The 274661-nt window shown below is 47.0% G+C and overlaps 5 protein-coding genes, 2 long non-coding RNA genes and 1 other non-coding gene across 17 annotated transcripts; 3 read left to right on the top strand and 5 right to left on the bottom strand.

Moving 5' to 3' along the window:
- Positions 1-5446: 5446 nt before the first annotated feature.
- Positions 5447-86840, bottom strand: ANKRD27 (ankyrin repeat domain 27). Of its 8 annotated transcripts, none has more exons than XM_031659696.1 (30): positions 86712-86828; positions 77364-77524; positions 70137-70268; positions 61632-61742; positions 57952-58108; positions 55543-55697; positions 54785-54844; positions 54644-54697; positions 54500-54565; positions 54339-54415; positions 53217-53338; positions 51823-51901; positions 50871-51003; positions 42213-42305; positions 39200-39327; positions 38567-38649; positions 37254-37369; positions 36414-36506; positions 33000-33197; positions 30065-30124; positions 29832-29951; positions 27237-27281; positions 25323-25445; positions 17178-17375; positions 15466-15585; positions 13189-13350; positions 10682-10793; positions 8672-8750; positions 8405-8477; positions 5447-6772 (listed from the first exon to the last, which is right to left on the bottom strand). In XM_031659696.1, the coding sequence occupies exons 3-30, from the start codon at positions 70236-70238 to the stop codon at positions 6551-6553; spliced, it is 3141 nt and encodes a 1046-aa protein (XP_031515556.1). In that variant the 5' UTR covers positions 70239-70268; positions 77364-77524; positions 86712-86828; the 3' UTR covers positions 5447-6550. The 8 variants fall into 8 exon arrangements, with proteins under 8 accessions (XP_031515556.1, XP_031515558.1, XP_031515557.1 ...); XM_031659698.1 differs by having other exon boundaries at positions 70137-70265; XM_031659697.1 differs by lacking the exon at positions 77364-77524 and having other exon boundaries at positions 86712-86840.
- On the bottom strand, positions 17885-18017 carry LOC116271778. Its single transcript, XR_004180528.1, has one exon. It is a non-coding gene; the product is annotated as a small nucleolar RNA SNORA68 (small nucleolar RNA).
- Positions 86841-86930: 90 nt separating the features above from the next.
- RGS9BP (regulator of G protein signaling 9 binding protein) lies at positions 86931-89803 on the top strand. The gene has a single exon (XM_003915284.5). The coding sequence runs from the start codon at positions 87884-87886 to the stop codon at positions 88589-88591; it is 708 nt and encodes a 235-aa protein (XP_003915333.1). The 5' UTR covers positions 86931-87883; the 3' UTR covers positions 88592-89803.
- Positions 89804-98985: 9182 nt separating this feature from the next.
- On the bottom strand, positions 98986-107689 carry LOC110741921. Its single transcript, XR_002518955.2, has 2 exons — positions 107235-107689; positions 98986-99272 (listed from the first exon to the last, which is right to left on the bottom strand). It is a non-coding gene; the product is annotated as an uncharacterized LOC110741921 (long non-coding RNA).
- Positions 107690-107811: 122 nt separating this feature from the next.
- On the top strand, positions 107812-128410 carry NUDT19 (nudix hydrolase 19). Its single transcript, XM_003915286.5, has 3 exons — positions 107812-108556; positions 124774-124981; positions 127993-128410. The coding sequence occupies exons 1-3, from the start codon at positions 107843-107845 to the stop codon at positions 128196-128198; spliced, it is 1128 nt and encodes a 375-aa protein (XP_003915335.2). The 5' UTR covers positions 107812-107842; the 3' UTR covers positions 128199-128410.
- A 5674-nt stretch (positions 128411-134084) lies between these two features.
- On the bottom strand, positions 134085-135110 carry LOC108583264. Its single transcript, XR_001897685.2, has 2 exons — positions 135023-135110; positions 134085-134352 (listed from the first exon to the last, which is right to left on the bottom strand). It is a non-coding gene; the product is annotated as an uncharacterized LOC108583264 (long non-coding RNA).
- A 136-nt stretch (positions 135111-135246) lies between these two features.
- TDRD12 (tudor domain containing 12) lies at positions 135247-238606 on the top strand. 3 transcript variants are annotated; one of them, XM_003915285.4, is made up of 33 exons: positions 135247-135879; positions 146657-146815; positions 152106-152242; positions 155086-155205; positions 159389-159444; positions 160721-160806; positions 166465-166654; positions 167216-167308; positions 182009-182106; positions 182680-182756; positions 186695-186775; positions 199866-199926; positions 200292-200396; positions 203975-204160; positions 207103-207259; positions 207676-207803; positions 209524-209715; positions 210017-210145; positions 211101-211218; positions 211835-211968; positions 212114-212334; positions 216718-216817; positions 219271-219455; positions 220374-220584; positions 222728-222820; positions 224484-224656; positions 227120-227188; positions 230023-230132; positions 235110-235173; positions 235260-235373; positions 235457-235610; positions 235695-235761; positions 236191-238606. In XM_003915285.4, the coding sequence occupies exons 1-33, from the start codon at positions 135259-135261 to the stop codon at positions 236283-236285; spliced, it is 4584 nt and encodes a 1527-aa protein (XP_003915334.4). In that variant the 5' UTR covers positions 135247-135258; the 3' UTR covers positions 236286-238606. The 3 variants fall into 3 exon arrangements, with proteins under 3 accessions (XP_003915334.4, XP_009192354.3, XP_009192355.3); XM_009194090.3 differs by having other exon boundaries at positions 235692-235761; positions 236191-236415; XM_009194091.3 differs by lacking the exon at positions 203975-204160 and having other exon boundaries at positions 235692-235761; positions 236191-236415.
- Positions 238607-239482: 876 nt separating this feature from the next.
- Positions 239483-273855, bottom strand: SLC7A9 (solute carrier family 7 member 9). The gene is made up of 13 exons (XM_009194092.4): positions 272632-273855; positions 271377-271488; positions 267571-267718; positions 267038-267280; positions 265338-265463; positions 264996-265095; positions 263470-263514; positions 262701-262824; positions 261295-261398; positions 253570-253666; positions 251785-251934; positions 241986-242160; positions 239483-239661 (listed from the first exon to the last, which is right to left on the bottom strand). The coding sequence occupies exons 2-13, from the start codon at positions 271461-271463 to the stop codon at positions 239597-239599; spliced, it is 1464 nt and encodes a 487-aa protein (XP_009192356.1). The 5' UTR covers positions 271464-271488; positions 272632-273855; the 3' UTR covers positions 239483-239596.
- Between the last annotated feature and the right edge of the window lie 806 nt (positions 273856-274661).

Here is a 274661-nt window from a genome sequence, read left to right as displayed (position 1 = left end):
TTTTTTCCTTCATTTCAACTTTGGTGAATCTGGCAATTATGTGTCTTGGAGTTGCTCTTCTCGAGGAGTATCTTTGTGGCGTTCTCTGTATTTCCTGGATTTGAATGTTGGCCTGCCCTACTAGGTTGGGGAAGTTCTCCTGGATGATATCCTGAAGAGTGTTTTCCAACTTGGTTCCATTTTCCCCCTCACTTTCAGGCACCCCAATCAGACGTAGATTTGGTCTTTTTACATAATCCCATACTTCTTGCAGGCTTTGTTCATTTCTTTTTCTTCTTTTTTCTTTAGATTTCTCTTCTCGCTTCATTTCATTCATTTGATCCTCAATCGCTGATACTCTTTTTCCAGTTGATCGAGTCGGTTACTGAAGCTTGTGCATTTGTCACGTATTTCTCGTGTCATGGTTTTCATCTCTGTCCGTTTGTTTATGGCCTTCTCGGCATTAAGTATTCTGGTTATCAGTTCTTCCACTCTTTTTTCAAGATTTTTAGTTTCTTTGCGCTGGGTACGTAATTCCTCCTTTAGCTCTGAGAAGTCTGATGGACTGAAGCCATCTCTCATCTCGTCAAAGTCATTCTCTGTCCAGCTTTGATCCGTTGCTGGCAATGAGCTGCGTTCCTTTGGAGGGGGAGATGCACTCTTATTTTTTGAATTTCCAGCTTTTCTGCCCTGCTTTTTCCGCATCTTTGTGGTTTTATCTGCCTCTGGTCTTTGATGATGGTGACATACTGATGGAGTTTTGGTGTGGGTGTCCTTCCTGTTTGTTAGTTTTCCTTCTAACAGTCAGGACCCTCAGCTGTAGGTCTGTTGGAGATTGCCTGAGGTCCGCTCCAGACCCTGTTTGCCTGGGTGTCAGCAGCAGAGGCTGCAGAAGATAGAATACTGCTGAACAGCGAGTGTACCTGTCTGATTCTTGCTTTGGAAGCTTCCTCTCAGGGGTGTACTCCACCGTGTGAGGTGTGGGGTGTCGGTCTGCCCCTAGTGGAGGATGTCTCCCAGTTAGGCTACTCAGGGGTCAGGGACCCACTTGAGCAGGCAGTCTGTCAGTTTTCAGATCTCAACCTCCGTGTTGGGAGATCCACCGCTCTCTTCAAAGCTGTCAGACAGAGTCGCTTGTGTCTGCAGAGGTTTCTGCTGCTTTTCTTTGTTGTTGTTGTTGTTTCGCTGTGCCCTGTCCCCAGAGGTGGAGTCTACAGAGACTGGCAGGCCTCCTTGAACTGCTGTGAGCTCCACCCAGTTCGATCTTCACAGGGCTTTGTTTACCTACTTATGCCTCAGCAATGGCGGGCGCCCCTCCCCCAGCCTCGCTGCTGCCTTGCGGTTAGATGGCAGACTGCTGTGCTAGCAATGAGGGAGGCTCCGTGGGCGTGGGACCCTCCCGGCCAGGCGTGGGATATTATCTCCTGGTGTGCCCGTTTGCTTAAAGCGCACAGTATTGGGGTGGGAGTTACCCGATTTTCCAGTTGTTGTGTGTCTCAGTTCCCCTGGCTAGGAAAAGGGATTCCCTTCCCCCTTGCGCTTCCCAGGTGAGGCAATGCCTCGCCCTGCTTCAGCTCTCACTGGTCAGGCTGAAACAGCTGACCAGCACCGATTGTCCGGCACTCCCCAGTGAGATGAACCCAGTACCTCAGTTGATAATGCAGAAATCACCTGTCTTCTGTGTCGCTGGCGCTGGGAGTTGGAGACTGGAGCTGTTCCTATTTGGCCATCTTGCTCCGCCCCCTCGGGTAAGTTGTTTTAGTATCATAGCCAAGTGACCACATCTGTGTTTTGAATTTTTCCCCTTCCTACCAAAAGCTTTTAGGCACGTGTACCAGCATGAATCTATCCTTTGCAACAGTGCTGTGAATATTGGATAGGGAAAGTGTCTGCGGCAGAAACAGAAGCTGCTGCAGCACTCTTCCGGAAGAAAAACATAGCAGCCGCGGCCGCCAGTAACATGAGGGGAATTAAAACCTGTGCATCGGACTGAAGCAGGTTCAAATTTGAGCACATCTAATATTCCAAGACGTAGACTCTGAAAGCAGGTAAGCTGTTTCTCTTCCTGCCGATAGTTCTTCCACTTAATCTAAGAAAACTCCTAGCTTTGCCAGGCGCAGTGGTTCATATCTGTAATCCCAGCACTTTGGGAGGCTGAGGCTGGCAGATCTGTTGAGGTCGGGAGTCCGAGACCAGCCTGGCCAACATGGTGAAACCCCGTCTCTACTAAAAATACAAAAATTAGCCGGGCGTGGTGGCGCACACCTGTAATCCCAGCTACTTGGGAGGCTTGAACCTGGTAGGCAGAGGTTGCAGTGAGCTGAGATCAGGCCATTGCACTCCAACCTGGGTGATTCCATCTCAAAAAAAACTGCCAGTTTTGATCTCATTTATAATCTGTTTTTCCAGAGGTACTGAGATTAACAAATACCACTCCCTCCAAAATAACTAGAGTGATGACAGAAAAAAATGACCAAAATAATTAGACATGTTGGTAATACTACTACAGTAATAAACATGTTTGTAAGAGAAATGACTTCTAATGATTTCAGATCCAGTTGAGACAGTTCAGAGTTGAAACATTTTGGTAACATATCACTCATAATGTTGCAGGTGACTTAAAGCAAATGCTATCTCTTCTGTTGTGCTTGCTTTCCATTAGGTTATGAAAACCTGCACTCATAAGTTAGGGTTTTCAGAGACGGAGACTTGCTATGTTGCTGAGGCTGGCCTCAAACTCCTGAGCTCAAGTGATCTTCCCACCTCAGCCTCCCCCGTAGCTGAGACTAGGTGCAAGCCACTGCTCCTATATTTAAATCATAAACTTAACCATCAACCAGCTGTTTGGGGGTAACCGTTTAAATATCTTAGTCCTGGCCGGGCGCGGTGGCTCAAGCCTGTAATCCCAGCACTTTGGGAGGCCGAGACGGGCGGATCACGAGGTCAGGAGATCGAGACCATCCTGGCTAACACGGTGAAACCCCGTCTCTACTAAAAATACAAGAAAATTAGCCGGGCGAGGTGGCGGGCGCCTGTAGTCCCAGCTACTTGGGAGGCTGAGGCAGGAGAATGGCGTGAACCCGGGGGGGCGGAGCTTGCAGTGAGCCGAGATCGCGCCACTGCACTCCAGCCTGGGGCACAGAGCAAGACTCCGTCTCAAAAAAAAAAAAATATCTTAGTCCTGTGAGACCCAGCACAGGATTACATTCACAACATTTAACAAGGTGAATAAGATTAGTAAAGTGAAGGGAAATGTGGTTTACAAACCCCAGTCTCTGCGTTAGCCAGCATACTACTGATACATGTTCAAACTGGAGATTCTACTATATTTGAAATTTGCAACTATTGTCAGTGAAGAAAGTGTTAGAATAATACCTAACATTATAAATAAGTAGAACCGTTAAGAACATTAACATATTTTTAAAAGAACAGAATGATTTAAGATGAAATCTGGTTGGGGATTTTGTGTCAGGGTAAACTGGTAATTTAAAAAAAATGTGGTCAGGGATTTTGAAAACATCCCAGTTACAGGTAAATTTTGCTTTAGGCCTCTTTTACATACAAATGCTAGGGGAATATGAGGCACTTCACAAGTTCTGTGCTTTCTCTCACAGGATAACCACTGGCCTAATGGCAGCTGCTGTGAATGTGTTTAAAGATGGACAGATTCTTTCAGACACCTACCTGAGAGTGAAAAGTGGTTCTGTGTACAAGGAGAGAGGTTCCTGATGGCAACAAGAGGCTGGAGTACATTTTAGGGAGTGGAGAGAGGTTATTCTAAACTTTCTAATTTAAATGAGTGAACTCGCATTACTTTGAATTCAAAACTTTTCACAAAAATGTAAATTAGGGCATTAATTTCTCAACTGTCACATCAGGTTTTGAGTAGGGAAAGCAATTGGAAAAAACTGGTTGTTTTTGTTTGAGATGGAGTATTGCTCTGTTGCCAGGCTGGAGTGCAGTGGCATGATCTTGGATCACTGCAGCCTCCTCCTCCCGGGTTCAAGCAATTCTGCCTCAGCCTCCCAAGTAGCTGGGATTACAAGCGTGCGCCACCACACCCAACTAATTTTTGTATTTTTAGTACAGATGGGGTTTCACCATGTTGGCCAGAATGACAACTGTTTTTTAAAAATAATCGAGTCACTTAACGATGGAAAACATTACTGATGACCAGAACAGCTCAAAAAGAAACAGCATTTACCTATCCAGAGGAAGGGTACACCAAGCTTGCAGCTGCCACTGCCAACAAGACCTTGATCCTGGCTGTGAGATCCCTCGCAGCCCCCTTATTTTTCTGAACCTGTTTCCCCATTTGACAATTCTACCATCCACAGCAATTGTTGAAATTAAAAGGGTATATGTGAAAATGTTTTCGGCTGGGCATGGTGACTCATGCCTGCAATCGCAGCACTTTGGGAGGCCAATGTGGGCAGATCACTTGAGGTCGGGAGTTCGAGACCAGCCTGGCCAACATGGTGAGACCCTGTCTCTACCAAAAATACAAAAATTAGCCAGGCGTGGTGGCAGGCGCCTATAATCCCAGCTACTTGGGAGGCTAAGGCAGGAGAATTGCTTGAACCTGAGAGGCGGAGGCTGCAGTGAGCCAAGATCGTGCCACTGCACTCTAGCCTGGGTGACAGAGCAAGACTCCATCTCAAAAAAGAAAATGTTTTCAAAATTATATTGTACTACCCCAAAATATTAGGTGGTGTCAAATGTGCATATTTGTATCCTGAGAATACCTGTGCTGATAAACTGTATAGGATGTATTTTCTTAATTAGGATGGTATGGAACCACAGCAGCTTCAGTCTATAAGGTGGTTTTGTTTAAAAGAAGTAGGGAAGGCTGGGCGTGGTGGCTCACGCCTGTAATCCCAGCACTTGGGAGGCCGAGGCGGGCGGATCATGAGGTCAGGAGATTGAGACCATCCTGGCTAACACGGTGAAACACCATCTCTACTAAAACTAACAAAAAACTAGCCAGGCGCGGTGGCGGGCGCCTATAGTCCTAGCTACTCAGGAGGCTGCGTCAGGAGAATTGCTTGAACCTAGGAGGCGGAGGTTGCAGTGAGCCGAGATCGTGCCACTGCACTCCAGCCTGGGTGACAGAGTGAGACTCCGTCTCAAAAAAGAAAAGGAGGAAAAATCAAAACAAAGAAATTAGCAAAGCAACAGGACTCATTTCCTGTTTGGGGTAGGAAGCTGTATTCATTTTATTCTTCTGATTTCCAAAGAAAAACATTTTTGTGGGCCCTGGACACTGCCTACTGGGTTAAGTCGGCCTTGGTCAGTAGATGGATAATGAGCTAAGTGATCAAGTTCCCATGTTTCAGTCTCACATCTGTAACTGAAAAATACATATCCATTCAATGGGGACCACTTTTCCCACACACAAAGCAAATGTTTACAGCAGAGAGGCCGAGAAACATATCCACAGCCAAACAACTAAAAAAGCATACCATGACACATTCAAGAATCATAAAGTTTACTGTTTCTTTTCCATCATTTGGCACATATCCAAGGCACATTAGAAAATTAGAAATCATAAATTACTTTGTAGAAAAATAACCCCTCCCTTCTGTACATACACAAGTATTTCCAAGAACATGGACAAAACCATTTCCCTATTACAAGGTCATTTGAAAATGGACTCAGGACAAACCTATATACTTGTAGCTCTAGGCCAATAACAAAAAACCAGTATAATCTACAGAAATTTATAAAAAGGAATAAATGGCAATAAATTCTAACTGAAAGTAACTTTGACCTGGTTTGTGCTATTAAGTTTTGAATCTGAATCAAAAGACTAAAAGATGTGCCAAGTCTACTCTCTAATCCAGTAACCATCCATCGGGTGTGAGTGTGACATTCACAGGAGGTTCTCAACAAAAAGGGATGTTTCTAGAAACACTGCTACAGACACACGTGTAGTAACCGAATATCTGTACATACTTGTTAGAAGGAAAATGATAACCAACCCTTCCCACATGCATGATGTGGAAGAGGTCTGATGCATCCTTTCACTAAAATGAACATCAAAATGGGATTGAGGCATCTTTTGGTTCAAGTGTTGCTTTGCAAAGAAACATTGTCCAGCTGTTGCTTTCTTCCTTCAGATAGGACGTTTCAGCCTGGCCTCTACAGTACCATGAAACCTAAATTGCTTCTCTCCTGCTTCATCCCAGGTGGAGGAATTCTAGTTGTGGTTTGTGAATGTACACAGGTCAGAGAGGTTTAGCACCTTTTGGGAGGAGGAGGTCAGAATCTGGTGGTGAAACCTCTCCCCCTGTGACCGACAAACCCTCATACTTAAAAAGAAGCATGCACCTCTGGCTTAAGGATCTGGACTCTACTGGAATTTGTTTCAAGTGTATTCATTAGCTTTGAAGAGGAGAGAGGTGGTGGTGGTGAACTTTTTTGTTGCATTCTTAGCCACAGAAAAGCTTTCAGGAACTTGGTGCTGAAGACTTCTCAAGCCAGTTTCATGGAAGCACATTTAGTCCTCAGTCAGCATCCTCTTGTTGCATCCTTGCTTCCTGGCAGCAGGTTCAACAACTCGTCATTCCTGTTAGGACCGGGAAGCACTAACCTCTTGGGGAGCAGCAGCCTCCAGGCCCTGGGACACGACTGCATCCTCCACTGTGTGTCTCCGCAGCATCCGCCTGTGTCCAGGGCCAGTCTGTGTCAGTCCAGGCCTCTCCGGCCAGTCACTGTTGCCTTTCTCAGCAGCATGAGATCCACTCTGAGCTGGCGGGTTATTCTGTCTCAGGGTGACACTTTGCCTCCCTGGCTAAAGAAAGAGTACATATTGAACCATTCACGTCCTCACTGTACTGGAAGCCACAACTATGACAGTGACAGCTGCCCCTTAGTGCTTAGTGTCACACACTGTGCTCAGTGCTTGACAGGCATAATTTCAATTCTCACATCCCTGTGGTGCTAACATGGCATGTGCATACTACATGTGCCAGACACAGAGTAAATGTTTCACATGTTTTCACAATCTTTATGACTCTAGGAGGCATGTACTACTATTGTTATCCCCGTTTTACAGCTGAGGAGACAGGATCAGCAAAGTTAAGCCACCTGCCTAAAGTCCCACAGCTAGCAAAGGAAAAGCTAGCACTTGATGGAACTCAGGCAGATTTCAACGTTTCTGGCTTTCCCACAAAGCAGCAGGTCTACTAGCAACACCATGTAAGACTAACTATGATATCAAAATTAGTCATGTTAATTAAAATCATTTTAATTATCTAAAACAACAATTTAGAACTTTTGTGTATTTGTTCCAACAAGCCTATGCTACATACGCTATAAATTCTCATCAGCAAGAAGGAAAGTCGTGGTTCTGAGAAGAATCACTGTCTCAGATCACAGGTTTTCTTTTTTTTTTTTTTTTCTGAGACGGAGTCTCACTGTGTCGCCCAGGCTGGAGTGCAGTGGCTGGATCTCAGCTCACTGCAAGCTCCGCCTCCCGGGTTTACTCCATTCTCCTGCCTCAGCCTCCCGAGTAGCTGGGACTACAGGTGCCCGCCACCTCGCCCGGCTAGTTTTTTGTATTTTTTAGTAGAGACGGGGTTTCACTGTGTTATCCAGGATGGTCTCGATCTCCTGACCTCGTGATCCGCCCGTCTCGGCCTCCCAAAGTGCTGGGATTACAGGCTTGAGCCACTGCGCCCGGCCAGATCACAGGTTTTCAATCAAGCTTCTGAGTAATTTAAAAATGCAGTAGGGGCCGGGCGCGGTGGCTCACGCTTGTAATCCCAGCACACTGGGAGGCCGAAGCAGGCAGATCACTTCAGGTCAGGAGTTCAAGACCAGCCAATATGGTGAAACTGCGTCTCTACTAAAAATAGAAAAAAAGCCAGGTGTAGTGGCACATGCCTCTGTAATCCCAGCTACCCAGGAGGCTGAGGGGGGAGAATGCTTGAACTGGGGAGATGAGGACTGCAGTGAGCCAAGATCGCGCCACTGCACTCCAGCCTGGGCCACAGAGCAAGACTCGCTCAAATAAAATTAAAATGCAGTGGGAAGATGGTCACCTAATTGTCTGAGCAACTGTACACCATACTTGGAGACATTGTTTACCCATCTATATATATAAACTGTCGTTTTCTTTGGTGATTAAAACCATAGTGAAATTTGGGATGGTTCATCTCCTATAAGCACCAAGACCTGTGGTTCCCCACACATGTAACACTTTCCACTCCTCTGCTCAGAAATGTACTTTGAAATATAACAATCAGTGAAGCCTGTACTCTACACTGTCCCATGAAATAATTCCAGTTTTAACTGTTGCTAGCTCATACGGCGCAGGGAATAATGAAGATGATGTTCAAGGAGACGTGTGTTAACCACGGATTACTTTTGACAAAGCCAGGCTTTAGAAAATATGATTAAAAGCCAGTGTTTAATAACTTACCTGATGCAAAGAACCTTCGGTTAAATTAGGGACACTTCTATCTCTTGCCATAATCTCCCTTGAAGTCTTTCCCCTAAAACCCAAAATAAACTAAAATAAATATTTGCACAGTGGCATGAAACACTCTGGTTGGCCACAAGGTGGCAGCATTTTCGACATTATTAGGTGCAGATTTGTCCACAACCAATTACAACTGAAGCACCTTACGTGCAGCTTGGAGTAAACTAGGGGCAAAAGCACAGAAATCAACTTGATTTTCATACTTACTTAAACTGACCGGCTGAGTGGACAAAGTAAAACTGTCTTGTAAAAGGTTCATCTGGTAGATCATACAGTTTTGAGTTCCCTGTAGATAAAAAGATAAACATCTAAAAACTTCGAAAACAGTGTAAAATTATTTTAAAATTACAGCATAGACACAATCTTTCTATTCTCAGGTTTACAAAATTTAGAAAATGAAACACTGAATTTGCTTAAAGAAACACGGCTAGTACCTATTTATAACAGGCTGAGTATCTCCAATTCAAAAATCTAAAGCCTAAAACGCTACAGGCCGGGTGCAGTGGCTCATGCCTGTAATCCCAGGAGTTTGGGAGGCCGAGGTGGGCATATCACTTGAGGTCAGGAGTTCAAGACCAGCCTGGGCAACATGGAGAAACCCCATCTCTACCAAAAATACAAAAACTTAGCTAGACATGGTGGCGCACACCTATAATCCCAGCTACTGAAGAGGCTGAGGCAGGAGAATCACTTGAACCCAGGAGGCAGAGGTTGCAGTGAGCCGAGATGGCATCACTACACTCCAGCCTGGGTGACAGAGCAAGACTCCATCTCAAAAAAAAGCTACAAAATCCAAAACGTTTTGAACTTTTTGATATGATGCTCAGAAGAATCTGATTTCCTGATTTGGATCCTCAACCAATGAGTATAATGCAAATATTCCAAAACCCAAAACGCTGCTGGTCCCAAGCATTTGAGATGGGGGGTAGTCAGCCTGTATTATGAGAACCCCCATGAAACAGATAACTAAATCCTTAACTCCCTTAACTCTCCCAGCCACAGCCAATTATGGTGAGACAGTCTCAGGGCTATCCAGATATGTGAATGGGTTTATCCATATTATTGTATTGCATTACTGCATACCTCACTGGATAATATTTCATACTGTAAATTTAAAAAAAAAGAACAAGGACCCCTTCTAAACTTTTTAAAAAGAAGAAAATACGTCAGTCCCACTGCTGTTTGGCAATTGCTGTTCTAATTATAATCAACTTCTGCACATGTACAAACTTAAAAAAAAAAAACCTTGAGGCCAGGTGTGGTGGCTCATGCCTGTAACTTCAGCACCTTGGGAGGCTGAGGCGGGCAGATCACTTGAGGTCAGGAGTTCGAGACCAGCCTGGCCAACATGGTGAAATCCTGTCTCTACTAAAAATACGAAAATTAGCCAGGCATGGTGGCACATGCCTGTAATCCCAGCTACTTGGGAGGCTGAGGCAGGGGAATCGCTTGAACCCAGGAGGCAGAGGTTGCAGTGAGCCGAGACTGCACCACTGCACTCCAGCCTGGGTGACAGAGTGAGACTCTGTCTCAAAAAAACTAACTAAATAAAAAATCTTTGTGGCTCACGCCTGTAATCCCAGCACTTTGGGAGGCCGAGGTGGGCAGATCACCAGATCAGGAGATCGAGACCATACTGGCTAACACGGTGAAACTCCGTCTCTACTAAAAATACAAAAACAAAATTAGCTGGGCGAGGTGGCAGGCACCTGTAGTCCCAGCTACTCAGAAGGCTGAGGCAGGAGAATGGTGTGAACCCGGGAGGAGGAGCTTGCAGTGAGCCGAGATCACGCCACTGCACTCCAGCCTGGGCAACAGAGCGACATTCCGTCTCAAAAAAAAAAAATCTTGAAAGGTAACATTCACCCTGGATGTCCAGGAAATTCCCAGAACACCTGACTTTGGAACATGAGGCATGAAAGAAATTCCCCGGGAGACTGTTCCCCATCTCCACAGGGGGACGCCTGAACCTTCAAGGTAGCATTGACAGTTTATTTCCTCAAGAAACATCATTACCATCAACCAGAAAACTAACAGCAAAAAAAGATTACCCACAGTCTGACAAATTGGGAGGTAACCATTTCTTTGGTGCCTGTATCCCCTCCAGGCACGATTATAATTACATTTTACATACACAATTAAATGAACACCAGCAACTGCTCATGAATGTCTAAATATACCCAGGTTGAGCATGACAGAAAGAATGTAAACTCTTACATTTTTTCCTGATCTTAACAGTAACATACTCCCTGCGGTCAGTTTCGGCCACATCGTCTAATGAGGCAACGCAACTTGGTACCACCTGAAGCAATTCCATTATTTTTGAATTCTGCAATTTGAAAGGGAAAAGGAACAGTAATGTTTTTATTCTTTTTTAATAGGCTATGATTTGTTTTGGATCTAAATGTCAGTATTAGTGTGGCTGGGCAGAAAAAGCTCAGAAATAATTACAAACGGAGCTTGGAGGCCATAAAGCCCAGTGGTAAAAGGAGGCCTGCGTGGAGAGCCCGGCTCTGCCCTCTCCGTGGCCTCCATGCTGGGGATCCAACCACTCCATGCAACCAGCTCAAACACAGTAAGTTGATCTACTATCATATGCTTATCATGAGGCTGCTGAGGGCCCCCCATACAGTAAGTACTCATTGAAACACATTAATTAACGGCACGGTGGCTCATGCGTGCAATCCCACTACTTTGGGAGACCAAGGTGGGAGGATCGCTTGAGCCCAGGAGTTCAAGACTAGCCTGGGCAACACAGCAAGACCCTGTCTCTATTTAAAAATAGTAATAGGCCATGCGCGATGGCTCACACCCGTAATCTCAGCACTCTGAGAGGCCGAGGTGGGTGGATTGCTTGAGCCCAGGCAGTCGAGACCAGCCTGGCCAACATGGCAAAACCCTGTCTCTATTAAAAAAAAATTAGCTGGGCATGGTGGCACATGCCTATAGTCGCAGCTACTTGGGAGGCTGCGGTAAGCCAAGATTGCACCATTATACTCCAGCCTGGGCAACAGAGATCCTGTCTCAAAAAATAATAATAAAATTAAAAATTTTAAAAAACCAAAAAAAATCAACATAATCATTTAAGAAAGTACTAAACTGAGAGTTTAAAATATTTCAATTCTGTCACTGAAAATTAATGAAAGGAGGCCAGGCACGGTGGCTCACATCTGTAATCCCAGCACTTTGGGAGGCCAAGGGAGGTGGATCAGTTGAGGTCAGGTGTTCGAGACCAGCCTGAGCAACATGGTGAAACCCGTCTCTACAAAAAATACAAAAAAAATGTAGCCAGGCGTGGTGGCACATGCCTGTAATCCCAGCTACTCAGGAGGCCGAGGCACGAGAATTGCTTGAACCCAGGAGGCAGAGGTTGCAGTAAGCCAAGATCACGCCACAACAGAGCAAGACTCTGTCTTAAGAAACAAAAAATTACTATAAGGAGCCTATCCACGGAGTGGATTGATTGATGGTGATATTAGCTTCTCAGTTGTGTCACTTAACAGCCAACTCGCTGTCTATCTTGAGTAGAAAACAAAAGAAAGACTCAGCAGGAAAACAGGAACAGAAAGAGCTGCCGCCCGCCAGGGGAAAAGGACCCTTCCCCATTGCTCTCCACGCAAGCACCCACAGCACGGGAGAAGGCAGTACACCAATAATCACGATTCCTACAGGACTGAAGGACTTCTACTTTCATTTTTCTGAGACACAGTCTCTGTCACCCAGGCTGGAGTGCAGTGGCACAATCTCCGCTCACTACAGCCTTGACCTCCTGGGCTCAAGCGATCCTCCCACCTGAGCCTCCTGAGTAGCTGGGACCACAGGCACACCACTATGCTCGGCTAATTTTTTGATTTTTTGTAGAGATGGGGTCTCCCTATGTTGCCCAGACTGGTCATGAGCTCCTGCGCTCAAGTGATCCTCCTTCCTTGGCCTCCCAAAGTGCTGGGATTACAGGCATGAGCCATTGTGCCTGGCCTCATGGAGTTTTAAATCCACCAACTAAACAAACCTTCTCCATCGTGCTGCTAAGACAACAGCTGTGTTCACACTGCGAGGATGGTGAGACCAGAACATCATGACTTGTTCCTTCCCCTGGAGTGCCTGACTCTACGTAAGTACCGGACCACGGTCCTACTGCTGGCTGGGGGGAGCCCCTCCACTCAGGCCTTTGAAAACCACCTGTGAAGGCCGGGCGCGGTGGCTCAAGCCTGTAATCCCAGCACTTCGGGAGGCCGAGACGGGCGGATCACGAGGTCAGGAGATCGAGACCATCCTGGCTAACACGGTGAAACCCTATCTCTACTAAAAATACAAAAAACTAGCCGGGCGAGGTGGCGGGCGCCTGTAGTCCCAGCTACTCGGGAGGCTGAGGCAGGGGCAGGAGAATGGCGTAAAAACCCAGGAGGCGGAGCTTGCAGTGAGCTGAGATCCGGCCACTGCACTCCAGCCCGGGCGACACAGCGAGACTCCATCTCAAAAAAAAAAAAAAAAAGAAAACCACCTGTGAAAGAATGATTCCTGGTTCCCAGAGCGCCACCTCTGACCAGGGGGACCGAGGACCAGCCATCCACCCACGCTGCGGACTTCTGGCACACCAACTACACCCAACCCAGTGATGCCAAGGGCCGGGTGTTGCTATTTCAGATCCAGCTTAAACACAAGGGATCCAGAGGGAGCTGTGAGCAGCTCGGGATTCGCTCGGCTCTTTGACGCTCTCCGCCTACCTGTTCGGCACAGTCTACAGCCGTGCGCTGCCGCTTGTTCAGCACCTGAGCTGACGCTCCGTGGAGCAGAAGAAGCTCTACCACGAAGACGTGCTTTTCAATCACAGCCTCGTGCAGCGCTGTGTTGCCCTTATTGTTAGAAGCGTTAATGGAGGCCCCATGCTGGAAAGAGAAACCACACGATACGAAACGTCAACGTGGAATATGGCTGTGGGCATACAGCTATAAAACACATTCAACTTTTCTTTCCTTTTTTTTTTTTTTTTTTTTTGAGACCGAGTCTCGCTCTGTCGCCCAGGCTGTAGTGCAGTGGCCGGATCTCAGCTCACTACAAGCTCCGCCTCCCGGGTTTACGCCATTTTCCAGCCTCAGCCTCCTGAGTAGCTGGGACCACAGGCGCCCGCCACCTGGCCCGGCTAGTTTTTTGTATTTTTTAGTAGAGACGGGGTTTCACCGTGTTAGCCAGGATGGTCTCTATCTCCTGACCTCGTGATCCGCCCGTCTCGGCCTCCCAAAGTGTTGGGATTACAGGCTTGAGCCACCGCGCCCAGCCACAACTTTTCTTATGTCTGAAAGTTTCCTTAAAATTTGGGGGGGAAAAGTAGTACTGAGAAAAAAAGATTTATAGACAAAGAGTTCTACAGCATTTATCCTAATAGCAGAGAAAACAGAAGCTACTTAAATGTACAGAGCAGAAACAGGTTTAAAAAAAAATCACTATGGTATATCCATAGTTATGCAACCATTAAAAATCAAAGTTCGAATAAACAAGTTTCTACATTAAATAACAGTAAAACGGAAAACAATACTTGGGGCCAGGCACGGCGGCTCATGCCTGTAATCCCAGCACTTTGGGAGGCCGAGGCAGGTGGATCACCTGAGGTCAGGAGTTCAAGACCAGCCTGACCAACATAGTGAAACCTCATCTCTACAAAAAAGAAAACAAAAAAAAAAATTAGCCGGGCATTGTGGTGGGCACCTGTAGTCCCAGCTATTTGGGAGGTTGAAACAGAAGAATTGCTTGAACCTCGGAGGCAGAGGTTGCAGTGAGCCGAGATTGCGCCACTGCACTCCAGCCTGGGTAACAGAGTGAGACTCCACCTTGGCAAAAAACAAAAGAAACAATACTTGGCGAGGCGCCGTGGCTTACACCCATAATCCAGCACTTTAGGACAGCAAGGCAGGAGCATCATTTGAGCTCAGGAGTTTGAGACCAGCCTGGGCAACAAAATGAGACCCCCATCTCTACTAAAAACAAACAGCAAAAATTAGCCAGGTGCAGTGGTGCATACCTGTAGTCCCAGTTACCTGGGAGGTTGAGGAAGGAGGATCGCCTGGGCCTGGGAGACTGAGGCTTGCAGTGAGCTGTGAGGGTGCCACTGCATTCCAGCCTGGGCCACAGAGCAAGAACTTGTCTCAACAAAAAAAAAAACACTGAAGCTATACACAATTTTTTAAATTCACCAAAATGAGTTTCCCTTGAGTAGCAGAGTCATGGACAAATTGGTTTTCTTTTTTTTTTTTTGAGGCGGAGTCTCGACTCTATCACCAGGCTGGAGTGCAGTGGCGGATCTCAGCTCATTACAGCTCATGCCTCGGGTTCCGCGCCATTCTCCTGCCTCCAGCCTCCCGGTAGCTTCTCCAGAGGAATATGACTACCAGTACGCTCGCCTCAGCGCCGGCTGGTTTTGTATTTTTAGTAGAGGCGGGGTTTCACCATATTAGCCGGGATGGTCTCGATCTCCTGACCTCGGGATCCGCCCGTCTAGAGCCTCCCAAAGAATGCTGGGATTACGAGGCGAGCCGCAGCCCGGCCTTTCCCTCACCGAATATTATTAGGTGCTGTTACCTGAGCACAGGCTGAGTGGCCGCCTCTGTCCCTGCTGCTCTTTTTCCGTCTTGATAAGGGGTTAATAGATGGTTAAAATTTTCCCTACTTCTTTTGGGAAGTTTTAATCCGTGCGCCTGCTCAAACAGCAGGAGCGACCTGTGCTCAGGTAACATCACGACACATTCCCAGTCAGTGAGGTGAGACCCAAACCTTTGGCAAAAGCGGCGTTGGAGCCCATGAGACTGCATCCCGGATGCTGAGGCACCATCCGTTCCCATGGGAGAACCCCGCGTGGCAAGGCACTCGCCCCGCTCCTCTCCCCAGAGGCCTGGGGCTGATGAACGGCCCGGCCTCTCCATCCCCAGTGCACTGCAGGGGTTGCTGGGTGGAGGCACCCTGTTAACTGGTGCAGGTGTGTCGACCAGGGGGCAGGGAGGGGTCCTCACCTGTAGAAGCAGAGCAGCAACCTCATGATGGCCACCGGAGCAGGCATAAATGAGGGGTGTGTTTCCACTGAGGTCCTTCTTATTGGGTTTTGCATTCGAATCTAAGAGACACTTCACCACCTGGGCCAGAGAAGAAAAACGTGCAAACTTAATCAAAATTTCTGTCATTGCCTGCCGGAGAAAAATTACGAAAAAAAATAAAAAGAAAAAGAAAAAAAGAAAATAAGAAAACAAAATTTCTAGAGAGAAATCCTCAAATTTGATCTTCTTTTGATTTGTCTCTGAGCTTATTAAATTTTTTGTTGTTTTCTTATTTTTTTAGACAGAGTCTCGCTCTGTCGCCCAGGCTGGAGTGGAGTGGCATGATCTCAGCTCACTGCAGCCTCCACCTCCCAGGTTCAACCAATTCCCGTGCCTCAGCCTCCTGAGCAGCTGGGACTACAGGCACCTGCCGCCACACCTGGCTAATTTTCTGTATTTTCAGTAGAGATGGGGTTTCGCCATGTTGGCAGGGGCTGGCCTCGAACTCCTGACCTCAAGTGATCCACCCGCCTCGGCCTCCCAAAGTGCTGCGATTACAGGCATGAGTCACCACACCCAGCCATCTCTGAGCTTATTGAGAAGACTTTAGACCCTCCAGGAGAAAAGGGAGCAGGTGAAGAGGGGAGGGCTACCGTCTGCCATGGGGCTGCTCTGTGTGGGTGAACTGCGGGGTGACGGTGAACTCACTTCACCCGATGTGCTGGGCGGCGGTGATCTCACTTCACCTTTCTATCCTTTCTACCCCAGGGAGAGCTGCAATCGCCACTCCAGTTTTACAGATTAGGAAGGCGATGCCTGAAGCTCTATGCTAGGTGTTGGTGAGAGAGATGCAAAACCTGAAATATGGCTTCTGTCTTTAAAAAGTTAACAGTAGAACTGATACAGGAAAATGAAAAAATATAGACACAGTTTTCCTTAAAGAAAAGCAGGGCCCGGTGCTGTGGCTCATGCCTGTAATCCCAGCACTTTGGGACACCAAGGTGGGAGGATTGCTTGAGTCCAGGAGTTCAACACCAGTCGGGACAACATGGTGAAACCCCATCTCCACAAAAAAATAAAAAATCATCTGGGTGTCGTGGGCGCATGCCAGCTACTCGGGAGGCTGAGATGGGAGGATTGTTTGAGCCCAGGAGGTTGAGGCTGCAGTGTCAGCCAAGACTGCAGCACTGCACTCCAGCCTGGGAGACAGCAAGACCCTGTCTCCCAAAAAAAAAAAAAAAAAAGCAAAGAAAAACAGGACTTTCAAAAAGTTAATCACTCCAAAATTCTCCCTTGAGCCCCTCTATGGGGCCTTGATTATTCTTTATGAAGTGCTCAACTGTTGGGCCCAGAGCAAGCGCTGTCAGTATATAAAGGTGGTAAGATGACCATGGGGACAGCCCTCGGTGGCCGCCACACAAGCTCAAGAGCCAGATCCTGCTGGGAGCAGAACAGAATGACAACCTCGGTACCACCCACATGGGCGTGGCAGTGGGGCAGGGACTGGCTCCACCCCCAGGGAGCACCAGGGTTCTGTGCCCTGAGGCTGAGTGGCCTACCCTGTGTACCTCAGAATCTCCAGGCTCGGGAGAGCAGCGTCCTCTGGGGTAGCCACCAAACCCCTGCAGCATTCCCACTAAGGTGCCCAAAGCGGACACCCTGCTCCACTGCCCGCGACACAGAGCCCGAACCTGGAAGTGGCCCTGCTGGCAGGCCAGGTGGAGCGGAACAGCTTGGTCTGCATTCCTGGCACCCGCGTTGGCCCCGTGCTTCAGCAGGAGGGGGATGAGGTCCACCCGGCCGTGCAGGGCGGCGACATGCAGCGGGGAGGAGCCGTCCTGGCTGGTCACGTTCACACCAAGCCCGCTGGTAGGAACCTTTGCCAGCCTCTGGGAAGCACAGAAGATGGAAACAGAAACACCATCAGTATTGAAGAAACTGGGCCGGAGTGACTGGCGCCATGTGCCCCCCACAGCTCCCACGCACAATGTGGGATCATGGTGGGATCCAGGATGGATTCCAATTCCTTTGGAACTACGTGGCAGGCATGCCAAAGAACAACTTCCTCTTTTTTTTTTTTTTTTTTTTTTGAGACACGGTCTCACTCTGTTGCCCAGTCTGGAGTGTAGTGGCACCATCACGGCTCACTGCAGCCTCCACTTCCTGGGCTCAAGCGATCCTCCAGCCTCAGCCTCCCAAGTAGCTAGGTCCACAGGCACAAGCCATTGTGCCCAGTTCATTTTTTTTTTTTTTTTAGAGATGGGGTCTTGCGATGTGGTCCAGGCTGGTCTTGAACTCCCAGGCTCAAGTGGTCCTCCCACCTCAGCCTCCCGAAGTGCTGAGACTACAGGTGTATGCCACTGTGCCTGGCTAATTTCACTTTTTTTTTTTCCACCAGGGCTGTAGAGCCTCTAAATTCACTTTGAGGGGCATGGCCACAGCCCCGCAAAGGCGACGAGATTCACTTGCTGTTTATACCTCTGTTTAAACCACTGCTACAAGAAACAGTGATTCTTGGCTTTAGGTGAGAGTAATTTTCCTTTTTGATGATTAAAAATGTTACCTCTTTAAAAAAAACAAAACAAAAAAAACCGTATGCTAAATTAAAGGCTGAATTTTACTATATGTAAATTATATCTCAAAAATCAAAAACAAAGAAGCTAGAAAACACACACGTGCACACACACACACACATGCAAAATGAAATACCCTGCATATTTATCAGAATGGCTCAAGTTAAAAAGTCAAGGCTGGGCACGGTGGCTCACGCCGGTAATCCCAACACTTTGGGAGGCCGAGGTGGGAGGATCACCTGAGGTCAGGAGTTCTAGACCAGCCTGGCCAACATGGTAAAACCCCGTCTTTATCAAAAATACAAAAATTAGCCGGGTGTGGTGGCCCCTGCCTGTAATCCCAGCTACATTACAAGTGTGCACTGAGGCTGTAGAATCGCTTGAACCCAGAAGGAGAAGGTTGCAGTGAGCCAAGATTGCACCACTGCACTGCAGGCTGGGTAACAGAGCGAGACTCCCTCTCCAGGAGAAAAAAAAAAAAAGTCAAAATACCAAATGTTGGCAGGAATGTGGAGCAAGCGGAGTACTTACACCCTGCTGGAGGGAACAGAAACTACTTCAGCCACTCCGGAAAACTGGCAGTTTCTTATGAGGTTAAACATATCCTTACTATATAATCCAGCAATTATACTCCGGGTGTTTACCCAGCACAAAGGCCCGTACACAAATGTTCATAATGGCGTTATTTACAAACCCAGAAGCAGGAAAACTACTCAGATTGTTCATCAGCGGGTGAATGAAACAAGAAATTCTGGTGTGTCCACCCAATCAACTACTACCCAGCAATGAACTCCTGATCCATCATGGGTCTCAGAAATATCCTGAGTCAAAGAAGCCAGCCACAAAACGGACATGCGTTACGATTCCACTTACAAAAGATTCTAGGAAGTGTTAACTAATCCGTGATGATGAAAAGCAGGTCAGGGGTTGCCTGGGAGAGGCGATGGGGGCACGGGGCTTTCGGGGGGAGGACGGCAAAGTCTCACAGGAAACTCTTGCAACTGAGGGAAACGTTGTGTATCTTGCTGGTGGTGATGGTTTCGCGGGTTTATATATCTGTAAAACTTGCCAAATTGTATACTTTAAATACATATGCTTTCTGTAAATATAAATTATATAATTTATAATGTATATAATTATATTTCAATAAAAGATTTAAAAACAAATTCTAAAACACCACTGGAGGCCGGGTGTGGTGGCTCACGCCTATAATCCCAGCACTTTGGGAGGGTGAGGCACGAGGATGGCTTGGGCCCAGGAGTTCGAAACCAGCCTGGACAACACAGCCAAGACCCTGTCTCTACAAAAATAAAAAATCAGGCCGGCGAGGTAGCTTACGCCTGTAATCCCAGCACTTTTGGGAGGCCAAGGCGGGCGGATCATGAGGTCAAGAAATCAAGACCATCCTGGCCAACATGGTGATACCCGTCTCTACTAAAACTACAAAAATTAGCTGGGCATAGTAGCATGCGCCTGTAGTCCCAGCTACTCAGGAAGCTGAGGCAGGAGAATTGCTTGAATCTGGGAGGCAGATGTTGCAGTGAGCCAAGATCGCACCACTGCACTCCAGTCTCCGTCTCAAAAATAAATAAAATAAAATAGCCCGGCATGGTGGTACGTGCCTGTAGTCCCAACCATTCGGGAGGCTGAGGCAAAAGGATCCCTTGGGCCCAGGAGTTTGAGGCTTCAGTGAGCTATGACTGTACCACTGCACTCCAGCCTTGGTGACAGATCAAGACTGTCTCTCAAAAAAAAAAAAAAAAAAAAAAAAGTTTAGGCCAGGAGCAGTGGCTCATGCCTATAATCCCAGCACTTTGGGAGGCCAAGGCAGGTGGATCACTTGAGGTCAGAAGTTTGAGACCAGCCTGGCCAACATGGCAAAACCCTGTCTCTACTAAAAATACAAAAATTAGCCAAGTGTGGTGGCATGCGCCTGTAATCCCAGCTACTCGGGAGGCTGAGGCAGGAGAATTGTTTGAACCCAAGAGGCAGAGGTTGCAGTGAGCTGAGATCGCACCACTGCACTCTAGCCTGGGCGACAGAGGGAGACTCCGTCTCAAAAAAAAAAAATGTAATTTTTTACTGCAGGCCTGGTGCAGAGGCTCATGCCTGTAATCCCAGCACTTTAGGAGACTGGGGCAGGAGGATCACTTGAGCCCAGGTGTCCCAGGCTGTTAGTGAGCTATGATTGTGCCACTGCACTCCAGCCTGGGTGACAGAGTGAAACCCCATCTCTAAAAATTAAAATTAAAAAAAAAAAAAAAAAAAAAAAAAGACCACCACTGGGCTAGAAGAAGATTTTCATTTAATCACAGACATGAAGCAGTATAGTGTTGTGTCTTTTTGAGAAATTACAAAAGGAGAATAAGAGGTTTTAGAAGTGCAGGGAGCCTAAGACTTCAAGTTCCACAGTACTTTACTGTGTAATTAAAGTGGGAAAACAGGGAGGGGCAAAATAGCAAAAACAGCAGCGGCAGAGACGCAGCAAGCTCCCCTCGCCACACACAGGCACTGAGGGTCTGGGGGCTTTGTCACTTCCCACCAGATGCTAGGGAACACCATCTGCCTTTTTTTTTTTTTTTGAGACAGAGTCTTGCTCTGTTGCCCAGGCGGGGGTGCAATGGCCGGATCTCAGCTCACTGCAAGCTCCGCCTCCCGGGTTTACGCCATTCTCCTGCCCCAGCCTCCTGAGTAGCTGGGACTACAGGCGCCCGCCACCTCGCCCGGCTAGTTTTTTGTATTTTTTAGTAGAGAGAGGGTTTCACCGTGTTAGCCAGGATGGTCTCGATCTCCTGACCTCGTGATCCGCCCGTCTCGGCCTCCCAAAGTGCAGGGATTACAGGCGTGAGCCACCGCGCCCGGCCCCATCTGCCTTTCTTATCCTGCATTTTCATAGCCGCCCACGTTGGGGAAACTGTGTTCTGGATCATGTGCATCCAGAGGCAGGGGGCCAGGTCAAAAGGCACACACCCCCAATGTACATGTTACCTCACAGCTGAAAAACGTGTGAGGGAACACTTCAGTCATTTTCAATATCCTCAAAAGTCACCCATGCTGAAGTTCTTTTTAGAAATGGTAAAATTATCCTACAATATAAAGGCTAACACCGCTCTATCTATTTTGTAAAGTCAAATCCCTTTTCTTTTTTTTGAGATGGAGTTTCACTCTTGTTGCCCAGGTTGGAGTGCAATGGCACGATCTCGGCTCACCGCAACCTCCGCCTCCTGGGTTCAAATGATTCTCCTGCCCCAGCCTCCCGAGTAGCTGGGATGACAGGCATGTGCCACCACGGCCGGCTAATTTTGTATTTTTAATAGAGATGGGGTTTCTCCATGTGGGTCAGGCTGGTCTCGAACTCCTGACCTCAGGTGATCCACCTGCCTCGGCCTCCCAAAGTGCTGAGATTACAGGTGTGAGCCACCGTGCCTGGCCAAATTCATTTTCTTTTTTCTTTTATATTTTATATTTTTAGTTTTTTAGAGACAGGGTCTTACTCTGTTGGCCAGGCTGGTCTCAAACTCCAGGCTTCAAGTGATCCTCCAGGGTGGCCTCCCAAAGTGTTGGGATTACAAGAGTATGACACTGAGCCCAGCCTAATTCTCTTAGTATGGGACATACACATCTATAATTAGATAGCTAACACATGAGTGCATGCTATGTATGCAATACCATTTACAACTGCTTGAAAGAATATTAAATACTGAGATGTACACTTAACATGACACAGGCAGGATCTGTATGCTGAAAAAAAAAATCACAAAATGTTGATGAAAGAAGTCAAAGAAGGCGTAAATACTTGGAGAGATATACCACGTTCATGAAGACTCAACATACGTTGAGTCAGATGATGTTATTTCTCCCCAGTTCATCTGTAGGTTTAATGTAATTCCTATCAAAATCTGAGCAAGGTATTTTGTAGACATACAAAAGCTAATTCTAAAATTGATATGGCTCAGACCAGTCTGGGTATTACAAGAGTGAGGAAGTAAGTAAGCAGGTAAATAAATAAATAAATAAAATTTACATGGAAAGGCATAGGCCATAGAATAGCCAAAACATTCCTGGCAAAGAAGAATAAATTAGGAAGAATCATTTAATCCAGCACTGAGGCTTACTACACAGCTACAGTCATCAAGACAGCACGGTACTGGTAGGATGGGCCCATAGATCAATGTAGCAGAACAGAGAACCCAGAAATCAATCCACACAATCTATAGCCAACCGAGGTGCACAGGCAAGTCACGGGAGGAAGGAGAGGCTTTTCAACAAATGGTGCTGGAGCAAGTGGACATTTGTAGGCAAGACAAAAAAAGAAGAGGGCCGGGCACGGTGGCTCAAGCCTGTAATCCCAGCACTTTGGGAGGCCGAGACAGGCGGATCACGAGGTCAGGAGATCGAGACCATCCTGGCTAACACGGTGAAACCCCGTCTCTACCAAAAAAATACAAAAAACTAGCCGGGTGAGGTGGCCGGCGCCTGTAGTCCCAGCTACTCGGGAGGCTGAGGCAGGAGAATGGCGTAGACCCTGGAGGCGGAGCTTGCAGTGAGCTGAGATCCGGCCACTGCACTCCAGCCTGGGCGACAGAGCGAGAGTCGTCTCAAAAAAAAAAAAAGAAAAAGAAAAAAAGAGAAGAACCTCAACCTAAATCTCACAATTTGAGTAAAAATTAACACAAATTGGATCACGGACTTAACTCTAAAATATAAAAGTATAACTTAAAAAAAAACAGGAAAAAGTTGGAAATCTAGAGCAAGGCAAAGAATTATCAGACTTGATACCAAAAGTATAATCTATAAAAGGAAATATTGACAAACTAGATGTAGAAAAACCTTTTTCTCTGTGAAAGCCCACGTGAGATTATAGACAAGCCACACACTGAAAGGAAATGTCTGCATCTGACAAATATCCACACATCTAGAATAGATTAAGAACTCTCAAAATTCAACAATAAAGCCAAAAACAAACCAATGAGAAAACGGGCAAAACACATTAACAGACATTTCACTGAAGAACATATACAGATGGCAAATAAGCACACGAAAAGCTGTTCAACAGCATCAGCCATTAGAGAAATGCAAATTAAAGCCACATTGAGATAGTACTACACACCTATCTGAATGGCTGAAACAGAGAACAATGACCACGCCCAAGGCTGGGGAGGATGAAGAGAAACCGCATCACTGGTGGGCATGTAAAACCATACAGCCTGCTTGGGAAAAGACTGTCAGTTCCTTATAAAAACGAACCACGGAATTACCGTGCAATTACCACGTGACTCCGCAATTGCACTCTCAGGCATTTATCCTAGAAAAATGAAAACTTGTGTTCTTACCGAAACGTCTACTCGAATGTTTGTTCATGGCAGTTTTATTGATAACATTCCCCAAACCAGGAACAAAATACGTGTCCTTGGACATTCCACAGTGAGTATATGCCACCATTAAACAAATGGAATGCCACCCCGCGACGGAGAAACAGACCTGATTCTATGCGACAACGTGGAATCAAACGGAGCGAACAAAGTCAATCCCAAAAGGTCATACGTATACTGTGTGATTACATTCATGTAACGTTTTTGAAGTGACAGGATCAGAGAAACGGAGAACAGGTGAGTGGTTGCCAGGGGTTGGGGATGGTGGGGTGGGCGTGGCAGGTAGAGAGGTGGGTGTGGCTGTCAGAGGGCAGCTTGAGTGATTGGTCTTGTGGTGAGAGAAATGTGCTTGCAGGTGACGGAGACGTGCTGTGTCTTGATGGGGGTGATGGCTTCACAGGTTTTACATCTGTAAAAGTTCACCAAATTGTATAAATACATAGACTTTACTGTCTGTGAATTATACTTCAATAAAGGATTTAAAAACCAATTCTAAAACACTGGCTAGAAAAGAATGGCGGGTGGGTTTTAATTTAATCACAGATATAAAGCAGTTTAGTATTGTGTCTTTTTGGGACATTACAAAACAAGAAGAAGAGGCTGTAAAAGAATAAGGAGGCCGGGTGCGGTGGCTCAGACCTGTAACCCCAGTACTTTGGGAGGCTGAGGTGGGTGGATCACTTGAGGTCAGGAGTTTGAGACCAGCCTGGCCAACATGGTGAAACCCCGTCTCTACTAAAGATAAAAAAATCAGCCGGGCGTGGTGGTAGGTGCTGTAGGCCCAGCAACTTGGGAGGCTGAGGCAGGAGAATGGCTTGAACCTGGGAGGCAGAGGTTGCAGTGAGCCGAGATTGCCCCATTGCACTCCAGCCTGGGCAATAGAGCAACAGAGCGAGACTCTATCTTGAAAAAAAAAAGAGCAATGAGTATAAAAAAGTATCTTCTGCCACAGAAAATATTTTGAATGTGATGGTGGATACATAAACCTACACATGTAGCACAACTGTACAGAACTAAATACACACACACACACACACACACACACACACACACACACACAGAGAGAACAAGCAGAACTGGGGAAATCTGAACTAAGGTCCACAGATTGCATCAATGTCGATATCCTGGCTGTGATTCTGCACCATAGTTTTGCAAGGATGTTACCCCTGGGGGAAGCTGGGAGAGGGTTTGCGGATTCCTCTGCACTTGGGGGAGAGTCCCCACGAAGACTGAACTCACCCGAGTAAAAGCAGCAGCAGAACATGTGTGCAGCTTCCCTGGAGGGCTTTACGTACCTGAAAGGAGACCCTCGAGCATCTGTTCATAAGCTCCTGCCACGGGACTCAGGGGCCCAGATAGCAGCCAAAATGCTCATCGCGGGGACACATCCCTGCTCACTCACCTGCTGCGCAGGAAGCTGGCAGCCGCCCTGGGCTAATGAGTCCCACCATATCTTGGGGAATACTTATTCACAGCCACGCAGTACAGTAATTATCTGGCTGAGAAACAGAGAACTTTCCTGAGGGAAAAAGGAAGAATTTGCTGGCCAGGAGCAGTGGCTCACATCTGTAATCCCAGCACCTTGGGAGGCGGAGGCAGGAGGATGGCTTGAGCCTGGGCGGTCGAGACCAGCCTGGGCAACACAGAAAGGCTGAGTCTCTACAAAAAGAAACGAATTAGCCAAGTGTGGTGGTGCATGCCTGTGGTCCAAGCTTGTCAGGAGACTGAGGTGGGAGGATCACTTGAGCCCAGGCGACTGAGGTTGCAGTGGGCCATGACTGTACCACTGCACTCCAGCCTGGGTGACAGAACAAGACCCTGTCTCAAAAAAAAAAAAAAAAAAAAAATTGCCTACATTCCCCAACCTCCACCAACAGAAACAAAGCCGAACCTTCTGAGCTGGGGCACACTTGGGGCACTGGCACAAGGGGTGACAGAATTCGAGGTCTGCTGCACTGACAGTGTCCTCCGCATCCTCCAGGTCCTCCTCTGTCCACTCCAACAGGTAACGCACCTGGTGATGGAGAGTAAGGGAAACAGGAACACATCCTCAGCGTCGTCGCTGCACAGTATCTTAAACACACACCGTCAACCGTTCCCAATCAGGGCCCACACTTCCTTCCCCAACCCCACAGCCATTTATAACCGGCTTCTGCTCCCTCATGAAGCCTTCCTCAGTCCTTCCACTTCACAAGTTATGTCAGAGATTCTTTTCTTCTATCATAAAAACGGGCAGGCAGATCGGTGCTGCCTCAGGGTGATGGCTTTAAAACTCTATCCTAGGGCTGGGCGCAGTGGCTTATACATGTAATCCCAGCATTCTGGGAAGCAGCGGCCGGAGAATCGCCTGAGCCCAGGAGTTCAAGGCTACAGTGAGCCATGATTACACCACAGCACTCCAGCCTGGGCAACAGAGCAAGACAGTCTCAAAAAAAATAAACCCACCCTGGTCCTAGGGCATTTAGTAAGCACCTCACTCCCTCCTCCATTAAAAGTGGAAGATACAGCCAGGCATGGTGGCTCATGCCTGTAATCACAGCACTTTGGGAGGCCTAGGCGGGCAGATCACCTGAGGTCAGGAGTTCAAGCCCAGCCTGGCCAACACGGTGAAACCCTGTCTCTGCTAAAAATACAAAAATTAGCCGGGTGTGGTGGTGCGTGCCTGTAGTCCCACCTTTTCAGGAGGCTGAAGCAGGAGAATTGCTTGAACCCAGGGGGTGGAGGTTGCAGTGAGCTGAGATCATGCCACTGCACTCCTGGATGACAGAGCAAGACTCTGTCTCAAAAAAACAACAACAAAAAAAAGTGGAAGACACAGTCCTTTCAAGGGGCCAAAGGCAAGTGAGGGAAACCTGTCCCTCAGCATCTAAGGAAGGCTATCTCCACTGTCCACTCATTTCACTGTCAGATGTGCCTAATGATAGGACAGACGCCTTCCCTTCAAGCCACGACATTCTCTCCAGGTGCCAGCCCAGGGCCGGCGGCCCCATCTTACCCAGACGCCTGCTTATGACTCCTCGGAGCCCCAAGCCTCAGGCCCCCTCCCGCGGCTGAGGAGTCCCAGCCGACCACAGCTTCTGCAGAGCCTCACAAACACCACTGGGCTCTGCCCTCGCCTCTCTATTTCCTCCTCTCCCCAAAACGCTGCCCTCCTTGCACACTGGCTAGTGGGCCTGGGCTCTGAGCCCACACTCTGTGCCCCGGACATGGTCTCTGGTCTTGGCAACGTCTCACCACACTCCTGGAATACGGACGTCTGAAAGGCAGGGCCCACGTTTGCTATGTGCCTGTATGTTCATCCGCCTCATTACTTGTCGGGAAAATATAACATTGCCATTACCAAATATGCATTAAACATACCGCCCTCTGCGCAAAATCAGAGGGTCCACGTGGCCCAAAACTGAACTGGAGACAAGAAACACAGATGGGTGGCTGTTTTAAGCTACAACAAGCTTTTTATAATAAAAAGCACTTCTAAAGCTGGGCATGGTGGCTCACACGTGTAATCCAAGCACTTTGGGAGGCTAAGGCAGGAGAATCCCTTGAGGCCCAGAGTTCAAGATCAGGCTGGGCAATATAGCGAGACCCTATCTCTACAAAAAATTTGTTTATGATTAGCCAGGCATGGCCACGCACAACTGTGTATCCAGCTATTCAAGAGGCTGGGGCAAGAGGATCGCTTGAGTCCAGGAGTTGAAGGCTGCAGTGAGCCATGATCACGCCACTGCATTCCAGCCTGGGTGACAGAAGAAGACCCTGTCTCTAAAAAATAAAAATAAAAGAAAAGGCACTTCTAAAAACTCACCATTTCTAGATCTCCATCAGCAACTGCTCTTAAAAGTTTTTCTACCTTAATAAAAGGAACAAGAATGTTAGAAAAATGATTTCAGTAATAAAATAATAATAGAAATAATATAAACATTCTGAAAACCTATTGGCTTGATTTGTAGAGTTTTAATGTCTGACTTAGTATCTTTTTTTTTTTTTTTTTTTTAAAGATGGAGTTTCGCTCTTACTGCTCAGGCTGGAGTGCAACAGTGCCATCTTGGTTCACCACAACCTCTGCCTCCCAGGTTCAAGCGATTCTCCCGCCTCAGCCTCCCTAGTAGCTGGGATTACAGGTGCTCGCCACCATGCCCAGCTAATTTTTTTTTTGTATTTTTAGTAGACACAGGGTTTCTCCATGTTGGCCAGGCTGGTCTCGAACTCCCAACCTCAGGTGATCCGCCCATCTCGGCCTCCCAAAGTGCTGGGATTACAGGCGTGAGCCACCATGCCCGGCTGATTTAGTATCTTGTAAACGTGTCCCTAAAACTGCTCAGAGAGGGTATCCTAGGAAGTTGCTGGTGTGCACCGAACCCACTGCCATTTAGGGAATATAAACTGTAACTTTATCCACGTGGAAAGGTGAGGCTATGGTCGCCTTGGAGAACAAGTCCTTCCTAAGACGCCAGCCACCTCTATGATTTAGAAAAATACACTTAGCTAAGTGCAGTGGCTCAGCCTGTAATCCCAGCACTTTGGAGGCTATCCCTAGGAGTCTGAGGTTGCAGGGAGCTATGACTGTACCACTGCACTCCAGCCTGGGTGACACAGTGAGACCCTGTCTCAAAAAAAAAGAAAAAAGAAATACTGAACTCAGCTCTCAATATCTGCTAGCTGGGCACCATGAGGGTGGACACTCCTCCCAGGGACAACTTCAGGTCTCCGTTAGACTTTGGACCATGTCTCGTGGCTTTCTCTGCTGTGGTTCTGCATGGAGCTAAGCTTACTTGGTCCTCCAAGAGCATGTCACGGCTTGCGGGTAGTGGGACACTATGGTAGGGTCCATGAGGGTTCAGCACCCATGGCGGGGGCCATCAAAGGTGGTACATCCATTCAACAGTCCACTTCTCAGCTAAAGAATGAGGCAGAACTAGCCAGTGCGGTGGCTCACGCCTGTAATCCCAGCACTTTGGGAGGCTGAGGTGGGCGGATCACCTGAGGTCAGGAGTTCGTGACCAACCTGGCCAGCATGGTGAAACCCCATCTCTACTAAAAAAAAAAAATACAAAAATTAGCCAGGCATGGTGGCGGGTGCCTGTAATCCCTGCTACTCAGGACACTGAGACCCGAGAATTGCTTGAACCCAGGAGGTGGAGGGTGCAGTGAGCCAAAATCACACCACTGCACTCCAGCCTGGGTGACAGAGCAAGATTAGGTCGCAGAAAAAGAAAAGAATGAGGCAAATCTACTGTGCTGACACTGAACAAACTCTAAAGTAATTTAAGTGGAAAAAAGAAAAAGAAAAACAAAGGCCATCAATGAACTTCTGCAAACTGCAAGGTGGACATGTGTGTGAATGTCTACGTGAACTTTGCAAGAACTCAGGAACAACGACATTAGGTTCTCAACAGAGGTGCCTGTAGAGCGGGAATGGAAGGCAGAGAATGCCATGCAGACACCTTCCAAAATGATCTGAAATCAGACCGGGCACGGTGACTCATGCCTATAATCCCTGCACTTTGGGAGGCCCAGGTGGGCGGATCATTTGAGGTCAGGAGTTCAAAATCAGCCTGGCCAACGTGGTGACACCCCATCTCTACTAAAAATACAAAAAAAATAGCTGGACATGGTGGCAGGCACCTGTAATCCCAGCTACTTGGGAGGCTGCGGCAGGAGAATTGCTTGAACCCAGTAGGTGGAGGTTGCAGTGAGCCAAGATTGCGCCACTACACTCCAGCCTGGGCGACACAGCAAGACTCTGTCTCAAAAAAGTAAAAATAAAAATGAAAAATAAAAACAGGCCAGGTGCAGTGGCTTACGCCTGTAAACCCAACACTTTGGGAGACCTGAAGTCAGGAGTTTAAGATCAGCCTGGCCAACATGGTGAAACCCCATCTCTACTAAAACTACAAAAAAATCTGCTGGGTATGGTGGCACACCCCTGTAATCCCAGCTACTTGGAAGGCTGAGGCAGGAGAATTGCTTGAACCTTGGAGGTAGAGGTGGCAGTGAGCCGAGATCGCACCACTGCACTCCAGCCTGGGAGACAGAGCGAGACTCTATCTCAAAAAATTATAAATAAAAATAAAATGATCTGAAATCAGTGGACCTCTACATGGCCTGACTTGTATTTTTCTTAGCCTATCCTCTCTCTAATACACAAACACACTCTACCACACTAATTGCTGCTCAGGGAGCAGCCCACGGAAGGGCACGCCTAAGTGCACAGCACTGTGAGATGCCGCTGGGCCTAGCTCGAAGGCACCAACCTCAGCCACCACAGAGCAGCAGCGGCCCCAGCACAGGCGAGCAGGCTGAGAGGGCAGCCCTCATCAGGCCACGGCTCTTCAGCTGAACGCCACCGCCTGGGGCCGCCAAGGCCTCCCCGTCCCCGTCCTCCCTCTGGAAGCCTCACCTCTCTGTAGTCCTTCTTGGTCTCCTCCTGCCTTGAGCCGGCTGACATGGAGGAGAAGCTGGAAGTGGAGGACTCTTGGCTGATGGAGTCCACGGAGCGCTGTGGGGACTGCACGGGGGCCTGTAGCCAGGGAGCCCCAACGAGAGAGAAGACAGGGCACAGGGTCACGTGAGGACCGGAGAAGGAGCCCTTGGTCTCCGAGGTAACCAGCTCGCTCTGCCCGGCTGACTTACCTCGGATGCCTTCTGCCTCCTCTCGAAGGACAGGTGATGGGCTTCCATTATAGATAGAATCTAGGGGGACAGAGGGGATGCCAACAGTACCCAATGAGAAGGAGGTCGTCTCAGCACAGCCCCATCACCCACACGCCCCACTGCCGGCCTAGCTCCTCAGAATGTCAATGCAGTGAGCCTTAGGTCATGTGGCCCAGCCGCATCCTTGGATGGTCAGAGAAACCAAGACCCAGAGCAGATGGCAATTTACATAGGATCACACCAAAGTCGGCGCTTCCTCCCATCACGGCTCCTCCTGCCCCGTGGGAGGACTCAGGGCTTCCCATGCATGGACTCAAGGGTAAGAGAAGCCAGACCCGCATGGAGCCTGACAGGTGACTGCATCCAGCCCCCAGGCCTGTCTGTCCACAGGCAGGAGGTGTGGCCTTTCCTCCAGCACCCACAGGTCTCAAGCAGGAGCAGCTCAGAGCCAAGCCGAGAAGGCGGCCTCTCCTTTCCTCTGCAGATCTCCCTCTGGAAGGGCCTCTGGTAAACAAATACCACAGCAGTAGAACCCTCCTCCCAAGACGTCGCAGTAGCCCAGGCCGTGGTGGCACTGCTCAGCCCAGTCAGCTCTGCCTGTCAGAAAGCTGCGACCTTTGCAGAAAGGTATTCAGGGGTACAGCCGAGGCCCCTGAAGCCAGAAGCAGGGATCTAACCCTTCACAAACGGTGCTTTACTGTAGATCTTACACTGTGTCCCTACCACACACCAAAAACATAATTAAAAAAAAAAAAAAAAAGAGGGAAGCTGGGTGAGATGGCGAGATGGTCCACATCTGTCATCCCAGCACTTTGGGAGGCCGGGGCGGGCAGATCACTTGAGGTCAGCCATTCAAGACCAGCCTGGCCAACATGATGAAACTTCGTCTCTACTAAAAATACAAAAAAAAAAAAAAGTAGCTGGGCGTGGTGACGCACACCTGTACCTTCCGGTTACAAGGGTGGCTGAGGCAGAAGAATCGCTTGAACCCGGGAAGCGGAGGTTGCAGTGAGCCAAGATCATGCCACTGCACTCCAGCCTGAGTGACAGAGTGAGACTCCGTCTCAAAAAAATAAAGTAAAATAAAAATTAAAAAGAAAGATGAAGGCCCAGGGGCGGTGGCTCACACCTGTAATCCCAGCACTTTAGGAGGCCAAGGCGGGCAGATCACTTGAAGACAGGAGTTTGAGACCAGCCTTGCCAACATGGTGAAACTCCATCTGTATAAAAATCCAAAAATTAGCCAGGTGTGGTGGCGCATGCCTGTAGTCCCAGCGACTTGAGAGTTGAGGTGGGAGGATGGCTTAAGCCCAGGAGGTAGAGGTTGCAGTAAGCTGAGATCGTACCACTGTACTCCAGTTTGGGGCAATACAGCCAAACCTTGTCTCCAAAAAAAAAAAAAAAAAAGAGAACAGAAGTAAACTTTTGGAGGTGATGGATATGTTTATGGCATAGATGGTGGTGATAGTTTCACGGATGTCCACTTATCTCTAAACTTATCAAGTTGTACACACTGACTATATATAGCTTTCTGTATGCCAATCATGCCTCAATAAAGAGGTTTCGAGAAAACAAAAAAAAAAAACAAATTCAAACTGTGCTACTCCCAGAATAAGATGTGAACAAACTGAAAGAACGACCTAGAAGAGCTGGAAATTATAAAAGGGAGCCAGTCAAACATCAAAAGGCAGAAAGCTGGCCGGGCGCAGTGGCTCATGCCTGTAATGCCAGCACCTTGGGAGGTGGAGGCGAGAGGATCACTTGAGGCCAGGAATTCAAGACAAGCCTGGGCAACACACTAAGATCTCATTTCTATTACTTTTATAAAATCGTATATTTTGGGGCTGAGTGCAATGGCTCACGCCTGTAATCCCAATACTTTGGGAGGCCGAGGTGGGTGGATCACCTGAGGTCAGGAGTTCGAGATCAGCCTAGCCAACACGGTGAAACCTTGTCTCTCCTAAAAATACAAAGAATTAACCAGGCGTGGTGGCAGGCACCTATAATCCCAGCTACTTGGGAGGCTGAGGCGGGAGAATCGCTAGAACCTGGGAGGTGGAGGTTGCAGTGAGCCGAGGTTGCAGGGAGCCACTGCGCTCCAGCCTGGGCGACAGAGCGGAGACTCCATCTCAAAACAACAAAAAATTAAGTATTTTTGTAAAAAGGTAGAAAGTCAGGCCTGTACAAAGGGGGCTCCCCTAGAGACCCGGATTGGAACAGAATCCCTCAAGGGACCCCCAAGCTGTGGTCTCCATTTCACAGGGACCTGTGCTTCCCCCGGTCAGTCTGCCACATGCCTGCCTTACAACGCCATTCACCAGCTCTGCTGCCGAGAGATGAGAGTGCAGACAACTGGCCTCTGTGAGTCAATGTGAGCCACCCCCAGTCCCCGCTGACGCACAAGAGGTGAGCACTTCATAACATGCTCCCCAAACTATGTCTCCAGAAATTACTACCAGAAAAAAGTGAGTTCATTAACAAATTATGTAGGAAAGAAACCATACTCAATGATATCCAGAACTAGCCAGGTCAGAATAAAGATTCCAGGCTTTGAAGGTGAAGCACCGGGAAAACAGAGTTCCAGCACATCTTGCTCCCTCCCCAGTTCCTGCCTCTGAGGACCCTCCTTTCTACCCACTCCATTTGCCAATAAATCAATAGCACTCAGCAGCCAGAACAAACTCTGCCTGCAGCAGCTCCTGGAACAACCGTGAGAAAAGTGCCCACTCAAACCAAAAATAATATCAATCAGTAAAACCCATTAACGATGAAGTCCCACATGCAGCAGAAAGGATGCAAGCCAAGTTCTGCCCTCAGGCACTAATGCATAATTTGTCTATGAGGCCAAGACCTAAGCGACGGACATCGATCTTCTTTCAAAGTCATCTTGCCGCTCAGAGACGGGAAGAGCTACCTTTGAGTTTAACGCACACTTGAGGGGCGTCTCCTTTAGTCTGTTCTGGATCTCGGTGGATGCTCCGTTCTGCAGCAATGTCTCTATGACGCCTTGGTAGCCCCAGCGGGCAGCAATGTGTAGAGGGGTGTCTCCTTTCTCGTTGCCAATGTCAAGTCTGCACGACTCCACGTCGTAGTAGACCAGAGCCTTCACACACTGCAAAGAGATGGGGAAAGAGCATCGCTCCTGGACGTACCAAGCCTCGATAAGGTCTGTGCTCTCCTCGGCCTCCTCACCAAGCAAATGCACAGTAATAGACAGAACTCAGAGGTGTCACAGTATCTGATCAGGACACCTCATTCTTTTTTTTTGAGACAGGATCTCTCTCTGTCATCCAGGCTGCAGTGCAGTGGTGCAGTAATAGCTCACTGCAGCCCTGAACTCCTGGGCTTAAGCGATCCTCCCGCCTCAGCCTCCTGAGCAGCTGGGACTACAAGCATGCACCAGCATGCCTGGATTTTTTATTTCTTATTTTGTAGAGACAGGGTCTCGCTCTGTTGCCCAGGCAGGCCTCAAACTCGTGGGCTCAAGCAATCCTCCCATCTCGGCCTCCTGTAGTGGCTGGAATTATAGACGTGAGCCACCGCGCTCAGCCAGGACACCTCATGCTTGCAAAAGGATGAAACTGCCAATCAGTAAGAAGTGGCTGCAAAAACTGTGATGTCTCCATGTACAGAACAGAGTTACTACAGCAGGCCTGAGACTGCTAACCACTGAGAAGCCTGCTTGCAAGACTGCCTGTTGGCCTGAAACATTCTATGGGTGCCTGGATGTGGGGAGTGTTCCCAAAGTTCCCTAATTCATTAGGTGGCTCATACTGGGCCTGAATTGTTTTATACAATGCGGTTTATGCTGAGCGCTGAGTTTCTTCTGGGAGTACGGCATTTTGGAACATGCTGTCCAGAAGGTGCTTATGGGACTAGCCTTCAGTAACTCTTGGGGACTGAGTTCCTCCCCAGTGGACCACACTTCCTGTGTGGGGTTCCAACTCACTGCTGGAAGAACTGAGCCCACCCTGTGTGGCTCCATGAAAAGAGATCTTTTTTTTTTTTGAGACACAGTCTCGCTCTGTCGCCCAGGCTGGAGTACAGCGGCGCAATCTCAGCTCATTGCAACCTCTGCCTACTGAGTTCAAGTGATTCTCCCACCTCAACCTTCTGAGTAGCTGGGATTATAGGTGTGTACCACCACGCACAGCTAATTTTTGTATTTTTTTGGTAAAGATGGGGTTTCACCATGTTGGCCAGGCTTGTCTTGAACTCCTGACCTCAGGCAACTTGCCGGCCTTGGTCTCCCAAAGTGCTGGGATTACAGGTGCCAGCCACTGTTCCCGGCCGAGAGAGACTGTTTGAAGCTCACCCCTGCTCTCCTCTGGACTCCACCATGTGCCTGTTTCCTTTGCTGATGCTCTGTGTCCTGCTGTAACAAACCACAGCTGCAAGTGCAACTGTATGCTGAGTTCTGTGAGTCCTCCCAGCAAATCGCTGAGCCCAGGGGTGGTCTTGGAGACCACCGACACAACACACGATAGATCACTGCAGCTATTAAAGAATGTGCTAGATGGCCGGGCACGGTGGCTCACACCTGTAATCTCAGCACTTTGGGAGGCCAAGGCAGGCAGATCACTTGAGGTCAGGAGTTCAGGACCAGCCTGATCAACATGGTGAAACCCCGTCTCTACTAAAAATACAAAAATTAGCTGCATGTGGTGGTATGTGCCTGTAGTCCCAGCTACTCAGGAGGCTGAGGCAGGAGAATCGCCTGAACCCGGGAGGCCGAGGTTGCAGTGAGCTGAGATCGCACCACTGCACTCCAGCCTAGGCAACAGAGCAAGACTTTGTCTCAAAAAAAAAAAAAAAAGAAGAATGTGCTAGATCAGCAGGGACTGACCTAGAGGATTTCTGTAACTTAGGGCTAAGTTAGGAAAGCAAGTGGCATAAAAACGTACAGGGCATGGTGCCATCTTCATATATCAACCACCTGGCCAGGCCTGACCCCCACACACGTGTGTAAATCTATCCATATATCACTACGGAGAGAAGCCAGAGGGAGGGCGGGTAGGAAAAAATAAGCATACAGTGGTGAAACAGGGCGTGAAAATGGAAATTACACAATTCTTGGATATTATTATAAAAGTGAATCGGGCATGGTGGCTTATGCCTGTATTCCCAGAACTTTGGAAAGCTGAGGTGGGAGCATTACTTGAGTTCAGGAATTTGCGACCAGCCTGGACAACATGGTGAAACCCCTTTTCTACAAAAGATACAAAAATTCACCAGGCATGGCGGTGTGTACCTTCAGTTCCAGGGGAAGCTGAGGTGGGAGGATGGCTTGAGCCAGGAGGCTAAGGCTGCAGTGAGCCAAAATCATGCCACTGTACTCCAGCCTGGGCAACAGAACAAGACCTTGTCTCAAAAAAAAATTTTTTTTTCTAATTTTAAAAAGTAAAAAATAAAGGCCAGGTGCGGTGGCTCACTCCTGTAATCCCAGCACTTTGGGAGGCTGAGATGGGCAGATCACTCGGGGCCAGGAGATCCAGACCAGCCTGGCTAACATGGTGAAACCCTGACTTTACTAAAAATACAAAAATTAGCTGGGTGTGGTGGCGCACACCTATAATCCCAGCTACTCAGGAGGCTGAGGTTGGAGAATCGCTTGAACCCGGAAGGCAGAGGTTGCAGTGAGCCAAGATCCCATCACTGCACTCCAGCCTGGGTGACAGAGTGAGGCCCTGTCTCAAAAATAAATAAATAATAAGTAAATAATAAAAACAGAAAATGTAAAAATTGAATATGTACACAAGTAAGAACCAGACGGTAGCAAGGATAAATGAAAATGATTTGACTTCAGGATAAGAAAATGAGCAACTTCTTTTTAAATTTTTGTTACTTCAATATGGCATCTGTAATATATTAAATATTCCTTTTTTTTTTTTTGAGACGGAGTCTCGCTCTGTCACCCAGGATGGAGTATAATGGTGCGACCTTGGCTCACTGCAATCTCCGACTGCCACGTTCAACTGATTCTCACGCCTCAGACTCCCGAGTAGCTGAGATTACAGGTGCCCGCCACCATGCCCAGCTAATTTTTGTATTTTTAGTTGAGACGGGGTTTCACCATGTTGGTCAGGCTGGTCTTGAACTCCTAACCTCAGGTGAACTGCCCACCTCAGCCTCCCAAAGTGCTGGGATTACAGGCGTGAGCCACCGTGCCTGGCCTAACATTCTTTCATATTCAAAAAATTTACACACCCAGTGTTTCAATAATTATCGACACAAAATACATGAGACTAATGAGATATCCTGACTTCTCTACAAGTGAGAAAAGGTGAACGCAGCGCCCCCCGCCCCGGGAACAGCAAGGGCCACTCACGTCCTCGTGGCCGTAGGTGCAGGCCAGGTGGAGCGGGGTGTTCCCGTTGTTGTCCTGCACTTCCGCGCTGGCCTTGTAGTGCAGCAGCAGCAGCTGCGGAGATAAAGGAAAGCGATGAGCAGGGCACAGCTGGCTCCCTGGGAGGCCCGGCCTCCAGTCTTAGCAGGGGGAGGTCGTTTGTTACCATCTTCAATCTCATTTATGCTACTACTCAAACTATACCAACACCCATCCTTCCTGACAGTTTAGAGACTGAAGAAAAAAGTCTAAAGCCCCACCTTTTCTTCCCCTAGATGATCAGGAAGTTTTTCTTTTTAGAGAGAGGGTCTCATTCCGTCTCCCAGGCTGAAGTGCAATGGCACGATCATTGCTCACGACAGCCTCGACCTGCTGGGCTCTAGCAAACCTCCCGCTTCAGCCTCTCAAGTTGCTGGGACTATAGGCGCACACCACCATGCCCAGATAATTAAAAAAAAATTTTTTTGGTAGAGACAGGGTCTCCCTAGGTTGCCCAGGCTGGTCTTGAACTCCTGGGCTCAAGTGATCCTCCTGCTTTGGGCTTCCAAAGCACTGGGATTACAAGCGTGAGCTACCACGTCCGGCTAGGAAGTTTCAAATCTAAACCTAACGATCGTGTCCAGGAGACCCAGAAAGTCTTCCCAGGACACCCCGGGAATCCTTGGACTTCCTGACTACTGCTGCAGCAGAGCTGCTGTGGTACGAGGACACAGCGCCAGGAGACGGGTGCAGGGTAGCCAGCATGACCGTACGGTCACCCGCGCAGAACACGAAGCTCACAGGTGCAAAGAGACAGCCCACCACAAAGGCACCACTGCTCACCGTCACGCTCTGGTAGCCCTTCTGGCAGGCCAGGTGGAGTGGAGTGGCCCCGTGGTAGTCTGTGGCGTTTACCACGGCGCCCTTGGAAACCAGGAGGTCAATGAGGGATGCCTGCCCTGCGGAGCAGAAGGCACGATGGAGAAGGAAGGCACAGAGGACTTCCACACCTTAACTGTAAAACCACAACACTATTGTACCCTGCTAGTCCTGGGCATGAAACACACAGTAGATACTTTTGCTGCTAGAGAGGACCTACAGGTAATATCAAGTAAGGCTCTGCAGACTCCGGACACGTTGGGGTAGACCTTGGAGGGGATCCAGCCAAAGTCCACCTCTCAGCAATAAAAAATAATGGAAAAGAGCCTTACACTTCCAGAGGTTCCATGACTCATCAGTTCCTAAGATGGAATATTATGCAGCCATTAAAAAATACAAGTAAACATATTCTTGCATAGTGCTAAGAGAAAAACTGCACACAGCAGAATATTATGGGCCCTAGAGCACCACATATTTTATGCATCCACACAAGCACGCAGACACCCCAGACACTCATCAATCACAACGATCTCTGGGAGACAGGGATGGCCGGGGACTCTGGAGGACCTTATGTTTTCTATCTTGAATGTGCACTTTATTTTATTTATTTATTTATTTATTTTTGAGACACAGTCTCACTCAGTCGCCCAGGCTGGATCTATCTCAGCTCATTGCAACCTCCACCTTCCAGGTTCAAGCAATTCTTCTGACTCAGCCTCTGCAGAAGCTGGGATTATAGGCGTGCGCCACCATGACAGGCTATTTTTTGTATATTTTGTATAGATGGACGGGGTTTCTCCGTGTTGGCCAGGCTGGTCTCGAATGTCTGACCTCAAGTGATCTGCCCACCTCGGCCTCCCAAAGTGCTGGGATTACAGGCATGAGCCACCACGCCCAGCCAAATGTATACTTGAAAAGACAATACTATTTTTTAAAGACAGGGCCACAAGAACTGCAAGCTGACGATTCTGAGACCATTCTCGTAGTTCAGATTCAAGCCTTCCCTTACCGGGCCCCCAGCCCGGGGCAGCATTAGGCAGTGTTTCCACGCTGTGGGAACCACGCAGGGGGGTTCACCCAGCACAGGAGGCAGCAGGCTGGCCGTCGAGGCCTGTGGAACATTTGCTCCTCTTCTCCTTCCGGCCCTTGGAGGGTGGACCCATGACGCAGCCCCAACTGCCAGCCCCCAGCCCATCAGCCAGGCCTCTCTGCTGGGTCACCTTGGGCACCATCCCTTTGTTGTGACAGCCCCTAGGGGCCAGCCCAGGACCACATACCACAGAGAGCAGCCACATGGAGAGGGGTGTGCCCCCTGTCGTCTCTGGAGAATGGAGTGACAACTGAGGGATCATTCAACCTCCTAGAATACAGAAAGAGACAGAAAACTACACAGGGGAGGGCACAGCAAAGCCTCTCCCTGACCAGGTAGATAGGCAGGTGCCACGGAGAGAAGGCGGCTCACAGGATGCCCCACAAGATGTGTGTCTCTGGGACTGTCCCAGGGCTCACCTGGCGTGAGGAACAGAGGTACCTGGCCCTGGAGTCTCTCCCCCACCAACCCTTTAGGTCTCTACACCCAGCAAAATAGCCTGACAAGGATAATAAGAAACCAAAAATCTTACTGGGAACAACTGACATTCCTCCCATCCTAAAACCTCCTTTCTGAGGCTGGGGCAGGCCCTATAACCACCGGGTGGCCAGTCCGCCGGTGAGCAAGTGCTTTGACAGCCTCCAACCTATCTGATTCTCCAAAGGGGCAGCTGTTATCATCTCCACTGTACAGCAGAGGCAGCTGGGGGGCAAGGAGGACAGTCCTTATCTGCAGTCACACACTGCACAGTGGAGAAGGTCCAGGAGGCCTCCTGTCTCCTGCTTCCTGGCACACTGAGCCTCCACCAGCACCCTCTTACCCAGAGACGAGTTTCTCGCAGTCATCGCAGAAGCAGAGAGGGTGACACATCTTTTGGACGGCATCTTTATCGTGGTCCTCTTGGCTCAGAAGTCTCTCCACTTCTTTCTGGTTACCTGATGCAATGTGCTGAAAAGTGACATCCAAAATGCTATCCACATGCAGGAATTACTCAATTATTAGGAGTAAATTTTTTGAGAATCCCTTTTTTTTTTTTTTTTTTTTTTTGATGGAGTCTTGTTCGGTCGCCCAGGCTGAAGTGTAGTGGCACAGTCTCGGCTCACCGCAACCTCTGCCTCCCGGGTTCAAGCCATTCTCCTGCCTCAGCCTCCCAAGTAGCTGCGATTTACAGGTATCCACCACCACGCCCAACTAATTTTTGTATTTTTAGTAGAGATGGGGTTTTGCCATCTTGTCCAGGCTGGTCTCAAACTCCTGACCACAAGTAATCCACCCATCTTGGCCTCCCGAAGTGCTGGGATTACAGGCGTGAGCTACTGAGCCTGGCCGAGAGTCCTTGTAGAAACGTTCATCTACGTGTTTATGGATGAAATGATTTGCTCTCTGGCATTTCCTTCGTAATCATACTGGTGGTGGGGAAAGCAGGTGGGGGGAGATGAAACAACTGCACAAAGGTGGCCTCTGCTCATTCTACTACTCTCTTTATTTCTGGAAATGTTAAAAGTTTTCCATAATTAAAAAAACAACAATATGCCTGGAGCGATGGCTCACGCCTATAATCCCAGTACTTTGAAGGCCAAGGCAGGCGGATCATTTGAGGTCAGGAGTTTGAGACCAGCCTGGCCAACATGGTAAAACCTGCTCTCTACTAAAAATACAAAACTTAGCCAGACGTGGTGGCGGACGCCTGTAATCCAAGCAACTCGGGAGGCTGAGGCAGGAGAATCACTCGAACCCAGGAGGCAGAGTTTGCAGTGAGCCAAGATCACACCATTGCACTCCAGCCTGGGTGACAGAGTGAGACTCTGTCTCAAAAAATAAAAACAGGCCGGGCGCGGTGGCTCAAGCCTGTAATCCCAGCACTTTGGGAGGCCGAGACGGGTGGATCACGAGGTCAGGAGATCGAGACCATCCTGGCTAACACGGTGAAACCCCGTCTCTACTAAAAAATACAAAAAACTAGCTGGGCGAGGTGGCGGGCGCCTGTAGTCCCAGCTACTTGGGAGGCTGAGGCAGGAGAATGGCGTGAACCCGGGAGGCGGAGCTTGCAGTGAGCTGAGATCCGGCCACTGTACTCCAGCCTGGGCGGCAGAGCGAGACTCCGTCTCAAAAAAAAAAAAAATAAAAAAATAAAAAAATAAAAACAAAAACAAAAAAAAGTGACAAAATTCATAAAGCAATAGGAATGGCGGGCAGACAACACATCTCTGAACATCAGTGTGGATTTTGGCACCTCACTAGAAAAAGCCTCAGTCCTGTTCCTCTTGCATTCTTTTTTGTTTGTTTGTTTCAGTGAATCCCTACAGGGTGATAAATCACAGAATTTATTTATTTTTTCTTAGAAACAAGGTCTTGCTATGGTGGCCAGGCTGGAGTGCAGTGGCACAATCAGAGCTCACTGCAGCCTCCACCTCCCAGGCTCAAGGGATCCTCCCACCTCAGTCTCCCATATAGCTGAGACTACAGGTGCACATCACCAAGTCCAGCTTCATCTTGTATTTTGTTTATTTATCATTATTATTTTTATTTTTGTACTTGCTATGGACTAGGGGATCCTCTTTTATTCTAATAGAGCCTCAGCCTGCAATGGAAAGAGAATAGCTGCAATGAGCAGGAAACTCCCATCAACACACAAACCTGCGGAGCTCACCCTGTGCTTCCTGGACGTGCTTCTTCCCCGGGACCCACTCTGGCTCCAGGTTGCCTGGAAGCCCAGCAGCCTCCCCCAGAGGGCTCTGCCCTTGCCCAGCCCTCACGGACTGCCCTGTGGGCACCTTAGCGGCCTGCCTGTGGCCAGTGTCTGAGCAGAGAGCTGCCCCCATGTGCCAGGTGACCAGACCATCAGGAAGTCAGGCACCATGTTCCCAACCCAGTGCACACACCCACAAACATCTGACAAGGGGCTCCTTGAGCCCAGCGGAGGCATCAACTCTGCCAGGGCTGCCAGCAGAGGCGCCACTGAGCTGGCCTGGAAAAATGAGTAGTATTTTGAGGAACTGAGAAAGCAAGAGGCCTGGCCTGCGCCCACTGTGTGTCGCCCAGCACAGCTACAGCACGGCATGCGGGGGGAGATGGGGAAATGTGCTGGTCTCACTCTGCCACCCAGGCTGGAGTGCAATGGCACAATCATAGCTCACGGCAGCCTCCAACTCCTGGGCTCAAGTGATCCTTCCACCTCAGCCTCCTGAGCAGCTAGGACTACTGGTGCCCGCCACCACACCTGGCTAATTTTTGTATTGTTTTGTAGAGATGGGTACTCATGATGTTACCCAGGCTGGTCTCAGGCTTCTGGCCTCAAGTGATCCTCCCATTTCAGCCTCCCAAAGTGCTGGGATTACAGAAGTAAGCCACCCCATCCAGCCTTGATCCCAGATTTAAAACCTCAGCATTCCTACCACCCATTCTGACTGAGCACAGAATGGAACTTCAGGGTTTATGTAGACCACCACCCTGATGGAATGTTTTTTGTTTTTTTTTTTTTTGAGACAGAGTCTCTCTGTTGCCCAGACGAGAGTGCAATGGCACAATCTTGGCTCACTGCAACCTCCACCTTCTCGGTTCAAGCCATTCTCCTGCCTCAGCCTCCCAACTAGTGAGACTACAGGCATGCGCCACCACACCCAGCTAATTTTTGTATATTTAGTAGAGGCGGGGGTTTCCCCATGTTGGCCACACTGGTCTTGAACTCCTGACCTCAGGTGATCCACCCACCTCGGCCTCCCAAAGCGCTGGGATTACAGGCACGAGCCACCATGCCTGGCCAACCCTGATGCTGCCAAGAGATGCAGCGTTCCTCACCCACCTTTACCCACAGAGACGTCTTGGTGTCTCACCTTAAACAGGCAGTCGGTGGGAGATGAAGTCATCTGAGAGAGTAAGCTCATTCTCTGCTTAAGGAACAGCCTGTCACCAAATCCCTCAGACTCCTGCAGGAAAAAAACCAAACACACCACGAGACGTCGGTGCAGATCCTTCAACACACAGTGCCCCAGCAACAACCCCGGCTGAGCAGTATCAGCTTCCAGAGCAGTATCGGCTGTGCCTCTCACCCGCCTCACACAGGACCTGCTCGCTGAGACGGAGGACGGGCTGACGTCAGGCAGGGAGAGGGGCTTCCTGGAAGTGGAGGCTTTGACAGTTGCTCCCGGCAGGGGAAGGGGATGGCGGCGGCACCCTGACTGCATGTATATGTGGAATGTGCCATCTCCAGCGTGGAATGCAGCACACACCATCGTCCTCCAGATGGAAACTCACATTGCCCTGGCCTCCCTCCCTCCTCAAGCCTCTGACCAAACGCCTCACAACCCAATTCCCTACTGTCTTCTCTGGGGCCTTTGCGCAGGAAAGCCATTTTACAAGCTGGTTTCAGTTTCCCAGTGTCAACCAGCTGGAGAGAGAGGGATCTTGCTTTTTGGACGTGCCTATTAAATAATATGGCCACATGGCCAGGCACAGTGGCTCACACCCATAATCCCAGCATTCTGGGAGGCTGAGGTGAATGGATCACCTGAGGTCAGGAGTTCGATAAGAGCCTGGCCAACATGGTGAAACTCGTCTCTACTAAAAATACAAAAATTAGCAGGGCGTGGTGGTACACGCCTGTAGTCCCAGCTACTTGGGAGGCTGAGGCAGAAGAATCACTTAAACCCGGGAGACAGAGGTTGCAGTGAGCTGGTATCACACCACTGTACTCTAGCCTGGGCGACAAAGTGAGACTCCATCTCAAAAATAAATAAATAGGCAAGGCGCAGGGGCTTATGCCTATAATCCCAGCACTTTGGGAGGCTGAGATGGGCGGATCGCCTGAGGCCGGGGGTTCAAGACCAGCCTGGCCAACAAGGCAAAACCCCATCTCTACAAAAATACAAAAATTAGCCAGGCATGGTGGTGCATGCCTGTAGCCCCAGCTACTCCGGAAGCTGAGACATGAGAATTGCTTGAACCCAGGAAGCAGAGGTTGCAGTGAGCCAAGATTGCGCCAATGCACTCCAGCCTGGGGACACAGCAAGACTCTGTCTCAATCATCACTCAATCAATCAATAAAATGGCCACAAGGCCAAATCCAGGAAGATATGTGGGGAACTCATGACACAGACAGAGATTAACTACTCCTCCATCTCTTTGGGTGTTTCAAGGATCCAGCCCAATTAATAAGTTTAGATCTTCATATTGGTAATGTTCACCTAGATACAAAAATCTAGGGCTGGGTGCAGTGGCTCACACCTGTAATCCCAGCACTTTGGGGGGCCAAGGCGGGCGGATCACTTGAGGTCAGGAGTTTGAGACCAGCCTGGTCAACATGGCGAAACCCCGTCTCTACCAAAAATACAAAAATTAGCCAGGTGTGGTGGCGCATGCCTGTAATCCCAACTACTCTGGAGGCTGAGGCAGGAGAATCACTTGAACCCAGCAGGTAGGGGTTACGGTGAGCCAAGATTGCGCCACTACACTCCAGCCTGGGCGACAGAGCAAGACTCCATCTCAAAAAAAAAAAAAGGGCAGAACTCTAGGTATTTTTCGTAACACTTTATGAAATCATTTCTAGCAAGACAGTTCGATGCTCCCTTGAGCACCTGCAACCAAACCGTGTAATGACAAATTCGCTTCCTGAAAAAGGGTCTTGGTGGGAAGTAAAGGGAATTTCTTCCAGCCAGCAGCTGCCAGAAGGCCCCCAAACCCTGAGAAATTTGTGGAATAAGGATGTCTCTTTACAGCCCTCTAAGTTTTGACTTGGAGGTCCACCAAAAGGTACAGCCGACAGCACCTCTGGGGATAGGCCATTCCTGGGGGCCTCTGCCAAGCAGGGTCCTCCCAGCAGTCCCCCAGGAGGGGTTAACTTAGCAAATGAATACCAGCACCTGAGAGAGGCGCTTTTGCCCCCAGCTGCTGTGTGCTATATAAAGCTCTAACAATCCGCTTTACACCGCGGTTCACAGCTGAGCAGCTTAGGGTCAGAGAAACATCACACGTTGTTATCCGGGTAAATCCAGCACTCTTTCTGCAACTCTGGTTAATGATTTAGACAGCAGTGATGAAGAGAGGTAGGTCTCCCAAGACTGAATCTTCAGGGAAGAATGAGCTATTGGAAGAGGTGGGGGGGACATCAGCAAGGACTTACTAGAGAAAGGGGTACATCCTTTATATGAGAAACCCAGTAATGTAAGGAAGGCCAAAAGCATGCAAAGCTGCAGCCAAGAATGGTATAGGTTCTTTCTTGTCTTTTTTTTTCTTTTTTTTTTTTTTGAGACAGGGTCTTACTCTGTCTCTCAAGCTGGACTGCAGTGGTACAATCATAGCTCACTGCAGCCTTGAACTACCAGGCTCAAGTGATCCTCCCACCTTAGCTTCCCAAGTAGCTGGGACTAAAGGTGTGCCACCATGCACTGCTAATTTTTTTTTTTTATTTTTATTTTTTTGAGACGGAGTCTCGCTCTGTCGCCCAGGCTGGAGTGCAGTGGTGCGATCTCGGCTCACTGCAAGCTCCACCTCCCGGGCCGACGCCATTCTCCTGCCTCAGCCTCCCGAGTAGCTGGGACTACAGGCGTCCACCTCCGCGCCCGGCTAATTTTTTGTATTTTTAGTAGAGACGGGGTTTCACCATGTTAGCCAGGATGGTCTCGATCTCCTGACCTTGTGATCCACCCGCCTCAGCCTCCCAAAGTGCTGGGATTACAGGTGTGAGCCACCACACCCGGCTGCACTGCTAATTTTTTGTAGAGATGGGGATCTTGCTACGTTGCCCAGGCTGGTCTCTAACTCCTTAGGTGATCCTCCTGCCTCAGCCTCCCAAAGTGCTGGGATTACAGGTGTGAGTGACCAGGCCCAACCCAGATTCTTTCAAAGTTCTCTGTTTTCATTCACAAAGGTAACATTAGAGCCATCCCAGCAATTTATTTTCAGAAAGCTGAAGTCTTCATTTATGAACATGTTTAAAGAATGCTGAGTGGGTGTGGTGCCTCATGCCTGTAATCCCAGCACTTTGGGAAGCCGAGGTGGGAGGATCACATGAGTCCAGGAGTCCAATCCCAGCCTGGGCAAAATAGCGAGACCTCGTCTCTACAAAAAATGTAAGAATTAAAAAATTAGCCAGGTGTGGTGGCGCACATCTGTAGCCCCAGCTACCCAGGAGACAGAGGAGGGAGGATCCCTTTGAGCACAGGAGATGGAGGCTGCAGCGAGCTAGGATCACACCACTGCAGTCCACCCTGGGTGACAGAGTGAGATCCTGGCTCTAGGAAAAATAAAATGCTGTGGTCATCTCAAGCATATCTTGCAGAGAAAATTTCCATGAGACTGCATTCTGTAAAATCAATAGTAAAATCTAACTCGATGTCCTCATATTTAATCCTTAATACTTTTCAGAAACCTCTTCGGCTGTGAGAAGACATACTTGGGCTTTTTCCCAAGGAAACACCATCGATACATAGCAATGACTCTCCACATTCCTAAAGGGAACGTCATTACTTAAACCAGTGAGCAGCTAGGCCATAATACAGACCACAGTAAATAGATGAGCACCTCTCAATACCTGCAGGGTGGGCTTCACAGCCAGCCTGAGGATGATGCATACCTATTCTCAAGGTTTCACCAGAACCAACCATACTCCAACCACGAGGGCAGGACCGGGGTCCAACACCCTCACAAGAGGGGTGCCTTGGACTGTGACCCTCCCTTGCCCATCCGAACCAAACACTATTCTTAAAGGCATCTTTACACCCCAGATGCAGAGACAAACAGATGTGCCCAAGATGTCTGAGCCTGCAGAAGGAGTGGACTCAGGCTGGGCGCAGTGGCTGGCGCCTGTAATCCCAGCACTTTGGGAGGCCAAGGCAGGCAGATCACTCGAGGTCACGGGTTCGAGATGAGCCCAGCCAACACAGCGAAATCCCATCTCCATAAAAATACAAAAATTAGCCGGGCATAGTGGTGCGTGCCTGTAGTCCCAGCTACTTGGGAGGATGAGGCAGGAGAATCGCTTCAACCTGGGACAGGCGGAGGTTGCATTGAGCCGAGATCGCACCACTGCACTCCGGTCTGGGTGACAGAGCAAGACTCAGTCTCAAAAAAAAAAAAAAAAACAAAACTAAGGACTGGACTCAAACCCTCAAACCAACACCAGCACGAGAGAAGCAACCTCTCAAATACTACTCCCAATCTGCCTGCGATATTTTCTGAAATAAAAGGAGGTGTGAGAAGCCAGCGGATACTATTTGGTCAGCCACCTCCTTACAACCTGGTGAAGGCCTCCACAGCAAGTGAGAAAAGAGAAGACAGCCACACTATGGGGGCGGCTAGGGGACGGGAGCATCTTCGAGAGGTGGACACTTCCTTCCAGGTGACCAGAGACAACCCAGGCCCAGCAAGACACAGCAGAGTGATTCCTCTGCAGGGCAGGAAAGCCGGCCAGGGAGTGAACTCTCAGGCCAATCAGAGTGCAAGACCCAGAGGGCAGGGCAGACACCACTGCAGGCAGAGTAAGAGAAACACAGGTTCCTAGAGCCTCAAAGAAAACAAGTCAAACTCACAACTCTTACTCCCCAGCCATGGAAATGAAAAGAAATTCTGAGGCTGCACACACACACAGGTAGAGACACAAGAGCACACACACACACATTCTTTTTTATTTATTTATTATTTATTTATTTTTGCTGTAGAGACAAGGTCTCACTATGTTGCCCACACTGGTCTCCAACTCCTGGCCTTGGGTGATCCACCCGCTCAGCCTCCCAGAATGCTGAGATTACAGGCATGAGCCACTGCACCCAGCCCACACACATACTCTAGAATGTTGCTGATTTCCCCCTAAATATGGAAACAAGGCAGAAGAAAGTAACTTTTCAAAAGAGCCACAGCCAGCCACATCTGAGATGCGATGGATGACCCCCAATTTCACTGGCAGCGAGTGGGGGAATCAAATCAGACTTCAAAGAAGGAGAGAGATTAACTCTTCATCAACTACCTGAATACTGTCCACGAGTACAGCGAGATCATGACCTAAAATGTTGGTTAAAAAGGTAACTGTGTTCGTTCCTTGTCACCGCCAAGTCATGTGGAGGCGGAGGCTCGGGTGTGTTCAAGATTCAGCTGCACCCATGACCCACCGCCATAGCCAAGGAAGGCATTGCACTGCTGTGCCTGTGACCCACTGCCATGGCTGAGAAAGGCCATGCACTGCTGTACCCGTGACCCACTGCCATGGCCAAGGAAGACACTGCTGCTGGCGGTGTAATGGACGTTAACACTGCTTTATGAGGGGTGCTGAAGGACACCCTCATCCACGGTGGCCTAGCACATGGACTTCGCAAAGCTGCCAAAGCCTCAGACGAGTGCTGAGCCCATCTTGGTGTGCTTGCATCCAACTGTGATGCGCCTGCGTGTGCCACGTTGGGGAGACCCTGGGTGCTGAACACCAGGTCAAACTAATTAAGGTTGATGACAATGAGAAATGAGGGGAATGGGTAAGGCCTCTGAAAAACTGACAAGAGAGAGGAGACCCTATGAAGGGGCTGGCTGCAGCTGTGTAGCAGTTGAGGACTATGACAAAGAATCTCGGGCCAAGGATGTCACTGAGGAGCGCTTCACATGCAAGAAATGAACGAATAAAATGCTGGCTCACATTCCTCAAAAAAAAAAAAAAAAAAAAAAAAAAAAGAGATACAATTGTGTATGCAGAGAAAAAAAAAAACAAATGCTAAAATATTAATAAGTGTCACCCCTGGCTAGTAAGTTTATGGGAAGTTTTTGTTGTCTTCACTGCCATTTTATAGTCTGCAAATATTATTTGTAAGCAAACATTAGTCTTCTAATTAGCAAAAAATTAAGCTATTCTTTTGGGGAAAAAACAGTACTCTCTCTCTCTCTATATATATATGTACATACATACTTGAGACACAGTCTCACTGTGTCACTCAGGCTAGAGTGCAGTGGCGTAATCTCGGCTCACTGCAACCTCTGCCACCCGGATTAAAGCAATTCTCCTGCCTCAGCCTCCCAAGTAGCTGGGATTACAGGCACGTGCCACCATGCCCAGCTAATTCTCTTATTGTCAGTAGTGACAGGGTTTCACCATGTTGACCAGGCTGGTCTCGAACTCCTGACCTCAGATGATCCACCCGCCTCGGCCTCCCAAAGTGTTGGGATTACAGGCGTGAGCCACCATGCCCGGCCCAGCACACAATATAATTTCACTTACGTAAAATATACATGGGTAGGAAAAAGACTGAAAATGCATGAATGTGTTAACAACGAATGAATGCAATGGAACTGCCTGTACCTGAGGGCGCCTGGACAGGCTGATACTGTCTCCCAGACACTTTACCTCATCATTATTTTGAGAGATTCTACATCAAGCTCTGACAAAGATGAATGTTCAATCCTCGGTACTCTCACCTTGTAATACAGAGATCTTTTCATTTTATTGATTTCAACTTTGTGATTTCTGTGAGTATGATCACATTTTACTCACTGGTATGTAGTGAAACAGGCCAGCAGGACACTTGTGGTTCAAGATTCTGGCGATTCACGCAGAAATATAATCACACACCCCCACTCCAGCCAACACTCACCAACAATCAAGGAAACAATGGCAAGGCCACTGAGTCCTCAAATTGCACACATTAATGGTCTCGCTGATGGCAGCGGCAGCCCATCGGGAGTGGCTGCTGCAGACGTAAGCTGCAGTGGAGGAGGCGCGGCCAGAGTTGTGCACTCTGCAGGGCCAACAGGAGCCAGGAACAGGCGGGAGCCCCATCTCCTACTGAGTTGGCAGGGCGGGAGCCCTGAACTCCCAGGAACAGCTGCAGCCGTCCAGCCGCAGCTCTGGATCCAGGCACCTCTGAGCTCTCAGGGGCCCAGGAAGTGCCCCTGCCCCGGCAGGCTCATAAGTGTCTGCTCCCGCTCCCCTCACTCCTGGCACCCACTCCTTCCCACTCCTGGCACCCACTCCAATTTCGGAGAAAAGGTGAGACCAAGTCCGGTACTGTTGCAACCCAGCCAGGTGTGCGCACGCTTGGGGCGACGCTGACACGCCAGCCTCCTGATGCCTCAGACCCCTCCAAGATTTTGGGAGCTGATGAGCATGGGAGAGAGGCCAAGACAGGGGCTGAGAGCAGCTTGGCGCAGGCCTGCAGGTGCCCCTTGGCACAAACAGCCTGGGCGCACTGGCCAGCATGCTGACGGTGGCAGAAGGCAGACAGGCTCCCGGGCGGAAGGGCAGGTCCCGAGTGAAGCCCCACCTTCAGAACAAGGACTGCCTGAAGCCTGGGGGCTGGGCTGTCAGTTCCAAGTGGAGTCCACGGCCCAGAGAGAGAACTCATGGTGCTTTTTCCAGGCCCACCCATGGACCAATCAGCACATACTCCCTCCCTTCTGAGCCATAAAAACCCTAGACTCAGCCAGACTCAGACAGATGTTGGGACTACTAACTGCGGAAAGGAGCTACCTACGTCGGGCCTCTTTGACTCGTCAGGATGACCTGCCTGTGGTAAGGAACTGCCCACTGTGCGTCTTCTAAGAGCTGTTTTGCCATTCAGTGAAGCTCCTCTCTGCCTTGCTCACCCTCCACTAGTCTATGTAACTCATTCTTCCTGGACATGGGACAAGAACTCAGGACCCACCAAATGGCAGGACTGAAAGAGCTGTAACATAAACAGAGCTAAAACACGCTCCCAACTCACTACCCTGCAGGTAACAAAAAGCAGAGAAGAGCTCTGGTCCTTCAGGGAGCCCAACCTAGTTCCCTGAGCCAGGGCTATGACACTCTCCTTGGGGCTCTGCAGTTCCTGGTCTCTCCAAGCTTCCAGGCGCCACTGTGTTCCCCAGTGCCCACCGTGGAAGCGGCCTACCGTATGCCTGCTCTAGCTGCATCCTTGCATGGAGCAGGACCCTGCACGAGCAACTTGGAGTTACCCACACCACCTCAGTCAGCACACCATGCCCGGTTGTGTGCAGTGGCCGGACCCTGCACTTGCTCACATACCCCTTGCCACTCCACACCTGGCTTGCCCTCGGCAGGCATGCGATCTGGGCCAGCAGCGCAAGCCAAGTGCAGCCTACCAGGCCAGGAGGGTGAAACAGGCCCAGCAGGCCTGAACAAAACTCAGGCAAAGGAGCTTACCAGCCACAGAGATTTCCGGCTGGAAAGGCGACAGCCCAGGGATTCCGTGACATCACTTCTTGAATATCAAGGTCAAGAAATCAAAATTCCCTGCTTCTGGCTTCCCTTTGTACCCACATGTCTTTGGAGAGGACGGGGACTAATGAAGTAGGATATTAACAATGAAAATCCCAATGGTAACCCACCAACTTTTACCACCAACTGGGGGCTTGGTGTTTTCACTGAGTGATTTTCAAGACTCACAGCCCTCAAACAGCTGAGGCCCCATTCCTGGGAGGCAATTTAAGAAAATCTCTGCCCACATACCAACCCCAGCACCCTATCAAGGGAACCATGATGCCCACAAAGGAAGGCCAGGGCAGGGGTGAGCTCTTACAGGGGGTTTAGCGGAGAGGCTTCCTTGCCGAATGTATTCGATGGCAGCTTCGAATGAGGTCAGGCAGTATCCCAGTTCATCCTTTGCCGAGCTGCTGAACCTGAAGTTTTTGATGTAACTCAAATTTGCCATCCTAATGAAAGGAAGAAAAAAGTTACGTTGTTGTCTATTCAAGTCACACTTCTGCAAAAACAGTATTATTGGCTCGGGCGACTGACCAAATACCTAAAGTGTCGGTTCGCTCCGGGAGCTACCACCACGCTCCCCTGGGTCTCTCTGCAGAGCATGTGCGATTAGGAACACAAGTAAAATGACTAGCTAGTTCCCTGAAATAGTCTTTAGGAAGCTGATGACTGTGAACTGAGCTGTGGGTTCCAGGGGGAAGATGATGGGTTCGGGGCCAGAAAGAATGGCAATCAGCTTTCTGCTCAACCACTGCCTAGACACTCGTTCCAGAACAAGAAACATAAGCTCTCTGGGCCTTGGTTTCCCCATCTGTAAGTGGATAGATGAAGCGAGGGAGGCTCCACACCTAGCTCATAACAGGTGTCCAACTGAAGGTGGGCTTCTCCTAGAGTTATATTAGAACTACCACAGTGCAGTGCTGCCTTTTTTTTTTTTTTTGAGATGGAGTCTTGCTCTGTCGCCCAGGCTGGAGTGCAGTGGTGCCATCTTGGCTCACTGAAAGCTCCACCTCCCGGGTTTACGCCATTCTCCTGCCTCAGCCTTCCGAGTAGCTGGGACTACAGGCGCCCGCCACCATGCCTGGCTAATTTTTTTTGTATTTTTTAGTAGAGACGGGGTTTCACCACGTTAGCCAGGATGGTCTCGATCTCCTGACCTCGTGATCCACCTGCCTCAGCCTCCCAAAGTGCTGGGATTACAGGCGTGAGCCACCGTGCCCGGTCAAGCGCTGCCATTTTTAAAAGAGCATCTTAACGGAAAATGTTACCAATTAGGGATCTCCGTTTTCACAAGCAAGTATAACAGGACTGATAGCAGATCATCAGCACACATAGTCTCCAGGTTCACTGCAAAGGGGAAACACACATTCAATGCCATCATAGGATTCAAATGGACTGACAAGCATATCAACTCCCTACCACCGCACACCTTGTGAAACCACATATCAAGGAGATCATACATCAGGGAAGAAACGTCATTGCACAAGCTCCTTTACAGCATCTGATCAGATGTCAGGTCCAGAGGGAAAAGAATGCCCAGCATTTTCAGAACATGACCAAAACAAGATATTAATAACTCAGGCCAGATACGGCGACATGCGCCTATAATCCCAGAGCTTTGGGAGGCCAAGACAGGAGAACTGCTTGAGGCCAGGAGTCTGAGACCAGCCTGGGCAATATAGCAAGACCCCCATCACTACAAAAAACATGAAAATTAGCCAAGTGTGGTGGTGCATGCCTGTAACCCGAGGTACTTGGGAGGCTAAGGCAAGAGGATCACTTGAGCTCAGGAGTTCAAGGATGTAGTGACCTACAAATGCACTCAGCCTGGATGACAGAGTGAGACCCTGTCTCTTTAGACCAAAAAAAAAAAAAAGAGAGAGAGAAGTTAACTCCAAGCAGACCATGCCTTGCCACCCTCCTGGACAGTGAAAGAGCCCAGGGAGGTGGCTACAGTGATACAAAATGAAGATGAGTCCAGAGCCATCACCAAAAGCCTCTTTCTTCCTAAAGTCACTAAGGTCCTTCCTAAGGTCACTTCCGCTTTATAGACATGGAGTCCACTGCCCACGTGGAGTTTCACTTTTATTTCATTTTGAAATTTTAAGTAAATCATTCACGTTTAAAAATTCAAACAATACAAAAGAGTAAACTGTGAATGTTCCTCCCATCCCCGCCAGCCAGTCTCTTTTCCCAGAGGCTCCTGCTGCTGCTTCCTGCACATCTGTCCAGGACAGCTATGAGCTCACCATCACATCATGGCTACACAGCTGTCTCCCTTTCTTTGATGCTGTTGGCTGGAAGTCTACCATATGCATTCCTCTTTATTTCATTCGATATACTCAGGATCATCCCTTATCTACACATATAGCTATATCTCATGTCTCTTCCTTATTGACTTTTCCTTGTTTTTTTTTTTTTTTTGAGAAGGGGTCTCGCTCTGTCACCCAGACTGGAGTACACTGGTGTGATCACAGCTCACTACAGCCTCCAATTCCTGGCCTCAAGTGATCCTCCCACCTTGGCCTCCCAAAGCATTGGGGTTACAGAGGTGAGCCACCGTGCCCAGCCCCATACAAATCCCTTACGATAGCATCACTCTTTGCTTTTTCATCTGGATGTAGCATCTCCCCCTTGGCCAGGCCCCTTCCCAAGCACAAACCTCTCTGGCTTGGAGACTGTGTGATGAGCTGCACCACCTTTCGCAAGCAGACAAGCTTCTGCTGTGGGGAGGTGCATTTGTTCAGCTGAGCCAGCTCTCTTTTGGCACGAGGTATGTTAAAGCTGCAAAATAATTTGGAAAGTGACAACTTCAGAGCACAGTAAGAGAACTCTTCGGCCTGGATCTAAAAACACATCTCAGGGTCTACACTTCTCACAACAAACCAGAAGGAAGGAAACACAAAAACAGATACTGACAAGTCATCTGACTCAGGTCAGCGGCAAAACAGAACAGCCTTCAATCCCATTCAGGCTGCCAGGTGATACAGCTGTACAAGAAAGTTGAAAAAAAAAAAAAAAAAAAATCCTATTCCTAGAGGGAAATAACCCAAAGACGGTTGTGGGAGGTGAAACATTTTTGTGTCCCAATGAAACTTAAATTAGGCCAGGTGCAGTGGCTCACACCCGTAATCTCAGCACTTGTAAGCCAAGGTGGGCAGATCATTTGATGCCAGGAGTTCAAGACCAGCCTGGCCAACAAGGTGAAACCCCGTCTCCACTAAAAATACAAAAATTAGCAGGGCGTGGTGGTATGCACCTGTAATCCCAGCTACTCGGGAGGCTGAGGCAGGCAGGAGAATCACTTGAACTCGGAAGGCGGACGTTGCAGTGAGCCGAGATCACGCCACTGCACTCCAGCCTGGGCGATAGAGTGAGACTTCGTCTCAAAATAAATAAATAAATAAAATTTAAAAAATGAAACTTAACTCCTGAGTAGGTGCCTCTACGGCAAGGTTCCCTTGGGTGGGCAGGTGGGATGTCCTCTGCATGCAGAACCCACGTGGGCAAATTACATGCCCACTTGGGGACTAGCTGCACAAAACCCCGTGCCTAGTGGCTTCCATCCAGTCGGCGTGCTGGTGCACAGTGTGGGAGGGGGATGGCTACACACAGTCACCTGTAAAGGGTAGCCCTTCATCTTTGGTTGCAAGTAACTGCACTGCTCCTCAGAACCAACCGTGTCAAATCAGCGTGTCGCCTCTGCCACCGAGAGGGCCTACTTCCAGGAGAAGACAGCGCCCCTGCCTCCGAGAACACCAAGCACTGTGGCGCGAACCCTTACCTGAACTCCGGTTTCACACCAATATCTTTCTGCTGAAGATCTTGAAGGCTTCTTGTGATTTTGTTAAAGGCAGCATCCTAACAACAGATTTTAACGAACCTTCAAATTTCTCAAAAAGCACAGCAGGCTTCCATCTTGGGTGATAATAACTGAGAACCTACCTCGCTTGCCTCCATGGTCCCCACGTATTTAAAGATCAGGTCGTAAATTTCATGATGGACATACATCTGTGGAATCAACACATCCCATTCAGGGTGTGAGCAGGCAACAGGGTGTGCCTCCCAGCCATTCCGCCCCAACCTCACCTCCACTGCCTGCTTCATCAGGCTCATCTGGGCCTCCTGCTTGGCGAGCATTTTCTAGAGGGCAAGAGAAGCACAGTGAAAGGGCTTGGATTTGCATGGGGGTGCACCGCAATCCTCCCTCTCGGAAGTCTTGCTGCTTACCAGGTGAGAGTCCCTCAGAAGCTGCTGGAGGCATTTGGTGTAGAGAGCATTTGCTGAGTCCTAAACCATACAGAGCAGAGGGACCTTACCAGCGAGGCCATGACGCGGGAGCCAGAGCAGGTAAAGCGCCCAGAGTTTCAAGGCTTAACACAAGCTTTATCAAGTCAATTACATGATTTTTCTCAACTTTTTTTTTTTTAGGTGTGTATGCATTAAAAGCAGGAGAAATTTCCCCTTGGGGTTAACAAGAGGATAATAACACTCATTTTTATACTTCCTCATGGCTTATACCACTTGGTTTTTGGTTTTGGTTTTTTTTTTTTTAAGAGAAAGGGTCTCACTTTGTTGCCCAAAGTAGAGTGCAGTGGTATGACTACAGCACGCTGCAGTCTCAAATGCCTGAGCTAAAGTGATCCTCCCACCTCCGCCTCCCAAGTAGCTGGGAATACACGTGCATGCCACCACACCTGGCTAATTTTTGTATTTTCTGTAGCGATGGGGTCTTTCTATGTTGCCCAGGCTGGTCTTAAACTCCCAGCCTCAAGAGATCCTCCCATCTTGGCCTCCCAAAGTGCTGGGAAGACAGGCTTGCACCACCCTGCCCGGCTACACTACTTTTATAGTTAGAGAGAAACATTTTTAAAAGACTTCAAACAGTAAGGCAGCACCAGGCAGTTCCAGAGAAAACTGAGGGTTCCCGGTGCCCTGCACTGAACCGAGACAGGGCATGCCAGGCAAAGGACAGCACGGCTACTGACTATGTGGTGACGGAGGCTCTTCCTCTCGCATTCTCGGAATGTTCGGTGGAAAGAGGCGATGTTCCTGTCAAATCGCTCGGAGTGTCTTCCCAAGAACTCTCTCACATCTTCAATGGTTTTCAGGGAAAAGGGATCTGAGGGTGCCAAAGGCTCTTCTGAAAAAGAAACAGGTCGGGCCTGCTGAAGCCTCGGCTGGTTCCTGACTCTGTCCTATCCTACCCTAGAGGGTCTAGGCCCTCTGCGGAGGAGGGCAAATGTCCTTATTCCAAGACACTGCACAAGAACAGCCCAGTTACAGGACACCCCGGAGTCCAGAGAGCCTGGTCCTCTCAAGGCCTCTTCCTGGGACAAAACCAAACTATGTGGGACCATCGGCGAGACCCCGATTCCTGACAGTAAGAGCCTCAGTGGACATCCTGCACACTGTTATCTCAATTTCCTGGGGCGAATGAAGAATTATTATTTATTAAAAATAACGAAATCTCAAAGAGGCACCATGCTGGAGCTGGGCGCTGTAAGAGCCGGCCCTGAAGCTGAGGCCCAGAGACAAAGCTGGGGCTACCACTTTGCACAACTCATGGGGGCAACAGTCACATCCCGGGTTGATCACAGGCAGGCTGAGGTCTGCGTGAATGCTGCCTCCTGGAATTGTGCAATGCCCGACCTGTGCAACAGTAGCCCCGATCCACACCTCCTCAGCCCAGTGACTTTAAGTTCTAGGAGGAACCACTGGAAACGATGATATAGGTCTCCATGTGGCTCTTGAATATTTTCCAGGACGTTTAACCTTTTTAAAAAAATAATTTATTGGCCGGGCGTGGCGGCTCCCGCCTGTAACCCCAGTACTTTGGGAGGCTGAGGCGGGCAGATCACAAGGCTCAGAGACTCCAGACCGGTGCCGGGCTGGGTAGCCAAGCCTGGGAATCCCGCACTTTGGGGAGGCCGAGACGGGCAACAAGGTCAGAGATCGGCTATCCTGGAGCAACTCGGGTGAAACTCCTGCTCTCTACTAAAAATACAAAAACTAGCCGGGTGTAGGTGGCGGGCATACCTGTAATCCCAAAGAGCCGGGAGCTGAGGCAGGAGGCTGGCACCAGGGAGGGCGCGGAGCAGCAGCCGAGATCTCGGCCACTGCATCTGTGCCTGGGCTACGGTTTCAGACTCCGCCTCAAAAAAAAAAAAAAAAAGAGATCAAGACCATCCTGGCCAACGTGGTGACACCCTGTCTCTACTAAAAATACAAAAATTAGCTGGGTGTGGTGGTGGACGCCTGTAATCCCAGCTACTCAGGAGGCTGAGGCAGGAGAATCGCTTGAACCCAGGAGCTGGAGGTTGCAGTGAGCCGAGATCATGCCACTGCACTCCAGCCTGGCAACAGAGCAAGACTCCGTCTTAAAAATAATTAAATAATAATAATAATTTTATTGTTTTTGTTTTTGGAGATAGGGTCCTGCTCTGTAGCCCACACTAGAGTGCAGTGGTGTGATCACGGCTCAGTGTAGCCTTGAATTCCTAGGCTCGAGTGACCCTCCCACCTCAGCCTCTTGAATAACTGAGACTACAGGCATGCACCACCATGCTCAGCTAATTTTTATCTGTTTTTTTTTTTGAGGCGAATTCTCACTCTGTAGCCCAGGCTGGAGTGCAGTGGTGCGATCTCAGCTCACGGCAACCTCCCTGTCCCGGGTTCAAGTGATTCTCCTGCCTCAGCCTTCCGAGTAGCTGGGATTACAGGAGTGCACCACTGCACCTAATTTTTTTGTATTTTAGTAGAGATGGGGTTTCACCATGTTGGCCAGGCTGGTCTTGAACTCTTGACCTCAGGTAATCCGCCCACCTCAGCCTCCCAAAGTGCTAGGATTACAGGCGTGAGCCACCGCGCCTGGCCTATTTTTTATTTTTGAGACAGTCTCACTCTGTCACCCAGGATAGAGTGCAGCGGCGTGATCTCAGCTCACTGCAACCTCCGCCTTCTGGGTTCAAGCAATTCTCCTGCCTCAGCCTCCTGAGTAGCTGGGATTACAGGGGCACGCCACCATACCTAGCTAATTTTTGTATTTTTAGTAGAGATGGGGTTTCACCCTGTTGACCAGGCTGATCTTGAACTTCTGGTCTCAAGTAATCTGCCTGCCTCAGCCTCCCAAAGTGCTGGGATTACAGGCATGAGCCACCATGGCTGGCTTGATTTTTTAAATTTTTTATAGAGACGGGGTCTCGCCATGTTGTCTAGGCTAGTTTTGAACTCCTGGCCTCAAGTGATCCTCGCGCCTTGGCCTCCCAAAGTGCAGGGATTACAGGCGCGAGCCACCATACCCGGCCTTGTTTAACCTTTCGACAGTTAAGTCAGGAACAAGTTCAACAAACACATTTCTCTAAAACAGGAGAAAAGGGTTTTTTCTCCCAGAATACCTGAACTCTCTCTCTTTTCCAAAGGATGGGCTATACACAGGATGCTGAAACTCTCTTCTTTTTCATTGTAGAAAGTTTCTTCAAAGAGAACGGGCACTGAGAGAAGACAGGCAAAACCAGCTCCTAATTTAATCCTGTTCCCTTGTATAAAGACATCCTGCAAACAAGAAAGCCATCACTGAACCAGCAGTCGGGGAAACCATGTCCCACTCTCAGCCTGGCCCCCAATGCAGCACGTAACCAGACCCTATGGCCTTCACCCCAGTGTGGGTTTGCTGCGGCACAAATGCTCTCCTGTTTTGTTCGTTTTGATACTAAAATGTTTCCTCTTTGTTGGCCTAGTAACTGTGGCTGCAAGATACCCGAACTAATTTTATTTTTATTTTTATTTATTTATTTATTTATTTTTTTGAGACGAGTCTCGCTCTGTCACCCAGGCTGGAGTGCAGTGGCCGGATCTCAGCTCACTGCAAGCTCCGCCTCCCGGGTTCACGCCGTTCTCCTGCCTCAGCCTCCCGAGTAGCTGGGACTACAGGCGCCCGCCACCTCGCCCGGCTAGTTTTTTGTATTTTTTAGTAGAGACGGGGTTTCACCGGGTTAGCCAGGATGGTGTCGATCTCCTGACCTTGTGATCCGCCCGTCTCGGCCTCCCAAAGTGCTGGGATTACAGGCTTGAGCCACCGCGCCCGGCCTATTTTTATTTTTTTTACTTTTGAGACAGAGTCTCACTCCGTCACCCAGGCTGGAGTGCAGCGGTGCAATCTCGGCTCACTGTAACCTCCGCCTCCCAGGGTCAAGCAATTCTCCTGCCTCAGCCTCCTGAGTACCTGGCATCACAGGCACCCACCACCATACCCAGCTAATTTTTATATTTTTAGTAGAGACGTGGTTTTGCCATGTTGGCCAGGCTGGTCTCAAACTCCCGGCCTCAGGTGATCTGCCCATCTTGGCCTCCCGCAGTGCTGGGATTACAGGCGTGAGCCACTGCGCCCGGCCCACACAGTGCATTTGTTCATCTTTTTAGTTTCCTTCATTTGAACAGTGCTTCGGTCTTTCTTCGCCTTTCACGACATTGACATCTTTGTTGTGTATTGCAGACCGTCCCTCATGTGTTTGGGAGGATTTGTCTGATGTTTCTTAACAATTAGATTCCTGACAATTAGAGAGTTTTACAGTCAGATGTTTCTGATAGGAATGCCCTGAAAGGGGTGTTTTACCTCCCTCTGTGTATCCTGTTGTAACGCACATGATGTCAGCTGTTGGAAGGCACCTGATAGCTTTTTTCACTGTTGATGTTAACCATGGGGGCATGTGTTGTGTTTTTTTTGTGTTTTTTTTTGCTTTTAAAGCAGAAGCAGGTAGATTCTGAGAGAGGGAGACTTTATTCCCATTCAGGAATGGCCCTGTTTTTCCCGGCATCCCCGTGGTCAGGGAAGCCCAGCCACACTGTCCTCACTGGGGCGGGAGCTGCGTTCAGACACGACAGCTGAGGCTCGTGGTGCTGCGACGGGGAGAGGAAGCACGGGGTTGTCAGTGCACCTGCTCTCTGCCCTGTGGCTCACAAGACACACTGCTTGCTATTTTCCTGCCACAGACCTCCTTATCCCAGCTGTCAGTCAGCTTAGTTGATTTGTTCTCTTTTGGACACCCAGATCTACAAAGAGGACAGGAGTCGGGCTTTGCGCGGCTGGTCTGTCCCCAGCACCCGGCCATGACCACAGTGAGCCGTGCAGGGAGTAGCAGGTGGGATTCAGCCCTGGCCACACTGCAGCACCAGATTACTTCCATCTCTTAGATAGGGAGAGCTTTCTTTCTTTCTTTTTCTTTTCACAAAGAACACAGGATTTCTTCTACTCGAGAAATAGCTCAATGTTTTTTCTGCTGCAACATTTAAAAAGGATCCAGGCCGGGTGCAGTGGCTCATGCCTGTAATCCAAGCACTTTGGGGGACCAAGGTGGGTGGATCATTTGAGGTCAGGAGCTGAGACTGAGCTACTGCACTCCAGCCTGGGTGACAGAGTGAGACTCTGTCTCCAAAAAAAAAAAAATGCACTGTGTGATTCCAGAGCTAAGAAGAAAAAAAATGCTAAATTATCTGAGTTCGATCACTGCATTGTGGTTACATAAGAGAATGCCTGTTCTTGGGAAATACACTGAACTGTCTTGGGCTAAAGGGCACAGTGCCTGCAACTTAGTCTCAAAAGATTCAGGCTGGGAGCAGGGGCACACGCCTGTAATCCCAGCACTTTGGGAGGCTGAGGCGGGCAGATCATGAGGTCGAGACATCAAGACCATCCTGGAAACACCGTGAAACCCCGTCTCTACTAAAAACACAAAAATTAGCTGGGCATGGTGGCGCATGCCTGTAGTCCCAGCTACTCAGGAGACCGAGGCAGGAGAATCGTTTGAACCCGGGAGGTAGAGGTTGGGTGCACTGAGTCGAGATCACACCACTGCACTCCAGCCTGGTGACAGAGCGAGATTCTGTTTGAAAAAAAAAAAAGATTCAAAATAATAATGTGTCGAGAGAGATAAAACAACCAATGTGTGGTGGCCGGGCGCGGTGGCTCAAGCCTGTAATCCCAGCACTTTGGGAGGCCAAGACGGGCGGATCACGAGGTCAGGAGATCGAGACCATCCTGGCTAACACGGTGAAACCCCATCTCTACTAAAAATACAAAAAAACTAGCCGGGTGAGGTGGCGGGCGCCTGTAGTCCCAGCTACTTGGGAGGCTGAGGCAGGAGAATGGCGTGAACTCAGGAGGCGGAGCTTGCAGTGAGCCGAGATGGCACCACTGCACTCCAGCCTGGGCGACAGAGCAAAACTCCGTCTCAAAAAAAAAAAAAAAACAACCAATGTGGCAAGAACGTTAACAGCTTGGGGGGAAGCATGTTTAAGAGTTTTTTTGACTTTACTAAAACATTTGAAATTATTTCAAAACAAAAGATTGTTTTTTGGGCGTTTTTTTTTTTTTTCCCCCCCAGACAGGGTCTCGCTCTGTTGCCCAGGCTACAGGGGGGTAGCACAATCATGGCTTACTGCAAGCTCAAACTCCTGGGCTTAAGCAATTCTCCCACCTCTGCCTCCCAAGTAGCTGGGACTATAAGCACGCACCATCACATCTGGCTAATATTTTTATTTTTATTTTTGGCAGAGATGAGGTCTCGCTGTGTTATCCAGGCTGGTCTCAAACTCCTGGCCTCAAGTGATTCTCCTGCCTCGGCCTCCCAAAGTGCTAGGATTACAGGCATGAGCCACCATGCCCAGCCGAAACAAAAAGCTTTTAAAAACTACAATAGTCATCCCTGATGTCCTATTTGGGGCCAAGAAACTGACAAGCTTTTCATGGTACTGGGATAAAGCAACTTCCTCTGGCTCGGACATCAGCAAGGAGGAGGTATTCCAGTGACACATGGCAGACGCCCCATCACGGGCTCAGGGAGAGACGCTCGGCACCTCCCGGCCTTCAAGGCAGCAGCTGGTGTCCTGCTCACTGTCACCACCTCCCTTTCCTCCACCACAAAGGCAGGGTCCCTCTAGCCCCCCACGGGGCTGCAGCGTGTGTCAAATGCCACCATTGCCAGTAGCTGTGAAAGGCTGAGAACGGGACTCTCTTCCCTCCCCTCTGGTCCCAAACATGGAGTAGGTGAACCTGGCCCACCCACCAAGAAATGAATACCTTTCCATTTAAGGTCTGAAAATGTTCTTCCACAGGTATCAAAATGTAGGACTCAAACTGACAAGTAGACTGGATGCTGCTCGACAGGCTTCCTTTGCAGGGTACTAAGACCTAGAAAAAACAATTCGGGGGAACATTAGACAGACGTGCCATTTACCACCTCAGCAGAACAGGGTGTGCCCAAAGGCGCTCCAGCTGGACACACAGTGGGACCTGCTGGCAGAGAGAACGCCCGAGGTCCCTTGCCAACACGGCCACAGTGGCTGCCAGCTGAGTTGATCTGCTGCTGCTGCTGCTGTTGTTGTTGCTGCTGTTGTGATGGAATCAGGCAGAGGAGCAGAACAGTACAAATCCTTCTCCACCTTCAGAGGTAGAGGCTGACGGCTCCTTCCCACACTTGCTGGGTCCTCCCCCAAGCTAGGGGCCCCAGGCTTCCTGTCTATTCTCAGCAGTGCAGTTACAAGGACCCAGGGCCTCAGGGACAAGTCCAGATGAAGACAGGAGCACTTGCAAAGTACAGAAAAGGGAAGCTAAAAGATCACACCTTCTCCCACCATTCAAAAAAGAAACACTGCCAGGCGCGGTGGCTCATGCCTATAATCGTAGCACTTTGAGAGGCCAAGGCAGGTCGATCACTTGAGGTCAGGAGTTCTAGACCGGTCTGGCCAACATGGCAAAACCCTGGATCTACTAAAAATACAAAAATTAGCAAGGCGCGGTGGCACACGCCTGTAATGCCAGCACTTTGGGCGGCTGAGGCAGGCGGATCACTTGAGGTCAGGAGTTTGAGACCAGCCTGGGCCACATGGTAAAACCCTGTCTCTACTAAAGAAACAAAAAACAAACACAAAAACGGAACAAAAAAATTAGCTGGGCATGGTGGTGCACGCCTATAGTCCCAGCTGCTTGGGAGGTTCAGGTGGGAGGATCACCTAGGCCTGGGAGGCAGAGGTTGCAGTGAGCTGAGATCACGCCACTTCACACCAGCCTGGGTGAGAGAGCTGTCTCCAAAAAAAAAAAAGCATAAAGAAAAGAGTAGAAGGAAACCATCATCCATGAGGAGCCCACCTTGGCCTCCCAAAGTGCTGGGATGACAGTCAGGAGCCACTGTGCCTGGTCCATTGTATTATTCTTTCTACCTTTATCTGTTTGAAATTAAACATAATAATCTGAAATTTTAATAAAAAATTAAAATAAAGCGAGGCCCTTAGATATTAGGCTAGAAGAAACGACCTCAAGGCTTCCAAGTGGCCTCACCACTGCAGTTGGCAGAAAAGAAAGAAGATCCTAGAGGCCAAAGTGGGCCACAGGCAATGGGATCTAAAGAACCAGTCCTCGGGTGTTTAATGCTTGAAGTCAAAGATGGCCCCCTCCAGCTGCACATGAAGGACTCACACCATCCCATTCAAGGAAGTGCCGTGGCTAGAGGGCCTTCATCTGGTCTCCGGGAAGCAGGAACTTCAAAGGGGCCTCACAGAACTCTGTCCCACTGTGCCCACATGCTGCCCGCTTGTTCGCATCACCTTCTCCGCCTCCCCCACTTGCATAACGCACGCCTGGCCCCATTCACGGCATCCCCACTGCCAAGCACGCTACAGGACACGAGGCAGGTGGCCAGTGCATGTTTGCTGGGTAAATGGGGGGCCCTCAGGACCAACCCTTCCCCCATCCAGTTTTCTGGCAGACACAAAACGGAGCTCTAGTTCCTCCTATGCCAAGAAAGAGAGAGGCTCCTGCTGCCCAGAGCATTTCATAGCAAGCAGAAGCCAACGCTGGGCTCTCAGGCTCCACCCACCCCCACAGTGATCCTGCTGAGACTGGGAAGGAGTCAGGCTCGGAGGAGGGGGTGGGCAGCTAGGCCAACGGCCTCCAGGCTATCCCTTAGGGGGCTTCAGACTACTTCCGGAGTAGCTGTGGAGATTTTAGAGCCGGCAAAGACTTTTCAGAGTTACTGGCATAGACAAAGTTCACAGTTACCGTGAAGACCAGAAGGTGGGGACCTAGAAATGTCAAGGCTTAACCAAAAAATGGTTTAGTCTAGCCCCTTTATAAAGAATTTTTTAAATAACAGTAATGAAAGAAAGGCCAGGTGCGGCGGCTCACGCCTGTAATCCCAACACTTAGGGAGGCGGAGGCAGGTGGATCACCTGAGGTCAGGAGTTTGAGACCAGTCTGGCCAACATGGCGAAACCCCATCTCTACAACTAAAAATACAGAAATTAGCCAGGCGTGGTGGCGACAAAAATTAGCCAGGCGTGGTGGCGGCTGCTTGTAATCCCAGTTACTCAGGAGGCTGAGGCAGGAGAATCGCTTGAACCCAGGAGGCGGAGGTTGCAGTGAGCCAAGATCGCACCATTGCACTGCAGCCTGGGCTACAAGAGCGAAACTCCATACCGGGGGCGGCGTGGGCAGAGAAAGAAAGTCCTGCAAGAGCTGCATTTTATGGGGAAAAACCAAAGGAGACAGGCGCCGTGGTGCATGCCTGTAATCACAGCACTTTGGGAGGCCGAGGCGGGTGGATCACTTGAGTCCAGGAGTTCGAGACCAGCCTGGGCGACAGGGCAAAACCCCGTCCCCACAAAAAATACAAAAATTACCCAGGCATGGTGGTGCACGCCTGTAGTCCCAGCTAAGGAGGCTAAGACAGGAGGATCGCTTGAGCCCAGGAGGCGGAGGTTGCAGTGAGCCGAGATCACGCCACTACACTCCAGCGCGGGTGACAGAGCAAGACCCCATTGCAAAAGAAAGAAAGAAGGAAAGAAAAGTCAAATAAAAAGCAAGAATCTGCCTGAGTGGCGCCTACTCCAGGGCGCCCTCCTGCCTCCTCCTCAGGCCGAATTAAGCACTCCACAACTGCCCACACTGCCTTTCGTCCTGACACTCATTCCTCTGGCCTGCAAATGACCTGTTTCTGGAATTCCCTGAGGGCATGCCAAGTTCCCTACTGATCGTGTAACCCTGAAACCTGGCACGGTGCCTGGCGTGGAGTGGATGGCCACGGCTTGCTGGCAGCGTCTATACTAAATAAATCCTGAGAACTGGAGCAGGGGTCTCAGCGCCCTTAGCTTGGATGAAAGTCAGTTCCTGGGGCTTAGAAGACATGCCGCTGGGTTCCCAGACTAGGCCCCCGGAGCCTGCTTATCCCGTTAAATCAGACACCTCAATAAAAGGACCAAGTTTAATCTCCTTTGAAATTTTTGTTTTACTTATAGGCAAAGGGGCCGGTCCCCTGGTGCACCTGGGAAACCTGGAGGACTTCCAACCCTGCGCTGCAGCCCCAGGGACGCAGACCTGCCCAGCCTGCTCTGACGACGCCGCAGGTGTGTAATTAGCCGGATAGCTGTAAGCACAGCGGTGACTTTTAGAAGCAGTGGGGGTGTCACGGGCCTCTGAGATTGAAATTTGAAATCTGGGTGAGCACAGAAGGCACTTCCACTGTCCAATCAGATAGCAGAGGAGGGCAGGAAGGAGACACCTGCCTGGATGCGGGGGGGCGTCCCCACAAAAGGAGCACCTGGGAAGGAAGGTGGCTCGAGGTGTGGCCGGGTGGCAGTGGGGAGGGAAGGAGCAGTCAAGCTGCGCGCTCAGCTGCCCCACACACACTGCTGCAGGGCCACACGGAGAAGAGGCGGCCCAGCAGCGTGGACGCAGGGAGAAGCATGGCGCAGTTCACTCTGCAGGAGACACGGTTTTCTTTTGTTTTGTTTTGTTTTTGTTTGTTTGTTTTTGTTTTTCGAGGCAGAGTCTCCTTCTGTTGCCCAGGCTGGAGTGCAGTGGCGTGATCTTAGCTCACTGCAACCTCTGCCTCCCAGGTTCATGCGATCCTCCTGCCTTAGCCTCCTGAGTAGCTGGGATTACAAGTGCCTACCACCATGCCTGGCTAATTTTTTGTATTTTTAGCAGAGACCAGGTTTCACTGTGTTGGCCAGACTGGTCTCGAACTCCTGACCTCATGATCCACCCGCCTCAGCCTCCCAAAGTGCTGGGATTACAGGCGTGAGCTACCATGCCCGGTCAAGACACATGTTTTTAAGCGGTGATTTCACATTTTTTGCAGTCTGATAAAAGACTCTGATCTCCAAGGCAGACTCAAGGGCAGTCAAACTTGGTACAAGGTCATGACCAGCCTGGGCAACATAGTGAGACCCTATCTCTACCAAAATATTAAAAATGAAATAAAGTTGGTACGATGCCCAAACTTCATGGAAAGATATTTGGCATTCAACTGCTGAGGCCACAGAGATCCCTTAGAGGTGACAAAAAGGATGGCATCTATGTTGCTCAGGCTGGAGTGCAGTGGCTATTGAGAGGTGCAATCCCACTACTGATCAGCACGGGAGGTTTTTTTTTTGTTTTTTTTCTTTTTGGAGATAGAGTCTTGCTCTGTCGCCTGGGCTGGAGTGCAGTGGTGCAATCTCGGCTCACTGCAAACTCTGCCTCCAGGGTTCAATGGATTCTATGCCTCAGCCATCCAAGCAGCTGGGATTAACAGTGCGCACCACCACACCTAGCTAATTTTTGTATTTTTAGTAGATATGGGTTTTCACCATGTTGGCCAGGCTGGTCGTGAACTCCTGACCTCAAATGATCCGCCTGCCTCGGCCTCCCAAAGTGCTGGGATTACAGGCATGAGCCACTGCATTGGCCTAACTTTTGTAATTTTTGTAGAGACAGGGGTCTCAATTTCTTGCCCAGGCTGGCCTTGAACTCCTGACCTCAGGCAATCCTCCTGCCTTGGCCTCCCAAAGTGCTGGGATTATAGGTGTGAGCCACCATGCCTGGCCAACTAAGTGCTTTTCAGCTACAAGTCATGGGATTCCACTCAAGCTCACTTTAACAAACGAGGGATTTTGAATGAACTTTTCTACCTTGTCGCCTTCCTTTCGGGGACACCAGAGAATGGAGATTCTTCTTAGGCTGTACCATCCAGGGTTCCCCCACAGAACCCCAGACCCTCGCTCCAGCTCCTCCTGAGATCCAGGGCATCCACAGGAACTGCTGGGGTCCACAGGGGGCAGCAGTGAACCTCTGATCTTCCTCAGCCTTGTTTGGTGTATTTGTATCAGTGAGGTTGCCCGTCATGTTGGCACAGGCCTATAGTCCCAGCTACTCAGGAGGCTGAGGCAGGAGGATTGCTGGAGCCCAGGAGCTCTGGGATGTCGTGAGCTATGCTGATTGCATCTCCATACTAAGTTTGGCATCAGTATGGTGACCTCCCAGGAGTGGGGGACCACCATGTTGCCCAAGGAGGGGTGAACACTGCCAGGTTGGAAATGGAGCACGTCAAAAGTCCTGTGCTGTGCCGGGCACAGTGGCTGTGGTCAAGACAAGCCTGGTCAACATAGTGAAACCCCATCTCTGCTAAAAATACAAACATCAGCCAGGCATGGTGGTGGGTGCCTGTAATCCCAACTACTTGGTAGGCTGAGGTAGAAGAATCGCTTGAACCCGGGAGGCGGAGGTTGCAGCAAGCCGAGATAGAGCCACTACACTCCAGCCTGGGCAACACAGTGAGACTCTGTCTCCAAAAAAAAAAAAAAATTGCAAAAATTAGCCAGGCATAGTGGAGTGTGACTGTTGTCCCAGCTACTCAAGGCTGAGGTGGGAGGATTGCCTGAGCCTGGGAGGTTGAGGCTGCAGTAAGCCCTGACTGTGCCACTGCACTCCAGCCTGGGCAACAGAGTGAGACCCTGTCTCAAAAAAAAGAAAGAAAGAAAAGAAAAGAAAGAAAAAGAAAAGCTTGGAGTGGCAGCCACCGGGCTCAGTAACACCATGCTGAGCAAGATAGAGCTTCCCTAAAGAGCTTCCACAGAAATAACTATGCCACAGCGTGACACTTCTAAAAAGCTAAAGATATATATGAATATATGCACTTGTCTAGACAGTAGTTTAAATATCATACAACGAAGCTAGGAAGGGAGGAAATATTCCTGCAGTATAGCCAGGCGTTCCCTGATCCATGCCTGCCCTACGTCCTGTACATTTCCTCTGCAACACTCACCACCATCGTAATTAGTATGCACTTGCTCAGTAAATGATCATCTCTCACACTAGAATTTAAGCTCCATGAGGGTAAAGATGATAATCTACGGCCAGGCATGGCAGCTCACGCCTGTAATCCCAGCACTTTGGGAGGCCGAGGCAGGAGGATCACTTGAGGCCAGGAGTTCAAGAATAGCCTGGGCAACATAGTGAGACCCCATCTCTACAAAAAATAAAAACCAGCCAGGCATGGTGGCACAAGCTTGTAGTCCCAGCTACTTGGGAGGCTGAGGCAGAAGGACTGCTTGATTCTAGAGGTCTGAGGCTGCAGTGAGCCATGTTCACATCACTGTACTCTAGCCCAGCCTGGGGGACAGAGCAAGACCTTATCTCAAAAAAAAAAAGGTAGTGATGTGTGTTTCTGCTTCTTGGTGAATCCCCACCATCAAGCAAAGTGTCTTGCATACAGTAGCTTTTAAAAATTGCTGTGGAATGAACTGATGACAATGAATGATGACAATGAATGCCTTTGGTGAATTTTATGAGATTTTTATTTGGAAAGAGCTATATTCTCTAATTTTTTAAATAATGAACTTTTTGGCTTCTAAAATCTAAAGTAAGAAGATTGTGGTGAAGAAATATGAATCACAAAACTAATCATAAAAACTGGAAAAGATGTCAAGAAACCTAGCTTCTCTTTGGGAGACGGAGGCGGGTGGATCACTTGAGGCCAGGAGTTCGAGACCAGCCAGGACAACATAGTGAAACCAAATCCCTACTAAAAATACAAAACTTAGGCCGGCTGTGGTGGCTCACGCCTGTAATCCCAGTATGTTGGGAGGCCAAGGCAGGTGGATCATGAGGTCAAGAGATCGAGACCACCTTGGCCAATATGGTGAAACCCCGTCTCCACTAAAAATACAAAAATTAGTTGGGCGTGGTGGCGCACGCCTGTAGTCCCAGCTACTCAGGAGGCTGAGGCAGGAAAATTGCTTGAACCCGGGAGGCGGACATTGGAGTGATCCGAGATTGCGCCACTGCAATGTAGCCTAGGTGACAGAGCAAGACTCTGTTTCAAAAAAAAAATTAGCCGGGCATGGTGGCTTGTGCCTGTAATCCCAGCTACTCAGGAGGCTGAGACAAATCGCTTGAACCCGGGAGGCAGAGATTGCAGAGAGTCAGAGTCGAGATCGTGCCACTGCACTCTAGCCTGAGCAACAGGCTCAAAAAAAAAAAAAAAAGAAACCCGGTTTCTGATGGCAGAGCTTGGCCTGGGCAAAATGAATGTCAATTCCGGCCCAGGCATGGTGGCTCATGCCTGTAATCCCAGCACTTTGGGAAGCCGAGGTGGGAGGATCACCTGAGGTCAGGAGTTCGAGACCAGCCTGGCCAACATGGGTGAAACCCCATCTCTACTAAAAACACAAAAATTAGCCAGGCGTGGTTGCACACACCTGTAATCCCAGCTACTTGGGAGGCCGAGGCAGGAGAATCACTTGAACCTGGGAGGTGGAGGTTGCTGTGAGCCAAGATCACGCCACCAAACTCCAGCCTGGGCGACAGAGCAAGACTCTGTCTCAAAAAAAATTAATAAATAAAAATAAAAATAAATGAAAGTCAATTCCAGTGTCCCTGAGAGGCCGCTGAGAACCTGAAGCTACACTCAGCTAACCTGACTTTTCCTTCAGTTCAAACCCTCAGACACCTCACATACCTGAGTAGAGTCGCCCCATGGGATAAGAGAAGTGGATATGCCCATTTGAGAGAGTAGGAGACAACAGACAAAAAGACGACACAAGACTCCTCAAGCAGAGGCCACAGACGACACAAATGCACCCGGGACACTGTGTCCCCCAGTGCTGTCTAAGTAGAATGCCCACCAAGTTCACTGACCTGAGAACTGGAAAGATCCACAACACGGGGCCTGCCCTCTGTCCAGGCAGATGCCCCCACCATGACAGGTGACAGCGTCTCCTGCCTGCTTCTCACTCCTGTTACCTGGCTGCCCCTGAAGGCTTCTGAGGTTGTGACCTCTACCAGAGAAGTTCTTTCATCATGGTGCTTTCCCTTTGGAAAAGCCTTTCAAAGCGGTCTATGAATGCATGTACTCGGTCCCTTATTCTATGAGGGTGAGCACCCACCTCCCAGACAGACCAGGACTCGTGAAGCCCCAGGGAGCAACTCTTTTTAGCCCTGGAGAAGCCCCCATAGGCAAGAGAGAAACAAGAGACCACCACAGCATGAGACCAAGTGTCACTGGTTGTGCTCCACGAAAGGGCACAGTTAGCCACAGGCGGGGGCCGGGAGTTCAGAGAAAGTATTACAGCCTGGACTGCAATCCCAGGAGGCTTCCTGGAGGGAGCGGCTCATGGGGGCCCCTCGCTGCTCACTCAGAGACCAAGCGCACTGCTGGGAGCTTGTTAAGCTGGGTTTATAACGAACTCCCTCCAAACTGAGTCTTAGTCTACCACGTGTCTGGAACCATTCATGCCTCAGGGCAACCCTGAGGCTCAGCGCACTTACGATGCCGTGGATTTGGGCCACTTTGCTGCACAAGTCGGGGCGCCACTTTTGCAGAGCCAGATAGAAAGGATTTTTCAGGAGATCTTCATCATACAGAGCCATATGGACTTCAGATGGGTCAGAGCAAATCTCCTGCAACAAGGGAGGGAAAAGCAGTGAATGGCCATTTTCGAATTTATGTAACACATGAAAATCTGCATGTGGCATTTTCTCTTTTTTTTTTGAGATGGAGTCTCACTCTGTCGCCCAGTATGGAGTGCAGCGGTGCAATCTCAGCTCACTGCAACCTCTGTCTCCTGGGCTCAAGCAATTCTCCTGGCTCAGCCTCGGGAGCAGCAGGGACTACGGGCGCCCGCCATCACGCTCGCTAATTTTTGTATTTTTAGTAAAGACAGGGTTTCGCCATGTTGGCCAGGCTGGTCTTGAACTCCTGACCTCAGGTGATCTGCCCACTTGGCCTCCCAAAGTGCTGGGATTACAGGCATGAGCCATCACACCCGACCTGCATCTGGCAATTTCTAAAGAGCATCCTCCAAATAAAAAAGAATTCATGACTGACTCCACCTGGAAATCTCAAATATAACCCACCAATTCCAAGATGACCTATTTGTTGGCTGATGTGTAAATTATGTTCAGAAAATCTTGTTAAACTCCAAGTCTTGGCTAAAGTATAAATGGCTATTTTTAGAACATCCTACATGACCAAAATTATGACACTCTCAAGATACTCATGTATTTTTAATGAAATATTTTAGCACACGGAAAAGTACTGAGTAATAATGCAAACCTAGCACCAGAATTAAGGAATCGTGACATTTTGCCATGTTTGCCTCAGATTTTCTTTTAAGAAATAAAGTAGAAGGCAGGTGTGATGGTTCATGCCTGTCATTCTACCACTTTGGGAGCCTGAGGCAAGAGGATCCCGTGAGCCCACGAGTTTAAGACCAGTCTAGGCAATACAGCAAAACCCTCATCTCTACAAAAATAAACAATTATCTAGGTGTGGTGGGTGCCTGTTAGTCCCAGCCACTCGGGAGGCTGAGGCAGGAGAATCGCTTAAACCCAGGACGCAGAGGTTGCAGTGAGCCCATGCCACCGCACTCCAGCCTGGGCGACAGAGCGAGACTCCGTCTCAAAAAAAGAAAACGAAAGAGGCCTGGGAGAGCTCCTTTGCTGCTCCGGCCACGTGAGGTTACAGAGAACAGACAGCTGTCTATGAAGCAGGCCCTCCCCAGACACCCAACCTGCAGGATCTTCACCTTGTACTTCCAGCCTCCAGAACTGTGAGAAACACATTTCTGTCATTTTCAAGCCACCCAGTCTACAGTGTTTTGTTACAGCAGCCTGCATTGGCTGAGATAGTCTGTGAGTATAAAGTCCTATCCCACTGTTTTTAATTTTCATTGGTTCATTAATTAAATGAACTAAATTTATGTTATGTAAACTGCCTTATGTCTTTTGCTCACTTTCCCACTGGGTTGTTGGCCTTTTTCTTAGGATTTATAGTTCTTTACACATCTGTATACTAGAGTAAGTTTTAAATATCATCTTCCAGGCTGGCTATAATCACAGCACTTGGGAAGGATGAGGTAGGAGGATCACTTGAGGTCAAGAGTTCAAGACCAGCCTGGGCAACATAGCAAGACCCCATCTCCACAAAAAAAAGTTTTAAAAATTAGCCATGTGTGGTGGTGTGTGCCTATAGTCCCAGCTACTCAGGAGCCTGGGGCAGGAGAATCACTTCAGCCCAGGAGGCTAAGGCCACTAGGAGCCATGATTACGCCATTGCACTCCACCCTGCGTGATGGAGCGAGACGCTGTCTAAAAAAATACATATATATATATATACACACACACACACATACACTCACACCATCTCCCAGTCTATAACTTGCTTTTTCATTTTGTCAAATGGATGTGTTCAGAAATAGAAGTTTGGATGTTATTTAGTTATTTTGAAACAGGGTTTCACACTGTCGCCCAGGCTAGAGCTGGAGTCCAGTGGCATGATCGCAGCTCACCATAACCTTGAACTCCTGGGCTCAAGTGATCTCCCACCTCCCACCTCAGCCTCCAGAGCAGCTGGGACTACAGGCACGCACCATCACACCCAGCTTTTTTTTTATTTTTCATTTTTTGTAGAGATGAGATTTTTGCTGTGTTGCCCAAGCTGAACTTGAACTCTTGGCCTCACGCAATCCTCCCACCTCAGCCTCCCAAAACGCTGGGATTACAGGTGTGAGTCACTGTGTCTGGCCAGAAATTTTGATGTGAATGGGAAGTCATCCCTCAATATACTTGGGGGATTGGTTCCAGGACCCCCTTGTATACCCAAGTCCATGCATACTCAAACCCCATGGTCGGCCCTGTGGAACTCACATGTCTGTGTCAGCCCTCCATATAGAGAAATTTGCAACCTGTGAATACAGCATTTTCAACCTGAATTTGGTTGAAAAAAACCCATGTAAGTGGGCCCACACAGTTCAAACCCGTATTGTTCAAGGGTCAACAATAGTTGGATTTGCCACTCTTTGCCTTTAAGGTCAGTGCTTTTAGAGCCTTAGGAAGTCTGTAACTGGCATGTCTATCCTCTGGCAGGTCTTTTTGCAAAGTGACTTCACTATTCCCCCATCAGAAGATAGAATAGGCCAGGCACGGTGGCTCACACCTATAATCCCAGCACTTTGAAAGGCCGAGGCAGGCGAATCACTTGAGGTCAGGAGTTCGAGATCAGTTCAACCAACATGGCGAAACCACATCTCTACAAAAATACAAAAATTAGCGGGGAGTGGTGGCATGTGCCTGTTATCCCAGCTACCTGGGAGACTGAGGCAGAAGAATCGCTTGAACTCAGGAGGCAGAGGTTGCAGTGACCCGAGATCCTGCCACTGCACTCCACCTTGGGCAAAAGACAGAGACTCAGTCTCAAAAAAAAAGAAAAAAAAAGGAAGCAGACTCATTTCCGCAGCCCCTGGATCAGAGCCAGCCCTGTGACTTGCTTCAACCAACAGGGAGAATCGATGCTGTACAATTTATGAGTGTCAGCTTCAAGAGGTCTTACAGGGGCCAGGCACAATGGCTCACTCCTGTAATCCCAGCACTTTGGGAGGCCAAGGCAGATGGATCACTTCAGACCAGGAGTTAGAGACCAGCCTGGGCAAAACAGCAAGACCCTGTCTCTACAAATAATAAAATACAAAAATCATGGGCTGGGCGCGGAGGCTCGCGCCTGTAATCCCATACTTCGGGAGGCCAAGGTGGGCGGATCACGAGGTCAGGAGACTGAGACCACGGTGAAACCCCGTCTCTACTAAAAATACAAAAAAAACTAGCCGGGTGCGGTGGCAGGCGCCTGTAGTCCCAGCTACTCGAGAGGCTGAGGCAGAAGAATGGCGTGAACCTGGGAGGCGGAGTTTGCAGTGAGCTGAGATAGTGCCACCACACTCCAGCCTGGGTGACAGAGCGAGATTCCATCTCAAAAAAAAAAAAAATTTTCCAGGCGTGCTGGCACGTGCCTGTAGTCCCAACTACTTGGGAGGCTGAGAAGGGAGGATCGCTTGAGCCCAGGAGTTTGAGGCTGCAATGAACTATGATTGAAACACTGCACTCCAGCCTAGGCAACAGAGTGAGACCCCATCTCTTTAAAAAACAATAAAAAAGCCCAGGTACGGTGGCTCATGCCTCTAATCTCAACACTTTGGGAGGCCTAGGCAGGTGGATCACTTGAGGTCAGGAGTTTGAGACCAGCCTGGACAACATGGTGAAACCCCCTACTAAACTACAAAAATTAGCCGGGCATGATGGCATGTGCCTGTCATCCCAGCTACTCGGGAGGCTGAGGCAGGAGAATCACTTGAACCCAGGAGGCAAAGGTTGCAGTGAGCCAAGATCGCACCACTTCACTCCAGCCTGGGTGACAGAGTGAGGCTCTGTCTCAAAACAAAACAAAAAAACTCTTAGTATATTTAAGATATAAGAAAAATAAATGTATATACATACACATACACTTATAGAAGGCCTTGCAGATTCTCATTCTCATTCTCTTGGTACCCCAAGATCCCAAAGCTGTGAAGAAGCCCACGTGATGAAAGGCCATGGGAGAAGAGCGAGGCCGAGGTGGCCCAGTGAGCACAGCCAACCTGCCAGCAGAATACGGCCCCTTGAGGGAGCCCAGCTGACGCCAGCAGAGGAACCACCCCCCAACTCACACAACGTAGGAAGTAATAAACTGTGGCAGTTTGAAGTCACTACATTTTGGGTTGGTTTGTTACATAGCAAAGGCTACCTGAAACCACGTCCTTTCCAATTTCAAAGACATAAAGGTAGGCCTTATGATTTCTAAAAATATTAAAGTTTTCTATTTTTAGGTCTTCAGTCTATCTGGATTTTTGTACGTGCTATAAATCGAGTGTCCAATTGTATTTCTCCATACAGAAAGCCAATGGTCCCATCATCATTTTTTGAATATTCTATCCATTTTGCACTGGTTGATAATGCTACTGTTGTCACATTCCAAGATCCCACGTATGTTTAGCCTGTTTCCAGGCTCTTTTCTGTTTCAAGGGTCTCACTGTCACATGTGAGAAATACAATTATGTATATATTACACAGAAATACACAATGTCATTTTAAATTTTCTACTAGCACATTAAAAAAGAAACAGGATGCAATTAATTTTAGTAATATATTTTATCTTAATATATCCAAAATACGGTATTTTCAACATGTGACCATTATTTATTTTGTTTTTTAGAGACGGGGTCTTGCTATTTTGTCCAGACTAGAGTGCAGTGGCAACTCACAGGCCGAGATCACAGGCATGATCTCAGCTCACCGCAGCCCTGAACTCCCAGCCTCAAGCAATCCTCCCATTTCAGCCTCCCAAGTAGCTGGGACCACAGGTATATGTCACTGCACTTGACTTAATCATTATTTAAAAGTTATTGGCTGGGCACAGTGGTTCATGCCTGTAATCCCAGTACTCTGGGAGGCTGAGGTGGGAGGATCACCTGAGGTCAGGAGTTCAAGACCAGCCTGGCCAACATCGTGAAACCCCGTCTCTACAAATATACAAAAATTAGCCGGGTAGGATGGCGGGTGCCTGTAATTCCAGCTACTTGGGAGGCTGAGGCAGGAGAATTGCTTGAACCCAGGAGGCAGCGGTTGCAGTGAGCCGAGACTGTGCCACTGCACTCTAGCCTGGGCAACAGAGCAAGACTCTATCCCCAAATAATAATAATAATGATAAAAAGTTCTTAATGATGGCTGGGCACAGTGGCTCATGCCTGTAATCCCAGCACTTTGGAAGGTCAAACTCGTGGACTGCTTGAGTCCACGAGTTTGAGATGAGCCTGGGCAACATGGTGAAACTCCATCTTTACAAAATACAAAAATTAGCCAGGCTACCTGGGAGGCTGAGGCAGGAGAATCGCTTGAGCCCAGGAGGCAGAGACTCCAGTGAGCTGAGATCGCACCACTGCACACCAGCCTGGGCGACAGAGTGAGACTCTGTCTCAAAAAAAAAAAAAAGAAAAAAGAAAAAAAACGATTATTAATGATATATTTTACATTCTTTTTTATTCCCAAGTCTTTAAAATCTCGTGTGCATTTTACATTGACAGCACTTCTAAATTCATACTAGCCACATTTCATGTGCTCAATAGCCACTAGCAGCTATTATACTGGACAGGGCAGCGAGAGACCACATATGAACATTTATTTTACATGACTACAGCTTCATAATAAGCCTTACTATCTCAGAGAAAGGCTTCCCTCCCGCTTGTTCTCCAAAGGTTATTCCTTGTCGTTTACAATATCAAATGAATCAGAATCAGCTTGTCAATTACATGAAAAATCCTATGAGGATTTTTACTGGACCCGCACTAAATTCATGGACTGGAGAGTGAATATCTTTATAATTACGAATTTTTTTTTTCTTTCTGATACATAGTCTCACTCTCTCACCCACACTAAAGTGCAGTGGCATGATTTCAGTTCACTGCAACCTTTGCCTCCCGGGTTCAAGCAATTCCCCTAACTCAGCCTCCCAAGTAGCTGGGATTACAGGCGCCCACCACGACATCTGGCTAATTTGTTGTTGTTGTTGTTGTTGTTGTTTTGAGAGGGAGTCTTGCTCTGTTGCCCAGGCTGGAGTACAGTGGCATGATCTCGGCTCACTACAAGCTCCGCCCCCCGGGTTCACGCCATTCTCCTGCCTCAGCCTCCCAAGTAGCTGGGACTACAGGCGCCCGCCAACATGCCTGGCTAATTTTTTGTCTTTTTAGTAGAGACAGAGTTTCACCATGTTAGCCAGAATGGTCTCAATCTCCTGACCTCGTGATCCGCCTGCCTCAGCCTCCCAAAGTGCTTGGATCACAGGCGTGAGCCACCACGCCCAGCCTAATTTTTGTATTTTTAGCAGAGACGCAGTTTCACTATGTTGGCCAGGCTGGTCTTGAACTACTGACCTTAGGTGATCCACCCGCCTCAGCCTCGAAAAGTGCTGAGATTACAGACATGAGCCACTGTGCCCAGCCTGCTTTTTTTTTTTTTTTTTTTGAGACAGAGTCTTGCTCTGTTACCCAGGTTGGAGTGCAGTGGCACGATCTTGGCTCACTGCAACCTCTGCTTCCCAGGTTCAAGAAATTCTCATGCCTTGGCCTCCCAATTAGCTCAGACTACAGATGCATGCCACAACACCAGCTAACTTTCTGTGTGTGTTTTTTGGTAGAGACGGGGTTTCACCACGTTGGCCAGGCCGGTCTTGAACTCCTGGCTTCAAGTGATCTTCCTACCTCGGCCTCCCAAAGTGTTGGGATTACAGGCGTGAGCCACCACACTCAGCCCTATAATTATGAATTTTATCATCCACATATATGGTATATCTTTCTATCAATGTCTTCTTCGATGTCCTCCAACTTTTCCATAAGGATCATATATGACTTTTATTAGACTATTTATATATTCTGTATAGACTTTTTTATAGCTGCTGTTGTGAAAGGGGTTGCTAAAATTAGATTGTTTATTATAGGTAAGGTTCTAAAAGCAAAAGCCAAATGGACTTACATCAGAGTTACGCTGTACAGATAAAATAAGAATCAGTATGGAACACACCTACCACTACCATCAGAACTAGGACTTCTGAAGCCAGAGTAGCCCCTTCCATGATTCATGACCGAAAGGTCTGTGAAGCGCCAAAAGAAGACTACAGGTCAGTGTTCAACTCACTTTAGGAAATAAGCCGTTTGAAGGATGTTGCCGTCTGTAGACTGCTCCATGCGGCTAACTAATGTGAACCACTGCTTCGCGTGTTTCATGAAACATTCTACAGCTGTTCCTCATCGTCCCTGGTCTGCTCCTCTGAACCAATGAGCTCTCAGAGAGGATGCCTACAAAATGGGCACAGAAAAGGAGATCAGATTTCTTTTTTTTTTTTTTTTTTTTTAAGACAGAGTCTCAGTTGCCCAGGCTGGAGTGCAGTAGCACAATCTCGGCTCACTGCCACCTCCGCCCCTGGGATCAAGCAATTCTCCTGCCTCAACCTCCCTCGTAGCTGGGATTACAGTTGTGTGCTACTACTCCTGGCTCATTTTTGTATTTTTAGTAGAGATGGGGTTTCACCATGATGGCCAGGCTGGTCTCAAACTCCTGACCTCAAGTGATCCACCTGCCTCGGCCTCCCAAAGTGCTGGGATTACAGGCGTGAGCCACCACACCTGGCCAGGAGATCAGATTTCTAACCACATCATCGCACCTCTCTGAGCCTCCATCTGGGCCTGCACCATAGAGAATGCTAACACCTGTCTGCAGGATTCTTTTTTTTTTTTTGAGTCTCGCTCTGTCGCCCAGGCTGGAGTGCAGTGGCCGGATCTCAGCTCACTGCAAGCTCCGCCTCCCGGGTCTACACCATTCTCCTGCCTCAGCCTCCCGAGTAGCTGGGACTACAGGCGCCCGCCACCTCACCCGGCTAGTTTTTTGTATTTTTTAGTAGAGACGGGGTTTCACCGTGTTCGCCAGGATGGTCTCGATCTCCTGACGTGATCCGCCCGTCTCGGCCTCCCAAAGTGCTGGGATTACAGGCTTGAGCCACCGCGCCCGGCCTCTGCAGGATTCTTCTGAGGATTATTTACAAGCCACCTTCACTATCTGTGACACGCAGTACTGCATATCAATGTAGCAACAGTTACTGGAAGCTCACATGGGACTTTTGTGAGAATTAGAAACAAGCACCCGACTTCCCAGGGGACGCAGCCCTGTACAAGGGCACTGGCTAGTGAGCAGGTCCTAGGCCACATGCTGCACAGCCCCTGCTGATGGGCAGCGAACAACCTGCCCACAGTGTGAGCACAATTTTGCCCAACAATTACATATAATGGCTCTCTTGCTAATGTTTGACATTTTCCCTCAACAACTTATTGTCTTTATAAAAAGGTACTTTATTTTTTGTTTTATTTTATTTTTGTTTACTTTTGTAGAACTGGAGTCTTGCTGTGTTGCCCAAGGTGGTCTTGAACTCCTGGCTCAACAGGCACATGCCACCATCCTTGGCCTAAAATTTATTTTTAAAAAAATCTTATTACTACTTTAAATAGAAAAATGGTATCACTTCCAATGAAGAGAACATCATCTTAAAGTTAAAAATTATAAAGGTAATTAATGCTATTTAAAACCTGATAATCCCAGCACTTCGGGAGGTCGAGGTGGGCGGATCCAGCCTGGCCAACATGGTGAAACCCCATCTCTATTAAAAATACAAAAATTAGCCGGGCATGGTGGTGCACGCTTGTAATCTCAGCTACTCGGGAGGCTGAAGTAGGAAAATCACTTGAATCCAGGAGGTGGAGGTTGCAGTTAGCCGAGATCATGCCATTGCACTCCAGCCTGGGCAACAAGAGTGAAACTCCGTCTCAAAAGACAAAAAAAAAAAAAAAAAAAAAACCTCATTAGATGCTAAGCTTGAGCCTGGGGACTTCTCTCTTCATTAAAATGAGAAAATCAGCAGCTATTAAAAAAGTGTAAAGTAAATTTATCCTTGATACAATTAGATGAATGAAATATGAAACAGGAGCTACTCTCTCACTATGTAACAGGGATCCAGAATGCCTCCCTGGGAAAACACTATGCATACGTAACTCCATGATGAATTCTATTCCTTGGGACTAATGGTAAAAATAGCCACCATTTGGGAGAGTCCTTGTCCCAGGCACTGTGTGATAACTTCTATACATCCTCATCTTTACTCGCTTACCTTTATTTATTTACGAGTTGGGAGTCTCACTCTACTGACCAGGCTGGAGTGCAGTGACACAATCATAGCTCACTGCATCCTCCAACTCCTGGCCTCAAGCAATCCTCCCACCTTAGCCTCCTAAAGTGCCACAGTTACAGGCCTGAGCCACCTGGCCCAGCCTAAATTTTTTGTTTTGTTTTGTTTTTGGTAGAAACAGGGTCTCGCTATGTTGCCCAGGGTGGTCTCAAACTTCTGACCTCAAGTGATCCTCCTGCCCTGGCCTCCCAATGTGCTTGGATTACAAGGCATGAGTCACTGTGCCCAGTCCTCATCTTTTTTTTTTTTTTTTGAGACAGGGTCTTGCTCTATCACTCACGCTGGAGTACACTGGTACAATCACAGCTCACTACAGTCTTGACCTCCCGGGCTGAAGTGATCCTCCTGCCTCAGCCTTCCAAGTAGCTGGGACTACAGGCATGAACTACCATGCTCAGCTAATGGGGTCTCACTATGTTACTTAAGCAATCCTCCTGTCTCGGACTCCAAGGTGCTGAGATTACAGGCATGAGCCACTGTGCCCAGCTATTTTTTTTATTTTCAGTGCAGATGGGGTCTCGCCATGTTGCTCAAGTGATACTCCTGCCTCAGCTCCCCCAAAGTGCTGGGATTATGAGTGTGAACCACCGCACCCAGCCCTCATCCTATTTTAATGCTCACAATAACTCTAGGCAAGTAGGTATCACTAGCCCGTGTCACAGATGAAGAAACTGAGATTCAGCTGGCCGACTCAAGGCTAAACAAGAGCCATTCATTCATTCATTCATTCATTTAGTAGAGATGGCATCTCGCTATGTGGCCCAGGCTGGTCTCAAACTCCTGGCCTCAAGTAATCCTCCCGCCTCAGCCTCTCACAGCACTGGGATTACAGGCATGAGCAACCATGCCCAGCCTAAGAGTCATACTTTATTTCCCCAGATAGAAAAGTCCACAAAACAGCCAGCCATACAGGCCCCTCACCTAATCCCCCAGGTCCAGCCAGAACTGTCTTGGCTGCAGGTGCCCTGGGTTCTACTTGAAAAAGGCCTGTGAGCTCCCAGTCAGTCCTCCTAGGGAGAAGAGACTAGCATCAAAATGGTTGTATGTAATCCCTGCCTGGGCCCCAGGGGTGCCTCTGCAACAACTCAGCTATTTGAATTGTTCAATTCACTTGTTACTGGAGCCCAGATAATCCCTTTATGAGTCTCCACCACAGTGAGATAATGCAATTTTGCTGGGACAGAGTCACAAGAAAACAAAACTCTTTCTAGTTCCTGACATAGTTGGTTCTACGTGGCATACTGCAAAAGTAAAAGATGCTCTGGATGAAAGCCATGTGAGAAACTGGAGGCGATATGGTCAGACTCAAGCTGGGAAAAGATGCTCTTTCTGCTTCAGAAAAGATGCTGGAGGAACACCAATACTTCCACCCCCAAGATGAGGCAACAAGGACGGGCTTCCACGGATGAACTAAAAACAGAGCTGGGAGGTAAGGACCAGAGAGAGAAGAAAACAGCAGTGGTTGGGCATGGTGGCTCACACCTATAATCCAAACACTTTGGGAGGCCAAGGCAGGTGGATTACCTGAGGTCAGGAGTTCAAGACCACCCTGGCCAACATGGTGAAACCCCTCATCTCTACTAAAATTACAAAAATTAGCTGGGCGTGGTCATGGGCACCCATAGTCCCAGCTACTTGGAGGCTGAGGCAGAAGAATTGCTTGAACCCAAGAAGTGGAGGTTGCAGTAGCCGAGATGGCACCACTGCACTCCAGCCTAGGTGACAGGCCAAGACTCCTTCACAAAAAAAAAAAAAAAAAAAAGAGAAAAAGAAAGAAAGAAAGAAAGAAGGAAGGAAGGAAGGAAGGATGGAAGGAAGGAAGGAAAGAAAGAAAAGGAAAGGAAAGGAAAGGAAAGGAAGAAGGAAGGAAGGAAGAAAAAGAAAATGAAAGAAAACAGCAGGGAAGGGGGATGAGGTGGAGGATGGGAAAGTAATAAGACTCCAAGCAGAGGTCAGAAAGGGACAGAACAGCAAGGGAAGGCAAGGCCACTGAATGCCACATCAAAACACCATGTCCTTAACAAGCACTGCTGCGCGGACAGAGCCTGCTGCTATCTGGCCCCAAGTCATCTGCTTTATCTTGGACTTCAGACCTCTTGGTCACTAAAGACTGAACCCTCTGTCTAGGAGTAGGGATTCAAAGAGCTCTGTCCTTTCATCCGTGCTGTCACATGAAAAAAGACGAAAAAAAAGACCTCTGTCCAACACTGTTCTCAACCTTTCTGTCCTAGTGTTAAAAATATGTGACATGCGCCGGGTGCGGTGGCTCACACCTGTAATCCCAGCACTTTGGGAGGCCGAGGCAGGCGGATCACGAGGTCAGGAGATCGAGACCATCCTGGCTAACACGGTGAAACCCTGTCTCTACTAAAAATACAAAAAATTAGCCGGGCGTGGTGGCTGGCGCCTGTAGTCCCAGCTATTCGGAGGCTGAGGCAGGAGAATGGCGTGAACCTGGGAGGCGGAGCTTGCAGTGAGCCGAGATGGCGCCACCACACTCTAGCCTGGGCGACAAAGCGAGACTCCGTCTCAAAAAAAAAAAAAAAAAAATATGTAACATGCAGGGTACAGTAGCTCATGCCTATAATCCCAGCACTTTGGGACGCCGCGGCAGGCGGATCACCTGAGGTCAGGAGTTTGAGACCAGCCTGGCCAACATGGCAAAACCCTGGCTCTACTAAAAATACAAAAATTAGCCGGGCATGGTGGCAAACCCCTGTAATCCCAGCTACTCAGGAAGCTGAAGCATAAGAATCACTTCAACCCAGGAGGTGGCGCTTGCAGAGAGCCGAGATCATGACACTGCACTCCAGCCTGGGCAACAGAGGGAGACTCTGTCTCAATAAAAAATAAAAAAATTAAATTTAAATTTAAAAAAAGGGCCGGGCACAGTGGCTATCATCTGTAATCCCAGCACCTTGGAAGGCTGAGGTAGGCTGATCACCTGAGACGGAGTTCAAGATCAGCCTGGCCAACATGGTGAAACCCCGTCTCTACTAAAAATAAAAAAATTAGCCAGGCATGGGCGCCTATAATCCCAGCTACTAGGGAGGCTGAGGCAGAAGAATCACGGGAGGCTGAGGCAGAAGAGTCACTTGAGGCTGGGAGGCGGAGGTTGCAGTGAGCCAAGATCATGCCATTGCACTCCAGAGTGAGACTCCATTTCAAAAAAAAAAACAAAAAACTGTAATATGCCAGGTGCAGTGGCTCACACCTGTAATACCAGCACTTTGGGAGGCTGAGGCTGACAGATGATTGAGCCCAAGAGTTCAAAACCAGCCTGCGTAACAAAGTGAGACCCCGTCTCTACAGGAAAATCAAAAAATTAGCTGGGTATGGTGGCACACACCCAGCCAGGGGAGGCTGAGGCAGGAGGATCACTTGAGCCCAAGAGGTCAAGGTTGCAATGAGTTATGATTGTACCACTGCACTCTAGCCTAGGCGACAGGGCAAGACCCTGTCTCAAAAAAAAAAAAAAAAAAAGGTAATAACCTCATACAATCTGGTGCTTAATGCCAGAGTTGAATTATTATATAGGGTAAAATGCTTAAAAGAACAGTTTTATACCCTGTCAAGTTTACCTGCAACAATTAGTTTGCTGGCTGGGCACAGTGGCTCACACGTGTAATCCCAGCTCTTTGGGAGGCCAAGGCGGGTGGATCACTTGAGGTCAGGAGTTTGAGACCAGCCTGGCTAACATGGTGAAACCCTGTCTCTACTAAAAATACCATCAGTTGGGTGTGGTGGCCCACGTCTATAATCCCAGCTACTTGGGAAGCTGAGGCATGAGAATCTCTTGAACCCAGAAGGCGGAGGTTGCAGTGAGCTGAGATTGGGCCACTGCACTCCAACCTGGGTGGCAGAGTGAGACCCTGTCTCAAAAAAAAAGAATTACTTTGCTATTTAAAATAACATGCAAAGAAAATGGACACTTTCTTGTAAAACTGGAAAGATAAGTGAATCTTCTTATAAAACTTCTTTAAAAAAAATTCCATCCCTGCTTGGGCTCAAATGATGGGAAAATGTACAGAAAATCCAGTTGAGTTAGCTGGAGATACCAAATACCCCTAAATGTGAGTTATCTGCAGTTATTCTACGAACAGCAGAGCCATGTGAGGCCTCAAACTAGTATTTCAGGCGGCAGTGCGCACACTCGTGGTTTTGTGGTCTTCAACCGTCCTGCGAGCCCAGATAAGTCTGGGTGGTCAGGAACCGTCTGGTGACAGCGTGCAGCCCAGCTCAGCAGAATTCAGCACGGGGAATTCAGCCTCCTCAGAGATGCACTGCCAGCTGAAATCTCCCTGCAATGGCTGTTCCTGCCCTTCCAGGGCTCTAACCAAACACTCTGACCAGGAACGCTTCCCAACTGATGAGCGGTATTCTCCATTTGGTCCAATTTATCATTCAGAACGAAAAGGCAAAAAACGTAAACTTTCTATTCATCTACTTTTCATACCAATGGAAACAATGTGGTGATGTAATAAATGCTGTTACAGTCACTTGTGTCCTTGTGACCTATAACATTTAGAGATCCTGTCCATATTCTTCTCCAAGCTTCTCATTAAAGCACCCAGCCCTGCGCCTGGCTCCCTGCAGACAGGGAGTAACTGCTCACCCACTTGAACAAAACGATAGTGGCGCATTAAGAGGAAGCCGGAGCTCCCAGGGAGAGGTCATTCCTCACAAGAGCTGGAACTCCACTGTCCATATCCAGGGTAGGTGAGGGGCTAGCCCCAGGTCATAGCCAAGCAGGCACAAAGGCAAAAAGCCCAAAACAATCAGAACGCTCAGTGCCAGCCCAACACAGTGATAGCTGGAATGTGCAGGGTTAGAGAGAAGCCAGGACCGGAACCAGGGCAGGACCATGCAGAGAGCAGAAAAGTCTGGAGGAGCACAACAGCCCCTCTAAATGCCACTGCATCGCTCTGTTCCCGGACCGCAGGGAGAACCACCATGCACCCTCCACCAGTATCTTGGGCAGATGGGCAGGAGCTCTAGAGCCACTTCTCAGTGTTCCTCAGATGGAAAATCAACCCCAGGACAAATCGAGTCTGGATCCTTCTGGACTGAATCCTTTCTAGGACTGGTACCTATCATGACATGGTCACGTTCCTCCGCTCCTCTATGAGAGGATGGAGTCATTGGACACCAGCCTAGTGCCGGCAAATGACAGATAGGAAGAGCCCCAGCAGGGCAGATGCCACAGAAACCCTAACCGGGACACAGAAACATCACTAACAAAGACCTAGCAGCTGCTTTGGTGAGGGAGACACAGTTTAACGGCCACAAAGAGGCACAATGGAGACCCTGACCCCAGGCCATCTGCAGACACCTCTGCCTGCCCTCCCAGGGAAGCTGCCGGCCAAGATTATTTCAGGTCACCAGGCAAGGCTGGGTGTAAGTTGGGAATGCAAGTCTATCCAACGTCAGAGCCCCAGGTGCATTCCTGTCCCTATGGCTGCTCAGGAGAAATCTCTGCTCCTGCTCTCATCCTGCACCCCCTTCTTCCAAGGCCTACGGGCTGTGCCTCCTGGATCTGTCCCCTGGATTTCCCTCACACCTGTCCACCAGCAACAAAACAAACTCACCTTTCCAACACCCAGCTCTGCAGGATTCCTCAAAGGCTTCCCCCTACTCCCCACCAGGTGAGCCCTCAACTTCTCTGCTAGGTGCTCAGGACCTGGCATGTCTGGCCTCTGGCCACCTTTGCAGCTTCCTCACCCTCTGCTGTCTCCAAAGCTCCCCACTGAAGGGAAAGAGGATTTTCCCTCTTTCCACCCATTTTGTCCTGAAAACTACTATTCCCCTGGGAACAAACCCATGTAGCATGTGGGTGGCTGAGAACCCCTCTTCCACACAATGGTCAAGGCCAGGAGTACCCAAGCCCTGGCAGCAAACACCCAGCCTACTGCTCACCCAGTTAAAGGACAGACCCCTGAGTGACAGCAGGCCCCGGGGCTCAGTGCACTGGACCCTCAGGCCACCTCAACACCAGACCTCATGCCAGGCTAATCTCTAAACGATAATAGCTACTGCTCAGCAAAACGTGGTGGCTAGTGCCTGTAATCCCAACACCTTGGGAGGCCAAGACAAGACCATGGCTTGAGTCCAGGAGTTCAAGACCAGCCTGGGCAACCAAGCTAGATCCCATCTCTACAAAAAAAAAAAAGCAAAAATTAAAAATTAGCCGTGCATAGTGGCATGTACCTGTAGTCCCAGCTTTACAAAGGAGGCTGAGGTGAAAGGATTGCTTGAGTCAAGAGTTTGAAGCTGAAATGAACTATGATGGCATCACTGCACTCCAGACTGGCCAACAGAGCCAGACTCTGTCTCAAAAAGAAAAAAAAAAGAAAAGAAAGAAAAGAAAAAAAAAATCCACTGCTCTACTCTTCGGCCAATGGGAACAGTGCATTATTAAATTAAAACAGGAGCCTCTCTCCATGAAACCCATCAACTTGTAAAATCCGAGCTCTCTGCAGCCTCACAATCCCTCCAGCACTGCCAGCAGCCTTCGTTCCCTGCATGCTCTAAATCCTCAGCGAAGACCTGTCCCTTGCTCCCTCGCCCAGCACGGGCCGCGAGTGCCTACGTCCCCTGCACCTCGAGGGGCAGCCAAGGGGGTACCGAGTGGCTCGCGCGCTCCTGGGCAGTCCATTTTCAACCAAAAGACGGAACAGACTCAGAATCCAGAACGTCTCTCGGGGCGTAAGAGTTTTCCTTTAACAATCTTTACCTGTGGGGACGCAGAGACCCCGCCCCGCGAGAGGCCGGCAGCCAGGGATTCCCCACTCCGCGCCCTCTTCACCCCCCCACCCCCGGAAATCACAACCGCCGGGCGCGCGGCTAGAACCCCCACCCGCCGCCTCCCCTCCAGCAGCCCCTAGCCCGCCGGGAAACCGCGCGGCGACCGCCCGCGCCCCACCAGGTCCGAACCCCCAGACCCGGGACCCCGGCCCCACCCGCCGGTGTCTACGCAGCGGGGCTCGGAGAACGCATTCTCCGCACCGACCGCTCCCTCTCCTCCAGACCCAAGGGGCGGAGTGGGCTGGGCGCGCCGGCTGCGGACCGGGCACCCACCTGGGGACGCGGGGTCTAGGGCGGCGCGGGGCCACCTGGCGGACCCGGGAGCGGACTGCGGAGAGCAGGGAGCCCCTCCCCCCTCACCGGGCCCCGCCCGGCCGCCGCGCTCCAAGGCGCAGCCGTCCCGCGGGAGGGGAGGCGCGGGAGGAGGCCAGCGCGAGGACACTTACTTAAAAGGCTACATCGCTTCATTCCCAGCCCATCCTGGGCGGCGGTGGCACCTCCCTCGTCCACTGCTGGAACCTCGTTGCCCACCACCCTAGCGCGGCGATCGGGCCCTATAGCCCACCCCTTACTCCGCCGTGGGGCGGAGCCGCGCCACAGCTGACCCAGTGAGAAACCGTCGTTTCCCAGAGTGACGTGTGCACAGAGCAATCATTGAGTCCAGCCCAGCCGGGGGCGGGGCTCAGGCGGCTCCCTACGCTTCCTACTCCAGCTGGCCCCGCCCCGCGCCAGCAACTGCGCGTGCCCAGAACGTGAGGGGCAGGGCCGGGAGCCGGGGCTGACACTAGAGGTGGGGTACACGCTCGGAAGCACTGACTAGCAGAGCGCGATGCGCCTGGGACACCCGACCCCGGCAGCGCCCAGCCCCTCGGATTGCCAGTCACTGCTCGCTTTGGGGCACGGAGGTGCCCAGTCTTGCGAGGCACCCCACGTCCTGTCGCCGAAAGGGTCCGGGAGTCAGTATAGTCGGGTTCTAGTCCCCTCACTGGTAAAAACTCCGCGGGAGCCTGGCCCGCTTTTTACCTGGGCCTCAGTTTCCCCATCCGTAAAATAGGACGTGTTTTATCTCTCGAGCGCTAACATTCCAGAACTCGGATGGGGTGAAGGGGAGGGAGGAATGGGCGACCCACACGTGACCTCCCCGCGCGGAGCCCCGCCTACCCCTGATCCAGGGGGTGGCAGCTTCGGCCCGGACAGGCGGGGTGGGCGGGTCCTAGGAAACCCTACCCGGCCGCCCTTGGCAGCGCCTAAGGCGGAGCGCGCGGCTCTGCATCCTGCTCGCCCCGGGGTTGGCACCCACGGAGGATGGGGACTGCACCCTCAGCTTCCCAGGGAGCCACCGTGGAGGCCAGGGCGGCGAAGAGATACGGCGTGTGACTCGGAGTGCGCCTGGGAGGATGGACGAGGGAGCGGGGGACCGCTAACGGGGCTCCCTCTCCGCGCCCCGTCCGCAGAGGCGCACGTCGAGGGTCCCGGGCGGGCTCCGTGGACGTTGGCGGCAGCGCTGAGCGAGTCACGGACCATGAGGAGCGTTCGTGCCCCGCGGACCGAGGCCGGAACGGGGGCTAGCCGCGTCCTGCCGCGCTGAGGCGGCAGGGCCCAGCCGGAGCGCACCGCAATGGCGAGGGAGGAGTGCAAGGCGTTGCTAGATGGGCTCAACAAGACGACTGCGTGCTACCACCACCTGGTGCTGACCGTCGGCGGCTCGGCGGACTCGCAGAACCTGCGGCAGGAGCTGCAAAAGACGCGCCAAAAGGCGCAGGAGCTGGCGGTGTCCACCTGCGCCCGGCTGACTGCCGTGCTGCGCGACCGGGGCCTGGCCGCCGACGAGCGCGCGGAGTTCGAGCGTCTGTGGGTGGCCTTCTCGGGCTGCCTGGACCTGCTGGAAGCGGATATGCGACGCGCGTTGGAGCTGGGTGCCGCGTTCCCGCTGCACGCGCCTCGGCGGCCGCTGGTGCGCACAGGTGTAGCCGGCGCCTCCTCCGGTGTAGCGGCGCGCGCGCTGAGCACCCGCAGCCTGCGGCTCGAGGCGGAGGGCGACTTCGACGTCGCGGATCTGCGGGAGCTGGAGCGCGAGGTCCTTCAGGTGGGCGAGATGATCGACAACATGGAGATGAAGGTCAACGTGCCCCGCTGGACCGTGCAAGCCCGGCAGGCGGCGGGCGCCGAGCTCCTGTCCACAGTCAGCGCCGGCCCCTCCTCGGTCGTGTCCGTGGAGGAGCGCGGAGGGGGTTGCGACCCCAGGAAGGCCCTGGCCGCCATCCTTTTCGGCGCCGTGCTGCTGGCGGCTGTGGCCTTAGCCGTGTGCGTGGCGAAGCTGAGCTGATGGACATCCGACGGCCGCCTGCTGCCGCCGCACCCTCCCCGGAGAAAAGACTAGGGATGGGTGTGGGGTCTGGCCTGTGCAAGGGGAGTGGTCCTAAAACCCCGTGTGTGCATGGGGACACGCGCGTTTCCAGTGCACATCTGCCTGGGCAGGATACGGTTTCCACTTGCTGGCCCGGGAGGAGTTAACTTTGCGCCGGCCGTCAGGGCATTACCGCTAACGTCTGCAGGAGCTTTATTCCCTATTAGTAGAAAACCGTCACAGTGACCCCAGATCCCTCCGAGTTAATGAATTAACACGTGTGCTGTTGGGGCATCTTTATAGGGAGTCCGAGTTTGGTGCCCACCCCTGCCAGTGTCATCCCCTCTCGCGGGACAGTTTGAAAAGGTGGGTGGGGTGGGGTGAAGTTTGGAGAGGGGCGCTTTTTGGTTCTATGTGGTTGGTTTGTTTCCTGGACAAGAAAAATTGCAATCAAATGTCAGCAGTTTTTATTACCTTAATCTTTCAGGACCTAAATTTAGGAGAGTGTCCTGAGAGCAGTTCATACAAAGGACTTTCTCTAAGACGCGCTACAGCGCTTCCTAACAGAGTTTATCCATTCGTCCCCAAAAGCAGCTAGAAGAGATTTGAGGTCATGACCTCCCACTGCTGCTCAGGGGCTGACCCTATTTAGGAAACCAAAAAGGGTGGGTTGAACCCACTCTCACGGACTTGGATCCAGTGCGCACACTTGCCTGCGGAAAGGGGCTCTCCCCAGCCATCCAGAGATGGGGGTAAGAGGAAGAGCGGAGGCTTGGGGTGGGGCCACCTGGTGTTTAAACAGGCACTTTCTCCTTCTCTGGGGCTTATTTTTGTTCCAGAGCTAGACCAGAGTGTTTGATCCTCCTTTGCAGGAGGGCTGGGAATCCTCTTTAGAGCACTTAATCCTATTTATCCCCTGAAATGTGCGTGCTGGCCAGTAGGAGGGCTGGCTTTGGCAGCTCCCTGACCCCTGTGCTGCCGGCCCCTCCGGGGTAATGTGGCATTACTGGCCCACAGAGGTTTTGAGCCAATCAGCTCTGAGACTGGGTTAGAATGTAACAGCTTTAACTGGGAATTTAAGAAGGTTTTTAAGAAGCTTTTAAAAAGTAATAATCCTCTGAAAGAAAAATGACGTAACCACAGCGTGTACTATAAAAGCTGTTTTTTTAATAAAGAACGCTGGGCAATGAATTAATACCTGCCAATGAAACATAGCATCTTTACACAGATACTTAGATTACTTTTAAATATACATTGCATCTACTTCTGAAGTTAATAGTCTTCCCCCCCCCCCCCCCGCCTTTTTTTTTTTTTTGAGACAGGGTCTCCCTCTGTCACCCAGGCTGGAGTGCAATGGTGTGATTGTGGCTCACTGCAGCCTCCAAATCTTGGGCTCAAGCTATCCTACCTCAGCCTCATGAGTAGCTGGAACTACAGGTGTGTGCCACCGCACCTGGCTAATGTTTTTTAAGGCAGTTAATTAATTTATTTATTTTTATTTTTCTTTAGAGACAGGATCTTGCTGTGTCGCCCAGGCTGGAGTGCAGTGGTGCAATCAGCAAATCACAGCCTTGAAATCCTGGGCTCAAGCTCTCCTCCCATCTTACCCTCCCAAGTAGCTGGGACTAAAGGTGTGCACCCCTACACTCAACTAATTTTTTGTAGAGACAGAGTCAGGCTATGTTGCCCAGGCTAGTCTCAAACTCCTGGCCTCAAGCAGTCCTCCCACCTAGGCCTCCCAAAGTACTGGGACTACAGGCATAAGCTACCATGCTCAGTCTAAAATCAGTATTCTTTATTTTTTTCTGTAATTTCACTGCAAAATAAAATCTATATGCTTGAGTAGCCACACAGGTGCAAATGACAGAACGTTAAGTGGCTTCTAATTCTTTCCATCAACAAGTAAGAAAATGCTTGGTCCTTGATCTCAGGATGACATCTGCCTGAGCAGTGCTGCCAAATCCTGCCTGTGGTCCAGAGAGAGCTCTGTCCCATTCTTGGGTAAGTTAGGCTCTAAAAACAGATGCATTTAACTTTCTTTTATTTTCTTTTTTGAGACAGAATTTCACTCTTGTTGCCCAGGCTGGAGTGCAATGGCGTGATCTGGGCTCACTGCAACCTCTGCGTCCTGGGTTCAAGCAAATCTCCTGCCTCAGCCTCCCGAGTAGCTGGTATTACAGGTGACTGCCACCATGCCTGGCTAATTTTTGTATTTTTAGTAGAGATGGGGTTTCACCACATTGGCCAGGCTGGTCTTGAACTTCTGAACTCAGGTGATCTGCCCACCTCGGCCTCCCAAAGTGCTGGGATTACAGGTGTGAGTCACCTCGCCAGGCCACAGTTAACTTTCTTAAGGTAATTTGCAGTAAATTCCAGAGACTTTGGCTGAAAACCGACAAGGATTTTTTTTTATTCTTTTTTACCCCAGAAGTGAGAAGGGGGGTGACTAGGGGAAAGGAATTAGCCATTTTTCACACGGGCAGCTTGGAGGACCAAGGGGCAGAGGTAGATAGCAGAAGGGGTGCTGTCAGGACACCCAGATTTAAGAGTCACTCTCCCTGCAACCCCCCACTACTCCTCAGGAGGACTAAGAGATTCCGGAAGCTCAGATAGGGCAAATGTAGGATCTGTGTTTGTGTCTGTGATCGTGCTTTTAAAAGACTCACAAGGTCTTAAGCTGATTAAACGTTTTGCAATTACTTTTTTTTCTTTTCTTTTTTTAGAGACTGGGTCTCTCTCTGTTGCCCAGGCTAGAGTACAGTGGCACAATCATAGCTCACGGAAGCCTCAAACTCTTGGACTTGAGAGATCCTCCTGTCTTAGCCTCCTGTCTGAGACTACAGGCATGCACCATCACACCCTGCAAATTTTAAAAATATTTTTATTTTTTAGTTCTTGTAGAAATGGAGCCTTCATTATGTTGCCCGGGCTGGTCTCAAACTCTTGGGCTCAAGCAGTCCTCCCATTTCAGCCTCCCAAAACCCTGAGATTTATAGGTGTGAAACACCATGCTTAGCTGACAATTACTAATAACAAGTACCTCCTGCTTCACCCAGTGTGGGTGAATCTGAATAGGGGTCACTTCAAATTCTTTTGCGCCTGGTTGCCCAGAGTGTCTTTGGAGATGACATAGAATGTTTTTAAGCCCTTCCTCCCGCATATGGAGTCTCTTGTTACCTTCCCCAGAGTCTCATCTCTCTCTGGCAAGAGAAGGCTAGGACATTTCATAACCCTGTGTTGGAAAATATACCTAGGCCTGCACAGTGACTCAAGCCTGTAATCCCAGCACTTTGGGAAGCTGAGGCAGGTGGATCACCTGAGGCCAGGAGTTTGAGACCAGCCTGGCCAACATAGCGAAACCCAATCTCTACTAAAAAATACAAAAATTAGCTGGGCATGGTGGCACACGTCTCTAGTCCCAACTACTCAGGAGGTTAAGGCAAGAGAGTCGCTTGAATGCTGGAGGTGGAGGTTGCAATGAACAAGATCGTGCCACTGCACTCCAGCCTGGGCAACAGAGCAAGACTCCATCTCAAAAAAGAAAGAAAGAAAGTGTATCTAAAAATAAAGTCCTAAAGGTATTCTACTGTTTCTAAGATAGGGAACCTCTGTGTTTTGGTTTACGAATTTTTTAAAAAATGGTTTAGCAGAAGCTATTGTTGAAATAACCCGTCAGATATGTGTTTCACTGAGGGCAGTGGGACAAACAAGGTTATTCTTTTTTTTCTTTTTTTGAGACAGGGTCTCAATCTGTCACCCATGCTGGAGTGCAGTGGTGCAAATGTAGCTCATTGCAACTTCAAACTCCTGGGCCTAAGTGATCCTCCTTTCTCAGCCTCCTGAATTGCTGGGACTACAGGCTTCCACCACCGTGCCTGGCAGGATGAACAAGTTTTTGTTGTTGTCCCTCTTTCCACCCACTTGGCTTATCCTTGGGTATTTAGTTATATGTGGATCAGGTATGTACTTGATTCTGAAGGTCTTCTGCTCTCTGAAAGTAGTGATAAGATCTTGCAAAAGAAAAAGCTGAATTACAATAAATATACTCACCCTGTGGATCTATTAATGTAAACAGCTCTTTGAGTTTGAAAATTTTAAGTATTAGGGGTATTTGGTATTACTTGGAGTTATGACATTGCCTAATAGAACTTCTGCTATATGACAAGCAAAGTCACTTTCTGCCTTGTTTAATAGGCTGCTCTCTAGCATCTCTGTTCTCATTTTTACATATAATGCAAGAGATTGCTTTCTAATAGAAGCCTGATTAAATAGAGATGTTTGAGGCATAAGTCATTAATTTTCTATGAACATTTAGTATGATCTTAAACCATGATACAAGTGTAGGAAAAAAAAACAAAAAAATTCAAACTGTGTTAGCTGACACTGAAAAGACAAAAACTTGAAATGTCAAGGCTTTTATCATGGAAACTTTGATTTCAGAAGAATGTGATCTGGGCTTTTGTTATTAGTAAAAATAATATTTGTAGGAGAAAAAAATGCCTGGCAAATTATTTTTATGTGTTCTAAGAATACATGATTTTTTTTTTCTTTTCTTTTTTTTTTTGAGGCGGAGTCTCCCTCTGTCGCCCAGGCTGGAGTGCAGTGGCCGGATCTCAGCTCACTGCAAGCTCCGCCTCCGGGGTTTACGCCATTCTCCTGCCTCTGCCTCCCGAGTAGCTGGAACTACAGGCGCCCGCCACCTCGCCCGGCTAGTTTTTTTTTGTATTTTTTAGTAGAGACGGGGTTTCACCGTGTTAGCCAGGATGGTCTCGATCTCCTGACCTCGTAATCTGCCCGTCTTGGCCTCCCAAAGTGCTGGGATTACAGGCTTGAGCCAGCTTTTTTTTTTTTTTTTTTTTTTTTTGAGACGAAGTCTGGCTCTATCACACAGGCTGGAGTGCAGTGGCACAACCTTGGATCACCTTGGCAACCTCCACCCCTTGAGCTTAAGCAATCCTCCTGCCTCAGCCTCCCAAGTAGCTGGGATTACAGGTGCCCAGCTAATTTTTTTTTTTTTTTTTTTTTTTTGGTAGAGACAGGGTTTCACCATGTTGCCCAGGCTTGTCTTGAACACCTGAGCTCAAGCAATCCACTTGCCTCGGCCTCCTAAAGTGCTGGGATAACCAGCATGAGCCACCACTCCCAGCCACCGTTTTTTTTGTTGTTGTTGTTGTTGTTTGTTTTTAAGACAGGGTCTCTCTCTGTCACACAGGCTGGAGTACAGTGGTAAGATTGTGACTCGGTACAGCTTTGAATTCCTGGGCTCAGTGATCTTCCACTTGAGTCTCTTGAGTAGAGTCACTTGAGACTCTTCCACTTGAGTCTCTGAGTAGCTGAGTCTCTTGAGTCTCTTGAGTAGAGTCACTTGAGACTCTTCCACTTGAGTCTCTCGAGTAGTTGGCACTACAGGTGCTTGCCACCACACCCACCTTATTTAAAAAATTTTGTGTAGATATAGGGTTTCCCTATGTTGCCCAGGCTATCTTGAACTCCTGGGTTCAAGTGATCCTCCCAGCTCTGTCTCCCAAAGTGCTGGGATTACACGCATGAGCCACTGTGCCCAAGCTAAGAATGTGTGCTTTTAAATCCCACAAAGAAAAAAAAAATATTTTTGGTAAATAAAATTAGAGCATAAATATCATGATTGACCTAACGTTTATCGTAAGCAACATAAAAGATATGTGATATTGAATGACTAAAAAGTAGTTTTGGTTAAAGAGAGTTCTAGTTTCCATGAGGACTCTGACAATGCTGCATTTTATTTTACTTTTTAATACACACATTGGTACATGTTTAACTACCATACTCCTTTTTCACAATGTATTCCTCTGTTCTGCAATGAATGCTTTTTAAGGGTGGGAGCCCCAGGGCATGAAATGAATGCGGTAGAACTGGCCTCTACATTTCTTTTGGGTGTGTCTCCTCCTGCAAGGCCTGGGCAGCTGTGATGGGCAGAGGACACTGCCTCTCTCTCCAAGTACCTCAATAAGTCATTGACCTACTTGTGCCTCACGTCTCTCATTTGCAAAATGAGGGTCCTACCTGATTAACTCAAAGATTCCCCTTCTAGAGCTTAAAACATTGAACAGAATGCAGTTAAACAAGAATGGGCTATGTTTGTTGGTTTTGTTTTGTCTTTTTTGGTGTAGTTGGTTGGTTTTTGTGTATAATGGAATGGAATCATATCATTTGCTGGTTATTGTCTAATATTAGTTTCAAAAACTAATAAAAAATATTTTAAAACTTCAAATTAATTTTCAAAATCAGAATTAACTAAGCGTATCATGATTTCAGTGCACATCAGAATTAGTGGATGGGCTTAAAAGCAAATGTGTGTAAATGCTACTTATTGGTAGTATTTAAATTAGATTAAGAATTTAAATTCAGGCTCTAAGTCGGAGTCTAAGAAAGCCCACTGATTATTAAAACAGTCTGTTTTACCCAGCAATCCAGGCCAACTGAACATTGGATTCTGGGAAACAGTAAATAGGAAGCTCTGTCATTTGTGTTGGAGCCTGGGAGAATCCTATCCCATAAGTAACTTTATAGCCTCAGAACTGCATGAGCTGCTTTATTGCTGGGAAACACGAATATAGCCTAGCTTGATTTTGTATGTGGCATCAGCTCTAAGGTGGAATTCAGGACTTCCTGTCTTCTCTTTGATTTTGTTTTATTTTTAGAAATGTTTTATTTTGTTTTATTCATTCATTCATTCATTCACCTTCAGAGACATGGTCTGGCTCTGCTGCCCAGGATAGAGTACAGTGGTGTGGTCATAGGTCACTGCAGTGTTGAACTCCCAGGCTCAAGCAATCCTCCTGCCTCAGCCTCCTTAGTAGCTGGGATGATAGGCGCATGCCCTACCATCCTCGACTTTGTCTACTTTTTGAATGATGTTTCAAACTAGAAGTTCTATTAATTTAAAAAATTAAGGATAGTATGCCATAATTAAAAGTAATAACTTAGTGGGAAAAGGCACCCTCCAATGATTCAGACATCAACTTGTGATTTAAAAAAACAAAAAAATAGGAAAAAAATAAAATTAAATAAAAATAAAACAACAACAAAAAAATAGAAACAGGGCCTTGCTATGTAGCCCAAGCTGGTCTCGAACTCCTGGCCTCAAGTGATCCTCCACCATGACCTCTGAAAGTGCTGGGATTACAGGTATGAGCCACTGTGCCCAGCCTCAACTGGTGATTTTTTTTTTTTTTTTTTAGACGGAGTCTCACACTGTCACCCAGGCTAGAGTGCAGTGGCGGAATCTTGGCTCACTGCAGCCTCCACCTCCCGGGTTCAAGCCTGAGCCACCGCGCCTGGCCTCTTTGAGATGGAGTTTCGTTCTTGTTTCCCAGGCTGGAGAGCAATGGTGTGATCTCGGCTCACCGCAATCTCTGCTTCCCGAGTTCAAGCGAGTCTCCTGCCTCAACTTCCCCAAGTAGCTGGGATTACAGGCACCTGCCACCACGCCCAGCTAATTTTTTGTGTTTTTAGGAGAGACGGAATTTCACCATGTTGGCCAGGCTGGTCTCAAGCTCCTAACCTCAGGTGATCCACCTGCCTCGGCCTCCCAGAGTGTTGGGATTACAGGCGTGAGCCACTGTACCTGGCCTTTTAAAAAATATATATATTCTTAATTTTTGATATTTGAGTGGGAGTGAACATCCTAATCAATGTATTTACCCTTCACAGATTTCACTACAGAAGAAGATGTTCAAGAGGCCGGGCACAGTGGCTCCAGCCTGTAATCCCAGCACTTTGGGAGGCTGAGACGGGCGGATCACGAGGTCAGGAGATCGAGACCATCCTGGCTAACACGGAGAAACTCCATCTCTACTAAAAAATACAAAAAATTAGCCAGGCGTGGTGGCGTGTGCCTGTAGTCCTAGCTACTCAGGAGGCTGAGGCAGGAGAATGGCTGGAACCCAGGAGGCGGAGCTTGCAGTGAGCTGAGATCGCGCCACTGCACTCCAGCCTGGACGACAGAGTGAGACTCTGTCTCAGAAAAAAAAAAAAAAGAAGATGTTCAGGATTATAAATCTCCAAGTGCTTTTCCGCAATGTGATTTTTTCTTCTGAGACAGTCTCACTCCTGTTGCCCACACTGAAGTGCAGTGGCGCAATCACTCCTTACTACAGCCTCTACTTCCTGGGCTTAGGTGATCCTCCTACTTCAACCTCCTGAGTAGCTGGGACTACACATGTGTGCCACCATGCCCGGCTAATTTTTGTATTTCTAGTAGAGACAGGGTCTCACTATGTTTCCCAGGCTGTTCTCAAACTCCTGGGCTCAAGCAATCTGTCTGCTTCAGCCTCCCAAAGTGCTGGGATGACAGGTGTGAGCCACCCTGCCCAGCCCACAATATGATTATACTCAGATTTTAATGCAGGATGCAATCCAAGAAGATAGGTCTCCATATGAAAGATCTTTGGCTATGGTCAACACAGATCAAAGTCATATTTCCAATATTGTCTTTTCTGGCTGTTAGGAACGGACCAAAGGTCACGTTGCAGTCTTCTCTCCATGAGGACAAGATGAATAATATCTGGAAAGATATTTTTCTCATTTACTTATTTTTCATCTCATTCCATAGAAGATTCTGGGTGTTTTTATTGCAGTACCATGAGATCTTGGGCATACTTGTTCTCTGGTGTTTAAGTTGAGAATTTTGTTTTGTTTTGTTTTGTTTTTTTTCAGACAGAGCCTTGCTCTGTCACCCAGGCTGGAGTGCAGTGGTGTGATCTCAGCTCACTGCAGCCTCCACCTCCCGGGTTCAAGCAATTCCCGTGCCTCAGCCTCTGGAGTAGCTGGGATTACAGGTGCATGCCACCACGCCCAGATAATTTTTGTATTTGCTAGAGATGGGGTTTCACCGTGTTGGCCAGGCTGGTCTCAAACTCCTGATCTCAAGCGATCCGCCTGCTTTGGCCCTCCAAAGTGCTGGGATTACAGATGTGAAGCACCGCACTGGCCTGAGAATTTTAAAATTTTAAGGCTTATAAGACCAATGTAAATAAGCCAAATAAGAGCTCCAGTTGTCAAAAGGATTTAAAGAGTACTTCTGGCCAGGTGCAGTGGCTCATGCCTGTAATTCCCAGCACTTTGGGAGGCTGAGGCGGGCAGATCACTTGAGGTCAGCAGTTCGAGACCAGCCTGGCCAACATGGTGAAGCCATCTCTACTAAAAATACAAAAATTAGCCGGGTGTGGTGGCGTGCATCTATAATCCCAGTTACTTGGGAGGCTGAGACAGGAGAATCACTTGAACCCCGGAGACAGAGGTTACAATGAGCTGAGATCACACCACTGTGCTCTAGCCTGGGCAACAGAGTGAGACTCTGTTTCAAAAATGTATGTATTTAAAAAGTACTTTTAATATGCTGGTACCAGAAAGCAAAGTTGAGTGTCCCCTGCTTGTATGTATGTATTAGGTATATGGAAAGATCTATAATGAAATATAGAAATAAAGATATTAATATATATTAATATTTAACAGTGGTAGGATTATGAATGGTGTTTTTCAAGATTTTTCCTGAACGAGATTATATTGTTTTCACAATAAAATTTTGAATACTTTTGTCATCTAGAAAATATTATTCTGTTGTTTAAATTGGAATCCCAGCTACTTGCGAGGCTGAGGCAGGAGAATCACTTGAACCTGGGAGGCAGAGCTTGCAGTGAGTTGAGATCATGCCACTGCACTCCATCCTGGGCCACAGAGCGAAACTCTGTCTCAAAAACAAACAAAACAAAAGTAAATACAGGCCAATTGTGGTGGCTCACACCTATAGTCCCAGCACTTTGGGAGGCTGAGGCAGGTGGATCACCTGAGGTCAGGAGTTCGAGATTAGCCTGGCCAACATGGTGAAACCCCGTCTCTACTAAAAATACAAAAATTAGCCCAGTGTGGTGGTGCATGCCTGTAGTCCCAGCTACTAGGGAGGCTGAGGCACAAGAATCACTTGAACCACGGAGGCGGAGGTTGCAGTGAGCTGAGATTGCACCACTGCACTCCAGCCTGAGCAACAGAGTGAGAGTCTGTCTTAAAAAAAAAAAAAAAGTCAATACAGTTAAATTCACTCTAAAGGTGTGCAATAATGTACCAATAATGTAAACACTACTACAGCCAAGAAGATATAGAACGTTTCTATCACCCCTAAAAAGCTCCCCCATGTCACTTCGTAGTTCTCATCCAAACTACCATGAGATATCAGTTTGTAAAGGTCTCTCTCTTCAAAGAGGGAAAGGGCAGGTTGGGTTTTATGCCTCCCAGGGTCTGTATTACACAAGAAAGTCATATTCAGCAGGTTTTGGGGTAAAGCTATACATATTTGGGGGGGGGTTGACCACATGTGCAATGGGTAAACATATAGGTAACATACATCCCCCATGTTTATTTTGGAGCAAGGTTGTGTCAGAGGCATTTGAACCAGAGCAACTCCATCTTGTATAGGGGCTGGGCAAAATAAGGCTTAGACTGGTACAGGAGTTAAGAAGAATTTACTTAGGCAGAGAGTGAGGGCACGGAAGTCCTCCGTAAAGTTTTCCTTTCTAACGAAGAGCAGCCTGTAAAATCCAGCTGCAGACATAGATCCGACAGGTGTGCCACTCCTGTTGAAGATGGCGGCTCCATCTTCCCTTCTCTTTGTCGGTCACGTGTACTGTAAGAAGCAGACAAGATGACACGGATCAACTGGAAACCATGTGCACGATAAGATTAGGGTGGTGTGACCAGCCTTCCCCAAAATCATGCCACTGCACTCCAGCCTGGGGTGACAGAGTGAGTGAGACCCTGTCTCAAAAAAAAAAAAAAAAAAAAAATGCCGGGCGCGGTGGCTCAGGCCTGTAATCCCAGCACTTTGGGAGGCCAAGGCAGGTGGATCACATGAGGTCAGGAGTTCAAGACCAGCCTGGCCAAGATGGTGAAACCCTGTCTCTATTTAAAATACAAAAATTAGCCAGATGTGGTGGCAGGTGCCTGTAATCCCAGCTACTTGGGAGGCTGAGGCAGGAGAATCGCTTGAACCCAGGAGGTGGAGGTTGCAGTAAGCCGAGATCATGCCACTGCACTCTAGCCTGGGCAACAGGAACAAGATTCCTCAAAAAAATAAAATAAAAATAAAGGCTGGTGTTGCTGCGTTGGCTCATGTCTGTAATTCCAGCACTTTGCAAGGCCAAGGCAAGTAGATCAGTTAGCACAGGAATTCAACACCAGCTTGGGCAACAAAGCAAAACCTTATCTCTACGAAACATACAAAAATTAGCCAGTTGTGGTGCTGTAGTCCCAGCTACTCAGAAGGCCGAGGTGGGAGGACCACTTGAGCCTGGGGGTGTCCAGGCTGTGGTGAGCTGTGACAGCATCACTGCACCTGGGCCACAGAGTGAGATCCTGTCTCAGGAAAAAACAAGAAAATATTTGTATTTTTAGTAGAGACGGGGTTTCACCCTGTTGACCAGGCTGGTCTCAAACTCCTGACCTCAGGTGATCAGCCCATGTCGGCCTCCCAGAATGCTGGGGTTACAGGCATGAACCACAGTGCCAAGCCTACACTGTGATTCTTGGAGTACAAGATGTTACTGGTCATTCATTCATAGGTGAATCTTATGTATCCTCCATGACATGCCTTGGGTTTTTTTGGCAGGTTAACCCAACTCACCTGTGAGACTGACGCATCTCCAAGCTTAAGTAAACTCTTTATAGCTAGCCCTGTAGATCACACTCTATTCCTTTTTTATTTTTATTTATTTATTTATTTATTTTTAAGACGGAGTCTTGCTCTGTCGCCCACGCTGGAGGGCAGTGGCACGATCTCGGCTCACTGCAAGCTCCACCTCCCGGGCTCACACCATTCTCCTGCCTCAGCCTCCCGAGTAGCTGGGACTACAGGGGCCTGCAACCATGCCTGGTTAATTTTTTGTATTTTCAGTAGAGACGGGGTTTCACTGTGTTAGCCAGGATGGTCTTGATCTCCTGACCTCATGATCCACCTGCCTCGGCCTCCCAAAGTGTTGGGATTACAGGCGTGAGCCACTGTGCCTGGCCCCTTTTTTATTTTTAACTGAGAAACGTGGTAATAAATAACAGAAGTCAGTTTGTGCTTGTTGACCAGAGATTGAAATAAAGCCTACTAGAAGCTGGGTAAACAGCAACATGACATGTTTGTCAAGTTTTTTTTTTTTTTTTTTTTTACTTTCAGGATTACACGTGTTCTAGTAAGTCAAACAAATCTCTTGGCTGGGCATAGCAGCTCAGGCCTGTAATCTCAGCACTTTGGGAGGCCAAGGCAGGCGGATCACCTGAGGTCAGGAGTTCAAGACCGGCCTGGTCAACATGGAGAAACCTCGTCTCTACTAAATATACAAAAATTAGCCAGGCGTGGTGGTGGGCGCCTATAGTCCCAGCTACTTGGGAGGCTGAGGTGGGAGGATCACTTGAACCTGGGAGGCTGAGGCTGCAGTGAGCCAAGATCACGCCACTGCACTCCAGCCTGGGCAACAGAGTGAGACTCCATCTTAAAAAAAGAAAGAAATCTCTTATAGTACAGATAGCTAGAGAGGACCACTAGAACAGAAGAATTGCTATCCCACCAAACTGGGGTGTGCTCACCCAGTTCAGTAAAGCCAAACACCCACACCAAGGTTTGCAGTGGTAGAAAAGGGGCTTATTTGCAGGGCGTCAAACAAGGAGAATCTGGCGGCTTATGCTTAAGGCTCAACCTCATTTTGAAGGGAGGGGTGAGTCAGGGGAAGCACAGAGATCATAGGTGGATTTGAAGATTTTCTGATTTGTGGGCTGGGTAAGGTGGCTCACGCCTGTAATCCCAGCACTGTGGGAGGCCGAGGCAGGTGGATCACCTGAGGCCAGCATTTCGAGATCGGCCTGGTCAACACAGAAAGACACTGTTTCTATAAAAAAAAAAAAAAAGAAGAAAGAAAAGAAAAAATTAGCAGGATGTGGTGGCACACACCTGTAGTCCTAGCTACTCAGGAGGCCAAGCTGGAGGATCCCTTAAGCTTAGGAGTTTGAGACTGCAGTGAGCCATGATTGTGCCATGGCATTCCAGCCTGGGGGACAGAGTGAGACCCCGTCCCTTAAAAAAAAAAAAATTCTGATTTGTGATTGAAGGAGGTGAAGTGTTGTCTAAAAATTTGGGATCAGCAGAAATGAATGTTTTCTCTGGCCTATGGGTGTGACTCTTTCCAAGCATTTCAGGGAGAAATTTAGAACAGAGAACAGTGGTCAGAGATCAGTCCCCTATCTTCTCAGATCTCTGTGCCAGGGGATCCATTGTAGGGGACTGGGTTTCTGAAAAACAATTCAGGGATATATGTTAAGATGCTATCTTTAGTTTCTTTTTTTTTTTTTTTTTTTTGAGACGGAGTCTCACTCTGTCGCCCAGCCTGGAGTGCAGTGGCCGGATCTCGGCTCACTGCAAGCTCCGCCTCCCGGGTTTACGCCATTCTCCTGCCTCAGCCTGCCAAGTAGCTGGGACTACAGGTGCCCGCCACCTCGCCCGGCTAGTTTTTTGTATTTTTTACTAGACATGGGGTTTCACCGTGTTAGCCAGGATGGTCTTGATCTCCTGACCTCGTGATCCGCCTGTCTTGGCCTCCCAAAGTGCTGAGATTACAGGCTTGAGCCACCGCGCCCGGCCTATCTTTAGTTTCTATAGGGAACCAAACATCTCAGGATTCTAACTCCCTTGGTTATTGTTTTATCTTTATTTATTTATTTAAATATTTATTTTGAGCCTGTCTTGCTCTATCACCCAGGCTGGAGTGCAATGGCACGAGCTCAGCTCACTGCAACCTCCACCTCCAGGGTTCAAGCGATTCTCGTGCCTCAGCCTCCCGAGTAGCTGGGATTATACGTGCACCACACCCCGCTGATTTTTGTATTTTTAGTAGAGATGGAGTTTCACCATATCGGCCAGGCTGGTCTCGAACTCCCAGTATCAGGTGATCCGTCCACCTCGGCCTCCCAAAGTGCTGGGATTACAGGTGTGAGCCACTGCACTAGCCAAGATGTTATCTTTAGTTTCTATAGGGAACCCCACATCTCAGGATTCTAACTCCTTGGCTATTGTTTTAAGTGACTGTTACCTTCTTGCTTATCACGGTGCTCATTTATCTTTCAGGGCTCGCTATGTGCCTGGAATTTCCCTTAAAGGAACTCAGGATTTTCCTTTATGGAAATGTTTTGGTGGGGTGGGGGGCACAGGCCCCTGAGAGGGATCCCGGCTCCATCTCAGAATAAAGAGTTAAGTGTCTTTAGCTAGAAAGTGAGCAACTGTTGTCATAAACAAAGCTACCTGATCTCTTCTGACCCAGCGGCATAGCATAATTGCTGTGCTTGTCAGGGGTGGCTGTGTGCACACCCACAGCCAGGCCTGAGCAGCTGGCACCGTGCCACAGGCAGAACAGGGCAGGGCACTCTGAGAACATGCTGGCCAGTTTGGAGACAGATTCCTATATTTGCTGGCTGTGCGACTTTCACTAAATCACTACTATGAATTGTCTTTTCATATCTCTTGCCGTTTTTTCTACACAGTTGTAGGGTTTTTCTTCTCCATTTTTCCTCAACTCTTATCCTTTGTGACGGACGTTGCAGATAATTTTCCAGTTGATCATTTATCTTATACTTTGCTGATGGTGTTTCTTGTCATAATAAAGTTATATATACGGACAGAGAGTGCAATTGATCAATCCTTTATTGCCTCTAGATTTCAAATCAAAGGTTATACAGAATTTATCTGTTTTCTTCTAATGCTTAGATGGCTTCATTTTTTTTTTTATCCACTGTGGTAGTGATATAGTTTGGATACTTGCACCCTCCAAATCTCATGTTGAAGTGTGATCCCCAGTGCTGGACTTAGGCCTAGCAGGAGATGTCTGGGTCATGGGGGCGGATCCCTCATGAAGGGCTTGGTGCCTTCCCCACGGTAATGAGGGAGTTCTTGCTCTATTAGTTCATGCAAGAGCTGGTTGTTTAAAACAGCCTAGCATCTCTCTTGCTCCCTCTCGCCAATGACATGCCGCCCCCTCTTGCCTTCTGTCATGACCGGAAGCTTCTTGAAGCCTCACCAGGAGGAGATGCTGGCACTATGGTTCTTGTACAGCCTGCAGAACTGTGAGCCAAACAATCTCTTTTCTATATAAATTACCCAGTCTTGGATGTTCCTTTAGAGCCAGCCTCCAAGGTGACTTCCCCATCTCCTGGTATTTCCTCCCTCTCACATTGCATAGAGCTAACCAGCGTAATGCTAGGATACTGTGGAAATAATGGAATGTAACTTCTTTTTTTCTTTTTCTTTTCTTTTCTTTTCTTTTTTTTTTTAAGACGGAGTTTTCACTGTTGTCCAGGCTAGAGGGTAGTGGCGTGATCTCAGCTCACTGCTACCTCCGCCTCCCGGGTTCAAGCAATTCTCCTGCCTCAGCCTCCCAAGTAGCTGGGATTACAAGTACGCACCATCACACCTGGCTAATTGGTTTATATTTTCAGTAGAGACAGGGTTTCACTATGTTGGCCAGGTTGGTCTCAAACTTCTGACCTCAGGTCGTCCACCTGCCTCAGTCTCCCAAAGTGTTGGGATTACAGTTGTGAGCCACTGTGCCCGGCCTGAAGTGTGACTTTTGAGGCTAAGTCCTAAAAGACATCATGGTTTCTTCCTCTCTCATGGATCACTCTTTGTGGGAGAAGTTTACCCACCAAGTCCTGAAGACATTGAATCAACCCTATGGAAAGATCCATGCAGTAAGGAACTAGGCCTCCTGCCAACAGTCATGTGAGTGAGCCATTGAGGAACTGGATCTCCCAGTGCTGGACAAGCCCTGGCTGACATGCTGATCACAACCTCATGGGAGATACTGAGTTAGGATCACCACATGGAGGTGGTCCCTAATCCCTGATCAACAGAAACGGTGGGATAATCAATGTCCATTGTTTTTTGTTTGTTTTCCTTGTTTTTTGTTCTGTTTTTGTTTTTGAGATGGAGTCTTGCTCTGTCACCCAGGCTGGAGTGCAGTAGTACTATCTCAGCTCACTGTAACCTCCACCTCCTGGGTTCACACGATTCTCCTGCCTCAGCCTCCTGAGTAGCTGGGATTACAGGTGCCCGCCACCACACCCAGGTAAATTTTTGTTTGTATTTTTAGTAGAGATGGGGTTTCACCATGTTAGCCAGGTTGGTCTCAAACTCCTGACCTCAGATGATCCACCCTCCTTGGCCTCCCAAAGTGCTGGGATTACAGGTGTGAGTCACTGCACCCCGCCTCTTTTTTTTTTATTTCGAGGCAGAGTCTTGCTCTGTTGCCCAGGTCAGAGTACAGTGGCGTGATCATGGCTCACTGCAGCCTCCAACTCCTGGGCTCAAGTGATCCTCCCATCTCAGCCTCTTGAGTAGCTGGGACTATAGGCATGTGATACCACACCCAGCTAATTTTCTTTTTTTTTTTTTTGAGACAGAGTCTCACTCTGTTGCCCAGGCTGGAGTGCAGTGGTGCAATCTCGGCTCACTGCAAGCTCTGCCTCCCGGGTTCTTGCCATTCTCCTACCTCAGCCTCCCGAGTAGCTGGGACTATAGTCGCCCGCCACCACGCCCGACTTTTTTGTATTTTTAGTAGAGACAGGGTTTCACCATGTTAGCCAGGATGGTCTCGATCTCCTGACCTGTGATCCGCCCACCTTGGCCTCCCAAAGTGCTGGGATTACAGGCGTGAGCCACCTCGCCTGGCCACTAATTTTCTTTTTTTAAGAGGTGGGGTCTCACTGTATTTCCCAGGCTGGTCTTGAATTCCTGGCCTCAAGTTATCCTCCCGCCTTGGCCTCCCAAAGTGTTAGGGTTACAGGCATTACCTACCATGCCTGGACAATAAGTGTTTACTGATTTAAGTTACCAAGTTTTTGAGTAATTTGTTAACAGCATTAGGTAAATAACATATCCACAAATTAATTTGTCCTGTGAGCAGAGCACTTTAGATTTGAATATGATATCTGTATCTCTTTGAATGCTCATTGATAGTTCTTTGGTTCTGTACTGTTTTTTGGCTACAGTTCAGATAACTGAGTTTATATGATGTGATCTCTGGATCTGTAAACTGTTAATTGTGTCATCTCAGAGCCCCACGTATGACAGTCATGGCAGTGTGCACATTTTGGACACCGTTCTGTGTTGGTAAAGGTCCAGTTTCTGCCAGGTGTGGTGGCTCACACCTGTAATCCCAGCACTTTGGGAGGCTGAGGTAGGTGGATCACTTGAGGTCTGGAGTTTGAGACCAGCCCGGCCAACATGATGAAACCTTGTCTCTACTAAAAATACAAAAATTAGTGAGGCGTGGTAGCACGCACCTGCAATCCCAGCTACTCCAGAGGCTGAGGCAGGAGAATTGCTTGAACCCAAGAGGCAGATATTGCAGTAAGCTGAGATCACACCACTGCACTCCAGCCTGGTGAGAGAGCCAGACTCCCCCTCAAAAAAAAAAAAAAAAGGTTCAGTTTCTCTTATTTTGCTATGCACCCAGGACTTGGTCATCTCACTCATGAGTAATCAGCTTCTGTGAAAAGCAGCTGATGTTGAAACATACACATTCACCCACAAAACCATGGTGTTATTTTACTGTGAAGGGAGTACTATGTTCTTAAGACTCTTAATCCCTCCATAAATGGTTAGTCGTCTGTAAAATGGTGATAACTCTTTCCACTTCATGGGGTTTTGTAAGAATTACACAACTAACACTATACTTATAAAGTTCCTAATGCCTCAGACACAGTGTACTTAGTAACTACTAATATTATTATCCCCTAGGATTATTATTACTCCTAGTATTGAAGACATGTTACTTTAATCACCTGAGTACCTTAATTTCTTTCTCTCCCTTGCTCCGTATTTTTATTTTATTTATTTTTTTGAGACAGAGTCTTGCTCTGTCACCCATGCCGGAATGCAGTGGCACGATCTTGGCTCACTGCAACCTCCGCCCAGATTCAAGTGATTCTCCTGCCTCAGCCTCCCGAGTGGCTGCAACTATAGGTGCGGGCCACCACACCCAACTAATTTTTGTATTTTTAGTAGAGACGGGGTTTTGCCATTTTGGCCACGCTGGTGTTGAAGTCCTGGCCTCAGGTGATCCGCCCGCCTCGGCCTCCCAAAGTGCTGGGATTACAGGTGGGAGCCACAGCGCCTGGCCAGAGACCAGGTCTCTTAAAACAAACAAACAAAACCCTAAATATTGACAATGTCATCTGTGGATTCTACCCAGGAAATAACCCACATTAAAATGATGGCTTGTGAGGGTCGGCAGGAGTATAGTGTATTTCATCCAAAAATATAACAAATGTGTAATCCAATTATAATAGCAATTATGGCAGAAGCTGTTGGTGACTGATAAGGAATTATAAACGAGTCAAATTTACGCGGGCTTTTCAAAAGATCACAATCCTGCTATTGAAGGTGGGAGTCTTCTAGACACTAAAAAAGTGGAGAGAAATCTCCATGTGGAGGCCCAGATTAAACATCTCCCATCAAAGTGGAATTCGTCAAATGCCCTAAGACACCTAAGGCCGTCCCCAGGCACCCTGACAATAAAAGGTAACCAGAACACGAGAGAAATGACTCTGGGAGTACCTTTCACATTGAAGCTGTGCAGTAGGAAATTTATAATTTGGCATCTGGCTCATCCATTCATTTCTCATTGGTGTGGTTCATGTGTGCTTGCAAAGGTCAACATTCTGCCCTTCGAATGTCCTCTCTTCCTCTCCCACAGGGAACACCCACATGTGGATCCTTGTTTAAAAGGAGAAAGTCCTAGTCCTGAGCTTTTAGCGGGGTGGATGTCATCAGGCCTGGGTTTGCATCCTGTTTTTTTCACCATGGCAAGTCATATGCGGCCTTAAGCATTCCTGCTCTTGGTCCAAGCTTCCTGCGTGGGAATACGGCGGTCCTCCTTTCAGGCAGCTGTGAATGACAAAACGCTCGCTGGCTGCCGTCACACCCATTGTCCCGCGAGAGTGCCCTAGCTGGGCCCCGCTGCACTCAAGGCGGTGCCTGCTCAGTTGCCCCTCCCACAGGCAGGCGCCGGTGCAGGTGCCAACCAAACGCCCAGGTTCACCCAGCGCCGGACGCTCGCCCTCAAGCCCCGCGAGGCCGCCGGGGGTGCTGGGGTCCCTGCAGGGCAGGGCCACCTGCCGAAGAGCCTCGGCCGCGCCAGAATCGTATCCGGCTAACCGCGCGCCATGAACAGCTCCCTGCGGCCGGGCCCCAGCCGCTGGCGGCGGGCGGCCAGCATCGTGCTGGCGGCAGCCTGGACGCGCCCGGAGACTGCCACCCCGCCGTCGCGCCCGCCGCCTGCCGAGGGCTTCCGGCTGCTGCTGCTGCAGCGCTCCCCGCACCAAGGCTTCATGCCGGGCGCGCACGTCTTTCCGGGCGGAGTGCTGGACGCAGCCGACCGCTCGGCGGACTGGCTGGGCCTCTTCGCGCCGCACCATGGGCCGCCAGGCTTTGGCCTGGGCCCAGCGCCATTCAGCCGGGCCGCTTTCCCGTCGCTACCCCACACCAGTGACAGCAACGCCGACAACACTGGGGCGCTGCCTGAGGACGTAGCCTTCCGCATTTGCGCCGTGCGCGAGGCCTTCGAGGAGGCGGGCGTGCTGCTGCTGCGGCCCAGGAGTTCTCCCCCTGGCCCAGCACCAGGGCCCGGCCTCGCCCTGGAGCCGCCCCCGGGCCTGGCAGCTTGGCGCGCCCGCGTACGCCGGGACCCGCGCCACTTCCTGCAGCTGTGCGCCCACCTCGACTGCACGCCCGACATCTGGGCGCTACACAACTGGAGTGCATGGCTCACCCCTTTCTCGCGCAGCGCCACTCGCCGCTTCGACACGGCCTTCTTCCTGTGCTGCCTGCGCGAGCCACCGCCTGTCTACCCCGACCTGGCGGAGGTGGTGGGCTACCAGGTAGGGCCTGCTCATGGCCTTGCTGGGGACCACAGGGATGTGAGAGGGAGGACCCCTCCTGGTGACCCAGGCCTCCCAGGGACACTTGCATAGGCGGAGCCCAGGGACAGTAGCCAGGAACGCTTGGACGGGCAGGAAACCCTCACACCTGCAGACTAAAGCCATGCTCTTGGTGCAGCTCTGCTTTCCTAGGCTTTGGGGTCTCAAGGCCTCCAGCCTGTCTCTCCACGTGGTTCCTCCAGCGGAGAAGCCCTGTCCTAAGCACTTGTACATGTGTAGAAGTAGTTCATCTCCACAGCCGTTTAATTTGGTTTTCTTGGAGAACAGACTTAGTATGATTTCAGTCTTCCTATTTTTATTTATTTTTGGTACAGATGGGGGTCTTGTCTCTCTGTGTTGCACACCCAGGCTGGTCTCCAGCTCCTGGTGTGTCCAGAATTGGTTGCTTCCCGTGGGTTCTTGGTCTCGCTGACTCTAAGAATAAAGCCGCGGACCCTCACGGTGAGTGTTACAGTTCTTAAAGATGGTGTGTCTAGAGTTTGGTCCTTCAGAGGTTCAGATGTGTCTGGAGTTTTTCCTTCCAGGGGGTTCATGGTCTTGCTGACTTCAGGAGTGAAGCCACAGACCTTCGCAGTGAGTGTTACAGCTCTTAAAGGTGGTGTACCTGGAGTTGTTTGTTCCTCCTGGTGGGTTCGTGGTCTTGCTGACTTTAGGAGTGAAGCTGCAGACCTTTGCAGTCAGTGTTACAGCTCATAAAGTTAGTGCGGACCCAAGGAGTGAGCAGCAGCAAGATTTATTGCAAAAAGCAAAAGAACAAAGCTCCCACAGCATGGAAGGGGACCCCAGCGGTTGACTACTGCTGCTGGCTAGGGTGGGGGGTGGGGCAGGGGCGCCAGCTTTTATTCCCTTATTTGAGCCCGCCCACATCCTGCTGATTGATTCATTTTATAGAGCACTGATTGGTCCGTTTTTACAGAGTGCTGATTGGGGCATTTACAAATCTTTAGCTAGACAGAGTGCTGATTGGTGTGTTTTTACATAATACTGATTGGTGCATTTACAAACCTTTAGCTAGACACAGAGCACTAATTGGTCCGTTTTTACAGAGTGCCAATTAGTGCATTTACAAACCTTCAGCTAGACAGAAAAGTTCTCCAAGTCCCCACTCAACCCAGGAAGTTCAGCTGGCTTTACCTCTCAATCCCCCTCTAAACAGGACACCCCAGCTGCTGTTGGGAATTGGGCGATGACTGCTCTAGCTACTTCCTGCTGGATGGGGCAAAGAAAGTGCCCTGCAGTTGTAGTGTCCTCCAGAGGGGAACTCTCTAGGCCAGTGAAAGGGCCAGCAGGTCGGTCCAGGGGTCCTTGGTAGAAGTTGTTGAGCTCATTTGGGGTTCTGTTTGTAAGACCATCTGTAGCTTGATGGCCTCTATTCTAGAGGAAACAAATTTGACAAGGAGGTTAAAAATACAGGTCCTGAAGGCGAGTAATAGTAAGATGGCTGTCACAGGACCTAGAAAGGGGAGAAGCCATGTTGCCCAACTCCAGAGGTTGGTATAAGAGTTTGAAAGGCATTGTCTGATTTCAGAAGCCTATTCCTGTAAATGCCGGGCGGCACCTCGCACTATCCCTGACTTGTTAGTGTAAAAGCAACACTCTTCCCCTAAGAAGGCGCCAAGTCCTCCTTTCTCAGCAGTGAGGAGGTCTAGGCCTTGGTGGGTTTTGGAGAGTCACTGCTGCCAGAGTCTATGTGGGATTGCAGTTACTATCCTTACTGGATAGATTTTGTTATTTCTTGCAAATTGTCTGAGAAATCCTTTGAGCGTGTGTGGTAGTAGGATAAGGAAGTAGATAAACTGGCTATTCTGGTTCCTGTAGCAGTGGCCATTTCTAACCCTATATACATGGGGTATTAGTTGTATGGCCCTGTGCTGAAGGACTTGAGCTTTGAGGGGCACTGATAGGGTCTGATTTCCATAAGATTAGAAGTTAGGATAATATATGTTACACTGTTAACTTTTAGCAAACTTTATTTTTGTTGAAAACCTTGTTAAGTTTGGGATTTCAAGTAGTATTTGCTCTTAATAAGACCTCGGTCAGTCCATATTAACTTAAAATTGGTATAGATGGCTCCTTTCTGATTCTGTAAGTACTTTAAGGTTTGGCTAAGTGCAGACAGCTGGCATGTTTGAGCAGACCAATTGTTAGGCAATTTTCCTAACTCTGCTTCTGTAAGAGTTTCCTGACCACTTACTGAATGCCCATTGTGTCTTTTTCCTTAATCGCCTGGGAGGAAACATCTATCATCCTGTCCTGAAGGGAGTTCCTCCTACTTCTGGTCAGACTTTCAGATTTAGATCCCCTGTTAGGAAACCTGCTGGGTTAAGGATTTTTGATAGGAAGGCTACAGGTTGTCAGTGGCCTCAGTGCTTTCAGGCTAGCCCTTGTTTACACTGACAACAAGGTGGTATTGGAGTGTTATAGGGTTACAGAGAAGACCTTCAATTATCAATAATAGGTTTTATATTTTTACCTTTTTTTTTTGGAGACAAAGTCTTGCCAGTTACCCAGGCTGGAGTGCAGTGGCGCAGTCTAGGCTCACTGCAACTTCTGCCTCCTGGGTTCAAGCAATTCTCCTGCCTCAGCCTCCCAAGTAGCTGGAATTACAGGCGCCCACCACCACCCCCAGCTAATTTTTGTATTTTTAGTAGAGATGGGGTTTCACCATGTTGGCCAAGTTGATCTCGAACTCCTGACCTCGTGATCCGTCAGCCTTGGCCTCCCAAAATGCTGGCATTACAGGTGTGAATTATAGGTTTTAAATTTACCCTGGCTTTTAAAGGAATAGGGTACACTGTTATTTCTTTACTACTTCTCTTTCCCTCTGACTCCTTTGTCTCTTCCTCTCTTTCCTTCTCTCTTTGACTTTCTGTCTGTCTCTTCCTCTCTTTCCTTCTGTCTTTGACTTTGTCTCTCTCTTTCTCTCTGCTGCTCTTTTCCTGCTTCTGCCAGCTGCTTATGCTGCTATTCTCCCCTCTCCTTCCCCTTTTTGATGGCTGTGGCAGTGTAAGACTACCACCTCCTTGGGTTTTTGCACTGAGTGCAATAACTCCATGATTTCCTCGTGGTATTTAATGGGGGTTCCCCCAGAGGTTAGGAACTCCCTTTCTTTCCATATTGCAGCATGGGCATGTAGGATTAGATAAGCACACTTGATATCTGTATACACATTTATCCTTTTTCCCTTTCCCAGTTCTAAGGCTCAGTTAAGTGCCACTAGTTCTGCTAACTGGGCGCTGGTCCCTGGGGGGAAGAGGCTTACTTTCAAGTACGGTTACATCACTCACTATGGCATAACCTGCCCTTTGTATCCCATTTTCCACAGATGAACTTCCATCGGTATATAGGCTAAGGTCTGGATTAGCTAAGGGGACTTCTAAGAGATCCTCTTGGGCGGCATAAGTCTGGACTACAACCTGTTGGCAGCCATGCTCGACCGGCTCCCCATCCTCTGGGAGCAAAGCGGCAGGGCTGAGGGCCTCACACATATGCACTTGAAGCACTAGTCCCTCAAGGAGTAGTGCCTGGTATCTAAGCAGGCAGTTGTCTGATACCCATAAACTTCCTTTGGCACCTAGTATGCCATTTACATCATGAGTAGTCCAGACAGCGAGATCCTTTCCTTGTATTATTGTGATAGCCTCTGACACTAAGACACCCACTGTCACAGCTACCTGTAAACAGTGACGCTAGCCTTTTGCTACTATATCAGTTTCCTTACTTAGGTATGCCACTGGCTGTGGGGTTGTCCCACGACTCTGAGTAAGGACTCCAAGAGCTATTCCTGCTCTCTCTGTGACGTTTAAAGAAAAGTTTCGTCCTGTGGGAAGGCTTAAGGCTGGAGCTTGAGTTTGTTCCTTCCAATGCCCAGATTTCAGGGTTGATTCCCTGCTCAGGCAGGGGACAAGTGGTTCACTTGTTCCCCATATCCATGTAGATAATAACTCCAGCTTTGGCTAATATATCCCTCCCTAATAAGGGTGTGGGACTTTCAGGCATAATAAGAAAGGCATGTGAAAAGAGCAAAGTCTCCCAGTTACAACTGAGGAGGTGGGTGAAATACCTGGTTACAGGCTGTCCCAGGATTCTTCGGATGGTAACAGACCTTGAGGACAGTCATCCAGGACAGGAGATTAACACTGAGAAGGCCCTGCCAGTGTCCAGGAGGAAGTCAATTTCCTGGCCCTCAATGGTTATACATAGCCGGGGCTCGGTGAGAGTGATGACATCAGCTGGTGCTTGCCCCAGGCACGCTCAGTCCTGTTGTTGCATCATCTGGTTGGCGGCTTCTGTCCCAGAGAACCTTTGTCCTCTGGGACAGTGTGCCTTCCAGTGATTGCCTCGGCATAGTGGACATGGGTGAGGGGGCAGCTTGTTTCTCATAGGACAATATTTTTTTAAAAAGTGTCCTTGTAAACCACACTGATAACAGGCCCTACCGGGTGATTGGCCTGCTCCATTTTCTGTCCTCTCTGAACCACCAAGGTTTGTTTTTCTGAGGGCCATGACTAAGGCTGTGGTCTTTCTCTGATCTCGCTTTTCCTTTTGGGCCTGTTCCTCTTGGTCCCTATTATAGAACACTGAGGTCGCCAGGTTTAATAATGCCTCCAGATTTTGTTCAGGGCCCAGGGCTCGCTTTTGGAGCTTTCTCCTGATATCTGTGGCTGATTGGGTAATAAACTTATCTTTTAGGATCAAATGACCGTCAAATGAGTTGAGTGACAGAGGAGTATATTTTCTTAATGCCTCCCCTAGCCGCTCGAGGAGGGCAGAAGGATTTTCTTCCTTTCCCTGTGTTATGGTGGACATCATTGAATAATTCATGGGCTTTTTCCTAATTCTCCTTAGTCCTTCTAGAACACAGGTCAACAGATGTTTACGACTCCAGTCCCCATGATCTGAGTCGAGGTCCCAGTGGGGATCCATACTGGGGTCGGCTTGCTGACTGGTAGGGAATTTATCCCTTTCTTTGGCTGTCATTCTATCGTTTACTTGACTAAGATACCAGGTATCTCCAAACTCTTGGGCTGCAGCTAAAGCCACATTCTTTTCATTAAAGGCCAGGGTTTGATCTAACAATAGCATGACATCTCTCCAAGTGAGATCGAAGGTTTGCCCTGGACCCTGTAGGACATCTATGTACCTATCAGGATCATCCAAAAGCTTCCCAAGGTCTGCCTTGATCTCCTTTAAATCAGAGAGGGAGAAGGGGACATGTACCCGAGTTTGGACCAAGTTCCCCTTCCCCTACAGCTTGAAGGGCACATAACCGATGGCCTGGGGGTTTTTGTGGTCCTTGGGAGATTTCTTTGCTTGTTTCCTTCTGGGCAGAGGGTATTAGAGGAGGCTTATCATTAATAGGAAGGGGAGCTATAGGGAGGCTAGGATATGGGCGTAAGCTGAGAGGTCCTCCTGTGGGATGTAAATTGCAAGCTTTGCATAGTTGTGTATTCTCCTTCAGTGAAAAGAAAGCCTGGAGTGAAAGGTATTTCACTCCATTTGCCTTCCCTCTTACAGAAAAGGTCAAGCTGCAGGACAGTATTGTTATACTTCCCTCAGGTGGCCATTTTTCCCCATCAGCGAGAGAATATTGGAGCCAGGCCATAGTGCAGAAAAAAATGAGGCACCTCTTTTTCAGGGTTTGTGGGTCAAATTGGTACCAATGGCTTAGAATGCATTTCAAGGGTGAGCCTGTTGAGGCCTGAGTGTTTCCCATCTGAAAGACAAAACCACTCAAGATTTTGGTTTGTTTGTTTCTCCCCTGCCCAAGAACCCGCAACGGTCCCTGGACCCTGCTGATCGGAATAGTTGCGCTCACCGACACGGCAGCAGAAACGCTAGTTCTCCTCCTAGACCACAAGGAGGACCGAGGAAGGTCGGATTTAGTGGCCCTTACTGACGCATTCTCGAAAACCTGCACCCTTGCCTGTCCTCCTAGACCACAAAGCGAGAAAAATCGGATTTAGTGGCCCTTACCAACGCATTATCAAAAACCTGTTAGAGTCCTAAGCATTCTCCTGTTAGTATTGGGATTTTACCCCTGTCCTATAAAGATATTATGCTCCAAAAACGAAGTGGAGGGCCATACCCTGAGGGAGGGAAGGGATCTCCAGAGTTGGAAGAGTGATGCCTTTTGTCCCCACTTAGAATAGGAAGGATACAATTTCTGAGGCTCCCTATATTCTAACTTCAGGAATAGCTTTTGTTAGGCCTTTTTGTCTGAGGAGGGATCCTAAAATTCCAGATAGTCACCCCCTACGACGGGGCTTTGGGCAAAAATTATGTCTTTCTGATTGGTGAGCCCGGGTGTCTAAAGAAGGCAACAGAGTCCTGAAGTTTATACTAAAAATCATTCTTAAAGGAGAAACTAGAAAATCACCAGAGACAGGGAGTGGTTTTTAGAAGAGGGACTAGCTTCAGAGAAGAGAGGCGAGAGAAGTTTGTCTGACAGGCGTTGAGACCCAGGAGGCAAGGGTCAGGATAGATAGGAGAGATGGGCGAGTCTCGCTTAGGCGACATGACTTTGAGAGTTCCACTCATGACTGCAGGGTCAACCAACTTGTTGTCGGGACCCCGGAGCTGAATGGCTTTCCTCTCTGTCGACCCTCGGCTCAGCGCAGAAGTACAGGAAAAGTAGAAGTTGGTTCCAGGCAAACCAACCCTCCCAACTCCGAGTCGGGGGTTGTTAGAGAGCGCTTTCCCAGAAAGCCTGACACCTGTGTCTTTAGTCCAGTGGCTGCACTAGTCACTTTTAACTGGCCAACAGGTGCCCGGTATTTAGCCCCCGAATTCTAAGGAAAAATAGGACAGAATAGCAAGTGAACAGGATCCAATGGTACTCACCGCTCGGCCATAGGTGATAGTCCCTTTGTGGTCGCCAAAATGTGTCCAGAATTGGTTCCTTCCAGTGGGTTCTTAGTCTCGCTGACTTCAAGAATGAAGCCGTGAACCTTTGCGGTGAGTGTTACAGTTCTTAAAGACGGTGTGTCCGGAGTTTGTTCATTCAGATGTTCAGATACGTCCGGAGTTTCTTCCTTCCAGTAGGTTCGTGGTCTCGCTGACTTCAGGAGAGAAGTTGCAGACCTTTGCGGGCAGTGTTACAGCTCATAAAGGTAGTGCAGACCCAAAGAGTGAGCAGCAGCAAGATTTATTGCAAAGAGCAAAAAAACACAAATCTTCCAGGGCATGGAAGGAGAGTGGAACAGGTTGCCCTTTGCTGGCAGGGGTGGTCACCCTTTTTCCTCCTATTTGGCCCCGCCCTTATCCTGCTGATTGGTCCATTTTACAGAACACTGATTGGTCCATTTTACAGAGCGCTGATTGGTCCATTTTACAGAGTGCTGATTGGTCCATTTTTGTAGAGTGCTGATTGGTGTGTTTACAAACCTTTAGCTAGACACAGAGCGCTGATTGGTGCATTTTTACAGAGTACAGATTGGTGCATTTACAAACCTTTAGCTAGACACAGAGCACTGATTGGTGCATTTTTACAGAGTGCTGATTGGTGCATTTGCAAACCTTTAGCTAGACACAGCGCTGACTGGTGCGCTTACAAACCATTAGCTAGACACAGAGCACTGATTGGTGCGTTTTTACAGAGTGCTGATTGGTGCTTTTACAAACCTTTAGCTAGACACAGAGCACTGATTGGTGCGTTTTTATAGAGTGCCAATTGGTGCATTTACAAACCTTTAGCTAAACAGAAAAGTTCTCCAAGTCTCCACTCAACCCAGGAAGTCCAGCTGGCTTCATTTCTGGGCTCAAGTGATTCTCCAGTCTCAGCTTCCCAGGTAGCTGGGCCCATAGGCACGTGCAACCATGCTTGGCTAATTGTTTTATTGTTTGTAGAGACTAGCTCTTGCTATGTTGCTTAGGCAGGTCTTGAACTCCTGGCCTCAAACGACCATCTGGCTTCAGCCTCCCAAATTCTTGGGGATTATTGGCATAAGCTACTGTGCCTGGCCAGTTTCAATCTTTTAAAATTTATTGACCAATACAGTGACTGACACCTGTAATCTCAGCATTTTGGGAGAACAAGGCCAGAGGATTGATTGAGCTCAAGAACTCAAGACCTGCCTGGACTGTAACATACTAAGACCTCATATCTACCAAAAAAATTAAAAATTAGCTGGGCATGGTGGTACATGCCTGTGGTTCCCATTACTGAGGGAGCTGAGGTGGGTGGGAGGATCACTTGAGCCTGGGAGGTTGAGGCTGTAGTAAGCCATGATCACACCACTGCACTTCAGCCTGGAAGACAGAGACCCTGTCTCAAAAAAAAAAAAAAAAAATTATTGAGATTTGTTATAAGGCCATGAATATGGTCTGTTTTGGTGAATGTTCCCTTTGCACTTGAGAAAATACGTATTCTGCTGTTTGTTGGTATTTTTGTAAAAATGTCAAATTAGGTTGAGTTATTCATAGCATCTTGCAGGTTTTTTTTTTTTTTTGAAACGGAGTCTTGCTCTGTCACCCAGGCTGGAGTGCAGTGGCCTGATCTCGGCTCACTGAAACCTCCGCCTCCCGGGTTCAAGTGATTCTCCTGCCTCAGTCTCCTGAGCAGCTGGGATTACAGGTGCCTACCACCATGCCTAGCTAATTTTTGTATTTTTAGTAGAGACAGGGGTTTCACTGGGTTGCTCAGGCTGGTCGCGAACTCCTGACCTCAGGCGATCCACCTGCCTGGGCCTCCCGAAATGCTAGGATTACAGGCGTGAGCCACTGTGCCTGGCCAGTCTTGCAGGTCTTCTATATCATTTCCTTGTTTCATCAGGTGCTGAGAGAGGAATGCAGAAATCTTCAACTAATAATTGTGGAGTTGTCTTTTTCACCTTTTAGTTCTATCAGATTTGGCTTCATGTATTTTGAAGCTCCCATGGAAGGTACTGACTGTATCCACATTTAAGACTTCTAAAAGTTCATGGTTTAACTCTTTAATGATTATGAAATATCCTTCTTTATTCCTGGTTATAATCTTTATTCTGAAATCTGAAATTTACTCTGTTTGATATTAATATAGCCACTCTGACTTTCTTTTGATTCGTGTTAGTATATTTTCCATCCTTTTAAGCTATCTATGTCTTTATTATTTAAAGTGTGTTTCTGACTGGATGCAGTGGCTTACACCTATAATCCCAACACTTTGGGAGGCCAAGGAGGGCTGATCAGCTGAGTTCAGGAGTTTGAGACCAGCCCAGCAACATAGCGAAACCCTGTCTATACTAAAAATACAAAAATTATCCGGGTGTGCAGGGGTCTGTCCCACAGACCCTGACCCAACGATGGATGAATAACGTGCACTGATACAGATATTCTGCTTTACCATTCTGGCTGAGCATTAGGCCTACTTACAGACTCCCAGGAGAGTGCTGTAAACAGTTGCGACCTCAACCTTGACCAGCCATTTATTCAGTAAAGATTAATTGACAAAGGCTTGAGTCAACACCAACACCACTAGAGGGTAATTGACCTTGTGGACATCCCAAATAGAAAGCAATTAAGCATCTGTGGTAGATCAAAGGTTAGTCTTAGGACCACATGAGTAAACAAGCTAGTTAGATAAACTCCCCACATTCCTTTGTATCTACTTAATTAATTAATTTTTTTGAGACAGAGTTTCGCTCTGCTGCCCAGGCTGGAGTGCAGTGGCACAATCTTGGCTCACTGTAAGCTCCGTCTCCCAGGTTCACACCATTCTTCTGCCTCAGCCTCCGGAGTAGCTGGGACTACAGGCGCCTGCCACCACGCCTGGCTAATTTGTGTGTGTGTGTGTGTGTGTGTGTGTATTTTTAGTAGAGATGGGGTTTCACCATGTTAGCCAGGATGCTCTCGATCTCCTGACCTCGTGATCCACCCGCCTTGGCTTCCCAAAGTGTTGGAATTACAGGCGTGAGCCACCACACCTGGCCTACTTTAATTTATTTAACTAACGGTAAATGGACTAGGCTGCCTTCAGCCAGATCTGTTACTGAAGTTATGCAAACTCTCAGGCCTTCCAGGAGGGTTTCTGGCTAGTATAACTAAATTTTTTCCCACCAGCCTGACTGAACCCTCATACAGGTAGAGACAGGAGAATTGCTTGAACTCAGGAGGCAGAGGTAGCCGTGGGCCAAGATCATGCCACTGCACTCCAGCCTGGGTGACAGAGTGAGACTCCATCTCTAAAAAAAGAGAAAAAAGTATGTTTCTTGTAGGCAGCATGTAGTCTTGTTTTTTATCTGATATAAAAACTTTTGCTTTTTAGTTGGAGTGTTTACTTATATTTGTTATTGTCAACAAGGTTAGATTCAAATCTACCATCTTACTACTCATTTTTTCCCCATCTATTTGTACTGTTTTTCTTATGACCATTTTATTTCCATTATTAACTTACTAACTATGTCTCTTTGTAGTTGCTCTAAAATTTGCAATATACATTTTTCATTTCATTTATAGAGTTAGAACCTTGCAATAGTATACTTGCTTTTTCTCTCCTATCCTTTATGCTATTGTTGTCATACATTTGACTTTTATTATAAACTCTACAATACACTCTGATTATTTTTGCTTTAGGCCATCAATCTTTTTTTTTTTTTTTTTTTTTTTTTTTTTTTTTTTTTTTTTTTTTTTTTTTTTCCTTGTCTGGAATGCAATGGCATGATCTTGGCTCACCGCACCCTTCACCTCCCGGGTTCAAGCTATTCTCCTGCCTCAGCCTCCCTTGTAGCTGGGATTACAGGCATATGCCACCATGCTCAGCTAATTTTGTATTTTTAGTGGAAATGGGGTTTCTCCATGTTGGTCAGGCTGGTCTCGAACTCCTGACCTCAGGTCATCCGCCCACCTCGGCCTCTCAAAGTACTGAGATTACAGGCATCAGCCACCCTGCCTAGCCTAGACCATAGTCTTAATGAGAAAAAATGTCTTATGTTTACCTGCATATTTACCTTTTTTTTTGAGACAGAGTTTCGTTCTTGTTCCCCAGGCAGCAGTGCAATGGTGCCATCTCGGCTCACCACAACCTCTGCCTCCTGGGTTCAAGTGATTCTCCTGCCTCAGCCTCCCAAGTATCTGGGATTACAAGCATGCGCCCACCATGACCGGCTAATTTGTGTTTTTAGTAGAGATGGGATTTCTCCATGTTGGTCAGGCTGGTCTTGAACTCCTGACCTCAGGTGACCCACCTGCCTCAGCCTCCCAAAATGCTGGGATCACAGGCATGGGCCACTGTGCCCAGCCTTTTTTTTTTTTTTTTTTTTTTGAGACAGAGTCTTACTCTGTCACCCAGGCTGGAGTGCAGTGGCACGATCTTGGCTCACCACAACCTCCGCCTCTCTGGTTCAAGCGATTCTCCTGCCTCAGCCTCCTGAGTAGCTGGGATTACATGCACCCACCACCACACCCAGCTACTTTTTGTATTTTTAGTAGAGACGAGGATTCACCATGTTGGCCAGGCTGGTCTCGAACTCCTGACCTCAGGTGATCCACCCAGCTGGGCCTCCCAAAGTGCTGAGATCACAGGCATGAGCCACCATGCCCAGCCACATATTTACTATTTTTAGCACTCTTTATTCCTTTGTGTAGCTCTAAATCTATCTCTGGTATCCTGACTAAAGAAGTTTCTCTAATATTTCTTGTAGCATAGATCCTGTGACAATGAGTCCTCTAACTTTTGCTTGCTTGAAAATAACTATTTTGCCTTTGTTTTTGAAAGATACTTTGGCTAGGTATAAAATTCTAGGTTGATAGGTTTTTTCTTTATGTACCTAAAAATATTGCTCCCTTGTTTGCTAGTTTGCATAAATTTCTTATGAGAGGTCTGTTACCACTCTTGCAGGTAATTGTTTTTTTTTTTTGAGACAGTCTTGCTCTGCCGCCCAGGCTGGAGTGTAATGGTGCAATCTTGGCTCACTGCAACCTCCGCCTCCCAGATTCAAGCAATTCTTCTGCCTCAGCCTCCTGAATAGCTGGGATTACAGGCACGTGCCACCATGCCCAGCTAATTTTTGTATTTTTAGTAGAGACGGGGTTTCACAATGTTGATCAGGCTGGTCTCGAACTCCTGATCTCATGATCCGCCTGCCTCAGCCTCCCAAAGTACTGGAATTACAGGCGTGAGCCACCATGCCTAGTCTCTTGCAGGTAATATTTTTTATTTCTTTCATCATGTTGATGTTTTCCTTTGTATCTTTAAACCAGTGGAACATACTTACAGCATTGTTTTTAATGCCCTTTTCTGCTAACTTAATCATTGCTATAATTTCTGGATCTGTTTTTGTTGACTTATTTTTTTTCTAGTTTTGGATAATGTTTTCTCGCTTCATCATGTCTTGCAGTTTTTATTGAATGTTGGATATTGTGACTTTATGTTGTTGAGTGCTGGATCTTGTCGTATTCCTTTAAAGAGCACTGGACTTTGGGCCAGGCGTGGTGGTTCACGCCTGTAATCCCAGCACTTTGGGAGGCCGAGGCGGGTGGATCACCTGAGGTCAGGAGTTCTAGACCAGCCTGGCCAACATAGTGAAACCCCATCTCAAGTAAAAATACAAAAATTAGCTGGGTGTGGTGGCAGGTGCCTGTAATCCCAGCTACTTGGGGGGCCAAGGCAGAAGAATTGCTTGAACCTGGGTGGCAGAGGTTGCAGTGAGCTGAGATCGTGCCATTGCACTCCAGCCTGGGGGACAAGAGCAAGACTTCGTAAAAAAAAAAAAAATATATATATATATATATAGGACCTTGGCTGGTCTAGAAAAAAAAAAAGAGAGAGAGTATTGGACATTTCTTAGCAAGCAGTTAAGTGATTGCAAATTACCTTAATTGTCTTGAGGTTTAATTTTAACTGATTTTAAATGATGTTAGCATGGGACTATAGTAGCTTTTATTCTAGAGCTAATTTAGCTGCACTTTTTTTTTTTGAGACATATTCTCACTCTGCCACCCAGGCTGGAGTGCAGTGGTGTGATCTTGGCTCACTGCAACCTCCACCTCCCTGGTTCAAGTGATTCTTGTGCCTCAACCTCCCAAGTAATTGGGATTGCAGGCACGTGCCACCATGCCTGGCTAATTTTTATATTTTTAGTAGAGTCGGGGTTTCACCATGTTGGCCAGGCTGGTCTTGAACTCCGGACCTCAGGTGATCCGCCCACCTCTGCCTCCCAAAGTGCTGGGATTACAGGCGTGAGTCACTGCACCTGGCCATTAGCTGCACTTCTAAATGTGTGACCCTTATAAGGTCTACTTGAGTGCTGCTTGTGTTCAACATGATCTCTCCACTGTGATTGGAAGGAATTCCAATAATCCTTGGCCCCAGGTGAGCTCTGGGAGTTTAATCTTAAAGCTCTCAGGTAATTGTTCTTTCTTCAGAAATCATTCTCTCCTTGTGTATACAGTGGTCAGTAAAGTAAAATACTAATCATAGGAAAAAAAAAAGAGGCATCATTCTTTCCTGGTCTCACGTGGTTTCACCTTATGCATACATGGATAAGTGTTGAGTGAAGATTCAAGTGCACCCTACACAGATTTCTAGAGCTCTACTCTGGAGGTCTTTCCTCTCAGGTACAGCTTTATCCTTGGTTTCTCTTTCCATGGTTTGAGTTACCCTCAATCAACCAAGGTCTGAAAATATTAAGATATTTGGAGACAGAGAAAGACCACATTCACTAACTTTTATTACAGGAATTGCTATCATTGTTCTAGTTTATTATAAGTTATTGTTGGCTGAGCACGGTGGATCATACCTGTATTCCCAATCCCTTGGGGGGACCGAGGCAGGCAGATCACCTGAGGTCGGGAGTTCGAGACCAGCCTGACCAACAGGAAGAAACCCCATCTCTACTAAAAATACAAAATTAGCTGGGTGTGGTGGCACATGCCTGTCATCCCAGCTACTCGGGAGGCTGAGACAGGAGAATCGCTTGAACCCGGGAGGCGGAGTTTGCCGTGAGCAGAGATCATGCCATTGCACTCCAGCCTGGGTAACAAAAGCGAGACTCCATCTCAAAATAATAATAATAAGTTATTGTTAATGTCTTACTGGGCCTAATTCATCAATTAAACTTTATCATAGGTGTGTATGTGTAGGAAGAGCATAGTTTGTATAAGGCTTAGCACTTCCTTAATTTCATGCATGCCCTAGGGATCTGGGAAAGTATCCCTCTTGCATAAGCGGAGACTACTGTATGCTGCTTCCCAAATTCTGCCGTGTGGGCTTCCCAAAATCCAAGCTGTGTCTCAAGTCAGTGAAAATCCCAGGCTCTGATTAGTCTCTTGCTCCCTGGGTCACAGCCTGGGAATTCCCTTTAAGCAGTAACCCTGGCCATGGTAGGACTCACCGCCTGTTGTAGCCTCCCAGGTGGCTGGGATTACAGGCGTGAGCCACTGCACTCAGCAGGAAAGCATTGCATTTTGTACACTGCTTTACTAGTAAGAAGTAATCAGTAAGTGATAAGGTATTGTAACCTGTGGTCTGGACTAACCTGAACAGGTTGGATCAAGAGGGTGGATGCCTGCCATTTAACCCTTTGTCTTCATTGTTATCACTGAGCTCATATGGTTGCCTTGGAAATCACATAGAGAGATTGGGTGGTCCTTTGAGGCCCAGAGCTCTGTTTTTTAAATGCCGTTTTGGCCGACTGCAGAATGATTAGGGGACTCACTGAACTCATAGATTGCTGGACGCCATAGCAGGGCCCTGGGAATGTGAAGTCTTCACAGGCTTCTCCGTCAATGTTTAAGCATGTACGAGCTTGCAAACCTTTGACCTACAGCCATCTAAAGCAGAAAGCAATTCCAAATCCTTTGGGGGTAAGAATCAGTTTATCCTAGGTGTATAAGTGGATATTTAGTAAACCAACTAAAGAACAACCGTATGGCCGGGCACGGTGGCTCTCACCTGTAATCCCAGCACTTTGGGAGGCTGAGGTGAGTGGATCACAAAGTCAGGATTTCAAGACCAGCCTGGACAAGATGGTGAAATGCCATCTCTACTAAAGATACAAACATGAGCCAGGATGGTGGCGGGTGCCTGTAGTCTCAGCTACTCGGGAGGCTCAGGCAGAGAATTGCTTGAACCCGGAAAGTAGAGGTTGCAGTGAGCCGAGATTGCGCTACTGCACTCCAGCCTGGGCGACAGAGCGAGACTCGGTAAAAAAAAAAAAACATCAGACCTGTAATCCTAGCACTTTGGGAGGCCGAGGTGGGTGGATCATGAGGTCAGGAGATCAAGACCATCCTGGCTAACACGGTGAAACCCTGTCTCTACTGAAAATACAAAAAATTAGCCGGGCGTGGTGGCAGGTGCCTGTAGTCCCAGCTACTCGGGAGGCTGAGGCAGGAGAATGGCATGAACCGAGGAGGTGGAGCTTGCAGTGAGCCGAGATCATTGCACCACTGCACTGTAGCCTGGGTGACAGAGTGAGACTCCGTCTCAAAAAAAAAAAAAAACCTTTGAGGTTATTCCGTATCCATTGAATCAGCTCCTTTTATCTCAATGTCTATGGAAAGAAGGCTCAGGAAGGACAGCAGGTTGTAGAATGAAGCCACTGAAGTTTACTGGGCAAACACTGCCTGGCTGAAACCCTACCAAGTTACTACTCTCTCGACTGTAAGCTGAGTCATGCCGGGTGACTTCCTGAAAGCTGCTGTTGCTCCTGAAGCTTCACCGCTGTTGTACCATGTGGCACACATCACCACATCACAAAGCATTTTGGTTGCTGAAGTCCCCATAGGGCCTAGGAGAGCTTTGTGGTGTTCATCATTATATCCTCAGGATCTAGCCAAGTACCCATTTCCTGGAGGAATGAACAGGCACCAAATTCTCAATCTACTGTGATGAGTTTACCCTTTGGAGTCTTTCTTCTTTCAGCAGGGACCAGAACCACCTTACCCTCTCTGCATCTCCCACCTCTTAGGCTGAACAGCTCTCCCAGGTCAAGCCTCGGCGGTCTGCCCTGGTTTATTTACTAGTTCTGAGGATCAGTGTCCCAGTAAGCAACCTCTTAAGAGGATCAACCCAGCTTTCTTCACTGAATCTTTTCATGTTGTCTTGGAGGGATCTCACAGCGTGCATTAATGAATTCATTTTACACATTCACTTCTACCTTAGGTACTGATGTGACTATCTCAAGTCTCACATTGTCTATGGCATAAACCTTAGGAAACCCTGCCTTTGTCTTTCACAGTGGTCATCTCCGTCGGAGACAACTGAAAGTTTCTTATCAAAAGAAATTTGGTTGGCACCCCCACAGTTCTACGAAGTGAGAAGACTTGCAAACTTTGCCTCTTTCTCTGACTTGCACAAATTTTGTTTGGGTCGTGCATCAGAAGGACTGGAAAGGTGGCTGCCTATCATCTTGGTAACTGCTGATGGGATGGTCCATCTTTTACCAGGTAAGCCAGTGAAGCATCAGTGCTTTGGTTAGTATTTACATTCAGTGCCCTGGGCTGCATGGCAGTATTGCCCAACATAGAGACAGGAATTACAGTCTGTGTTTTGTAGTCTACAGGTATTAGCTAAGTAAGATCAAAGCCTATAAAATATCCATATTATTATAACCAGAAATTCTGCATAATGTCATATACATACACATGCATTTATATTAATATATTTCCTAGACATTGACAAAGGTCTTTCTCGTGTCATTTCTCACTTTTTCTTTTTTTTGAAACAGAGTCTCCCTCTGTCACCCAGACTGGAGTGCAGTGGCACGATCTTGACTCACTGCAACCTCTGCCTCCCAGGTTCAAGCGATTCTCTGCCTCAGCCTCCCGAGTAGCTGGGATTACAGGTGCCCGCCACCAAGCCCAGCTAATTTTTGTATTTTTTTTTTAGTAGAGATGGGGTTTCACCATCTTGGCCAGGCTGGTCTTGAACTCCTGACCTTGTGATCCACCCACCTTGGCCTCCCAAAGTGCTGGGATTATAGTCGTGAGCCACCACGCCTGGCCGATTTCTCAGGTTTTTGCATTTTAAGTTTGAATTACAAGAACTCTTAAGTTGTCATCTAATTTGAATTAGGGAGCTTTTTTTGTTTGTTTGTTTGTTTTTTACGAGACAGTTTTGCTCTTGTCACTCAGGCTGGAGTGCAATCTGGGCTCACTGCAACCTTTGCTTCCTGGTTTCAAGCAATACTCCTGCCTCAGCCTCCTGAGTAGCTGGAATTACAGGCGTGCGCCACCACGCCTGGCCAATTTTTTTGTACTATTAATAGAGACAGGGTTTCACCATGTTGGCCAGGCTGGTCTTGAACTCCTTACCTCAGGTGATCCACCTGCTTCAACCTCCCCAAATTCTGGGATTATAGGCTTGAGCACTGCACCCAGCCAAGTTTGTTTTTTTTCAATTGAATGTAATTTCAATTGAAACTATGAATTATGAAATTATGAATAAAATAAAAATGTTAACTCTTATCTCAACTGAAAATATACAAAAAAAAAAATCAGCCAGGTGTGGTTGCACACGCCTGTAATCCCAGCTCCTCAGGAGGCTGAGGCAGGAGAATTGCTTAAACCCACGAGATGGAGGTTGCAGTGAGCCAAGATTGTGCCACTGCACTCCAACCTGGGCAACAGAGCAAGACTCTCTGTCAAAAAAGAAAAAAAAAAATGGCTAGGCGTGATGGCTCATGCCTGTAATCTCAGCACTTTAGGAGGCCAAAGCAGGTGGATCACCTGAGGTTGGGAGTTCGAGACCAGCCTGACCAACACGGAGAAACCCCGTTTCTACTAATAATACAAAATTAGCTGGACGTGGTGGCACATGCCTGTAATCCCAGCTACTTGGGAGGCTGAGGCAGGAGAATCTCTTGAACCCAGGAGGCGGAGGTGGCAGTGAGGTGAGATTGCACCATTGCACTCCAGCCTGGGCAACAAGAGCGAAACTGTGTCTCAAAAAAAAAGATTTGTTACTCAACCTACAGGGGGGAAATTTAGCAGTTTTTTTGTTTGTTTGTTTGTTTGAGACAGAGTCTCACTCTGTTGCCCAGACTGGAGTGCAGTCGCCCAGGCTGGAGTGCAGTGGCGTGATCTCGGCTCACTGCAAGCTCCGCCTCCCAGGTTCACACCATTCTCCTGCCTCCGCCTCCCGAGTAAATGGGACTACAGGTGCCCGCCGCCACGCCCAGCTAATTTTTTGTATTTTTTAGTAGAGACAGGGTTTCACTGTGTTAGCCAGGATGGTCTTGATCTCCTGACCTCATGATCCGCCTGCCTCGGCCTCCCAAAGCGCTAGGATTACAGGCGTGAGCCACCACATCTGACCAGTTTAGCAGTTTTGATGTAATTTTTCTAAATTAACCCAAAGATGTTAAGAACAGCCCACTTTGAAACACCAAACGTATATGGATATCAAGGCCAATCTTAGTATTGAATAGAATAAAGAGAGTCATAAACTAGTAAAACAATTACAGTTCACAGTGGAAACATACCAGTCACAGATGTTTATGAGCCCAAAGAAAACTCTTGACTGGGGCGTTGTGAGGGGATATTAAAAACACAAGAAAGAGGACAGGTGCAGTAGTTTAGGCCTGTAATCCCAGCACGTTGGGAGGCTGAGGTGGGTGAATCATTTGAGATCAGGAATTTGAGACCAGCCTGGTAAATACGGCGAAATCTGTCTCTACTAACAATACAAAGGATTAGCCAGGCATGGTGGCAGGCACCTGGAATCCCAGCTACTTGGGAGGCTAAGGCATGAGAATAGCTTGAGCCCAGGAGGTGGAGCCAAGATTGCGCCACTGCACTGTAGCCTGGGCAACAGAGTGAGACTCCATCTCAAAAAAACAAAACACAAAAAGACCAAAAAAACACAATAAAGAGGCCGGGCGCGGTGGCTCAAGCCTGTAATCCCAGCACTTTGGGAGGCCGAGACGGGCGGATCACGAGGTCAAGAGATCGAGACCATCCTGGCTAACACGGTGAAACCCCGTCTCTACTAAAAAATACAAAAAACTAGCCGGGCGAGGTGGCGGGCGCCTGTAGTCCCAGCTACTCGGGAGGCTGAGGCAGGAGAATGGCGTGAACCCGGGAGGCGGAGCTTGCAGTGAGCCGAGATCCGGCCATTGCACTCCAGCCTGGGCGGCAGAGCTAGACTCCGTCTCAAAAAAAAAAAAAAAAAAAAAACACAATAAAGAAATTGAGGTAAGCTCATAGAATTAGATTAGTTAACAACTATCAACTAATAAGTTCCAAACATATTAAACAGATCAAAATAAATAATGATTTAACAACTATCTCAGTTCCAGACATATTAAATAGATCAAAATAAATACTGATTTGTATGTCCCTAATATATCGGAGTGATTTATAAAATAATACTCGATGGAATTAAATTTTTATCCCTTCTGCCACGGTGAAAAATAATATTGTATTTAAAAATAAAATCAAATTTTATCCTTTTTCAGGTGATGAGCTATATTTAGAAGATTCAGACTTTTTGGAAAATCTTATGTCTACTGAAAAAAAGACTGAGGAAATCATGAAGGAAGGCAAGCAATTTCACCGGATAGTGATACACAATCGCCACCTTTATGATATCCATGTGACTGTTCAGTCAAAGCATAAGCACGTTTATCCTAAGAACTCTGTAGTAAGCAAGAGCCATTTGTAGGGTGCTCAAGCTTGTTGGTAACATGGCCTACTTGAAGTCCTCATGAATAATGAGGGTTGAATTTCATTTGCTTGAAACTTAAGGAAGTTTGTGCCTATAAAAGTTACTGCAATTCAGTATTTCTTTTTTCTTTTTTTCTTTTTTTTTTTTCCTGAGACAGAGTCTTGCTCTGTCACCCAGGCTGGAGTGCAGTGGCATAATCTCGGCTCACTGCAAGCTCTGCCTCACGGATTCATGCCATTCTCCTGCCTTAGCCTCCCGAGTAGCTGGGACTACAGATGCCCACCACCATGCCTGGCTAATTTTTTTGTATTTTTATTTTAGGAGATGGGTTTCACCCCCAGTAGCCAGGATGGTCTGATCTCCTGACCTCGATCTGCCCACCTTGGCCTCTCAAAGTGCTGGGATTACAGGCGTGAGCCACCACACCCAGACTTTTTTGAGACAGGTTCCTACTTCCTTGCCCAGAACCCAGGCTGGAGCATAAAGGCCCACCTTGGCTCACTGCAACCCTGCCTCCCAGGTTCCAGCTGGCCTCATGCCTTTAGCTCTCCTGAGTGCTGGGACTATAGGTGTGCTTTCACCATGTCCTGATAACCCAAACTCGCTACTCCCTCAAGTCTGCGCCCATCCCAAACCCCTGCATCCCCTCGGCCTCACAAAGTGCTGAGATTACAGGCATGAGCTGCCACACCTGGCCTAGTTAGTATTTTAAAGAAACATAAAGCCATAACAAAAACCATCATTGTTTGTTTCCACAGTGTTCATGAATGTAAAGAGGTTAGAAATGTAGTATTTGATTAATGATGTTTATTTTTACTGTATTTAATATGAGTAATTTTTCATCATCTTTAAAGAGGAAGAATGTTTATTGATTAAAGGTGAGAAATGATAGTTAAGACACCAATTCCATGGCCAGATCTTTGACTGTATCATGCATTGTACAACTGATTTCGTATTTTATGAAATGCCTTAGTTTTCCTACTATAACATAAAGACAATGATGAATAAAGTTTATATGTATGATTTAATCCAGATTAGAGAACTATATCTAGCTCTGCGGTCCTCAACCTGGGCCCTTTTGCCCTAGGGAACATTTGGCTCTGTCTGGAAACATTTTTGGTTGTTGAAACTGTGGGCAGAGTGGGTGGGGTGGGGGAGTATGCTACTACCATCTAGTGGGGAGAGGCCAGGAATGCAATTGAACAACCTGCAATGCGCAGTCTCACCACCTACAACAAAGAATTACCTGACCAAGGGTGAGATACCCAATCTAAAGTAAAATCTTTTTTTTTACAATAAGTGGTTCCAATATGTAAATTTTGAGAACCACAAATACTATTATTTTGTCTGCCTTTTGGATCTACAAAAATGGGAAATTATGTTCAATTGAAAAAAAAAAGTTGGCTGCATGCAGTAGCTCATGCCTATAATCCCAGCATTTTGGGAGGCTGAGGTGGGTGGATCACCTCAGGTCAGGAGTTCAAGACCAGCCTGGTCAACATGGTGAAACCCCGTCTCCTAACAATACAAAAAACTAGCCAGGCATGGTGGCACATGCCTGTAATTCCAGCTACTTGGGAGGCTGAGGCAGGAGAATCGCTTGAACCCGGGAGGCGGAGGTTGCAGTGAGCCCAGATTGCACTCCAGTCTGGGTGACAAGAGGAAAACTCTGTCTCAAAAAAACAAAAACAAAGTCTACAAAAATTATTGTTGTCTTTTGATTTGTTTTTTGAGATAGAGTCTCACTCTGCTGCCCAGGCTGGAGTGCAGTGGTGCAATCTCAGTTCATTGCAACCTCCACCTCCTGAGTTCAAGCAATTCTCGTGCCTCAGCCTCCCAAGTAGCTGTGACTATAGGCACCTGCAACCACACCCAGCTAATTTTTGTATTTTTAGTAGAGATGGAGTTTCACCATGTTGGCCAGGTTGGTCTTGAACTCCTGACCTCAGGTGATCTGCCTGCCTCAGCCTCCCAAGGTGCCCAGGATCATAGGCATGAGCCACCATGCCCAGCCTTGCTTTGTCTTTTGACTCTCAAAGTTTACTAGAATGTTGCTGCTAGAAGGGACCTCAGTGAACACCATGATTTTGCCAGTGAAAAAACAGAAACGCAGCTGGTTAGTGCCACGGCCAACTCCCTCTTCACTGGAGTTGCCATGGCTCAGTGGGTGATATTAGAAGATGTCATCATAAAGTAATATGACTGGTTTTTCTTCATAGAAAAGATCTTTTTCACACCACGTTTCCCTCATGTATGCTTTGTTTTGTTTTTTGTTTGTTTGTTTGGTTTTTTTTTTTTTGAGATGGAGTCTCACATTGTTGTCCAGGCTGGAGTGCAGTGGCGTGCTTTCGGCTCACTGCAACCTCTGCCTCTTGGGTTCAAGCGATTCTCCTGCCTCAGCCTTCTGAGTAGCTGGGATTACAGGCATGTGCCATTGCGCCTGGCTAATGGTTGTATTTTTAGCAGAGATGGGGCTTCACCGTGTTGGCCAGGCTGGTCTTGAACTTCTGACCTCAAGTGATCCACCTACCTCAGCCTCCCAGAGTGCTGGGATTACAGGTGTGAGCCACTGCACCTGGCCTGTATGTTGTTGTTTTTAATCTGAATGAACCTTGTCTCCTTCCAAGAATTCCTTTTGGGAGACTTGTCACATGACCTCATACCTATAGCAGTACCTTGCCCATACCCCGTAACCCCAAATAATATGAGCTGAAAAATTAATACTGTTTTAGAACTCAGATTGCTGATGTTGATGGCATTTATGACACACAGTTTTTCTTTTCTTTTCCTTTTCTTTTTTTTTTTTTTTGAGACACATTCTCACTTCGTTGCCCAGGCTAGAGTGCAGTGGTACGATCTTGGCTCACTGCAACCTCTGCCTCCTGGGTTCAAGTGATTCTCCTGCCTCAGCCTCCCAGGTAGCTGGGATTACAGGCGTGAATCACCACACCTGGCTAATTTTTGTACTTTTAGTAGAGACGGGGTTTTGCCATTTGACCAGGCTGGTTTTGAACTCCTGACCTCAAGTGATCCACCTGCCTCAGCCTCCCAAAGTGCTGGGATTACAGATGTGAGCCACTGTGCTGGGCCAGAAATATTTTTAAAGTTAAAAACAAAATTCAGCAGGGCATGGCGGCTCACACCTATCATCCCAACACTTTGGGAGGCCAAGGTGGAAGAATCATTTGAGCCCAGGTGTTCAAGACCTGCCTAGGCAACATAAGAAGACCACGTCTCTATAAAAAAAAATTCAAAATTAGCTGGGTGGGCTGGGCATGGTGGCTTACACCTGTAATCTCAGCACTTTGGGAGGCTGAGGTGGGTGGATCACAAGGTCAGGAGTTTGAGACCAGCTTGGTCAATATAGTAAACCCCATCTCTACTAAAAATACAAAAATGAGCTGGGTGTGGTGGCACATGGCTGTAGTCCCAGCTACTTGGGAGGCTGAGGTGAAGAATCGCTTGAACCCAGGAGGTGGAGGTTGCAGTGAGCCAAGATCGCACCACTGCACTCCAAGCTGAGCGACAGAGCGAGACTGCCTCAAAAAAAAAAAAAAAAAAAACACAACAAAAAAACAGCTGGGTATAGTGGTGCACCCCTAGAGTTTCATCTCCTCAGGAGGCTGAGGTGGAAAGATCACTTGAACCCAGGAGATAGAGGCTGCAGTGAGTAGTGATAAGATTGCGCCACTCCACACCAGCCTGGGCAACAGAGCAAGACCCTGTCTCAAAAAAAAAAAAAAAAAAAATCAGCACCATGAGACAGGGCGAAGAAAAAGGAAGCCTTGCGCATCTGTAAAAAAGTGTTTTCTGGCCGGGCGCGGTGGCTCAAGCCTGTAATCCCAGCACTTTGGTAGGCCGAGACGGGTGGATCACGAGGTCAGGAGATCGACACCATCCTGGCTAACACGGTGAAACCCCATCTCTACTGAAAAACACAAAAAACTAGCCGGGTGAGGTGGCGGGCGCCTGTAGTCCCAGCTACTCGGGAGGCTGAGGCAGGAGAATGGCGTGAACCCGGGAGGCGGAGCTTGCAGTGAGCTGAGATCCGGCCACCGCACTCCAGCCTGGGCGACAGAGTGAGACTCCGTCTCAAAAAAAAAAAAAAAAAAAAGTGTTTTCTGCTAGCGCCAGGGTTGGAGGAGGGCAGGTTACAGTATAAATGTGGACCCCTTTCAACCTTGGGGAGACTGGGTGACTGGACCCCCAGGGCAGTGAGTGTTTTGACTGTGGGAGTGTAATATACAAATATTTCCATTTTCTGTGAGCCATGTTGTAAAACGATTGGGAAATACAGAACTGTAGCACAGGATCTAGTCAAAGAAAAAAGGGTCTCTCCAAACCAAGAACTGGGAGAAGTCTGTATTATCCATCTTTGTGGATTGGGAACTGTTTTGGGACTTTCTGTTTAAGATGGGGTCTTGCTATGTTGCCAAGGCTGGGCTCCAACTCCTGGCAAGGGATCCTCCCATCTCATCCTCCCAAGTAGCTGAGACTACAGGCACATGTCACTGCACCTGGCTACAAGACCTCCTGTTTATTTTATTTTATTATATACATTTTTTGAGATGGAGTCTCACTGTGTTGCCCAGGCTGGAGTGCAGTGGCATGATCTCAGCTCACTGCGACCTCTGCCTCCTTGCTTCAAGCAATTCTCCTGCCTCAGCCTCCTGTGCAGCTGGAATTACAGGTGCCGGTCACCATGCCTGGCTAATTTTTATATTTTTAGTAGAGACAGGGCTTCACCGTATTAGCCAGGCTGGTCTTGAACTCCTGACCTCAAGTGGTCCACCTACCTCAGCCTCCCAAAGTGCTGGGATTACAGGCCTGAGCCACCTCGCCCAGCCAGGACCTCCTGTTTAAATCAGGTCCTGTCGTTTTCCATCTCTTTTTGGCGAGGTCTTGAGCTTTCAGGTGAGTTGGCCATACCAGGTGCCTTGATTGAAGGTGAGGCCTTGTCAACCTAATTTCAGGAACAGGTGAACATCATGCACTTGCAGCTGTGTTTTTCTCCCGACTGGCAGCTACACACCTTTCCTCTCCAACCATCCTGCCTGAGAGTTTAAGTGCATGTTATCTGTGGGACCTCGTGCAATCCAGTTTTCTTATAGAACTACATGCTTACGTGAGCATTCTGTTCCCCAAATATATAACTCCACAATTTCCATGCTCTCTCCAACTGTTGCAGTCTTTTGACATCTTGCTAGTTCCCTTACTAGCAAATTAACTCATTTCGACTCGGAGAGCCCTGCCAGTTGAAGGGCAGCTGGGAAGAAACCCAGGACCAGGAACCTTTCCAGAAGGTGCAGATCAAGTGGAAATGTTGCCAGGAGGCCACGAAGACCCAGGGATTCGTGGCTGACCAGGACTCTTCCTTGCCACCAGGGCTTCCAGCTCACAGCATTTAACAGGTGTGGGCTGGACTAGAGAAAGCAGGAAGACAGGGGCCCCCTGGCAGGCAACAAGGACCAACTGAGGGCCTGGCATGGTGCTTCATGCCTGTAATCCTAGCTGCTCAGGGGGCTGAGGCGGGAGGATGGCGTGAGCCCAGGAGTTCGAGACCAGCCTGGGCAACACAGTGAGACCCCATCTCTACAAAAAAATTTAAAAATTTTCCAGGCGTGGTGGTGCGTGCCTGTAGTCCCAGCTACTTGAGAGGCTGAAGCTGGAGGATCAACTGAGCCCAGGAATTCAAGGCTGCAGTGAGCCATGATTGTGCCACTGCACTTCAGTGTGTGCAACAGAGCCATACCCTGTCTCTTTGAAAATAAAATGATGAACTTGTAACCACCTAATGGGTTCACCTTGCCCACTGCCTAGACAGAGCCAATTTATCAAGACAGGGAATTGCAATGGAGAAAGTAATTCATGCAGAGCCGGCTGTGCGGGAGACTGGAGTTTTATTATTACTCAAATCAATCTCTCCGAGTATTCAAGGAACAGAGTTTTTAAAGACAATTGGGCGGGCAGGAGCTTGGGAAGTGGGGAGTGCTGATTGGCCAGGTTGAAGATGGAATCAGAGGTTGTCCGAGTTTTTCTTGCTGTTGTCTGTTCCTGGTTGGGACGGCAGAACAGGTTGAAGCAGATTATCGGTGTGGGTGGTGTCAGCTGATCCACTGAGCTGATCCAAGGATTGTTGTCTCATGCTTCCCTAAAATGTATAAAACCAAGTGAGGCAGGAAAATAGGGTCTGGAGGTAGGGAACATAAGGCCGATTCACACTTCAGCTATAACGGGAAATATCGTCTCCATAGGGCATACACCCAGCAAATGACTTCATAACTTTACTTCACCGTCTTCATTTACATCGGGCATACTCCAAGCAGAGAGTATTTAAATTCACAAAAATTCTGTAACGGAGACTTTGAGCCCCTATGCTCAGGTCCGCTCCCGTGCTGTGGAGTGTACTTTTTCAATAAAACCCTTCATTCCTTCCTTGCTTTGTGTGTGCGTTTTGTCAGATTCTTTCTTCAAGACACCAAGAACCTGGACACCCTCCAACTTTAACACAAGCTGTGCCCCGACCACCTCTGGCAAATGTCATTAGGACTTCCTGTGTCAGGGGCGCATGTCCTCAACCTTGGTGAATTTTTTTATTTTTATTTTTTGGGACAGAGCCTTGCTCTGTCCCCCAGGCTGGGGTGCCGTGGCCCGATCTCAGCTCACTGAAACCTCCGCCTCCCAGGTTCAAGCGATTCTCCTGCCTCCGCCTCCCAAGTAACTGGGATTCCAGGCATGGGCCACCATGCCTGGCTAATTTTTCTATTTTTAGTAGAGACGGGGTTTCACCATGTTGACGATGCTAGTCTCCAGCTTCTAACCTTATCAGGTGATCCGCACGCCTCGGCCTCCCAAAGTGCTGGGATTACAGGCCTGAGCCACCTCGCCCTGCCGGCAAAATAAACTCTCTGAATGAACTGACACCTGTCTCATATTTTCAGGGTTCACAGGCTTTTATCAATTTTGTTTCAGAGTCAAACCATGGACTGAATTCCTTCCCAAAGTTAGTCGGGCTTCCGCCCAGGCATAAACAAGGACAGCTTAAATTAGAAGCAAGATGGAGTTGGTTAGGTCTGATTTCTTTCACCATCACAATTTCCTCAGTTACAATTTTGCAAAGGTGGTTTCCAACGGACTCAGCCGCACGCGGCCCCTCTATCCCTCCCAGGAACAGGCGAGTGTCCTTGGGGCCTGGGGGTTCCTGCCAGCGGCAAATGAGCGAATCACGCTACCCCAAGCCGGGCCTCCTGGGGCCTCGGCCCATCAGTCCTCCCGGCCACCGCGTGGCGCTGTGCAGGGCGTTGTTGGGCGGTTGGGTGGACCACGTGGTCTACGACGCCTTAAGGCCTGCTCGGCGTGCGCGGGCATCCGGTCGGTGCGGGAGGCCCGAGGCCAGGCAGGCAGGGAGCCCCGAGCGAGGGGCTGTGTCACTGCCAGGACGGAGCGCGTCGCCTCGGGCCGACCCCGGGGTCCGCGAGGGCTCCTGGGGACAAGGAGTGTGGGGCACCTGCCACGGGGGACCGAGGCGCTAAACGTGGAGGGAAGGAAAGCACTCGCGGCGGGGGCCTGGCGGGGGCGGACGCGGCCAGCCTCGCCCGTGACGGCAGGGGACTTCCAGGGCGAGGGGGCCCATCTGCCCTCCGGCGCCAGGAGGATGCTCCAGCTCCTGGTGCTGAAGGTGAGCGCTGCGAAGCCAGCTCCACGCAGTCTCCCACACCCTGCAGAGCCTCACACCCCCCACCCCGGCACAGCCTCCCATCGCCACACAGCCCCCCACACCCACCCCAGCCCCGCACAGCCTCCCACCCCCACCCTACACAGCCCCCACCCCAGCCCCCAACCCGAGTCCCACACAGCCCCCCACACCCACTCCCCCCATCCCAGCGCTACACATGTCCCCTTCCCACTCCCAGTCGATATTTCTCTGATCCTCAGCGCCGTGATCAGCCGATTTCCTCGAAGTCGATATCCTTCCGAGCCGACTTCGGTTCGGTCGAGATCCTTCGAGGTTTACTTCCCTATTTACGAGATATCCGAGCATCGACGACCGACTCCTCGATATTTGCGGCACCGACCGATCCGACTCCATACACTTAACCTCGATCGATCTTGCGTTCTCTACTCTTTCCCTTTAATTCTCCCGCGATCCACTGACTTTAATTCTCGACCTACCAGTTCTAGTTTCCGGGACGGATCCTGTTCACGAATAGCATTCTATCTTTGTCCCACTTGTCTCTTATTCCCCACCCCCCACTCTAAACCTCCACCCCACATTTCATCCCCCCCACACACCCCACCACCACCCCCATCTCCACTCCCACCTGCACCCCAGCCGCAGCCCACCCTACCCTCTACCCACATCACATTCTCACCTGAGCTCTCCCCTGGCCCCCACTAGGGGCACCCCGGCTAAGCTGGGGTAGAAGACATGGGCCCGGATGTGTACTTTGGAGGAGCGTGGGATTGGCTGCCCCTTCGAATGCTTAGTCACAGGGGCCACGCGACAGTGGCGTCCCCAGGGACCCGCTCTCCGTACTCCACGGGGCCCTCAGGCTCGGCGCTTGGACAGGGTCGTGTGTCTGGCAGCCTCTAATGCCATGGGTTCCGCTTCCCCTCTGCCTGGTCTCTGTCAGCCTTCCGCCTCCTCGCTGGGCTCTGTGTGGGCTGGCTGTACTAGTCCCAAGTGGTCACTGGACCTCCTTGCTTTTCCTCGGGCTTTGGAGTCCAGTGAGGGCTCACTGGTAAAGGGGAAGGCGTTGCTGGAGGAAGGAGCTGACAGGCCAGAGCAGAGGAGTGGGTGTGGGTTATTGGAGAAAGGAAATCTCAATCACTTTGAAAATCACACTTCAGGCCGGGCGCGGTGGCTCAAGCCTGTAATCCCAGCACTTGGAGGCCGAGGCGATGGATCACGCAGGTCAGGAGACTGAGACCATCCTGAGCACAGTGAAACCTGTTTCACAAATACAAAAAATTAGTCAAGGTAGAAGGGCGCCTGTAGTCCCAGCTACTCGGGAGGCTGAGGCAGGAGACGATGTGAACCCGGAGGTGAGCTGCAGTGAGCCGAGATCAGCAAGACACCTCCCTGCCTGGCGACAGAGCGACTACCAAAAAAAAAAAAAAAAAAAAAGAAAATCACACTCCCCAGTGGCCCAGGAGCCGTAATGAGTAAATTGTGAGATTATTATATTATATTATATTATATATTATTTATTTATTTTTTGAGACAGTTTCGATCTTGTTGCCCAGGCTGGAGTGCAATGGTGTGACCTCAGCTCACTGCAGTCTCCGCTTCCCGGGTTCCCTACCTCAGCTTCCCAAGTAGCTGGGATTACAGGCGCCCGCCACTGCAGCTGGCTAATTTTTGTATTTTTAGTAGAGACAGGGTTTCACCACGTTGGCCAGGCTGTTCTCGAACTCCTGACCTCAGGTGATCCACCTGTCTCAGCCTCCCAAAGTGCTGGGATTACAGGCATGAGCCACCGCGCCTGGCCTATTTTATTTTTTATAGAGACAAGGTTTGTTGCCTAGGCTGGTCTGGAACGCCTGGCCTCAAGCAATCATCCCACCTCAGCCTCCCAAAGTCCTGGGATTACCCCCTGGCCCAGTGGTGCGGTTTTTTTGTTTTTTGTTTTTTGTTTTTGAGACGGAGTCTTGTTTAGTCGCCCAAGCTGGAGTGCAGTGGCATGATCTGGGCTCACTGCAAGCTCCACCTCCCGGATTCACACCATTCTCCTGCCTCAGCCTCCCAAGTAGCTGAGACTACAGGCGCCCACCACGCCCCGCTATTTATTTTTTGTATTTTTAGTAGAGACGGGGTTTCACCTTGTTAGCCAGCATGGTCTCGATCTCCTGACCTCATGATCCATCCACTTTGGCCTCCGAAAGTGCTGGGATTACAGGCGTGAGCTACCGCCCCCGGCCGGTGCGATTTTTAAAACCAGCACTCTCCTTCTCTTACTTGATGTCTTGTGTAATCTCTCTGAACAAACATTCACAAACGTTTGAGGAAACTGACTCTTACAGAGAATTTGCCCCGAGGCTTTAAGGGGTTCAGATCCACTTGGCAAGCTCCTCTCCCCCGGTCAGATATTGTCTGTCAGTCCTAAGGATGCTAGTCCGATTTCTCCTTTAGAAGAGACAGGGCTCTTCCAGGGCTGCACATCCTGACACGTGCACAACCATCCAGGCAGAATTTTGACGGCAGGAGCTGGACTTCCTGCTTTCTGTTAGGGAACCCCTTTCCTCTCAGTTGGGCCCAGGAACCCTTTTATTTACCTGCTCAACTCTGATCTGCCCCCACTTATGGCGCTCACCCAGCTCACCCCCTGAGCAAATTCTGTCCTGAATAGGAGTGTCTCCCCAAGTGCGGTGCAGGTACCACCTGTCCTGCAGATGAAGTTAGCTTTTTACAAGGATGAAATATTTTTCCCCCCATGTATCCATCAACAGATGATTGGGTAAATGGAAGGTGGTTTGTACATATACAATGGAATATTATTTAGCCTTAAATATCTGAGAAATCTTTGCCTGACTCACAGTCACAAGGATTTTTTCCCCCACGTATCCTTTTATTATTATTTTTTAATTTTTTTTTTTTTGTTGAGATGGAGTCTCGCTCTGTTGCCCAGGCTGGAGTGCAGTGGAGCAATCTCAGCTCACTGCAACCTCTGCCTCCCAAGTTCAAGCGATTCTCCTGCTTCAGCCTCCTGAGTAACTGGGATTACAGGTGCGTGCCACCGCAGCCAGCTAATTTTTTATATTTTTGGTAGAGACGGGGGTTTCACCATCTTGGCCAGGCTGGTATCCAACTCCTGACCTCAAGTGATCTGCCTTCCTCGGCCTCCCAAACTGCTGGGATTACAGGCATGAACTGCTGCACCTGGCCCCCCATGTATCCTTTCAGAAGTTTTATAATTTTATATTTTACCTTTAGAAATATGATCTGAATTAATTTTTGTATATGGTGCGAGGAATGAAGTTTCATTTCTTTGCACTTGATTATCTAACTGTTCCAGCATCATTTATTGAAATGACTATCCTTCCTCCTTTGTGTCTTGTCAGAAATCAATTGACTATATGTGTGATTATATTCCTGCTATATTGATTTATGTACAATACCACACTGTCTTATTACTGTAGCTTTATAGGTAACTCTTGAAGTCAGGTGATGTGAGTCTTCCAACTATATTCTTTTTCAGAATTGTTCTAGTTGCTTGGCTTTTCTAATATGCATTTTGTAATTGCTTGTTGAGTCTACCAAAAAAAAAAAAAAAACCCTGCTGGAATGGAGTTGTGTTTATAGATGGGTTCAGAGAAAATACATTAATCCATGAACACAGTATATCTATACCTATTTAGGTCTTCTTTCATTTCTTTCCATCAATGTTTTATAACTTTCAGCATAGGAATTTTGCACATATTTTTAAGATTTAAACCTTTAAGTAATTACTGAGTTTTGTTTTTCAGTAAAAGACACAGGGTCTTGCTGTGTTGGCCAGGCTGGAGCGCAGTTCTGTAATCACAACTTACTGCAACCTCAGACTTCTGGGCTCAAGGGATCCTCCTGCCCCAGCCTCCTGAGTAGCTGGGACTAAAAACATTTGCCACCACTCCTAGCTAATTAAAAAAATTTTTCTTTTAGAGACAGGGTCTCACTGTGTTGCCCAGGCTGGTCTCTCAAACTCCTGGGCTCAAACAATCCTCCCACCTCAGCCTCCCAAAGTACTGGGATTACAGGAGTGAGTCACCACTCCCAGCCTTTTTGTAATTTTCAATTTCCAATTTCCATTTCTGGAATACGATTAAATTATTGTTTTTTAATTTAATTTTAAGTTCCAGGATACAAGTGCAGGACGTTTGTTACATAGATAGACGTGTGCCATGGTGGTTTGCTGCAACTATCAACCCATCATCTAGTTATTAAGCCCCATGTGTATTAGTTATTTATCCTGATGCTCCCCCTCCCCTCTGCCCCACAGGACCCAGTGTGTGATTACCCTCCCTGTGTCTGTGTGTTCTCATTGTTCAGCTCCTGTTTATAAGTGAGAACATACGGTGTTTGGTTTTCTGTTCCAGTGTTAGTTTGCTGAGGATAATGCCTTCCAGCTTCATCCATGTCCCTGCAAAGGACATTATCTTGTTCCTTTTAATGGTTACATAGTATTCCATGATGTATTTGTACCACATTTTCTTTATCCAGTCTATCACTGATCGGCATTCGGGTTGATTCCAAGTCTTTGCTATTGTGACTAGTGCTACAGTGAACATACGCATGCATGTCTTTATAACAGAATGATTGATATTCCTTTGGGTATATACCCAGTAATGGAATTGCTGGGTCAAATGGTTTCTCTAGTTCTAGATCTTTGAGGAATCGCCACACTGCCTTCCACAATGGTTGAATTAATTTACACTCTCACCAACAGTGTAAAAGCATTCCCATTTCTCCACAGCCTCGCCAGCCATCTGTTGTTTCTTAACTTTTTAATAATATGCCATTCTGACTGGCGTGAGATGGTATCTCATTGTGGTTTTGATTTGCATTTCTCTAATGATCAGTGATGTTGAGCTTTTTAAAATATGTTTGTTGGCCACATAAATATCTTCTTTTGAGAAGTGTCTGTTCACATGCTTTGCCCACTTTTTCATGGGGTTGTTTTTTTCTTGTAAATTTGTTTCAGTTCTTTATAGATTCTGGATATTAGACCTTTGTCAGATAGAAAGACTGCAAAAATTTTCTCCCATTCTGTAGGTTTTCTGTTAACTCTGATGATACTTTCTTTTGCTGTGCAGAAGCTCTTTAGTTTAATTCAATCCCATTTGTCAATTTTTGCTTTTGTTGCAATTGCTTTTGATGTTTTTGTCATGAAATCTTTGCCACTGACTATGTATTGAATGATATTGCCTAGATTTTCTTTTTCTTTTTTTTTTTTTTTTCTGATGAAGTCTCGCTCTGTTGCCCAGGCTGGAGTGCAGTGGCACAATCTCGGCTCACTGCAAGCTCCGCCTCCTGGATTCACACCATTCTCCTACCCCAGCCTCCCAAGCAGCTGGGACTGCAGGCACTCACCACCACGCCCGGCTAATTTTTTTGTATTTTTAGCAGAAACAGGGTTTCACTGTGTTAGCCAGTATGGTCTCGATCTCCTGACCTCGTGATCTGCCTGCCTCGGCCTCCCAAAGTGCTGGGATTACAGGTGTAAGCCACCGCGCCCGGCTGGTATTGCCTAGATTTTCTTCTAGGGTTTTTTATAGTTTTAGGTTTTACATTTAATTCTTTACTCTATCTTACAAAAATTAAGTTAATTTTTGTATAAGGTATAAGGAAGGGGTCCAGTTTCAATTTTCTGCATATGGCTAGCCAGTTTTCCCAGCACCATTTATTAAATAGGGCATCCTTTCCCCATTGCCTGTTTTTGTCAGGTTTGTCAAAAATCAGATGGTTGTAGATGTGTGGTCTTATTTCTGAGATCTCTATTCTGTTCCATTGGTCTGTGTGTCTGTTTTTGTACCAGTACCACGCTGTTTTGGTTACTGTAGCCTTGTAGTATAGTTGGAAGTTGGGTGGCATGATGCCTCTAACTTTATTATTTTTGCTTAGGATTGTTTTGGCTATAGGGGCTCTTTTTTGGTTCCCTATCAATTTTAAAGTGGTTTTTTCTGTTTCTGTGAAGAATGTCAATGGTAGTTTAATGGGAATAGCATTGAATCTATAAATTACTTTGGACAGTGTGGCCATTTTCACGATATTCTTCCTATCCATGAGCATGGAATGTTTTTCCATTTGTTTGTGTCCTCTTTTATTTCCTTTGTTAGTTGTATTCTTAGGTATTCTCTTTGTAGCGACAATTGAATTATTTTAATAATCTTGTGCCTTATAGCCTTGTAAAGTCAATTATTAGTTCTGGCATATATATTTTTTATTGTAGTAAAATACATGTAACATAAAATTTGCCATCTTAATCATTTTTAAGTGTACAGTTCATGGTATTAAATACATACCTAATGTTGTACAACCATCACCAATGTCCATCTCCAGAAGTCTTTTTCGTCTTGTAAAACTGAAACTCTGCTTTCTCTGTGAATTTGACTACTCTGAGTGCCTCATATAAGTGAAATCATACAGTTTATCCTTTTGTGACTGGCTTATTTCACTCAGCATAATGTCCTCAGGGTTCATTATGTTGTACCATGTGTCAGAATTTCCTTTCTTTTGAAGCCCAATGCAGTGATGTGAACGTGAGGACCCAACTACTTGGGAGGCTGAGGCGGGAGGATTCCTTGAGGTGAGGATTGCTTGAGGTGAGGTGGGCGATGTAGCAAGACCCTGTGTCTTAAAAATAAATAAATAATTAAATGTCTTTTTTAAAAAAAGAATTTCTTTCCTTTTTCAGACTAAATAATAGTCCATTCTACACCACATTTTGCTTATCCATTTATCTGTTGAGGGACATTGGGTTGCTTCTACATTTTAGCTATTGTGAACAGGGTGCTGCTATGAACACAGGTGTGTAAGTATCTCTTCAAGATCTTTCAGTTCTCGTGGATCTACACCCAATAGTGGAATTGCTGCATTGTATGGTAATTATAGTTTTAATTTTTTGAGGAGCCACGCTACCATTTTCCACAGCAGCTATGTCATTTTACATTCCTACCAACAGTGCACAATGATTGCAGTGTCTCCACAGCCTTGCCAATACATTATTTTCTGTTTTAACACACCTTGCTGCACACTGAATTTTCAGGGTTTTTTTGACGGTAGTTATCCTCATGAGTGTCAGGTAGTATCTCACTATGGTTATGATTTATGTTTCTCTAATGATTAGTGATGTTGAGTGCCTTTTCATGTACTTATTGGCCATTTGTATATCTTCTTTGGAGAAATGTCTATTCAAATCCTTTTCCCATTTTTTAATTGGTTGTTTGGGTTTTTGTATTGTTTTAGGAGTTCTCTGTTTATTCTGGATATTAATCCCTTATGAGATGTAAGCCTTGCAACTATTTTCCCCCATTCCATAAGTTGACTTTCTACTGTGGTGATAGTGACTTTTGATGCACACAATTTTTAAATTTCAATGAAGCCCAGTTTGTCTATTTTTTCTTTTGTTGCCTATGCCTTTGGTGTCATATCCAAGAAATTGTCAAATCCAACGTCACAAAGCATTTGTTCTGTGTTTTCTTTTGTAGTTTTAGGCCTTCCATTTAGGTTTTGGATCCATTTTGAGTATAGTGTCACATAAAGGTCCAAATTCATTGTTATTTTTTTTTCTTTTTGAGACAGAGTCTCACTGTGTTACCCAGGCCGGAGTGCAGTGGTGCAATTTCAGCTCACTGCAACCTCCACCTCTCAGGTTCAAGTGATTCTCTTCGTGTAGCCTCCTGAGTAGCTGGGATTACAGGCATGTACCATCACACCCGGCTAATTTTGTATTTTTAGTAGAGATGGGGTTTCACCATGTTGGCCAGGCTTGTCTGGAACTCTTGACCTTTGGTGATCTGCCTGCCTTGGCCTTTCAAAGTACCGGGATTACAGGTGTGAGCCACTTTGCCTGGCCTCTAAGTTCATTCTTTTGCATGTGAATATCCAGCTTTCCCAACACTCACTTATTACAAAACCTTTGCCTGAATGGTTTTGGTACCCTTGTCAAAAATCATTTGAATAGATACACAAGGGGGTATTCTGGACTCTCTATTCTACTCTGTTGGTCTATATGTCTTTAGTTCAGTACCACACTGTTTTGATTACTGTAGCTTTGTAGTGAAGTTTTGGTAAAGTTTTGAGATCAAGTGTGAGTCCTCTAGTTTTGTTCTTTTTTGATATTGTTTTGGCTGTTTGGGGTCCCTTGGGATTTCACATGAATTTTAGAATGTGCTTTTCTATTTCTGAAAAAAATATCATTGTGGATTTTGGTAGGGATTGAATTGAATGTGTAGATTGCTTTGAGCAGGATTGACATCTTAATGATATTAAGTCTTCCAGTCAATGAATGTGGGATGTCTTTCCATTTATTTATGTCTTCTTTAATTTCTTTCAGCAGTGTTTTATAGTTTTCATTGTAGTTATAATTTTTTAATAGACTCCTTAAGGTTCTCTGTATAGACAATCATGTTCTTTATGAATAAAGACAATTTTTTTTTTTTTGAGACGGAGTCTCACTCTGTCACCCAGGCTGGAGTGCAGTGGCCGGATCTCAGCTCACTGCAGGCTCCACCTCCCGGGTTTATGCCATTCTCCTGCCTCAGCCTCCCAAGTAGCTGGGACTACAGGTGCCCGCCACCTCGCCTGGCTAGTTTTTTGTATTTTTTAGTAGAGACGGGGTTTCACCGTGTTAGCCGGGATGGTCTCGATCTCCTGACCTTGTGATCCGCCCATCTCGGCCTCCCAAAGTGCTGGGATTACAGGCTTGAGCCACTGCGCCCGGCCGAATAAAGACAATTTTATTTATTCCTTTCTAATCTTCCTGACAGTCTTTTTCCTGTCTTATTGTACTAACTGGGACCTTTAGTACAATGTTAGCAAGTATACCGCTTGTGAAATTTTTCTTTTCCTTTTTTTTTTTTTTTTGAGACAGAGTCTTGCTCTGTTGCCCAGCCTGGAGTGCAGTGGCACAATCTCAGCTCACTGCAAGCTCCGCCTCCGGGTTCACACCATTCTTCTGCCTCAGCCTCCTGAGTAGCTGGGACTACAGGTGCCCGCCATCACGCCCAGCTAATTTTTTGTATTTTTAGTAGAGACGGAGTTTCACCGTTTTAGCCACGATGGTCTCGATTGCCTGACCTTGTGATCCGCCCGCCTCAGCTTCCCAAAGTGCTGGGATTACAGGTGTGAGCCACAGCGCCTGGCTAAAACTATTTCTTTCAGCCTTCTCACCATTGGTCTTCTCTGGATTCCTTGGGGTCTTATCTCTGCCAAGAATGTGACGGGTGTTCTTATGCAGACTTTAGGGCTCCCCTTCTTTGCCTCTCCATTTAGGAATTTTACCCTTTAATTCTCAAGCTGCTATGGCAGCCCCAAACTCTGTTCTCTGATTTCCTCAAGCCACAAACATTATGACTTTCTCCTTGAATTGCAGCTGCTTAACACCACGTGGACTGGGGAATGGGCTGAGGGGAAAAGCCATGTAAAAGTGGATCTCACCCAGGGAAGTTTCCTTCTTTCAAGGGTTGACTCTCCTCCAGGTTCTGCTTGCTTTTGGTAGCTTGTCACTGCCTTCAAATCATTATTTTGTATTTTTTCCAGGATTTATTATTGTTACTCATAGGTGATATAGAAACTATTCTGTTGTTACTGGAACCAGAATAACTGCTGTTCTTTTTTCTGGTTATTTGTTATAAAAATGTTCAAACCTTCAGAAAAGTAGACATAATACTAATGTGAATACCTGTATTCTTGCCACCTTAGATTTAGGATCCCAAATCTCAAGATGTCATTTTTCTAGGCAGAGTTAGGTAATACTTCTGAAAAATCATGAGTTCTTGGCTGGGCACAGTGGCTCACGCCTGTAATCCCAGCACTTTGGGAGGCTGAGATGGGTGAATCACCTGAGGTCAGGAGTTCGAGATCAGCCTGGCCAACATGATGAAATCCTGTCTCTACTAAAAATACAAAATTAACTGAGCATGGTGGCGCATGCCTTTAATCCCAGCTACTGAGGAGACTTAGGCAGGAGAATTGCTTGAACCCAGGAGATAGAGGTTGCAGTGAGCTGAGATTGCGCCACTGCACTCCAACCTGGGTGACACAGCAAAACCTTTTGGTATTTTCAATTCAAATTTAGCTTTTCACTTTATATTTATGTCTTTAACAATGAAAATCTTGGCTTCTAATAACAATAGTACACAACAAAATACATTCCAGGAAGTCTGACTTCCTTCCGTGTCCCTTCTCCATTTCTCCCCTCCCCTTAGGTAATGATTTGCATTTATTTCGGTTTATCTGCATTATTTCTTTTTTTATTATGAGCAGAATGTACTTATATTCACAGTGCTTTCTCTTTCTTACAAAAGAATAATACAAATCAGGAACAGTTGCTCCTGCCTGTAATCCCAGCACTTAGGGAGGCCCAGGTGGGAAAATTGTTTGAGCCCTGGAGTTTGAGACTAGCCTGGGCAAAATAGTGAGGCACCATCTCTGGGTTTTTTTTTTTTAACAAACAAAAGTACTAGAAACATTGCTCTGAACCGTGTGTTTGTGTATTATTATGGATTTTTCAGAATATAGGAGATTGAGGACATCTGCTTGTTTTTTGAGTCACAAAACATAATTCAGAATTACATCCTATTGGTTACGTGTTTTAGAATTTTATCTTTGGTCTAACCATTTAAGCAAAGGCATTTGTCAAGAATTTGTTAGGTCACTTAAATTAGAAACAGTAATCATGGCTCTAAAGTTTACTATTTTGTGGTACTACTTTTAAATCATATATCATTCTGTTTGTCCTTTAAAAATTTTACAGATTGAAGATCCAGGTTGCTTCTGGGTTATTATAAAAGGGTGTAGTCCCTTTTTAGATCATGATTTCGACTATCAAAAATTAAATAGTGCCATGAATGACTTCTACAACAGCATGTGTCAAGATATAAAAATAAAACCATTAACATTGGAAGAAGGACAGGTATGTATCTAAATGTTATTTAATCACTGTGTCTTGAAACACCACTCACAATATAAACTGTTTTGGCAGTGACGATGATTCAAGCTTTTAGAGTATTTTAATTTCTTACACTCAGTGGCTTGTGTTAGGTTATTTTTGAGATGGAGTCTCGCTCTGTCATGCAGGCTGAAGTATAATGGCACCATCTGGGCTCACCGCAACCTCCGTGTCTCGGATTCAAGCAGTTCTCCTGCCTCAGCCTCCTGAGTAGCTGGAATTACAGGCATGGGCCACCACACCCAGCTAATTCTGGTAGTTTTAGTAGAGATGGGGTTTCACCATGTTGGCCAGGATGGTCTGGAACTCCTGACCTCAGGCCTCCCGAAGTGCTGGGATTACAGGCGTGAGCCACTGCGCCCGGCCAGTGTAAGGTTCTTTAGGTTGCACAAGATTCAGGCTAGTCATGGAAGTGGGTGGCCGCCACATAAGGTCCATGTGGGGCAAGAGGAGACAGAATGTCATCTACACCCAGGCATGAGGGCCATCCCTCTGGGGCTGGGAACCAGGGGATTATTTGAGATCCCACAGAGGTATAGGGACCTCAGCAAAGAGGGAGTGGGTCTTCAGTGTAGGGCCAACGCCTCCCTTTTGGTTGCTCATGACTTTGGCCAACTCATATGTCTTCATTTTCCTTACTCCACGCCGTGGCCCCTCCTTGCCTTCTTGCAGCCTCAGCTCCCACTGCCCCTTGTCATGGTCTCTGCAGCTCAGCTACTTTTCAGAAGAGAGTGATTTTTTTGTAATGGTATAATAGGAAAAGATTTATAACCTCTTTGTGAGAAAAAGCAGAACTAATTTGAATCCCCTTCCCCCAGTCATCATTAATAACATAATTTATTTTAGTATATGTGCTGCTGAAGCAAGTGTAACAACATAATTATTTGTTTCCATGCCATTGACTAATTGAAGAAGTTAAACTAGGTCTGTTGTTTTTAAAAATATTCCACATCTTGGGCTGGACGTGGTGGCTCACTCCTGCAGTCCCAGCACTTTGGCAGGCCAAGGCAAGAAGATTGCTTGCGCCTAGGAGTTTTGTGAACAGCCTGGGCAACATAGTAAGACCCTATCTCTACAAAACATAAAAAGATTAGCGGGCATGGTGGCCCGCGCCTGTGGCCCCAGCTACTCTGGAGGCTAAGGCAAGAAGATCACTTCATGGAGCAAGACTATAGGCACCATTTTCCCACAGCAGGTCCTCGCTTCATGTCTCTGGGTCACATCTTGGTAATTCTCCCAACGTTTCGAACTTTTTCGTTATTCTGTCTGTTATGGTGATCTGTGGCCTGTGATCTTTGAGGTTAGTATTTTAATTGTTTGGGGGTGCCACCAATTACATCCATGTAAGATGGTGAATTTTATCAATAAATGTATGTTCTGACTGCTCCACCATCTCTCCCCCTCTGCCCAGGCCTTCCTGTTCACTGACACACAATTGAAATTAGGCCAGTTAATAACCCTACAATGGCCCCTAAGTGTTCAGGTGAAAGGATGAATTACATTAAATTAAAAGCCAGAAATGATTGAACTTAAAGGAAGACATTTTGAAAGCTGAGATAGGCTGAAAGCTAGGTCTCTTGCACCAAACAGTTAGCAAAGTTATGAATGCAAAGGGAAAGTTCTTGAAGGAAATTAAAAGTGCCACTCTGGAGAACACACAAATGAAAAAAAAAAAAAAAAAGAAACAGCCTTATTGGTAATATGGAGAATGTTTTATTTGTCAGGATAGAAGCTCAAACCAGTTACTACATTCCCTTCAGCCAAAGCCTGATCCAGGGCAAGGCCCTAACTCTCTTCAATTTTATAAAGGCTGAGTGAGGTTAGGAAGCTGCAGGGAAAAAATATGAAGCTAGCAGAGGTTGGTTCGTGAGGTTTAAGGAAAGAGGCCATCTCCACAATCTAAAGTGCAAGGTGAAGCGCAAGGGCTGATGGAGAGGCTGCAGCAGTTTCTCCAGATGTAGCTAAGATCATTGATGAAAGTGGACACACTAAATAACAGGTTTTCAATGTATACAAGACAGCCTTCTATTGGAGAAGATGTCTTCTCAGACTTCCAGAGCTAAATAGGAGAAGTAAGCCAGGTGCGGTGGCTCACACCTGTCATCCCAGCACTCTGGGAGGCCGAGGTGGGTGGATCACCTAAGGTCAGGAGTTTGAGACCAGCCTGGTCAACATGGTGAAACCCCATCTCTACTAAAAATGCAAAAATTAGCCAGGTGTGGTGGCGGGTGCCTGTAATCCCACCTACTGGAGAGGCTGAGGCAGGAGAATTGCTTGAACCCGGGAGGTAGAGGTTGCAGTGAGCTGAGATGGTGCCACTGCACACTAGCCTGGGTGACAGAGAGAGACTCCATCTTAAAAAATAAATAGGGGAAGTCGGTGTCTTTAAAGGACTAAAACTTTAAAGGTCAGAGTGGCTTTCTTATTAAGGGCTAATGCAGCTGGTGACTTTTAAGTTGAAGCCAGTGCTCATTTACCATTCCAAAAGTCCTGTGACCCTTAAAGATTATGCTGGCTCTACTCTATCTGCTCTACAAATGGAACAAGAAAGCCTGAATGACAGCATATCTGTTCACGCATGGCTTACTGAATATGTTAAGCTTACTGTTGAGGTCTATGCTCAGAAAGAAAGATTCCTTTCAAAATATTACTGCTGAGCTGGGTGCGGTGGCATATGTCCACAGTCACAGCTACTTGGGAGCCTGAGGCGGGAAGACCACTTGGGCCCAGGAGTTCGAGTCCAGCCTAGGCAATGTAGTGATGAGACCTTGTCTCTAAAACAAAAACAACAAACAATTAATGCTCATTGACAGTGCACCTGGTCACTGAAGAGCTCTCATGGAGATGTATGAGATGAATGTGGCTTTCATGCCTCGTTTTCAAGGTTGACTGGCTGTGTGAATTATTAACTATTCATGGTGTTTCTACAGGATGCTTTGATTTCAGCATTAAATAGAAATACCCTTCATCCTTTGTCAGGATTTCTGTTGAATTATTCAAGTTTTGAGTTATGTGAGGTTCTCTAGAACCTATCCTTTGCAGTATGGCTGTACTGTGTTTTCCAATTACATTCCTGAGGACAGCAATCTCTGTCAGTCCCCTTCTTTTCTGTTTGAGCACAGCTCTCCCTGCTGGACTGCTTTATAAACCTGTGGCTAGCATACGGTTTGTTAGTTGAGTTGGCTGTGGCCTGGCAGTCCTGTGGTACAATCAGGGTGCCAAGGGTTGTCACCTCTGCAGGGTGGTTCTCCTTAAAAGGGGCTGCAGGCATTTACAGATGCTTCTTAACTTACGATGAGGTTATGTCCTGATATTGTAAGTAAAAAATGCACTTAATACACCTAACCTGCTGACCAGCCTAGCTTACCCTAGCCTACTTAAATGTGCTCAGAACACTTACATTAGCTTACAGTTGGGCAAGATCACTTAATACAAAGCCTATTTCATAGTAAAGTTTAAATATCTATGTATTTTATTGAATACTGCACACTATGTAAAAATTGCAATAGTTTCACACCATCATAATGTTGAAAATTGTAAGTTAAACCATCATAAGTCAGGGACTCTGTACTTATTCAGCCATCAGACAGGTAGTTTATTGATTGATTGATTGTTTGAGACAGACTCTCATTCTGTCGCCCAGGCTGGAGTACAGTGGCACGATCCTTGGCTCACTGCAACCTCTGCCTCCCTGGCTCAAGCGATCCTCCTGCCTCAGCCTCCTGAATAGCTGAGACTACAGGCACATGCCACCATCCCTGGCTGATTTTTGTATTTTTAGTAGAGATGGGGTTTTTCCATGTTGGTCAGGCTGGTCTCGAACTCCTGAGCTCAGGTGATCCACTCACCTCGGCCTCCCAAAGTGCTGGGACCACAGGCGTGAGCCACCACGCCTGGCCCAGTTAGTTTATTTTTAAAACATTTTATTACTGTTATTTTTTGAGACGGACTGTGCCACCCAGGCTGGAGTGCAGTGGGACGATCATGGCCCACTGCAGCCTCCAGCTCCTGGGTTCAAGCGATCCTCCTGCCTCAGCCTCCCAAGTAGCTGAGACTACAGGCACGCACCACCATGCCTGGTTCAAGTAATATTTGAAGACTTAGTATATGCCAGGAACTGTGCTAGGTGCTGGGCATTTGGCGGTAAACAAAACAGGCAAAAATCCATGTCATCAAGGAGCCAGCGTCCAGTTATGACAGATAGTAAACAAATGTCAGAGGCCAATAAGAGTCATAGGGAGGCTGGGCGTGGTGGCTTACGCCTGTAATCCCAGCAGTTTGGGAGGCCGAGGCGGGTGGATCACCTGAGGTCAGAAGTTCGAGATCATCCTGACCAATATGATGAAACCCCGTCTCTACTTAAAAAAAAAAATACAAAAATTTTCTGGTCCTGGTGACACGCACCTGTAATCCCAGCTACTTGGGAGGCTGAGACAGGAGAATCGCTTGAACCTGGGAGGCGGAGGTTGCAGTGAGCCAAGATTGCACCATTGCACTCCAGCCTGGGCAACAAGAGCAAAACAACATCTCAAAAAAAAAAAAAAAAAAAAGAGTCATGGGTAAGGGAGTGGAAGGATGAGTCTGGTGGCAGCTTCCTGTTGGGCAGACACATTATTGACAATCATTCCTAAGCATTATTTCCTGATTTAAGAAGGTAAAGGAATGCATTTTTCTTATTTTACTTTCTAAAAATTGTCCTCAGTTAAGGAGTGAAAACGATTGTAGTAAGAAAAACAGTGACCTAGTACCCAGGCGGCCTGTGTTCCTGAGGTTTTCTTATGGGCAGAGGAACTCAGCTTGGATAGGCCTGGCCTCCTGGCATCTCTTTCCTCTGCTGTAAGGGAGAATGTTGACTGGGATGGTTTTAAGAGTACCTTTTAGCGCTCTTGTTCTTTGACGAGATGTTAACATTGATCTGAAAAAACCTTTCTGTTGGCTGGGCGCGGTGGCTCACGCCTGTAATCCCAGCACTTTGGGAGGCTGAGGCGGGCGGATCACGAGGTCAGGAGTTTGAGACCAGCCTATCCAACATGGTGAAACCCTGTCTCTACTAAAATACAAAAATTAGCCAGGCATGGTGGTGGGCGCCTGTAATCCCAGCTACTTGGGAGGCTGAGGCAAGAGAATTGCTTGAACCTGGGAGGTGGAGGTTGCAGTGAGCTGAGATTGTGCCACTGCACTCCAGCCTGGGTGACAGAGTGATACTCTGTCTCAAAAAAATAAATAAATAAAAATAACTCTGTTTATTTTGCAGGTGTGTGTGGTCTATTGTGAGGAACTAAAGTGCTGGTGCAGGGCCATTGTCAAATCAATTATGTCTTCTGCAGACCAGTACCTGGCAGAATGTTTCCTTGTGGACTTTGCCAAGAACATTCCAGTCAAATCCAAAAAGTATGTATACCTTACACTCTTTTCAGAGACAAATATCAGTTTCAAAGGAGAATGTCCATTTTAAAGTATGGGGCTAGAGGTCACTACCATTGAGAAAAGACAAAACTGGAGTTCTTTAACTTCAAGAACGGGAGCTTTGTGGGTTTCAGGTCTGCACCTACTGACTGGCAAAGCAGGTGGGCAGGATGAAGGCTCAGGTGGCTCTGGCCCTCTGCCACTGTCTGTCCTGGCAGGGCAGGCAGGTTCAGGTGATGTTCTCTGCATCTCCTGGGTGCTCTCTGCATCTCCTGGGTGCTCTCTGCATCTCCTGGCTGCTCTCTGCATCTCCTGGCTGCTCTCTGCATCTCCTGGGGTTCTCCCTGCATCTCCTGCGGGTTCTCTCTGCATCTCCTGGCTGCTCTCTGCATTTCCTGGGGTTCTCTCTGCATCTCCTGGGTACCCTCTGCATCTCCTGGGTGCTCTCTGCATCTCCTGGCTGCTCTCTGCGTCTCCTGGCTGCTCTCTGCATCTCCTGGCTGCTCTCTGCATCTCCTGGGTACTCTCTGCGTCTCCTGGGTGCTCTCTGCACCTCCTGGGATTCTCTCTGCACCTCCTGGGTTCTCTCTGCACCTCTTGGGTACTCTCTGCACCCCCTGGGATACTGTCTGCATCTCCTGGGTGCTCTCTGCATCTCTTGGCTGCTCTCTGCATTTCCTGGGTGCTGCTTGCTGGCTGCTCTCCTGCCTGTATTCAGTTTCCTTATGCCCTTTAGGGAGGCTTGGCTGCAAGAAAGACATTTCCAGGAGGTAGAGAGAAATGCCTCTCTCCACAGAAGAGGTGTTGCTGGCAGAGAGCAGAGCTTGTACTCACGTAGGTGTTCCTGGTTGTCCTGCTTAAGAGAGGGAGGGTGTGACCATCAGTGGGGTTGGGAAATGGCTCAGAATGAGCTGGTGCCTAGATGGCGCTGTGCAGCCTTCACTGCTTCTGGGACCACACTTCATAGTTCATTAGAAAACACCAGCAACAAGTCAGTCTTGGTGTTTTCTGATGATTTTTCCATAGTTTCCCATCCCAGAGTAAGAGGATGTCAGTTTAATAAATATGAGAATTCTGATTTCACTGAGAAAGAGCAATACCAAATAGACTTGATTGCGATAAGAGGTGTCTGTTTTTTTTGTTTTGTTTTTTTGAGACAGAGTTTCACTCTGTCCCCCAGGCTGGAGTGCATTGGTGTGATCTCGGCTCACTGCAATCTGCCTCCCAGTTCAAGTGATTCTCCTGCCTCAGTCTCCCAAGTAGCTGGGACTACAGACGCGTGCCACCACGTCCAGCTAATTTTTGTATTTTTAGTAGAGACGGGGTTTCGCCATGTTGGCCAGGCTGGTCTTGAACTCCTAACCTCAGGTTATCCACCTGCCTCATCCTCCCAAAATGCTGGGATTACAGGCGTAAGCCACTGTGCCCAGCCAGGAGGCGTCTATTGAATAGAAGAATTTCATGGCAAACATGCTTATCAGACATTGGGAATTTACAGTACTTAATGTAAGAGTAGGTACCATTCGAGCTTATGATCCTGCATCTCATACGACCATAATCACTGCAAAAACAATTATTGTGTGTAACTGTTTGGGGAGCTTTTCTTTTTGCATTTGGTGTTTTACATTTAGTTTGTTTTGGGTGAGAAAATCGTATGGTTGAATAGAGCTTGAGGAGACTTCAGGGGGCCATGGATGCAGCTGCCTTTCCCTAACCTGTCTGAGACACAAGATGGCCAGGCTGCCCAGACAGGACATAATAGGAACCCTGGAAAGAAGGCCAGTTCATGTGGAAATAGTATGTTGAAGTGGTTTTTTAGCCAGGAGTGGTGGCTCATACCTGTAATCCCAGCACTTTGGAAGGCCAAGGCAGGAGGATCACTTGAGGCCAGGAGTTCAAGACCAGCCTGGGCAGCATAGTGAGACCCGGACTCTACAAAGAAAAAAAATGTAAAAATAAAATGCTCTGTCGTTTGCTGAAGAAAAATGGAAATTAAATTGCCGAACTTACTATTTAAAAATCTCAGTCCTGCAGCTCTTTAGTGCAAAGTTGGCAAATACTAATTATTAAAACGTCTGTTCATTTACAGAAACTTTTAAGGTAATTTTGGTCATATATTGAGATTGATATTTAGAAAATCTTGAATAGAATTTGCTTTACAGGTATGTTCATTAGTATCCAGTATTTGTCCACCTAAGGAGCCTTATTAGACCTTGTTTGTTTGAGACAGAGTTTCACTTTTGTTGCCCAAGCTGGAGTGCAATGGCACGATCTCAGCTCACTGCAAACTCTGCCTCCCAGGTTCAAGTGATTCTCCTGCCCCAGCCTCTTGAGTAGCTGGGATTATAGGAGCACACCACCATGCCCACCTAATTTTTTGTAGTTTTAGTAGAGACGGGGTTTCACCATTTTGGCCAGGCTGATCTTGAACTCCTGACCTCAGGTGATCTGCCCAACTCAGCCTGCCAAAGGGCTGGGATTATAGGCATGAGCCACCGTGCCTGGCCAGGAGCTTTCTTAAGACATTTTTTTCCTAAACTCTTACTCCTAGATCATGAAATGTCAGTTTCACTGATATACTATCTATGTACCATATCCATGCTTTATGTATCAAAAGAGTATGATTTTTTTCCAATCTCCCAAGAAACCGTTTTTCCCTCTCGACCAAATGTCTCCAAGCACTGTTGGTGGCTATATTAGAAACAGAAAGAATTGTTGTTTGTGTGTTTTGTTTTACATTAAGTATATTAATAAAATAGGTGCACTGTAATGGAATATGTTGTATGTAATTTTCTATGTAATGGAGCTGTTTCTGTTTCACTTTTTAGCATCCGAGTTGTAGTAGAATCATTTATGCAGCTTCCCTATAGAGCAAAAAAATTCAGCCTGTACTGCACAAAGCCTGTCACATTACACATTGACTTCTGCCGAGACAGTACTGACATTGTGTAAGTACAGCTTCTTAAGTCCTTCGAATCATTAGTAAAAGCCTTCTATCAAGTGCACGATGTTTCTATGAAGCCAGTTCCTCTGTAGAAGTGCTGAGCAGGAGGTCTCTGTTCTTCAGGAGGGGCTTCTGAGTCAGTGTTTGTCTGACCTGGCTGTGGTTGAGAGGGTTTGGAACAGGGCCTGAGCTCTGTGCTTCTTGCCTTTGTTTCAAACTTATAAAAAGTAATAAATTAACTGTCAAGAAAAATATTCATAAAACATAGGATCATGGAGCATTATACATATGTGTATACACACACATACACACACACACATACACACACTTTTTGAGACAGGGTCTCAACCTGTTGCCTGGGCTGTAGTGCAGTTGCATGATCATGGCTCATTGCAGCTTCACCCTCCTGGGTTCCAGCAATCCTCCCACCTCAGCCTCCCAAATAGCTAGGACTACAGGCACACACCACCATACCCAGCTAACTCCCCTCTCCTCTTTCCCCCTCCCCTCCCCTCTTCTACCTCCCTCCCTTCTTGCTTTCTTTTTTTGAGATAGGGTCTCACTATCTTGCCCAGGCTGGTTTCAAACTTCTGGGCTTAAGTGATCCTCCCACCTTGGCCTCCCAAAGTGCTGGGATTCCAGGCACGAACCACTGTGCTGGGCCCATGGAGCGTTATAAAAGAGTCCATTGCAGTTTTCTCCAGGCTCACATCCTTCCTCCTGGGAGGCCTCTGTGATCTTTTCCAGCTCTGAACTTGTGGGCCTTTGTCAGTGCTTTTACACACACTTACCCTGTGGAGCTTTTAACAAAAATTAGAACATACTGTCTTATTTGCAGAATTAAGAATGTATGTTGAGGCCAGTTGCAGTGGCTTACACCTGTAATTCCAGCACTTTGGGAGGCCAAGGCATGGGAATCACCTGAGGTCAGGAGTTCAAGACCAGCCTGACCAACATGGCAAAACCCCGTCTCTACTAAAAATACAAAATTAGCCTGGCGTGGTGGTGGGCATCTGTAATCCCAGCTTCTCAGGAGGCTGAGGCAGGAGAATTGCTTGAACCCAGAAGGTGAAGGTTGCAGTGAGCCAAAATCACACCACTGCACTCCAGCCTAGGCAACAGGAGTGAAACTCCATCTCAAAAAAAAAAGTATGTTGAAACTCTTTGTCAACATACATATCTCTTCTTTCTACTTTTAATCTTTTTCCTGGGTGGATGTGGTTGACATACTTGCTGTATTTAATCATTCCCCTCTGGGTAGCCACTAGGTTGTTTCCAAACCATTTGCACAGTACAGTCCCATAAGAATATGGATGAATCTGGCCAGGACTGGTGGCTCATGCCTGTAATCCCAGCACTTTGGGGAGGCTGAGACGGGCGGATCACTTGAGATCAGGAGTTCGAGACCAGCCTGGCCAACATGGTGAAACCCATCTCTACTAAAAATACAAAAATTAGCCAGGCGCAGTGGTGCGCGCCTGTAATCCCAGCTGCTCGGGAGACCGAAGCAGGAGAATCGCTTGAACCCAGGAGGCAGAGGTTGCAGTGATTCAAGATCGCACCACTGTACTCCAGCCTGGGCGACAGAGTGAGACTCCGTCTCAAAGAAAAAAGAATACAGATAAATCTGTATAAAATACACAGACCTAGAGGCGTATATATACGTGTGCCTTGCACCCCATCTTTGCTCCCTTTTTCTAGAGTTTGTCTGCATCGCTAGTGTTTGTACAGGCCAGATCCCTGCCCTGGGCACTTCCCTCTCAGGTGCAGGCGCCATGTCTGCTGTCTTGAATGAGCACTACCGAGTAGCCTGACTTCTGCCTCCTGTGGTCTGTAGAGACGTCAGCCCCATCCTTCCACCCGGTGCTCCTCTTCTCCTCCGCTTCCGGGACGACGGCATTATGACAGGAAAAGCCACAGGGAACAGCCCAGTTCCGACTCCACTGGCATGCCATGTTGCACTGTGTACTCTGAACTCAGAAACTGCCTTCATGGGCTGTTTGGTGACCTTCCCATTCTCCACTCACCCCAGCCCCCAGCACCCACAGTTTCCTGGTGGTGGTGAGTGCATCACTCTTGTGGCTGGTGTGGCGTCTACACTGATGTGAGGATAAGTCCCTGCTGAGGCCAGTGCGCCCTACCACGCCGCCCTCCAGCCAGTCCACCCCACTGCTCACAAAAGGCTCTGGGAGTGGGATTTCCTGCACTCAGCAGCCCCTGCCCCCTGTACTGCTGTCTGTCAGAGCGGCCCATTGCCCAGCCTCCAGGCATGATTGGGCCCCTGTGTGTGCAGCCCAGCTCCCCTCAGAGGCAGTCGGTCCTCTCTTTCTTGCCCCTCTGCATGGGCCCTTCTGGGAACAAATGTGGGCTTCTGAGCCCTTCCCCACCCATCCTAGGATGCCCTCAGGGAAGGGCCTACTGGGTTTGGTCACCTTCTTTGACATCTGATACCTTTGTGTTTGTGCTTTATCCAGAACACCCTTTTAACATGTGTATTACAGTTTTATAGATTTTGTCAAATTCCCCTTTAAAAAGACTAGCAATTTATACTGACATCATTGGGGTACAGAAAGCACCATTACTCCCACACAATATTGAATATCGTTAGGCTTTGCTCAGTGAAAATGGTATTTTGATTTAATTTGTATTTTTCTGACTTGCAAAGCTGGTTATGTCTTCATGTGATTATTGTGTGTGAGAGAGAGAGGGAGAGAGACTGGCTGATGTGGTTTTACTGTGCGTGTGAGAGAGGGAGAGACTGGCTGATGTGGTTATTCTGTGTGTGTGTGACAGAGGGAGAGACTGACTGGCTGATGGGGTTATTCTGTGTGTGTGAGAGGGAGAGAGACTGACTCATGTGGTTATTCTGTGTGAGAGAGGGAGAGACTGGCTGATTTGCCTGTTCATATGTTAGATTGGGTTTTCTCTTGGGTTGTTTGCCTTGTCATTATTACTAATCTACTACATTTTCTTTTTTAAAAAAGCTAATTATTAGGTAATTCTTTGTGTGTAACAAGGTTTTAGAACCACTGCCTTTACTGCCTTTTATAAATCCTTTGTAATTCTCTTGAATTGCTTAATATCTTTCTTATAAGAATAAAAATAACCAACATTTTTGAGTAATGATTATATCCAGGCACTGGGCTAAGTGTTCTATGTACATTATCTCATTTGATCTTTAAAACAGTTCTTGGAGGATGGTGGTGGCATCTCTGGTACATAAAATCAGAAGAAACATAAAACGTCATTCTGACCTTACATTTTATTTTTTTCCTTGCTTCCAAGTTTCTCCTCTTTCCCCACTTTCTACAGCTTTTCCTACAATTTTCTTTGCAAAGCCTAAGAAAGGTGTAGAAAGGACAAGATGATGGGTTAAAATGGGAGCCAGTGAGAGGGCGCTAGGGTCAGCAGAGTGAGGAACAGTAGTTTTATAGTAGCCGAGACCCACTGCGTTAGCTCATGCCTGTAATCCCAGCACTTTGGGAGGCCAAGGCAGGAGGATCGCTTGAGCCCAGGAGTTTGAGACCAGGCTGGGCAACATAGCTAGACCCCCTCTCTATAAAAAAAAAATTTTTTAATCGCTGGGTGTGGTGTGGCACACCTGTAGTCCTAGGTACTTGGGAGGCTGAGATGAGAGGATCCCTTGAACCCAGGAGTTCAAGGCTGCAGTGAGCTGTGTTCACGCCACTGCACTCCAGCCTAGGTAACAGAGAGAGACCCTGTCTCAAAAAACGAAAATGAAACAAAGATAGTATCTGGCTCTCCCACGACTGCCTGTGAGGGTGTTGGTGTACCAGCATGTGTTGTGCCCTCTCTGTGCCAGACTGTGCTAGACGCTGCGCACTTAGGATCCCTGTCCCAGGAGCTTGTGTTCTGGCTGGGGAGACTGATTTGTCTGGGGATGGTGGTGTCGTGACAGACAGTGCAGTGGTGAGCACAGGTCATTCTCAGTGGCACCTCTGTGCTTTGAGTCTGCACCGGTGCAGCTGACAGTGTTGAGAAGAGTATGTTGCAGGATATAGTGGGATCCTCACCCCCAGAGCAGGGCCAGCGCCAGGCGCCCCATCATCTGCATCGCATGTTCCATATGTAGTGTGAGAAATGTCCAGTGTATGGTTTACAAAACGCTGTTGGTGTGCTAGCCTCAGATTTTTATGTAATGAAGTTGCATCTGTTCACTGTTCCAGACCTGCCAAGAAGTGGGACAGTGCAGCTATTCAGTACTTTCAGAACCTTCTCAAAGGTAAGCCAGTGCCTGATCACTGCAGCCTGCCTGGAAGTGACATCCACAGAGGCCTCAGCTTCTGTTGCTGGAGGGGGTTGGAGATGCCCCTGTTGGCCAAACAGCCCTCCTCAGAGGAGTTCCCTAAGCTCCCTGGGGCTTCTCCCAGCTCAAGTGCCACAGTAACTCTGCACCCCTAGTGGGTGTGGATGTCAGTAATTGACAGCTAAGATCAGCAGGGGGCTGTTTGTACAAGGGAACCCTTACACAGTAATAATGCTTGCCTCTGTTTGCATAAAAGCTGCGGCGCTGCAAAATAAATTCACATGGATTTTATTGGACCAGTAATTGATGAAAAATCTAGCATTTTTAGTGAGCAAGAGATAGTAAATGGATATTTATTGTGTAATATTCATTACTGCTAATTTAAGATGAATAAAATGTCTTCAGCTGTTCTTTTTATTTTATATCAGTGACTGTAAACAGTGTATTTTGTGGGATCTGTCTTAACCCCTGGCAGTCAGATACCTGGTTTTAGTGAGAGGGTTGGTGGGTGGGAAATACCTGGGGTGCTGCCTGGTACTTCGTTGGGTCCTGGCCCCTCTCCTGTGCTGTGCCGTTGTCTGGGTAGAGGAGGAGCCAGATCCTTTGACCTGGGAGCAGTGGGAGGCTGGGAGGTCATTGGGACTGGAGTTTTGGCCCTGTGAGCCACGGGGGCTGCTGGGAGATGAGAATGCGAGTCTGGAGGAGGCCGGCCATCTAGTCCTCAGTGGCTCAGGCAAGTGACTTAGCCTCTGAGCCTGGTCTCCTCACCTGTGATGTGACCACTGTACTTACCTTGAAGGCAGTGGTAAGAACTCAGCGAAAGAAAGTTTCTAAAGGACTTAGCACAGCGCCCGGTAGGTGGCAGTGATGCTGCTGCTGTGGGGTTTTGAGTCTCTAAGGGAGTAGCTGGGTGCTGCACTCCGTGGGGCTTTGCAGGGTAGAACGGACCTCAGATGAAGGCCTGGCACTGGAAATCTGGGTTTGGGAGGAGTGGAGGAGAAGAGAATACCAGGAGCTATGCTTGAGGAGGTATTCACAGGGTGGCACAGGAACCTGTTGACAGGGACAGGACTCGTGATCCACTCCGCAATCAGGAGTGCTTTTTCCTAACATGCTCCCCCTGGTCCTGCCCGAGGAAGCCATTTGGGCACTCTTAAGTGGTTAGCAGAGGTTACTAGGTGAGAAATAGTCATGATTGTTTCAAATATACTTTTAACATCAGCTAATTTGTGTTTTCATTTATGCTGTTTAGCAACTACCCAGGTGGAAGCCAGATTATGTGCTGTGGAAGAAGATACATTTGAGGTTTACCTTTATGTAACTATAAAAGATGAAAAGGTAAGTGAAAGAATTGTATTTTAAAAATATTTAATCATGGTTTTAAATTTTACTTTAATAAAACAGAATAAATGCCAAGAAAAACACTGTAGTTCATACAGCATAGAAATTGTCTTAATCTCTTAAGGTCTACCTTAGACCTGAAGTTAGCTAGGTCTGTATTTTCTTCTTTTGATTACTTTTAAAAATGACTTTGGCATTTTATTTTAAAATGGCCAAGAAATTATTCCTATAGTGATGAGCATGAAATGTTGTTTTCTTCTCAGGGAACATGATTTTTATAAATATGCTAATTTGCTGTAGCATTAGTTCACTGCCTTTCCCCCTAGACATTCTCACTGTATGTAACATGTGCTTACTGTAAAGAATTAAGATCACAAGCAGAAAGAAAGTGGACATCACATGTGAGCAGCCCCTACCTCTGCCAGGTGCCAGCTGCTAGCATTTTGGCCTCTGCCCTCTCTGAAGGATGGCTCAGGGCATAGTTCAGCACTGGGCAGAAGTGGATAGAAGGGGCACATCCAGGACTGCTCAGAGCCCCTGGAGGGTACCTTAACCATGGATTTTTTAAAAATTGTATTTTGAAATAGTTTTAGACTTACAGAAGAGATGAAGAAATAGTGCAGACATTTTGGGAAATGCTTTGCCCAGGTTGTCCTGATGTTAACATAGCACAAAACCACAGTACAGTTTTTAAAACCAGAAAAGTAACATTGATAAAATACCACTGAAAACCTGCAGACAGATGAATGTTGCCAGTTTCCCCGCTGATTTCCTTTCTCTCATCTAGGATCTGCTCCAGCACCGCGCGCCCCCCCGCCACTGCACCTGTTTGTCATGTCTCCTTCCCCTCCTCTGGCCTGTGACAGCTCCTCAGTACTTCCATGCCTCTCATGGCATTGACTGCTTTGGAAGAGCAGTGGCCAGTGGTTTTGTAGAATGTTCCTCAATTTGGTTTGCCTGATATTTTTCATCATTGTATTAAGGCTGTGCATTTTTGGCAAGAAGACCACAGAAGTGGTACTGTGCCCTTCTCAGTGCATCCCAGCAGGGGTTTATGACATCAGTATGTCTAATTACTAGTGATGTGAATGGTTTTTTCCCTTCAACTTTTAAGTTCGGGGTACATGTGCAGGACGTGCAAGTTTGTTACATAGGTAAATGTGTTCCATGGTGGTTTGCTGCACCTAGGTCATCCCGTGACCTAGGTATTAAGCCCAACATCCATTAGCTATTCTTCCCTGATGCTCTCCCTCCCCCTTCCCCACCCCCTGACAGGCCCCAGTGGGTGTTGTTCCCCCCAGTGTCTATGTGTTCTCATCATTCAGCTCCCACTTATAAGTGAGAACATGCAGTGTTTTTCTGTTCCTGCATTAGTTTGCTGAGGATAATGGCTTCTAGCTCCATCCATGTCCTTGCAAAGGGCACAATCTTGTTCCCTTTTATGGCTGCATAGTATTCCATGGTGTATATGTACCACATTTTGTGATATGGATGTTGATCACCTGGTTACTGTGGTGTTTGCCAGGTTTTTCCTGTACAGAGGTGTTATTTTATCCTTTTGAAATTAGTAAGTATCTTGTGGGGACCTACTTTGAGGCTGCAGATAACCATTCCATCAATGATTCTTGGCCGAGAAAGATATTACTGTGGTGTATACATGTTTCATCTTTCCCTCTACATTTTTCTCCTCTCCCCTCCCCTCCTGTCTGTCTCTCTTTGTCTCCTAGGTTGGAGTACAGTAGCACAATTGTAGCTTGCTGCAGCCTCAACCTCCTGGGCCCAAGGGATCCTCCTTCCTCAACTTCACAAGTAGTTGAGACTACAGGTGTGCACCACCACGCCCATGTAATTTTTTGTGGAGACGGGATTTCATTATGTTGCCCAGGCTGGTCTCAACAGGCAGTCTTCTTGCCTTATCCTCCCAAAGTGCTGGGATCACAGGTGTGAGCCACCACGCCCAGCCCCTTCTACATTTTTAATTTTTATTATTTATTTATTTATTGTTTTTGAGATGGAGTCTCGCGCTGTCGCCCAGGCTGGAGTGCAGTGGTGCAATCTCAGCTCACTGCAACCTCTACTTCCCGGGTTCAAGTGATTCTCCTGCCTCAGTCTCCTGAGTAGCTGGGATTACAGGCACACGCCACCACGCACAGCTAATTTTTATGTTTTAAGTAGAGACGGGGTTTTACCAAGTTGTTCAGGCTGGTCTCAGACTCCTGACCTCAAGTGATCTGCCCGCCTCAGCCTCTCAAAGTGCTGGGATTACAGGCGTTAGCCATCACGCCTGGCCCCCTTCTGCATTTTTTTTTTTTAGACAGAGTTTCGTTCTTGTTGCCCAGGCTGGAGTGCAATGGTGCAATCTTGGCTCTCTGCAGCCTCCGCCTCCCAGGTTCAAGCAATTCTCCTACCTCAACCTCCAGAGTAGCTGGGATAACAGGTGCCCACCACCACACCCGGCTAATTTTTTGTATTTTTAGTAGAGATGGGGTTTTACTATGTTGGCCAGGCTGGTCTCGAACTCTTGACCTTAGGTGATCCACCCGCCTCGGCCTCCCAAAGTGCTGGGATTACAGGCGTGAGCCACCACGCCTGGCCCCCTTCTGCATTTTTAATTGGAATTTTATACCAAAGAACCCTCCCTCCTCCCCCATATATTAATTATTTGATAATTTGCATTAATATGGACTTTTGGAAATGTATTTTATTTGGGGAGTTCTAATCTATGACTATCATTATTGCCTTGCTCACATTGCATTGGATTCTGGCCATTAGATGCTCCTTCAAAGGGGCTTTTGTATACTTTCAGTGTGCCCCATCATTACTTGAACCCTCTTTACTCTCTGTGCCACAATGTTTATCATTTTGTTATTTGCCAGCCCTAGCCCTAGAATCAGCCACTTCTTTTTTTTTTTTTTTTTTTTTTTTTTGAGATGGAATCACTCAGGCTGGAGTGTACTGGCGTGATCTCTGCTCACTGCAAGCTCCGCCTTCTGGGTTCATGCCATTCTCCTGCCTCAGCCTCCTGAGTAGCTAGGACTACAGGCGCCTGCCACCACGCCTGGCTAATTTTTTGTATATTTAGTAGAGATAGGGTTTCACCGTGTTAGCCAGGATGGTCTCGATCTCCTGACCTTGTGATCCGCCCACCTTGGTGTGCTTGTTCCAACTGGAGTGTCATGATCATAGGTCCTCTCAGCAGAAAATATTATGAAATGTATGTATGTACTTATTCCCATGCACACACAAATCTATATTTCTATATCCATCTGTACACATATTAAGAGCTTTGATACTTCTGATTTGAATCCAGTACCATGGGGTTCATTCTAACTGTCTCCTTTCCTTATTTATTCATTTATTTTTTTGAGACAGGGTCTTGCTATGTTGTTCAGGCTGGCCTGGAATTCCTGGGCTCAAGTGATCCTCCAGCCACACCCTCTCAAGTAGGTGGGACTATAAGCACACACCACCATGCCTGATCCCTTATTCTTAACCCCCTTCTCCAACAGTGAGAAACCTACTCTCTTTGGCTGCAGTCTACGTATTTGACTCATCCATGTATTTACATTAAGTAATTTCAGGATTGCTAACCCACACTCCTGTGAAAACAAAATTTGTATTCAGCCTTCACATTATGCAGCCAAAATACTGTCTGCCAAAGTTACTTAGGTTGTTTTTTCTCTTTCGCACCTTCTTCAGTGTGATTATGTTATTCTTTTGTAATGGGGTTCATTTGTTACTGCTTATATTGCATTTTGGATTCCCCACATCCTGGTTCATTTTACCTATGACTTTTCATTACTTATTTTGTAACTTAGTAAAAATACCAAAATCGCCCAAAGGTTTGGCTTACACCTGTTTAATCCCAGCGCTTTGGGAGGCTGATGTGGGTGGCTTGCTTGAGCTCTGGAGTTTGAGACCATCCTGGGCAACATGGTGAAACCTTGTCTCTACAAAAAATACAAAAATTAGCTAGGTGTGATGGCTTGCACCTGTAGTCCTAGCTACTTGGAAGGCTGAAGTGGGAGGATTGCTTGCGCCTGGGAGGCAGAGAATGCAGTGAGCCAAGATGACAGCACTGCATTCCAGTCTGTGTGACAGAGTAAGACCCTGTCTCAAAAACAAACAAAAAAAACCCTACCAAAATATTGGCTACAGAACCAATCATTTTTTTAAAAAAAATTCATACTTAAGAGACCTATCCTGTAAGGACCAGTCTTATAAGACATCTTTTTTTTAAATAAATTCTGTATAAACTTGCTTTCTTCTTGCTTTTCAAAAGTAGGTCTCTTTCTAACCGTGTAGGTTGTATGCTGATAATGACTCTATTTTTTTTCTTTTCTTTTTTTTTTTTTTGGAGACGGAATTTTGCTCTGGTGGCCCAGGCTGGAGTGCAATGGCGTGATCTCAGCTCACCGCAACCTCTGCCTCCTGGGTTCAAGCAGTTCTCCAGCCTCAGCCTTCCCAAGTAGCCGGGATTACAGGCATATGCCACCACGCCCGGATAATTTTGTATTTTTAGTAGAGATGGGGTTTCTCCATGTTGGTCTTACTTTAAAGTGCAGCAGGCAGGGAGGTTCGTGCTTAGCCGAGAGAGCTTATAGTGGATGCATGAGATCATAACTGCCAGAGGAAAAGCATGTAGGCCAGCAATCCTTTACCAGCTCCCAAAGGTGGCACCAGGATATGTCCCAGGGTGTTTTGTTTTTTGGTCTGGCTTCTTTCATTTGGCAAAATTATTTTAAGATGCATCCATATTTGTTCCTTTTGTTGCCAAGTCCTCTTCCATTGTGTGGATATACTATAGTGTATTTACCCATTAACTCGTTGATGGATATTTGGGTTGTGGCCATAGGGCCCTTATAGATATTCATGTACAAGTCTTCCTGTGGACCTGTGCTTTCATTTCTCTTGAACATTACCTAGGAGTCAAACTTTTGGATCATATTGTAGGTGTTAAGAAACTGCCATATTGTTTTCCAAAGTGGTAGACTATTTTACCTTCGCCTCAGCAATGAGAATTCCAGTTCCTCCATGTCTCTTGTGTAAACATTCTGCCAAGTGTGCAGTGGCACCTCATTGTGGTTTAAATTTGCATTTCCCTAATGACTAATGATGGTTTTAAATGCTTATTTGCAATCTTCAGAATTTGATGAAGCAGACATTCAGATTGTTTGCACATACTTTAATTGTGTTGTTTTCGTTTTATTGAGTTTTGTGAGTTCCTTATATATTCTGGATACATGTCATCTGGATACTTGATTTTAAAATAATTTTGCCTCATCTCTTTATTCTCTTGAAGAGCAGAAATTTAAAATTCTGAGCAAATCCAGTGTAACAGGTTTTCCTTTTATGGTTCGTGTTTTGTCTCTGTCCTCCCACCAGGTTTTTGCCTGGCCAGGTAGTTTTAGCACTACAGTGCTTATGTCCAAGAAGACATCTCTTGTGTTTCACACAGATGCTTTCTGTTTTTCTTCATCAGGATTGGTGGGAAGTAATTGGTTTACCAGAGCAGGAGTCAAATCTGTTTCTATCAGATTATGTTCTATAAAATAATTTCTCTGAAGATAGAACTTTGGGGTTAAGTTTGGAATATTTCCTTTAAAATTGCTTGACTGTATTTGTCTTATTCACGAAATGTTTAAAATTTTACAGGTTTGTGTTAATGATGATCTTGTTGCAAAGAACTATGCTTGTTATATATCACCTACAAAGAATAAAAACCTTCAATATTTAGAAAAACCAAGATTGAATATAAAATCAGCACCCTCCTTCAATAAACTCAATCCAGCACTTACACTCTGGCCAATGTTTTTGCAAGGAAAAGATGTTCAAGGAATGGAAGGTGAGTAGATTCTCATCATATCAATTTCCCGTACATTGTTTTATTAGTAATCTTAGTGATAGATATAAGTTGTACAGACTTTTCCCCACATGGAGACAAAGACTTGGACTCTGTTTAATATTTAAAGTTTAATCCTGATGAGGCTATGACAGATTTTAAGGTCCTAAAGTGCCACAGTTTGTGTTTATTAGACCAGGAAAAAAACTGCCCTCAATTTCTTATTAACATTGAGTTATGTTGTTAGAAGTCCAAATGTTTGTAATTTAGAGATACTAACAAAACAAGATTTTGAGTATTTAGACTTTTAGATACTTTTAAAAAGAGCTATTTATCACAAATAACCCTTAGCATGAAAATATAAGAGCTAGTCACGGACTGTGGAAACAATTTCTGACATTTCTGTCCACATCCGGTTTTTAGTCCCCTCGCCTTGTGTCCCTTAGTCAGGTGTCCTGTAACCTCAGAGCAAAAGCAAGAGCAGAAGTAGTGTACTAACAAGTTCACATTTTTATTTGGGGTTTTATTTCATGCTTTAATTCTGAAATTTATTCTTTCTATCAGATTCACATGGTTTAAATTTTCTGGCACAATCTCTGCAGCATACATGGCGCAGGGGTATTGTCGGTGACCTCAGGCCAACAGCCACAGCACCGGGTGAGTTCTGCTAATGTGGTTTATTTCATAGGCAGCATGAAAAAAGTATTCTTAGCTTTTTAAAGATTAGAAAGGTTGTCTAGAAGGGCTATGGTAATTCTCCCTCTTTTCTTAATTTAGTGTAACCAATCTGTGATGTAGATGCTGAAAGAGATCACGTGTCCTGCATTTCATACTTAGAAATTTTACTGTCATGTAAAGAAAGTAACAGGCACCTGTTCATGTGCAGGACTGATTTTTTTCCAGCCTAGCCATTGACCAGTAATCATTATCTGTCCTCAGAGTGTACATATGTATTTATGATTGATTTTTCACTTAGGCAACAGGATGCGTAAAAATAGGGAAGACTTGCTTATGAGGGCAGAAATACATAGTTTTTAATTCCAGTCTTCAAGATATTTTATGAATTGGAATTGCTGGGTGAGGGTGAAATGTGTCAGCCCCGTTGATGCCTGGCTCACCCTCTGTGGTGGCTCCTCCACCATTTCATTCCTATGCTGGATGTGTGTCTAGGAAGGCCTCACTTCATGTCTTGGATAGGTTCTTGGAAACTGACTTCAGTGAAACAAAGTGAAACGAAGCAACCTTGAACAAAGCAACTCAATTTGAGGGCCTACTGTACTTTGTTTCCCTTAAATCCATGGTTTCCAAGAACCTATTGATGAGTCAAGTGAGGACTTACTGATACCTGTGGGTGTAATATTTCATGTGCATCTGTAGTAAACCACAACTACATTAAAGCTTTAGCCAACTAAAATATTCCCTGTACTTCAAATTATTTTCAATTACTTTGTTAATGTTGCTCATCATAGAGAAGGAAGGATGCAAAGGATTTTTCTCAGCCACTCTGCCAACCAGAGAGTCCTTCATGGCTGGCAGTGCCCACCCTGTCCCCGACCTGGGCCTTGCTCAGCCCTGGGCCTGGCCGCTGGAGGCTCCCTACCCACTCAGCCCACCTGTGCTATAGATTGTATCTGCATTTGGCGGTTCCCAAGCTCTTGTCCTGTGTCCAAGAAGAATAAGGTTATGCTGCCAGTTAGAAGAGTGAGGATGGGCAGAGGAGAATTTTATGGAGCGATGGAACAGCTCTCAGTGTAACCTCATTCTTCTTGGACAGGTGGTTTCTGTCTCAGTGTGGCCAGGCTGGAACTTTTTATGGACTCAGAATGGAGAGTGTATGCTGATTGGTTAGTGAATATGCAAAAAAGGTTAAACCAAACACACCACTCAAAGGTGGGTATGACAGTGTAGAAAACCAACTAGGAAAGAGTAGGTGTATATGAAATAAGTAGGAGGTAGAGATCACTCAGAGGAAATAATGCCAAACAGGAAAACAGTTTCTCAATCCAGTGTGTATATTACCCGAGACTTGTAGCTGAGCTTTAAACTGGTTTCTGCTTGAAAATTGGGTTTCACCAGGGACCCACCCCTATCTCCCTAGGCATTTGACTGCCTTTTGCTGCTATCAATAACCCAAATTGTAAAAACCTGTCATCTCACTGCCTACTTTTTAAAATTGTAGAGTCGGGACCAGGTGCAGTGGCTCACACCTGTAATCCCAGCACTTTGGGAGGTCAAGGCTGGCAGATCACTTGAGGCTGGCATTTCAAGAGCAGCCTGGCCAATATAGTGAAAACCCATCTCTACTAAAACTACAAAAATTAGCCGGGTGTGGTTGTGCATGCCTGTAGTCCCAGCTACTCCGGAGACTGAGGCCGGAGAATGGCTTGAACTGGGAGGTGGAGGTTGCAGTGAGCCAAGATTGTGTCATTGCACTCCAGCCTGGGTGACAGAGTAAGACTCTGTCTCAGAAAACAAAATAAAATAAAATAAAATAAAAGGCCGGGCACGGTGACTCATGCCTGTAATCCCAGCACTTTGGGAGACCGACACAGGTGGATCACCTGAGGTTAGCAGTTTGAGACCAGCCTGGCCAACATGGTGAAACCCCATCTCTGCTAAAAATACAAAAATTAGCCAGTCATGGTGGCGTGTGCCTGTAGTCCCAGCTACTCAAGAACTTATTTGCTACATGATGAAATGAGAAACTAGAATGTAAAAAGGAGGAGTGAACCCTGTAGACTCTTTTGCATTGACGGTAAGGGTGGCAACACAGTGTGGAGAGAACAAGCTTGGGGCTAGAAGCCAGGAGATATGTGTTCTAATCCTGAGTCCACCACTGGCTTGATGGGAGCCTTGACCTTCCAAGAGCCTGCATCTGCCCATCTGTACATGAAGTGGGAGGTAGGGGAAGACTAGAAGGCTCCTGGAGTTCTAGCATGTCTCCGTCTGGGAATTTTTTTTTTTTTTTTTTTTTTTTTTGAGACAGGGTCTCGCTCTGTTGCCCAGGCTTGATTGCAGTAGTGTGATCACAGCTCACCGCAGCCTCAAACTCCTGGCCTCAAAGGAGGCTGCAGCAGGAGAATCACTTGAACCCAGGAGGCAGAGGTTGCAGTGAACCAAGATTGTGCCACTGCACTCCAACTTGGGCGACAGAGTGAGACTCTGGCTCAAAAATAAAAAATAAAATAAAATAAAATAAAGTAAATAAAATAAAATAAAATAAAATAAAATACCTTTCTTTCCGAAGTTTTCCAGAGGGTATTTGTAAAATTTTTATTTCACAGAAATGGGATCCTCTTTGTAGTGTATTTTACTTAGTATATGGCTGAACCCCTTTGTAGGTCAGATATATCTGGTAGAATGTGTTTAAGGACATAGACTCTGATGTGAGACTATCAGGGTGTCAGGCTGCTTCCTTCTCTGGGACATGGGGAGGTGTCGTTACCATCCCCCTGGGAGTTGCTGAACTGGGCCATCGTGCAGTATGCTTGGCTCAGCGCCTGACCTGTGGCAGCCTCAGCACATGTGGCCTCTGCCCCAGATTCTCATATGCCTCTTGTAGGGGATCCTCAGGTGAGAATTACAGCAGAAAGTAGAACCTGTTGTTGATGGGAGTGTATTCTTTCTGTTTATGTTCTTTTTCCATTGGAGGAATAAAAATACCAGGCACTACATCATTGTGTTTAATTATCACGTGGCTTTCCATTGCGTGATATGTCAAAATTACTTTCAGGAGTCCCAGCTTGCTGGGCAGTAATTGTTTCCTGCTTATTACAGTCAGTACTAGAATGAACTATGCTTATCTTTGAAAAGGAAAAGGTTATGGTGAACAAAAACAAAAAAAAGATAATGTGAGGTGTGACTGAATTGGCATGTAAAAAACAGAATTATTAGATGTTACTTTTCTAAGTACAGATTTCACTTTCCTTTAATTATTGTGAGAAGGTACTTCAGTTATATTTCAGTTAGTTTTTGGTGTTTCTCTTTGAAGTTGCCTAATATTTTTAAGAATCAAAGTATAATACTTTGCTAATACTTGATTTGCTAATACTTGATCAAACAATCACATATTACAGAAGGGCTACAGTGAAAAATAATTTTTTTATTTGCAACCTCTTCTTACCCCAGAATGTCCCCTAGAGATAAACTCACTTTTTAAAGTTACTTATTTTGGTAGTTATCTCCAGATTTTAAAATAATTATGTATATTTTACTGTTACTAGGCTTGTTAACTTTAGACATTGTCTTGATTTCTAGGGCAAGTTCGCTCTCATGCCCCTAACCCATATTCATTCATTCATCAGTTATTTATGAAGCCCTCACTGTCAGGTGCTTTTCTAGGGATTCTTAGGAGGGAAACAAAGTCTCTGCTTCCATAGAGTTTACATCCATCTTCTCAGTACATTTTTTATTTTACAATAATTACAAACTTACAGAAAAGTTGGAGAGTATTACAAATTACTTTTTCCCTAAACCATTTGAGAATAAGTTGCCAACCTGATTCCGCAATACTTGAGTTTTTCCTAGAAAGGAGGACATTCTCAAAAATATCCACAATACGATGATCAGAGTGTGAAGATTAACATTGAATGTTGTGATCATGTAACTCCCAGGCACCATTCAGATTTTGCTGATTATCCTAATACTCCCTTTATAGCAAAGAGACGTCGTTCAGCATCACTTGTTTCATTGAGAGAACACGTTTCTTTAGTCTCTCCTCTGGGACATTTCCTGGGTCTCCTTGATTTTCATGACCTTGCTCTTTGGAAGATTACAGACATGTTATTTTGCAGAATGTGTTCTGGATTTTGGTCATTCTAATATGGGTGTAGTGGAATATCATTTCAATTTGCATGTCTCTAATGACATACGACGTGAGCATCTTTTCATATGCTTATTTGCTGTTGGTATATCTTCTCAGATGAGATGTCTCTTCAGGATTTCCTTATTTATTTATTAATTTAGAGATGGAGTCGTGCGCTGTCAACCAGGCTGGAGTGCAGTGGTGTGATCTCAGCTCATGGCAACCTCTGCCTCCCAGGTTCAAGCCTCCTGCCTCAGCCCCCCGAGTAGCTGGGATTAAGGTGCCCACCACCATGCCTGGCTAGTTTGTATATTTTCAGTAGAGACGGGGTTTTACCATGTTGGCCAGGCTGGTCTCGAACTCCTGAGCTCAAGTGATCTACCTACCTCAAATGATCCGCCTGCCTTGGCCTCCCAAAGTGCTGGGATTACAGGCATGAGCCACGCACCGCGCCTGGCAAAAATTTGCCTATTTTAAATTGACTTATTTGTCCTCTTATTGTTGAGTTTTAGGAGTCCTTTGCATATTTTGGATAACAATCCTTTTTTTACATGTGTCCTTTGCAAACATTTCCTCCCAGTGTGTGACTTGTCTCTCATTCTCTTGACAATATCTTTCACAGAGCAGAAGTGTTCAGTGTTAATGAAGTCCAGCTGATCAGTTGCTTCTTTCATGGATTGTGCCTTTGGTGTTGTTGTCTCTAAAAGCCATCACACCGGCTGGTGGCTGATCAACCTCTGTAATCCCAGCACTTTGGGGAGGCGAGCCAGGCGGATCGAGTCAGAGATGAGACCATCCTGGCTAACGGTGAAACCCGTCTATAAAAAAAATACGGCGGCCAGTGGCTCAAGCCTGTAATCCCAGCACTTTGGGAGGCGAGGCAGGCGGATCATGAGGTCAGGAAGTCCCGAGACCATCCTGGCTAACACCGTGAAACCCGTCTCTACTAAAATACAAGAAGCTTGCCCGAGAGGCGAGGTGAAGAGCCTGTAGTCCCAGCTACTTGGGAGGCTGAGGCAGAGGAAGAATGGTAAACCGGGAAGTGAGCTTGCAGTGAGCTGAATCGACCACTGCCTCAGCCAGGCTACGAGCAAGAACTCCGTCTCAAAAAAAAAATACAAAAAGAAGCCAAAGCAGGCCGAGGTGAGCCTGTAGTCCCAGCTGCTTGGGAGGCTGAGGCAGGAGAATGGGTGTAGCCTGGGTGAGGCTTGCAGTGAGCTGAGATCCGGCCACTGCCTCCAGCCTGGTGACAAGCGAACTCCATCTCAAAAAAAAAAGCCCATTAAGCCATACTCCAGGGTCGTAAGGTTTTCTCCTGTGTTATTTTCTAGGAGTTTTGTATTTTGCATTTTTCATTTAGATCCATTTGAGTTGATTTTTGTGAAGGGTATAAGGTCTGTGTTCAGAGTCATTTTTCTGCATGTGGATGGTTCCAGCACCATTTGTTGAAAAGAGAAGGTTATGAGTTTTATTAGAGAAATCTTACATACTGTTTTGAAAGGAAGCTCATTGACACTAGAGAAGCTTTTGGGAGCTGGCAAGCTCTGATTGGTAGGTGATGGCAGTAGGTAAAACTAATCTTAAAGTCGTGGCAGGTTATTTCAGCAGCTACCAGGTAAAACTGGTGTTGGGATTCTGGCAGTGCACCTCAACAGAGGGGCCAAGAAAGTGCTCTGTGCCTCGAGTACTTTTCCTCTGGCCTCTCGACTCTGATTTAGTTGGAGATGAAAGAATGAACTAGTTTGTATAATTAACTTTCACAGGACCGTTGGGTTTAAAGTGATTATTTATATACAGTCGTGTGTTGCTTACTGATGGAATGTGTTCTGAGAAATACATCATTAAGTGATATTGGTGTGCAAACATAATAGGGTGTACTTACAGCAACCTACGTGGTGCGGCCTACTACACATATAGGTGATATGGTATAGCCTATGGCTCCTAGGCCACAAACCTGTACAGCATGTTACTGTATTGAATGCCGTAGGCAGCTGTAACACAATGGTAACTATTTGTGTTATCTAAATCAATTTAAACATAGAAAAGGTAGTGATTATGGTATGATGTTGCTAGGCAATAGGAGTTTTTCATCTTCATTAAAATCTTATGAGACCACCATCGTATACATGGTCTGTCGCTGATGGAAGGTTGGCATGTGGCACGTAACTGGAGTTGGATTACTGTCTGCCAAGCCTATTACCGTCTTTGATTTATTGCCCTTGTTTTTTTGTTCATCTTTTGACTTCTACTCTTCTTCTACCACTTGTGGTTTTAATTGGTTATTTTGATACCATATAAATGGGCCTTTAATGATGTGGTAGGAGGGGTAGAGAGAGGGAAATGTCTAGAGCCCTGTGATTAGACTCAGTCTTCTAGGGAGCCTGTACCCTTGGGCTGCACGCTTCTCAGGTGCCCCTCCGTGTCCCTCACCTCCCACCTTATGTGGGACAGAATGGCTGGAAGGGGCTAAGTTGTGTTATTTTCCTCCCCCACCAGAAGGCTAAATCAAACTGTATTTCCCTTCCTCTAGGTTAGATAGGTTCTGATAAACTCCAGTAGTTTCGGCTCTGGTTCAATACTTTCTCCTGAGGTCACGTCCTCTTAGGAAGGAACAGCACGCCCTTTATATTTCCAAGTAGTTACTTTTCCCCTCTTCCTGTTGAAGCACAAGGTGATTTTCCTGTGGTATTCACTGTGAGAACCTGCTGGAGCTCCAGGAGGTAGAACTCACAGAAGTGTGGCACACAGCCCCCCACCCTGGAGTTTTAACTAACAGAGGTGTCCACACTGACCCTCCAGCAAATTGTCAGTTACAGTTCAGGTTTCCCACCTCACTCCTGGTCCCATAGAAGTTTCTTCTGGGTTTCTGCCCCTGTCCGTTCTGAGTTTCTGTCCACCTGTCAGTCTCTCCAGTGCTGGGTCGGCAGTTTGCCCTGTGACCTCACTTTAATGGACCTAGGAAGAGTTCCTGATTTTTCAGTGTGTTCAGCTTTTTACTTGTTGTTAGGATAGAGTGATAACCATCAAGCTTTTTACATGCTTGACTGGAAAGTGGAAATTATACTAAATTTTAAAGTGTAAGATTGACAAGCCTTGGAGATTCTAATTGCTTTTCTTTTTTTACTTTATATTGTCCATCTGCAATGGACTCACTGCAAGCTCCGCCTCCCAGGTTCATACCATTCTCCTGCCTCAGCCTCCCGAGTAGCTGGGACTACAGGTGCCCACCACCACGCCTGGCTAATTTTTAATATTTTTATTAGAGATGGAGTTTCACCGTGTTAGCCAGATGGTCTCGATCTCCTGACTTTGTGATCTGCCCACCTCAGCCTCCTAAAGTGCTGGGATTACAGGCGTGAGCCACCATGCCCGGCTATATTGTCCATCTTTATAGACTCCTTAAGTTGTTCCAGATTCTCATTTATGGAACCCTATATCTGTATGATTTGAATATCTATAGAGACTCCTGTTATGATTCAGCTATGATCTCTCTTGGAAAATATTCTGTGTACACCTTAGAAGTATATGTGCTTTGCTGTTGTTGGGTAGAATGTTACAGAAATCTTAATTAGGTCATACTGGTTGATAGCATTGTTCAAATCTTCTTTATCTTTATTGATTTTCCATGAACTGTTCTGGCAATTATTGAGAAAGAGGTTTTGAAATAGCCAACTATAATTGTTTTGTTTTCTCTTTCCAGTTCTGTCAGTTTTTCCTCCATGTATTTTGAAGGTCTGTTATTTAGGTGCATGAAGACTTAGAATTTTTATGTCCCCGTGATGAATTGCTTACTCAGTCATTGTTAAATGGCTCTCTTTATCCCAGATAGTATTCTTTGCTCTGAAATCTACCTTAATATTAATATAGCTGCTCTAGATCCATTTTGATTAATATTAACATATATCTTTTCATGTCCTTTTAGTTTTAACCTATTGGTGCCTTTATATTTAAGGGGGAGTTCTTGTAGGGAGCATATAGTTGTGTCCAATCTGTCAATCTCTGTCTTTTAATTGGAATATTTAGGTCATTTCTATTTAATGCAATTTATTTAAAATTTTTTATCATTTAAAATTATTGTGGGCACGTGGTAGGTATATATATTTATGGAGTACATGAAATATTTTGATACAGGTATGCAATGTGAAATAAGCACATCATGGAGAATGGGGTATTCATTCTCTGAAGCTTTATCCTTTGCATTATAAACAATCCAGTTATATCTTTAAGTTATTTAAGACTTACAGTCACCCTGTTGTGCTATCAAATAGTCGGTCTTATGCTTTCTAATTTGATATAATGTATGATGTTGTTGGCTCTTAATCTAGCATCTTGCTGTTAGTTTTCTGTTTGTCTCATCTGGTTTTTGTTCCCTTTACTCTACTTTTTGCTTTCTTTTGGATTAAGTGCCTTTTATGTTCCATTTTAACTCCTTTGTTAGCTTATTAGCTATAACTTTTTTTTTTTTGAGATGGAGTCTCACTCTGTCGTCCAGGCTGGAGTGCAGTGGTATAATCTTGGCTCACTGGGTTCTGGCGATTCTCCTGCCTTAGCCTCTGGAGTAGCTGGGACTACAAGCATGTGCCACCATGCCTGGCTAGTTTTTATATTTTTAGTAGAGATGGGGTTTCACCATGTTGACCAGGCTGGTCTCGAACTCCTGACCTTAAGTGATCCACTGGCCTCAGCTTCCCAAAGTGCTGGGATTACAGGAACGAGCCGCCATGCCTGGTCAGCTATAGTTTTTTGTTTTGTATGTTTAGTGGTTGCTTTAGGGTTTAGAGTAAACATCTTTACTTCTCATAGCCTACCTTCAAGCAGTATTAGGCACTTCATGGATAGCATGAGGAACTTAGCAGTAGCCTCCTTACATTTCCTCCCTCCTGGCCATTATGCAGTTGTCATGCATTTTATTTATTTATTTATTTATGTATTTTTGAGACAGAGTTTTGCTCTTGTCACCCAGGCTGTAGTGCAGTGGCGCCATCTCAGCTCACTGCAGCCTCCACCTCCTGCGTTCAAGCGATTCTCCTGCCCCAGCCTCCTGAGTAGCTGGGACTACAGGTGCACACCACTACGCCCGGCTAATTTTTGTATTTTTAGTAGAGATGGGGTTTCACCACGTTGATCAGGCTGGTCTGGAACTCCTGACTTCAGATGATACACCTGCCTCAGCCTCCCAAAGTGCTGGGATTACAGGCATGAGCCACTGCACCCAGCCTGTTGTCATGCATTTTAATTCTACATTTATTAGAAACCCCACAGTACCTCATCATTTTTTATTAAGTAGTCAATTCTTTCTCTCTTTTTTTGAGAGAAGAAAGAAGTTGAATTCTCTAACATGTCATAAGCGTGCAGGCAGGTTATCAGAGTCTGTGCTCTTTCTGTCTTGTTGGCCTTGCCATCCTGAAGGTTTTGCCTCTATCCTCCTATTCCAAAATGAGTTATCACTGTGTCTCCCTTCCAGCCAGCTGGGGGGCAGGGGGAAGAGGTGAAGGGCACAACTCAGAGGTTGCACATGGTGCTTCCTCTCTCATTTCTTTGGCCAGAATGTTCTTGGGCAGCCATGCTTAGTGGGGGATGAAGCTCTGGGAGAGGGTGTCCTTCTTTTGGATTGCCAGGCTCCCACTAAAAATCAGGGGTTCTGTTACCTCAGAATTAGAAAACTGCAGGCATGGGCCATATCTGGCCTGCCGCCTATTTTTGTACAACCTGTAAGCTAAAAATGATTTTTCCATTTTTAAATAGTTGAAAAAATCAAAAGAGAAAGAATATTTTGTGATGCATTAAAATTATATGAAATTGTAATCTCAGTAGTTACAAATAAAGTTTTACCGAACATAGCCGGACTCATTTGCTTACATATTTTATACAGCTGCCTTTGCGCTGTTGCAGCTGAGTTGAGTGGTCGCGCCCCATGCCACCTGTCCCACAAAGCCCACAGTATTTACCAGCTGATGCTTTGCAGAAGGAGTTTGCTGACCCTGATCTGGAGCAAGGACTGAATGATATTCCAGGATAACTAACAGACCCTGCCACACTCCCCAGCACAGAGACCACAGATTTTGTGTGTCCCTTTAAATTTTAATTCTATTTTAAAGAGATTTTTAAGATAAGCATATATATTTTTATATTTACCTTCATATTTATCATTTTTGGTGGTCTTTATTCTTTTTTTTTTTTTTTTTTTTTTCAGAGACAGGATGTTGCACTGTTGCCCAAGTTGGAGTGCAGTGGTGTGATCATGGCTCATTGCATCCTCAAACACCTCAGCCTCCCGAGTTGTAGGGACTAGGCACACACCACCATGCCTGGCTAATTTTCAAAATTTATTTAGAGACAGGTTTTCATCATGTTGGTCAAGCTGGTCTCAAACTCCTGACCTCAGGTAATCTGCCTGCCTCAGCCTTCCAAAGTGCTGGGATTACAGGCGTGAGCCACTGCGCATTGAGGCCTTTCTTTGGCTTACTTTGCTTGGATGGAGCACATCCATACCCTAAGGGCAGGGTATGTGGGTGCTGTTTCTCAGCTCTTGAGACCTGTTACTCTCATTGGAATGGCGGGGGTGGCCTTCTGGATTGCAGATCACTTTCCTCATTACTTATGACACTGCACGTGTTTTCATGTTCCTGTTGGCAATTTGTCTGTTCTTTGTGAAATTCCTGTTTACATGTTTTAAAACTTAGGTTTTCTTATAATAAATTTTGAGAGTTATTGTTCTTTATTTTTTATTGAGACAGAGTTTCCCTATGCTGGCCAGGCTGGTCTCAAACTCCTGGCCTCAAGCAGTCCTCCTGCCTCGGCCTCCCGAAGTGCTGGGATTATAGGTGCAAGCCACTGTGCCTGGCTGAGTTTTTAAAATATATTCTGGAGATGTCATTTGTATTATAAATAAATTTCCTTCTAGTCTGTGGCTTTTCATTTTCTTAATGGTATTTTTCTGAGGAGAAGTTTTTGATTTTTGATGAAGTCTAGCTAATCACTTCTTTTTGTTTTAGGATTTTATGTCCTATTTAAGAAAACTTTGCTTTCTCTATGTTTTCTACTTTTGGCTTTTACATTTAATTCTAGGATCCATTTCAGGTTAGCGATGTGAGGTAAGGGTCAGGATTTGGTTTTGTTTTTTCCATGTGGGCATCCAGTTTTTCCAGTATGTATTATTTTGTATTTGTGGAGCTACATCTTCAAGGTAGATTCCTGGCAGAGGGGTTTCTGGTCAAAGAATGGTTTTATCTCTGTTGCCAGATGCCGTGGGTACTGTATCATCTGGGAGTCTCATGGGAATCTAGGAGACTGCCTGTTTGCCCACGCCTCACCAGCAGAGAGTTTCAAGTTTTTGGATCTTTTTCAGTTTGCAGTGAGAAATAGTATCTTAGATGAGCTTCCATTTGCATTTCCCTTATTATGAGAGCCACTTATGATTCTTTGACAAGTCACATACATTTATTGTGATTTTTTTTTTTTTTCAAGACAGAGTTTTGCTCTCTTTGCCCAGGCTAGCGTGCTGTGGCCTGATCTTGGCTCACAGCAACCTCTGCCTCCCGGATTCAAGTGATTCTTTGCCTCAGCCTCCCGAGTAGCTGGGATTACAGGCGTGTGCCACCATGCCTGGCTAATTTTGTATTTTTAGTAGAGACAGGGTTTCTGCATGTTGCTGGTCAGGCTGGTCTCGAACTCCCTACCTCAGGTGATTCACCTGCCTCAGCCTCCCAAAGTGCTGGGATTACAGGCATGAGCCACTGTGCCCAGCCTTATTGTGATTTAATGTATATTTTGACGTCTTTTCATTGTCTCATTTTGTGGGTTTTTTTTTTTTTTTTTTTTTTTTTAGACAGAGTCTTACTCTGTCACCCAGGCTGGAATGCAGTGGCTCACTGCGGGCAGTGAGATCATGGCTGACTACAGCCTCTGCCTACCAGCTTCAAGCGATTCTCCCACCTCAGTCTCCCAAGTAGCTGGGATTAAAGGCACGCACACCTTGCCTAGCTAATTTTTGTATTGTTAGTAGAGACAGGGTTTCACCATGTTGGCCAGGCTAGTCTTGAACTCCTGACCTCAAGTGATCCACCTGCCTTGGGCTCCCAAAGTGTAGGAATTACAAGCGTGAGCCACCACACCTGGCCTCATTTTGTGTTTTCTGTTGACCATAATTTTTCTTTCTATTTTCTTTGTTATTTTCTGCCTCCTGTTGAATTGACCACTTCCCCCCCTTCCTTTTTACTCTTATAGATATTGCATTTCATTTCTCTTAGTCTTAAATTTTCTGTGTACTTATACTTTCTAATGAAGTTTCAAGGTAATCATTGTCTGTCCTCACATCAATCATGTCACCTTTTCTTTTCTAAACTCCTCTTTTCATTTCTGTTCTAATTTCTAGAATTTTAATTTAACTTGTTCTTTTGTAAATACATTTTGCACTCAGTTTTTCTTTAAGTTCTTTGGAGTGGAATTGCTTGGGTTCAAATCCCAGATCTGTTATTTACTAGCTGAATAAACATGGGCACGTTATTTCACCTTTCTGTGCTTGCTTTTCCTAATCTGAAAAGGGGGAAATAATGGTGCCCATCGAGAAATCACATGGAGTTCAATAAAGTACGTGGTACCTATCACATAGAATTGAATCAATTCATATAAAGCATTTAGAATAGTTCTTGATATAAATACTAAGTAGATGTTGATTATATAATTAATATTATTGTACTACTGGTTTATTTTTCTCCTTCCCCAAGTATATACTTTGTAGTTCTTCTAGTAGGGGAGTGTCTTTGTTCACGTTGCTGTAAAGGAATACCTGAGACTGAATAATTTAGCAAGAAAAGAGGTTTATTTGGCTCACAGTTGTGCAAGCTGTATAAGAAGCATAGAGCTGACATCTGCTTATGGTGAGGCCTCAGGAAGCTTCCAATCATGGCAGAAGGGGAACAGGAGCTGCACATCACCTGCAAGAGAGGAAGAGAGAAAGGGGAAGGAGTGCTAGGCTATTTATTTATTTATTTATTTATATTTTTTGAGATGGAGTCTCACTCTGTCACCCAGGCTGGAGTGCAGTGGTGCAGTCTCAGTTCACTGCAGCCTCTGCTTCCCAGGTTCAAGTGATTCTCCTGCCTCAGTCTCCCAAGTAGCTGGGACTACAGGTGTGTGTCTCCACGCCTGGATAACTTTCATATTTTTAGCAGAGACAGGGTTTCACCATGTTCAGCAGCAGGCTAGTCTTGAACTCCTGAGCTCAAATGATCACCTACCTCGGCCTCCCAAGGTGCTGGGATTACAGGCATGCCACTGCACTTGGCCTCTTTGGTTTCATAAATGCTTCTTTTATTTCTTGGATATTTTAATTAAGTTTATTTGAAAAGTCCTTTTCAGACAGATGTTTTATCTTCATATCGTCAGATGTGAATATTTCTTTCCCAATCTCCTTTTTTTTTTCTTTTTTTTTTTTTTACTCTTTATGATAGAGCTGGTCTTGTATGAACGTTTCTCTCTTGGCAAATTTTAACTACCGCCTCCATTCCTGGTTCCAGAGTTTATCTTTTTGGCTAAAAGGTTGTACCCTGATAATGTAATTCCAAACCGGAAGACCACATGACATGCAGACTTGGGTTCCAAATTACTTTAAAGAAGGGTTAGGGCAATTTATAATATCATTTCACATTTCTAGTGCTGCTGCGTATTTCAATGACTTATTTAATAGGTGAAAGGTGTCTCTTGTCATTTCAATTTGTGTTTCTTTTATTAATAGTAGGACACTTTTCTAGAATGCCTCTGTATTTCCCTAATACATGATTGCTGGGTAAAACAACAGCCATTTTATAACACTCATGGGTTCTGTGGTCAGGAATTCAGAATGGGTATGGCAGGAGGGTTTGCCTTTGTTCCACCCTGTCCTGGGCCTCAGACAGGGAGACGTGAGGGCTGGCGGTAACTAAGCAGGGGCAGTGGTCTGCGGACTCAGGCACGTTCTGGCGGTTGATGCTGGCTTTTGGCTGGGACCTCAGCTGGGGCTGTCATCCGAAATACGCTAGCAGTCTTTCCATGTGGCTGCTTTCCCACAGTGTCATGGCTGGGCTTCAAATGTTAGCTTCCAAGACGGCAGATCCCAAGTATGCGGCCTTTTGGTAACATCGCTTTAGAAGTCACACAGCACCACTTCCATGTTGGTTATGAGCTCACCCAGGTTCACAGGAAAGGAACACAGAGCCCACCTCTTGGCAGGAGACAGAGTCACGTTGTGAGAAGAGCCTGTGTGTTGGGAGATGTTGCCATGGTCTTCTGAGGGAAATGTCATCTGACAAATTGGGAAAATACTGTTGTGTTCCATTATTAGTCAGCTGGTATGGGAATTGTTAGAACATTTTAATTGTTTTTACATAAAGGTTGAGACAAGATTTTAAAATTTAATCCCCTCAAGTAAGGTTTACTACAAATTCATATTCCATAAAAATTTCACATATTAAGATTTTATAATGGTATTTGCTTTTATTATATTCCTTTTTATCCTGTTTTCTATTAATATCACTTTTTGGTGTAGCTTTCTTATTACCATTTTTATTTTGCAGACAAAGCTGTAAAATGTAATATGGATTCATTGAGAGATTCACCTAAAAACAAATCTGAAAAGAAACACCATTGCATCTCTTTAAAAGATACAAATAAGGTTGTATTTTAAAAATGTTCTTTCAATACAGAGTTGATATAGCATTAATTTTCAAATTTTCTCTTTCGAATCTATCTGAAACCAAAAATATGTTTTCTATTAAAAAATCGTTGGCCATGATAGTTTCCTATAGTTTGCTTATTTTGAAAGGAGAAAGTAGCTCCAACTTCTTCATGTCAAGCTCTTGTTCTCGGCCTACTTTCCTTTCTACAAAATTGGATATTCATCCTCCTTTTAACGAAGGTGTGAAAATCTGGGATTCCAGGGCACTGTCATAGTGAAGTGCAAGTCTAATCTGCTCTCCGTCCCTTTGACAAGACAGGTGAAAGTGATTGCAGGGTATTTTAAATACTGATGATCTGGAATGCCCTGCCATTTGGATGTTTAATGTAGTATAGCAATGGCATAATCACCCAACTTTCCAGTTTTTTGTCTCTCCATGTCTGTGTGTGCATGAAAGCTGTCTGGGATGGTTGTTCATGAGAATAACTCCCATGGAATTTTGGTTCTAAAAGAATGTGTATTATGTTGCTAGCATATACATTCTTTCTGAAAGAAGTTTTTCTTTTACAGTGTGTTGAATCTTCAGCGTACTGGCCAACAAAAAGAGGCATAACCATATATGCTGATCCAGATGTACCAGAAGGAAGGTATGATTTGAAAATTCAAACTGGATGTGGTGGCACTTGCCTGTAGTCCCAGCTGTTGAGGAGGCTGAGCTGGGGGAACCGCTTAAGCCCAGGAGGTTCAGGCTTCAGTGAGCTGTGATTGTACCACTGCACTCCAGCCTGGGTAACAGAGTGAGACTGTATCTCTAAAATAATAATAATAATAATTCGGTGTAATTGACAAAAGACTTAGGGTGATATTGTCTTATACAGTGTTCTATAAAATGGATGATGGGGAAATAGTTCATTTTCAAAGAGTGGCCCAGGAAATTTTGGTTAAACATATTAATTTAAAGGAAAAATGTGACACCCGGTTGACAGCAAAGTTGACTGAAAACTGGTAGTGGCCCTAGAGTCTGTCTCTTCTTTGCCTTGTTGGACAGAGTTGTCTCGGTAAGGCAGGTCTGAAGATTGGCACCGAGTGGTCCTGATGGGAGGGATGGCCTCACGTGGCCAGATGGCAGCACAGGGTAGGTGGTTACCCGGGGCGGAAAGAGAAGGACGGTTTCGTGAGTATCAGAGGCTAGGTCTTTACTTTGTCCTCTTCAAGATACATGTCAGTGACATTAATGAAATTGCAGAAAGGATGTAATATTGTACCACCTCATGAATGGTCTAAGAACTCAAAATAGTAGACCTTCACACTTCCCCTCATGGACTTTATGCTGTGGTTGTCATATGTTATACTTTTACATGTATCATAAATGCTAGACTCTATCTCACTTTTATTTAAATAGTCAATTATATTCTAGAGAGAGTTAACTAACAAAAATATCTTCTGTCTTTACCTACGTGGTTGCATTGGTGTTTTTTACTTTGGTGTAGATCTCTATTTCCATCTGGTATTATTTTCCTTCTACCTAAAGGGCTTCCTTTAATATTTCTTGCATTGCAGGTCTGCTGTTGATGAACTCTTTCAGCTTTTTTTTTTAAGTATTCATTTTAGGTTCATTTTGAAAAGGATACCTTTGCTAGGTGTAGAATTCTAGGTCGACAGCACTTTATGTAAAGATGTTGCCCCACTGTCTTCTCTCTTGCATTGTTCCCAGCACCGCCTCTGCTGTCACCGGTGCCTTTGTTCCTCTGCCGTTTCCTCTGACTGCTTTTCACATTTTTTCTTGATTACTGGTTTTAGCAATTTACTTATAATATACTGGCCAGGCATGGTGGCTCACGCCTATATTCCTAGCACTTTGGGAGGCCAAGGTGGGCAGATCACCTGAGGTCAGGAGTTCAAGACCAGCCTGGCCAACATGGTGAAACCCTGTCTCTACTAAAAATACAAACAAGTTAGCTGGGGTTGGTGGTGGGTGCCTGTAATCCCAGCTACTCAGGAGGCAGAGGCGTGATGATCGCTTGAACCCAGGAGGTGGGGTTTGTAGTGAGCTGAGATCACACCACTGCACTCCAGCCTGGGTGACAGAGCAAGACTCGTCTCAAAAAAAAAAAAAAAAAAAAAAATTGTGATATACCTTGCCGTTGTTGCTACCATATTTCTTATGCTTGGGGTTTGTTAATGTTCTTCTTTTGTATCTTTCTTACATCAAATAGTCATTATGTCTGCAAATACTTTTTCTGCACCCTTCTCTTTTTCCTCTCGTTTTAGAGACTGTGATGAAATAAATGTCAGATACTTTGATATTGTCCAAAAAGTCCCTGAGGCTCTGTGCATTTTTTCAGCCTTTCAATCTTGTTACTCTGCAGATTAATGATTCTACTGATCTGTCTGTAGGTTCATTCTCTTCTGTCATCCACATTCTGCTATTGAGCCCGTCCTATGAGTATTCTATTTATTACATCTATATTTTTTTGAGACAGGGTCTTGCTCTGTTACCCAGGCTCTCAAGTGCAGTGGAGCAATCATAGCTCACTATAGCCTTAAACTCCTGGGCTTAAGCGATCCTCCTGCCCCAGCCTCCCAAGTAGCTGGGACTACAGGCATACACAACCACAGCTGGCTAACATTTTAATTTTTTGTAGAGGTGGGGGTCTCGCTATGCTGCTCTGGCTGGTCTCCAACTCCTGAGACCAACTGATGCTCCTGCCTCGGCCTACCAAAATATTAGGATTACAGGTGTGAGCCACTGTACTTGGCCTATATTTCTTATTTCTAAAATGTTCCTTGTTTTTTTTTTCAAAAGTTTATATTTCTTTGCTGAGAACTTGTGTGTTTCCACTTGGAAGTGCTGACCTTTTCTTCTTGCGGAGTGAGTGTCTGATGATTGCCACCCCGAGCCACCATGGGTTGGCACCTGCTGATTGTCGTTTCCCTTGGCAGTCGATCCGGTTTCCTGGGCCCGTGTGTGCTTAGTAACTTTGGACTTACTCTGGATATTTTGAGTGTCATGTTGTGAGACTCTGGTTTCTGTTCACATTCTCTAGAGAGCGTTGGTTGGTGTCGTTTGTCTTCACAGGAGGTCGGTACTTCCATGAGGTCCGGCCCTCATGTTCTGCCTTGTTATCTGTGGATGGTGGTGGCCATGTGATCTCAGGCTCTGGGCCCTCGATGCTGCTTGGGGACTGTTCTGCATCTGCATACCTTGGGGCGAGTCAGGGGCTTGTGTTGGGTCATGAACCAGCTCTCTCTCTTTTCAGAATTTCCCTCACAGTTACCAATTTCTAGGGGCTCCTTCCCCGTGTTCCTCTAGCCAGATAGTTTCTCTTGGAGACATTGGTGTGCAGTAATGTGGGATTGGGATACCTTGAGAATAAAACAAATAAGGGAGGAAAAAGATGGAAATTTTCCTCACACAGTCTTTGGACCACAGCTCCCATCTCCCAGTTCCTCTGGCTTCAGGTGCGGGTTTTCTCTCAGGGCTCAAGGTCACCACACTGCTGTTGCTGTTGCTGAGTGCAACTGCAAGATCAGAGCTGGCCTTCCGGCCTGGCGAGGAAAGAAAAGAAAAACAATGGAGATTCCCCACACTTTCTGGTTTAAAGGACGCCTCTTCCCACTTCCCTGGTTTGAAAGAGGGGGGTCTCTCCTGGAGGTTCTTGTGTCTGCATCTGCCACATAGTCATCCTGAGGTCAACACAGAGAGACACAGAGAGAAGAAAAACCAAGAAAGTCCTGATGACTGTGTTTTTCAGGTGTTCGACTTCTCTCCCCTGCTGTTGGGACCTCATCCAGAATGTCTGGTTGTGATCAGCAGGAGAGAGAGGCTGTGGCAGGCCTACTCCATCCTGTCCAGCACCAGCACCAAAAGTGTCAGAAGTGACTTTTATACTTAAAGAACTAAGCTCCGGTTCTCACAGAAATGTGCTTATGTAGATAAACCAATTCCTAAATGGTGCTTCTTAAATTTGTAATCCAGAAAATAAAGATATTTTCAGGATTGGGGTAAAGGAGTTCACAACTTTTCTTTTTTCTTTTTTTTGAGACGGAGTCTCACTCTGTCGCCCAGGCTGGAGTGCAGTGGAGTGATCTTGGCTCACTGCAACCTCCGCCTTCTGGGTTCACGCCATTCTTCTGTCTCAGCCTCCTGAGTAGCTGGGACTACAGGTGCCCGCCACCACACCCGGCTAATTTTTTGTATTTTTAGTAGAGATGGGATTTCACCATGTTAGCCAGGATGGTCTCGATCTTCTGACCTTGCAATCCTCCTGCCTTGGCTTCCCAAAGTGCTGGGATTACAGGCATGAGCCACTGCGCCTGGCCAATTTTTCATTTTTTTAAGAGACAGGGTCTTGCTCTTGTTGCCCAGGCTGGAGTACAGTGGCACAATCACAGCGCACTGCAGCGTCCAACTCTTAAGCTTAAGCAATCCTCCCACCTTGGCCTCCGGAGTTGCTGGTGCCATAGGCGCATACCACTGTGCCCGGTGTTTTTTATTTTTTATTTTTGTAGAGATGGGGACTCACTATGTTGCCCAGGCTGCTGCTCACAAATTTTAATGAATTTTTTTTTTTTTCATTTCTAGTGCTTTAAGTCAGAAGCCAAATGAGAAACCTCTTAGATTGGCTGAAAAGAAAGAATATGATGAGAAGAATAGCTGTGTGAAGTAAGAATTTTTTCCTTGGCCTGAATTGTGTATTGAAATAATTATAATAAAATTATAAACAAGAGAAATCTACACATTTTATTACTAATTTCCAACCTGTATTCCCATCAAAAAATAAATGTACAGTGCATCTCCTGTAGGGTCTGAGGTTAGGTTTTTCTTTTCCATCCACTTGGGCACATTTTTCTGTTTAAAGCTTTGTTCCAGTGTAAGTAGTCATTTTCTACCTCGCCTTCGGGATTCTCTTGGTAAAGTGAACAGTGTCACAAATGGAATTAGATACAGTTGATCTTTTGGGTCTGTTGATATTCTGTGGGTTGGTCTTTGCTTTCTTCCCAGTTCTCTGAGGCAATACTGCCAGAGAAACTGAGCAGTTTGCCTTGATTTTATACTTGTGTAATCTACAAAATATTTACATACCAATTTTTGTTTTGAGACAAGGTCTTCCTCTGTTATTCAGGCTGGAGTGCCGTGGTTCAGTCACAGCTCACTGCAGCTTCGATCTCCTGGGCTCAAGTGATCCTCCAACCTCAGCCTCCCAAGTAGCTGCGACCACAGGCATGCACTACCATACCTGGCATATATATATTTTTGGTAGGACAGGGTTCTCGCTATGTTACCCAGGCTGGTCTCAAACTCCTGGTCTCAAATAATTCTCCCGCCTCTGCCTTTCAAAGTGCTGGGATTGCAGGCGTGACCACAGCTCCCAGCCTCATGCCATTTTTATACTTTTTACCATATTGGCCTAATTTTACATTCCAAGTAACTGTAGCTGCCCTGGAACTCCCAGAGTGACAGAGTGTGAGACAGGTCAGAGGTGGGGAGGTCCTGCTGTTTCCGCTGGTTGGCCTGGGGGTTGGAGCCAGGGTGTGGACTCTGCTGCCATGTGGGCTTCCCAGCTTCCCAGAGGCCATGCTGATGGCCTGCCAGGGCTTCTTACCCCGCAGGACACCACCCAGTATTTCAAGGGTGAGGCTTTGAAAGCTTCCATGAGCCCACAGAGTTGGGGATGGCTGTTGATGCACCTGACTGACACCCCCCTCCCAGGGCAACCTCAGCCCTAATACCCAAAGGGTTTGCTGTCACAGTGGTTATTTTCCTTGGAACAGAAGACCTTGCATTATCCATGCAGCTTATTTCTTTCTTTTATTATTTTAAATTATAACCAGGCAAATTAACCCTGGAATATTCTTTTTTTCATTATTTATTTATTTATTTTATTTTTTTAATTGGAGACGGAATCTTGCTCTGTCACTTAGGCGAGAGTGCAATGACGCAATCTTGGCTCACTGCAACCTCCACCTCCTGTGTTCAAGTGATTTTGTTGCCTCAGCCTCCTAAGTAGCTGGAATTACAGGCATCTGCCACCATGTCCAGCTAATTTTTTTATTTTTAGTAGAGATGGGGTTTTGCCGTGTTGGCCAGGCTGGTCTCGAACTCATGACCTCAGGTGATCTGCCTGCCTTGGCCTCCCAAAGTGCTAGGATTACAGGCATGAACCACTGTGCCTAGATGACCCTGAAATATTCTGTTCCCCTTTATTTTCATATTAAAAAGTTCTGTCTTGTCTCCTCTTCTGCTAAAATGCCCTTTACTTATAACCCACTGATTAAACAACATCAGTTATCCTGTCAGTCTCCTGTGGATTTCAGGGAACTTTGAGGTAGTTCAAGATTAAACAGCAAAGAAGGCTTTGAGTTCCTTAGGGACATGGGGATGACCTGCTGATCCTGGGACCCTCCCCCTTGACTGAGCAGAGGTCCTGCATTGGCTACACTGTGTCCAAAGCCTGGGCAACCCCGTGCTGTCATTTCTGGCTAGATAGCGAAGGTAGCCTGGAGGAAAGGGACCCTTTCCTTAAGGATGGCCAGTCAGGGACCCGCATTGCCGCATCCCCAAACCTCACTTGGTACTATGATAACGACTGTCATGATGTGGACAGAGGGGCACAGGGACCTTGGCTCATTGCCAGAGGCCAGGTGTCCCACTAGCCTCCTCTGTGTGACACCTGTGGTTTTCTTTTCCTGTCTTTTTGTCTCGCTGATGGAATTGCTGAAGCCTGTAAGTACCAGCAAGCAGTTGTGTTTCTTTCTCCTTGGGCCTGTTCCTTCATATAACTCATTTGGAAACCCCCCAGTTACAGTACATTCTGGAAGAGGTCACCCCAGATTCAGTCTGCCCCATTCCAGGATCACATACCACCATACCCTTGGGAATCCTGGATACTTGGGTAGCAGAGGGAGTGGTGGGGCCCACACCCAGGTTTAAGGGCTCTCCTAGCGAAATTCTCTCTCTTAATCTTTAGGTGTCCAAGAGAAACTGCTGTGTTCTGCTAAGGGCTTCTTGGGGTGGCGAGGCAGTGTGGATTGGGCTCATACCGTGTTTCTAAGCTGGTGCCAGCTTCTGCCCAGCCCGTGGAAATATGCTGGGTGGTGGGTGAGTCTCAACTCTGTGTGGTGACTCTCGCAGAATTATTTTCAGGAGGATTTTGGACTTTGACAGTGCAGCCATATGTGCTGCGGGGAGTACTTTCATGACTGGTTAAGACGTCCTGGGCATAGGAGGGTGAAGTGGTGCCTGCTTGCCAGTCACATCAAATCTGATATTTAGTGTACCCTGGAGCTCTCTCTGCAGTTCTTTGTCTTTCCATCTTCTATGTCCCTCAAGCCTACTGTGATATTCATTCTTTATTCTTCTGTTGTCTTCCTTTGAACATTTTAACATCAGCCTACTTTGTACTGCCCACTGATTGAAGAAGGAAAATTCTCCGAATAACACCCATTCTTTTTCTCTTTCTTTCTTTCTTCCTTTTTTTTTTTTTTTTTTTTTTTTTTGAGATAAAGTCTCGCTCTGTAGCCCAGGCTGGAGTGCAGTGGTATAATCTCAGCTCACTGCAACCTCCGCCTCTCGGATTCAAGTGATTCTCCTGCCTCAGCCTCCCGAGCAACTGGGTTTACAGGCGCACGCCACCATGCCCAGCTAACTTTTTTGTATTTTTAGTAGAGATAGGGTTTCGCCGTGATAGCCAGGCTGGTCTCGAACTCCTGACCTCAGGTGATCTGCCTGCCATTAGCTTCCCAAAGTGCTGGGATTACAAGTGTGAGCCACTGCGCCTGACCCAAATATGCACATTCTTTGTGATACCGTTTCAGTGTCAGAGTCTGAACAGCAGTGCATGTCGAAGCCTGGACTGAAATGCTCTTCATACAGGCTGCTGAGTCCAGGGTCGGACACTGGCCTGCCAGACCCAAGCCCTCTGCCAAAGAACACAGTGAGCGTTGAGGACGCGGCTCTGTTGTACAACCCTTCCTTATCCCTCTTGAAATCACACCCACACTTCTGTTCTTCCCATGACTCCACTCTCCCTGCATCATGGTTCCAGTGAGATGAGTGTCTATTGTCCCTGGGCTGTGAGCAGGTGAGTGCTGTGGAGCTCTGCAGTCACAGAGCACGGCTGCTTTTCTCTTCTCACATAGCCTTTTGGTTTACCTGAAGTTAATAATTATCTGTTTTTTTCTTTCCTTGGGGTTTTTTTTTTAAATGAGGTCTCACAGTGTTGCCTATGCTGGTCTCAAACTTCTGGCATCAAGCCAGACCTCCTGCTTTAACCTCCCGAGTAGCTGGGACTACTGTGTGCCACTATGCCTGGCTCACTTTCCTAAGTTTTTCATCTATCTTAAAGATTCATCTCCAGAATTCTTCTCTGTTGTCTAAACTCAGGTTTTCACTTGTGTCTCTTTGGAGATCTCTCCAGACGCTTTCTGCCTGCTTTGGTCTGTGCCTGATGCGTCCCGCATTCATTGTCACCAACATCCTGAGATTCTCTGCATCTTTCTTGAATTGAATCTCCTCTTTTCCAGATCATGCATCTTATTCTTACTTGGTTTACTCCCTTGTTTTGGTGGAGAGCATCCTTTAGTAGCTCGCTAGGAAGGAAGACACAAAACATCAATTTTTTACAGACTTTGCATAAATGCTTTTAGACTATCTTCACGCTTGATCAATAGTTTGTCTATAAATTTTGAAGACATTTCTACTTCTAGTTTCTAGTGTTTGAGACGTCCACTCTATTCTGATTTCTTATTCTTTATATATGACTCCTTTCCTTTTCTCTCTCTGTCTCTCTGGAAGCTTATAGGATCTTCCTTTGTTGCCAGTGTTTGGAAGTTTCCTGATGTTGTGCCTTGGCATGGTTCTATTATTATGCTTGTCATTCAGTGGACCCTTCCAATGTGTAGCCTCATGTCCCTTACCCTTGGGAAATTCTCTTGACTTTTTTGTTGTACTCTTGTGCTCCATGTTCTCTGTCTTCTTTTAAGAACCTCTGTGACTCGTATGTTGAACCTCCTGAATTGGTTGCATAATTTTATAAAATATATTTTTCTTCTTCTTTCTTTTTTTTTTAATTATACTTTAAGTTCTGGGTTACATGTGCAGAACGTGCAGTTTTGTTACATAGGTATACATGTGCCATGGTGGTTTGCTGCACCCGTCAACCTGTCACCTACATTAGGTATTTCTCCTAATGTTATACCTCCCCTAGCCCCTGACCCCCCACAGGTCCTGGTGTGTGATGTTCCCCTCCCTGTGTCCATGTGTTCTCATTGTTCATCTCCCACTTATGAGTGATAACATGCAGTGTTTGGTTTTCTGATTTTGTGGTAGTTTGCTGAGAATGATGGTTCCCAGCTTCATCCCTGTCCCTGCAAAGGACATGAACTCATCCTTTTTTATGACTGCATAGTATTCCATGGTGTATATGTGCCACATTTTCTTAATCCAGTCTATCATTGATGGGGATTTGGGTTGGTTCCAACTCTTTGCTATTGTGAATAGTGCACAATAAACGTACATGTGCTTGTGTCTTTATTGTAGAATGATTTATAATCCTTTGGGTATATGCCCAGTAATGAGATTGCTGGGTCAAATGATATTTCTGGTTCTAGATCCTTGAGGAATCACCACCCTGTCTTCCATGATGGTTGAACTAGTTTACACTCCCACCAACAGTGTAAAAGTGTTCCTATTTTTCCACAACCTCTCCAGCATCTGTTGTTTCCTGACTTTTTAATGATCGCCATTCTAACTGGCATGAGATGGTGTCTCACTGTGGTTTTGATTTTCATTTCTCTAATGACCAGTGATGATGAGCATTTTTTCATATGTCTGTTGGCTGTATAAATGTCTTCTTCTGAGAAGTGTCTGTTCATGTCCTTTGCCCACCTTTTAATGGGGTTGTTAGCTTTTTTCCTGTAAATTTGTTTAAGTTCTTTGTAGGTTCTGGATATTAGCCTTTGTCAGATGAATAGATTGCAAAAATTTTCCCCCATTCTGTAGGTTGCCTGTTCACTCTGATGATAGTTTCTTTTGCTCTGCAGAAGCTCTTTAGTTTAATTAGATCCCATTTGTCAATTTTGACTTCTGTTGCCATTGCTTTTGGTGTTTTAGACATCAAGTCTTTGCCCATGCCTGTGTCCTGAATGGTATTGCCCAGGTTTTCTTCTATGATTTTTATGGTCCTAGGTCTTATGTTTAAGTCTTTGATCCATCTTGAGTTTATTTTTGTATAAGGTGTAAGGAAGGGGTCCAGTTTCAGTTTTCTGCGTATGGCTAGTCAGTTTTCCCAACACCATTTATTAAATAGGGAATCTTTTCCCCATTGCTTATGTGTGTCAGGTTTGTCAAAGATCAGATGGCGGTAGATGTGTGGTGTTATTTCTGAGGCCTGTGTTCTGTTGCATTGGTCTATGTATCTGTTTTGGTACTAGTACCATGCTGTTTTGGTTACTGTAGCTTTGTAGTAAAGTTTGAAGTCAGGTAGCGTGATGCCTCCAGCTTTGTTCTTCTTCCCTGGGATTGTCTTGGCTATGTGGGCTCAGTTTTGGTTCCATATGAAGTTTAAAGTAGTTTTTTCCAATTCTGTGAAGAGAATCAGTGGTAGCTTGATGGGGATAGCATTGAATCTATAAATAACTTTGGGCAGTAAGACCATTTTCACGATACTGATTCTTCCTATCCATGAGCATGGAATGTTTTTCCATTTGTTTGTGTCATCTCTTATTTTCTTGAGCAGTGGTTTGTAGTTCTCCTTGAAGAGGTCCTTCACATCCCTTGTAAGTTGGATTCCTGGGTATTTTATTCTCTTAGTAGAAATTGTGAATGGGAGTTCACTCATGATTGGGCTCTCTGTTTGTCTGTTATTGGTGTATAGGAATGCTTGTGATTTTTGCACATTCATTTTGTATCCTAAGACTGCTGAAGTTGCTCATCAGCTTAAGCAGATTTTGGGCTGAGATGATGGGGTTTTCTATGTCATCTGCATGTCATCTTCATGTCATCTGCAAACAGAGACAATTTGACTTCCTGTCTTCCTATTTTAATACCCTTTATTGCTTTCTCTTGCCTGATTGCCCTGGCCAGATACTGCCCTTTCTCTTGCCTAATTGCCCTGCCCTTCTAATACTATGTTGAATAGGAGTGGTGGGAGAGGGCATCCTTGTCTTGTGCCGGTTTTCAAAGGGAATGCTTCCAGTTTTTGCCCATTCAGTATGATATTGGCTGTGGGTTTGTCATAAATAGCTCTTATTATGTTGAGATACATTCCGTCGATATCTAGTTTATTGAGAGTTTTTAGCAGGAAGGGGTGGTGAATTTTATCGAAGGCCTTTTCTGCATCTATTGAGATAATCATGTGGTTTTTGTTGTTGGTTCTGTTTATATGCTGGATTACATTTATTGATTTGCGTGTGTTGAACCAGCCTTGCATCCCAGGGATGAAGCCGACTCAATTATGGTGGATAAGCTTTTTGATATGCTGCTGGATTCGGTTTGCCAGTATTTTATTGAGGATTTTTGCATCGATGTTCATCAGGGATATTGGCCTAAAATTCTCTTTTTTTGTTGCGACTCCAGCTTTTTGTTGTTGTGGCAGGCTTTGGTATCAGGATGATGCTGGCCTCATAAAATGAGTTAGGGAGGATTCCATCTTTTTCTGTTAATTGGAATATTTTCAGAAGGAATGGTACCAGCTCCTCCTTCTACCTCTGGTAGAATTTGGCTGTGAATCGGTCTGGTCCTGGACTTTTTTTTTGTTGGTAGGCTATTACTTATTGCCTCAATTTCAGAACCTGTTACTGGTCTATTCAGGGATTCAACTTCTTCCTGGTTTAGTCTTGGGAGGGTGTATGAGTCCAGGAATTTATCCATTTCTTCTAGATTTTCTAGTTTATTTGCGCATGGGGTGTTTATAGTATTCTCTGATGGTAGTTTGTATTTCTGTGGGATCAGTGGTGATATCCCCTTTATCATTTTTTATTGTGTCTATTTGATTCTTCTCTCTTTTCTTCTTTATTAGTCTTGCTAGTGGTTTATCTATTTTGTTGATCTTTTCAAAAAACCAGCTCCTGGATTCATTGATTTTTTTGAAGGGTTTTCTGTGTCTTTATCTCCTTCAGTTCTGGTCTGATCTTAGTGATTTCTTGCCTTCTGCCAGCTTTTGAATTCGTTTGCTCTTGCTTCTCTAGTTCTTTTAACTGTGATGTTAGGGTGTCAATTTTAGGTCTCTCCTGCTTTATCTTGTGGGCATTTAGTGCTATAAATTTCCCTCTATACACTGCTTTAAATGTGTCCCAGAGATTCTGATGCGTTGTGTCTTTGTTCTCATTGGTTTCAAGAACATCTTTCTTTCTGTCTTCATTTTGTTATTTACCCAGTAGTCATTCAGGAGCAGGATGTTCAGTTTCCATGTAGTTGTGTGGTTTTGAGTGAGATTCTTAATCCTGAGTTCTAACTTGATTGTACTGTGGTCTGAGAGACAGTTTGTTGTGATTTCTGTTCTTTTACATTTGCTGAGGAGTGTTTTACTTCCAATTATGTGGTCAATTTTAGAATAAGTGTGATGTGGTGCTGAGTAGAATGTATATTCTGTTGATTTGGGGCAGAGAGTTCTGTAGATGTCTATTAGGTCCGCTTGGTGCAGAGCTGAGTTCAGGTCCTGGATATCCGTGTTAACTTTCTGTCTCGTTGATCTGTCTAATACTGACAGAGGGGTGTTAAAGTCTCCCATTTATTATTGTGTAGGAGTCTAAGTCTCTTTGTAGGGCTCTTAAGAACTTGCTTTATGAATGTGGGTGCTCCTGTATTGGGTGCATATGTATTTAGGATAGTTAACTCTTCTTGTTGAATTGATCCCTTTACTATTACGTAATGGCCTTCTTTGTCTCTTTTGATCTTTGTTGGTTTAAAGTCTGTTTATCAGAGACCAGGATTGCAACTCCTACTTTTTTATTTTTATTTTTTTTTTGCTTTCCATTTACTTGGTAGATCTTCCACCCGCCTTTGTTTTGGGCCTATGTGTGTCTCTGCACGTGAGATGGGTCTCCTGAATACAGCACACTGATGGGTCCTTGACTCTCTATCCAATTTGCCAGTCTGTGTCTTTTAATTGGGACATTTAACCTATTTACATTTAAGGTTAATATCGTTATGTGTGAATTTGATCCTGTCATTATGATGCCAGCTGGTTATTTTGCCCATTAATTGATGCAGTTTCTTCATAGTGTCGATCTTTACAATTTGGCATGTTTTTGCAGTGGCTGGTAGCTGTTGTTCCTTTCCATGTTTACTGCTTCCTTCAGGAGCTCTTGGAAGGCAGGCCTGGTGGTGACAAAATCTCTCAGCATTTGCTTGTCTGTAAAGGATTTTATTTCTCCTTCACTTATGAAGCTTAATTTGGCTGGATATGAAATTCTGGGTTGAAAATTCTTTTCTTTAAGAATGTCGAATATTGGCCCCCACTCTCTTCTGGCTTATAGGATTTCTGCAGCGAGATCCACTGGTAGTCTGATGGGCTTCCCTTTGTGGGTAACCTGACCTTTCTCTCTGGCTGCCGTTAACATTTTTTCCTTCATTTCAACCTTGGTGAATCTGACAATTATGTGTCTTGGGGTTGCTCTTCTCAAAGAGTGTCTTTGTGGTGTTCTCTGTATTTCCTGGATTTGAATGGTGGCCTGCCTTGCTAGTTTGGGGAAGTTCTCCTGGATAATATCCTGAAGAGTGTTTTCTAACTTGGTACCATTCTCCCCATCATTTTCAGGTACACCAATCAAACGTAGATTTGGTCTTTTCACATAGTCCCATATTTCTTGGAGGCTTTGTTTGTTTCTTTTTACTCTTTTTTCCTCTAATCTTGTCTTCTCACTTTATTTCATTAATTTTTACTTTCTTCCACTTGATCAAATTGGCTATTGAAGCTTGTGCATGCGTCACAAAGTTCTCGTATTGTGGTTTTCAGCTCCATCAGGTCATTTAAGCTCTTCTCTACATTGGTTATTCTAGTTAGCCATTCGTCTAAGCTTGTTTCAAGGCTTTTAGCTTCCTTACGATAGGTTAGAACATGCTTATTTAGCTCGGAGAAGTTTATTATTACCGACCTTCTGAAGCTTGCTTCTGTCAACTCATCAAACTCATTCTCTGTCCAGTTTTGTTCCCTTGCATGCGAGGAGTTGTGTTCCTTTGGAGGAGAAGAGGCGTTCTGGTTTTTGGAATTTTCAGCCTTTCTGCTCTTGTTTCTCCCCATCTTTGTGGTTTTATCCTCCTTTGGTCTTTGATGTTGGTGAGCTGTGGATAAGGTTTTGGCGTAGATGTCCTTTTTGTTGATGCTGATGCTATTCCTTTCTGTTTGTTAGTTTTCCTTCTAACAGACAGGCCCCTCAGCTGCAGGTCTGTTGGAGTTTGCTGGAGGTCCACCCCATACTCTGTTTGCCTGGGTATCACCAGCAGAGGCTGAAGAACAGCAAATATTGCTGCCTGATCCTTCCTCTGGAAGCTTCATCCCAGAGGGACACCCATGTGTATGAAGTGTCTGTTGGTCCCTACTGGGAGATGTCTCCCAGTCAGGCTACACATGGGTCAGGGACCCAGTTGAGGAGTCAGTCTGTCCATTATCAGAGCTCAAGTGCTGTGCTGGGAGAACCACTGCTGTCTTTGAAGCTGTCAGGCAGGGACGTTTAAGTCTGGAGAAGTTGTCTGCTGCCTTTGGGTCAGATATGCCCTGCCCCCAGAGGTGGAATCTAGAGAGGCAGTAGGCCTTGCTGAGCTGCGGTGGGTTCCGCCCAGTTCGAGCTTCCCTGCTGCTTTGTTTACACTGTGAGCACAGAACTGCCTACTCAGCCTCAGCAATGGTGGATGCCCCTCCCCCGACCAAGTTCACTCGTCCCAGGTCGATTGCAGACTGCTGCGCCAGCAGGCCAGCAGCAAGCAAGGCTCCATGGGCGTGGGACCCACGGCTTCAGGCACAGGAGGGAATCTCCTTGTCTGTCGGTTGTGAAGATTGTGGGAAAAGCACAGTATTTGGGCAGGAGTGTACTGCTCCTCCAGGTATAGTCACTCATGGCTTCCCTTGGCTAGGAAAGGGAAATTCCCCAACCCCTTGTGCTTCCCGGGTGGGGTGACACCCCACCCTGCTTTGGCTCGCCCTCCATGGGCTGCACCCACTGTCCAACCAGTCCCAGTGAGATGAACCAGGTACCTCCATTGGAAATGCAGAAATCACCCATCTTCTGCATCGATCTCACTGAGAGCTATAGACTGGAGCTGTTCCTATTTGGCCATCTTGGAAGTGTCTGCTCTTTTTTAAATCTCTTTGTCTTTTTGCTTTACTTTTTTTTCCTTTTTTTTTTTCTTTGAAACGGAGTCTCGCACTGTTGCCCAGGCTGGCGTGCAGTGGTGCGATGTCAGCTCACTGCAACTTCTGTCTCCTGAGTTCAAGTGATTCTCCTGCCTCAGTCGGGGATTATAGGTGCCCAGCACCACACCCGACTAATTTTTATGTTTTGAGTAGTGACAGGGTTTCATTATATTGGCCAGGCTGGTCTCAAACTCCTGACCTCAAGTGATCTCCCTCTCTCGGCCTCCCAAAAGGCTGGGATTATAGGTGTGAGCCACTGCACCCAGCCTGCTTTACTTTTTGGAATGTTTTTACAATTTTGTCCTCTACTCATTTTATTGAGTTTTTTATTTCTAATATCACGTTTTTAATTTGCAAGGATTTACCTTTTGTTCTCTTTTCTCTTTCTAATCATGTCCTGTCCTTGTTTCACATATATGATAATTTCTCTCATTTCTCTAAGGAGACTAATGATTTTGGTGGGGGAGTTTTCTTCTCCCTACACTGTTTCTTTTTCTTGCAGGGTGCATTACTCGGTTTTTAAGGTTGGAGGCTTTCCTTAGACGTCATGCGGTCCTCGATTGTCTGCCCGTATTTCAACGTAGAGGCCCAGTGAGCTGGTGAGGGTCTCTGAGTGTACCAAGCCTGTGGGCTGTGGGTCTCACAGGGGAGCGAGCTGCTGTGAGTGCAGGGACCTCTGAATTCCGTCCAGATGCCCAAGGGAAGGCTTCTCCTGTCTCTGGCCCCCGGGGCTAAAGACCTGCCTGTGTCCTGGGAGTTCAGTGGAAGGCACAGGCTGGGTCTCACTGTCCTGTGTGTGCTTGGCCTCCCTCTTTTCAGTTCAGTACCTTGGTTTGCAGCTAGGCCTACAGCCCCCAGTCCTGAAAGCTCTGCTTTATCCTCTCCAGAGAATCAGCCCCTGGGCTTCCTAGGGTTTGGGGTGAGTGGCAGTCTGGTGTGGAGCAGTGTAAGGTGATGCAGAGGCTTCCTGCTCTGCCACACTGCTGCAGCCAGGGAGCCTGCCCCTAATTCCTCAGCTTTCTGAAGGTTGTTCTCTGCAGATAGGGTCAGGCCTCCCGTGGCTGGCTCAGGTTCAACTGTCTTGGGGCTGTTACCAGTTTGTCCATCTGTTTTTTAGCTTCTAACATTCTGTTCTGGAATATTGTCTCTAAAACATAGCTTTTTTGAGATATGATTCATGTACCCTTTTTTCAAGTGTACAATTCAGTGATTTTTAGCGTATTCACAGAGTTTGCAACCACACAAGTCCATATCCATTAGCGATCACTCTCCATTTTCCTCCCTCCACATCCTTTGGCAGCCAGCAGTCTGCTTTCAGTCTCTATGGGTTTGCCTGTTCAGGACATTTCATATGGATGGGATCATATGGTGTGTGGGCCTTGGTGACGCTGGTTTCACTGCACACAGTGTTTCCCAAGGCTCACCTCTGCCATATCATAAATGAGCACAGCATGCCTTTTCATGGCCGACTTATATTCCATTGTGTGCATGGAATATATTTCATGTACCCATTCATCAGCTGACGACAGTTGGGTCTTGTGGCTTTTACATTTAAAAGTCCATTTATAGGGCCAGGCGCAGTGGCTCACACCTGTAATCCCAACACTTTGGGAAGCCAAGGCAGGCGGGTCACCTGAGGTCAGGAGTTCAAGACTAGCCTGGCCAACATGGTGAAACCCTGTCTCTACTAAAAATACAGAAATTAGCTGGGTGTGGTGGTGGTGGTGGACGCCTGTAATCCCAGCTACTCAGGAGGCTGAGGCAGGAGAATCTCTTGAACCTGGGAGGCGGAGGTTGCAGTGAGCTGAGATTGTGCCACTGTACTCCAGCCTGAGTAACAAGAGCGAAACTCTATCTCAAAAAAAAAAAAAAAAAAAGAAAAGAAAAGAAAAGAAAAATACATTTACAGGAATGGGGCTTTAGGAAGGAGTGCAGTTTGCCATGTGTATAACCCACCATCTTTATCCTGGAGTCCCCGGACATCTGTGGCTTGTGACTTCTCTGTGACTGCCACTGACCTTATCCACATTGGGGTTGGGCTGGATCTAGAGGAAAGCAGTTTCAGATTTCTTCTCCTCTCAACAGAGGTGATTGTGGATAAGTCCTATCTGCTCTTGTTTTCTCATCCATAAAATAAAGATAGTAAAGTACACTAGTGGCTCCTGAGGTCGGCTGGGGCCCCTCAGATACTCTCACGGGGACCTGGGTGGCAAGGTTGTGGCAGCACAGGTACCACAGCCCTCATGCCTCATAAACCAAGCAGAACAGAACAGGCAGCGGTTGTACAGCTGAGCTTGGGCTGTGCAGTCCCTGCTCTCTCTTATCAAGGAAGAACTAAAAGAATAGCTCAACTGAGGAAACAAATACCTTTTTCTTCACATTCTTCTTTTAACTATCTTACAGATTACTGCAGTTTTTAAATCCTGATCCTTTGAGAGCTGATGGAATCTCTGATCTCCAGCAGGTATTACAGGCCCTTAAACAAGTAAAATAAAAAGAGAGAGAAAACGGTTTATTCTTTAAATCCTTCTCCTTCCTCCCTCCAGAACTGAGATTAGAAGGGAAACTCCTTAGATGGGGGACTTTACCTGAAGACATCCTTTTAGAAACAATCGAATGGATTGTTGCTTCTGAGAAATTGTTCCTTGTTTTTTGGATGATAAACAGTCTTCCTTTTAGTAGTGTGGTTTTTGGTTGGTTGTTTGTTTGTTTGTTTAAGTAAGCATATAAACCCAGGTGTTTACACTGAAATCTGTATTTTCTTCATTTCCATGAAGTTGCTGACGCCTCAGGGCAGACCCTGGTTGTCTAATGCACACGTTCTCTCAGTTGCAGAAGCTGAAGGGCCTGCAGCCTCCTGTGGCAGTGCTCCGAAACAAGATTGAGCCCTGCTTAACCATTGATTCGTCGCCGCTGTCAGCAGACCTGAAGAAGGTAAAAGTGCTCTAAAACTATTTATCAAGAATGCCAGCTTTTTCTAATAGAGAAGGATTTTCAAATGGTTCTAAGGTTGCATTGTATAATTTCTTTGCTTTTGAAGTTATCTTTTTATTTGAGATTACAGGCATGAGCCACCACACCTGGCCTAATCTCTCATTTATTCTTAAATCCAGGTTAGCTTCTTAGGAGTGAGTGAGTGAGTGTTTTGTGAGGCAGCTGCTGTGTAACCGTGAGCCCCTTCTGCAGTCAGGTTTCCAGGATGCCCGTGGACAGGGCTGTGGGAGGAGCAGCAGGCCACCAGGGCAGTTGTAATGCACTCCCCAACCGTTCTTTTCAAAATTGTCTCACACACCTATGGTTTCATTTGGAAAATTGATCATACATGTTTATCTACCTTTTTCCTGATTAAAAAAAGTTTAAAAAAATTTTTTTAAGATAGGAAGATAAAACAACTGGGACAAATAGCGTGAGAGAGAAGTGGGCAGATTCCACAGTCTTACAAGATGAAAGCAGGAGACTGAGTGTGGCTGCCTCTGCAGGGAAGGAGCACTTTGCAAGGGGAGCATGAACCGCCAGCTCTGTCTCCTGAGCACCCACAGCCAGCTTGTATTGTTCTCAGCAGCAAGGTTGGAGGCTCTTTTTGGAGAAACTTGAATGGCCCTAGAGAAATGACCTTCAGATGATGCTATTTGTAATTCTCCCACGAACAGGTCCTGCTTGCCGCTGTGTCTTCCTGCAGTGAGGTGACACTTGTGATGACAAGAGTCCCCAGAGCCTCTAGTTGGGCATTAGTGTCTTGCTCTCCACCATGAACAGACATCAGGGATCATGGAAATTTCACCTTAAAAAAAAAACCTTCACCTTAAAAAAAAAAAAAAAAAAAAAAGACCAGGCTGGGTGCACTGGCTCACACCTGTAATCCCAGCACTTTGGGAGGCCAAGGCAGGCAGATCATCTAAGGTCAGGAGTTTGAGACCAGCCTGGCCAACATGGTGAAACCCCGTCTCTACTAAAAATGCAAAAATTAGCCAGGTGTGGTAGTACATGCCTGTAGTCCCAGCTACTTGGGAGGCTGAGGCAGGAGAATTGCCTGAACCCAGGAGGCGGAGGTTGCAGTGCGCCAAGATTGTACCACTGAACTCCAGCCTGGGCAACAGAGCGAGACTCTGTCTCAAAAAAAAAAAAAAAGACCAAAACAAACCCTCAAGGAAACAAACAATGCAGTTGAGTAACAGAAAATGTTAGAGAATAAATATCCCCAGAGAGAATAAATATCCCCACAGAGAAGATGTTGCATCCATAACAGCTTACTGTTAAAGGGATGCAATGTCTTCTCTCTGGGGATATTTAAAATAGGATATTTTAAAAAGGAACAGGCAGAGAAAAAGGTTCTTGGAAATTCAAAATATAGAAAAATGTAAAAATCACTAGTATGTTTGAGGTATAAAGGAGAAGCTAACTATCAGAAAGTAGAGAAAAAAGGCAAACAAATGGAAATAGGAGGAAAAATTTTTGAGGGTCAGTTTGAGGTCCAGTATCTGAAAATGGGATTTCTAGGAAGAATGAAGGAAGATGGTAGGAAATTTTCTGAAGATTAACATAGGAATATTTTCTGGAACTAATGGACAAGAATTTCCAGATTAGGAGGTCCTACCCATCATAGGCCCAGAACACCTGCTGAAGAAAGAGATTAGAAATGTTCTTCTGAAGCATCTAAGTTAAGGGAATCTAAAGATTATGAAGGCTTCAAGAGAGATGAAACTGGTCCTACACACTGGACCAGGAATCAGAATGGCTTCAGATGTCTCCACAATGCACCAGATGAGCACTGATGTCAAAATTCTGATGAGGTCGCGCGCGGTGGCTCATGCCTTTAATCCTAGCACTTTGGGAGGCAGAGGCGCTGATTGCCTGAGCTCAGGAGTTCGAGACCAGCCTGGGCAACATGGTGAAATCCTGTCTCTACTAAAATACAAAAAATTAGCGTGGTGTGGTGCTTGTCTGTAGTCCCAGTCGCTTGGGAGGCTGAGACATGAGAATCTCTTGAACCTGGGACGCAGAGGTTGCAGTGAGCCAAGATCGTGCCACTGCACAGAAGCCTGGGCACAGAATGAGACTCTTATCTCCAATAATAATAATAATAATAATTATTATTATTATTATTCTGATGGAAAGCTCTTTGGAACCAGAGGTCCATACTCAAACTGTGGATGGAGTATGAGGGTAGAATGAAGACATTTGCAGACACACACAGTCTTAAAAAAATGTACTTCCCTTCTACCCTTTGTCAAGAAGATATTAAAATATGTTCTCTACCAAAACAAAGAAGTAACCCGAGAAAGATGACCACATGAGTTTGCAGACAAAGGGTGATGGTGAAGGATGATCCCAGGATAGTTGCTGAATACCAGGTGTAGAGCATGGTCGGTCCTGACTGCAGCTAGGGCTCAGGACTTGAGAGGACCTCACAGAGCTCATGGTGCCGATGAGCTCCGCCATTTGGAAGATCCTATCCATGTGGGTGGAGAACTCTGTTGGAACATTTGGGTTTCAGTGACAGTTACATAGAAAAATAAGCAAATAAAAGTCTATCTTTTAAAAAAGCTTTGTAAGTGAAGCTGATGGACTGGCAGCTTATTAGGATAATGAGGAGGAAAAGCCGCATCTTTGATCCAGTGAACTTTAAGTTCTTGTCAATGGGCCGTCTGTTGGATACTTTTAATTTAGAAAATTAAAGCAAGAATTTTTTTTTTTTTTTTTGAGATGGAGTTTCACTCTTGTTCCCCAGGCTGGAGTGCAATGGCGTGATCTCAGCTCACCGCAGCCTCTTCCTCCCGAGTTCAAGTCATTCTCCTGCCTCAGCCTCCTGAGTAGCTAGGATTACAGGTGCCTGCCACCACACCCAGCTAATTTTCTATTTTTAGTAGAGACAGGGTTTCTCCATGTTGGTCGGGCTGGTCTTGAACCCCCAACCTCAGGTGATCCGCTCGCCTTGGTCTCCTAAAGTGCAGGGATTACAACGTGAGCCACCGTGCCCAGCCTTTTTTTTTTTTTCTTTTTTTTTTTGAGATGGAGTCTCGCTTTGTCACCCAGGCTGGAGTGCAGTGGCGCAATCTCCGCTCATGGCGTCCTCTCCCTCCTGTGTTCAAGTGATTCTCCTGTCTCAGCCTCTGGAGTAGCTGGGATAATAGACGTGCACCACCACACGCAGCTAATTTTTATATTTTTGGTAGAAGTGGGGTTTCACCATGTTGGCCAGGCTGGTCTCAGAACTCCTGACTACAGATGATTCACCTGCCTCAGCCTCCCAAAGTGCTGGGATAACAGGCATGAGCCACCACGCCCGGCCTAGCAAGAATCTTTTAATGGGAGTCTTAATAGGAGAAAAAGCAAGAGTCTTTTAACAGGAGGTTGGTACTGAGAAAAGATTTGGGGAAACTTAACAAGTTAGGGCTTGGAAAATACTGGGTTTGGCAATGTATAGTGCTTTTTGGAGTGAAATGAGCCATGCAATGGAGTTTTTGTTAGTTTTCTCTACCTTATTTTGGTTTTTGATTGTTTCTGTTTTGTAGGCTCTTCAAAGAAATAAGTTTCCGGGCCCCAGCCACACTGAGTCTTACTCTTGGCCTCCCATAGCGCGTGGCTGTGATGTGGTTGTCATTTCTCACTGTGAAAGCAGCCCTTTGCTCTACCTCCTACCCGTGTTGACAATTTTGCAAACAGGGGCCTGCTACAAGTCATTACCAAGTAGAAATGGAGTAAGTCAAAGACAGTTTTGCCTCACAACCAAATGGGTTAAATATTTATTTTGAAATTATACACCTCACCTTTGGGGAAGGTCATCCGTTACTCAGTTTGGTTTTCAAACTTCCAGGCCAGAAACTGTCCTATGGGAGAGTGTCCTTTCCCCATTCCAGTTACTGATGCTCTCACACTGATTCTCACCTGGAGCCTCTAGTTGTGGGCCATTGGCTGAAGCTCTTAGAAATGGATGTTGAGGCCGGGCATGGTGGCTTACGCCTGTAATCCCAATACTTTGAGAGGTTAAGGTGGGTGGATCGCCTAAGGTCAGGAGTTCGAGACCAGCCTGGCTGACGTGGTGAAACTCATTTCTACTAAAAACATAAAAATTAGGTGGGTATGGTGGCGTGTCTGTAATCCCAGCTACTTTGGAGGCTGAGGCAGGAGAATCACTTGAACCTGGGAGGTGGAAGTTGCAGTGAGCTGAGATTGTACCATTGTACTCCAGTCTGGACAACAAGAGCGAAACTCTCTCAGAAAAAAAAAAAAAAAAGAAATGTATATCAAGTGTCTAAAACGCTGTCATGGACCTGAGTCTATCTAACTATCACAGCAGCAGCATGAGATGGGCAGGCCATGCGTTGTTCTCACCATTTCACGGAGGAGAAAATGAGGCTCAGGAAGAGTTACTGCGGTAAATTTCCCCCTGACAGGGCTAGGAGTGGGGTTGAAGTCTGAGCTTCCGCTGCCTTGTCCCGTGCTCTGTCAGTCATTTCCTAGCTCCCCACCCTGCTTCATAATCCTCCTTAACTTTTCCCATGTGGGAAAACCTCAGAATGACTATTAAGTCTGTTCTAGCATTGCTATAAATATCTGAGGCTGAGTAATTTATAAAGAAGAGAGGCTTAACTGGCTCATGGTTCTGCAGGCTGGAGTGGAAGCATGATGCTGGCATCTGCTCGGCTTCTGCGGAAGCCTCAGGAAACTCACAATCGTGGCAGAAGTCTAAGGGGGAGCAGGTGTGACACATGGCTGGAGCAGGAGCGGGAGAGATGGAGGTGCCACATACCTTTAAACACTAGATCTCAGAAGAACAGCACCAAGAGGACAGTGCTAACCCGTTCGTGAGACACTGCCCCCATGATCCAATCACTCCCCACCAGCCCCCACCTCCAATACTGGGGATTACATTTAACATGAGATTTGGGCGGGGATGCAGAGCTAAACCGTATCACCGAGAAAGAGGTGATGGGAAAGAGAGGAGCGGCGTAAAGGTAAACGATGTGGGGCATGGCCCTGTGCTGCTGGGTCGCGGCTGTTAGGAGCCTGATGGGTGTGGAACCTGCATCTCGGGGCCTGGCACTGAGGGTGCTCCAGATAGGGCTCCACCAGTGAAAAACAGCAGTAAGGAGACATAGGGTTGCAGTTAGAAAAGATACTAGCTCATTTTTCTAACCATGCCATGCAGTTTTATGATTTCCCTTTAGAAAGTTGCATCTGTTGGCTGGGCGCGGTGGCTTACGCCTATAATCTTTGGGAGGCCGAGGCAGGTGGATCACAAAGGTTGAGATTGAGACTATCCTGGCCAACATGATGAAACCCCGTCTCTACTAAAAATACAAAAATTAGCTGGATGTGGTGGCACATGCCTGTAGTTACAGCTACTCGAGAGGCTGAGGCAGGAGAGTCGCTTGAACCCAGGAGGTGGAGGTTGCAGTGAGCCAAGATCGCGCCATTGCACTCCAGCCTGGGCAAGAAGAGCGAAACTCCATCTCAAAAAAAAAAATAAATAAATAAAAAATGTTGCATCTGTTGTTTTGAATTGATTTAATCAAATTAATGGATATGTTTCTGTCTCCCAATTTACTTAGCAGCAGACTAATGAGAAGCAACTGATGAGAAGTCGTTTATGTTGAGGCCGAACCCTGGCTCAGGGCAGAAAGGGATGTCCAGGTCTCATCCCTGTGGCCCCCAGCTTTCTCCACGCCTCCATGGTCAGCCTGCTTTCAGGCCTGTGCCTGGAAGCTGGGCCCACCTGGATCTGTGTGAATGAAAGAGGATCCTCAGCTTGTCTTCGGTTACTGGAGGGTGTGTGTCCAGGAAGGTGTCTGGCAGGCAGTGCAGCTTCAGGAGTTACCTGTGGGCTTGCAGAGGGCTGGTTTCAGAAGATAGTCTCCTAAGGAAGAGGGGTTAGTCGTCTTTTTTTTTTTTTTTTTTTTTGAGATAGAGTCTTACTCTGTCACCCAGGCTGGAGTGCAGTGGCGCCATCTCAGCTCACTGCAACCTCTGCCTCCTTGGTTCGAGCAATTCTCCTGTCTCAGCCTCCTGAGTAGCTGGGACTACAGGCACACACTACCAAGCCTGGCTAATTTTTGTATTTTTAGTAGAGATGGGGTTTCACCATATTGGTCGGGCTGGTCTCGATCTCCTGACCTCAGGTGATCCACCCACCTCAGCCTCCCAAAGTGCTGGGATTACAGGCGTGAGCCACTACACCCAGCCAGGGTTCGTCTTTTTTAGGGCCCCTTTCAAGAGGCATTTAGTTCATTCTAGTGCTTAGGATCCATGCAGGGGATCTGGAGCCAGACTGCCTGGGTTCAAATCCTGTTGCTACCATGTATTAGCCATGCAGACTTGGGTGACTGACTTCACCTCTCTGTGCCTCAAATTCCTCACCTATGAAATGAAGCAGTGATAGCCTCTGCTGCATAAGAGCATCTTAAGAGCCAAATGAATGAATACTTGTGAAGTGCTTCGTTGAGACTCTCAGAAAATATGACTCAATGTGTCTAAATCTGTTTTAATGAATTATATCATCACTTTTCCGACCTGTGTGATGATTATAGCAGAAACTTACAGGGTGCTGCTTCTGTGCAAGGATATGTTCTTGATGTTTCACATGTGGATGCTGAATTCCTAACTACTGTCTGGAGTCATTTGAATTTGTCTGTCTTCGCAGCCTCTTGCAGTCATTGTGTGCCCTGGGTGGAAGAAGGCCCAATTTATTTTTGAATTATTGGGAGAATATAGTATGTCCTCCAGGCCTCTTCATCCTGTGCTATTAACAATCGGGCTCCATAAAGAGGAAGCCAAAAATACGAAGCTTCCAAGGGGCTGTAAGTATCCTTTTCAAACAGCTATAAAGGTGAAAGTATCCTTTTCACTGTCTTCCCTACAGAAGACAGTAGAGCCTGGCCAGGCGGGCCTGGGTCCGCAGTGACACGGCTTGTGTGACAACACACTCACAGTCACTAGTCCAGACCTACTTCCCAGCTCCCAACAGTATCAATTACAAAGGCTTGATCTTGACTTACATCTGCTTCACTGAGAAAACTATGTCATTTCATTCATTTATCACTTTTTCACTCAACACTTAAACTGTTAGATGCTGGGCATATGGGATTGACTAGGACAGAAACAGTGTTTTACTTCATTAGAAGGCATTTCTGAAAAGTATGTGGACTCTTAGCAGAGGAAATCTTAGAAAAACCTGTGGAAAATTGAAAATGTTCACTTTTTCCTTTAAATGCAGGTGATGTGATTGTTACGACCCCATACAGCCTGCTGAGGCTTCTCGCCTGTCAGAGCCTGCTGTTCCTCAGGCTCTGCCACCTGATCCTGGATGAGGTGGAGGTGCTCCTCTTGGAAGCTAATGAACAGGTGAGCGTGGCTTAAGGTCTTCACCACTCGGAAGAGAGGTGTGATTAACACGCTAACTGACAGCAGGAAGGAGGAAAAGTGTCTGGTTGGGGAATACATTGGTTAATCTAAACAAATTTTATGCTTTAACTTCTATAATTAAGAAGAAAGTTGTTATCTGCAATTTCCTTCCCAATGTTAGAGTTCTTTCTGAAGTGCAAACATTCTTTCCTAGAGATTTCCTAAGATAAAATTTTTCTGATTACGGAAGTAATGATTTTTATTTTAGAAAATTTAAGACATGGAGAAGAGCACTTGAAAAACCCAGCCCCCAGAGCCATAGTCTCAGAAGGAATCCCTCTTACTATTTTGGAGTACTTGCTTCTTTTTCTTTGAATTCTTGTGTTTGTTGATACATATAGTTAATAACATCAGGGGCTTGTTTTACAGGCCATTTTGTAGCCTGCATTGTGCAGGGCGTGGCAGTGTAAGGGACACTGCCTCCTGTTCCACAGCCTGGTGGTTACTGGCCATACAGTATGCAGTTCTTTGGACATCACAGAATTTGTTTTAAAACTGTCTTAATTTTGGACATTCAACATAATTTGTATACGTGTATGGCTACAGAACATGCATGTTTTTTGCACCTGTTTCCTTTAGGATGGATTCCTAAGAGGGGTTTCATAGGTCATAGGCTTTGAGCTCTTGTAAGGCTTTTCTTGGAAGCAGTGTCACACGATCATCAAGGGCATGCACTTGGAAGCAATGATGGCCCCAGTTTCCAGTCCAGGCTTTGTTACTGATGATGGGGCTGTGCAGGGTTCCCGAACTCCTCTGAAGTTTCAGGTTCTGATTTTTGTAAAACAGGTATCTAGGCGCACTGCTCTGTGCAGCGTCCTTTCTGAAAGCATGACCTGATGTGCACTCCTGTCAGCCATGTGCCAGGCTATCCACACCGCTGCCAGAGCAGGGTTGGCCCAGCTTTCTCTTCCAGTCTAACTGGCCAACAGTGGGATCTTGTCAGCCTAATTTATATTTCCTTGATTAGTTTTTAGGTTGAACATTAATTCGTATTGATCATTTGTATTCACTCTGAGTTGCTTGTTCATTTCCTTTTCTTATTTTCTGTTGGTAGGATCATCTTTTGCTAATCAGTTTTTAGAAGTTTTTATGCGAGAACATTAATCTCTTATTAGTTTGTTATGCATGTTTACCAAGATGTTGCTTGTGCTTTAGTTTTGTTTATAATGGAGATTGTAGGATATTTGTTGACTTTAAACTTGACATTTTCTCCTATTTAGTTTTTGCTTTTTTTTTTTTTTTTTTTTTTTTTTTTGGAGACTGAGTCCCACCCACTGGAGTGCAATGGTGCAATCTCGGCTCACTGCAACCTCCTCCTCCCGGGTTCAGGCAATTCTTGTGCCTCAGCCTTCCAGGTAGCTGGGATTACAGGTGCCTACCACCATGCCCAGCTAATTTTTTGTATCTTTAGTAGAGACGGGGTTTCACCGTGTTGGCCGAGCTGGTCTCGAACTCCTGACCTCATGATCCACCTGCCTCAGCCTCCCAAAGTGCTGGGATTACAGGCGTGAGCCACCACACCCGGCCTTTTCCTTTTATTTTTGAAAGACTTTCACCACTCTGAGAACAGAAAATACACAATCCCTAACATTTTATGTTCTGTCACACTAGTTCTTACTCTTTTGAAATGAAAACGAAATTAATTATACTAATTTTTCAGATGTTTGCTATATTAGATAACTTCAAAAAAAATATTGAAGTTGAAGAAAGGGAATCTGCACCACATCAGATTGTTGCAGTTGGAGTTCATTGGAACAAACATATAGAACATCTCATCAAAGAGTTCATGAATGATCCCTACATTGTAATCACAGCCATGGAAGAGGCTGCTCTCTATGGCAATGTCCAACAGGTAATTCTCTGTGTGTGTGTGTGTGTGTGTGTATGTGTGTATATGTGTGTGTGTGTGTGTGTGTGTTGGTGGGGGGCTGATGAACACAAGCAAGTAACTCTTATTTCATGGCTTACTATTAAACAATTACAACTTTGATTTCATATATAAATTATGAGTGAAATACAATTGTAGTTGAATATTTAAATATATATTGATTTCCTATACATTCTTTTCTATTAAAATCCCAACACCTATGGAAAGTGGATCTGGAGCACCTAGAATATTAAAAAGTCACATCGTTTCTGTGCTTCATTACCAGGTAGTACATCTTTGCCTAGAAAGTGAAAAGACTTCTACTTTACTCCAAGCTCTTGATTTCATTCCAAGTCAGGCACAAAAGACCTTGATCTTCACCTGCTCTGTAGCTGAAACAGAAATAGTGTGTAAGGTGAGCCCATCTCCATATAAAAAATGTTCCGTTTGTTTCAAATGGTTGAATCTCAAGTCATCACAAAATTACTGGGGTAGTCGACTGTGTGGCAGGGAAGTACAGTTTTACAAGTTAACAACAATCAGAAGAGGAGGTGGGGTCTGCTCACAGAACATGGAGGCTGAGGCCTGGTGCTGGGGAGGAACCAGGTGGGTGGGCAGGGCCTTTCCCCTGCAGCAGCATTCCCCAGGGCAGGGCAGTTTTGTCTTGGTGGAGTATTAAAAGTATCAATTTATAGACATGACAACATCTTCTGTACCCTCTGTTTATGAAGATTGAGGTGGCTCATGCCTGAATCCTAGCCCTTTGAGAGGCCGAGGTAGGAAGATGGCTTGAAGCCAGGAGTTCAAGACCAGCCTGGGCAACATAGTGAGACCCTGTCTCAAAAAAAAAAAAAAAAAAAGAAGAAGATTGAGAAGATAACAGTAAAAGATATCGTATAGCCAAAAAACAAATAAATTGGCTAAAGATTTATTCAGTTTTATTTTGTACATATTAGTGGTAAAACGTAGAAATGGAGCCAACTACCAAATAGTTAATAGTACATCTACCTTTCTGCAACAGTGAGCTAGAAGTATAGTTACAGGATACTGTGGTCAACAAGGACTTTCTATCTGTTGTGTCTGTGTGTATGTGTCTGTGTATACAAGTATAGCTGTGTTATTTTAAAAGGAAGCAAAATAGTTTTAGCAAAAGATTCCTTGTTTCACTTGAGCAAGAGTTTAGACAAAAACAACTGAATTTTGGAAATATATTTCAGTTTATAATCATCTCATTCTTAAGAATTATGGGATCAGTGAGGTAGTGCCCTCAGAAATCATTTAAAGTGCTTTACATTGACAATTATTGATGGAACAATTGGCTTCCAGCCTATATCCTGACTGTGGCCTGGCCTCTTTCGTTTCATCTTTAGGTAGTAGAAAGCAATTCAATATTTTGCTTGAAGATGCATAAAGAGATGATTTTTAACTTACAAAATGTTTTAGAACAGTGGAAGAAGAAGTTAAGTTCTGGCTCTCAAATTATATTAGGTAAGTGTTTTAATTTCTATTTCTATTTTGTGAAGGCTGAGCTAGGAATCCTATCTTTCATTCATTTATGTATCTCGTCTCCAGATTTCTCATTATTCCCCAGGTTTACTAAGAGTTTATTAGCAGTGTTAACTGGGTTTCACCGTGTTAGCCAGGATGTTAATTTCAAAATGAAAAATTAACCTCCACTAAGATTTTGATGTTGAGGTAAATTTCTCATGTCAGTGGGCAGCCACCATTATATAATATATATGATCATATATATTATGATAGTGAGCCTCAAGCTATATATATATATATATATATAGTCATGCATGATTGCTAAATTTAATATTAAAAATATAAAAGTCAACATGTATAGAATAAGTGAAAAATATATGGGCCACTTGGATTTGTGATAAGAGACATTTTTCAGGCTAAAAAGGAGACCACTTTTCTCTGGAATTTAAGCACTGGGCTGTGGCATTTTGGGGAAAAAATGGGGAAGAAGTTTCTTTGCATCCAAAAAAGTAAAATGTGATACGGAAATCTACCGCAGTGTGGCCGCGGGAACTGCTGGTTAAAGTATGTGTGGTAACTCCAGCGCATGTGACATTGTCAGACTCCCTCTCTGCAGCCCTCACGGACGACTGCGTCCCACTCTTGGCCATCACCGATGCCACGTGTGTAATTCACTTCAGCTTCCCTGCCTCACCGAAAGTGTTTGGTGGACGCCTGTATTGCATGTCAGATCATTTTCACGCAGAACAGGTTTGGTGAATTTTTATTCTCTTCCATATTCTACTGGCATCTTCTGTGTCATGATAAGCTCAGAGTCCACAAGGTTTCCTCAGTCAGACTGGGATATAGATGATCCACCCCCAATTTTCAGGGTTTATTCACCCCCAATTTTCAGGGTTCTCCTGCAGAACAGGGAGATAAGAAAGCCAAATCTGTCTTGCTGCTGACGGAGAAAGATGCGAGCCACGCAGTGGGCATCCTGCGCTACTTGGAGCGAGCGGACGCCAAGGTCCCCGCAGAGCTGTACGAGTTCACCGCAGGAGTTCTGGAAGCCAAAGAGGATAAGAAAGCTGGAAGACTTCTTTGTCCGTATCTGAAGGCTTTTGGTTTTTGCAAGTAAGCCAGTGATTTGTTTCTAATTAAACTGATGTATAACCTGCAGTAAAGTGCACAACTGGTGCAATGTGGTGAATTGTCATGTATCTGTAGAAGCCACCACCCACTCTGAGGGAGCAGCCCGGGGGTTCCCTCGCACTCTTCCCCACGTGCCCTCCCCTCTGCAGGATCGTCAGTGTTGATTAATTTTGCTTGGTTTTGAACTCCATAGAAATGGCATCGTGGTATGTTCTCTTTCGTGTCTGGCTTCTTTCTCTCAGCCTCGTGTCTGTGACATTCGTCTGTGTTGTTGTGTGTATCTGTGGTTTGTTTTGTAGCTCAGTGTTCTGTTGTATGACTGTATCACAGTGTGTGTATCCATTCTCATGTTGTTGGGCCTGTGGGTGGTTTCCACTATCAGGCTAAGATGTTTGAAGCTGTTAGGAGCACTCTTGGCCATGTCTTTTGTGGAAATGTGCACCCATTTCTCTTGGGTGCTCTGGAGTACAAGTGGCAGGTCATGGGGTAGGCATGCGTTTAACTCTTCCAAAGCATCTGGCCATCTTCTGGTCTGGTCAGTACTGTCTGAGAGAGCCTGAGTTGTCCCCCACCCTCACCAGCACTTAATGTTGGTAGGGGTGGAGTGGTAAACCATTGCGATGTTAATTTGCATTTCCCTAATGATTAATGAAGTTGAATATCTTTTCATAGGCTTGTGGGACAGTTGGCCATCCTCTTTTTGTGAAGTGCCTGTTGAGGTCTTTTGACCAGTTTTTACAGGGAGTGTTTATCTTTTTTCTCTTGGTTTGTAGGGGGAGTAGCTTATGTATACCCAACGTAAGTACTTTGTGTGATATGTGCACTGAGAATGTCTCCTCCAAGCTGTGGCTTGCATTTTCACTCTTTTAATACTCTGCTGATGATGAACAGGCATTTTAAATTTTGTTGAAGTTTTTTGTTTTTTGTTTTTTGTTTTTTGAGATGGCATTTCACTCTGTCGCCCAGGCTGGAGTGCAGTGGCGCCATCTTGGCTTACTGCAAGCTCCGCCTCCCAGGTTCACGCCATCCTCCTGCTTCAACCTCCCAAGTTGGCTAATTTTTTTGTATTTTTGATAGGGACGGGGTTTCACCATGTTAGCCAGGATGGTTTTGATCTCCTGACCTCGTGATCCGCCTGCCTTGACCTCCCAAAGTGCTGGGATTATAGGCGTGAGCCACTGTGCCCAGCCCGATGAAGTATTTTCAGGTTACTTTTTTGTGTGCTTATAGGAAATATTTACCTATCTCGGCCAGGTGCAGTGGCTCATGCCTGTAATCCCAGCACTTTGGGAGGCCGAGACAGGCAGATCATGAGGTCAAGAGATGGAGACCATCCTGGTCAACATGGTGAAACCCCTTCTCTACTAAAAAAATACAAAAATTAGCTGGGCGTGGTGGTGTGTACCTCTAGTCCCAGCTACTCGGGAGGCTGAGGCAGGAGAATCACTTGAACCCTGGAGGCAGAGGTTGCAGTGAGCCAAGATCACGCCATTGCACTCCAGCCTGGAGACAGAGCAAAATTCTGTCTCAAAAAAAAAAAAAAAAAAACAAAAAAATTAGCTGGGTGTGGTGGCACACACCTGTAATCAGCTACATAGGAGGCTGAGGCAGGAGAATCACTTGAACCTGGGAAGCAGAGGTTGCAGTGAGCCAAGTTCACACCACTGCACTCCAGACTGGGTGACAGAGTGAGAGATTGTGCCGCTGCATTCCAGCCTGGACCACGGAGTGAGATTCCATCTCAAAAAAAAAAAATTGTCTATTTCAAGGTCATGAAGGCACTCTCCTATATTTCTAGAAGCTTTGTAGTTTTAGCTTTCACAGTTACACTTATAATTCATATTAAATTAGTTTGTATGTATGACCACGTATGGTGGCTCGCACCTATAATCCCAGTGCTTTGGGAGGCTGAAGTGGGAGGATCACTTGAGCTCAGGAGTTCCAAGACCAGCCTGGGCAACACACAGAGACCTGGTCTCTTTAAAAAAAAAAAAAATTATATATATATATGTGTATGTATATATATATATGTGTGTGTGTATATATATGTATATGTGTATGTGTGTGTGTATATATACATATACACATACATGCCAGCTGTGGTGGCACATGCCTGTAGTCCCAGCTACTCAGGAGCCTGGGGTAGCAGCATCCCTTGAGCCTGGGAAGTCAAGGATTCAGTGAGATATGATTGTGTCACTGCACTTCAGCCTGGGCGATAGAATGAGACCCTATGTCCAAAAAAAAGAAAAAAGAAAAAAAATTATATGTGTAATGTGAAATCTGGGACAAGGTTTGATTTTTCCATATTAATAATGGTTTGCTCCAGCATCATTTTTTTAAAATATCATTTGGTTCTCACTGCATTAATGCATTTGCCATAAGCCAGGTGATGGTATATGTGGTCCATTTTTGGACTCTCTTCTGTTACATTGGCCTATTGGTCTAACTTTATACCAGTACTACACTTTCTCATAGCAAGTCTTAGGAGCTGGTGTACGAGTCCTCCAGCTTTGGTCCTCACCAAGGTTGTTTGGCTATTTTAAATCCATTGCACCTCCACATACATTTTATTTTTTGTATCTTTTTTTTTTTTTTTTGAGATGGAGTATCGCTCTGTCACCCAGGCTGGAGTGCAGTGGCGCGATCTCGGCTCACTGCAGCCTCCACCTTCTGGGTTCAAACAGTTCTCCTGCCTCAGCTTCCTAAGTAGCTGGGACTACAGGCATGTGCCACCATGCCCAGTTAATTTTTGTATTTTCAGTAGAGACAGGGTTTCACCATGTTGGCCAGGCTAATCTGAAACTCCTGACCTCAGCTGATCCACCTGCCTCAGCCTCCCAAAGTGCTGGGATTACAGGTTTGAGCCACCCCACCTGGCCTCCGTGTATATTTTAGAATGAGCCTATTAGTTTCTTCAGAAACCTTGTGGAATTTTGCTAGGGACTGCATTGATTGTGTTGATCAGCTTGGAGAGCATGGGTACCTTGACAGTCATGGGGCTTCTCTGCCTGATCCAGACACACCACCACTGCTTGATACACAGACAGCTGAGGCTGGGACGTGGGTGTCTGATACGTAGCTGCTGGATTAAATTTAAAGATAACTGTTGACATTAACGTTTTTGAATTATGGTACATTAAATGTGTTACTAGCAGCACTTCTATTTATGCTTAAAGAAAACCGACTTTTTTTTTTTTCTAAGACAGTCTCTGGCTCTGTCACCCAGGCTGGAGTGCAATGACATGATCTCAGCTTGCTGAAACCGCCTTCCGGGTTCAAGCAGTTCTTGTGCCTCAGCCTCTTGAGTAGCTGGGATCACAGGTGTGCACCACCACACCTGGCTAATTTTTGTATTTTTAGTAGAGATGGGGTTCGCCATATTGGCCAAGCTGGTCTCAAATCCCTCACCTCAAGTGATCCGCCCACCTCAGCCTCCCAAAGTGTTGGGATTACAGGCATGAGCCACCATCCCCAGCCAAATATTGACTTTATTTGTTTATTTATTTATTTAGAGATGGAGTCTTGCTCTGTCACCCAGGCTGGGGTACAGTGGCACCATCTTGGCTCACTGCAACCTCTGCCTCCTGGGTTCAAGCGATTCTCCTGCATCAGCCTCCTGAGTAGCTGGGACTGTAAGTAGGCGCCCGCCATGATGCCCAGCTAATTTTTGTATTTTTAGTAGAGTTAGGGTTTTACCATGTTGACCAGGCTGGTCTCGAGCTCCTGACCTCAGGTGATTTGCCTGTCTTGGCCTCCCAAAGTGCTGGGATTATAGGCACAAACCACAGTGCTCAGCCTCAAATACTGACTTTTAAAACGACAATTTCAACTTTTTCTCAATGTGGAAGCAGCATTGTAGTTAAGGAATGGCTTCTGGGTTAGAGGTCGATTGGCTTTTGTTGTGTATTATGGCAATGTATTTGTAATTCAGTCTTTATTTTGAAAATATATTTTGTCCATTTACATAATGCATTTTAGAATGTCTAGAGAAATAGGGTGGGAGGAGGATCTCTTGAGCCCAGGAGTTAAGACGCTGTGGTGAGACATGATCTTGCCACTGCACTCCAGCCTGGGCAACAGAGTGAGACCAAACTCTTAAAAAAAAATAAAAAAAGTTTGCTGGAGAAATAATGAAGTAACTTACTGAGTTTATTCAGTGTTAATTAAAATGTAAAATCCATTTGTACTTATTTATATATTATTAATGTCATCTGAAATATTTATTGTGGTTATTCAATTTTTAGGGTGTTTGGAATAAAAGTTCTCTGACTTAGGTTGCAGATTAATTTTCTGAAGAAAGCATTAAAATTCACATTAACAATTATTACTTATTTATGGTAAATCTAGTCATTTCATTTTCAGAGACAAGAGGATCTGTCCTGACCGACACCGTATTAATCCAGAAACGGACATGCCCAGGAAACTGTCCAGCCAAGCCCTACCTTCATTTGGATACATTAAAGTAGGTTCGGTTAAAGATCCTTGTGTCCTCTGACGAATGGTCATGTTAATAAATGTGTTTTATTTGTTAAGCAGGATCTTAGTAGATGTAATGATGTCTTCCAGTGATCAGTATTAACATACCACCATTAATCCAACCAGAGGCATGCGTCCTTACAAGGCGCCTTATTTCAGGGCCCCAGCGTATTTATAAGCCAAGATCAAATTCAGTAATGGATGACAGTTTAAGGATTTTTTTTCAATTATATTTTCAGAAAATGTTTCTATTTGAGGGCCATTAAAAATAATGCAGTGACTGGACACAGTGGCTCCCACCTGTAATCTCATCATTTTGGGAGACTGAGGCGGGCAGATCACTTGAGGCCAGGAGTTCAAGACCAGCCTGGGCAACATAGCGAGACCTTGTCTCTACAAACAAATTTTTAAAATAATAATAATAATAATAATACAGTGATTACATGAATCTTTTCAAGACATTCGTGATAATTTCTTTGAGGAAAATTCTGTAATAAGATGCAGATAGAATTGCAAAGTTAAGGATTTTTAAATTTTCTTTCAAATCCCTTTTTATTAATTTCTTCATTTCTTTTTGAGCATACAATTTCTCTCCCTTTCACCTGTTTCCCTTAGGGCAGTATCTTTTGTGTTAATTTCCCAGGCTGCTGTAAAAGATTACCACCGAGTTAGTGACTTAAAGCCACACACATTTCTTCTGTCATGTTCCTGGATGCCAGAGTCCAACGTCAGGGTGTCAGCAGGGCTGTGCCCCTCTGCAGCCTCCAGAAGGTGACCTGGCCTGTGGCTCGCCCGGCGTCCTTGTGTCTCAGCCGGCAGCCACTGTAGCTCTCTCTCTACCTGCATCTTCACATGACCTCCTCTTCTCTGTTCCCCTTATAAAGGACGTTTCATTGGAGGGAGGGCCCGCCTGGATAACCCAGAGCCATTTCCTGGTCTGCAGATTTCACTACCTCTGCAAAGACCCTGTTTTCAAGTCAGGTCAAAGTCACAGTGACCTTGGGGGTTAGGACATGGACATACCTCTTTTGGGAGAGTCACCGTCCAACCCACTACAGTTTTCATTATGGAATTTTTTTAAAAAATTTCTCTTTCCTGCGTTGTCACCTCATTTCTAAGTTGTTGTAATTCTGATCTGTTACTCTTGTATACATGTATTGTTTTCTTAGTTAACAAACTAAATGCAGTGTTTCTTGAAGGTTATGGTTTTAATCTGTTTGTGGATGTATCTTTCTAACAGGTTTCATTGTCTGTAGGGATGGTTCTTCTGCTCTTCTCTTTTTAATTATTTTATTTTTATATAATACATTTTGTTATTTTATGATGACTTCATATCGGATTTAACCTTGTTACTTTGCTGCTGCTCGTTTTTGGATAGAATTTGTTTTCCTGGCATTTTGGAGGAGGTGTGAGTCAGGGTAACTTTTCTGATTTCACAGAGTTCCCATTTCTGTTGTTTTATGTACTGTATAAAATGAATATGGTGATGTAGTGTCTAAGATTTCTGAGATTCCCTGGCCCTGTTCACCTCCTGAACTCTTACCTGGTTTTCTCTTCCTTCATCCCTCTTGTCCCTGGAGGGACAGTGTGGAGATTTTGCAGGGGCTCCAGCCTTCACCCACTGTGGAGGCAGGTGAAGCCTTCCAGGCTCGCTTATCACACTGGCTGAGCCTGTTTCCAGGGAGGGCCTCTTGCCTCTTCTAGAGCTCTCTGTTCTCAGGTCTGTTGCTTCCCTCTGCTTCCTCCTGCACAGGCACAGACACTGGTGCCTGTGGGTGTCGCCAGCCCGGCCCTCTCCCCCATCCTGCCAAGTGCCTACTTCTCACTCCTGGCATCTGCTCTGGGCAGCCAGGGCTCCCTGCCTTCATGCCGAGTGTCTCTGCCCTCTGCACACTGACTTCTTCCTCACACGCTGGTCCCCGTGCCTACTCTAACCTGTGAAGGGCTGTCTTCTCCAGCACACGCAAGCTGTGGCCTCTCTGTCCACTTCTGGATTGCCGAGGGTCCCTGTAGGACACAGTTTCATCCCTGTAACCCTGGAAGCTGGTAAACAGTATGCTCGTAGTAAGATGTATCTTGTTACCTGAAAAAAGATCGGAAGGTCTCAAGAGACAGCAATGCTATTTTAAGAAGAATTTCTATAAAAGTGCAGTTAGAAAGTAAACAAAGGAACACTTATACCTAATAATGAAGATTTAAAATAATGAAATTTGCAAAATAAAAAAATCTTCCTTTAGATTTAAAGTGAAACTCTAATTCTTTGTGACTATGTGAGGTATTGGTTTTGCCTTGCCTTTTTGGCTAGCTTCCTAGTTTATTTCTAAATCCACGTAGCTAAGCTTTGGTTTCTTAGGTTGGGTACTGATTTCTGCAGATACAGGGAGTGTGTACATCTCCAGTAAGTTTGTTTCCTGGTCATGTTTACTATATATGTTTCAGATAATACCTTTTTATATTTTGAATGCAACAAATTACTTTGGCCGTATAATTGATAAACACATGGATCTTTATGCAACTCTCAATGCTGAAATGAATGAGTATTTTAAGGATTCTAATAAAACAGCTGTGGAAAAGGTGGAGAAATTTGGATTGTATGGATTAGCAGAAAAAACGCTTTTTCACAGGTAACATATCTGTTTATTTCACCTGTAAAGTTTTGAAGCATGCGGTAACTAAATGGTATTGAGTTCCTATTTTCACCTCTGTCCATTTGAGTGTGTATGTGAGCCTGGTGACAGCGGGGTTTTACCCCCAGATCTGCTGTAGTTCTTCGTGGGAAACTCTTCCCCAGGCTCCCGAGCGTGGTGACACCGTGACCCATTGAGCTATCACTGTGTGCAACATACACATACATCTTTAACTCACTTAATTCTTGCCAAGTTCCTGTCAAGTGGGCATCATTCCCATTCTACAGATAAGAAAACAGCCTTGGCAATGTTACGAACATGGTGTCAGTTCAGCTCGATACCTGGCATAGTTCGTTCCAACCTGGTCAGTCTGAATCACATGCTCGTTTGCACCCACTTCCCTTAAATCGACACCTGGCGCCACCTGGCGATAGCCTTGAATTCAGAAACTTTGAAACTTGACAGGTGACGTCGCTCATGCCTGTAATCCCAGCACTGTGGGAGGCTGAGGTGAATGGATTGCTTAAGCCCAGGAGGTCGAGGCTGCACTGAGCTATGATCATGCCACTGCACTCCAGTCTGGGCCACAGAGCAAGACCTTGTCTCTACAAAAAACAAACAAACAAAAAAGACAAAAAGAAAAAAACTTTGTGACTTTAATTTGCTATGTTAATTTTTATTATGTTGTTAGATAAAAGGATTTACTCTTATTCAAAAGTACATGTTTTTATACCTATGTATACTTTAACAAATCCACCACTTGAATTACTGAAGGCCTTAGTTTTTATTTCTAGTATAGAGTAAAATCATGGCGTTTCGGAGTCTTTTTATATGTTTTCCATTTCATGGTGATTTGAGGCAAAGACAGTCCTTTCTGGAATCTCTGTGTTGAACCAATGCTCTGTTGCTCTCCAGGGTTCAGGTGTTGGAAGTGAGCCAAAAAGAAGACGCCTGGGCCCTGGATGACATCCTCGTAGAGTTCATCGACGAAGGCAGGACAGGACTTGTCACAAGGGACCAGCTGCTACATCTCCCAGAACATTTCCACACGCTTCCCCCACAGGCTGTGGAGTTTATTGTCTGTAGGGTGAAACCTGCAGACAATGAAATGGAATGGAATCCGAAGGTGGGTTATTTTGGCTTTTTATCTAGTGTTGACTTTTAGAATTTATTTAACCCAGAATATACACAGAATTGAGGCCTGTCTGGATTTAGAGTGTCACATTTGGGCAGGGAAAGCACGGTCTGTTCAGATCCCCACGGTGTGTGAACATCCCAGCTGAGCCCTCAGAGAGGTGCTGGGCTAACCTTGTGCTTACGTTCACAGAATCAGTATAAAGTAGGGATGTCGGTAAAATAAATTGTCCATCAGCCTAAGCAGGGGAAGCACCTACAAAAGTGAACATTCCAGGCTGGGCACTGTGGCCTATAATCTCAACAGTTTGGGAAACCAAGGGATGAGGATCCCTTGAGCCCAGGAAGTTGAGGCTGCAATGATCTATGATCGTGTCGCTACATTCCAGCCTAGGTGACAGAGTGAGACCCTGTCTCTTAAAGAAAACAAATCAAAAAACAGAAAAAAAGTGGAAAAGTGGACCCTCCGGCCAAAGAGGGGGCACAGTGGGTGGTCTCAGGAGAGGCCAGGTGATTCCACTGGGGCAGGGACGATGGGCCAGGAAGGAGAGATGGAGGCCAGAAAAGCTGCCAAAGGAAGGGTTGTTTCCTCTGGGCTTCGTGGGATAACTAGGATGTCACCAAGTAGAACAGATGGGCGTTGAAAGCAAAGAGAACCACTCGTGCTGAGGCACAGGCACAGAAGGGGGCCCCATCTGGGCTCACGTGGCCGTCCAAGTGGAGTGGGAAGGCCCAGCCCTTGTGGCCAGGGAGAGACCTGCAGCCAGTCCTGCCCATCACTGGAGCATGAGTTGTGTTGCTAAGTGCTCCGATTCTCCAAGGAAAGGTTACATTTTGCATAATTCAACAAATGGGACATGAAATAAGTCATTGCAATTGGCAAAGTAAAAACAGTTTGGGTTATAAACAAAGTTAAACATTATCCAGGAAATAAACAAGTGAATGCTTCCATGATGCAGGATAAACACACAACCTTACTCTTCTAAGTTTAGTAAAAGGAGCCTTTATCACAAGGCAGTGGTGTTCCTTCTTTGTAATGACCGTCTCCTGTGTACCAGGTGCCCTCCTGGGTTCTGGGGATGTAGTCATCAGCAAGAAGGTCACAGTCCTTTCCCCAAGAAACACCTGACCTGTGAAGGTGACTGACCGAAAGTCTCCCTCGAAGGAGCAGCCTTCTGTGGGAATGGAGAAAGCTTCTCCTGTGTCCGTTCTTCCGAATTAATTCACCAAATGCAAGGGGGATGGAAATGGGCAGGTCCCTTTTGCCCTGCTTTGTTCATGTGAAAATGTGCATGAGAGGTTGCTTAGACAGGTCCTGCCTGTTGTGTTCCTCCTTGAGAGGAAACGGCCACGGCCAGGCGTGGTGACTCACACCTGTAATCCTTGGGAGCCCAAGATGGGAGGATTGCTTGAGCCTAGGAGTTCAAGACCAGCCTGGGCAACGTTGTGAGACCCCATCTCTAAAAAAAAAAAAAATTTAAAAATTAACCAAGTGTGGTGGTGCGTGTCTGTGGTCTCAGCTACTGGGGAGGCTGAAGAAGGAGGATTGCTGGGGCCCTTGAGGCTGCAGCGAGCTATGATTGTGCCACTGCACTCCAGCCTGGGTGGTGGAGAGAGATCCTGTGTCAAAGAAAAAAAGAAAGAAAACAACAGCCATTTACTCAGGGAGAGGTACACAAAAGACCAGGCCCTCAGCTCCAGTGTCACTGGCTGCAAGGCAGCTCCATTGCAGTAACAGCCTCAGAGCAGGAGGAACAACTTTCACTTCACTTTCATTGAGCTTTCAAAGAAATAGGCATCCGTGCTTTAAAGACAGATTGGCAGGTGATGGAGGAGATGGGGTACGCATGACCACAGAGGGAAATGTACAGTGTTGGGTCCCAAAGGCACAGACCCTACCTTGAGCTCTGGGAACTCACTAGTAAGAGACCATGGGCGAGTTCCTTTCCACACCTGCCTCACTAAACTCTGCTATTAGCCTTGTGGACGAAAGGGGGTGATGACCTCTGTGACCTCATAGCGTTACTGTGAGGCTCAAATGAAATACATGGAATATTTTGCAAACTGTATGGTGTATACAAAATAAGGTATTTTGTTGAAGCCTCACCTAAAGTAATGTTAAGTGCTTTTTTCAGGTTACTAGGTACATCCATCATAAAATTGTTGGAAAATTGCATGTTGCAAAAGTGATCCTGGCTTTGGGAAATACAGTTTGGATTGATCCAATGGTAAGTATGCATTTTTCTTAAAAATAAATCTGTTTGAATGGGCCACTAAAATTATCCAGATTATTGTAAGCCATCACTTGAATGACTGCTGCACAGAAACGGTGGCTTATTTGGGGCTCTGTTAGGGAGAGGTGTTTTTCATGTTATTTGGGTCAAGAATTGGGTTGTGGGTTTAGTTTTTGTTCAGGGGAACATTTTCCATTGTAACCCCAGCACACATGTGCATTGCGTATGTGAGGCACACGGACACACACACATGCAGCTGAACAAAGCTTCGTGAGGACTCCATGTGACATTCTCTGATGCTGGCAGTTTCTAACTTGCTCATTCCCCACGCACTTACTGAGCACCTGCCACGTGCCAGGAGCAGTGCTGGGCACTGGGTTCCCTCTGGGAGCAAAGCACACGAAGCCCCCATCCTGCAGAGCAGCCCTCGGGGGAGGCGGGGGGAAGGGGGAGGGGAGGACACATGACAAGGACACGTGACTCAACCGGCCTCCGTGTCTCTCCACGGCTGCTGGCACCACCCTCCCTGCTTGTTCCCCAAGAGCTCCACTCCTCCACTCACAGTTCTGCTGTGTTAGACTTAAATCTTATTATGAATACTTACAAGATTTAACAGAGTCAGTTTATAAAAACTTTTGCTGAAAGTTATTTTTATGAGGTTGGAAAAGTTTTAACATGTTAAAAGGGGAATTTGGATGTAAGGTTTAAGACTAAGCAGAAAATGGTTTTCAGAAGAGAAAATATGGATTACAAATGCAGGTAAATGAGGAGATTTGGGCATCTTAGTTGATGCTGTGATATTATTGTGTTTGTTTTTTGTTGGGGGGAGAAAAGCAGAAATTTTATTAAGTGGAGATTTAAAAGAGATTGAAGTAAAGAAAAAAAAACACCGGGTGGATGTGTCCACACTGCAATGCGTGTGGCAGTGCTCACGGCGGCCAGAGGGAAACAGACCCGCCCTCACCGTCTCCACCTGCTCCTGCTCCCACCCAGTTTGAGCAGAGAGAGGCTCCTCCACACATTCCCCGGTGGGCACACATTCCTGGGAAGAGGCCCCAGGCAAGGCAGGCCTGGAGCACCCTTCACCCTCACCATGGAAGGGACGGCCCCTCCTATACCCACACCACCACCAACAGGGCCAGGTTGTTAGAGATTTTTGTGTTTTACTTAATTTTGTATAAATGGAAATGGATGAGGATGTTTTGGTTGCAGAAAAGACGAACAGAAGAAATGGCCCAGAACAGGATTCAGGTTCTTGGCTTAGGCCCTTCCCAGGCACGGGCAGATGCTGAGCCTCAGGAGGTAAAAAGAGTTGAGAAAGAATGAGAAAGATGTAAGAATTATGCATCTGACTAGGGGTTTATCCCAGATTTGCAAGTTGGTCATGACTAGGGGTTTATCCCAGATTTGCTCTTGCCACCCCCGCCCCACCACCTGCCCATATTTCTGTGGCATGGGGCAAGGCCTGGACAATTCGGATGGAGCCTCAGGTATGAAGCAATCCAGATGCTGCCATGGGAAGCCCTGCATATCGTGGCAAGCGCCGAAGTGCAGCCGACGTGGCAAGATGAACCAGAGAGGCCCTGTGAGAGTGTCTGTGCTTCAGTTAAAATTCAGAGTGACTCCTGCTAATGTTCAATTTTTTCATTGATTCAAGGTGCACATTACAAACCTTTCCAATTTAAAAACCTCTGTCATTGACTATAATGTTCGAGCTGAAATTTTGTCCATGGGAATGGGCATTGATAATCCAGAACATATAGAACAACTGAAAAAATTACGTGAAGACGCAAAGATACCAGCTTTTGAAGAAAGCCTAAGCCAGACCCCGTAAGTGAATTTCTGTCTCCCTTTTGGAAGAGCTGTTTTTTGGAAATACAACTCACAAGTGTTAAGGACATGTTTTATGAAAGTAGAAGAGTTGGCTGGGAGTGGTGGCTCATGCCTGTAATCCCAGCACTTTGGGAGGCTGAGGTGGGCGGATCACGAGGTCAGGAAATCAAGACCATCCTGGCCAACATGGTGAAACCCCATCTGTACTAAAAACACAAAAATTAGCTGGGTGTGGTGGTGCATGCCTGTAATCCCAGCTACTCAGGAGGCTGAGGCAGGAGAATCGCTTGAACCTGGGAGGCAGAGGTTGCAGTGAGCCGAGATCACGCCACTACAGTCCAGTCTGGTGACAGAGTCAGACTACGTCTCAAAAAAAAAAAAAAAAAAAAAAAAGTAGAAGAGTTTTTAATGAGTCTCCATGTACCCATCACTCAGTTGTAATAATGACCAAGATTTTGAAAATCTAGTTTTATCTCTACCGCAGCCCACACTTGCTTTTGTTGGCGTATCATAAAGCGATCTCAAATATAGTATTTCACCTGCATCTCTTACAGAAAGGATCGTTAACTTTGTATTGACAAATAGCACACATACAGAAAAGTGCGCACATCAGACGTGATGTGTTTCCTGAGTATACCTGTGTAACCAGCCCAGATCAAGAAACAGAGCCTGGCTCAGAGCCTCCCCTCCCTCTAGCTACTCCCCCTCCCCAACAGGAGCCATTCTCCTGATGTGGAAAAGCAGGGATGGTTTTCCCCAGTTTTGTACTTTGAATGGAATTAGACAGTATTCCCCCTCACCATAGTGAGTTACAGAAGCTAGGCTCAAAGGAGGCATAAATTCTCTAAATTCTCAGTTACATAATGTTCCTTTGTATGGATATACCATTATTTGTTTACCCATTCTACTGTTGACTGGGGAGATTTCCAGTTTGGGGTACTTCAAGTAATGGTGCTTTAAACATTACCATACATGTCTTTTACAAATATATACACTTAGAAATGAATTTCTGATGGAATGGGATTACTGAGTTGTAGTTAGAGTTACTACCCAATAGTGTTCCAAACTGGCTGCACCAGCGTCTCCTCCCATGGAGGGTATGAGGGAGACTGTGACAGTCACTCTGAGGAGGGATCCTGGCAGCTCCAGAGGGGGAAGGATCTGTATCAAGAATTCCTTCCAGTTAGGAGGAAAACAGCAGGCATCTGTTAAGAAAGTTGGCAAAAGACATGAGCAGCAACTTCAGGATGCCTAATTACCATATGAGAAGGTGCTGGAACTCCTGAAAGCCCAGGGAGTAACACCACAGCATGCCCAGCCCACCAGAGAGGGGAATGAGAGAAGGAAGGAAAACAGGCACCACGTGTGGGCAGGGATGAGAGCGGCAGGGTTTCCCAAAACTTAACGAGAGCACTGTTAGCACAGCTAAAAAGACTCACAGCAATTCCTTCAATTGCATGTGTTTTATTGTGGCAAAATACACATGACAACAGCTGCCATTTAAATTCTTTTTAAGTGTACAGTTCAGTGGCATTTAGGACATTCTCAGTGCTGTGCAACCATCATCACTCTCCATCTCCAGAACTTGCTCATCTTCTGGACAGAAACTCCATACTCCTTAAATAATAATTCCAGAGTCTGCCCCCGCAGGCCCCCTACTCTCCTTTGTCTCTAAGAATCTGCCAATCCTGGGCACTTTGAGTGGAACCGTCCACTGTTTGCCCTTTTGTGTCTGGCTCGTCTCAGTGGAATGTCCTCAAGGTCCACCCGTGTTGCAGCCCGGGTCAGATTTCCTTCCCTTTGAAACTCGTCCTCCATGGCATGGATCACCACGTTTCGCTTCTCCATTCATCTGCCTGTGCACACCTGGGCTGCTGCCCCTCTTGACTGTGGTGGATGTGCTCCTGTGTACACAGGTATACAAATACCTGTTTGAGCCCCTGCCTTCACTTCTCTGGGGTTGCTACTCAGAAGTGGAGCTGCGGGGCCCTGTGGGTATCCTGTGCATGATTTTTGGGGACCCTCCATCCAGTTTCTGCAGCTTCTGCCCCATTGCCTGTTCCACCAGCCATTGCCCGTTCCACCAGCCACATCCGAGGCCTGCAGTTCTCCATGTCCTCTCCTTGACCCTGCCCGAGGTGCAAACTCCAGGTCTCTTCGGGGCTCTTCCGGGCATGCCTCTGTGCCATTCTAAATGGCCCATACACACGAATGCTTTTGAACATCCTAATTCCCCAGTCTCTCGCTCTCCACGTCTCCTCCGGCCCGGCCTACCCAGGCATCTGGGGTCTGTAGGGCCTGGTAGCTTTAGAAGCAGGCCTCCATCTCAATAAATAAATAAATAAATAAGTAAAAAGTGCTTTTACCCCTGCACTCCAAGCTCTGTCCTCCACTGTCCCCAGACAGGCTCCACAGACGCACATGATTATTTGCAAATGAAGTCTGCTCTGCTTCCTCCAGGCCGACGGTGACAGGGACCAGGCCTGCTCAAGACCAGGATCGTCCATCCAAGGAGCAGGAGGGGCAGGGGTGAGTAAGAACACCGCAGAGCTTCCTCCCAGAACGCCAGACAGGGGGCCATGTGTGAGGGGGAGCCAGTGAGGGACGGTCCACACGGACGCCTAGGAGGATCCCCACGAGCTGAGGGAAGGACTTGGTGGTGAGTTCCAGGAGCAGGGATGAAGGTACCCGGAGCAGAGCAGCATACAGGGACCCAGAGGTGCCGGGCTAGGCCTTGCGGGGCCTGTGGCCACTGCAGAGCATGGGCTCTTTCTCCACAGAGGCTGGAGCCATGAGCGGATTTTGAGCAGAGGGGTGACTTGAACAGAAGATGGTTCATGGCTGCTGTGTTGAGAACAGACTCAAGGGAGGGTAGGGGACAAAGACTGTGCCAGGAGCTTCGGACAGGAGGATGGAGGCTTGGACCAGGCGGCTTTGTGGAGGCTGAGAAGCCGCTGGTTTCTCAGTGTGTTCTGCTGGAGCTGACGGGGCTCCAGCCAGTCTGCATGTGTGGCAAGAGCACAGCCCTCGTGGCAGGGCCTGGGAGCCCCAGAGGTGTGAGAGGAGGGGTCCGGGGGTGAGCCCTGGTGTCTCCGCTGGGGAGCGTGGAGAAGGGTGGGGACGTTGTAGCCAGCAGGTGGAGGGAAGCCTGGAGAGGCAGGTGGGTGAGGGATGCATGTCCCGAACAGGAGTGATGAGCTAGCCCAGGTGCAGCTGCAGACCCAGTGAGTGAGGACCAAGATGTACAGCTGGGCTAGTGCCTGCCTGCTGGGCTAGTGGCCTGCCGGGCTAGAGACCTGTTGAGTTAGTGACTTTCTGGTTTAGTAGCCTGCCAGGCTAGTGGCCTACTGGGCTGGTGACTTGCTGGGCTAGTGGCCTGCTGGGCTAGTGACTTGCTGGGTTAGTGGCCTGCTGGGCTAGTGACTTGCTAGGCTAGTGGCCTGCTGGGCTCTTGGTGATTGGTGACCTTGAAAGATTCCTGAGTTGCAGCTGAAAGTACTTGGAGACTGAGGTGGGAAGATTGGTTGAGTCCGGGAGGTTTAGGCTGCAGCGAGCCATGATTGTGCCACTGCACTCCAGCCTGGGTGACAGCAAGACCTTATCTCAAAAAAAAAAAAAAAAAAAAAATGACAAAGATGAACATAGTATGGTCTAAAGTTTTTTAGTTTTTTACCTTAATAAAAATGGATACATATAGGATTAGGATACAGGGTAGTTTCCATCCACTTTCAAGAAAAAAGAAAAATTTTCCCATACTTCTGAGATACTGTTTTAGAAATGAAGATGTCATTAAAGTTTAGTAGATTTAACCAAAATGAGGTTTGGTGGCATATGGGAAGCGCCGACTTTGAGCCCCAGCTCTGTGTAAAGGCTCCCACAGCCCCTTTCGCACTGTAGCTTTGTAGTTAAGAGAGCTTAACATACCCGTCGTCATGAACACAGAGCATGCAGCAGTATGAGCACTGTGAGGTTTCATAGGGAGCCTGCTAGGAGAGACCCCATCTCAGACAGCTCCTGGAGAATGGGAGATCCTGACAGGTAGAGAGGAATGGCGAGAATATTTCATACTGTGACCAGCAGATCTGAAAGCCACAGGACTTAGCGGTTGGCAGATGTTAGGGAGTGTGAGTCTGTGTGTCTGAGCCCTGGTGCCTGGGGGATGCTGGTGTGGTGGACAGTGACACGTGGTTCCCAGGCACAGCCCATGGCAGAGGAGGAGAGGCTGAGGTGGGCTGTGGAGGTGCCAGTTTTTAAGGTTATTGAAAGTCTAAACCTAGGGCTCAGGAAAGCAGGTGGGGAAGGCTCTTGGTTTGCTGCTGTTTGAGGAGAGTCAAAGCTCAGTGAGTATGAGGAGAAAGGAACCAACCTAGCAGGGGAGGATCTAGAGAAGGAGAAGAGGGTGAGCGACTGCACAGAGCCTGGGGAGGGGCAGTGGCTGGGGACGCTCGCTGCCTGAATCTGGAAAGTGCTGCACCAGAGGCTTCTTCTGGGCCCGTCAGAAGACAGGCACACCCCTCCTTCTCACAGGTGTGTGTGTGTGGCTGTCAGAAGACAGCACACTCCTCCTCATGTGTGTGCATGTGTGTGTGTGTGTGTGCGCGCGCGTGTGTGTGTGTGTAGGTTTGCTCATTTAGGCCTGAATTGTCTCTTCAAGGATGTATAAAATCCGAGTCACACTGTCACCCACGAGGAAGGGAGCTGGCTGGCTGGGGAGCAGGGATGAGAGGAGCTTTTCAGTGTACAGCCAAATATGACTTCTTTTAAAATACTGAACCACATGAATGTGGTTACCTGTTCAAAGAACCAAAAGAATAACACAATTTAAAAATTTTAAAATAAGTAATCTAGCTAGTAACTAAGTAGGATAAAATATGGGGCAGCACGTTGAATTTAGTAGGTTCTCGTATGTTTAAATGCATGTGTCTGTCCATGTGTTTTAGATAGAGAGGTATAGAAGGCAATAATTTCTTTTTTATATGAGGAATATTTCTAGAAGTAGGCCCAAACTGGTAACAGGGGTGGTCTCTGGGAAGATGGCCCTAGAGCCTGGGTCAGGGGAGGCAGGAAACTGGCTTGTCACTTTCTGTCCTTTGGTCCTCTTTGAAGTGTGCAGCAGTGAGTATGGAAGGGAAACCACCTTGGTAAAGAGTGAAGGCCTCCCTGGTCCTGTGTGCTTGCCCATCATCCTCATCGGAAGGAACCGAGTTGATGGGCTGCCTGGGGCATCTTAAATGAGTCATAAGCTCTGTGTGGGTCTGACCCCAGGGCCACAGGCACTTCACAGTCATTTATTGCCTGCCTTCCTCTCCCACTTGGGCAGTTCCTTTAGAGAGCCAGGTGTTAGCCCCGCCTCTCCCGTTTAGGATGCCTCCTCCAGCAGAAGATGCCACTCGCCTGCAGAGCCCCCAGCCTGAGGACACGGGTGCAGAAGGAGGGACTGAGTCCAAGATGAGCTCAGAAAACCAGAAGCCTGGTGGGTACTTGCTCTTCAAAAGATGGTTAAGTTCAAATCGTTAATGTCTGGAAAATTGCTAATATATAGACTTTCCACTTTGAGATGAAATGTAGAGAAGATGACATAAACTGATATCACCTAACTGTTCTTATTTTTGGCAGGTCAGCCCCCAGTGTTTTGTTTTTGTAGTTTGAGGTCTACCATCCATCCAGTGATGTGCACAGATGTTAAGTGAACAGCTCAGCTGTGTGTGTGTGTGTGTGTGTCAGCACCCAGACCAAGCTGTTGAACATTTCCAGGACCCCAGCAGTCTCCTGGCCGGAACCCTCCCCACTGACCATTCTGATTTCTGATGCTGTTAGTTTTGCTGACTTGGAAGCATATAGAATACATTCTTTTATTTTAAATAGAGATGGAGTCTCACTGTGTTCCCCAGGCTGATTTTGAACTCCTGGCCTCAAGTGATCCTTCTTCCTCGGCCTCTAAAAGTGTTAGGATTATAGGCGTGAGCCACTTTGCCCAGCCTATAGTATATGTTCTTGTGACTTCCTTCAATCAACATTGTCTGTGAAATTAATCTGTATTATTGCAAGTGGTGGCATTTTTTCTTAATCTTGGAAAGTATTTGCATATTGCATGGCTCTCTCCAGACTTTACATCTAGGCTCACTTTTATTGCACCGCACCTCAGCAAAGAGGAGGAGCTGGCATTTGAACAGAGTTGGCTGACCTTGGCCAGGCTAATTGCACAGACTTAGCAGACATTTCTGATGTGTATGAACTTGGCACTGAGTTAGGTGCCATAAAGAAAAAAGATAATCAGCTGGGCGTGGTGGTGGGCACCTGTAATTCCAGCTACTCAAGAGGCTAAGGTAGGAGGATCAGTTGAACCCGGGTGGCAGAGGTTGCAGTGAGCCAAGATCACACCAGTGCACTCCAGCCTGGACGACAGAGCGAGACTATCAAAAAACAAAACAAAAAAAACTGGTTGGGCGCCGTGGCTCAGGCCAGTAATCCCAGCACTTCATGGGGCCCGAGGCGGGTGAATCACTTGAGCTCAGGAGTTTGAGACCAGCCTGGTCAACATGTTGGAACCCCATCTCTACTAAAAACACAAAAAAATTAGTCAGCTGTGGTGGCACATGCCTGTAGTCCCAGCTACTCGGGAGGCTGAGGCAATAGAACCTCTTGAACCTAGGAGGCGGAGGTTGCAGTGAGCCAAGATCACACCACTGCACTCTTGCCTGGGCAACAGAATGAGACTCCATCTCAAAAAAAAAAAAAAAAAAAGAAAGAAAGAAAAGATGAATGCGGCCAGGCGCAGTAGCTCAAGCCTGTAATCCCAGCACTTTGGGAGGCCGAGGTGGGTGGATCATGAGGTCAGGAGGTCGAGACAATCCTGGCTAACACAGTGAAACCCTGTCTCTACTAAAAATACAAAAAATTAGCTGGGCGTGGTAGCAGGCACCTGTAGTCCCAACTACTCGGAAGGCTGAGGCAGGAGAATGGTGTGAACCCGAGAGGCAGAGCTTGCAGTGAGCCGAGATGGCACCACTGCCCTCCAGCCTGGAGACGGAGCAAGACTCCATCTCAAAAAAAAAAAGAAAAGAAAAGATAAATGGGACAAAAGCCAAGCCCCTTGTGGAAGGGGAAGTCAGTGAGGGAGAAGGAAAGGAGAGGTGAGGAGACCATTTGCCGTCACCGGAATTTACCTTCGTGTGGCCTTTTAATTTTGATATTCATTGTCTTTATGAAATGGGGTTAGGTCATTGCTCCTTGTCCTGACAAATCGTAGAAATTGCCTAGACAACATATATTGATAAACTCATCCCATGACTAGACAAAGTCTCCAACACTCCAGTGCTGGGAGCTCCAGCTTTCCACACCACCGATGTTCTGCGCCTCTGCTGTGGTCCCTCATTCCGCTTCCCAGGAGGGCGGGCTAAGATCCTGGGAGGGTGGACCCTGCACGGCTCTGCTCCCTTTGATATGCATCCCGAGACAGTGAAACCCACAGATAACACAGCTGAGGTGCTGAGAGCCCCAGAAGATGGTTTGCTCCCTGACATCCTCATTCCTCACTGAGGATGGAGAGTGTGGGAGGAGGAGCCGCAGAGGTGGCTCCTGTGACGAAGGCGGTCTTGCCCACTGCCTGTGTGATTCCCATGCATCTCTGGATATGTTTTGGAAGTTGTTTCCTAAGGAAGTTCTTCCAGCCATTTCCCCGCACAGCATTTTTTTTGGCGGGGTTGGGGGGGCGGTTGGGGGTGATTGTTGTGAAGGATGGGGGTCATCTGGAAGGATGAGTTTAGATGCATTTCACTGTTGCCGTGGTCCAAACCCAGGTTCTTCATCACAGTCCCATGTGCTGCTCTTGCTGGCAGTGACTGTGGCTGGTGAGGCGAGAGGTGCAGGTGAGGAGAAAGGGTCTTCCGGAGCCGAGTGGTACGTGGGGGACTGGATGTAGCTATTAAAATGCACATACACCTTCTCTTCATAAAGTTTGCCCCTGGATTCGACCACAGTGGGGGGCAGCTGGTTTCATTGTGTGGGATCCACTGGAAAAGGGTTCTGAAGAGTTCTGGGAAAGAGAGAATTTGCAAAGCCAGCTCAGCGTCATTGGGACAACAGTTGTCATTAAGAGGATTTTCCCAGAGCAGTGTTTATTCCACAGTAGCAGACGGGGATCCAGTAGACTGCAGAGGTGGGGCTGAAGTGGGTCTGCACTGTCGCAGGCCCTGCTACTGGCTGATTTGCCCTTTGCGTAGAGCCTGCTGTGGGGCCCAAGGGGGACGTCAGGGCAGCCAGGTGGGTCCCCCAAACCATAGCTCTTGGAGGACATGCAGTTGTTTACTGAGCTCTACTGGGAAGCTCTGGCTATTAGATGTCCACTGCAGCCACCAGGCACTTGGCCGCCTTCCTGGAAGAGCCACCGTAAAGGGGAACTGCCCCCACCCCGACTGTCTCAGCTGGAAGAGACTTCGTCTCTGGGCTCCTGCTCAGGTTCAGGCAGGTGAAGGAAAATGTCATGCACTTTCTTCATGGTTCTTCTTGCCTTGGCTTCCCGCAGGGTTTCTGGTTTTGGATACTCAGTGTCTCCCTGTGGCTAGAAAAGTATGATGCATCCATTGTGCCGCCACACGCTGGTGAGGGGCAAGGCCTGAGCTTCAGAGGCTCATCACAGTTAGGGCGGCGTTCCTCCGCAGTGTCTGCCAGCCCTGCGGCAGGTGGTCGGTCTCAGGTGGAGCTCGTGCCCTCCTCTGCAGACGCGCCACCCACACACCACTGTGCCAGGCAGGGCCTTCTGGAGGACGTGGGTGTGGGGCTGTTTGTGTTGCATGTAGCCCGGCTCAGGGGCTGCTGCGTGCTCTTTTCCTCCCAGCTGTAGCTGTGCTCTGTGCCAGCAAAACACGATCTCGGGACCCTAAACTCCCTCTGCCAAAGAGGAAGTGACACACTGGACCTGGGTCTAAGGCTGCCTGCTTTTGCTCCCAAGCAGACAGCTGTCACTTCACAGCCCCGGGTCGTAGCCCCGTGTCCTATATGTCTGCTGTCACATGTTACTTTATGTTGTGTAAAACGTCGCTTTCCTGAGCTAGAGGGGATGCGTGATCGTCTTTGTCCTGCCCCGCCCCCCGTCGCCCTTTCTCCCTCCAGCTTGCTTTCCCCTTTAGACACCGATGTTTAGGAAGCCCCTTTGGAAAAGCAGAGGCCATGGCACTCCTGTGATTTGTGTTTCCCAGGGCGCATCCTCAACCTTGGATAAATCAACCTCGAGTCAGCGGAGACTCCCTAAGTCCCTTTTTGGTTTATGGCTCCAAGGAGGAACCTGGCCGCTTGCTCCCAGAAGCGGTATCTTGTCCTTGTTTGGTGGCAGGACTGCCTCCTTCGCACCCAGCTTCACAGCTCTGTGTTTAGGATCTGTCTCAGCTTCTGTGATCAGGCCAGGCCACCCTGGGTTTCCTCTGCTCGTCTCTCCCAGAAGGGCTTGGGGATTGTGCTCTCCAAGGTTCTTGAGGTCACTGGGTCAGTGCACTCATTTCCGGAGGCCACTCCATGGCAGGCTGCACGTGACACGGAGCATGGTGCTTTCCCAGCAGGAGTCTGTCTGTTTCTTTGCCGTTGTATTGTATACCACGAATAAACCACAGAGGGTGGATCTGCTTTCCATCTCAGGCTACCGTGATTCCAGCAGCTGTGAACATTCTTGCTCTGGTGTTTGGATGGAAGCCTCGCCTGCTGGAGATTGAGAAGTTCACATTGCATTGTTTGAGGATATGTCATGTCCAGCACTGGCTCCTTGTATGTGCTGGCTGCTATCCTCGAAGTTGTCCTTAGGGCATCCTGGCAGGTCAAGACAGCCCCAGAGAAGTCTGCATGTTTGTATCCAAGGCCAGCCACTGCAATGAGGTTCTTTTTCAAATGAGTGACTTTACTTCCTGGTCATTTAATTTTAATACTTGTCAAAGGCTGTTTTTATTTTAAAATAAAATTTTACACCAGGCACAGTGGCTTAAGCCTGTAATCCCAACACTTTGGGAGGCCGAGGTGGGTGGATCACCTGAGGTCAGGAGTTCGAGACCAGCCTGACCAACATGGTGAAACCCCGTCTCTACTAAAAATACAATATTAGCCGAGTGCGGTGGTGCATGGTTATAATCCCAGCTACTTGGTAGGCTGAGGCAGGAGAATCGTTTGAACCCAAAGGCGAGGTTGCAGTGAGTCAAGATTGCACCATTGCACTTCTGCCTGGGCACCAAGAACAAAACTCTGTCTCAAAAATAAAATAAAAAATTTTAAATTTTGTTTACCTATGTGACGGTTTTAATTTTTTCTAACTGTTCTTTGCAGCTAGATACTAGGGTTACTTAATTTACACTCTTACGTGATTCTCATCTAGAAGTTGCATAAGGTACAAAAAAGTATATATATGTGTGTACATGATGGAGTTACATATAAATAACCTGTAGGAAAATCTGACATTGATTTTGTGCAGAAACTTCATCTGGAAACACTGAAGGTGCCTCCATTAGCAGAACTGCACAGCCGCCTCTGAAAAGGTATGTCCACTCGGCATGGAGGAGTCGGCATCCCTTACCCAGTAAATAAGATCAATGAATGTGTAGGTCTTTCTCTCTTCTTCTAGCTTCCACCCACAAATAAAATGGTTCCAAAAAGAAGATGTCGTCATCTTAAAGATAAGAATAAGGAATGTAAAGGACTGCAAGTGTCAGTATTTCAGGGATAGAGTCGTTTTCAGGTAGGTTTATGTATAGTCATATAAAGTAAAATAGAAATAATTTCTAGCATTTTAAAAGGCTGACTTTCTTTTTATAAACCCAGTGCTTGGGTGGGAGACAGATTTTACCTGGCTGATCTGGAGCTGCGGGGCAACATAAGGAAAGATGAGTGCAAATGTGTAATTAGAAACGAGGAGCCTGTGATCACTCTGGCCAAAGAGAGAAGGGAGGCATGGTGTCACCTACTCAGACAGAGGGTGAGTTGGAATGTGCTGAGAGGGTGGTCTTTACCCTGAGTGTGTCATACTCACCCACTCACCGTCAGCTGTTCTCTTTAGCAGAACCCCAACGTGGCTTTTGATTTTGATCACTGGGAAGACTGTGAAGAGGACAGCCAGTTCCCCAAGGGTAAGGCGTGGAGCGCCCACTCTCAGAGGGGTTGTAGGTCCTGAGGGCAGTGAGGGACACCATCACCCCCTTAGGAATTCAGCCTTGGTGGAAGTGGGCCGTTCACGTCAAGCCCTGAGAAATTATTTTTCTCTTTGTTGATCTTGGTGCTAAATGTTCTGGTTTGAGTACTTTTCAACCCTTGGTGATAAACACACCTTTTAATAACACACTACAGATATTCTTCCCAGAAGAATAAATTATTTGTAAGCAGACCAATTTGACCTGCTCATTTCTTACCTAAAATAATGAAAATATAAAATAAGATACATAGAGCTGGAATCCAAGGCATTTTTTTTCTGCATTGACCCAAATAATGGGGAGAAATAAAGAAAGATTTGCTGTTTAGTCTACACTTAACTTATTTGTTATAATATCTTATTCCTTTAGTAGCGAATTCTAAAAGCCTGCCGTACACAGTGGCAGAGATGGTTGAAGACAGTAGCAGCAGCACTTCAGAGGATGATGACAGTGAGAGTGAATGATGTCCTCAAGAGCAGCTGGAAGATGTTGAACAAAAACGGATATTGACATGTGACTTCAAAGTTAAGAAAACAGTCAGTCATAACCAAATCTTTCTTTCTTTTTTTTTTTTTTTTTTTTTTTTGAGACAGTCTTGTTCTGACGGCCAGGCTGGAGTGCAGTGGCACGATCCTGGCTCACTGCAACCTCCGCCTCACAGGCTCAAGCAATTCTCCTGCCTCAGCCTCCCGAGTAGCTGGGATTACAGGCATGTGACACCATGCCTGGCTAATTTTTGTATTTTTAGTAGAGACAGGGTTTCACCATGTTGGACAGGCTGTTCTTGAACTCCTGATCTCAGGTAATCCTCCCACCTCAGCCTCCTAAAGTGCTGGGATTGCAGGCATGAGCCATCACACCCGGCCAGCCAAATCTTTCTTTACCTCAAGGATAAATGATTACTGTCATCTTGTGGTGCTGGACTTGGTAATGGTGAGAAATTCTTCATTGACTTAAAAATAGACTGATGACAAGACCATCAAAGGAGGGTGGACACAGAGAAACGGCACATGTAGTCTGATCTTGCTGGCTTGTCTGTCCTGTCCGCGCCTCTCGCCACTCACCCTGGCAGAGCAGACGTGCATCTGAGTGGTGAAATGCACTGTCTGGAGTCAGTCCATTCTTTTTTTTTTTTCACCTAGACCTCTGTTTGATGCATTGCTACAAACCTGATCTTATACATATAAATTGAGGTTTCTAATATAAATTGAGGTTTCACACTTACACTCAGCAACATTGAACCAGCCCTTTCAACCATGAGATAGTGGGATTTAACATAACCATCTGTGTGAATTGATAGTGTTGGCGTTCTTGGATAGTGTGACAGCTCCTCAGAATGAGTTGACTTCTGATGAAGAGAGAGTCCAAGGATAGAAATCGGATTGCTCAGTAAGACCCAGGGCTTTCCGGGGTGAAGCTGCTGTTTCTAAACAATCCCTTGGACCTGCAGGGTCCTGAGCAAATGGCACAAAAGTTGCTTTTTAGTGGAAACTCACAAGGGCCTATGGGGTGCCTGGAGGTGACCTCTGAACACCTACATGTTGTGAGCCCTGCAGATATTCGCCACCCCATCTGTGTGTGGCTGCAGCACCCAGGGTCACCAGGTTTAGGGGAGGAGTGTATTTAGTCATGGCCACACCCAGAGGCTGGCTGGCTTTTGTGCTTTCGGTTTGTTGAGTGAAACGCGAGAAATGTGAGCTGTTGGGAAGTTAAAAGTCCCGCGCACTCAGTGTCTGTTTCTCAACTTCGCCTCGGAACGGAAGAGAATTCGGATAGAACATGAGTGTTGTGTGGCAGCCCCAAGATCATTATTGTTTTTTTTGCTTCAGAAAGCGCCGTTGCCCCGGCTTACGTATGTCCCAGCAGAAGCCACTGCTTGAACTAGAGGCGGACTTTGTCATCAAGCTGTCCTGTGAGCAGGTCTGGATCACACTCTGGCTCAGTTTTCTCATCTGTAAAATGAGACAGCCCCTCATTGTGTGGCCTGGCCTTGTCTCAGGGAGCGCCCGCCGAGTGCTGCCAGGTGGGGCAGTCTTTCTGCCCAGTGGCTCCGTGATGGGGGCTCAGAGCCCTGGCCTCCCCTGGGAGGACACGCTGTGCAGCCAGGACAGCTGCTGGAAGTGTGCCCAGGTCACTGCTGTGACCTTCGCAGGGTGACTGGCAGGTATCAAATCGGCCCATAAAGTAAGATGGTGATTTTCCTTTTTCGTAGCTAAATTGGGCAGGCTCTTGGGAAGTAGAAAGTTCTGATGGTTTTGCTGGCAAAGGTTTTGACTGTGGAGCTCTTCTAACACCCATGTCAGTGTCCATTTCTCTGCATGTGGCTGCTGCCCTGTTGGTGGAGGTCTGGGGGGCAGAGACCAGGCCACCGTCCGGTGGCTCCCGTGCGCACCAGCTGCCTGCTGTTTACGCCCGGGTGCGCCGAGTCTCTTTAGTACAACATAACAAATGATAATAGCTAGTGACATTGTGTTTCCTGTGCACGTGTGAAAATGCAGGGAGGACAACTGCGTGCTTAGATCTGTTTCTTTTTTCAGACATTCAAACGTTCTAATATCTGAATCTCTTAAAATTTTATAGGATATCGGATGCTGATTATGTGAACAATTCGTAATTGGTTTTCTGTACTGCTATGAATATGTCTGACTTCAAGTTTTGGGCAAATACCTAAAATGCAAGGTGAAAGTGCCTTTGTCTCTATGCTTCTAAAACCGCTCATACTTAGTTGTGGTATGGCTGCCTTTTGCAGCATATCGTCAATAAAATTTCAGTGTTTTCACAGAAATGTTGCTTTTTACATACGTTAAACAGTACTTTCCCTGAATGCCAAACACAAAATAAAACTTTACTCACCACACTTTCTGGTTTGACTAAAACGCCCATGAAGGCTGCTGGGGAGCCAGCAATGCTGACCGGCAACACAGGCGACCTTCGTGATGAGCACATCAGCTGTGGAGAGTTCTGGACGGAGGCTCAGCTCTTGCCATTTATCCTGGTAGATACATGCCACGCACATCACGGGTTCAGCACAGGGGTGCCAGTACTTTTAGGGTAGGGGAGAGTGGGTGATAAATATTTATACTTTAATATTTTTACATATTTATTTAGAGTTGGGGTCTCTGTCATCCAGGCTGGAGTGCAGTGGCTCACTACACCCTCAACCCCCAGGCTCAGGTCATCCTCCCACCTCATTCTCTTGAGTAGCTGAAACTACAGGAGTGCACCACCATGCCTGGCTAATTTTTTAATGTTTTTTGTAGAGATATGATTTTGCCATGTTGCCAAGGCTGGTCTTGAACTCCTGGACTCAAGTGATCTATCCACCTTGGCCTCCCAAAGTGCTGAGACTATAGGCGTGAGCCACCACACCTGGCCAGTAATTTACTGTTGTTTAAATCTAAATCAAAGCAAAAATGTCATCCATTTTATATAAAAGAAGAGCCCTTATTGACATTGAGTTTAAAGAATGCCTTTCATTTAAGTGTGATATGCCCTTTGTTAAATAGTTGCCACTGTGATGGTGGCTTTTATTCAGCCCTTCCCTAAGCATCTGCCTTCTGTTAGGTGACATCTCACCTGACAGCAACTTTAGCAAACACTTGCCACTTCTGCTTTCTGGAACCCCCACCCAGAGAACTAAGAATATCTAAAAATAACAATATTTTAAACATCTGAGTATATTTTATTCATAAGAAAAAAATCAGGAAGAAATAACCACAAATATTGCTTAAGAAAATAAATTCAGCTTTGACTTGGCTACAAGAGATGGAGCTTGTTACTCAGGGTCTTCCTCCGGTGGGACCACTTCCATTAGCATCTGAAGGTGCATGGTAATCGGCTCTGAAATAAGAGTCAAAAATGAGTGCAGTTAGACCGAAATTCAGAAGCTCCACTGGAGTTGTGGGTGAGGGTGACGTTGTTCTCAGTCTTTGGTGATGTCACCTAGACCCTGTGCTCGGGGTTTGGCCAGCTTTCCTGCCTTCTGGTTGGATTTTCACGCTTTCCTGGTTTGTGTCTTCTCCCAAAATTGCAGGAATAGAAATAAAAACCTCCTAGGACTGTCTGGAGGGGCGACTGCACTGTCCAGTTGAGACAAGCTAAACAGGAGAAACAGGCAGGCTTTTAATCACATTCACTTAATAAATCTTAACTGGCTGTTACAGGCTGCTGCAGCCAGAGTTAAATTGCGCAGAGCCCAATTCCTCTCGTTAAGGAGCTCCTGGGAGAGGGAGAGGGACAGGGACAGGAAGACCAGGAAACGGATCACCTCACCGCCCCATGAGGATGCCCAGAAAGTCTTAAAGGCTTTTAGAAATGGGGTTTCCTGCAGTTGAATCTGTTGTGTAGGATAAAACATTGTGAATATAATATAGACTTTTTCTTTTTGTTTTGAGACGGAGTCTCCCTCTGTCGGCCAGGCTGGAGTGCAGTGGCGCAATCTCGGCTCACTGCAAGCTCCGCCTCCTGGGTTCACGCCATTCTCCTGCCTCAGCCTCCCGAGTAGCTGGGACTACAGGCGCCCGCCACCACACCCAGCTATTTTTTTTTGTATTTTTAGTGGAGACGGGGTTTCACCATGTTAGCCAGGATGGTCTCCATCTTATGACCTCGTGATCTGCCCCCTCAGCCTCCCAAAGTGCTGGGATTATAGGTGTGAGCCACCGCGCCTGGTCCTATATGAACTTTTTTAAAGGTGTAATTCACTCTCTTTTGATGTATTTTGACACAAGTGCTTTCTTTTCAGAAGCGAAAGTGGCTAATGTCGCTAAACTTTTAAACAACAACTGTCCTGAAATTGATAAGGGTCAGGACCTCTGAAAGAGGGAGCCCTGTGCCCTTGGCAGTAGAAGGCTTGGGCCCCCGCCCAATTCCCCAGGCCAAGGCCATGACTTTTTGGGTGTCTTTGTGGTGCTGCTAGACCTCTTAGATGATGTCTGCATGTCAGGCAAAGGAGAATGGTGTTTCGGGATGAGGCGCACGATGGTGGGAATATGCCTAACACTACTGAACCTTGCACTGAGAAGTGGCTGAGATAGTAACGTGTGTGTGTCTTTTGCAATTAAAAAGAAAATGGGGCCAGGTGCAGTGGCTCATGCCTGTAATCCCTGCACTTTGGGAGGCTGAAGTGGATGGATCACCCGAGGTCAGGAGTCCAAGACCAGCCTGACCAACATGATGAAACCCTGACTCTACTAAAAACACAAAACAACAACAACAAAATTAGCCAGGCATGGTGACAGGTGCCTGTAATCCCAGCTACTCAGGAAGCTGAGGCAGGAGAATCTCTTGAACCTGGGAGGCGGAGGTTGCAGTGAGCCAAGATCGTGCCAGTGCACTCCAGCCTGGACAAGAGCGAAACTCTGTCTCAAAGAAAATGGGTGGGCGCAGTGGCTCACATCTGTATTCCCAGCACTTTGGGAGGCCGAGGCGGGTGGATCACCTGAGGTCAGGAGTTCGAGACCAGCCTGACCAACATGACGAAACCTCATCTCTACTAAAAATACAAAAATTAGCCGTGCGTGGCTACTCAGGAGGCTGAGGCACGAGAATCACTTGAACCCAGGAGGTGGAGGCTGCAGTGAGCCGAGACTGCACCACTGCACTCCAGCCTGGGCAACAGAGTGAGACTGTCTCAAAAAAAGAAAAACAGCCAGGTACAGTGGCTTAGGCCGGTAGTCCCAGCACTTTGGAAAGCCAAGGTGGGAGGATCATTTGAGCCGAGGAGTTCAAGACCAGTCTGGGCCACCTAGCAAGACCCCTTATGTACAAAAAATAAAAACAGTAGCCAGGTGTAGTGTGTGCCTATGGTCCAGGCTATTTGGGAGGCCCAGGTAGGAAGATGACTTGAGCCTGGGAGTTCAAGGCTGCAGCGAGCTATGACCATGCCACTGCACTTTAGCCTGGGCAACAGAGCAAGACTGTGTCTCCAAAAAGAAAAGAAAATGGTGCTTTCCCTTCCTACTTATAGTAATTGACGGGAACAAAATAACCAAGGGTGGACCCAGAGGTGTCCAGTGAGGGCGTGGGCATGTGTCCTCCTGGGACGAGGGAGATCTGCCAGCAGGGTAAGACACTGTGACAGAGGTCTTGGAGTCAGGACAGGTGAGGACGCTGTGCCTGCCTGCACCTCGCAGAAGCCAGGCGGCCCTTCTGTTGGTACTTACTTGATATTTTCTGAGCCCATCCAAACTTGTAGTGGACAAACAGGAAGTAAAATATAAGGCCGCTTAATATAAACAGCACACAGTAGAGGTACTCCCATGCAGGCTTGCTGATGATTGGAGCCAGAATCAGAAACACAGAGATGAATGTCACCAAGACAGGGATGACTATGGGCACCTGGAGGTGAAAAATGGGTCACAGTGTGGCCATGGGTACTAGTTTTCTTTTTGAAAATGTTCATTATTAAAAAAACCAATTTTTATAAAAAGAGTGTGAGCTCTATGTACCCCCTCCTCCAATTTCAGTAATTTTAATGTAATTTTGCCAATCTTATTTCATCCATACCTTTTAAAAAATTTCACTTTTTAAAAAATTTTTTGGCTGGGCGTAGTTGCTCACACCTGTAATCCCAGCGCTTTGGGAGGCCGAGGCTGGTGGGTCCCTTGAGGTCAGGAGTTCAAGACCAGCCTTGCTAACATGATGAAACCCCGTCTTTACCAAAAACACAAAAATTAGCCAGGCGTGGTGGCAGGTGCCTGTAATCCCAGCTACTCAGGAGGCTGAGGCAGGAGAAACGCTTGACCCCAGGAGGTGGAGGCTGCAGTGAGCCGAGATCGCGCCATTGCACTCTAGCCTGGGCCACAGGAGGGAAACTCCATCTCAAAAAAGAAAAAAAAAAGATAAACTGTTTAATGTTTTAGCATCCACTGATGATCGTTGCCTTCGTTATTTCATCAGGGTTTGCAAAATGGTGATTTTTCTAATTTGTCATTTCTTCCTCAGTTATCTGAAATGCTATATGAAGCACTTCAACTTTCTGGTTATTCTGAATTGCAGTTCATACAGGAACGGCAGAATCAGTGCTCTGTTCTACATGTTTTCAGAATGACAGGTTGGGCCCCTGAGACCTCTGAAGGCAACTCTCTATACGTGGTGAATATCAATCCACTGTAGTCATTGTTCATGTTGTTCAGAAGGTCCTGTGCGGGGCAGCAGGAGCCCTTCACACTGCCCTGGGTCCTGGGGGTGGGATGCCAGTGCTCTTCAAAAGCCTCTCTGTGGCCGGGCGCGGTGGCTGAAGCCTGTAATCCCAGCACTTTGGGAGGCCAAGACGGGCGGATCACGAGGTCTGGAGGTCAAGACCATCCTGGCTAACACGGTGAAACCCCATCTCTACTAAAAAAAACACAAAAAACTAGCCGGGCGAGGTGGCGGGCGCCTGTAGTCCCAGCTACTCGGGAGGCTGAGGCAGGAGAATGGCGTAAACCCAGGAGGCGGAGCTTGCAGTGAGCTGAGATCTGGCCACTGCACTCCAGCCTGGGCGACAGAGCGAGACTCCATCTCAAAAAAAAAAAAAAAAAAGCCTCTTTGTTTTCTAGGTGACAAGAAGTGCCAGACCTGGGTTTTCATTCATCTCTCCAGAGGCAGACCTGGGTTTTCATCCATTTCTCCAGACAGCTTTGTTTCCTTTTAGCAGGAAATGGCATTTAAAGACCATAACCTAGAGGCTGGGTGCAGTGGCTCACTCCTGTAATCCCAGCACTTTGGGAGGCCGAGGCGGGCAGATCACTTGAGTCTAGGAGTTCGAGACCAGCCTGGCCAACATGGTGAAACCCCCGTCTCTACTAAAAATACAAAAATTAGCTGGGCATGGTGGCAGATGCCTGTAACCCCAGCAACTTGGGAAGCTGAAGCAGGAGAGTCGCTTGAACCCGGGAGGCGGAGGCTGTAGTGTGCCACTGCACTCCAGCCCAGGCGACAGTGTGAGACTCTAAAAATAAATAATGAATGAATAAATAAATAAATAAATAAATACCATAACGTGGGTGACTGGAGTACTCATAACCCGTTTACAAGGACAGAGGTTAATTCTGGTATTCTCTTATTAGGAGCAAAGTTCAGTTTGCTGGGACTGTTTTGTTTTCATTTTTAAGTGTCATTGCATTTTTCCTTTGACTGTGTTGTTTGTTTGTTTTGTTCTGGTTTTTTTTCCCCAAGACAGAGTCTCACTCTGTACCCCAGGCTGGAGTGCGGTGGCGTGATCTTGGCTCACTGCAACCTCTGCCTCTTGGGTTCAAACAATTCTTCTGCCTCAGCCCCCAATTAGCTGGGATTACAGGCGTGTGCCAACAAGCCCAGCTAATTTTCGTATTTTTAGTAGAGACATGGTTTCACCACATTGGCCAGGCTGGTCTTGAACTCCAGACCTCAAATGATCTGCCTGCCTTGGCCTCCCAAAGCTCTGGGATTACAGGCATGAGCCAACCACACCCAGCCCCTGAATTAAACTTTTAATTAATGGATTTTCTAGTCTTCAGCTACCTTTGCATAGGCTGGACCTAGTCGTGATATATGATCTTTTTAGCGTAACTGGGTTCTGTTTGTTAATATTTTATTTTAGATTTTTTATATTGTTATTCCTAAGTGAGATTGGTCAGTGTATTTCCCTTTTTTGTATGTTACCTTTGTAAGGTTTGGTGTCAATGTTATAGTCTAAAAATAATTTGAAAAATCAATAAAATCAATAGCTAACCTTAAAAAGGAGAAAGCACAAACACAAATAAAAAATAAAAATGGACAATTAATCTTTACAACATAAGTTATGTTCTAAAGATTAATATAAATCATAAGACTATTTTGTACAACTATATGCAGATAAATTTGAATACCTAGAAGAAATGGACAATTTTCTAGGAAAATGTAATTTCCTAAAACTGACCTTACTTGCATTAGAATCACGGGGAAATTCTAAAAATCGGACAATCCAGTATTGCTTAATTTATTCCAGCGCATTGAAAAAGGAGAAAAACTTTCAAAAAGTCTGATTATTATTCACTCATTCATTCATTTCTGCTTTTTCTAACACCTTAAGTTTTTTTCTGCTTATTAGTTCCTTCTATTCTCTTTTGGTTTTCTGTTGTTCTTTATCTTGCTTTTGAAGTTGTCTATTTAATTTGTTTTCATTTTTATTGATATATTTAATGTAATGGAACTTCCTCAAAGCACTATTTAAGCTGTGTTCATAGATTATATGTCCTGTCATCATTACTGCTATTTCTAGGAATTTATGTACTTTTGTGCGTCTCACTTTGTCACCCAGGCTGGAGTGCAGTGGCATGATCTCGGCTCACTGCAGCCTCTGCCTCCCAGGTTCAAGTGATTCTCCAGCCTCAGCCTCCCAAGTAGATGGAACTACAGGTACCCGCCACCACGCCTGGCTGATTTTTTGTATTTTTAGTAGAGATGGGGTTTCACTGTGTTAGCCAGGATGGTCTCAATCTCCTGACCTCGTGATCCGCCCGCCTCAGCCTCCCAGAGTGCTGGGATGACAGGCGTGAGCCACCTGCGCCCGGCCCAATTTTTGTAATTTTTGTAATTTTAGTAGGGATGGGGTTTGTAATTTTTGTAAATTTTGTAGGGATGTAATTTTGTAAATTTTGTAATTGGTAATTTTAGTAGGGATGGGGTTTCACCATGTTGGCTAGGCTGATCTCAAACTCCTGACCTCAACTCCTGATCCCGCCTGCCTCAGCCTCCCAAAGTACTGGGATGACAGGCGTGAGCCACCATGCCTGGCCAGAATTTATGTACCTTTATGTTCTATTAATATTTCCTCTTGGACCCAAAAGTTTAACTTTTTTCTTTTATCAATTTCCTGTTTTGTTTCATTGTAGACAGAGAATGTTATTTGCTTTTTGTTTGTTTTGATTTCTGGGGTTTTCTTTTTGAAATAGCAGTGTTTTCTTCATGGCATTAAAAGCTGTCAGTTTTCAGACAGGTCCCATTTGCACCTGAAAAAGATACTCGCTGTTGTCGGGGTTCAGGGCTTGATAAAATCCTCTAAGATCTATCTTGCTATATTTTAGATCTCCAGTCACTTTTACCAGTGCTGTGTCCAGATCTGTCTTGGCTTGAAGGAGGTGTTTTCCAGTCACCTGTCATTAACGTGTTTCTCCCTCCCTGGATTTCCTGCAGTTTCTGCTTCATAAAGATGGTTGCTATATGGTTTGGTGAATAGGTTTTCAAAACTTCTCTCTTCATTGTGGGATTTTAGCATTTAGCATGGCCTGTCTTTGTCTTAAGTAATGCTTTGGGCCTGAGCACTTGTCTGATAAGATCACAGCCCCTGTTTTTCTGTGTATTCATTTGCTTGATACTTCTCTGCCTATCCTTTTAATTTTTCACAGCTTTGAAGAGCCACCTGAAAAATCTTTTACTCTCAATGGCTGATGTAAGTCCAGTTTAAACTGAGTAAGCCCGTTTATTCATATAATGATAAGTCTGGTCTCCATTCTCTTGTGTTGTTTTATCTTTCTGTATACAAGCATCCTCTACTCGCTGTCAGTCTTGTGTCCTTGAAGAGTGATGTTCTGTGGGAGAACTCCCCAGGCCTGTGTCCCTTCTTTTAAATTCACCATAGGAAACCTCAAATTTCCTGCCAGGTGCGGTGGCTCACACTTTGTAATCCCAGTACTTTGGGAGGCCAAGGCAGGTGGATAACTTGAGCCCAGGAATTCAAGAGCAGCCTGGCCCACATGGTGAAACCCCATCTCCACAAAAAATACAAAAATTAGGCAGGTGTGGTGGCACACACCTGTGGTCCCAGCTATTTGGGAGGCTGAGGTGGGAGGATCGCTTGAGCCTGGGAGGCACGGTTGCAGTGAGTTGTAATCACACCACTGCACTCCGGCCTAGGCGACAGACGAGACTCCACCTCAAAAAAAAAAAAAAAATACAGAAACAAAAGAAACCTCAAATTCCCAACCAAAACACAGTAAATGCACATAGAAATAACATGTTACCCAACACAGATTACATTAGATGGTAAACTGCATTCAAAATAATTTTTGGTGACCAAACAGTTAACATGGCTATTGACCAATGACTGCCTTTAATGCAATAACATGGTCTCACAAGACGTGAGACACTCACACGTCACACTGTCAGTACGCCTACACATGATTTTGACGTGTGTTGAATTTGGAATGTAACTTGAAACTTTTATCACACATTTTATTAAAAGTTTGTACTACATTTTGGGGATTCAAATACTAATTTTTCCATATAAATATCAGCTGGAAATGACAGCATTTAGAGATTCATAGATTCTATAGTTTAGGGTGTCAAAAGCTAATAAGTAAAAACTAGCAATGACAAAAAATCCTAATAAGCAGTCTACAAGGAAACATCAACCAGGAAGATACTCTGAGGGGTCCTCCTGTGCAAGGCTTTATAGATAGGGTCTTTTACAGTATGGTCTGTTTTGTTCCCTCCTGCTTTGTTTAAATGTTAAATGTTAAATGTTAATTATTTCATGTATTCTAAGCACACCTTGTCTTTTTTCTAATGTGTCTTTTGGTAGGTATGAAGGATATGTTTTTGTTCTGAGAGTTACTATAACTATTATAGCAAACATATCATAACTAATAATATATTTTAAAGGGGACTAAGGGTATTATTATATAAGGATATATTCTGTAAAATATATGTGTATATTATATAAGAATATATATAATAGGCACAATCTATACATATATAACAGGCATAATATATACACATATTTAATGCTATATATTATGTGTTGTATGTTATATATTATGTATATATACATATATGTGTACATAATACATATATGTATTATTTATGCCTATAAGATATACATATGTAACATATACATATATAATATATAATATATCCTTATATAATACCCTTAGTCCACTTTTAAAGATATTGTATGTATATATGTACTTATATATATAATTTATATGTATAACAGACATGTAATTATACACATATATATACATATATGCACATACATATACACATAATATATACATATACACATATTACCTTTTACATTACACACATATATAGTACACATATATGTATATATTATATATAATACCCTTAGTCCCCTTTTAAAGATATGAATTATATTAACTGAGCCTATAATACTCTTAGTTTCTTTTTTAGACATTATGTATAATAAGCAGTAATGAAGTTAGCTAGGCGTTCTCTTCCTCCCAGCATCTAATTTAAAGTGGCTTCCTTACTGGCAGCTTGTCTGGCATACTTTCCTCAGTTGGCATATACTTTTCCATGTGCTTTCTCTCATCCATGTTTTTGTACGATATTGCCAGTGCATAATAGTGGCATACACTTCTGTCTCCTTTATCTCTCATCATTAATCTTTGTTCTACAATTTGATATATTCACCTTTGCCAGTGACTTTTTGGTTTCTGAAGCTCATTCTCTGGGTGATTCCTCAAGGTCTCATGTAATTGGCCGGGTGCGGTGGCTCACGCCTGTAATCCCAGCACTTTGGAAGGCTTAGGTGGGTGGATCACAAAGTCAGGAGTTTGAGACAAGCCTGACCAACATGGTGAAACCCCATCTCTACTAAAAATATAAAAATTAGCCAGGCGTGGTGGCACATGCCTATAATCTCAGCTACTTAGGAGGCTGACGCAGGAGAATCGCTTGAACCCAGGAGGCAGAGGTTACAGTGAGCCAAGGTTGCGCCACTGCACTCCAGCCTGGATGACAGAGTGAGACTCCGTCTTTTTAAAAAAAAAAAAAAAAGGCCTGGCGCGGTGGCTCAAGCCTGTCATCCCAGCACTTTGGGAGGCCGAGACGGGCGGATCACGAGGTCAGGAGATTGAGACCATCCTGGCTAACACGGTGAAACCCCGTCTCTACTAAAAAATACAAAAAACTAGCTGGGCGAGGTGGCGGGCGCCTGTAGTCTCAGCTACTCGGGAGGCTGAGGCAGGAGAATGGCATAAACCCAGGAGGCGGAGCTTGCAGTGAGCTGAGATCCGGCCACTGGCGGCCACTGCACTCCAGCCCGGGCGACAGAGCAAGACTCCGTCTCAAAAAAAAAAAAGTCTTGTGTAAGGATATTTGCCTTGAGTTCTTTCATACTGGTGACTGTAGACTTTATTCTGCAAGATCAGTTTGGCTGGGTATAAAAATTTGGCTTGGCCAGGCGCGGTGGCTCAACCCTGTAATCCCAGCACTTTGGGAGGCCGAGACGGGCAGATCACGAGGTCAGGAGATCGACACCATCCTGGCTAACATGGTGAAACCCCGTCTCTACTAAAAAATACAAAAAACTAGCCAGGTGAGGTGGCGGGCGCCTGTAGTCCCAGCTACTCAGGAGGCTGAGGCAGGAGAATGGCGTAAACCTGGGAGGCGGAGCTTGCAGTGAGCTGAGATCGCGCCACTGCACTCCAGCCTGGGCAACAGAGCGAGGCTCCATCTCAAAAAAAAAAAAAAAAAAATTTGGCTTACATTTTCCTCCTTTGAGTAGTTTAAATATGTTGCTCCACTCTCTTGTGGCATGAAGTGTTGGTGATGAAAAGTTTGAGGCCAGAATTATTTGCTTTCCTTTATAAGTGAATTGCAGATGCAGGTGGGAACAGGAAAAGGGGAGTGGATGCCCAAAGCATTTTTTTAAAGCTCTGTAATTTTATCAGCATATATTTTTGCTGCCAATTTTAGCTCAAATTTTCCAGTTACATTGTATGCCTTTCAATATGTTGGTTCAAGATCCACCCTCCAGTCTTCCTCCCACCCCAGGAAACATTTCTTGAATTATAGACTTTGGGAATCTGTTACTTGGCATTTTCTTCTTCAGAGACTCCAATTATGCATGTGTTACATTCCCCACCTGCCCCACCCCTAGTTTTTTACTGTCCCCTTGTTTTCTCTCAAACCTTTTCTATTTCTGTCTGATATTTGTTTTCTTCCTTTTGGCCCTCGGTTTCCTAGCATGTTTGTTTGCTCTTATTTTTGTTTTCTTTTTTTCTTTGAGACAGGGTCCCTCTCTGTTGCCCAGGCTGGAGTGCAGTGGCACGATCTTGGCTCACTGAAGCCTTGACCTCCTGGGCTCAAGCAGTCCTCCCATCTCAGCCTCCCAAATAGCTGGGACTATAGGCATGCACCACCACACCCAGCTATTTTTTGTAGAGACAGGGTCTTGCTGTTGCCCAAGCTGGTCTTGAACTCCTGGGCTCTAGTGATCTTCCTCCCTTGGCCTCCCAAAGTACTGGGATTACAGGTGTGAGCCACCACACACAGCCTCTGTGTTCTTTCTTTTCCTTCTTGCCCACTCTTTATTTCTGAAATGATTTTTTTCCCCTTAAAATGATGTTTTGAAGTGCTAAGGGGACATGGCCTCTCTGTGGAGCCCCTTCCCAGTTGAGAGATTTGTATCCATAGGCTCCAGCTCCCTGACCCTGATACGCTTGCCACGTTCCGTGTCCTTTCTCTCCCAGCAGTTGTTTCTCTTGCTGTTGTTTTCAGTGATCCTTACCCTTCTGGAAAGGAGTTTTTGTGGGGAGTTTCTGGGATCCTCAAGGGCTTCAGCCACTGCAGCCCTGCTGCACCACCTCCCCTAGGGGTCCTCTGATCTTCCCACTGAGAACCTCTCTCCAGGTGTGCCCTCTCTCCTGGGAACACATGGGGCTGGAGGCGAGTGGGGCGTTAAGAGTCTGGAGTTGGTGATGAGACTTCATTTCCTTGATTTGTGTTGACAATGTTGGCTGAAGGGTTTTTCCTTTGGTATCCTAGAGGCTCTGTCTGTTTCTATGAGGGATTTTGTGCAGATTACAAGTCTATGCTACCGCCATGATTTTGCCTGCAATGACTTAACCAAGGTGGATCTGCCAGCCTCCAGGCAGGCTGTGCCGTGGCTCAGCTGATGGCAGACACTTGTCCACAGTCAAAACACAGGGCCAGAAAGACCACTGGACGTATCTCTGAAAACAAAGTCCTAAAGCTAAAGACATTGTCCTTGTTCTCGTCCTAGCTACTTAAGCCCTCAGCTTACCTTTTTCTTATGTCTGTTATCATAAGAATTAAATAGCAGTTGTTTTTTTTTAAAGCCCCTTAACGTAACTACAGTAAAATTTGACTTCATCCTTATTGGTATATAGATCCATGCCAGCCATGTAGGGAGTAGGGGGGAGCCCAAAACAGATGGTAGAAATAGACTCTGAGTGGTTGCTTGCACAGCAAGGGGTCTGGGGCTAGAGTTCAGAAGTTCCCATCAGTCTGTGAAAGGAGGCCAGGCGTGGTGGCTCACACCTGTAACCCCAGGACTTTGGGAAGCCGAGGTGGGAGGATCGCTTGAGCCCAGGAGTTTGCGACCAGCCTAGGCAACACAGTGAGACCCTGTCTCTAAAGAAAAAAATAAAACAAGAAAAATCTATGAAAATATATGTGTGAGAGATATCAGAACTGGGCTGGGTGCAGTAGCTGACACCTGTAATCCCAGCACTTTGGGAGGCTAGGGGAGGCAGATCACTTGAGGTCAGGAGTTAGAGACCAGCCTGGCCAACATGGTAAAACCCTGTCTCTACTAAAAATACAAAAATTAGCCGGGCGTGGTGGCAGATGCCTGTAATCCCAGCAACTTGGGAAGCTGAAGCAGGAGAGTCGCTTGAACCTGGGACGTGGAGGCTGCAGTTAGCCAAGAATGTGCCACTGCACTCCACCCCAGGCGACAGAGTGAGACTGTCTCAAAAAAAAAAAAAAAAAAAAAAAAAGAGAGAGGTGGACCTCTTTGGTTACAGAGACAGGCCACAGGTATTCATGATGACTTAATAAAATGAATAATAAGGTGGCTAACTGGATCATAAACTATGCTATGACGAGTAAACTCCACTCTAAAATATGATATTTTAAAAGAGTCAAGTCAGATTAGAACTAGAACCCATGCCCCTAGCATTTGAAAGAGTTACCTCTAATTCATTAAAAAATCCAAAGCCACTTGTGACTCTGGGGCTGCAAGCTTACCTTGATAGGCCTTTCCAGCTCTTTCCTTGTAAATCTCATCACGATGAGTCCTAGAATCGTCAGGCCATAAAAGAGCCATGCGGCAAAGCTGAAATAATTAACTAACGAGTTTATGTCACCAGGGATGATATAAATCGTTGCTATGATACCCTAATAGAAAGAAGAATGGATTCGTACGTCATTACTACAACAAAACACTGTTCTCCCGTCACAGAAGACCGAAGAAACAGTTTTTCTTGTGGAAAAAACACTTTAGCATGAAAGGAACTTCCCAGGCATTCCGTGATAGTTCGGGTTAAACCTGACTTTGGCTATGATAGCTCTTCTCCACGAAGCCTGCAGAAAAGACCTGGGAAATTTCTGAATCTTTGAAGTTGCGATTTTAAGCAAGGGAGAAATAAAGCATTAGGTTGGTGCAAAAGTAATTACGGTTTTTTTGTTTTGTTTTGTCTTTTGAGACGGAGTCTCACTCTGTCACCCAGGCTTGAGTGCAGTGGTGCAATCTCGGCTCACTGCAACTCCCACCTCCCGGGTTCAAGAGATTCTCCTGCCTCAGCCTCCTGAGTAGCTGGGATTATAGGCAGGCACCACCACGCCCGGCCAATTTTTGTAGTTTTAGTGAGATGGGGTTTCGCCATGTTGACCAGGCTGTTCTCGAACTCCTGACCTCAGGTGATACACCTGCCTCGGCCTCCCAAAGTACTGGGATTATAGGCGTGAGCCACCATGCCTGGCCAGTAATTGCAGTTTTTAATGGCAAAAACTGCAATTACTTTTGCACCAACCTAATATGTATGAATGTTATACTAGCTTCATAATTACAAATTTTCCTCAAAGAGAGTTTTCTAATGCGAGCCGGGGCCCTGGATTAGAAGCTCAGGTCTAGTCTTGGCCTGTGTTAGTTGCGGCCCTGGACTGGTATTTCCTGGGTGTGTTTTCAGAATGATAGAGAGTAGTGCCTCTCCTCTGGGGGAACGGGTGTAGACCAGCCCTGGGGTAGAAATGTGGATGGTTTATCAGTGCTCAGAACAGTTGCACAAAACAAGGACCATGCACCACAGAGAAGCTCCCATCAGAAGATGTCAAAGGGGTGGTCAGGCATGGTGGCTCATGCCTATAATCCCAGCAGTTTGGGAGGCTGAGGTGGGCCGATCACTTGAGGCCAGGAGTTCGAAACCAGCCTGGCCAGCATGGTGAAACCCCATCTCTGCTAAAAATACAAAAACAAGCCAGGCGTGATGGCAGGCCTCTTTAATCCCAGCTACTTGGGAGGCTGAGGCAGGAGAATCGTTTGCACCTGGGAGACGGAGGATGCAGTGAGCCAAGATCATGCCACTGCACTCCAGCCTAAGTGACAGAGCAAGACTCTGTCTCAGAAAAAAAAAAAAAAAAAAAAAAAACAGTCAAAGGGCATTTACTGCGTAAGGATCCAGTGACTTCTCAGTCATTAGAGCGTCATGAGAGGCTGCTGTCAGTAACCACCTGGGAAAATGTCTTACCCTCCTTCCCTGTAAGCTAGTAGGCTTTTATATAGTTTGTTACCAGCAACCCAGCACAGACGAATGCACACAGAAGCACTGAGGGCACACGCTGTCTTTCGCGGATAAATTCAGACAAAGGAGCAGACATTGGGTACATTGTTTGACGTATCTTGGGATTCTTTCTGTGTCTATTTCATGGCAAGGAATAAGGGCATCTGGGTCATTTGGAAGCCACCAGGCTTAGCACCCCGTGGATGGAGTGTCCCCACCTTGAAGATAGGCTGTTAGCGGGATTCATACTCACGTGGAAGATGATGGCGGGAGCTGGAGTGAGGCGCTTGACGCTGATGTAAGAAAGCACTTTGAGCATGTGGCCCTCCCGGCCCGCCACATAAATGAGTCTGGAAAACAACGACATGGGAATCCGCTGACCAGAGTGCAGACAATCTGTCCAAGACCACCGAGGACGTGTGTTCCAGGGTCCACTAAGGAGCCCTCGGAAGGTTCACGAAGGGAGCTGAGCAGGGAGCTGGGCTTCAGATGAGGGTCTGTCTTTGGGAGAGGAGTGGGTTTTGGCAGAGTGAGTGAGGAGGTTAAACACACTGAGAGACTAGGTGTGGTGGCTCATGCCTCTAATCCCAACATCTTGGGAGGCCAAGGCGGGAGGCTCACTTGAGCCCGGGAGTTGGAGACCAGCCTGGCAACATAGTGAGATCCTGTCTCTACAAATAACTTTAAAAATTTTTTAAATTTACCATTTCTTTGTGTTGGGAACATTCAAAATCCTCCCCTAGCTATCCGAAGCTACATATTAATATTAATGTGAGCTCTAGCCACCCTGCAGTGTGTAGAACACTAGAACCTATTCCTCCTGTCTAGCTGTAATTTTGTATCCTTCAGTAAGGCTCTCCCTATCTCCCCTTCCCCCTACCCTTTTTAGCCTCTGGTATCCTCTGGCTAACCAGAATTTCTTGAAAAAGTTACCATAATTAAAAATTTGGGCCAGGCACGGTGGCTCACTTCTGTAATCCCAGCACTTTGGGAGACTGTGGCAGGGGGATCAACTGAGGTCAGGAGTTTGAGACCAGCCTGGCCAACATGGTGAAACCCTGTCTCTACTAAAAATACAATAAATTAGCTGGGCATGGTGGTGCACACCTGTAGTCCCAGCTACTCAGGAGGCTGAGGCAGGAGAATCGCTGGAACCTGGGAGGCAGAGGTTGTGGTAAGCTGAGATCGCACCATTGCAGCTAAGATCGCACCACTGCACTCCAGACTCCAGCCTGGATGACAAAGTGAGACTCTGTCTCAAAAAAAAAAGGCTAGGTGTAATGACTCACTCCTTAATCCCAGCACTTTGGGAGGCTGAGGCAGGCGGATCATGAGGTTAGGAGTTCGAGACCAGCCTGGCCATCATGGTGAAACCCCGTCTCTACTAAAAATACAAAAAATTAGCCAGGTGTGGTGGTGGGCACCTGTACCCCCAGCTACTCAGGAGGTTGAGGCAGTAGAATCGCTTGAACCGGGGAGCCGGAGGTTGCAGTGAGCCGAGATTGTGCCACTGTACTCCAGCCTGGGTGATAGAGTGAGACTCCATCTCAAAAAAAAAAAAAGGAGCTGGCCAGGCGCAGTGGCTCACACCTGTAATCCCAGCACTTTGGGAGGCCGAGGCAGGCGGATCACGAGGTCAGGAGATCGAGACCATCCTGGCTAACACGGTGAAACCCCGTCTCTACTAAAAATGCAAAAAATTAGCCGGGCGAGGCGGCGGGCGCCTGTAGTCCGAGCTACTCGGGAGGCTGAGGCAGGAGAATGGCGTGAACCCGGGAGGCGGAGCTTGCAGTGAGCCGAGATCACACCATAGCACCCCCCCCGGGGCGAAAAAACGAAACTCTTTCAAAAAAAAAAAAAAAAAAAAAAAAAAAACAAGGAGAAGATATAAAAAACAGGAGCCTGGGCTGGGCATGGTGGCTCGCCTGTAATCCCAGCACTTTGAGAGGCCGAGACAGGTGGAGTGCTTGAGGTCAGGAGGTCAAGACCAGCATAACCAACATGGGGAAACCCCGTCTTTACTAAAAATACAAAAATTAGCTGGGTGTGGTGGCGGGCACCTGTAACCCCAGCTACTCCATAGGCTGAGGCAGGAGAATCACTTGAACCTGGGAAGCAGAGGTTGCAGTGAGCCGAGATCGCACCATTGCACTCCAGACTCCAGCCTGGGCAACAGAATGAGACTCTGTCTCAAACAAAACAAAAACCCCAGGAGCCCTTGAAACATAGCAGACAAAAATTGGCAAATCCAATTTGAGCAAAAGATTTGAACATTACAAGTTAAAATCTTGATGATCACATAAAAATCTAGATTTAATTGTGGAATACACATTGTCTTCAAGACCATAGGAAACATAAAAATAGCAGCGAGCCATGAAGGGCATTTTCAAACTTCTAAAGAATTGAGGCCAGGCACAGTGGCTCACGCCTGTAATCCCAAGACTTTGGGAGGCCGAGGCGGGTGGATCACTTGAGGTCAGGAGTTCAAGACCAGCCCGGCCAACATGGTGAAACCCTGTCTCTACTAAAAATACAAAAATTGGGTGTGGTGGCAGGTGCCTGTAATCCCAGCTACTTGGGAGGCTGAGGCAGGAGAATCGCTTGAACCCAGGAAGTGAAGGTTGCAGTGAGCCAAGATCATGCCACTGCACTCTAGCCTGGACAACAGAGCAAGACTCTCTCAAAAAAAATAAATAAAAAGAATTGATATCAGGCCAGCCACTGTGGCTTACGCCTGTAATCCCAGCACTTTGGGAGGTTGAAGTGGGAGGATTGCTTGAGGCCGGGAGTTTGAGACCAGCTTGGCCAGCATAGTAAGACCTCACATCTACAAAAAACTTAATATTAGCCACGCATGGTGGCACGTGCCTGTGGTCCCAGCTACTTGAAAGGTTTAGGTGGGAGGATCACTTAAGCACAGGAGTCTGAGGCTGCAGTGGGCCATGATTGCGCCACCACACTCCAGCCTGGGCGACAGTGAGACCCTGTCTCCAAACGACAACAACCAACAAAAACCCCAAACTAAGACTTGATATCATAAAGGTCACATACTCTTTAACTACAGCGCAATAAAATCGGAAGTCAATACAAATGCCACAACGACCCATCTATTTACAACTACATAGCTTAACTTTGAATTGATATGAACTTGATCTTAATTCCCAAAACAAGTGAAACCGGGAGGATGGGAGTTGATAAAAGGAAAGGGGATTTAGACTCAGGGTGAATACTGTCAAAGATTTTTGTCAGTCCTCCAGAAATTAATATACAAATTCCATGCAATCAGAACGCAAGCAGGACTTTTGGAACTTTTGGACAAAATCATTGTAGGTGCATAGGGAATGCTAAACAGGCAAGGAGAAATTTGACATGGGAGCGCTAGTCCTGCCAGATTTTACATGACCAAAGCTATAAACTCTTTTTTTTTTTTTTTTTTTTTTTTTTTTTTTTTTTTTTTGAGAGACGGGGTGTCACTCTGTTGCCCAGGCTGGAGTGTAATGGTACAATCTTGGCTCACTGCAACCTCTGCCCCACCGGGTTCAAGTGATTCTCCTGCCTCAGTCTCCCAAGTAGCTGGGATTATAGGCGCCCCCCACCACATCTGGCTAATTTTTGCACTTTATGAGACAGGGTTTCACCATGTTGGCCAGGCTGGTCTTGAATTCCTGACTTCAAGTGATCCACCCACTTTGGCCATCCAAAGTGCTGGGATTACAGGTGTGAGCCACCACGCCTGACCCGTGTCATTCTATTTAGATGAAACATCAAGAAAAAGCAAAAGTATAGAGACAGAAGCAGCTTAGTGGTTGCCTGGGGCTGTGGGTGAAAGCAGGGATTAATTAGGCAATGAGCAACCTTTTTGGGGTGATGGAAATGATCTAGAATCGGATTGTGATGTTTTGCACGGCCTTATAAATTTATGAAAATAATTGAGTTGTACAATTACAAAGGGTGAGTTTTATGATATTTGTACCTTAATTAGAACTGTTAAAATTGTGTTTGTGTATACTAGCAATAAGCTATCAGAAACTGAAAATTAAGCAACTTTTTTCTTTAACAATACCATTTAGAATAGCATGAAAAATGAAATTCTTTGGAATAAATTTGACAAAAGATGTGCAAGAACTATATACCAAAAACTACTCAAAAAACACTTTTTTACAAAAAATTAAGCCAGGCACAGTGGCTCACACCTGTAATCCCAACACTGGGAGGTCGAGGCAGGTGGATCACTTGAGGCCAGGAGTTTGAGTTCGAGACCAGCCTGGGCAACATGGTGAAACCCCATCTCTACCAAAAATACAAAAATTAGCCAGGTGTGATGGTGTATGCCTGTAATCCCAGCTACTTGGAAGGCTGAGGCATGAGGATCGCTTGAACCTGGGAGGCAGAAGTTGCAGTGAGCGATTGTGTCACTTGCACTCCAGCCTGGGTGACAAAGCAAGATCCTGTCTCAGAAAAAAAAAAAAGGCCGGGCGCGGTAGCTCATGCCTGTAATCCCAGCACTTTGGGAGGCTGAGGCGGGCAGATCACGAGGTCAGGAGATCGAGACCATCCTGGCTAACGCAGTGAAACCCCATCTCTACTAAAAATACAAAAAATTAGCCTGCTTGGTGGCAGGCGCCTGTAGTCCCAGCTACTCGGGAGGCTGAGGCAGGAGAATGGCGTGAACCCGGGGGATGGAGCTTGCAGTGAGCTGAGATTGTGCCACTGTGTTCCACCCTGGATGACAGAGCAAAGAGCGAGACTCCGTCTCAAAAAACAAAAACACAAAAAAAAGTTGTTTAAAAAAACATTAAAGACCTAAATAAACAGTCCTCCCATAGATTGGAAGACTCAGCAATTTTTTTTTTTTTTTTTTTTTTTTTTTTTTTTTTTTTGTAGACAAGGTCTCACTCTGTCTCCTAGGCTGGAGTGCAGTGGTGCAATCTCAGCTCACTGCAGCCTCGCCCTCCTGGGCTCACGTGATCCTCCCACCTCAGTCTCCTGAGTAGCTGGGACCACAGGCATGTGCCACCATGCCTGGCAAAGTTTATTGTATTTTTTGTAGACATGGGGTCTCACTATGTTGCCTAGGCTGGTCTCTTAACTCTTGGGCTCAAGCAGTACTCCCCCTCGGCCTCCCAAAGTGCTTTGATTTCAGGTTGAGCCACTGTACCCATGCTGGAAGACTCAGTACTTTTAAGACAGCAGAATCTTCCCCCGGTTGATCTATAGATTCAACACAGTCCTGATCAAAATCCCAACAGCTTTACTGTAGAAACTGGCAAGCTGATTGTAATATTCATATGCAAGTGGGAAAGCTGGCGGAATGAAATTGGACTCTTATCTCACCCCTTAGACAAGAAATCTACTCAAAATGGATGTAAGACTTGAAACTGTAAAATTCCTAGGAGAAAACAGGGGGCAGCTCTGTGACATTGGTCTGAACAATGAGGTTTTTTTTTTTTTTTTTTTTTCTTTTGAGATGGAGTCTCACTCTGTTGCCCAGGCTGGAGTGCACTGGTACAATCTCAGCTCACTGCACCTTCTGCCTGCCGAGTTCAAGCGATTCTCCTACCTCAGCCTCCTGAATAGCTGGGATTGCAGGCATCTGCCACCATGCCCTGCTAATTTTTGTATTTTTAGTAGAGATGGGGTTTCACCATATTGGCCAGATTGGTCTCGAACTCCTGACCTCAAGTGATCCACCCACCTCGGCCTCCCAAAGTGCTGGGATTACAGGCGTGAGCCACTGCACCTGGCCTTGGGTATATATTTGAATGAATTGAAATCGTATGTCAGATACCTGCACTCCCATGTACCTCTGGGTATATACTTGAATGAATTGAAATCCACATGTCAGGTGTCTGCACTCCCATGTCCATTACAACGTTATTCACCACAGCCAAGACACGGACACAGCAGATCAAGCCAAGTGTCCATCAACAGATCAATGAATAAAAATAATGTTATAGATACACAATGGAATACTATTCAGACTCTAAAGAGAATGGAATTCTGCCAGTTTTTGACAACAAAGATGACTCTAGAGAACATTATGCTAAGTGAAATAAGCCTGACACAAAAAGACAAATATCCCATGACCTCCCTTATATATTATGGAGTCCTAATTAGGGAAAATGAGTCAGGCTGGTGGGACCAAGGGAAAGCCAAAAGAGATAAAGCAGGTAAGCTACAAGCCTGCCTTTCTTCATGGCCCAGGACACATAGCCCCCTGCACAAATAACACAATCTTCCTGTGCCCAGTGATCGCCAGACCCTCAGCTAATAGAAAAATGCAAGTTAGCTCACTGCAACCTTGGCATTATCGGTACTGCACATACCCCTGTCCAGCACACAGCACAAGCACCATCCTATAAAATCCTCAGCAAGCCTTTGTCTCTTTGCAGTCAGCTCCTCTCTCGCTGACCTGCCCATTGCACCCTTACAATGTATTTTCCTGCTTACTCTAATAAATTGGCCTTTCCTGACCTACAGCTGTCTTGGTAAATTCTTATCCCTGTGCCACCAGCCCAGATAGTTGTAATGACCGGCGACATACGTGAAATCTAAAAATTGAAACATAGCAATAGAGAGTAGAATGCTGGTTACCAGAGGCTGAAGGAAGAGGGGCCTGGGATGGCAAATGCAGCAATGTTGGTCAAAGGCTACAGAGTTTCAGTATGATGGGAGGAATAAGCTCTGGTGATTTAATGCACAGCAAGGTGACTGTTGTTAATAACAGTGTATATTTCAAAATGGCTAGTGGATTTTAAATGTTCTCATTGCAAAGAAATAAGTATGTGAGGTGATACATGTTAATCAGCCTGATTTGCTCATTCCACAATGTTTACATGTATTGAAACATCACACTCTACCACATACATATACGCAATTATTGTTATTATTTTTTAGAGACAGGGTCTTGTTCTGTTACTCGGGCTAGAGTGCAGTGGTGTGATCATGGCTCACTGCAGCCTGGAACTCCTGGGCTTACACAATCCTCCCACCTCAGCCTCCCAAGTAGCTGGGACTACAAGCATGGGCCGCCACACCCAGCTAATTTTTAAATTTCTTTTTGTAGAGACGGAGTCTCACCATGTGGCCCAGACTAGTCTCGAACTCCTGGCCTCAAGGGATCCTCCTGCCTCAGCCCATATAAACAATTATTATTTGTCAATTTAAAAATAAAATAAGGCTGGGCACGATAGTTCGTGCCTGTCATTCCAGGACTTTGGGAGGCTGAGGCAGGAGGATCACTTGAGCCAGGAGTTCGAAACCAGCCTGGGCAACATGGTGAAACCTCGTCTCAACTAAAAATACAAAAGTTAGCTAGGTGTGGTGGCGCGTGCCGGTGGTCCCAGCTACTCCAGAGGCTGAGGAGGGAGGATTGCTTGAGCCCAGGAGGTGGCGGCTACAGTGAGCCAAGATCGTGCCACTGTGCTCCAGTCTGGACAACAGAGCGAGAGTCTGCCTCAAAATTAATTAGTTAATTAAAATTAAAATTTAAACATTTATAAAGAAATACAAAGGATGTAGCCAAAATGCTTTTGACAAAGAATGAAGTTGGAGGCGTGTATTTTGGTTTGGCTTTAGAAGAATGATTTTATGGTATTTCATTTTTTAACATATGTAGACTTTGTCAATTTCACTTGGAAATATATCCATGGGAAACACTGGACAACTGTGTTACTTCCCTTCACCTCAGCATGGGCAGCTTCCCCCCCATGTTTGGAACTAGGGCCCTGGAGTGGAAAGGCTGAGATTCCAGGCAGCCTTGATCAATTCCTGTGTGCAGGCCCATGCACGCCTTCCTGGCCAGTTTGCGGCGTGGGTTCAAGCCACATCCCTCCCCCTGGATTTGGGTCTCCTACTTGTGCTGCCATGGGTTTCGCCTGGCAGAGCCCTGAGGATTTGAGCTGTGTGTCTTCCTCAGGGGTGACATTGATTTCGCCGCCCCTGCCCAAATTGGGAGTGACCGCCGGGGGTCCCCTACCTGCCCGCTGTGAAGCAGCTCCCGTTAGCAGCACCGATGGTTGAAAATGCCACAAAAAGTGGAACGACCCAAGACGCTGGATAGAGAACACGGTCACCAAACGTCTGTGAGAGAAGCGAGATGAGTCCTGAGGGTCTTCTCGGCCTCCAAGAGCCGCCGGCCCCCAAAAGCTATTCTGGCCTCCCAGGGGACCCAGGGACCCACCTCACCTCGGGGCACAGCCTCTGACTTCTCCACTGCAGAGGAGAGAGGAGAACGCCACTCACCTACCTCCAGATGTTGTGATGGCAAGAGAAATCTCTTATCCACTACTCCCTGGCATAAAATCTATCTATCTGTCTGTCTATCTATCTATCTATCTGTCAATTAATCAGACGGAGTTTCGCTCTTGTTGCTCAGGCTGGAGTGCAATGGTGCGGTCTCAGCTCACTGCAACCTCTGCCTCCTGGGGTCAAGCGATTCTCATGCCTCAGCCTCCCAAGTAGCTGGGATTATAGGCACATGCCACCACACTGACCTAATTTTTTTATTTTTAGTAGAGATGGGATTTCACCATGTTGGCCAGGCTGGTCTTGAACTCCTGACCTTGAGATCCACCCACCTCGGCCTTCCAAAGTGCTGGGATTACAGGCATGAGCCAACATGCCCGGCCAAATCTTTATTTTTTAATTTGATTTTTTTGGAGACAGGATCTTGCTCTCTTGCCCAGGCTGGAGTGCAGTGGCGTGATCATGTCTCACTGTAGCCTCAGCCTCCTGGGTTCACGCGATCCTTGGCCTCAGTTGTCCAAGTAGCTGAGACCACAGGCACTCGCCACCACACCCAGCTGCATAATTCTTGGTCATTTCAATATCCTGACACCTTCACCCCTCACTTCCCCGAACCCCCACTCCAACTAGAATGGCTGAATTCTCCCTCCCACCTTAGCAGCCCCCAGTCTCGTGGTCAGTGACCTCAATGCTTATCCAAACTGTGTCTCCTCCACCTTCTGAATCCCCAACACCTGGTTGTCTGTTTGCAACCGCAGGAGGCCCCCAGCCACCTCTTCACTGGCCCCAATGCCTCTCACCTCTCAGCTTCTATGATTCATTATTCTCTAGGGTGGTGCAAAAGTAATTGCCAATTTTGCCATTGAAAGGAATGGCAATGACTTTTGCACCAGCCTAATATAATGGCCTCCCCCGACTCCCTGGCACTTTCTGCCTCTGCTTCATGCTTGCCTGTCAAACCCTCACCCTGGCTAGCCCAGCCCTGCCTCCGACTCCATGCCGTGCATGCCCAGTCCGTGCCCCCGTCCGTGAATACCGCCCTCCTTCCCTGGGAGGGAGCTCACCTTCAGTGCTGACACCTGCCTTACCCCCTTCCCACAAGCCACAGCCCGCCAGCAGCGATGCCCAAGCACTCACCACGGCCACGGCCTGGGACTGCAGGAGTTCAGTGGCAGTCATCACGGTGAAGTAGGACACATTTATGAGGATGTAGCACACCGTCACCAGGGGGATCCCGATGATAATGGCCAAAGGCAGGTTTCTGGGAGGGGCAATGACACGGAGAGCCACGTTCAGACCGCAGCCTCCTGTGGGAGATGGACGCCCTCCCTGAGGCCCTTCCAGGGCGAAGATTCACAGGTAGCAGAGCCCCAGCAGGAACATGAGACATTTTCAAATGGGAATGCCGCCTCTCGGACTCCAGAGCAGTTCACATGGAACTGTTTATAAAGCAGAATAAGCCAGAGGTAAAGGAAGACCAAGCTCCTCCCTCCCTTAGTAGCCACTGCTCTGCCCCAAACCAAACCAAGCTCTAAACGTGCATAGTGAGCTCATAAGAAACCATTCGCTGGCCGGGCGGGGTGGCTCACACCTGTAATCCCAGCACTTTGGGAGGCCGAGGTGGGCGAATCTCTTGAGGTCAGGAGTCTAAGACCAGCCTGGCCAATATGGCAAAATCCCATCTCTACTAAAAAAATCCCATCTCTACTAAAAAAATACAAAATTTAGTGAGCTGAGATTGCACCACTGCACTCCAGTCTAGGCGACAGAGCAAGACTCCGTCTCAAAAAAAATTCACTGTTGGGAAGGACATCATGGAATAACCAGGGAAACAGCTCCAGTCTTCACCAGGAGAAGAGAAATCAGCCTGCCCGGCTACTGTCCCCTGCACTGATTCAGCTGTTACCTGTAAGGGTTTCTAAGTTCTTCTGTGATATAATTGAGTTGATTCCTGGAAAAAGGAAAGTAACAAGCATCACACACCTTGACTTTCTTTTTCCAATATGAAACCCACAATAATAAATTTTGGCTTCATTTAAGATTCTCTACCAGAGAAAAAAATTCTCCTGCAGAAATTCCAGGTGAATTTCTTTCCAGGTTAATGGCCCTGCTAGTGGTGGGGCCTGGGGTCCTACCCAGACCTACACATCTGTCAGCTGGTTGAGTCTTTGCCCTCCTTGGGAATCACATGGATTTTCAAGAATAATCAGGAGTAGTGAGTCCCCAGGGGGCTTTGAAAAAATGGAATATTCCTTTGTCTGAAAAGGGAATGAAATCTATAAATGCTTTGCAGGAGAGAAGGACCAGTGTTATAGATGGTCACGCTTCTTCCTTAAAGGACAAAAACGGGCCAGGCATAGTGGCTCACGTCTGTAATCCCAGCAGTTTGGGAGGCTGAGGTGGGCGGATCACTTGAAGTCAGAAGTCCAAGACCAGCCTGGTCAACATGGTAAAACCTCATCTCTACTAAAAATACAAAAATTAGGCGTACGTGGTGGCAGGTGCCTGTAATCCCAGCTAGTCAGAAGGCTGAGGCAGGAGAATTGCTTGAACCTGAGGGGTTCAAAGCAATTGCAGTGAGCCGAGATCACGCCACTGCACTCCAGCCTGGGTGATAGAGTGAGACTCCGTCTCAAAAAAAAAAAAAAAAAAAAAAAAATGACAACAAAGTCTTATCCACTAAACCCGATAAATACATAAAATGTATATGATATTATTTATTTTTGTAGGGCAGCCTCCAAACCATAATAGGTTCAAAGAGGCTCCCAATCCTAATGATTTTCAAGGTTAAATAGAAGAGCTATTGAGTATTCTTTGTTTAATCAAGAGCTTGAGGCGGGACATGGTGGCTCACGCCTGTCATCCCAGCACTTTGGGAGGCCGAGGAGAGAGAACTGCCTGAGTGCAGGAGTTTGAGACCAGCTTGGGCAACATAGAGAGACTCTGTCTCTACAAAGGATAAAAATAAAAAATTACCCGGGCATGGGAGCTCCTATCTGTAGTCCCAGCTGCTCAGGAGGCTGAGGCGGGAAGCTGGCTTGAGCCCAGGAGTTTGAGGCTACAGTGAGCTATGATTATGCCATTGCACTCCAGCCTGGGTGACCAAGTGAGATCCTGTCTCTAAAAAAACAGAAAAAAGAAACTGAAACAAAACAAAAAAGCCGAGCTTGGGCCCTGGTTGCGTCTAATTGGCCTGAGCCTCTGTTGGCCCGGTGGGTTCCGCACAGAGCGCTCTGGCTGGCTGAGCCGGAGTCTCCGGGAATAAAGGGTAGAGGTTGTCGCATGCTTCACAAAAAGGAAATGGGAGGGTGAATGTCAAGGTCACACCAAACCCCAGAGAGGGGAACTCATTGCTTTCCATGACAGGTGGAGTTAAAGTCGCCTGGAGAACCCCACCCACCCCCAGGCTCGGGACATCTCAGGACGCCTCACCATCCATCGTAGGCCCAGAGTCCATTGTAAAACGCCAGGCTGATGGCTCCCACAGACAGCTGGGCGCCCTCGAAAGAATTATCAAAATTCTTTGTGTTTCCTGTAATGAAGCCAGACAGTGAACGGCGGGTGTCAGCCGGCCAGATCTTGAGTGCATCTCCACGGGAAAGACGGGCATGATTGTGAACCCAGCTTATTAAACACGCCCTGCAACTAAGGATCCCTCCCACTGAGTTCCTGCCACGCTTCCTTGGCGATGGGCTTGTGGGGCAAGGCTGCTCCGCTCCCAGTGGAAGGGGGTTTGGTGTGTGCCCGTGCAGGGCCCGCCCTCCCGTGGGTCACCTTGGGCCAGGAGCACGAGCCCGCTGATGATGATGATGGCTACGATCACCAGCTTGGCCGCGGTGAAGATGTTCTGGACGTAGCTTCCCAGCCGCACGCTCAGTGAGTTCACCGTCGTGATGAACACTGGAAGGGTGGGGGCAGTTTCTGCATTTATGGTTTTCAACAAAGCCGTGGAGAGAGTCTCCTTTCGTTTATATATTTTTTAACTTTTTATTTTTAATTTTCTTTTTTTGAGATGGAGTCTCACTGTGTCACCCAGGCTGGAGAGCAGTGGCATGATCTCAGCTCATGATCTCAGCAATCTCTGCCTCCCCGGTTCAAGCAATTCTCCTGCCTCAGACGCTTGAGTAGCTAGGACGACAGGTGCATACCATGACTGGCTAATTTTTGTATTTTTAGTAGAGAGCTTGTCTGGAGGTTCTAGAGGGGGAGCGCAGCTACTCATATACCCTTGACCGAAGACCAGTCCTCCTCTATCGGGGATGGTCATCCTCTTCGACCAAGCACACAGCTTCAGGAGGGATGTACGTGGAGCAGTGAGGGAGGAAGGGGACAGCAGCCTAGCCAGCCAGATCACCTGAATCAACCCTGGCGATCAGAGGGGCGACACATGTCCCTGCCAGATTGCCCTCACATCCAGTTTTTCTAATTTTATTTTTATTTATTTATTTATTTGAGGTGGAGTCTCACTCTGTCATCTAGGCTGGAGTGCAAAGGCACAGTCTCGGCTCACTGCAACCTCCACCTCCCGGGTTCAAGCAATTCTCCTGCCTCAATCTCCCCAGTAGCTGGGATTATAGGCACATGCTACCCCACCAGCCCCCCAGCCCCCCCACCCCACCCTGCTAATTTTTGTATTTTAGTAGAAATGGGATTTTGCCACGTTGGCCAGGCTGGTCTCAAACTCGTGACCTCAAGTAATGCACCCGCCTTGGCCTCCCAAAGTGCTAGGATTACAGGCATGGGCCACCACACCCAGCCTCTTTTATTTTATTTTTTGAGACAGGGCCAAGGCTCAAGTGATCCCCCCTCCTCAGCCTCCCAAGTAGCTGGGACTCCAGGTGCATGCCACCACACGCAGCTAATGTTTTTATTTTTTGTAGAGGCAAGGGTCTCACTGTGTTGACAGGGCTAATCTCAAACTCTTGGCCTCAAGCGATCCTCCCACCTCAGCCTCCCAAAGTGGTGAGATTCCAAGCATGCTAATTTTTGTATTTTAGTAGAAACGGGCAGAATGCCTGCTGCCCACCCCAGCTCCCCCATCAGCCACCACATTATCTCCCAAATTCCAAGAGGGCAGATCCCAACCTGGGAGTTTAAGGACCTTTTAAATGAACCTGGAGATGACCTTTGAAATTTAGCCGGGCTGCCTCAGATGGCGAAAAATTATCAGGGCATGGTAAGCAGCGTCCGGAGTAGCTGGGATTACAGGTACGTGCCACCATGCTGGGAGAAGAAGCTGGGCCCTGAGCCACGGCTCTGCCCTGCAGGACAGCCAGCGGTACCCCTCCCTGCAGCCCCCATGGGCCTGGGGGTCCCCAGCGTGCGGCACCCACAGGTACCGCAAAGGCTGACACCAGGCCCTGCCTGGCCCCTCGCCAGAGACTCTAGCTCACTGGGAAGGAGCGGAGGGCGGGGTCCCCGGACACCCTCTGTGCCAGGTCTTTTCTGACCCCGCCCTGGGCTCGGGTACTCACAGATGGCGGCAGCGGCCAGGCATTTCACAACAATTACAGGAGGTTTGCAGCCCACGTAGAAGGGCGTGCACACATACTCGGAGAAGCTGAGGCAGATGATGGCAAAGGACGAGGGCTTCATGACCACCAGGCTGACCCAGGAGAAGAGGTAGGCGGGGATGGGCCCGTAGGCCTCCATCAGGTAGGGATACTCGCCCCCTGACTTGGTGATCATCGTGCCAAGTTCCGCAAAGCACAGGGCGCCTGGAATGCAGAGAGGAAGGGCCCATAGGCCCCTTGTGAGGCACTGCTCTGGCCCCAGGGAGCTTTCCTCCCGCGGGGGGCTGCCCGCGTATGGAGGGGCCCACCGTGGTCCGCCCTCACTGGACGGCCCTGAGCTCCAACTGTTGGACATTCAGTCCAGCCTGATTTACACCTGTTTGCCACACATGTGCCAAGAGGGACACTGGCAGGGTGAGGGCTGAACAGGTAGCGCCTGCCTAGCGTGCCCCTGCATGCTTCGGGGGCTGCATCAGGGAGCCAAGTCTCTTTACCCAGCATCGCGAGGACCCCGCAAACCGCCCATATGATGAGGCAGGGCCCCACAGCTTCCGTGTTGCTGAGCACAGACTTGGGGGAAATGAAGATCCCAGAGCCGATGATGGTGCCCACGATGATGCAGATGCCACTGATGAGGCCCAGCTAGGTGTGGAGGAAGGAAGAGCGTGTTAGTGCCACGCCTGAACCCAGCCCAGAAGACCAGGTACCACCCTGCCTTGGTACGGCCAGGGCAGCCCCAGCTAAAGCCCATGCTCCAAGCGCTTCCACCCCGAGCGGCTGCCCTGGCAACACCGGGGCACGGCTCCCGGAGCTTCGCTTATGTTAACGTGATTAATTCTCGTGACAGCCCCATGAGCTGGCCACACGGTACCACCCCTAAGGTACAGAGGAGGACACTGGCCCAGGTTCCGTGCGCCTAACCATGATCCTGTGCCCTCAATGAAAAGACTGACTTGGCGACAGCTTGCCAATGAGAAGGGCCCTCGGGATACGCCTCTAAGCTGGGCAGAGGAGAAAGGAGTGCACCACCAAAGCAGAGGGAAGTCAGGGCCTAGAGTCCTGGCCAGAGGCTCCATGCAGGGTGAGCAACGGAGGCCTCCCAGAAACCGAAACATTCGGGGACTGTTAACTTTCTGGGTGCCATTTTCTTTTATCTTATTTTTATTTACTTATTTATTTAGAGTCAGATCTGTCACCCAGGCTGGAGCACAGCGGTGAGATAATAGCTCACTGCAGCCTCAAACTGCTGGCCTCAAACGATCCTCCCAACTCAACCTCCCAAAGTGCTGGGATTGCAGGCGTAAGCCACCATGCCTGGCCCAGTGCCATTTGCTAGGATGTGAGCTTTCTCAGAACAGAACCCAGCTCAAAGAGACCCCGGATGGTTCCATGCCTGTGAAGTTCAAGAACAAGTGAAACGAATCCACGGCGACAGGAATGCAGGGCTGGGGCCCTGCCCAGAAAGGGGCAGGAGGGAGCTTTCTGGGGTGGTACATCTGTCAAAACTCACCAAACTCAGCACTAAAGATCTGTACATTTCGGCAGGTGCGGTGGTTCATGCCTGTAATACCAGCACTTTGGGAGGCCAAGGCAGGCGGATCACCTGAGGTCGCAAGTTCGAGACCAGCCTGGCCAACACGGAGAAACCCTGTCTCTACTAAAAAATACAAAAATCAGCCAGGCATTCTGGTGCACGCCTGTTCCTAGCTACTCAGGAGGCTGAGGCAGGAGAATCTCTTGAACCCCGCGAGGCAGAGGTTGCAGTGAGCCACTGCACTCCAGCCTGGGTGACAGTGAGACTCTGTCTCCAAAAAAAAAAACCCTGCACATTTCACTGTATGTAAATTACACACCAATCAAGGAGGGAAAAAAAAGTCCAACTCAAGCCCTACTCATAACACCTGTCCTCAGAAGCAGCCCCCAGCCAGATCTCCAGAGCCTGAAGTTTCCAGCGCCCGTGTTCACCTGTCTGGGAAGAGGCTGGGCTTGGAGTCAGATCGCAGGGGATGAAGGGCTCCCAGCTGCAGGCTGCCACCCTGGGGACTCGGCGCACACCAGCGGGATCCCTGGGGAGCAGCGTCAGCTTTCAGGGCCAGGACGCACTTCCAGGACAGGGCTCAGCTCTCCTCCTCATCTCAGCCCTGTTTGGCTCCAGAATCCTCCCTCCTGCTGAGGGACTGCCTGGGTTCTGATGTGGGTGAGGCGTGCATTCACCCTGAAGCTGCCTGACTGAGGGGTAGACCCAGCTCAGATTTTCAGTTTTTAGAGTCAGGGTCTTGCTCTGTCACCCAGGCTTGGAGTGCAATGGTACGATCATGACTCACTGCAGCCTCGATTTCCTGGGCTCAAGCGATCGTCCCTCTTCAGCCTCGCAAAGTGCTAAGGTTACAGGCGTGTGCCGCCACACCTGTCCCCAGCTCAGAAGACACATCTGGGGATTTCTCAGCTGTGCTCTGTGGCCACTGGGCCCAACAGGGTTCCAAGAGGCCCTTGCTGAGATCAGGCCTGAGACTGGCCGAGAGGGAGAGGGCTGCAGCCCATCGTCTACCTCCTGGGGACCCCAGTCCCAGGCCAAGCCATTCAGGCCATTGCCAGCCCCCTGGTCAAGTCCTAAAGCCTTGGTGCGGTCCCTCCTCCATCCCCTCTGCTGCCAGGCATGGGAGCTCTCGGAGGCCCCACCCACACCTCTGCCCCGGAAGCGGAAACCATCCTGAGCTTGCCTGGGACTGCCTTTCCTCCTCCTAGGAGCCTGAAGCCCTCCCCGCCCCTCCATGCTCAGCACCTGCTGCTCCCAACTGCGTGGGCCTGCCGTGGTGCCGTATGGAGCTCCTTTCTGCCTTCCCCACAGCCCCAAACTCCCTTCCCCTCCAGGCCCAGGGCCAGCCCCAGCTGCTCACTGCACCCCAACTCAGAGCGGCCGTCCCTGGTAGATGCCTCTAAGACAGAACAGGCTATGCTGGGGGCAGTACTTCCCATCACTACAGCCATTCAGACATAAGAGGGACAGGCATTTAGAGGGGACTCAACCATCAGAGCGCCCTCTCTGGCTGGGCACAGTGACTCACGCCTATAATCCCAGCACTTTGGGAGCCCGAGGTGGGAGGATGGCTTGAGCCCAGGAGTTCCAGACCAGCCTGGGCAACACAGCAAGACCCTGCCTCTACAGAAAAAAATTTTTTGAAAAGTTAAAAATTTGGCAGGGCATTGTGGTGCACCCCTGTAGTCCCAGCTACTCCGGAGGCTGAGGCAGGAGGATCACTTGAGCCCAGGAGGTCGAGGCTGCAGTGAGCCATGATTGTACCACTGCACTCCAGCCTGGGTGACAGAGCAAGACCTTGTCTCTAAATTTTTTTTTTTTTTTTAAATTTTTAAAAAGGAGGCCCTTTCTGACCATTCCTGGAAAGGTCATTAGTTTGAACAAAACTACTGGCCCCTCTAGACATTTGCCCAACACACAAAAGCACCCAGGTATGAACTTAAAATAATATGTGGGCCGGGCAAGTTGGCTCACGCCTGTAATCCCAACACTTGGGAAGCCAAGGTGGGCAGATCTCTTGAGGCCAGGAATTGGAGGCCAGCCTGGCCAACATGGTGAAACCCTGTCTCTACTAAAAATACAAAAATTAGCCAGGCATAGTGGCACATGCCTGTAGTCCCAGCTACTCAGGAGACTGAGGCAGGAGAACTGTTTGAACCCAGGAAGCAGAGGTTGCAGTGAGCTGAGATCAAGCCACTGCACTCCAGCCTGGGTGACATAGCAACACTCTGTCTCAAAAAAAAAAAAAAAAAATGCAGCCGGGTGCAGTGGCACACACCTGTAACCCCAGCACTTTGGGAGGCCGAGGTATGAGGATCACCTGAGGTCAGGAGTTCGAGACCAGCCTGGCCAACATGGCGAAACCCCATCCCTACTAAAAATACAAAAATTAGCCGGGTATGGTGGCGGGCGCCTATAATCCCCACTACTCAGGAGCCTGAGGCAGGAGAATCCCTTGAACCGGGGAGGTGGAGGTTGCAGTGAGCCGAGATGGCGTCACTGCACTCCAGCCTGGGCGACAGAGCAACACTCCATCTTAAAAAAAAAAAAAAAAAAAAAAGAATATACAGAGTTCCCTGGTGAGAGGGAAAGAGGGAAAGAAGTAGGTCCAGAGATTGTCCCTTTAAAGATGTAATTCACAAATCAAAGAGCACATCTTCTGCCGTGTCACTAGGGATGGGCCCAGATTTCACCGCCTGCACCCCTCGTTCAGACGCCCTTGCCTAACCTGCAAAGGGCCCGCCCCGCCAGAGACCGCCTTACCTCCTTTTGGAGATTGGTGGTCTTGGGCTCTTGGCTCTGGATTGACTTCTCATCCTCTCTCCGCTTTCTCAGGCCAGTATCCCCCATGTTTCCTCCTGCTGGTTCCAGGAGACTGCAAGGAAGGCGCACAGCTGAATCTTGGTTCAGCAGCAGCAAACAAGGTGCAAGTGCAAGCTCGGCCTGGACTAGGGGAGCTGGCTCCAAAAGCACAGTGTTGGTTACTGCCGCAGGCGGGGGCCGCTGCCAGTCCTGCAGGGCTCATGCGCTGGGCCCCAGAGTCAAAGTCAGTCATTAACACTGTCCAGGCAGGGGAACACAGCTCCCCGCTGTTCTCCAAAGCTCAGCTGCTTGCTTAGCTCTCTCCCAGACAGGCCCCGGGAGCCTTCTGGCCCACGTGCCTGTGCCTAGAAAGTTATTCTACCTCCGTGGTCCAACTTCATTTTTTTTTTCAAAAGTTAAAAGAAATATTTAACAACATCCTGGGCTGGGCACAATGGCTCAGGCCTGTAATCCCAGCACTTTGGGAGGCCGAGGTGGGCGGATCACTTGAGCCCAGGAGTTTGAGACCAGCCTGGCCAATATGGCGAAACCCCGTCTCCACTCAAAATGAAAAAAAAAAAAAAAAATTAGCTGGGCATGGTGGCGGGTGCCTGTAATCCCAGCTACTCAGGAGGCTGAGGCAGGAGAATCACTTGAACCTGGGAGGTGGGGGTTGCAGTGAGCTAAGATTGTGCCACTGCACTCCAGCCTGGGCCACAGAGCGAGACTCCGTTTCAAAAAAATAAAATATAAAAAATTTAAAAATGAAAATATTGTGGAATGTATTTATCAGAATCAAGTCCAGGTAAGGAGTGTGTGTCTTATAATTCCTTCCCAAGATTAAAGACACTCCCCTACATCACAGAGCCACAGTACAATACAGGTACTTTTTCTTTGTACTTTTTACATTTTTACAATATTTTTTTTGTAAAGACGTGAGTCTCGCTATTTGCCCAGGCTGGCCTCCAACTCCTGGGCTCAGGCAGTCCTTCCACCTTGGCTTCCCAAAGGGCTGGGATTTCAGGGGTGAGCCACCGCGCCTGGCCAGGTACTTTTTCATTAAGTGATGAAAGGAATGAAAACATTGCCGAGGAAACCCAGTTCCAGACTGAATTAGGAGGTAACCATGCACCACTGTACCCTCTCTCTAAATAACTTCTCTGTCCAGGCCCCGGCCAGGAGAGCCATGAGCCTTTCTATCACCCACGGACCTTACCTTCCTCCGTGACCCTGTGGAGCCGGAGAAGCTGCGGCCCAGCTGACCGCCCGTGCCTGCACGGTCCAACCCTAGGAATGGCCATGTCTTGTGCCCAGGAGTGAAGGAAGTCCAGAAGGTACAGAGGTCAATAAAGGTAATTATTAAACACCTTTTTTTGGTTTTGTTTTAGCCATGAAGCTTAGATACGCCACACAAAAAGGGGAGGGTGAGGCAGACCAATTTCTCTCCAAAACCGTTTTTGTTCATTTGTGTCTAGGTCAGATTATTTTTTTAAAACCAGATGGTCCCAAATCGTCTACACTTTTTACCTAAAGATAAAATAAATTATGCCTTCTTTTATCTTTGGGAATCAGAGGAGATAAACTTTGGAACCAATTCTCTAATTGCTTTAATAGACTATATTTAAAACCCAAGTCAGGCAGCTCAAACAGGAACTGCTGTGTGTGTGTAACTCAGCTGTTTGTCAGTTTCCTCCCCGCCCAGGAAATTCCCCCAAGCCCTGGGCCTGCCTCTGGCTGAGCAGGTGAGAGCGGTTGAGCCCGTCCCACTCCTCTTTACCAGTGATGGGGCTTCACCACTTGGAGCCACGAGCAGGCCTGAGGCAATGCAGGCCCCCACATCCTCCCTGCAGCTGTGGCCAAATGCCCATCAGGTTTGGCTGTGGTGCTGTTCACGTAGCCATGTCCTGGCTCATCAGACACAAGGGACACAAAACCTTCCCCATCGGGGAAACAGAGGCCTATGGGGGGACAGGAAACACATGGCCAGGAAGCTCCGGTCCCCATCCAGGGCTGCCAGGGTCTGGATGTCTCCGGGAGGGAGCAGAGGTTCTCCCGCGCTGCGACTGGACCTTGGTTCAGGCGGCAGCCTCAGAGGTCAGCACTAAGCCCTTTCAGATAGGGAAGGAAGCACCTTATGAGACAGGCAGGACAGCCTGGCCCAGCATAAGCACTGCGTGTGAGGCATTGTAGCTGTTATCTTCAGCCAAAACTCTGGTAGCTTTGCCTCGGGGCAAACCTAATTGCATCCCAGATATTGGATGGAAGCAAAGGTCAGGGGTGGAAGGAGCTGGGCCAGTCTCTGGGGGACAGTTTGGGGCAAGCAGACCTGAGAGAGGCACAGGTTTCTCTCAAAGCCGTCTGCAGAGCACAGGGACCTGATTTAGAAGTTCATCAGCTCCAGGCCGGGCGCGGTGGCTCACTCCTGTAATCCCAGCACTTTGGGAGGCCAAGGCGGGTGGATCACCTGAGGTCGGGAGTTCAAGACCAGCCTGACCAACATGGAGAAACCCCGTCTCTACTAAAAATACAAAAAATTAGCCAGGCATGGTAGCACATGCCTGTGATCCCAACCCTCACTCGGGAGGCTGAGGCAGGAGATGAAACCCAGACAGGAGGGAGGTTGCAGTGAGCGAGAGATGGTGCTGTGCACTTTCAGCCTGGGCAAAAGAAACTCCATCTCAAAAAAAAAAGTTCATGACCCGCCCATCTTGGGAGGAGCACAGCCTGTTACCTTACCTGCCTTTGAGCCCTGAGCAGAGAGGCTGGAGAGTAGAAGCCAGGGGCTGGCGGCAAGTCCTGCCACCCCAGACAGAACCTGCCCACAGGCTTGCTGGGGTCACTCCTCCTAATGCTGCAGCCTCATCATAGCACCTGGCACATCCATGTTTGCAAAACACCACAGAATGCTCCCTGGGGAAAAGTGCTCCTGGCGGGCTGACAGGAGACCACATGAGGAGGGCAGGGTGGGGCAGTGGTCCCCTGCTGGGGCCAGACACCAGACAGCCCTGCAACCTCACCCACTACCCACATGGGCTCAGGCCGCACTGCCAGGATCAGAGTCTGAATCTGCAAAGCGGGGCTAGCAACAGGTGCCTCCTCGTGGAACACATTGAACTTGCGTGTTCCATGAATGTCCAGGACCAGCCCACTGGTCTTCCTGGGCCTCTGCCAAGGCCGAGTTTGGAACGTCGGGGTGTGAGGGTCCTTTGTTAAGTCAGAAACCTCCACTTCAGTTCATTTTGGGTC

The sequence above is a fragment of the Papio anubis genome, chromosome 20 (assembly GCF_008728515.1).
Source record: "Papio anubis isolate 15944 chromosome 20, Panubis1.0, whole genome shotgun sequence".
NCBI lineage: Eukaryota > Metazoa > Chordata > Mammalia > Primates > Cercopithecidae > Papio > Papio anubis.
This window is presented reverse-complemented; position numbering and strand designations above follow the sequence as displayed.

Bases quoted from the DNA above. Each gene is read 5' to 3' on its own strand.
- RGS9BP (XM_003915284.5), top strand. From the start codon at position 87,884: ATGGCGAGGGAGGAGTGCAAGGCGTTGCTAGATGGGCTCAACAAGACG.
- ANKRD27 (XM_031659697.1), bottom strand. From the start codon at position 70,238: ATGGCTCTGTATGATGAAGATCTCCTGAAAAATCCTTTCTATCTGGCT. The intron at 53,339-54,338 runs GTAAGGGTTCGC...ATTATTTTGCAG, and splicing joins GGTGTGAAACCGGAGTTCAG to CTTTAACATACCTCGTGCCA. The intron at 51,902-53,216 runs GTTTGTGCTTGG...TCCCCTTTGCAG, and splicing joins ACAGTCTCCAAGCCAGAGAG to TGAACCTGGAGACTATGTGT.
- TDRD12 (XM_009194090.3), top strand. From the start codon at position 135,259: ATGGAGTTGGTTAGGTCTGATTTCTTTCACCATCACAATTTCCTCAGT. The intron at 160,807-166,464 runs GTAAGTGAAAGA...AAAATTTTACAG, and splicing joins TAACTATAAAAGATGAAAAG to GTTTGTGTTAATGATGATCT. The intron at 211,219-211,834 runs GTAAGTGTTTTA...CCCTCTCTGCAG, and splicing joins TGGCTCTCAAATTATATTAG to CCCTCACGGACGACTGCGTC.
- SLC7A9 (XM_009194092.4), bottom strand. From the start codon at position 271,463: ATGGGGGATACTGGCCTGAGAAAGCGGAGAGAGGATGAGAAGTCAATC. The intron at 267,719-271,376 runs GTAAGGCGGTCT...CTCCACACCTAG, and splicing joins CCACCAATCTCCAAAAGGAG to CTGGGCCTCATCAGTGGCAT. The intron at 261,399-262,700 runs GTGAGTGCTTGG...CTTCTCTCACAG, and splicing joins AGTCCCAGGCCGTGGCCGTG to ACGTTTGGTGACCGTGTTCT.
- NUDT19 (XM_003915286.5), top strand. From the start codon at position 107,843: ATGAACAGCTCCCTGCGGCCGGGCCCCAGCCGCTGGCGGCGGGCGGCC. The intron at 108,557-124,773 runs GTAGGGCCTGCT...TGTCTTTCACAG, and splicing joins CGGAGGTGGTGGGCTACCAG to TGGTCATCTCCGTCGGAGAC. The intron at 124,982-127,992 runs GTAAGCCAGTGA...ATCCTTTTTCAG, and splicing joins GATGGTCCATCTTTTACCAG to GTGATGAGCTATATTTAGAA.